The sequence below is a fragment of the Tenrec ecaudatus genome, chromosome 4, assembly GCF_050624435.1.
Source record: "Tenrec ecaudatus isolate mTenEca1 chromosome 4, mTenEca1.hap1, whole genome shotgun sequence".
Lineage (NCBI taxonomy): Eukaryota > Metazoa > Chordata > Mammalia > Afrosoricida > Tenrecidae > Tenrec > Tenrec ecaudatus.
This window is the reverse complement of record NC_134533.1, coordinates 158,091,719-158,380,076: the sequence shown is the minus strand read 5'-3', so window position 1 is coordinate 158,380,076 and position 288,358 is coordinate 158,091,719. Positions and strand designations below refer to the sequence as shown.

Below are 288,358 nucleotides of genomic sequence, written 5' to 3'. Positions count from 1 at the left end.
ATTACTTTATTCTCCTCCAGCTTTGTCCCCAGAGTCCAAATCGGGATAATCTCTTAACCCATCATTCATCACCAAGATGATTCTCAGTAGACATCCAGATATAACTTTTCCTTTCTCATTTAGATACTGAATTTACCATATTAAAATATATATATATATTATAAAGTTACAAGGGTCCATAATTTCCTCAACCCAACAACTTAATTCACTGCCATTGAGTCGGTGCTAATGCATAGTGACCCTGTAGGACAGCTTAGAACTGCCCCTTGTGAGTTTCTGAGACTCACTGTTTATGAGAGCAGAAACTCTGGTCTCTCTCCACTGGAACTACGAGTGGTTTTGAAGCGCCAACCTTGTGGTTAGCAGCTGAATGGGTAGTTTCATAGCACAGATTACTTTTTCATTTCTTCCCTCGTGGTAACATAAATTGTCCCTAGAGAATGGAACTTTCAATACCATTCTTTTCTGGTGGTAGGTTCTAGACGAACGAAACATTGTCACAAGGCAGATGGTTGGGAGTTTGGGCTTGCAGGTACAGGGCTCTGCTCCCCCCCACACCCCCCTGCCACTCTGCTCACCCCCCCACCCTCCCACCCCCACACACACCCAAATTAAAGGTTAAATCTTTTGTTTTTTCGTCTATTGAGAAAAATAGCCTTAAAGGTGGTCCAGTAGAATGCTATTAAGGATGTGAACATTGTTAGTATTTTAGAGGCAAAGGGTAACACTTATTGAGATTTCATTTTCACATCAGGGTGAAAGCCCAGTTTGGCTGCCTGGTGAGTGATTCAGACTTCTTTCATCACACGGCTCCACCACACCATGTGGCTTCCACTTTGCCAGCCCAGACAACGGCTTCAGCCCCAGCTGTCACAGCTGTCTCTCCGTTCATGGGAAGAGGGAGAGAGGAGAGAGAGAACATGTTCCTTTCTTTCACGGATATCCCTCTGGAGTCACATTCGTCATTAGATGTACACCTCAATGGATCGAAGACAGTCACCTGGCTAAGCTTAATTGCAAGAGGTTGAGATATACAGTGTGCCCAGGCAACCTTAGGACCAAGTGACAATGCCATTCATATGTAACAAGGTGAGAGCAGAAATGAGGGGCAATGCCAGGCCTGTCCCGATGCACAAGCTAGTTGGAGGAAGGAGAATGAAAAAAAAAAAAGGAGACATTAACAGTGAGGGAAGAAAAGAACAGGAGAAAGACAAATCCAAAGGTGGCCTTGAGAAAGGTAGACGATGGGTTAAGGCATTACTATACCTGTCTTGTTATCTGTGGTCCAGTTGCCTCGAAACTTTCAAGTTGATTTGTTATCACTGTATTCGGCATGGCTATCGAGTTAGATTAAACTTATGTCGATCTCTTTTCAGTACCTCCTAACTACTGAACTTTATTCCTGCAGCAAATCTTTATGAATGCTTTTTGTAAACCTGAAACTACAGTGGGTGTCAGGCATATGGTGCAGAACAAGCGATGTCTGTCCTCATTTTTATGGGATCATAGCCGGGGTGGGGAACAGACACCAGGTGCTCTCCAGAGTGAGTTATGATATAAAGTGAGGGGTTCAGGGAACTACGGTAGACAGACAGCAGCACCCAGACTAGGCTGGGGAGGAGGGGAATGCGTTATTTTATTCGATCTCTTTTTGAGTAAGATACAGCAGATCACACACTAAGATGCTCACAGAAGTAGAATTGTTTCTCTGGACTGCATTAAGCCCAAGAAGGATAAACTAGAAGGTGGAGGTTTGAGGTTATTTCATTAAATCGAATTCAACAGCCATGCCATGAGCATCTACTCTCTATGAGGTACCGGGTCACCGTGGGAGCCCAGAAAGAAAAATAGATGCTTCCTCATCTTAATGAGCTCTTGTTTGCATGAGGGCAGCAGCAGGATAACTCGGGGCCAACTTGATCGTGAACCACTGTAGAGATGCAACAAAGGAGGAGGGGAAGGGAAGATGAATTCTAACTTGGTGTGATCTTCAAGCTTTACGGGGTGATTATTTCATGTTAACTAAGCCGTGAATAATAATGATATGGTATAAAGTGCTTTTAAGAGTACAAAGCTAGAACAATGGGCAGAAAGTATAGGGTATAGTTAAGGGCTGGCCTTTCGTTAAATGGGGCTGATGGTGGCGTGAGGAAAGGGGTGCCTTGATTCTGGAAAGACAGAGATATATGCAGAGTTGCAGGGTGGCCTTGATCACAACGCTGAGGATCCCCTTTGGTAGGTGAGGCAGTGTTTGACAATCGATTGCTCTGTGCTTTTGAAAGCTAACTTTGGAGTCACGGGCACTCTGCGGGTGGAGAAGCTAGAGACGAAGCTGTAAAAATGGGCTAAACAAGATTGATCAGTGAGAGGGTTCTTGAGGAAGAGGCATCTTGAGGCGCCTCTATAGGATGTTGACAGGGGAGAGTGTGGGAGGGAGGAAGAACACAGGAGTGAAGAGCTATCAGAGGAAGTCTGTCTGTGTGATTGATTGGGAAAATTATGCCAGGTATTGGTTTAGGTAAGAAAAGGATGAAAGAAGTAGAGTATAGTTGTAACTGGTTGTCTACCCAATATCAAATTCCTTGATTTTGTCAAATGCTCAATCCATCCAGACCCCCTGAGAAGTGCTCTATGTGGTACACGTCAACGAGTTCAAGGCATCCCCTGTTGACTGGTATTAGTCCAGGGGTGGGCATGGCACTTGAACTTGCCGATCAGACTGCATGCCTACTTCATGTTTGACGATGTCTGCTATGTCTTGTGGAAGCACACAGCCACCTTTATGGCAGAACAGCCCTGGAGTCTGGAATGTACCAGGCAGATCATGAAAACGGAAGAATGCCAGAAATCAACTCCATAAGAGACATTTGTGAATCCTTGGCTCCCCCTGCGTAGGTGAATAATTGACTTTAAATATAATCCCAGAGAGTAGACTGTGAGAACTGAACTAAGGATAGACCACTGTCCAGGTCCCATGGGCTGGTACGTACATGGGACAGATTCAAATAGCACTGCCAAGACTACAGGAAAGGAGTTGACAGCAGCACTATTTGAACTTCCTTAAGGCTGGTTAGAACGTATGGCCTGTCTCCAACAAGGTCAATTGCCTGTTAAAACCCAAACACTAACATTTTCCATAGGATTGAAATAAGACCCTGTGTCGTAATATAATTTCCAGGGTGTTCAAATTACAACCCCAAATGAGCCAGCATACAGGAGAACCTCAACTTACACCACAAAAATAATCAACAGATATCAACACTGAAACAACAGAGATTCATTCATTTATTATTATTATTTTCACGATTAAAGAGTTTATTCTGGGAATTAACACGTTGTTGTGCCAGTTGCTCAAGGCTGAGTGTCAAGGACGTGCTATAAGGTTCTGATAAGTCTGCTAACACATACAGCAGAGATCTTTAATCTCCCTTTGGAAATGCGCTGAGAACCACAGGCAAACAGTCTTTAAATGGATGGAAAGATGGACAATCTCAACAAAGAAATAGACAATAGAAAAGAACTCCTTTGAATTTTTAGAACTGAAAAAAAATACAATAACCAAAAATAAAACTCTCCAGCAGTCCTGAATAGCAGAATGGGAATGATTGAAGACCTCTGAAAACCGATCAATAGAAACCGTCCAATAATAACAGAGGGGAAAAATGGCTGTGGGGGAGGCGAGGAGAACAAGGTCTCTCCCTCTTCTGAGGGACAATACCAACATGTCTAACATTTATGCAATCAGAGTCTGAGAAGGAGAAAAGTTCAAAAAATGTTTAGAAAGCGTAATGACTGACAACCATGTGAGTCTAGAAAAATGTTCAGCAGAGATACAGGCTAAGAACAAGGCAAGTAAAGGTCCATGGAAACCCACCCAGGATGGAGAAGCTTTCCAGACACATGAATTCCTGATACCTCCCCTTCCCTATGGAGTGTCCTGGATTGACTTTTTATTTCTCATCTCAATTTCCCCATCTGTCAAATGTAATGGACCTTTAAAAGGCTCTTGTGAGGATTGAATAAGAAAATCTCAATAAGGCAGGGCACAGTTTTGGAATCATAGTAAATAATCAATAAAAGCTTAAGGAAATGGAGTAGGTGGTCGGCAAAATGCCCCGGACAGTGAGCAGTGCCGAGAAACCCCAGTTTGTCAAGGTGGAAAGGTCACTGCAGATCGTTTTGGTCTGAGGACCTTAAGCAGGATCCGGTGTTCTCGCGTGGAGGAGGGGGGATTATGGAGCATGGGGTGGAAAACTGTGTATGTATGTATATACTTTTTTGAAAAAGTTTTTTGCTGAAAGGAAGGTGAAAGATAGCATACTCACTTGAGAACTTGATGAAAGGTTTGTTTCTTTAAAGATGCAGGATTCTATCCTACTTTTTAAACTCAAAGGATGGGGCCATTGGGGAGGAAGAGATTAATGGTGTGGAAGATCAATGTGAGGGGTGATAGCGCATGGCCCTGGGGAAGACAGAGGATTGAATCAGGACATAGGCTTTTATCCTGACAAATTCTTGCTAGTGCAATGGCTTAATAGAAATAAGAAACTCTAGCAATTGTAAAAGAAGAGGCAAGATTATCACCATTTTGCAGATGATGTATGTTTGCTTTTCTGAAACAAGGATTCCTCAACTTTTCATACTATGGTGCATGAAGGAAATGGTAATATGTATGAACCATAGGGAATTTGGAAACGATCTTTGGTGACTTGATGAAAAAAATTTTGTTATGTAATTATGATGATAAAAACAACCTAGACACTCTACAGAAGCTGGTAAACATTTATTTCACATAAGACTTCCAAGTGAAATGCCCTGAAACTGTTGATCTAAAAACGTGAGCTTATGTGGACATAATTTCAATAAGAGAGTGGATGCCTGAAATGTGTTGAGAATGACAATGGCAACAAATGTACAAATGTGCTGGACACATGGATGGAGGTTTGGATTGTGAGAAGCATTATATAAGCCCCCAATAAAATGATTTTTTTTAAAGCGTAAATGCCTAAAGATGCTACAGACATTTCTCTTTTTTTCTAATCATTTTTTGGGGGGCTCATACAATACTTGTCACAATCCATCCATCCATTGTGTCCAGCACATTTGTACATAGGTTACCTTCATCATTTTCAAAGCATTTTCTTTTGACTTGCGCCCTTGGTATCAGCTCATTTTTTTCCCTTCCCTCATGAGCCCTTAATAATTTATACATTATTATTATTTTTCACTGTAACTCATTTTAAAAAATCATTTTATTGGGGCTCATACAACTCTTATCACAATCCATATATACATCAATTATGTAAAGCACACTTATACATTCGTTGCCCTCATCATTCTCAAAATTCGCTTTCTGCTTGGGTTCCTGGAATCAGCTCATTTTCCTTTTTCCCATCCCCCACTACAGACATTTCTTGATATCAGTTCCAATGATCATCTCCTGTTAGTGAACATGAATTAAAAAAAAGAAAAAAAATGGTGATTTAAAATATTGAACTTTAAAAATCTTTAACTATGCACATAATAGTTGGCAAGAGATTGTAACATCGCTTTCATATGCCAATGTTATATTAAAAGTTGTTGTAATAATATAAGTGGATTTTTGAAAGCAAAAAAACATTTTCATATCGCGCCTTTGAAAATAGTGAGGATGCTCTGAGGAGAAGTTGCCTACAGGTAACTAAGGCCATCACTAAGAGTCCAGCCACCCAAAGTAGAGACTCAAGACATAATTCGCAATTATTGAATGGGAATCAGCTAAAGGGCTTGCATGTCCAGCCTCAGCCATGGTGGTGTGATGTAATGGTTACTCACAGGGCTGCAGGGTCAGCCGTTTGAAACCACCAGCAGCTCTGCTGGAGAGAGGTCAGTGTTGGAAACCCTCAGGGGTCATGCTGACTCACTGACTGCATGGTAGTGAGTTTGTACTGTGGGGGGAGGGATGCAAGATGTTTTTGGGATTAATACAATCCAGAGAAAATTCTACTTGTAATAGGCTGCTAAGCATATGTGACTCAGAAAGGGATTTAATAGGATAACTTATCCCCCTCCCCAGCTTACTCTGAATTCAGGGTCTCCTCTCTGCTACCATAGCTCCCTGTACACACGACTTTCTATTAAAAATCACTTTTGAAAGCATTTGGCTGGTGTCTGTTCTTCACCCTAGCCCCCACCCCAGCTACCATCCCATGAAGACAGGGACTGGCATCTCCCACTCTCCGCCACGTGCCTGACACCCAGCAGTTTCAGGTCTGCAGAAAGAACTCACAGATAGTTGCTCCATACACGAAGCCCAATAGTTAGGAGCTCTGGGACAGAGCTAGAGAGGATCAGCCATTACACAGCAATGGGAATAGTGGCGGGAACAAACGGATCGGAAGTCTGGGGTCAACGGAGCCCAGAACCTGAGACCAGGTGAGTAGCACCTTAAACGATGACAGACGCCCCTTATCAAGGCCATCTTTGCCTTGCCTTTCCCCCTCATTCTTAATTTCCCAAATCCATTCCTTCTCCTTCCCTCCTGCTAGCTACTGCATGGGACAGAACTGCTGGTGCACCCCTCTGGCACAGTGGCGAAAGCACTTGGCTGCGACTCAAAAGGCCTGCATTTCGAATCCATCGGCTGCTCCATGGGAGACAGAGGTGGCAGACTGCCCAGGTAAAGATTTATCACCCAGAAACCCTTCTGGGCAGTGCTACTCTGTCCTGCAGGGCTGCCACGAGCTGGCATGGGCTCTGTGGCAATGGATTTGGTTTGGGTTTGGATCCGATAAGTGTCAGGACCAAGATTCCGAACTACAACCAGAAAGGGTGCCTGTTCAGGGCCCCTGGCCACACATTGGGCTGTGGTCTGGCCAGTGTAGGCCGCGTTCTTCCCAGAGCTCCTCTGGGGCTGTGGCACAGAGCCTAGAGCTGCGCTCTGCAGCTGGCGGGGAGGAGCGGTCTTGCCTGCAGAGAACCCCACTGGTTGTGAGCAATGCATTGTCTCAGAGCAAATGTCCTCCTGACAGATGGTGACTGCCCATGGCCACACCTGCTTTGCTTAGGGTGCACTCGAGGGACCTCCAAGGAATCTCATGACTGCTGGTGACCAGGCTGGAGTGGCCACACCAGACCTCCCTTGATGGCTAAGCGCAAAACTTGAAAGTATTTGCATTAATAACAGAGTGAAGAGAATGGCGTAGTCCTTGAAACACACCCATCAAGATAAGTACCTGAACCCGACTGCTTCTCCTACCTACTAACTATACCCAGGGAGCAAACATCATGAGAAAGAAAATGTATTCTTAATAGGACCGAAGAGATGAAAGGAGTAATTTAGCAAGATGCAGCCAGTCCCACATTAGGAATGTTAGCACGGACATCACAAATGGGATGCATCCCTGGGTGCATCTTTTAAGTCATGGGAACAGGTACATGTAGTTCCCTTTGAACCCAGTTGTCAGATTGTCTTAATATATGATAAACTATATAGCATTTTACCTTTTATGCATAGACAACACTTAAACACTACCAAACTGCACAATATTGTCATGACTATCACAGGGTGGTGGGATGCGTGCCTTATTGTGAACCATTGCATGTACTTAATTCAATTGTTAAATTCCAGCCCATTGTCCACATGTCAGGCATGTATAACCTGGGACTGCCTAGATGTGAAAGATTTGTATACACAAATGACAACACTTTACTACAAGGTATAAAAGAGGACTTTAATAAGTAGAGCTACAACACGTCAAATTAAATTATGGTTACAATTTAATTCTAATCAAAATGCCAATAGAGTGATTTTTGTGATATGACAAAATCATTCTAATGCGCACAGAAAGGACAAACAGACAATAATAACTGACATAATTTGAGGAAGTAAACTAATAGGCGGGGGAGAGAGGTTGCTTTCTCGGAAAGTAAAATGCTCCAGAAAATAACAATAATGTTATCCATTTGTTTTTCCTGCATCGAGAGAACAAAAGAGGCCATAACTAGGCTGTGCTCTGTGCAATAGGACGATGAAGACAGCACAGTAAAGCAGGATGGCAGAGGCAGCCTCGTCAGCAAATGGTGAGGCGTGGGAGTGAAGCGCTTTCCCTGAATGCATGGCTATGTGGAGTAGCGGTTCTCAACCTGTGGGTCGCGACCCCTTAGGGGGTCAAACGACCCTTTCACAGGGGTCACTCGATTCATAACAGTAGCAAAATGACAGTGATGAAGTAGCAACGAAACTAATTTTATGGTTGGGGAGTCACCACCACATGAGGACTGTCTGAAAGGGCGGCAGCCTTAGGAAGGTTGCGAACCACTGGTGGAGAGGGTTTTCAACCAGAAGCCTGGCTTCTCTCTCATGTCCTTGCCTTTTTCTCTGCAGGTTACCAGCCAGTCTGTTTCATGGTGACTCTGTGTCTGGTACAGTAGACCTGCAATTTTTCCATGGCTGACTATTTTGGGGGGGGGTGTGTAATGGGGGACAGGGGGTGTGGATAAGATCTCCAGACCTTTTTCCCAAGATCTATCTGGGTAGACTTGAACCCCCCACCTTTCAGTTAGTTGCTGAGTGCTATTGCTAGGAACCATCTGCAGCAGGTTCTTGTTGACTGCCCAGTCCGCCAGATCCATGGCATGTGCAGAGAAAGGCTCAGGTTTTCTCAACTGTGACTGTCAGAAACACATCACCAGCACTGTTTTCCGAGGCACTTCTGAGTTAGTGTGAGCCGTCAACCTTTTCAGCTAGGAGTCTGGGCACCGGCACTGCCCAGGGCTTCATGAATGTAGACATAGAGGCGATGGCTGCATCTCTCCGCTCTCCTTTGGATCCACCCATCAGCAGAGCGGGTGCGTGCTGGTTTGCCCTCTGCTCTGTGGCTGCTTCATGAGGCAGTCCCTGCCTCTGCCCTTAGGAGGTCCTGGTGGACCAGCCTGAAAATGGTGACTAACAATAGAGACTGAGAAGGAGTGTGGGATCAATTAGAGTTTGGAGCTTGGCACAGTACAGGCAGAAGAACTCTGAGATGATGAAGACAGCCGGGTTGCTTCTAAAGCAATCGTTTTTTTTGTTTAATTCAACAAAAAGTTATTGAACATCTAATGGGTGCCCCAAACTGTTGTTCTTCTGACACATCATGACCAAAATGGAGATCTCTTGTGTGCGTGGGAGGAAAACATAAGATAAATAATAACCACAACACACATATGTGCTTTGGAACAAAAGGAGCTATAGAGCAAGATGGAAGGAATTGAGAGTGTGGACCAGGTGGTGGCATAAAAGCAGCAAAGGCCTCAAAGAGGTGAGGGAACAACAGGGAAGTCAGGAGGCTGTTGCCAGGATGGGGAGCTCCTGAACTAGGAGTCTTAGAGAAACATTTCCCAGTTGCACACACATTTTCAGAAGTGCGACCCTTCTCTGCCTTGGTTTCAGAGCAAGTGCTATGTGGGCAGTGTGAACATTAAGATTCTTAAGAGCGAATGCTGCTAACCAATTGAACAAAGGATCGCATGACTCACACCTTTAGAGGTGCTTCTTCGGTGATGTAAAACTAAAGACAGAATTCCAGGACACACCTGATCCAAATGATCGCCACTTGTTTGCGTCACACCACCACGCAAAATCGCCCGTGTAGACGCAACTCCAACTCACCCCGGCCCATAGTGATCCTATGGACCTGCCCCTGGGCGTTTTTGAAGCTGCAAATCTTTATGGGAGTAGAAAGCCTCATCTTTCTCCCATGGAGTGGCTGGTGGGTTTTAACTGCTGACCTTTCAGATAGCAGTTCAAAACATAACCCACTAAGCTACCAGGGCTCATTTAACGTAAAGGAGGGTTGGGGTGGGAAGGAGAATGGAAGGAAACATTTAGATCTCTACTATAGTTGTCTTCTGAGGAACCCTATAGGATGGAGCAGAACTGCCCCTGAGGGTTTCTGAGACTGTGACTCTTCACAGGAATAGAAAGCCTCATCTTACAGGTGCTTATTAGGGTCACTGTGAGTCAACATGGACCCGACGACAGTGAGTTATGAGTTAGATGTCTTTGGGTGATGAGAACATCGGGAGCTTTTTTATTTCTTTATTTCTACTGGTTTTATTTACCTGTATAATAGGTGAAAAATCCTTTCTTTTAAAATAGGCTAGGTTTTCCTCAATATTGATGTTAGTAGAGTCCTTCAGGGAAGGAAAACAATGTCATGAGAAAAAGATAGAAATCATTAACAGAAGGAATAAAAATAAAAAATGCATGAAAAAGGACTTGAAAAATACTTAAGATTGCTAATAACCAAATGAGTGAAAAAGAAAATTTTATTTAATTAATTGAAACTGGATTGAGTTACTTGAAAACACCACAGTCTGTCTACCTCCAGCCCCTCATAAAAATTAATCTTTTGTCTTGATGGATTTGCCTTTTATAGATAGTTCACGTAAGTGGAATCATACATGTAAGATTAACGCGTCTGGCTGTCTTACAAGACAAATGGCTTACGAGGGCATGATCTGCAATGAGAAAACTTACAGATAAGAGAAAACGGATAGATGTGATTAGGGTGCTGTTGTGTGTGTGGGGTGGGGGGGTGGGGGGGGCGTGTCCCTGCAGCATAGCCACTCCAGGGTCCGGAACTTTATTCGAGGCAGGTTTATATACACTCCTTGTCACATTGCCCGCATCTTGTGACAAGATCTCCCACAAAGGGATAGCCGACAATTGTGGACACACAAAGAAACACTAATACATTAGCCAAGCTGTTTACAGACAGGAGGGGAGGATAGAGTCGGGAACAGAGAGTGACGGATATTTTGCAGACTGCTGTGCTTCAGCAGCATTGCCAGGGACAGGAAAGTGTCCACCTTACCTCAGGTGGAGAGTCAGGCCAGACACTGCATCAGCAGCTCCCCTGGTTGAGCCGTCAGTGCTTCCCAAAAGCTTTGAACCATGTCACATGGTGGTCTTGTCCCATTGGCTTAAGGAGCAAACAACTTTGACACTCCCCGCCCCCCCCCACACACTATTTGTCTTTACATATCTGTCATATTTTACTTATGTTGTTGTTGCTATTGACGCAGGACCCATGTACAACTGAACACTGCCGGCCCCGGGCCATTTTCACAATTGTTCTCACACTCGATCCATCTTGTCGAAGGCCTCACTTTCTTTATTTCTACTGGTGTAAGTAACTCGCTGAAAGTTTTGTTTCCATATGAACAAGCTGAGGCTTCTCTTTATTTTACCAGCAACTCTCCACACAAGCATACATGATCTGTTGTGATGCGTTAGGTGTGCTTCTGAAGGGAGCGAAGCCAAGTTCAATTCCTTTCCAAGCATTTACATCAAGGACCTGAAATCACAGCTGCTTTGCTTCCCCGCCCCGCGCTCCTGTGAGTTACCACACCACCTTCCCACCTCCTCCTTCACTCCCTGGGTGCTAAGTAGTCTTGGTGTCGATTTTAACTATTCGATAGGGAGAAGAGAAGGCGTTGTTGTTGCTGTTGCTGCTTTTAGAGATCCTATCAACAAGAAGATTAAATTGAGCGGTGAACAAGTGCAAACCAACTAAACTTTATTTGTTGTTAAGGAAGTAAATTTGTTTGCTTCGATGCTTTGGGGAATAATAGTTCTGAAAAGTGAAAATAATGTTAGGATAGTGATGGAGACCCAAGGCCGTGTGTTTGGGGTATTTGTGCTTTGGACCAGTCACCCTTCCTCTCCACCCTCCGCACACCACTCCCCGCCCACCCCCTGCACACAAATATTTTCACTCACGGAAATTGTCGTAAGAACTTACTATGTGCTAGGGAGCCCTGGTGGCACAATAGTTAAAGCACTCAGCTGCTCTGTTAGTCTGGGTACTTTAGAGAAACAAATCCACAGAAATTCATATATGAGAGTTTTAGATAAAAGTTAAATGTGCATCAAAAAAATATCCCAACCCAGGGCTGCCCAAGCCCACAAGTCTAACATTAACCCATTAACTCATATGTCCAACACCAATCCACAAAGTCTTCTTCCAACTCACAAAACAGATGCAATGACGCTGACTACAGGAAATCTGAGTCAGTGAAAGGGTAATCATCTCAGTGCTGGCAGGGGTTTCCACACGGCTGCTCCAGCACCCAGGGCTGCATCGGGGTAGGTCCATGTGACTTCTCCTCAGGGATGTCTTTCAGCTAAAGCAGGGAACTGGCTAAGGCAGCTGTACCCTGGTCCAACCATCAGAAAGCAAGAGACCCAAGAACTAGAAAGGCGAGGCTCCTTGAGCCGTTTATCCCTCTACCCTTCAATTAACCCCACATGTGTTTATTGGCCAGGTTGGCAAAATAAACTAACCACCTCAGCTGCTAACCAAAGGTCAGAGGTTCAAACCCATCAGCTCCTCTGTGGGAGAAAGACACACCAGTCTGTGCGAAGATTGCAGCCTCGGGAATCTTGTGGGGCAGCTGTCTCTCTGAGACCTAATGAACTTTGTGCTAGGCTTCTTGCTGAGAACTGGGAACATTCAGAGATGAAAGGCAAGTACTTCTTTCTCTGTTACTGGGATAGTGATAATTATTTATGCTCAGATTAGCGGGACATTTTTACTTTCACTGTCTCATTTGATCCCCAGTAAGCATGTCAGTGAGATTGAGTGTTATTCCCCTTTCACAGATGAGCAATCTGCAGGGAAGTAATCTGCCTACAGCACACAGCCGTTGCACTGGGACCTGAGACCCTTGCTGTCAGCTCTAAAACGGTGACATTGTTTACTGCGCTTCCTTAGCCAACTCAGACTCGGCTGCACAACCTCGATGGTGGCACAGTGGGCTGCATGTTGGACTGCTAATCACAAGGTCAGCAGTTGGAAACCACTAGGGGCTCCACAAGAGAGAGACGAGGCTTTTTACTCCCATCACGGTGTACAATCTTGGAAACCTGAAGGAGCACTTCAACTCTGTCCTATCGGGTGGCTATGAGTTGGAATCAACTTGATAGCACCGGGGGTTTGAGTTTATAGGTGAAAGGGATCTTCAAGAGTAAGGGCTCATTCAGTTGGTGGAAAAAGAAAGGGCTGTTTGTCTTTTGCCTTTTGGTGGTGTATTCGTTAGAGATAGGCTGCCTGTGAGAATATACTCCTTGGGCTACAAACAAACAAACAAACAACATTTTATTGTATGTTAGGCCAAGGTTTACAGAGCAGATCAATTTTCTGTCCAACTATTCATGCACTTTTTGTCTTAAGACTGCTTGCAGGAATATCGTGCTCCTGACCCAAGTCATGATAGTGTCCATCGCCTCATATGCAAGTGAACACGGGGCATAGTATACGGAAGACCAAAGAAGAATCGGCGCGTTTGCATTATGGTGCTGGCAAAGAATATTGAATATTCCATCGACTTCCAGAAGAACAGGAGAATATTTACTTGGTAGAAGTACAGCTAGAACGTTCCTTAGAGGCAAGGATGGCAAGACTTTGTCTCACATACTTTGGACTTGTTATCAGGAGAGACCAGTCTCTGGAAAAGGACATCACGGTTGGGAAGTGAAGACGAAGAGGAAGATCGTTAACAAGATGGATTGGCATAGTGGCTGTAACAATGGCTCAAACATTGGAACAATTGTGCGAATGCAGGACGAGGCGGTGTTTCATTCTGTTGTTCACAGGGTCGTTATGCGTCCAGGACACCTAATAGCAGCAACATTGATCGTACTCCTCAAGATGGAACATCACCCATCCCACTTCCTCCCCGTGTTCCCTGTCTCCATGCCTCCTTTTCTCCTAACTCCTCTGAAGGATCCGTGGGCAAAGGCTGTCTCCTTGATCTCACATGACTGATTATTTGAAGGTGAGCTAACCTCCCTAGTGTGCCTTTTAGACTTGTCTCTTGTTTAGCTGGAAGTTGAGCCATGCATGTGAGTTCATTTCCAGACCTCACCAAACTGAGAGTCATAAGACTGGGGGTTTCACTAACAGCTGTCCTTGAATCTTTTTGTAGTGGTACCTGCACCATCTAGTTCAGTGAACACTTGTCCCTTCTCTAGTAATAATAGGGCCCTTTCAGTGTTACGCTGCTCCGACTCAGCTCAGCTAGAAATATGCTTTGATTTCATACTTAGTTAAGGAAGAGAAATTGGGGGGAAGTGGACAAAAGAAAAGGAGGGAGAACTTTTGAAGGAAAATACTAGATCACAGGCCAGTGGGTTGAAGGTCTTGTGGATCCAGTGGCGTTGTAAGCATCTCAGCGCTGGCAGGGGTCTCTATGTGGTTTCTCTGGCTCCAGAGGTCTGGTTGCATCAGGGTAGGTCCATGTGGCTTCTCCAGCTCCCAGGGCAAAGCGTCATGTGTCTTGTCAATAAAACATCTCCAAGGGAATAAGCCAAGTGAGAGTGTGTCTCCTGTCTCCAAGGAGGAAATTACAGAGTTCTCAGAAGTCTCAGGAGAAGGCCACGTCCACACAGAGGTCTCATTGGCTAGGACCCATAGACAGGCTAGACTCCACCCCATCACTCTTAATCCTCTGAAGTCTCAAATTGACACCAGATTATGTAACTACCACAGCTATTTTTCCAAGAACTTTTTGAAATACATATATACATACATACATGATAGATAGATAGATATGTTAAGTTGACCCTGGATAGGTGAGAAAAGAATGAAAGGGGAAAGGAAAAAATATATGGCAAGAGAGAGAAAGAGTCCACAGAGGAGTCATGAAAAGAGGTGGAGAAGAGAGAGAACCAGATCCGAAGAAGAGAAAGAGTGACAGGAGGTCCTAAGGCCAGCGCTGGCTCTGTTACCCTTGTCTAATCCAAAGGCAACTAAAGGAGATTTAATATGAGAAAACCAAATCAATACGTATTCCTTGTCTGAATCCTGTTCTATTAAGAAATCACTACAGAAGGCAATTGATAAAATTGGGTTATCAGCGGTACATGATATAAAATTTTTAGAAGGTTATACCAGAAAGAGTTGCTATTAGGGTTTCGATACATACAGGCATAGATTTTTCTAAACAAAATGTGTGGACATATTTCTCTGGGCTCAGTGGATGGCTGCAGGCATGTTCTCTCAGTAGCAATCTTAGACCAGTCTCATCCAAACAGTGGCTTTGAAAGGAATTGGCCGGATCAGTTAAACTCAGGGCACAGTGCTCAGCTTAGAAGGTTATGGTGACTGCTCTTGGCATCTAAAAGATATAGCTTGTTGTGTTTTCAGAAAAGACACAGGATGATCATGGAGAGGTGTGTGTGTGTGGGGGGGGGGGCTTAATAAAAAGAAACTTTAAGAAAATTAGGAACTGTGTCGGTGTAGAAAAGGCCAGGAAAGTTGCACTGAGGGATTTTTAAATATCAAGCTGCTGAACCTGCTCGTTCTTCCAGGGTAGCCAGGTCTCCCATATGAAAATCTCTCCCAATGGGAAACCTTACGCCACACACCCTATAGCCCTGTCTTTTGGTCTCAAAATTCAAAAGACATTTAAACAAAGCAACATTGGAATCATTTAGAGATGCCTAAGTCTCTTTTGACGTGGTATCATTCAGAGAGCCCAGAGATCTCCGGGATGAGATAGAGAGAAACCCGGCCTTCGGATTGCACGGAGCTCCAGTGGAGCTATGGCGAGAAGCAGGAGTTCACATTGTGCCGTTTTTGGATCAATAACTCTTCCGATGACTTTGTAGCAATACTTTTTATCTTTCCTTCATTTCACCACTGGATTTCTTGAATTCAGTAATTGTACTGTGGAAAATATGAGAATTTTGTCTTTGATCTGAGGAAATAGACACTAAAATGCTTATGGATTGAGTGGACTGAAATGCGCAACCTACTCTACAATGGTTTAAGATCTACAGGTGACCGCCTCCCTGGGGGATGGACAGCAGAAAAGTGGGTGAAGGAAGACATCGGGCAGTGTAAGACATGACAAAAAATAATAGTTTATAAATTATCAAGGGTTCACGAGGGAGGGGAGCGGGGAGGGAGGGAAAATGAGGAGCTCAGGAAGAAGGCAAATGTTTGGGGGATGATGAGAGCAGCAAATGTATAAATGGGCTTGCCACGATGGATGCATATATGGATTGCAATAAGAGTTTTATGAGCCCCCAATAAAAGAATTTAAATTTTAAAAAAAGAATACTTGCCTACAGAGAGAAAATGAAAAATGAAAAAGCAAATATAGTAAGTCGGGTCAAAAGAAATTTTTTGTATACTTCTTGCAATTTTCTTTAAATTTGAAAGTATTTCAAATGAAAAAAATTTCAATATAGTTTTTATTTATTTTTTTAATAAATCATTTAATTGGGGGCTCTTACAGCTCTTATAACAATCCATACATCAATTGTATCAAGCACATTTGTACATAGGTTTCCACCATCATTTTCAAAACAGTTTCTTTCCACTTGAGCCCTTGGTATCAGTTCCTCTTATTTCCCTTCCTCCTCTACCCTCCCACCCTTAAATGATAAATTATTATTATTTTCGTATCTTACACCATCTGCTGTTTCCCTTTGCCCACGAGGTGGGGTTATTATATGTTGATCATTGTGATCATTTCCCCCTTTCTCTCCTTTCTCCCCCACCCTGCCCCTACCCCCATGCTACTGCTCCTCCCATCATTGTTCCTGAGGGGGTTATCTGTCCTGAATTCCGTGGTCTAGCTGGGTTTGTAAGGCAGAGCTGAGGCCATGATCATGTGGGGAGGAAGCATTAGAGAACTAGAGGCATTTTGTGTGTCTCATTGGTGCTACACTGTACCCTGGCTGACTAGTCCCTTCCTTGTGACCCTTCTGTAAGGGGATGTCCAATAAGAAATTAAAAACAAACAAAACACCTTCCCTGTTAGCCTGGCTTCTCCCTAGCCTGAGAAGTTGCCGGTAGTCTGTTAAGTACTGTTTGGACTCATCTTTACCTCTGTCTGCTCTACTGGCTACAGACCATTTTCCACGGAGTTCATTCCAAGGTGGGCGATCCCTTGTGTCCGAGCAGAACCGTGCTCCACTGGAGCACCTGTGTCTGTGGTTTTCTTTATGTTGTTGTTGGGAATATTCACATAAACAACATACATTAGCTCCTGTGTTAGGCTGAGTTGTCTAGAGAAACACAACCGGTGACACTCATAGATGTATAAAGCATTCCAGCCCAGTCCAACTCAAGCTCATGGGTCAGATGCCATCTAGAAACTCCCAGACTCCCAGCTGCTGGTGGAGGAAGCAGGGAGGCAAAGCAGGAAAGTCGCAGACTGCAGGCTGGTGGGTGCAGAGTTAAGTGGATCCAAGGTCTTTCAGAACATGGCAGGGCACCCACTGCTCCCAGGCTCTGCAGGCCTCATGGGCTGTTGGCCCCACAGGGGACACAGGATCCAGGTATGCAGAAAGGTGAAGAGTAAGAGAGAGCTCAGTGTCTCACTTCCAAGGAGGCATGCCAGGCTACAACCTCATGGAGGGGTTGGACTCCACCCCTCCCTCCGCACAGAGACCATCAAGGTGGCACGAAATCTGACCATCACAGTGCGCTTCAGCACGCACATTTCAACGGCACTGCCATTCTCATTGCCCTCTGTGGGGCTGTTCCTCTGCCAGTACCGTAATGCTCTGCCACCAGGGTGCCTGTGGAATCTCGCCACGTTCATCCCATGGACACAGAGCCTAAACCAGCCCGGTGCTCAGGGCAGACTGTTTTTTGTTTTTTTTAACTGATTAAGTTAAACTGTTATTTGGTTTTAAGCAAGCTTCCTGGGATAGTTTTTGCTTTGTTTTAAAGTTTCAAGGATATTTAAGTGCAATGGTTTTGGGGGTTCATCCAATTTCCAATTACAGAAAATCTAGACTCCATGAGCATTTAAAAGCCTGTTCTCCCCTTTCCGCCTGTGGACCTTTTCCTTCCAGGGAACCGTCGATCAAACTGTTCAGCAGTCGTAGTCAGGTGCAATCCAGGTGTCTGCAGACATGGCAAAGGAGCAGTTCATGCAAGCAATGAGCTTCTCATTCCGTGTTCTCTGAGTCCTGCCTCGCCTGGTTGCTCCAGGTGATTAGAGACCAATTGTATTATCTTAGATGGTCCATAGGGTTTCTAATGGCTGATTTTTTTTCCTCAATTACATGGCCAGGTCTTTCTTCTGAGGCACCTCTGAGTGGATGGAGCCTCACCAAGAATGCTCACTTGCTGCCAGTAAGTCAAATCCGACTCATAGCCACCCTACAGCATAGGGAAGAACTGGCCCCTTGGGGCTGCAGAGACGGTGACTCTTCACAGGACTCCAACGCCTCGCTTTCTCCTGGAGTGGTTTTGTAGGGCTGACCTCGTGGCTAGCAGCCAAACTGCACAAGCAGCTCTACCAGGTAACCATTCCATGGAAAGCGGAGAAGAGGACTGGTAATATCAGCTCGTGGATAAGACGCGCCTCAGCTCTGCCCTGAAGTTTGGAAACCTGAACAAGTCCTGTGTTCATGAGGACCTAGAAGGCCATTTCTAAAGAGATTTCGGCGGCACTGATGTCCGTGTGTTGTGCTGACATGGGCAAGGCTTCCCCGATTGCAAGCCAGAGCATTGCTAAGCCTCCAAACCTGAGATTGCTACCTCTCTTTAGGCCCAGGTGTGCTTCACCATGGGACAGAAGTGCTAGGCGAACACTCTCTCTGTACATGTGGAATTTCTGCCCCATGCTGTGCACAATGTCTGGTTTGAGTTGCCTGCTCCCGGAGACCAAGGAGCGTGCATGTCTTGCATCCTACTTACAGCATCTGTCATAGTCCTGAGCTGTTTTAGTCACTCATGCAACCGTGAGTAAGAAAGTGACTGATCAGGAGAGGTTTAATAAGGGCGAGGGGGGGGCGGGTGTTCATCCCACAGTCCGGCATGGAGTCCGTCGAACACAAGGCATAGGGGAACATACATTCTCTTGGGTCAAACGCACGTTGTTCACAGAGTTCGAATTCTCCTGACAGGGCCCCTGCTGCCCTGCCACCTCCAGAGAGATTTCATTTGCTTACCAAAGAATCAGGACAAAATGGCTTGTGAACAACATCCTTGCATGCTTCTGACGAGCCCTCGAAATGAGCCTGGGAAGCCTTCAACCGGACGGGATCGTCAACAGATGACATGGAAGAACATCAGCATGAAAAGCTTTTATGTCTGTCTCAGTGATTTAGTGTCTGCCGGTTCAGAGGCGCAGCTTCCCTGCCCTGGTGATAATAAACACTGAAGTCAGGCGAGCTGCTTCCATCTCCTTTGGAATGGAAATGAAATCGGAGGGTGTCAAGGAAGCGCAGGAAATGGAAATGGGAAAGCGCTGTCCCTCATAATAGCTGCTAATTAAAAATGCACAGTCATATGGCCGGGGCCTTGAACCAGTGGCTTCTGGAGGATGACAGTGGGTGTTCGATGGAACTTTGCCTCTGGCGGCACCAAGGGCCCCGCTGTGGAAGCCGGCTCTGTCGGGGACGTCTGTTGAGGATGGGTATTCTCTGACATTCTTACAATCGTAGTTTTTCTATATTGCAAGAAAGAGCGTGGTGGCGCAGGGATTAAAGTGCTTAGCCAAAAGTCGGCTACTGGAACCCCACTAGCCTCTCTGTGGCCATTGCATGCAACATCCTCAGCAACGTGCTGCCAGCGCCATGGAGGCTGCCTCATTGGATTCCCATTCTACAAAGCAAAGGAGGGGCCGCTTGCTTGAAGGCAGAGTGCGGTTTGTGGAGAGGTCAAGGCCAGAAGTGCCCCCTGTGCTTTGACCTGCTGCCGCGTTCTCTGTTCAGTTCCACCAAGCCTTCCCCAGGGAAACACTTGGTTGCCTGGTAACCTGTCGACCAAGGTAAGGATCAGACAGTGTCCCAGGCTGGAGAGATGCCCGTGATGTAGTTGGGCGGGTCTGTCCATGTCGCGGTGGGCGGTCCTGCTTTGCTCTTGGGGACTCGTGTTTCAGGGGGCAGATATGATTGCTAGAGAGCGAGATCGTGGTGATTTAAAATAGTTTGCACCTCCCTTTAAAGTACCGGTTGAGCTCTGATGCCTTACTGGCTACATGTTGGGCTGTGATCCGCCTGGGGGGCAGTTTGAAACCACCAGCAGCTCTGTGGGAGGAAGACTGGGCTTTCTGCCCTTGGAAACCCACGGGGGGGGGGGGGTGCCGTGAGGCAGCATTGACTTGGTGGCAGGGATTTTGGGGTGTGTGTGTGTTAAATAAGTGATCAATGTTTGCATGTCTTTCCGATTGTTGTTAGGTGCCATCGAGCCGACTCTGATACACAGGGACTCCTGTAGAACCGAAGGAAACACTTCCCGGGCGGCACCAGCCTCACAACGGTCATGTGGGAGCCCATCCATCTTGTCCTTCCTCGTGTTCGCGCCCCATGCACTTGACCAAGCAGGATGTCCTTCTCCAGGAACTGGTCTCTCCTGAAAAAATGCCCAAAGTACGTGAGACGAAGTCTCACCATCCTTGCTTCTAAGAAGCATTCTGGCTGTTCATCTCCCAAGACAGACTTGTTTGTCCTTTTGGCACCCCATGGATCTTCCAGTATTCCTCATGAGTATCATAGATCAACTGCAGTGATTCCTCTTCAATCTTCCTTATTCAACGCTCACCTTTCACAATGCGCATGAGGTGATTGAAAGTACCATGGCTCGGTCAGGTGCAGCTTAGTTCTCAAAGTACCATCCTTGCTTTTCAACCCTTTAAAGAGGTCTCCTGGCAGATGTACCTCATGCAATGCGTTGTTTGATATCTTGACGTCGTGCTTTACAAATAAGATAGAATATTCTGCAAAGTGTCCAGGAGTTAGGCTATGCCTAGGGGAACAGAGCTCTGACACCGGTGGAGTGGAGGTGTCAATCATCTCATGCCAAGCGGTTGACTGGTTTCGCCACAGAGATGTTTAACCTCCCATCATGCTGGTCAGGGATGGACCCCAGAATGCTGTGAACCAAGAGCCAGGATCTCTAAGAAATGGGCATGGGTGGGACGGTTGTAGGGGAACTCGAGATGGTTTATGGGTCACTTAGAAGGATGGCATGGGTCACGTAGATGGGTGCCTTAGAAGGATGCTGGATGGAAAATCTGGGGAAGAGTGATGCTCTTGAAGCAACAGTGGGGCACTGCAGAGTGGGGGCCTGTGGGTGAGAGAGCGAACACCACCAGGCAGAGATTGCCTGGATGTTTCGTGAAGAAGTTGAAGGTCTAAGAGCATTTCTTTCTCTTTTTTCCATTCCTTTTTCTTAAAAAATAGAGCACAAAGAGGGGGGAAAGTGCATCCCATCGCAACCTAAATGTAGCGTTTGACGCCTAATTATCAAGGAAATAGCCACGTAGCTACCAACCGAGTGAAGAATTAGCCCCCATGGATGCCCCTCCTTACTACCGCCTCCTCCCTCCGCACTGCAGTTAGCTGCTAGCCTGGCTCTTAGGGAATTCTCCCTTCTTTTCCTTTTTACTGAGAGTATATTTTCCATCCCACTTTTCCTTTCAAACATCCGGGATGCTCTGCATTATTTCAACTATGACAACCTTTCCCCCTTAATATATCAAAATCTAGTACTATCTTCCTCCAGGTCATGAGACATTTTTTAATAGTACTTTGTTACAGGAATTGTTTTCCTGGCCCATACTCTATCATTACCCTGTATTTTAGCATATGCATTTTACTCTTCTTTATCCTGTGGTTCTGACCATTCATTTGCAGTTCTTCTCCTAACAGGCAAAACATATTGTGTAGAATTTCTTTTCATGTGGGTCTGGCAACAACTCTGTTTTTGTCAGTTTGAAAATATATCTCATTTCTCCTCCTGTAGAATATTTCTTTAGGATACGGAATTTCAATTGTTCTTTCACTACATTAGATATATTAATCCCTTGTCCTCTGTTTTTATTATGGCTGCTGAGAAATTATCCGGAAGTTCAACTGGTGGTCCTTATAAGCTAATCTTTTATTCCTCCTCTGGTGCTATAAGGATTTTATCTCTATCTCTAGCTTCCTTACACCACCACTAAGATACAGCTACCATCTGAGCTACATTTCTTGGGAATTAGGGTGAGTCTTGAGTCAGTGAATTGGTATCTTTCACAATTCTGAAATATTCTCAGCCATTATCTCTTACAATGTTATCTATTCCCCATTGTATCATCATCTTCTCACACCAATTATATGTACAAGGGGTACCCCCCCCCCAAAAAAAACACTGGAATTGCACTGGGTGGAGCGGAGCTTTGATAGTACGCCTTTTCTCCCCTGCTAGGTGAGCATCGAGCAACTCACGCTGAGTGAGCGCACCCAGTGGCATCACCTGGGAAGGATCTCTCTGGTTGCAGTGAATTTTTTCATAAAAGCAATTTCACTTGAAACTCGTTTTTTGTGATGGCCGATTTAAGAAAACAGTGCAGCTGTGAAATTTGTATCTTGCTCAGGAAAAATGCAACAGAAACTGATGTTGAACACAGCTTACAAGGACAGTGCTGTGGGGAAACTCGAGTGTATAAGTGATTTTCTTGTTTCAATAAAAGGTGAAATGTTCATTAATGATAAACCTCATTCTGGACGTCTGTCAACTTCCTGAATGGACAAAAATGTCAACGCAGTGCATTTGGAGTTTGTTTCTCCAGGTCAGACTATTGATCAAGGTTTCTATTTAAGGTTCTGAAAAGATAGTGTAACAGTGTGTGACAAAGAAGGCCTGATTTGTGGTAGATGGGAGACTGGTTTTGCACCGTGACAATGCACCTGCTCACTCAGACATCTCAGTCTGCCAAATTTTGGCAAAAAACAGCATGCTTCTCTTGCCCCATGCAGCTTACTCACCTGACTTTGCTGTGCGTGACTTCTTTTTGTTTCTGTGAATGCAGAGGGACATGAAAGGACAGTGATTTGACAAGACGGTAGAAGAGGTGAAGGAAAAATGAGGGAGGTGCTGTCAGCCATCCACACAGATGTTTGAAAAATGTTTCTGAGAATGGAATCACAGCTTTGACAAATGCATTAAGTGTAGTGGAGAGGACTTTGAAGGTGATAAGGTTATTTTGTAAAAAAAAAAAATTAAATACATGTTTTTGAAAAAAAAATTCCATTTTTGGGGGTATCCCCTCATATGTTAGAACCCACTCTACTCTAGTCTCACTTTTTATTGTGGGTGTTCGTTTCTCTTTTTGCCCCTTCTGTTCTGCTCTGTGGATACTTTAAAAATAAAATATGGAATCCTTATTCCAGTTCACAAATTCTCTCCAGATTTGTTAGAATTTGTCCATGGGAAATTCCTGGCTTTCAGTTATCATAGAGGTCCTCTTTGGCTCATTTTCAAATGAGCTGTGCAGCATTTTTTGGGTGGATTTTTCCATGAAATATTCCATGAAGATATCAAGTGCGTCTTGATCTATAATTGCTTTATGGTGTACATATGATGCTTTCAGTGTCCGAAGTATTGCATGTGAGCTTTGTTTATTCTGTTGTGAAGATGGTATGCTGATCATTGTATTTGAGTCAAAAACCCCAACAGCTCTTGTTTGAGGTCACAATTGGAGAGCTAAGATGAATGCGCCTTTGTCCAGTGTTTATTTGCTTCTCTTCAGCAGCTGAGGGCATTAATAGTCTAGTGCCACGTTAAATTAAACATGAAAATTCCCACATAAATCAGGTTTATCTTGAGATAAACTTGTTTACTTCTTTATTTGGTCTTTTTTATAGCACCTGGTTACATAGTGTTATGCGTTGGGCTGCTAACTGAAAGGTCAACAGTTCAAAACCACTAAATGCTCCATGAGAGGAAGACGAGGTTTTCTATTCGCGTAGAGTTCCAGTCTTGGAAATTCACAGGGGCAGTTCTACCCTGCCCTATAAGATCGCTTGGAATTGGAATCAACTTGATAGTAGTGAGCTAAGTTGAGTTGAGTCCTACTTGGTAGAAATATCTGTTCAGGTAGGCTGTAAATATTATAATGATTTGTGGGTCTGATTCAGTGTGTTAGTCTGGGTAGACTAGAGAAACACATTCATGGACACACACATATGTGTATAAGAAATAGGTTTATATACAAAAGCAGTTGAATATTGAGAAAACACCTCATCCCAGTCCAGATCAAGTCCATAAGTCTGATATTAGCCCATATGTCCAATACCAATCTATGAAGTCCTCTTCAGACTAACACAGGCAGTGACGCTGAGTGCAGGATGATCACAGGCCAGTGGGTTGAAAGTTTTTGGGTCCAGTGGTGTTGTAAGCATCTCAGCACTGGCAGGGGTCTCCACATGGTTTCTCCAGCACCCAGGTTTGCATCAGGGTAGGTCCATGTGGCTTCTCCTCAGGGATGTCTCCTCAGGGATGTCTTGGCAGTAGAGCTTCTCCAAGGGTCCAGAGAGAGAAGTGTCTTTCGACTCCAAGGAGGAGACACAGGAGTTCCCAGAATTCTTAGGAGAAGGCCATGGCCCAGACAGAGGCCTCATTGGCTATGACCCAATTGACAGACTAGCCTCCACCCCTTCACCCTTAATCCTCTCAAGTCCCAAATTGACACTCCATTATGTAACTACCAAATCCAGTCACTTTTTTGGGTTTCCGTTTTAGAAATTAAATTTGAAAAATCTATTTTATCACAGTACTCTAGCTCTGCCTGACAAATTGAGACCACAGCATTATGCTGGGAGCTTAACTGTGCGCAAAGATAGCAGGATCTTGGCTTTCACCTGACTATATTACTCCAGACTCTGCGAAGCCCTTCTCTCCTGAGCTCTGCTTTAGACAATTGCTTCCAGAATTCTCTGCTCTTTATCCTATTAATTCTTTATTATTTCTTCACTAAGAGTTGTTGCCAAATGCAGCATCAGTTATATGGCCAATGAAGGCCTGCTTCTGGCTCCCACAGTGGACCTCAAGGTTGAGGTATTTCAGTTTGCTGCCTGTCTAGCCTTGAAACAAGAAGCTCGTATGAAACAAGACGATCCATTTTGCACCCTGCTCTGGGGTTAGCCAGAGACAATCTTTTGGCTTTGCATTTTCATCCTGTTCAGGCCACAGACCATACACTGCCCATTGCCATTGCTTCCTTACTATGCAAACGTCCTTGGTAGATGATTATCAAGCAATGAGACTACTTTAAAAATAGATGATGAGATCACACTTTATAATCTCACCCCCAATTATCATACAGATGATTTTTGTCCTTCCAAGGGGTCACCCAGGTGGCTACACAGCCTCCCCCAGGATCTTAAATCATTATGGGAAGCAGTCTTTCTTAGCTGGCTTTTAACAGACACAAGCTAAGATAATCACTACTCTACAGATCCATGTTGACTGACTGGATCCCTGTGGACTTAGAACAAAGGTAGCATGATTAGCTTAATTATTTACCTAATTCATCAGGCATGTGTATTTATAATTTGAAGGTAGTTTAAGATCTTCCATGTTATTTCAATTTAATTTGGGGGGCTACATTATGTTTTTTCTACATAATAAGTAGAAACTTCTTAGAGTGATACAAAATCCTTTAAAACTAGGCCTTTGTTTACCACCCTCCCTTATTTTTGCTACTTTCCTATGGACCCCATCCCGAAGATGCTGCTAATACTACCTTTCCCCCAATTACAAACTTTTGATTCTTCCCTGAGAGTACCTTGTCCTTGCCGGCCTGTGTACCTGTGCCCTTGAAGCCTTTCACATCTAAGTTACTCCCCTGTCCTTCAAGACGAATCAAATAGTAACAGATGCTCACTTGGTGTTTTCCTACATTCTCTCATCTCCCTACAAGTGTATCTTCTTTAGCAGGTGGGTTCTGGGAGATGCTCTTCTGCTAGAATGTAGGCTCCTTGAGAGGAAATTGGTATCCCCAATTCTCAACACGAAGCCAGCCCCATGATAGAGTCCGTGTGAAGTTATGAGGCAATTTCCTTCTGCCTCATCTGTGATAAATATCGGTCCCATGACCAACTATCGCTAGGCCACGGTGGGCCTTTGAAGGAGTCACCTGGGTTCAACTTGGCCTTAAATGATCTCCTTCACGGCTTGGCCTTCATTGACTGACATCTGAGCTACGAGCTATGGTTTCAGGGCATGTCATTTGCTCCAGAGAGTTACGTGTTAGTTACTGAGATGAGCTAACAGTACCCCTCTCACTGCGTAGAGGGAATGCTGACTCGTCATGACTCCCTGCAGGTTTCTGAGAAGGCAACTGTTTGCAGGAGTAGAAAGCCCAGTTTCCAGGAGTAGAAATCCCAGTCTTTCTTCCAGCAGAGCTGCTGGTAGTTTTGAACTGCCAACCAGGCGGATCGCAGCCCAACTCGTAACTGCTATCCCTCAAAAGCCATCATTCCGACTCCCCCTTCTCCCGTGGCTCACATCTTTGGTTACTCTTCAAGCCCCGGGGACTCTGCTTTCTCCATGTGTGTCACATCGTGCCACCCACTCTTTGATTCTCCTTGCTGCCTTTCTAGCTCAGGCAATGGAACTGCCTTCTTGCCTCCTCACTGCCCAAAGAAATTCATTTCACAGCCGAATTCATCTACTGGAAAGTTCTTTCGCTGTTCACACATCCTTCGTTACTTACCCATACCTATAATTTAGCACTCAGAGTCTCTTATGAACTGATCCCAGTGGACTTTTTTTTCTAACTTTGTGTGGCACAGAATCACACGGAGTTGGGTTAGGCAGCACTAAGGGGGAAAACCCAAGGTGATTTGTTTCTGCAAGACAAACCAACAAACAAATGAAAAACAACAACTCAATTGCCATCAAGCCAATCCCACCCCCTGGTGAGTCCTCGTGAGTCAGAGGAGCGCTGTGCTCCTCGGGGTGCTCAGAACCTCGGTGCTCCAGGTCTGTCTTCGGTGTTGCCGCTTCATTGGGCTAGTAGCCAAGCCCTGAACGGTGCCTTGCGGAAACCCTCTGGTTCTACTCTGCCTTGAGTGGGAATGCGCTGGACGGCAGCAAGTAAGAAAAGGGAGAAAGATGGGGCATTCTGCTCCACAAGTCACAGCTTGAGAAGCTCGCAGGGGCACTTCAACCCTGTCTTCTAGCAAACACCACAGCTAGAGGTTTGTTTATTTCTTCTATGGCAAGGTCTGAGTAGATCAGGGGTGACATGGTGGCTTGAGAAGAGGCACTATTCTACCTTCAATGTGTCCCGCTTCCTCGTGCTCGTACCCTGTGTCCTTCCTGTCTACACCAATAAAGGGAGAATTGTGTTTTTATTGACAGACACATAAAAAAAATCCCTTGAGACACAAAGGCTTGGTTAGTAAAACTGGGAGGAAAGAAAAAAAAATTGGATCCCCCAAGTCAAGGTTTTGTTTACCCCCCTCATGATGCTATTTCCTGGAAGGAGAAGATATGAAATGAATGAAATTAGAAGTTTCCAGTCACTCTGTGTAACTGGTTGCTCACAGGAGTCAGCAGTACATTCACATCCAGACGCACAAACATATTTACCCTTCACAATGCTTTACAGTTAAATGCATTAATAAATCAACAGGGACATATACCAATTTTCCTCCCCTATCTTTTAATTAATCGACCCCCACCCTTTTCTGTTGGCTCAGGGATAGAAAGATTTGCATAATATCCTGGTTGCTATGGTTGATAACATCCTCTTTGTTAGTTAACTCTTAAAGGAGGAGTCCTGTAAAAGTCTGTAAATGACCATATGAATTATGCATAAGGGATTCCACTCAAGTCATGCATATAAAATAGGCATTAAGAACACAACCTTGATTCTCATTCTTTTACAAACAGTGCCATACAAGGCTGACTACCTTTGTCCGCAGCTCTCTTAAACCACGAAATGGAGCTTGATTTATAGGCTTGAACTAATTTACAAAGTGAAAGCCAAGAACATTAAGTTTTATAAAGACGATTGACAAATTTCTGTGCACCTTGAAGAACATGATGTAATACTCTCTGCATACAGTGATGCTTGAAGTCCACCCTTCTCTACCTCCAAGCTAAGAAGAGCGCATTTTGACTGAGAGTGAGTTTGCTAAAGAGTTCGGTGGGAACCAGAGACCCTTACTCACATCCTTTCTCCTGCGATGAAATCTTTCCCTCCATGAATGCCTTTGAGGACAAAACGGGGTCTCCACGAGCAGCGTACTATACCCGAGGTACAGACCACTGGCAACTTAGGAAGGTGGTTATGTATGTCCCGTGCTCTCTACCAGAACATCCATGTTCCCTTTCAGCTGTCCAGGACCCCAGCTAACTTATTCAAAGCCACCTTCTCACCAAATCCTCCGATCACGGAAAATTCAAGAAGTCCTCAAAATGGACCTCTACTGTGTCCTTCTGTTGTGATTATAAACTCTGCCATGGCTTACTGGAAACGATCATTCCTAGATGGTTTGATTAGACTGTATTTGGAAGAATTTGCTTCTGCTCAAGTCAATAGAATGTATGAACAGCTTGGTGGCATGAAATTGGGAGCATCGGAGCTTTGGGCCGTTGGGTTAGCTGCCCTGTGGAAGCCGTCATCATCTTTCACCAGCCCACTACAATGATTTTGATTTCGTCTCCCCGTTTCCCACTCACTGCTTCCCGTCCACGTACACATACAAGCTTCCCTTCACATTTTGAATATTGTATATACTTGAGTATAAGCTGATCCAAATATCAGCTGAGGCACCTAATTTTACCACAAAAATTGCATGAAAATGTGCTGAAAAACTCAGCTTCTACATGAATATATATGGTAAGTCCAAGTTCTTTATCTTGACCTACAAGGTCTTCCATGACACAGCCCTTCGTGAACTTTCCTAGCTAATTTGTGCCATTTGCTTATCATTTTCTAGCCCATCATTACCTTCCTTTTTTAATCAGTTTTATTTACATATTACTCACATATCATACAATCCATTAGTTCAACCATATTAAACCAATTTATGCAATCATCACTACCATCCATTTGAGAATATTTTCTTGTTCCTTGTATTCATTGTTGTTAGCTCCTCATTTCCCCCCAAGGCTCCTGTCATGCCCCTAGGTAATTATTAACCCCGTTATTGTATCTACGGATTATCTATCCTGAATTTGACATAAAAAACAAAAATCAAAACCACCAGCAGCAGCAGAATAGAACAGAGAAAATCCTCAATTGAAAAGAAAGCAGGAGATGTTGCAAACTGGCACAAATTTAAAATGGGTCAAAAGGGAATCAGGAGATGAAGTGTTACATTTGAACCTAACTAAATCTGCATAACCCACTTTACAATGCACTCTGTCAATTGCATTGACAGCGAGCCTGTTCACCCCCCTCATTGATGCACAAAGGGAATTCACTGGAAGCTCAATCCATGTGGGGACACTGCAAATGGATTTTGGCCTTTCACCGTCACCTATAGCCTTCTGCAAACCAGGTGTTCAAAATTTAAGTCTAATACCATTCCCTTCCCTGGATTTTAATTTTATTATTTGAAATCCTTAGATCACAAAGGATGGCGCACTTCTTCTAGTTGCACGTGTTAAGACAAGCTGTTAAAACCTCAGACGCTTCCTTTGATCCTCTCAGCTCACAAAGTCTCCCTCTTCCTGCTCCTCGATCTCCCTTTGGCCTAGTACCCCAGTCACTCATCAGACCTTGGATAAGGGTGACATTAGTTCCTCTCTGCTCCCTGCGGGTGACTTTGCAAATAGATGGTGAGTTCTGAGTGCAGCTTGGGGATATGCGTTCTAGTCTTTCTCTGGGGCTTGACGCTTTTCACACAGCGGTTGCCTTTGCATTGGGCCATGGTCCAAATCGCTGTGGATTTCTTTCTAGTGGGGGGCCTGGAGGCTGGGTGCTAGCTGTGGCCAGTGGGCAGAGTGCACAGCAGGGGCTCTTTCCATGAAGCCTGAACTGTGTAGGGTGCTTCCCCTTTTCCTGTGGTTGAGGTCATACAGTGAAGTCATTTTTAGTCAGAAATTGGCTGTAAAAAAGCAAGCACTAGATCCCCTTATCTCCCATCACAGCTTTCCCCAAAGAGGGAGATCCTGCCCCCTCCACGTTCAGCTGATTCTGTTGGGCAGACCCATGACAATGCCTCCCGGGGCCGGGGACCTAACAGGACAATCTTTTTTCAGAACAAATGATGACGTGAGACACTCGACAACTCTCTCCTCTGAAAAGGGACTTGAACCCCAGGGGGAAGCACGTCCTTATTAAAAATGTAGGAGAACATCTTATTTTTCTTCATTACAAGCCAATTCTCCTCCTGGAGAAATATGTGATTGTGTGTGTGTGTGATTGTGTGTGTGATTGTGTGTGTGTGTGTGTGTGTGTGTGTGTGTGTGTGTGAGATTCATGATGAGAGTGAGAACATTTGAGTTGTGATTTGGGGATCTAGGACTGTCTTTAAGGGATGGGGAATTCAGGTGATTGAAAAGTAAAGGAAAGGAAAACTCATGCTTCCAAAGCTCTTTGACTTCTAAGGAGTTTGTACCCCAGAAATGTATTCCTTTGAGTCTTAGAAGACTTCCTGTCTTTCAGTACTTTTATTAAAGCACAACTCTCTCAGAGAGGAGCAAACTGCAAGACAGTCATCGAGAGGCAGGTTATGCGTGCAGACCAGCGCATACATACACCTCTTGGAATGTAACATATTGCTATCCTATAGTAAGCAGGAGTGAGTTGCTCTTGAGTGAATTCTGACTCATGGGGACTCCGTGTTTGTCAAAGTACAAATGTGCTCCAAAGGGTTTTCAATAACTGATTTTTCAGAAGTAGAACAGCTTTTCCCTCCAGAAACTCTGGGTGGGCTTGTGGCACCCACATGCCAATTAACAGCTGAGTACATGAACTATTCCTGTCTCATGCTATAACCGCATCCTGACCACATGGGTGCTTCGTGCCAGTGACTGGCCGAGCAGACAGGTGTCCTAGAGAGCAGATCAGTGATTTGACTCCTCCTTCCACCCCACAGCCCAGAGCGGGCTCATGAGAGACCCTCAGCCACCATTCTGAGTGAATTAGCAGCAGTACTTGCAGCTGTGTCGGGCTTTTGGCAATGGGATAGAGGGAGTGGCAGAAGAATAATTTGGGGGAGAGAATCTCTGTAAATAAGGGTAAGAGAGTCCCAAGGCTTGTGAATCTCTTTCTCTTGGCCACATAAAGCACGAAGACAAGGGGGGAGGGGATGGATTCTCAAGGGCTCTCTCTCTCTCTCTTAAACAGCGCTTACATTCTCTGTCCTGCTGATAAACAAGATCCCTGCTTCTCTTGAGCGAAACCATTTCCTCTCCTTTAGGAATCAGCCCACCTCTCTCCTGGTGATGACCAGCAGTGCGAATGCTGAAGAAACACCTGGGCCTCCCGCGACAGTGCCCCAGGATGGGAGGACTGCCCATCCTGACACCTGCATGTTCTCAGGGCCTAGCGGTGCCAGCGAGGAGAAACCAGCATCCTCTGCCAACCCCCCCTCCCCTCCTCCGGCAGAGGGCGGATGATTTGGGCCCCTCTATGAGGCTGCCAGACAGTGCTTGCTGGGACAGGACAGGGGCCGATGCTGGGCATTCCAAGCATCAGGGTGCGGGGGATTAGACCAGATCCCGCATCTAGCTGGGTCCGAAATGAGGCGTGCGGATGAAAGGGAAAGAAAGTGATATATACAAAGTATGGGATCGGGAGGACTCCAATCTGATGGACTGAAGTCTCGAGTATAGTTTAAGCTTGGTATTTATACTCTTCTTACACAAGGGAATTGGTTACAAAACAAACATCAAAGAACTTAAACTTTCCTAAACTCTTATCTATGCAAATGTTACTTAACTAGTCACAGTTTCTTAACCTTAGAATAATAAAAGCACTAGGTTCAAAGACAACCACACGGATATGCAAGATTCAAGAGCACCTTAAAGAGATCGTAAACAGCTGAGTTATCTCTCAATGTTTTTAGCAGCAAAGTCACAAATAACAGTCATTTTGCAATGCTTTTGTCTGTAAAGACACAGAGGCACCAGGAATTAGCCGTCCATTAGTAAACACCTTGATCAGCTGGATGCTTCCTACATCAGGGCCAGGCAGATCTCCAGCTGGCGGTGCCCAGGGGGATTGGCCAGAAGGTGGGGTCCCTGAAGCGGAGAGCAGTCAGCTCTGCAGAATGCCTTGAGGGTCCCTAGCCTGCGGCCTGGCTGCATGTTTGTCGCTGGGTGATGGGCGGGTTCTTCTGGCAAGTGAACTAGCAGCTGCTGCAGTCCAGCTGGAACGACAAGGGCAGGAAGTGCCAACCATTAGTAAGCGCCGACTGCGTATGAACCCAGTTCTAAGCAATTGGACCCACAGGACCGACGTCTGTCTGGAAATCTGTCATAACAGGAATAGCTTCCATGTTGTTGTGCCACTCGTATTTCAAACACCAGCGTGCCCCCCCAACCCCCCCCCCACCCCCGGGCTCATAGCTTTCAGTAGACCCTTCAGACTAAGACGTCCTAGGGGGAAAGGCCTTGGACCTTGGACTCTATTCCTACATTCGCTGACGACATCCTCGTGAATCACAACAGAATCTTTTCGGACCTATTTTAGGTAGGGACACTCAAAATTCAGCTAGGAAAGGGCTTGCCATCTCACTCTGTGATTTACAGAGTCAGAGAGGACGTGATGGCAGTGTGTACATGTATTCCTTCGTTCTTCACTTTACAGATAGGGATTACATGAAGAGAGGCACCATCCTAGGGCCTTCCCCTCACAGAGGGTCTTTATCCTCCAAGGGAAGCCCTGCCTCTCTCTCTGTGGGCCCTTCACCCTGACTTTCCATGTGAATTCTGACCTCTGTGGGTCTGCGTGTCGCAGGCTCCACAGTATTGGTCCACAAGCCAGGCCTGCCTGCGCCTACCAACCACTTGGCTTCTGAAGTCCCTGCTGGGGAGTGGGTGGGTGGACACACGGCGGCCCAGGCCCTGGAGTAGGGCGCATATCTGGGTGTAAACACCAGACCTCTCCTTGAAGCAGGCACTAAGCACCAGGCCCGTCTCCCTCTGCAGGCACAGGAGGCTGTGTTCCATTTCCATCATCTGGGAGTTCTTGTCCATTTCTGAGCCTTTGGAGAGTAAAACAAAGTCGGTGGCTAGTAGAGTTTAAATCCTGAAAATCCATGTCCAGCCTCTTCCAAGCATCACCCTGAATTGAGCTTCTCCGAGAGACCTTTGCTTGAGTCCTCACCAACAGAGCCACTCCTCCTGCCCCACCATGTCCCAATCCACAAACCTGCCCTGGAAATGACATCTTTGAATCACCACTTCAGCTAGCTACTTTCTCTCATCCGTCTCTTGTTAGCCAACCCATGTTTAACCGCACTACCTGCGATTTAGCCATCCATAGCATCCAGCAAGGTTTCAGCTAGTCTTGCTCATTTCCCTCTTCCCGTGTTCCCTTTTGTAAACTCTAGAAGTTCGAAGGCATCAACAACTTTCGTATTCTCGGTCCACGGCTGGGCAGAGAGCAGGGAGTCCAGAACGAGACTTGATGTGCATAGTGTTCATTGCCAGGGCATGAAGCACTCTGGAGTTGAAGTTCAGTCCTCCTTAAAGACCGTGGTCTCCCCCAGCATACATATTCTGTGAATCGCACTCATCTACAAATTCGGTGAATCATATTCATCTATGACTTTCCATTTTTTCATTACACATTTTGCTGGACTCTTTCCAGACCTGGGATTTAAGTTCAATCCGGAGCCCAGGTTTCTGGGCATCTTAGGTCAGCAGATAATATACACAGTTTATAAGTCATAGAGAGAAAGGCCAAGGATTATTCTCCAAGGGCTCAAAATCCTCCTCGCACCGTGTCTTATGTGGTGACTGCCCTGTGAGTTAAGATATTGCAGTTTTTTGTTAAACTCCCAACATCGTACCTGAAAGGATGACACTACCTATTATGAAACATCAAAATATTTGCTTAAATTAGATAAGCAGGCCAGCCAAAGGAGAACATGATTCTTGGGATACATGCCCTAAAGGTAGGAATTCTGGGAGTGAAGGAACAGAATGAGCCAGTGCCTGGTTTTGTGTGTGTGTACACAATCTTGACTCCTGATCAAATGGGCAGGGAGAAAAATTTGTGGGAAGAATATCCTTTTGGGAATCAGGAGACAGTATTCTCTGGATTAAAAGAATACACATTTATTATCTCACAGTTTCTACGTGTTAGACGTTTGGGAGTAGCGGGTGGTTTTGATTCAAAGCTTCTTAGAAGTCTGCAGTCAAGATGTTAGCCAAAACTGCAGCCATCTGAAGACTGGACTAGGTTGGAGGACCCACTTGCAAGATGGTTCACTTGCAGGGCTATTGGCAGTGGCCTCAGTTGCTCATGGGTTTGGCAGCAGGCCTTGGTTCCTTACCATGGAGACCTCTTCATAGGGTTTCTGGGGACTTTCTGCCAGGGCAGCTGGTGACTCCCAATGTGGTGATCCAAGGGAGGGCGAGAGTGAGGGGGAGGCCACATTGCCTCTTATGGCTCATCACTACACTGTCACATCTGCCATATTTGTTAGAAATGAGTCACTATATCTTTGTACTTATTAATGAATCACTAAGTCCAGCTCAAGGGAAACAGAATTAAGCTTCACTTGGTTAAGAGAGGAAAATTTGTAAACATATTTTAAAGCCACCACCACTACATTATCAAGAGCCCTGTTGGTATAGTGAATATGCACTAGGCTGCTAACTACAAGGTCCACAGTCAAAACTACCAATAGCTCCCTGGGAGAAAGACAGAGCTTTCTACGCCTATAAACAGTTACAGTCTCAGAAACTCACAGGGGGCAGTTCTACCCTGTCCTGTAGGGTCACTATGAGCTGGTATTGACTCGATGACAGTGAATGAGCGAGTGACCCCTACTTTGCATGAACTTTGGAAGTCTGGGCTTGTGAAAAAGTAGATAAAAATACAAGCATGTGGTGTCGTGAAAAGATGTGTTCATTTGTCATTAGAAGAGCTTGCTTGAGAACACTTTGTTCTATTAAATTGGTATCCCATGATGCTCACCTTCCCAACATGATTGCTGAAGACAAATGTGTGCATAAGCAAACATGGTGAAGAAAGCTGATGGTGCCCAGCTATCAAAAGATACAGTGTCTGGGGTCTTAAAGGTTTGCAGGTAAACAAGCGGCCATCTAGCTCAGAAGCAACATAGTCCATGTGGAAGAAGCACATCAGCCTGTGTGACTACGAAGTGTTGAAGGGATCAGGTATCAGGCATCAAAGAACAAAAATTCATATCATTGTGAATGAGGGGAGTACAGATCGGGTACCCAAAGCCCATCTGTAGGCAATTGGACATCCCCTTACAGAAGGGTCACGGGGAAGAGTCAGGGAGCAGGGTAGCAACAATTCCTCTAGTTTCTAAATGCTTCTTCCCCGCACCCACTATCATGATCCAAATTCTACCTTACAAATCCAGCTAGACCAGAGGATGTACATTGGTACAAATAGGAACTGGAAACATGGGGAATCCAGGACAGATGATCCCTTCAGAACCAGTGCTGAGAGGATCTACATACAAGGATCTACATATAACCTCCTCCCTGGGGGATGGACAACAGAAAAGTGGGCGAAGGGAGACATCAGACAGTGTAAGATATGACAAAATAATAATCATTTATAAATTATCAAGGGTTCATGAGGGAGAGGGCTTTGGGGAAGGAGGGGGAAAATGAGGAGCTGATACCAAGGGCTCAAGTAGAAAGCAAATGCTTTGAGAATTATGATGGCAACAAATGTTCAAATGTGCTTGACACATTGATGGATGGATGGATTGTGATAAGAGTTATACGAGTCCCCAATAAAATGATTTGAAAAAAACAAAAAGAAGATCTTGCTCGATTCTGAGTTCTGCAACCCACCAGCCGGTGACGCCCCTAGCAAATCACAATTGTGTTGAACCTTCGTTTCATTTGTCACCGCCTTGTGGACAGTCACCATTTTCCTACCAGCCACAAAGAGCCATGAGCCTGAAAGCGGTTAAAAGTGATGTCTATGAAAATCTCTTTGTGGATCACAAAGACTATGTGTTTGTCAACCACTGTTATGTGTGTGTGGTTGAGGAAAACACCATTTCTCCTCACACAGTTCTCTTCCCCGGTGGACAGAACACAGACAACATCCCCCTTTCGGACATAATGCTCAGGGCTCAGAATGCTAGCCCAGTTTTAATTCCAAATCAGGATTTTAGATCCCGACAAGGAATTCAGAGGGTTCAACTTGCTTGTTCGGCTGCCTTTCCTTGAGATCCCCTGGAAGGCCCAGGTGACACATATTCTTGTTGAAATAAGTGACAGCTCTCTTTAATTAAGGTAGATTCAAACTCAGAGAAGAGATTCTGCATGTATGTGCTAACGGGATATTTATCTGGAGCCCTTGCTCCCTACTGCTGAGCCACACTTGATCTTATATTTAATTGACTGAAACTGATTGCCTTCAAGTTGATTCCAACTCATAGTGATTTTTCATGACAGAATAGAACTGCCCCCACAGGATTTCTGAGGCTACGCTCCGTAGAAGCTGACGGCCACAGCTTTCTCCCACAGGCTTGGTAGTGGATTTGAACTGCCGACCTTGTGTTAGCAGCCACAGTTAACTACTCCACTGCCAGAGCTAATTTTAATTCACTTGCTTGGCACTATATTTTCAGCTTGAAAATTGAAATGATGTGACGCCAGTCTGCTGAAGGTGCAATGATTGTCTTACCTTTAAACTTATTGCCTATAACATTTCAAGGCCTCTCTTTAAAGCATTGTTTTTGAGACCAAGACATCAAGCATTGCAAAATTTATATCTTGGAGGCTTATAGTGGTAATGAGGCCTTCAAGATCCACTAGAATTTCTACCCCTGTCCGCCCAGCTGTTTGGGATGTTGGAAAGGTCAAGGGTAATGTAAAAGAGAGCTACCATTCAAGTGTCAGGGGTCCTCCTTGATGTCTATTTTGGCAGTACAGCTATTCTCGAAGGTCTTCCTGGGAGACACTCTCTGGAGGAGTGCTTCGGAGGCAAGAAACAATCCTTGCTTATGGGAAAGAGTTGCCTTGAATGGTAATTGTGATCTTTACTTCTCCAGCCGACTTTCACAATCCTACGTGGCTTTTCATAATGTGAGTCCTGAATGTAATACCGTTCTTTAAGCTTCTCGTTCTGCTAAGAGTTTTCATGGTTCTGGAGTAAGACAGGCTACTGTATATTTAGTCTCAATTATTTCTTGGACACATCTCTCCTTTTAACATAGCACGAGGACTCAAGTTATCTCAGAGCGTCCAAATCTTTTCAGGTAAAAATCAGTCTAAAGGTTCTGGAAGGTAGTTGATAACAAAACCAAACTCTACACCAACTCATAGAAACCCTACTGGACCGGGAAAACGGTCCCTTGGAGTTTCCAAGACTACAACTGTATACTGAAGTAGAAAGCTACATCTTTCTCTGGTGCAGTGGCTGGTGATTTAGAATCGCTAACCTTGAGGGATCGGAGCCCAAACGCATAACTACTACACCTAATAAAACCAAAACACCAAACTCACCGCCATCAAGTCAACGCTGATTCATAGTGACCCACTGTGGGGTTCCGAGACTAACTGTTTACAGGAGTAGGAAGCCGTCTTTCTCCTGAGGAGCTGCTGGTGGTTTTGAACTGTTAGCCATGTGGATCACAGCCCAACAAGCAACCACCATACTACCAGGACTCCCCTACAACTCCTAATAAATAGTTGAATAATTTTTTAAAAGGAGATACAGAGAGGCTTGGAGATAGGAAAGATGGGTTAGCGTGTCTCCAAGGTGGAATTTAATTCACTCTCTGTGTTTTACCTGCCCCCCGCTTTCCTATGGCAGAGATGGCAGCAGTTCTGACAGCAGAGCTCCCTTCTTGTAATTTCTAACTCCAGACTCGAGGGAGGCACATGCCTCTAGCGTTTGCTGGACACACGTTCACCCCGCCCCTCCTGTAGCGCGGTACATCGTGCGACTTAGTTATAGGCAGTGAGGTACAAGCAGCAATAGTGTTGGCACCGCCCAGGAAGTTTTCTTAGAAGGCAAGGGCAGCTTGCGAGGGCCTATTGTGTCCTTTTTTCTAATGAACAGAATGCTAATGTCTTCAGAGAAGGCATCTTGGACCAGAAGATGACGGGGATGCAAGCCACACCCTGCAGATCCACGGGATCAAAGAAGCCTGGCTTAGGGAAGTGGCGAGCAAGGGCCGTCATGACCCATGTACCGACTTGTCCGTACAACGAATGGTCCAGCTCTCATCTTCACATCACGGTCACTCCTTGGCAGCGTGCCCATGGAGGCAGTGTCATGTGGGGATCCACTACGCTGACTTTCAAAGTCCAGTGATTGCAGGTTGAAATTCTGGCTCCAACACTTACGAACTGGATGAGTTTGGGCGAATCCTTTAAGCTCTCTGTTATGATTCTGTATTGCCAGATCACAAGCTCTCCCTGTGCTGTCTGCTCAGAAATTCAAATAGGGAACATCGGAGCCAGCCTGTCTTTGCTCCGGGATGCCTGAGGACTTAGCTGGAGAACTTGGCTGAAGGGCGAGGCAACAGCGGCAAACTGAATCATCTGAAGGCTCATTTATTTACTCACATCTCACTGTGGCTGCTGACTGAAGGCTGGACGTAAGCTGAGCCCATCAGCCAGAGCATCTGCCCATGACTTCTCCATGCGGCCCTTCGTGTGGGCGGTTGGGTTCTGAAGGTGAGTGCTCTGAGAGAGAACCAAACTGAAATGAGAGTATCTTTGCGAGGCAGAAGGCACGCAGCACATTCTGGTCCTTAAGGCAGCCACCAAGGCCCGCCTCATTCTGAAGGGAGGAGTCATAGACTGCAACCGTGATGAAGGAAGCATCAAAGTTCTTAAATAGCGTGTGTGACTGCAAGCATGAGCTAGTTAAAGTTTATTGTGCCAACCTGGCCGATAAACACACGTGGGCTTAATTGAAGGGCAGAGGGATAAATGGCTCCGTGAGCCTCACTTTTCTAGTTCTCGGGTCTCTTGCTTTGTGATGGTTGCACAGGGTGCAGCTGCCTTAGCAGTTCCCTGCTTCAGCTGGCAAGGCTCACTTCCTGCAAGACATCCCCAAGGAGAAGCCCCCTGAACCTATCCCGATGCAGCCCTGGGTGCTGGAGCAGCTGGGTGGAAACCCTGCTGGTGGTGAGATGCTTACACGTTCACTGACTTCGCTTTCCTCCTGCAGTAGGCGTCATAGTGTGTGTTCTGTGAGATGGAGGAGGACTTTGTGGATTGGTGTCGGGCATATGGGTTAACGTTGGACTTGTGGGCTTGGGCAGCACTGAGTTGGGATGTTTTCTTGATGTGCCCTTACCCTGTATATACATGAGTTTCTGTAATGGTCCCAGACTGACACAAAGCATTATCGTCACTGTTGGAAAAGGCCCGTGTGCTATATATATGCTAAAACTTGTTCCTCCTCAGATGAAATAATAAACACGACAGGCTTAGTCCTTGGGTGGTACAAATAGTTAAGTGCACAGCTGCTAACACAAAGGCTACTGGTTTGAATCCATGCAGACCCGTGATAGAGAGGTCGTGGTCATGGACAGGCCATGGGGCACAGTGCTCTGTGGAGATAAGTGGCATCACCTTGAGTCAGCACTGATTCGACCGTGACTGCTCGTTTACGGCATGGACATTGCTCAGTAACAACAGCCGCTGCCTGAACTCTGGTGTGTGTCCCAGAACTGCCCTAGAGGACCAGAAGGGAGAGGGAAGGGCCGATAGAGTCCTGCGATGTGTGCAGGAGGGGTCATGCAGGGGTCTCGCTACAGTTCCTGTATACCGATCAATAAAGAAGCCTGTCCGTAGTTTGGAAACTTACTGGGTGAATACCGTCGTCACCCACAGGATGGTCTCAAAGATTGAGTTTGGTGCTACAAGTACAACACTTGGCATGTGGTAGACAAAAAAACCAGGGTTTATTAGCATCGCTTTTTATTTTTTGGTAAGTTTCCACTCTGACATGACCATGGGGATTGAAATGTGAAGAATGTGAGGCTTCCAATGTTTTCAAATTTCTCTTTTAATACGTGGGCACACTCTTTATACTTCACAGGGGCTGATGTACTATCGGAGCATGTCAGTGAGGTATTTAACACCTTTCAGTGGATAGACTATGCTTAAGAAGTCGAGTCTGATTTTCTTTTCTTCTTGGAAAGCATGAGCCAGTGAGAGGCTTGCTCTGTCTCCCTTTCAATGGTTTTGTAAAGCTTGAGAATTTCCTAGATGTTTTGGTACAAGTTGTCAGCGAATTGATGTGACAGTGGAATAGAAACAAAAGCGTATTACCCAGCTGTAATTTCAGGAGGGATTTCTGTGGCTTCATAGAGAAGCGTGCTTTGCACCATGGAGCCTCCTGTCCTAAAATTAGAATTGGCTATGGGGGACAGCCGGAGTCCAGCTCTCTAGTTCCTCATTGGCTGGGAACATTGATTAATAATGAAATCACGCTCGTAGGGCTTGACTCACAAATGCATTTTCTGGACATGAATTCTCCCTCACCCCCCCACTCCAGCGATGGGCTGGCAGATGGCTGAATTCTCTGGAAAAGGGCTGAGGTATGCGTGAAGGGTTTTCCGTGGTGTGAAATAGTCAAGCCACACCAACTGGGAAAGATAAAAAAAACCGAAGGGTTAGCTAATGACAATGACAGAGACAAAAACTAACTCTCGCTCTCAGCTGCTCCGGAGCACTGTGGAGAGCTTCAGTGGTTCTCTTTGGTGCCTTTAAGAAAGCTCTCCCCAGCCTGGCAGGCTCCTCACTCTCCTGTGTCTGGAGAAGAGCTGCTCTGGCCATGTTCCCTGTCTCTTGGGACTGCCCGGAAGGCTCTCTCCTTTGGGGTGCTTCTGTGGGAAAGCTCCCACTGTGGAAACTGAGGCAGGGGAAATTTACATGGTGTTACAGCTAGTTTTGCATCCACAGAGAAAGGGTATTGCTCACGTCTCCATTCTTAATGACTGTCTCTTCCCAGAAGAATTCTAGAATTTGCTCTGAAATTCCCTTGGAGCAAAGTCGGGGGACAACTGAGAGACATCCTACTGATGGTACCCAAAGAGCCTCTCCTCACAAATCCCCCCCCCGTGGTCTCCAGGGTGCCCCCCCCCCGCCATGTTCTCCAGCCTTGGGATCAGTTCCCGATCCATACAGGGTTTTCCCTGAGCAGTTCTTCCTTCCTTGGCTCAGGAATTAGCATTCCACAGACTCGGTTTTCTTTCCCGAGTCTCTTCGTCTTTCCATGCAAATAGATGGCCTCTGGCCACCCTTACTGGAGGGCATCTTTTATGAGAAGGGAACGCACACCTTCCACATCCTTCTCTGTAATTTGGAGACCTTCATTTAACCCCAGTAATTGGAGGAAGATGGATGTTAATTGAGTTCAAAGCTAGCCGTTGACTTTCCAGGCAGATCTCATTAATCCCTTGGTTAAGGAAAGGCTTTACCACATTTAAATGTGGTGCTCCGCCTGTCTGGTCTGAAGTGATAGGGTCACTCATTCATTAGCCGCCAAAATGTACTGTGGAGCTACGGAGATAAGGCACTGAGCAGCCTGGACACAGGACAGAAAGTATGGTTCCAAGTGCCAGGGCTCAGGGTTTGACGAGGGACAAATGAAGAGACTTGACAATTCCCTGTGGTCAGTGCCCGTGAGGGCCAGGCTGGGACCTGAGCACAGAGCAGGACTGCTCACCCAAATGGCGTTTATCAAAGACTTAAGGCACTTGGTGGCCTTCCTAATGGACATGGGGGGGAAAGTTCAGGAGATAGCCATGAATGTGCTTTCTTTGTCTCCGAGGAAGGAGAGCGAGCCTTGGAGACAATAAGCACATGTGGAAGGTTAGTCTCGAGTCTGCATCTAGTTAGGCCAGGTGGGTGGAAAGGAAAGTGCTGTGTTTCCCATGCAGTGCGCTCATTGTAGAAACTGAAGAGTCTGTATGTTCTTTAGAGTATAAACTTAAACTGTTTACTTCAAAGATCAAAGCTAGGGTTTCTCAGTGTTTTTAGGCTGTGACCACAGTAAATTCATTTTTATATCATTTTATAACATGTATACTAAAAAACATTAGCCCCAACTGAGAATTCGCTAAACAACGCTTACTCACACCGTGAGGGAATGCATGGGCTTCTTTCTTGCTGCCCATTCCTTTTGTCTCATTCATCCTTCCATCCCTCCTCCCTTTTTCTTCTTCCCTTTCTCCTCTCAATCCTTTCAGCTTTTCTTCTTTCTTGAAATATTTTTTCTTTCTTTCCTTCCATCCCCCCCCCCCCCTTTCTTTTGTGCTGGTTAAACTCCTGGCCATCTGGGTGTTTCCAATTCATAGCGACTCTGTAGTTGAGAGAAGAGCTGCTCTCTGGGGATTCCAAGCCTGTAACTTGTTTTTATTGTCCATTAGGCGAAGACTTACAGCGAAGATCATCGTTTTACATTCAACAATTCTTAGACAGTCTGGTTCACCTCATGCATCTCAGTCCACTGAATGTATCGCTGCTGCTCTCTGGGTGTTTCTTATTTCCATTCCTCTATCGGGCCTAACCCTCTGCGCTTTGTCCTTGGGCAGATGCTGCCCCTCTGATCTTAAACGCTTGTTCTACTGGAGAGGCGCGTTCAGTTGCAGACCTGAAGGGTAAGGGTCATAGTCTCAGGAGTCCCACCGGTCTCTTCCCGACCAGTAACCTGATTGTTTTCGTGATTTTGAGTTCTGGTCCACATTTTTCTCCCCTCTACTCAGGACTTTCTAATGCGATCCTTCCCGCAGCAGTTGGTAGTGGTAGCCAAGCAACATTGAGTTCTTCTGGTCTAAGGGTTATAGAGACTGATGTTTATGAAGCCCATTCATCCACTGGACTCATTTTGTCCATGTGCCTTGATTTTTGTCTCTCTTTCCTTTGGACAGGGAGACCAATGGTTGTTCACAAGCTTTGAAGACCCCAGTCACTAAGCACCAGAGTAGGATGTCGAATGTTGTCTCTGTGGATGAAGTTATGCCAGTTGACCTTGGTGTCCCTAGGCTATAGGCCTGAGCCCTCAGCCTTGTGCCTCATTCCCTCAAGGTGCTTGTGTATGGCTGGGAACTTTTCATAACTTTGTCCCAACGCATTCAGGGATTTATTTGCAGCAGAAGTAGATACATCTCTACAAATAGTCTCCATCAAACCATTAGCCCTCTCCCACCGGTTCCCCTTCCATGTCTCTCCAAGCATCAACTAGCAGATCTCCACTGTTGCGGGAGTGCACACATGACCTTCTGTTCTTCTAGTGCACAGCTGCAATGTCACCAGAAGTAGGTGCTGCCCTTTCCTCCCACAGAAGAGAAGGTGGTTGGTTGCTGAGTGTTGCAACTACTGTGCACCAGGGACCCTTTGTACTGGTTACTACCCACTAGGTTCATTTAACAGATTGCCGATTAGATTTCTAAGTTAATAGGGTACAATTTGTGCTAGACAATGGTTAAAGTGCTCAGTTGTTAACGGAAAGGTCAGAGGTTCTAACCCTCCAGCTTCCCCGTGCACGAAAGATGCGACAATCTGCTTCCATGAAGATTACGGCTTTTGAAACCCCACGTGGGAATTCTGCTCTGTCCTGTAGGGTCGCTACGACGTGGGCTTGACAAAATGGCAGTAGCTCTCCTGTCTCAAAGATGAGCAGTTTGGAACCATCCAGTTGTGTCTTGGAAGAAGACCTGACAATTTACTTTTGTAAAGATTGCAGCTAAGCACCCCCTGTGGGCTAGTTCTCCTCTGTAACACATGGGGTAGCCAAGAGTCAGAACCGACTTGTGTGACTGGCCTTTCTTTCTCTCTTTTTTGAGTGACTCATAATCCCATGCTACCTTCATAGCTCAAGGTGGCTGGCTGGTCAGGATGGCTCACAGGTTCTGTGCTCACTTGGGTGAATTTATTTTTTCTCTCTGGCTGAAGAAGCTTGGAGGGTTGATCGGCCAGTGCAGGTGGCAGACCTTACTTTATCATATAACATCTTTATTCTCTCATCCTCAGGGCTTCCTTGAACCAAAGGGTGCTCAAACACTTGGGAAGTATTTTAAATTGTATTGGGGACCATTTTAATGAAATTAATTTCAGAAACTACTCATCATAGTAAAAAAGACAACTTTTTTTTGTCTTTTTAATACTTTTATTGGGGCTCTTACATCTCTTATCACAATCTATACATTCCTCCAGTGTGTCAATCACATTTGCACATATGCCACCACCATGATTTTCTTTCTTTTTTCTTCTTTTTGTATTTTTAAACATTTTATTACGGACTCATACAACTCTTATCATAATCCATACATACATCAGTTGTGTAAAGCACATCCGTACTTTCTTTGCCCTCATCATTTTCAAAGCATTTGCTCTCCACTTAAGCCCTTTGCATCAGGGCCCCTCCCCCCCCTTCCTCCCTGCTCTCCCCTCCCTCATGAGCCCTTGATAATTTACAAATTATTAATTTGTCATATATTGCCTTGTCCGACGAAAAGACAACTTCTAAGTCAAAAATGATAAACACGTTTTTGGGTTTCTTAGAATTAAGCTTCAGCAGTGGTTAAAAGAAGCACTCAATGTGAAGGAGTGGGTGGAGTTTGTGCTTCCAGTCTGGCGTGCCATGCAAAAGTCTAAGCTTCACTCACTCATCTAGTGTGTGTGAGAGACAGTAGCCCAGCTTGCACAGGAGTGGGGAGAGGATTAAAAGGTGGTGTGACGGGAACACACGTTGCGGAGTACCTTGGTCATGGAAGCTTCTCTGTGATAGGTGAAGTCCATTGCTGCTATTATCCTGCACTATTCCAAACTCATCTTACCCACCTCACTCAGATCAGCATTCCTTGCCCACAGCTCTGAGAATTCACTTAGGCTGACAGTAGATACTGGAATACTGGGACTGCCTTGTTTAGAACCTGCTTATTAGTTCCTCCCCTTTTGTTGAATGACAGCAGAGAACCACTAGGAAGAACAGTTTCCAGGTGTCAGAGTTCAAACTCTTTCCATAAAGATCTTTAGTTGAATTGTGGGGGAGGTGGGGGGCTATCTCCACCTGGAAGAATGTATACCTAAGTAAGAGATACCAGGAGAAGACTCTTAAATCTACCTGAAATTGGATTAAAGAAGACATGATGTGTGATTTGGGGATGGGAACAGTGGGGAAAGATGGGGGTCCCAGGATTAATTAACTGAAATGTGGAGAGCATGTAATACCAAAGATTTATTGTGTCCACGCTGGTCATATTGCTGTATACCAAAAAGTGCAAACTCAGAACTCAAGGAAGTTTCCATCATATTTGAGGGTAAACTCTTCTTCCATGTGAACATTTAAAAACAGTCATGGATGACAGAGCTTCATGACTATTAGTCCATGCACTGCATTAAGGACTGCAGGCATCTTCCGACCAACACCTTAGAGGAGAGGGTGGAGCTGAGTCTACTGCAGGGTACATAGAATGGGGAGAGATGTCCGTGCTGTGGTGGGAGTGGGGAAGGTGAGCTGCTTGGGGGAGAAAATGAGTCACAAGGTGAAACTGGAATGGAGTCTGAGGGAGAGATTAACTAAAACCCCCACTGCCTTTGACTTGATCTACCTCATAAAAGCCCTATGTGTTCTACTCTGTCTTGGGCGGGGGGGTGGGGGGGGGTCACCGTGAGTTTGAATTGCCTGGGCGGCAGCCAGTGAAAATAAAAGCAAGGAATATGTCGGGGAGCAGACTGCGTCCACTTAGTCCCTTGGTAATCTTCATGGGCCAGGGCATCTGTTGCCCTTCACCTGTGCCTCTGTGCCCAACCTGCTTTTTCACATCTCAACAGTAGATTGGCATAAAGTAGACCCTACACTGACATGGGCTCACGAACATAACAAAGACAACCCAACCCTCAAGGGAAATGACACTACATCAGCAGGCACACCAAGCTGCACACCTGCCATCTAGTTGATTCTGACTCAACAAGGGTTCAATTTGCAATGCACTGAGGATAAATTCTATCTATAACACTCCCCACTGGCTCACCCATTGTGTAAAACAAAGGGCCTGTTACACACAGCAGTGGATGCATTGACATGCTAATCTCCGCCAGCTGTGCCTACAAGGGGAAGTGAAACCCACATGGCACGAACATCAAATGTGGCATCCGGCAACACCTTCAAACCAAACTTTGACCCGTTTGCTACTAACCACTATGACAAATCAACTTTTTTTTAAACAATGCCAATTGAAGTCGAAGATGGCAGGTAAGACAACTGCAAACAGGTAACTGAAGTTAAGTGCAGCAATAGAAGGTTAAGGACAGAAGAGCTAGGAAACACAGGAGTACCTTCCCCTGGTGCCCTGAACCTGATGGTCAGTCCGGGGAAAGGACCAGGACAAGTAGAAAGGTTCGTGCAGAGCATGTGAGCAGGTGTGACAAGTACATGGAATCATCGGCCACGAAGAGGGCTACCTCAGTAGGTGATACGTGGATTGACTGGTGGGAGAAAAGAGCGGAGAGGATTATTTTCAAAAAAAGAGCATTTTAGGAGACTCTGACTTTGTGAGGAAATCAGCTTGTTGAGAGCAATACATCGCACAAGGTCATAGAGAAGTATGTCAACTTAGAGGGTGACACACCGTGAAGACGGGGTGCTGAATGAGTAAGTGAGGGAGTGACTCATGTCTTCATATCATCTCCTCCCCCGCTCACAGAGTCTAGAGAGAGGGAGTTTATCATTTGCGGTCACTTTTGTACCCAAGGATACACGGAGGGAGCGATCCTGTTAAGATGCATTATTGCTTCAGATGGACCACATTGTCTCACGTGAACTGTCCTGGCAGACAACTAGTTAAATACTGTGGCTGGTCCTGGAGAAGCCTCATGAATAAAAGGCACTGAAGGAGCCAGACAAGTACACGGTGTCCATGCCAGCAGTCTTGACACCGATGTGACCCCAGGAAGAGGCTGGCAGGAACGGGGCCAGGCTTATAAGAATGCATGTTTACACGTGGCTTCATTTTATCAGCCTCTGGAAGTTCGCGAGGGCGGCCATCACAAAGCACAGCCCAATGGGTGGTTTAGAAGAACAGAGAAGTATTGTCTCGCCGTTCAGCAGGCTGGTGAACATTGGGGTGTTGTTTGCTATGCCTGCTCCAGAAGTTTGGTTTCCCAGTTCTCCCGGTTTCGGGGAGCTCTGAGCGCTCCCTGGCATGCAGCTTCAGGGCAGCTCTGCGTTTTACAGCCATCTCCCCGGATTCCTAGGGAACATGATAAGGACGCAAAAGCAGGACAGCTGTGTTACTACCATGAAGCAGGCTCTGACTGTCATGAGCCTTAGCCCTGAGCTCCCCACTCTGCCTTTCCTTCCCAAGGCGGATTGTTTCCAGAATAGAGAGACCGGCCAGCCTTAGCTTCATAGAGCAATCGCGGTCCAAAGGCTGGCAGACTGAGCAACTGCAGTAGGGCCATCTCCTCCTCATGTTGGAGACCCACCCCAACCCCTCTAAGACAACGGCTTTCTTTCTTTTTTTTTTTTAACATTGTAATAATTTCAAACTTGTTCTTCAACATGAACTAGGTTCCTAAACTGGTTAAGAACTAGATGTGACCAAAGTAAATTGGATCGCAGTGATGGTCTGAGAGTCACTACACTGAGGAAGATACTGAAAGTCTGGGGCAAAAACCTTGACCTGTCTCTTTGAGTCACTCCGAGATTCCTGACTTCCAATAACAGTGAGGCTAAATTGATTGAAGAATGGATTTCCGTTCCCTCGTTCCTCTTAGCCTACCCTATGAGCGCCTTGACTGCTCCCTCTCCATACTGGGTACCCAAGCTGAGAGAATGGCCTGGGGGCCACATCTGACTTCTGGCTGCACAAGGGAGAAGGAAAATCCAGCCTGACTCACTGAACTGGACTTTACCTTAAGCCCACCTGCTGCAGCTGAAAGACAGGGAAATGCTCCTCTGGACTTCCAGCTTAAATACCCTCGTGTGAGAAAAGCAGATGACTGCCGTTCCAAGGGTGTAGATTTGGAAGTCACTGGACATTGGCTTAAATGTCTTGCTTTTGAGGCTGCCCCTTGAATGGCACTTTAAGACTGCCATATATTTACTATTGTCGTAGTCTTTGCTTTTTTTAGACACGTCTTAGTCCTACAGGTAGAGTTTTGTCTTAGTGAATGATTGTTACTGAAAATGTTGCCTTATGTCTAATCTTTCTTAAACAGTCGTCAGTCACTTAGGTTTTTAATCTGTATAATTGAACATTCCACTATTTTAATCTAAAAAGCATTCTTATGTATCTATATTTGTTCTTTTCTCAATAGTATTTTAAACCCGATTCCATTAGCTAGATTAATGATATTATTATTAGAATTATCAAATATCCCACAGAGGTCACTTACATGATTTCTCAAGAAGCTCATAATGTTACCATTAAGTGGACCAGGGATATCTGAATGGAATTTAGTTCTCACTTGAACATTGTGTTAGGCAGGGTTCTCTAGAGAAACAAAACCAGGACACTTAAGACTATATATACTAGATAGATAGATTTATACAGCATGAAGGAATATATTAGCTAATTAGTCCATATAACAGTACAGAGGGCTCAGTTCAACTCACTCCAGTGGAACAGTTGATCTACTGCAAGTTCTTCAACTTACGAGGGCCAGTGGGTCCAAAGTCAAGGAAGCAGACAGCTGAGTCTTCTCTTGGGAAATGCAGGCAGTCTGCCCACGGGAAGCAAACAGCAGGGTAGGTCACCAAGTCAGCATCTTAGAAGCTTAGTGAAGCAAACCCAGATGGGATATTGAACTCAAGCCGTGCAAGGCGACAGGATCCACCAGCCTCAAGCTCCAGTGATGTCCACACCAGCAGCGTTGCCAAGCAGGTCTTAAAGAAACCTCAAGCTCTAGCAACGCGATCCATGGGTTGGCTTGTCCCACCGGTGGTGTAGCTCACAAGTTAAGGCAGAGAACTAGCTAAAGCAGTTGCACTCTTGTCTGGTCACCAGAGAGCAAGAGAAAGGCGGGGTGGGCCGTATCAAGCCATTTATCTCTTTGCCTTCTGATCACACTGCAACTTGATTAATCCCACATGTTCCTATTGGCCAGTTTGGCACAATAAACCTATCTATCACAAACGTAAGCCCTAATTTAAGAACAATTTGTTTTTATGGTATGGCCATCCTTGATACTTCATGAAGAGATCACTGAAGATCTTGGTGTATAGCAAATTGTAGTGAAGAAATCAGCTGGTGCCCAGCTATCAGAAAGAATAGCATCTGGGGTCTTAAAGTTTTATCTTAAAACAAACAGTCATCTAAGTAAGGTGTCAGCTAAGTCCATATACCACAGCTAAGGATCATACCAGCCAGAGCAATACAAGGATTGTAAATAATAAAGTTGAAGACCAGGGGAAGGAATTATATTCATGCTTAAATTCTAAGCACCAAGGATTCTTAGGAAGTGCATGTAAGTGAGGGGGGCTGTCAGAGGTGGTTAATTGCCAGTAGGAAGACTTTCTATCCCTTTGTTTGGACACTGGCTTCTAAGATTTGTTTAATTGGTATTTCTCCTTGTAGCAGTGGATTCAAACAATACGTGTCCTTTTGTGATTGACTTGCTTCACTCAGCATAATGGTTTCCAGTTCCTTTCATGGCATGCAGTGTTTCATGCTTTCATCACTGGTTTTCAGGGATGCATGGTATTCCATTGTGTGTATGTTCCCCAGTTTCTTCACCCATTCTTCCCTTCCTCTGTTGGGCCCTTGGGCAGCTTCCAGTTCCTTGCTATTGTGAACTGTGTTCACAAGATGGGAGAGCATCTGTCCACTCGTGTTTTTCTCTTATCTGGGGAGGTATTGCCTGGATGGTATGAGATTTCAATTCCCAGTTGCTTTAAGGATCACCATGTCATTTTCCATAGTGCTCGTGTGTACCTACAAGTCCACCAACAGTGTGTGCGAGTTCCATTCTTGCCACAGCCTCGCTAGCTGTTGCTGTTTTTTTTTGGGGGGGGGGCTTGGAGTGTGGTCTAAGGTGGTCTCTCATGGTTTTAGTTTGCATCTCTCAGATGTCTAGTGATACGAAGATTTTGTCATGTGTTTGTTAGCCATTTGTACTTCAAAATGTGGAACAAAACTTAACATTATCAAAGAGACCAGGCTTATAGGTTGGATAGAGACCAGTAGAACCCTGAGAGCTACGAACCCGAGTCACATTTCGGGTCTCAATCTGAAATCACCCCTGGGGTAGAATAGTCAACCATTTAAAATCAAAAGGGCAGCATTTACAACGAAGTTTGGAGGGTTGGGGAAAATGAGGAATGGGAACAGGAAACAAAACATGGGATAAGTGATGGTATATTGAGGGGATTGCAATGGATGAGTTGAAACAAAATGTGTATGAATTGTTGACTGTAACGCTGACGATGTACATGCGCTGTAAACCTTCACCCAAGGCACAATAGAAAATTTAAAATACAAAACAAAACAAAAAGTGAAGGGCACAATTTTGGAAATTTCAGCTTGCTCTTCTTAATATTAAATTGACATCTTGGCTGGCAGTACTGGTGGGCTTTTCCCTCCTTCCTGAAAAAGAGTCTTTTCCAAGGAATTGAACTGTGGTCTCAGAGCTGATCATTAATAAGGGGTGGGGTTTGCCCACAGCTTGTACAATGTGAAACAGAGGACTAGTCAGCAAATGTACACAGAGCTGAAACCAAACCAAACCACAGTCTCAGAACAACTGAATCATCCATGCAGAGGCTCTGTGGACATCCCACAGATGGAGCAACCGAATGGGAAACCAGAACCCAAGTGTGAAGAAGCCTCGCGTGTCCTCCACATCTCGGAAGCGGGTGATCGGCATTCTTATAGGACCACAAGAGCCTTGTAGTCCATTAGGTAGCAATGGGGCTTTTCAGGACAGCAGTGATAAGGAATATGTCTAGTCTCAGGAGTTTCTACTGTTCCTGATGATCTGAGAGTCTGCTAGACAGTGACCACGAGCTGTACGACAGCCCCTCTGATAATTGACAGCTACAGAGGCGATGCTACAGACTGGATTTTACATGATTTTTAGATGCAGACATCCGTTAAGAGCTTTTTAGGGGCAGAGGCAGTGTGCCCAGTGGGTTAGAGGGCTGAGGAGTTGAAAAGTCCTCACTCACCACCTTTCACAGAGCTTTGTATAAACACGGAGTGTTATCAAGAACCCTTCTCCCTAAGCCCCTGCCAGCTCCGTTAGACTTTCCCTCTTCCACCTATTTCTCCAAACCAAAGTAAACTCCACTGCGGTCGCCTTCCCATATAATGGGCGACTTCCCAGCGCACTCATCATTTTTGTTGAGTAGCAGAAGAGCCTCTTGGTTTGCTAACTTGTTGTTGGAAGTCAGACTTCGTCCAGGTGGACTTAGCCCTGGTCTTGCCTGTCTCTGAAAATCTCCTGTCCCACCCCCAGAGCCGGGGCGAACCTCGAAACTAGGCACTGGAGTAAGCGGCGGAACGAGTTCCGTTGGACACACCTGTCAGATGAATCTTTCTTACATGGGATGCGTTCACTGCTTCATGTGTCTAAAATTAAAAATAGGTGACGATTTAAGTTTGACAAATGTTTTCTCTGTCTTTCAAATTCTTCATGCGATGGAATATATTATCCTCTGAAAGGAGTGAAGTGTGGATGCCTGACTGACTCTAGGAAGCACGATGCTCAGCGAAAGAAGTCAGACAGAAAAGGACACGTGCTCACAGCTTACCTTTATATGGATTTATCCAGAACAAGCAAATATTTTCCCCCCATGTATTTTTCCCTCGATGTATCTCTATTTTTTTACCCCCAGCAGTTTTATTGGGACATTTTTTGCATATCATACATTTCAGTAGTTCAATAATATTAATAAGACCCATACAATCATCTCCACAATCAACCTGAGAACATTGTCTTCTTTCTTGTACCCATTGTCCTCAGCACCCAAACATCCCCCCCCCAAGACTCCCCACCCACACACTGCCTCCCAGAAAACATTCTTGCAGTCATGGTCTCTGTAGCTCTACCCACACTGGAAATCATATGAGCAAAATCCAGAAAAACAATACAAGCAATAATACACACGCTGCATACACTCTGCACGATGGAACGCTATTCACATGCCTGGTCTGTGGTCAGAGGGGCTTCCCTGGCGGCGGAATCCCTGCATGGCCCCTGTGAATGGACTTGGGGCTCTCATTGTCAGCCATCATCAGAATGGGTCACTCTTTTGAGCCAGAAAGCCGACTGGCACTTGCCGGGGATGGCGGAGAGAGGAATAAGGTGTGCCTGCTGAAAGGCAACAGGGCACGGTTGGGTGTGATGGAATGTTCTAGAACTAGGCAGTGGTCAACGTTGCACAAGGTTATGACTGTCGCAGATCCCCCTGGGTTGCACAAGGTAATATGGTGAATTTTACACGATGCAGACTTCCACCACACCCACCCACCCACCCCCAAATTAAAACTCAGATTAAAAAAAGAACCCAATCCGACGGTGGCAAGGGGACCGGGTGGCGTGGAAACTTGGGCGCTCCAGGGTCTGGTTTTCCCCAAAGCCCCTGAGGATGGAGCCGCGCGCAGGGAGGAAGACAGATGCCGTGCGCAGATGAATCATGACCTGTGCTTTCTGCCTCGCTGCGACCTGCCTCGTGAACCCCGTTCCTGAACAGCAGGAGGAAATTCCGCGCCCCGGGGCGCACTCCAGCAGCCACAGTGCCCACGTGTGGCCTTTTCAGCTTCCCTCTGCGTGTTGGGACTGCGCCCCTTCTTCCTTCGGGCTTCCACCCCGGGGGCGCTGGGCTTCCTGCAGCGCCAGCCCCAGCGGGCTTTCCTGCTCTCACTTCTCCCCGCCTTCCTGCGAAGCCTCCCTCGTGGGGATTTCAAACTACGAGCTTTGAGAAATGAGGCTCTATCGGAGCGGCTTGTTTGTGAAAGTAAGGCGATTTCCATGGAAGGGGCGCAGTCCTTCAGCGCTACCCTTCAGACCTCGCTGGAGGTCAAGAGAAAGTGCAAGTCCCAGGGACGCTGCCTTGAAACACCCACACTCTGCAGCTGCCGTCTCCCCGGAAAGGCCTGTCTTTGGCTCCCTCTGATGTTCGCTGAAGCAAGGGGATGGGTCCCTGAGCTCCAGGGACTGTTGTGGGGGAGCAGCTACAACCCGTGGGGCGGGAGAAGATGTGCTTTAAATTTGCCAATAGCTGTGACCAGCTGAGCCACATTGAATCCCCTTACCCACTGCCCACTCAATGATACACTTTCCCAATTCAGATCCGCTGAAATTTCCCATTGACATTCTGATCAGTGCTCTGCCCCTGCTCCCAGTGTAAGCTAAGAGGTTCAGGAATGGCCTTTCTCAGGATGCGAGGGGCCAGGTTTTAAGTACAACACAAGGATGGCTCTGGCGCCCTTGGGATAAGGCCCTACTTCTTACTCGGTTTACCCGCTGTTCCTGTCTCCTAACGTTTGTTGCAGTAACGGCAATACCACGATAGGGGGCGTTGAGGAACAGAGCTGTAGTTTTTCAAAGTTCAGGAAGCTTGACTTCAGAATGCTGCAGGTGGCTCTAGTGGGAGGTCTTTTCAAGAAGCCCTGGCATGGGAAGGTGCCCTGCTGCTCTGTGCGAGGAAGGGCGGGGTTCTGCTTCCAAAAAGATCCTTGGGAGTCCTGTCGTGTCCCTATAGAATGGAGTCGAGGCGACAGCAGTAGCTATTTGGGTTCTTAGTGGTCCAGCAGTTTTTGTGTTTGTAAATCCATCCGCCTCTGTCCTCACACATAGCATCCATGCTTCCCTCGGGTTTCCCCGCTGCCTAGATCTGCTCTTTTTAACTCCGAAATGGTTCTGTTTAGGACTAGCCCAGTGTGGTCTTGTTAGCACAACACAGACAACCCTGTTCCGGAACAGCATTGCGTCCACAGGATGGAAGTTAAGCTTCCTAGGCATGTTTTAAACCCATTGCCTTCAAGTTGATTTCTAATATAGCAACCCTTCAGGGCAGAGTAGAGTTGCCCCGTGGGGCATCTAAGGCTGTCAATCTGTACAGAAATAAATGCCCACCTCTTTTCCCTGCTACAGGGCAGGTGGGGCCACAAGGCTGACTGTCGAAGAATTCTTAACCGTCGTGCGACACATGTCGGGAGGGGATACCATTTAATCGGCCACACAAGCCCTCCGTAAAATGGCTCATGCACGTTGCTCTGTGTGTTCCCTACTCCACCACCACCGCACACCTCGCACCAAAGAGCTTGGGTATCACAATCGTTAGTACGCAGCTGCTAACCCAAAGGCCAAGGGGTTTGAGTCCAGTAGGCACTCGCAGGAGAAAGACGTGCTTCCGTAAAGGTGTTGTGCCGTGCCCGTAAGTTAGCCCCACTCACAGTGACCCCTTGTAAGCACTGTCCAGTCCTGCGCCGCCTTCACACGCATCACTGTGTGGGAGCCCCTTTTTGTAACCACTGTGTCGAACCCTCTTTTTGCCGACTCTCTACCAAGCACGACATCTTTAGTCAGACACAGGATCAAAGAATTCTGGTTGCATTTCTTCCAACAGCTTTGCTTTTTGCTGCTTCTGCTGCTGCTTCTATACGGAGTACAGTCTTGGAAACCCCTATGGGGCAGTTCTATTCTGTCTTACAGATCTACTATGCAGTGGACTCCACAGGATGATTGTGACTGTTTGCTTTTTGGTTTTCCCTAGCCCCTCACATTGCTCTCAATGTTCCTTCCTTGAAAGATAAGCTCTTCCCCCACCCAGCCCTCACAGCCCCGCCGGCCAAGGCCTCTGTACAAGCTCCTCTCTCTATCTCCGATGATTTTTCTCTCAGTATCTTCCCTCTTACTCCTGCTTGATGAGACCCCACCCACCCTTCAGATCTTGGGTTTGATAACTCTTCCTCCAGGAAGCCTTCTCTGACTGCTGGCACTAGGCAGAGTTCCCGCATTCTGTACTTGTCAATCCCTATCATGACAGCCTGTGCCCTGCCTTCTGCTGCTCATGCCATGCCAAGTTTCTGGAGGACAGAAACCAAGTCTGGTTTGTTCACCACTGTCTCTCCAGCACCCCCTCCCCCCCGCCCCTGCATGATGCACATGGTACAGTGGAGATGAGTGAACGAGTGGACGAGAGATGACTGGCACCTTGGGAGCTCCCTGAGAGCTGTAGCAGAACCAGAGCAGAGCCTTTGTACTGTAGGCTGTGAAAGGGGCTGCTGGCTCCCTGGAAACATGGGTGGGCTATAGCTGGAAAAAGGTGCAGATGCGGGGGAGAAAGGTCCCTGGCAAGCTCGAGTCCTGGGCTCAGGTTCTGTGGGCCTGCCTTGCCCAGAGCCAGCTGGAGTGTGTGGCTGGGGAGTCGGTAAGGGGGCTTTTGACACCACATTTCATAAGCCCCCTGGATCCAGTCACCAGAACTGTCTCGACCCATCTGTTTACACGTCTCTACTCAAATGTCATCCGTCATTGGAGACCGATGACTGGCTCCCTCAAAGACAGGGAGCGCACAAAGGAGGCCCGGGACCTGCTGAGAGAGAAGGGCAGCGGGGCAGCTGGAAGGAGGAGGCTGTTTGCTTGGTCAGCGTGGCCCCTCCAGGGGCTTCTCCATGGGACTTGAGAGATGCTGGACCACTGCTCCCTCAGGCCGACTGAAGTCTGGGGGACATAGCAGCCCACAGACTCCTCGCTGCTATGCTGCCTGGGCTGCCGCTGACGCCATCTTTGCTCTCAAGTTCCCAACTGGATCTTGTCTAACGTGCAGGAGGATGGATGTGGGGCCTGCTGCCAGGATGGTGGGGAAGGGCAGACATCTGTCAGGGAGCCTAGAGCTCTCATCAACCCCAATCCTATTCCTTGGTCATAGGAGGGTGGCAGTAAAGAGTGTGGACATGGAAGCTGGGCTATCCTGGCTTGAATCCTTGGCAAGAAACCCTTGGACACTCTTCCCAGGAGTAGAAAACGTCATCTTTCTCTAAGACAGCTGATGACATAATCTTATTAGGCAGTGCTGGCTCACTGAGAGAATGCTCACCTTCTGGGCAGGTGATTTAGGTCCAATTCCCAGACAAGGTACCTCCAGTGTCAATGAAGACTACATGTTCCTATGACATTGGACAGGTCTTCATGGACCTTCCCAGACCAAGTCTGAGTAGGAGGAAAGACCTGGATATCTCCTGATGAAATGCATCCGGGGAAACTCTGTGGATCTGCCATCTCTGGAGATGGCGCAGGACAGGGAGGGCGTCCTTCCTTCCCTTGTGCGTGGAGTTGCCCTAAGCTGGGGACCACTTGACAACCTCTGGTGACCTCAGGCATGGTTGGAGAGCAGTTTCTCTCTTTCATTACTTCCTTTATTTCCTAGCGTCTAGTTTTCAAGTCTTTGAAATAGGGCCTGAACCCAGAAAAGATGGAAGCAGCTTTCTTTCATCTGTAAAACAAGAGGATTGTATGCAAGGCACTCTGAGGCTCTTTCAGCAGAAAGCTCCCAGCCTGCCTAGGTTTAAATCTGGACCTCACCGCTGACCAGCTGGGAGTAATTGTTCCGAGGTTAACTCCGGACCCTTCCCCATGCCTGCGACAGTACCTGGGGGATTTTTAAAGGGTGAACATGCGCATGGATGCTGCCTGGTGAAGAGCCTGTGAAGGTTCTTTGGCAAGAAACCCTTGGGCATGCTTTCCAGGAGTAGAAACGGCATCTTTCGCTAAGACCATGAAGCCTAAGTGCTGCTGCTGCCCTCTGCTGCTGCCCGCTGGACGTCGGCCTGAGGAACAAGAGGCCTTCACAAAGGAGTGGCTCCCTCTGTCCTGGAAGACAGAGGTGCCGTTTTCAGGAACACTGAGGTCATGGAGAAAGAGAGCAAGCAGCACTTAGGTGCCCAAGACTAGAGGGCCTTGGGGAGAAACTGTGTTGGCCTGACCCTCTGAGCAGGAAGATCTGCTCCCAGATGACCCAAAAGCCAGCTTTCCAGCAGCATGGGAGCCCTGTGGACTTGGAATCCAGGGACCTGTGTTTGAATCCAGTTCTCATATGTGCCTGGGAGCAGAGCACACACCATGCTACCCAAGCCAATTTGGTAAATCAACCAATGAGTTTCAGAAGATTACTCACAATAATAGGAGCATTCCTAAGCCCGTATAGTCTCTTATTTCTCAGAATATTAAATTATATGACCTTTACATCGTCATTTTGTTTCTCCATATTAAAATCACGAAGACAAGAGCAGGCACCTTCTCTGTGCTTGTTCTGGATATTTGATTCAGAGTAGTGGCTCAAGAAAGGAGGTCTAGTGGCATTGTGGGCTGGGCATTGAGCTTCTAGGCACAAGATTGGTGGTTCAAATCCATCAGTTGAAGTTACCCACAAATTGAAGTCACCTGATAACTTCATAAGGATTTATAGTCTCAGAAGCCATATCTAGGGCCATGAGTCATAATCCAAGATCACCTTGGATCACCTACTTAATTGAACCCACTCTGACTACCAATCTTGCTCTTTCTTTACCCTTCGGTGTCCCAATAGACTGCTCAAACTTGCAGATGAGGTGGAACTCATTTAAGCCATTGACTAAAGAAGAAAGCTGGTGAGCCTGCATGTGGGTACATATGAAAATTATGGAGCAAGCTGTTGGGCTGGAGCCACAAATACTGGGAGCTAGAGACAGAGCCGGAGGACCCCCCAGAGTTGACTGACCCAGCTGGACCCGCCTCAAGGGGTGTCAGGGTGCACACATAGATGAGGCTTCCCAAAGACCACAAGGAGAACAGGAGCTGAGGCAGTATTGATTCCTGTCTCACTGTAGGGAGATTCTTCAACCAAGAAAACGAAGTGTACCTTCTTCCCCTCTGACACACATTTCTGGAGAGTTTCTGCTAAATTTAGAGAGAGGATTTGAAAACTTGGTTGGAGATTCTAAGCTGAATGGTAACAATGAAGAAAGTCTATTTTGCCTCTCCCTGGTACCATTTGTTCCATGATTCCTGCACACACATTATGTCCCAGGCACTTCAGGGGGGCCCAGAGTTGACCCTGGTATGATCCCTGACCTTGAGGAGCTCCTAGATGGTCAGATTTGGGGTGCAGATTGTCTGACTGGATGTTCAAAATTGATACTCTACCACGCTACCTCTGCTTGGAAATGCACCCAACTCGGTCTGGAGGAATCAAGGAAGACTTTTAAGAAGAGTGAGCTCTTTAGAGCTGAGCTGAGTTCACCCAATAGGTGAGATGGGGAGGATGCTTTGAGGAGAGAAATGCATATTCAAGGGAACCGCAAAGTGAGTGGAATAATATGAATAGAAGGCGCGTGCCTTAATTTCTTAGTGCCACTCTAACACCTATGCCTAAGGTGGATTCCATTAACAAATGTGATTACCCCACAGTTTAGGACCCTGGCCTTGTGACTTCAGGACCCTGGCTCTGGGTGGGGAGGGATTGCGTCCATCAACAGTGGAAGAGAACCCTCATGTCGGCTTCTCTTCGCCTGCTCTACCTTGTTGCCTTCAGATAGTGCTGCTCATGCCCATCTGTCTGCTTTCTGCTGTGACTAACCTCCTCTGTTATATCTCCAAAATGACGAGTTAAAACATGCCCACATTCTTTAAGCAGAGCAGCAAGGGATGCAAAGCAATAAAGTCCTCAAGGAGTACCACAAAATGGACTTTGTGGCCAGGGCATGGCACCCCAGCAGACTCAATCGAAAACACTCCTAAAGGCCAACTAACAAACCTGGAACTATTTATAGACTTTTCTTGTCATTGGGTTTTTATTGTTTGATTTTCTTTTGTTGTTTTGTTTTGCTCTACGTTGTTTTGTGCTTATTAATGTGTCTGCATGTCTATCTAGTTAATATAGGCTGGAAGGGGCCGGGGGAATACATGGGAGAGGGGGAGGTAGGGGAAAGGAAGTGGGTGTCAACAAACCCAGGGACAAGGGAACAACAAGTGATCCAAAATAGATGGAAAGGAGGGAGTAGGATGCCTGGTAGGGCTTGATCAAGGGCAATGTAACTGAGAGGAATTACTGGAACCCAAATGAAGGCTGGACATGATAGTGGGACAAGAGAAAAGTAAAAGAAAATAGAGGAAAGAACTAGGTGGCAAAAGGCATGTATAGAGGTCTAAGTACAGGCATGTAAATGTGTAAATATATTTATATGTAATGATAGGGAAATAGATCTATGTACACATATATTTATATGTTAAATATCAAGGAAGCAGACAGACATTGGGCTTCTACTTAAGTACTCCCTCAACACAAGAACACTTTGTTCTAATCTAGCATTCCATGACGCTCAGCTTCCTGACACAATCACTGAAAACCAAATGGACGCACAACAAATGTGGTGAAGAAGCTGATGGTGCCCAGCTATCAAAGGATATAGCATCTGAGATCTTAAAGACTTAAAGACAAACTAGCAGCCATTTAGCTGAGAAGCAACAAAGTCTGCATGGAAAAAGCGCACCAGCCTATGTGATCATGAGGTGTTGATGGAATCAGGTGTCAGGCATCAAAGACCCAGAACAAAATATCATATCAATATTAATGAGGGGGAGTGCAGAGTGGATACCCAAAGCCCATCAATAGACAATTGGACATCCCCTTACAGAAGGGTCGCAGGGAGGAGATGAGCCAGTCAGGGTGCAGTGTAACAACGAGGAAACATTCAACTTTCCTTTTTTTTAATGCTTCCTTACCCGACTATCATGACCCCCATTCCACTTACAAATCTAGCTAGACCAGAGCTTATACATGGGTACAGATAAGAGCTGGAAATATAGAGAATCCAGGATAGATAAACCCCTCAGGACCAATAATGAGAGTAGGGATACCAGGAGAGTAAGGGGAAGATGGGGAGATGAAAGGGGAACTGATTACAGTGATCTAAACATAACCCCCTCCCAGGGTAATGGACAACAGAAATATGGGTGTAGGGAGATATCGGTCAGTATAAGACATGAAAAAAATTATAAATTATCAAAGATTGGTAAAGGAGGGAGGGTGGGGGAGAGAGGGTAAAAATGATGAGCTGATGCCAAGGGCTCAAATAAAAAGAAAATGTTTTCAGAATAATGATGGCAACAAATCTACAAATGTGCCTGACACAATGGTGACACAATGGATGTATGTATGGACTGTGATAAGAGCTATATGAGTCCCCAATAAAATGATTTAAAAAAAAAACAACGAAATACGCCCACATGAAAACACCAGAGCAAACCCCATTCCCAAATAGAGTTGCAGTGATAGACACAGGGGTTAGGATTTATAGCACCTATGTTTAGGGGAGAGAGTTCAGTTCACAAGGAGGTAAGCTGGAAAGGTCTTCTTCTGAGTACTGAATCATTTGTGTTTTCTCTTAAAGGCCTGAGAAGTGATAGGGTGGTTTAAATAGGGTGATGACATGGTCAGCCTGTGATGTGGGACAGTGACTTTAAGGGGTTTCTCTAAGCTCTGTCATTACTTCAGGAGATAACCATTTTCTCCCCTTTAAACTCAGTCCTTCTCTTGCCTTCCCATCTCAATGCTCCCAGATGCCTGGTATCGCAGGTAAAAAATGTAAGGCTCGCCCTTGGTTTCCCCCCTTTCCTGCGCCACTCACAGCAGGTCCCGAAGGCACGTCCCTAGTCCATCACAGCCATTCATCTCCTTCTCAGCGTGACTCCTTATAGCATGTGTGCAAACACTGTGATTACTTTTAGGCATGCAATCTTGTGGTATCGATAACATTTGTACTGTCGCACAACCAACCATTATCCATAATGGTTGCCCCATTTCCCATCACCATAAGCAGAAATACATTGCTCATTGAAAAACACATAGATGTGATGATCTTGGCTTATTTTGCTTATGTATTTGATGTCTGTCCTGTCCTGGGAGGATGTGATCTTCCTGAGACTTTCTCTTTTTTCAAATCATTTTATTGGGGGCTCGCACAACTCATCACAATCCATACATCCATCCATTGTGTCAAGCACATTTGTACATATGTTGCCATCATCATTCTCAAACATTTTCCTTCTACTTGAGCCCTTGGTATCAGCTTCTCATTTTTTTCCCTTCCCTCACAAACCCGTGATAATTTATAATTTTTTTTCATATCTTACACTGTTCGATGTCTCCCTTCACCCACTTTTCTGTTGTCCATCCCCCTGGGAGGAGTTATATCTAGATCCTTGCGATCTGTTCCCCTTTTCTCCCTCACCTTCCCCTTCCCCTCCTGGTATCACTACTCTCATTATTGGTCCTGAGGGGTTTATCTGTCCTGGATTCCCTGTTTCTAGCTCTTATCTGTACCAGTGTACATGCTCTGTTCTAGCTGGATTTGTAAGGTAGAATTGGGATCATGATAGTGGTGGGGGTTCGGGGAGGAGGAATCATTAAAGAACTGAAGGAAAGTTGTATGTTTCATCATTGCTATACTGCACCCTGCACCCTGCACCCTGACGGGCTTGTCTCCTCCTGTGACCTTTCTGTAAAGTGATGTCCAGTTGCCTACAGATGGGCTTTGGGTCTCCACTCCACACGCCCCCTCATTCACAGTGATATGATTTTTTGTTCTTTGATGCCTGATACCTGATCCCTTCGACACCTCATGATCACACAGGCTGGTGTGCTTCTTCCATGTGGGTTTTGTTGCTTCTCAGCTAGATGGCCGCCTGCTTGTCTTTAAGCTTTAAAGACCCCAGATGCTATATCTTTTGATAACCGGGCACCATCAGCTTTCTTCACCACGTTTGCTTAAGCACCCACTTTGTCTTCAGCGATTGTGCCAGGAAGGTGAGCGTCATGGAATGCCAGTTTAATAGACAAAGTATTCTTGCATTGAGGGAGTACTTGAGTAGAAGCTCAATGTCTGTTTAATACTACACCTATACATATATGCACATAGATCTATGTCCCCATTGTCATATATCAGTCTATTTACATTTGTACATTCCTGTATTTAGATCTCTATAAATTCCCTTTGTATCCTAGTTCTTTCCTCTATTTTCTTTTACTTTTTTCTTGTCCCACTATCATGTTCAGCCTTCATTTGGGTTTCAATAATTCCTCTCAGTTACATTATCCTTGATAAAGCCCTACCAGTCATCCTACTCCCTCCTCACCACTGATTTTGGATCACTTGTTCCCTTGTCCCTGGGATTGTTATCACCACTTCCTTTCCCTGCCTTCCCCTCTCCCATGTATCTCCGGAACCATCGGTCCTGTTGTTTTCTCCTCCAGATTGTTTATCCCACCTATCTTATCTAGATAGACTTGCTGAGATAATAATATGCACAAAAAACAAGACAGAGCAAAACAAAACAACCAAAGAAAACAGAACAACAACAATAACAACAAACCGAAGACAAATAAAGGAAAAGCACCTACCACACTAGACCTGATGCAGAGGGCTTAAGTGGAGAGCAAATGCTTTGAGAGTGATTAGGGAAAAGAATGTACGGATGTGCTTTATACAATTGATGTATGTATATGTATGGATTGTGATAAGAGTTGTATGAGCCCCCTAATAAAATATATTAAAAAAGAAGAAGAAAATGATTAGGGCAAAGAATGTACAGATAGATGTGCTTTATACAATTGATGTATGTATATGTATGGATTGTGATAAGAGTTGTATGAGCCCCTAATAAAATGTTTGAAAAAAAAAGGAAAAGCCTGTAAGTAGTTCCAAATCTGTTTGTTGACTTTTAGGAGTGTGGTCGGGTCTGATGGGGTGTGGGCTTGCTTTCTATCAAAGCCTCGCCCAGCAGCACTGAAGCAGTGAGTACATATTCGCTGAATGAATGAAACGAGTGCCATTTCATCCTCCAGAGCAAGATCTGTTTCGTGAGTCGCCCCTCATGTTCAGAAGGGAGGGGAGACTGAGGCAAAAAGGGAACATGTACTCCCTGAAGCCTGTCTTTCCCCTTTGCCAAACCTCGCTTACTGCCTAGGAAGATTAATTTCTGACACTGTTTCCTTCCCAAGATGCTTGTTCGGAGTGTTGACTGGTCGAGGCCTGTGGCGACAGCCTTTCATCAAGCCCAAGAGCTGTTACTTGCTCCTGCTGATCGGCAAACAGCACAGTGTCACAGCGGGGAGAGAACTTAATTCAGACCTCTGGTGGTTGCGCGTCACAGAGTGGAAGGGCCTGCCTCTTTGTTGCATCCCGGAGGAGAGGACGCCTCCACGGCTGGGGTAACAAAAGCTGGTCCTGATTTCCCGCCACTCCCTTCAAGCCCTGACCCTCCTCAGAGCCTGGGTCCGTGGTGGTGGGGTGTACACCACGGCCTTTCAGTCCTGCTTGCCGAGCTTTATTCTTCAGGGAACTCAAAGACGTCCATTGTCAAGGGCACTGGACTGGTACTTCTTGTGAAAAGCAGGGAGGTGTTTGATGGCTCTGCTGAGTGCCCTCTGCCATTCTCATGCTGGCTCTGTTTCCCATGGACGCAGTGAATCTTTGTGGCTGGCTGTTGTGGAGCCCCAGTGGTGTAGTGGTTATGCATTGGGCGCCTAACCTCCAGGTCAGCAGTTCGAAGTCATCAGCTGCTCCCCTAGAGAAAGACGAGGTTTTCTGTACCGGCAAAGCATGCAAACAAAACAAAATGTACTACCATCGAGTCTGACTAGCAACCTCACGGGACAGGGTAGAACTGGCCCTGTGGGTTTCTGAGACCGTAGCTCTTCATGGGGGCAGAAATCCTGGCCTTTTCCCCCTCAGGTGGGTGTGCTGCTGATCTAGCCGTTGGCCGCCCTAATCACAGCCTGCATGCTAGTAGAGCTCCCTTGTAAAGAGCGCTATTCTTAGAAACCCACACGGTCATGGTGGGTCCGCATTGACTCCATTATATTGAGCTTGGTTTGGGGGCTGGTACTCCACTGTGTCCCCCTCATGGTGACCCCGCACACAGCAGAATGTGTCCTGGGCTGTCTTGGAGGGATGTTGCAGATTGGACCATTGGGATCCATAGTGGTGTCAGTGGCTAAAGTTTGGAACGAGGCATAGATTCCCAGGCCTTTCTTCCTCGTCTGTCTGAAGCTCTGCAGAAGTGAAGTATGTTCAGCATCATAGCAACACACTGGTGGTGGCTGCCTGGGAAGTGGAGGCCAGGAATTGAGCCCGGGTCCCCTCTACGGAAGGCCATACTGTGACCACTTAACCTCTTTAGAAGAAGCCTCTTCCTCTCCCTAATCCCTGCGTCCGGAGTCCCGGTGGGACAGAGCCGCTCAACTGTTGCCCGAAGGGTTGGTGGTTGGGGCAGACCCGAGTCATCTCCGAGGAAGGCCTGAGGGGGTCAGTCAGGCAACACCACGGCGGCCCATTCCATCCTGACACCCAGGGGTCTCCATGAGTCAGACTGAACTCAAGGGCAACTGGTTTGGCTCTGGGTTCAATCAAGCCTCGGGCGAACAAGGTTCCCAACTTGCTGTCTTTTTGTCTGAAGTAGAACTTTTCTTCATTTATCTTTAATTTGATTCTGGCAAGGTCCGAGCGGGGAGCCACCACCCACAAACTGAGGGTCTCACGTGGCCCAGATGTCTTAAGGCTCCACAGGTATAATTTGTTGAACTTTCATAATGAATGCAAATTAGTTGCCCATATTAAGAATATATTACCTTTACATAGTAGTCTGCCATTGTGGCTTCTCTTGGAAAATGGAAAGCTCTGTCCTTTCTTGAGTTATGGTTCTAGATGATAACAGTTGGCTGTAGCCGAGGAGAGGCTGTCTTAGGGAGACCTTGGGGAACACTTCTCAGTCAATAGACACCCCCACTTCCTACTGCCACGTGGGCAGCTGACTCTACTGCAGTTTTTCACTTACCCTACTCCTGAAAGTTTTTCGGTTGGCAACCCCTGAAAGACCCTTCCCAAGCCTAGGATCCCATTCGTGACTTTGCCCATTTCTCAGGCCTGGTCTTCTCCGTGTCAAACCCAGCCTCAGGGGCTGGGGCTGGTTGCTTTTTGTTGGGACATGACCTTCAAGCACTTTCACCAGAACCACTGTGAGATTTAACCAATTGTAGTCCAGAGGGGTTTGGAAGAAGGATGGAGGAGAGTTTTCAGAGAAGATGGTGTTTTATACCATGGAGGAGGCAGGAAAACTTTTTAAAGAAAATCACCCCAAAATTCATTTAATATGGATCCCATTAGGCTTTACGAGAGCTCGGGGGGCACAGTGGTTAAATGCTTGGATGCAAGCGAAAGGGCCAGCTGTTCAGACCCAGCTGCATCTATGTGGGATCAAGATGTGTCCATGCGCTTCAATAAACCCCACGGGGGCCAGTTCTACTCTGAGTAGAATCATGATTGACAGTAGGTTTCTGTTCTAGACAAAATGGGCTGAAAAACAGAGGTTACTTCCCTTCGCTCCCTACCATTGCCATCCATTGCTTCTCCCACTCTTCTGAAGGAGCTTTCTCAGCAGTAATTAACATGCTCCTGACTGCCAAAGGGGCACGGGGCTCATCTGACTGGGGCTTTGCTGCAGCCCATGCAAGGATGAACATTCTCCTTCTGAACTCGCCTCTGGAAAGTTCTCACCATGTGTCTTAGGCTGCTCTGCGCTTCTGGCTGACTCCATCTCCCATGCCTATGTCTTGACAGTAGGTGCAAAACCAATATGTGTGTGTGGGCATGAGGGGGAAGGGCAGAGGGTGAGCCCATTCTGGATCCGATCTCTTCTTGCCCGGATACGCTTCCTGGGTGATTTCATCTACTTCTCATGGTTAGTCTCTTTCCTGAGCACAGGCCCAAATTTCTTTATAGACACCCAAACCAATAGGGTGTCAACTAACCACAACACTTCCTTCCATAAACCAATTCCTTCTCCACTATTTTTGGCTATTTGTGTCACCTCTGAATACATCGACCACGCCAAAGACGTGGGGTCCTAGCGCACTCATTGATCTGGCAGCTATTTGGGAGCACTTCCCAAGGGCCAATGTTTAGTGTAAGCACAGCATTCCACAACAGTGTAGGCACACTAACGTGCACACACAAAAGCAACAGTTACCTTCCCTCCTGCACCTGCCATCCTTCACGAATGCCCTTTCCCTGTGTCCCATGTTCAGTAGGTGTCCGTGTCCTGGATTCTGACAAAGATCCGTCTCCTTCCCACCATGCCCACTGCCTTCCCTAGCCTCTCACCTGGAGTACCTAGTTGCCCTCTCACTGGGCTCCCTGACATCTGTCTGTTGCACCTCCTTCACCAGCATGAACTAGGAAAACATATTTTTTAAAACTAGGAAAATAGAAAAACTCTGGTCCAGAGCTCCCAGCGCACCAAAGAACCCTTTTCTTCAACTCATGACACCCTCGTTCCTCCTACCCCTACGGTCCCTTCTGACTTCTCCAGCCTCCCTCATGGTCAAGTACATCCACGCCATCAATGAAGCGAGTGAACTTTGGTTGTTAGCCACACACCAGGCTCTGTCCTGACACTTTCTATGTCTGCACTGATTAGCTTCCTGCTGGCACCTCTTCCATCTGTACCTGGACGGTTGTGGCTGTTTAGGGGCCGTCTCCTTAGTGAAGCTTCAAGATTGAAGGCAAGAATAGTTGTTCATTCTGTCCACTCTCCTTGACCCCAAACTCCTAGAGAACCTTGCTCAGGCTACAGTTGAGCCCCCTAATGTGTTGTGCTGCGATTGCCATCTTCTCTGAAGACAGAGTCCTCCTGTCTTGGTTTGTCTTGAACTCTCCAATCAGAAGGCATTTGGAACATTCTGTATAAAGAAAGACAGATTCTCCAACCTCAAGGGCTTTAGTCAGGCAGAACAGAAAGCCCTCGGCACAAACACCAACAAGTCCATGTTCGAATCACTCCTAAGGGTCTTGCAGTGTGGTTTATTGCTATTGTAAATAGAAAGTTTGGTTGGTTACATTTTTCCAGCTGGCTTCCTCTGAAGGGTGGAATAGGGCTGAATATTTGTTTCGTATGGCTTCTATGACAAATTACCCAAAACACAGCGTCTTGAAACAATAGAATTTGCTTCTCTCATGGTTCTGAAGGCCCCAAATCTGAAATGAGTGTTCTGGGGCAATATCGAAAGGGTCAACAGGGCACTGCCCTCTGAGGTTTCCAAGGGTGCCTCTACCAGTGGGTCAGTCTGGGTACTTTAGAGAAACAAATCCACAGAAACTCATGTACAAGAGAGAGTTTTATATAAAGGTTAAGTGCACATCAAGAAAACATCCCAACCCAGTGCTGCCCGAGCCCACAAGTCCAACCTTAATCCATTAACCAATAAGTCCAACACCAATCTACAAAGTCCTCTCCATCTCACAAAACAGACGCAATGATGCCGACTGTAGGAGGAAAGCCAAATCAGTGAGTGTTTAAGCATCTTAGCACTGGCAGGGGTCTCCACACAGGAGCTCCAGCACCCAGGGTTGCATTGGGGTAGGTCCATGTAGCTTCTCTTCAGGGATGTCTTGCAGGAAGTGAGCCTTGCCAGCTGAAGCAGGGAACTGGCTATGGAAGATGCACCCTGGTCTGACCATCACAAAACGAGACCCGAGAACTCAAAAGGCGAGGCTTACGGAGCCATTTATCCCTCTGCCCTTCAATTAACCCCACATGTATTTATCAGCCAGGTTGGCACAATAAACTAACTACCTCAACCAGCTTCTGGTGGCAGCTCGCATTCCTTTGTGTGTGGTGGGCACACCATTCCACAGGCGGGCAGTCCGGCGAGTGATTCAAAAGAGGCCCTGGTTGCTCTTCACCTACAGCCATCAAGTAGATGTCCACTCCTGATTCCATGTTGTTTCAGAGGCTTTGCAAGTCTTGCCGGAGCACACAGTCCCATCTTTCTCCTACTGAGCACCTCGGGGCAGGGCTGTCCTCACCTCTAATTCTCCCTAGGCGTGTATTCATTTTGTGGCTTGTAGGTAGCCTTTATCCTGAAAGGTCTCCAATGTTTGCCTCCCTTAGGGGAGACTCAAACTCTGGGACCAGCTAAGTCATCTAGTGACCATTCCTAGTCATCTTTTCCATGAGGTTTTCCTTGATGAACGTTATGTTGCATCTCACCAAACATGCTGAGTTAGGTCACTTTGCGTGCCTTGTTGGTCCCTTGTTCGACCAGCAGTGAGGGACTGCAGATTGATATGACCAGTACAGAAAAAAGAGATACTATTAAGAAGGAAAAGAGCTGGCATTTAGGGAGCCTCGCAATGTGTCAGAGGAGTCCCTGGGTGCTGACTAGTAGCCAGAGGTGCCTTGGAAGAGATGCCCGGTGATGTGCTTCTGAAAGCCACAGCCTTAAACCTGACAGAACCCTTCTACTCTGCAGCCATGGGGCCTCCCTCAGCGAGAGCTGACCCCCAGCCGCTCATAGCGAGCCAAAGATGAAGGGGCACTATCGTCAATGCGCAGGAAGCTGGCAGGGAGTGTTCTAGGTCTGCTCCACAAACCACACCCCTTACTTGTTGGCACTGCCCTGCATGGCAGGTGCTCATGTTGCTCCAATTTCCAGGTAAAGGAACCGGCACAGAGAGGCTGATTAATTTGTCCAAGCTTGACGGAAAAGCAAGGCTTTGACCTCAGGCGGGCTATGCTCATGGGGCGCCCTGAGAACTACTACGCAGATGTTCTTCTTTGTGGTCTGGGTTTGGATTGGTTGTCATGGTCCTGGTTTTAGCCTTTAAACCCAAACTGTGTAGATCTGCGTTTGCTTCCCATAACATGCAAATGGAAATTCAATGAAATAAGGGCTCTTAGTGTGTTTAATCCGGAGCTCTCCAAATTGGGGTTGGCCTTTGATGTCTATGAAATTGGGAATCTTTTAAAATACTCCATGGGGTCTTTGTCATCTTAAGCAAGAAGTGAAGGAGAATTGTGGACTAATTGAACCAGGTCAAGCATGTGGCATATAGATTTCCTACTGAAATTGTCTCCAACTAGCTGCTGGCTGTTAGTTCAGATGAGCGGGTCTTGGCAGCTTTATGGGGCACCCAAGTGTCATCTTAGCCCCTTAGCCCCAGGACTCCCGGCCCCTATCTGGGCCTGGTCAAACTGATTGGCTGGTCTGGAGCAGCACAGGCTGTGAGCGACCTGGATATCAAAGTTGAAGGGAGGATATAGGAGAAACCAGGCCAAGGAATCTCTGACTCCTCAATGCCCCCCTCGGGGAGGAAGGCACTCGGGCGAATAGACGTGTCGTCCAGGCACAGTGGGGGCACAATGGCTGGGGGGTGTGTGTTAGATGCTCCCGAGAAGCTCCCACAGGGGTGCCTGAAGAGTACAGTGGCCAACAAGCCATTCAGAGTGGATTCCCCTTCTCACTGGAAACAATTCTGCATTGAAAGTAACTGTAATTCTCAAACACTGCTTCTGCGTCTCTGTTTCGTCCCAGGTCTGGAAAAGCTCCTGCAGAGCGAGTGGCTTCTCAGGAGAGATCAAACAAAGACATCCAAAGTCTCTCAGTAGAACTAACAGTCCTTGAGTCTTAGCATGGGCCGGGCATGATTCTAGGATGCTTCACAGGTGCCAACCCTCTGAGGCAGCGGCTGGTGATGCTCAGGTGAGGTTCTGTTAAGTGCCCAGTATGTAAACAACATGAATTCAAGCTGAGGGTGTTCGGCTCCAGACTTCCTAACACGACCTACTTCTATCTAGTCTGCCTTCTTGGTATATTAATAAGGACATTTCTTTTCCTGGTTATTGAAGGAACATTCATTTGTTTAGCATACATTGTGCCAGATTCAACACCTGTGCACCACACACACACATCTGTATTAGGCTGTCATTTCAATTAGGCTGGATCGTACCCAACCTGCATTGGGCTATCATTTGTCCTAAGGCTTTTGCCACTAGATTTTCCTGGGCAGAGGTCAGATACCAGCTTTTAAGTGACCAGAAGAGGGCTATGTATTCTGTGAATAGTGGACACACATTTTTTGTCGCTCTTTTGACTTGTTGGGCCCAACAGGTTGCTTCTGAAGAACCACGCCCAGTGATGTTGAGTGATGTTGGGCTGAGTGACATCGGGCTGCCCCCTGGTGCACAGGTCTGGGTAGGGCCTGGCCCGCAGCTGCTCCTAGAGGCTTGCTCGTGGTGGGAGAAGATGTGCTGAAGACATGAGCCACAGCTGCATAAGAAAGGCTCTTCACCTGAATGGGAACTCTGACGGCGTTGCGGTGATGAGGCAGGGACAGCGTGCTGTGCCGAGGGACATAATGCGCAGCTCTGGGGACCCAGGAACCTGTGGGGCATGAAAAGTGCCGTCAACCCCCCTGATTCTGCTTCTGTAATCCACTTGCTTTCTGTTGTCCAGCCCTCCCCTCGACAGCCCTGTGCAACTGCCGGGTTCTGCTTCTGTATGTCCTGCTTACTGGCTCACCAACCCACCACGGCCCACCATGGAGGTCCACCCCCCCTTCCAGATGGGGAGGGCGCTTCAGTCTCTGGATGAGCATCCCCTGTTCCATGTCCACACGATAAAGTCCTTCTTTGTGTTATAGCCCGCTTGGCCTTAGCAACTCCTTCAGAGCCACCCCAGGAACATTTCCACATTGGGCTGCCAACCACAAGGTCAGCAGTTCGAAACCACCAGTCACTCCATGGGAAAAAGCTGAGGCGACTTTCTACACTCACAAAGAGTTACAGTCTTGGAAAGCAGTCAGGAGCAGTTCTACCCTGCCCTTTGGGCCACCAGGAGTCAGAATTGAGATTGTTTTTGTTTGTTTGCTTTTGTCACCTGAAGGAAATATTTAAACAAAAAGACTGTGTGCACTGGGAAAGCACACGCCAACATATAATGGATACACAATGGAGGCAGAAAGCCAGGAGCCATGTGATTTTAAATGAACTGCCTTTAGGGCTTTCAATATTACAACAGTGAGTTAAGAGATAAATGTTTGCATATATGAGAAATATATAATGCTGCCACCTACACTGGATAAATTAAAAATATATTTACTATAATCATTATTGTTGAGCTAACCAAAGGTCAGGGATTCCTACCTACTAACAACTTTTGGGGAGAAAGATGAGTCTGTCTGTTCCTGTGGAGATTTCCAGTCTCAGAAATCCTAGGGAACAGTTTTATTCTGTCCTGTATGGTTGACATGAGTCAGAATTGATTTTATGACTTAATTATGACATCAGCTTTACAGGTATTGCTAAAAGACGGGAAAACTGAGGCTTCGAATGGTCTGTCAAGTTGATCAAAGACACGGACCTCATGTCAGAGTTGACTTGAATCCATGTGGTTGACTTTCAGTCACATGTTGACAGGATCTGGGTAATAGGCACTCAAATTATGTCTGGTTGGAGTATAAACTGCTAAAACTTCCAAAGAAGGCAACTTGGCCGTATCTATAAAGACAAAAACTGCAGGTAGTGTTTGTGCCGGCAATTCCACTTTGAGGGTGTTTGGAATACAGTTTATATGCCCTCCAATAAAGAATTAGCTCTGTCTGTGTGACGGACTGAGCAGCTCGTCGAGAGGAGCCATTGCTGATTGGGCTGAGAGACACTTTACGTAAATAAAGCTGCTCCCCACAGTTTGCGTTGTTTTAGAAGAGGCTGACTACCAAAGGAATGAGGAATTTTGAATACGATCATAAGAACAATTACACAATTAGTAACCGAGTCTGTGGCTATTTTTAGCTTGTGCGGAGGTAGCAAAGTAAAGGAGTGTGACAGTGGCTGGGGCACTAAGCTGGTTTATCATACAGACCGAGTGCGCTATGGCCTTCATTAAAAACAGTCTCCCCTACGTTCTTGCTATCTCTCAAAGCTCTCCCCACCTCCACCCTATTTTTCCTATAGAACCACTTAACCCTTCAGAGTTAGGAGGAAATGTTAAAAAGATCTAGTTCAGTGCTTTTCAACTGCAGGTTGAAAGTCCTGAAATCAGTTTTGTGGGTCACTACCTGCGTGATTTCAGTCATAAAAAATGTGTGCTATGTGTACTGGGTTGTGACTTAGCTGTATTTCTTATTGTTGCCCCTGCACTAAAAAGTTTAACACTCCTGTCGTACTGCCAACAACCTCATTCCCCACAGGGTAGTGGAGGCTCAGACAGGTGAAGCGCCTAGTTCAGGATGGATAGCCAGCTAGAATTTCTGCTCTGGTGTCTGGACTTCAGGCTCCCCCTGTTTCATAGAGAGCACTGTTGCCAGATCCACTGCAGGCCTTCAAGGAGTGGCCCCCAAAATGCACTTCCATTGACTCGAGTCCAACTCATAGCGACCCGATAGCCTAGAGGAGAACTGCCCCTTTGGGTTTCTGAGGCTCTGAGGCTTTCAGCAGCAGGGGGTCCTTTCAGGACCTGGGGGTCCTCACTATGGACTTTGCTCCTGGCAGTCGGAGGGAAACCCAACCCGCAGCCCCGCCAGGGCTCCTTTAAGGAGTGACGGGGAGGACAAGGGAGTTTCCTTTTGGAAAGACCATGAAGCTTGATGTGGTGGACAGAGTGGAGCGGGCGCTGAGTGGAAGCAGGGGCCCTGGGGGCAGGTTTCATGGCAGCACCGATGAGAACCGGTGACTCTGCCCAAGCATTGGCCCTGGGCCCGGTGGGCAAGAGAAAAGTGCCAAGTTTATTGAGAAGGGATTGAAGGTAGGACTAGAGACAACTGAATATGAAGTGGTGTGGGGGAAGTCATGAATAAGTTCCACAGAACTCCTGGTCTTTACTGTGGATTCCCAGAGAGAAAGATGGCAAGCCGAGATTCAGAGAAGGAACGGGTCTGGGGGACTATTGGCTTCATGAAGCACAGGAGGCCAGTACTGTCTGGTTCCTGGTTTCCAGGATGAAACATTCTGATCAGGATCACAAGCGATAGGTGCTGATAGGAAGAGAGAAAAATATGGACAGAATGTCAAATTCTCAAAAAATTCTGACTCACTGGCTCCATGGAGACGGGAGGAACCCCTGAGGTCATTTCTCTGAGAAAGGGTTAAACTCTGAACCGAACTCACCTTGTGGATGTCTTTAAACAAAATAGCAGAGTAACTCAAAGAAACAAAGACAGAAAGAAAGAAAGTGAAAGCCATCTGGCCCCAGTACCAAATACTAAGTGGACGCCTGCCCGTCTCCCCAGAAGAATTAATTTCAAAGGACAGCATTGAATCTGCAGCTCCGGGAGAGGGACATATCTGATCAGAGCACACGGGAGCAGATGAAGGGGGAGGAGGAGAGAGTGGAGCAAAGCCTGGCCCACCAGGCCTTGAGGACGATGTTCCCGATTAGAGCAGTCAGTCCACAGAGAGGACCACATGGCCAGCTCCACTATAAGACATGACACCCCTCACTGACCCATGGCCCTGCGGGGTACAGCACCGGAGACACAGTATGGGAATTGCGCGTGACCTGATACCGTCACATGGAGGCAAAGCACTGGGGGAGTGTAGTGGAACAGCAAGGGAATGGAGCGGTCAGGTCCCCAGGGAATGCTGAAGGTGGACTTTGGGGCCAGGGTGTGGTGCCCCAACAGACTGGACTGGAAAACACTCCTAAAGGCCAACAAACGATCCTTGAACTAACTACAAGCTTTTCTTTCTTGTGTTTTGTTGTCAGTGGTTTGTTATTGTTGTTGTTTTATTGTATATTGTTGCTTGATTTTGCTCTGTCTTGCTTTTGTGCATGTTATTATTTCCTCAGGTCTGTCTAAATAAGATAGACTGGATGAACAATCTGGAGGAAAAACAAGGGGACCGACAGTTCCGGGAATAGGGGGAGGTGGGGGGGAAAGGAAGTGGTGTTAACAAATCCAGGTACAAGGGAACAACAAGTGATCCAAACTGGTGGTGAGGTGGGTGTGGGAGGCCTGGTAGGGCATGATCAAGGATAATGTAATGAAGAGGTATTGCTGAAACCCAGGTGGGGACGAAGCATGATAGTGGGACAGGAGGAAAGTCAAGGGAAATAGAGGAAAGAGCTGGGAGGCTAAGGGCATTTATAGAGGTCTAGATAAAGACATGAACATATGCAAATATATTTATGCATGAGGATGGGGAAATGGATCTATGTGCCTATATTTATAAATTTAGTATTAAGGTGGCAGAAGGATATTGGGGCTCCACTCAAGTATTCCCTCAATGCAAGAATACTTTCTTCCATTAAATTGGCATTCTATGTTGCTCACCCTCCTGACACAACCGCTGAAGACAAAGCGGGTGCATAAGCAAATGTGGTGAAGAAAGCTGATGGTGCGTGGCTATCAAAAGAGATAGCCTCTGGGGTCTTAAAGGCTTGAAGGTAAACAAGTGACCATCTACTTCAGAAGCAACAAAGCCCACATGGAAGAACACACCAGCTTGTGTGATACCAAGATTCTGAAGGGATCAGTTATCAGGCATCAAAGAACAAAAAATTATATCATTGGGTGCACACCCCCATGATAGGATCGCTGAGGACAAACGGTGCACAAGCAAATGTGGGATCAGGTATAAGGCATCATCAGAACAAAAATTCTTACCATAGTGAATGAAGGGGGAAGTGCAGAGTGGAGACCCAAAGCCTATTTGTCGGCCACTGGTGATCCCCTTGCAGAAGGGTCAAGGGGAGGAGACGAGTCAATCATGGTGCGATGTAGCACTGATGAAGAATACAGATTTCCTCTAGTTCCTAAATCCTTCCTCCCTGCACCCCCCCCCCCCACTATCATGATCTGAATTCCACCTTGCAAGTCTGGCTAGACCAGAGGATATACACTGGTGCAGATAGGAGCTGGAGGCACAGGGAATTCAGGGCGGATGATACCTTCAGGACCAGGGGTTTGAGTGGCAATACTGGGAGGGTAGAAGGAGAGTGGGTTGGAAAGAGGGAACCGGTTACAAGGATCTACATGTGACCTGGGGGACGGACAACAGAAAATGGGGTGAAGGGAGATGTCGGACAGGGTAAGCTATGACAAAATAATAATTTGTAAATTATGAAGGGCTCATGAAGGAGGGGGGAGCAGGGAGGGAGGGGGAAAAAAGAGAACCTGATGCTAAGGGCTTAAGTGGAGCACAACTGCTTTGAAAATGATGAAGGCAATTAATGTACAGATGTGCTTTACACAATTGATGTATGCATGGATTATGATAAGAGTTGTATGAGTCCCTAATAAAGCTTTTAAAAAATCTTTCTGGATGAGACCAACTGGCCAGCAGTTACTCTACAGCAGGGTGTTAAACTGGTGGCCCGCAGGGTGCAGAGATAATTTTTTGTAGCCCATGATGTTCTGAAATTGAATGAAAAATTTTAAAATGTTATGGAGAAAATAGCACTTAGGGGTGATTGAGGCAATACCGTACCCTCAATCCCCTCGCTAACCCTTAACCACTGAAGACGAGTAACATCACAAAATCAAACTTGCTCATTTTAGTTGAGTTTTACACCCCTGCCCTAAAGCATGGCAAATTTGCAGGGCTGTGAAACTTCGTCAAGGGGGCTGGAAGGACTACAGTGGACATAAGGAGACTAGACCACAGGGAAGAAGGTAGCCGATGCTAATATGTGCAAGGATTGTGGAATGGGAGGCTCTTTTGTGTATCATTTCACTAAAAACACATTAAAGATATATTTTTAAGGAATAAACCTAAGTTTCAGACTTGGAGGGCTGCGTAGACGGGTAGAGCTGTTTACTAACAAGACGAGGAGAAAAGGTCGTTTCCAGGGCAAAGATCCTGAAGCCGTAGCTGAGGTGTCTAGGGCACTTTCCCCTGGAGACTGCCTCCCAGGGGAGTGGGCCATCCAGGCCACCAGGGCAGAGGCGAGCTGGAGGTGGAAGGGGATGGGGTTCCCCAGCTGTCTTACTCATGGCCACCAACCTGTCCGGGCCTTTCGCCTCAGCCAGTGCCGCAGAAAGAAAAAGTGAAAGTACAGACAGAGGACAGTTCCTCCCCAAGGTCTCGCATTCACTCAGGGGGTTTCTCCCTGTGCCAGGCTAACTCAGCGGGGTGCCTGCCTCTGACCTGGAACCCCTGTATGGGACCACCAGGACTTCCCGCCAGCAGGGCTGGAGCCGCCCCAGGATTTGTCAGCAGAGGCCTCAGAAGAGAAGCCACTCCTTGTCCACTTGAACTGTGCGCTCTCTGCTTCCAGAACCTTCCCGAGCAGCTGCCGTCCCAGGCTTTTGTGGACCCTTTGGTGCCCATGAGAGGTATTAAATTCACAGAGAAACCATGAAAGGCCCCACTCATTAAAAAAAAAATCCTACTCACCAAGGTCACCACGCTAAGTGACGTGACAGGGCATCTCTTGGGAGGTCTGTGTCCTGTCGATTCCAAAGGGAAGTGAGGAAAGAGAGGGAGAAAGGAGTGTGTGTTCCCTTCAAAGTCTTTAGACAGATGCTAGGGCTTTGTTGGGAGGTTTCAGGGACAATGGTGTGTGTGTGTGTGTGTGTGTGTGTGTGTGTGTGTGTGTGTGTGTTTTCTCCGTGGCTGTTAACAAACTAGGGACTGCACTTGGATGCTGAGTTGATTTGGGTTTGTTGAGGTCTCTGGGGACTGTCCCAGTGCAGGGCGTGCCAAAGGTGAACACCAGCCGAAAACAGTTCATCCAGAGGTGTGGACAGAGAAAGGGCCCACGACCTACTTCCGGAAAAGCAGCCATTGACAAGCCCGTGGAGCTCGGTTCTATTCTGACAGGGCGGGGTCTCTGGCACAAAGGAATGACTCCCCACAAACACAGACTCTGCCGTCACAGACTGCTTTTGTGGCCTTGGCAAGTCACGGCGCCTCTCCAGGCGTTAGTGTTCTTCCTCAAGGAAAGAAGATCGTTGTTGGAGGAAGGGGAAGGAAAAGGGAAGGAAGCAGAAGCTAAATAAATACCCCAAAATGTGATTTTACAAACCAAAGGAAAAGAGGCAAGGGGGTCAGGTGGTCAGGAAGCTATAGCACGGATCTGCAAGTGCTATGGTTTCTGGGTGATTTTAGAGCAGTGTTCACTGATGAGACAATCTACCAGTTGTCTTAGAAAGGTGAAAGGAGTCCTGGAGACCCGGTGCGTTAGGTGTTGGGCTGCTAACTGAAAGGGGGCGGGGCAAGTGAAACGCCCCAGCCCCGAGGAGAGAGAGGAGGCTGTGCTGGGTGCAGATGTCCAGCCTCAGGGACTCTGAGAAGTCATCCTGGTCTGCCCCAGAGAGTGGCTACAAGTCGCAATCGACACATCGGCAGTGGATTTGGTTTGGGGGTTAGAAAGGTGAATTCAATGTTTCTAATTAATTAGACAAATATGTGTGGAGGTCCTTGATACGGAGTTAGGAGGGAAGCACGCCCTTCCGACAGACACGGGTGAGGACTGAGGTTTCACTCCCAATTCTGCCGTTTCATTGGCTTTCTCGGCTGGAAAGCAGAGCTACGGCCTTTCTTCTTCCGTAAGCGGAGGGCAGGGGCTGGTCTGCTCTAGTCGCTGCTGTGTCTCCACGACTTGGATGGGAAGTCAACTTGGATGAGAAAGTTGAAGGGCACATTTGAAGGTGTTGGGAGAAGGAACTAGCAGTCTTCATCCGGCAGCGTGCTTGTCCCCAGAGATGGCACAGAGACTTTCCAAAGGATGTGCGGGCAGGGACAGCGCCAGAGAAATAATTGCCAGATCTTCAACTTCCACCGGAGCCGTTGTCCAAAGCTGACCTGCCTGAGAGCACACTCAGCAAAGTCGTGCTGGCTCATCTCCCATTCCCCTTTCCAGTTGCTCTGCTCTCAACGACAACACACGTTTTCCCCTCTCACAGGATTAAAAGCCATAAACACTGTCTGAGGAAGAAACACTTGAAAATGTAGGGATAGGTTTGAGACAATAAATGACTGTAATAACTGGCTGATCAATTTTTGCAAATTGGATGGGTCACAATCCTTTGCAAGTCTAGTAGAACCTAATGGATCATTAAAAGTAGATTTTGCCGATAGATCACAGTGCCACTCCTGGCATATCGTACAAAAGAAACTCTAAGAATTACTTGACACAGCTGGGAAGAGCCTCTCCCGGAGTCCAACCTATCGATTTAGGAGGACGCTGTCTCAAGGTCACCATTAAAAATAATAATGAGAATAGAATTGATGGGGAACCCCATCTCATGTTTTTGCTAAGTGCTACTCATCTATAGACACATGAATGGACTGGGGCAGCAAATAGCCTCGTTTCTCTGTACGAAAGATACATTTCTAATACAATTCTTTCTGTAATTGTTCATCAACATTTATAACATGTTTATGCAGTTTTAATTGTCTCATTAGTAATTTTTAGTCATAATGGTAATTCAATAGAGAAGATTTTATTTTTAACTTAGAGCTTTGTGATAGGGCATTTTAAGCTTAAACATGTTTATTTGTACACATTTTTTCATAACGAAGTTTGACAGGGCGATCAATAAAGCATTTCCCAGGGGAAATAGTAAACATTAGGATGAAATGCCCACAGAAATTTGGAATGCAATTCTGAGTTCAAGGAGGCAGATATTACAGTGAGTCAAAAGTATTGCTACTTGGGTTCCAATTCATACACACACAGTTTTAGTCCATTAATTATTAGTCCATTAATTATTAGCCCATTAATTATTCTCTTTGGGCTCCTTTTAAAACCAGTTCCAATCAAAGCAATGGCTTCCCTGCGGATCTGCTGGGCGAGTTAATTCAAAGCAGAGAGGTCAACTCAGAAAGCTAGGACAAGTTTTTGAGTGGAACTCCAAAAGGGTTATCATGACATATTGTCTCAAAGCACACAGAGCGTGCAAGGGGACTTATTCTGAAGAGGCGCTCTGGTGGTGTAGTGTTTACAAGTTGGGCTGCAATCTACATGGTCGGCAGTTTGAAACCACCAGCAGGTCGGTGGGAGAAAGACTGGGCTTTCTACTCCAGCAAACAGTTACAGACTCGGAAATCCACAGGGGTCCCTTTGAGTCAGCATTGAATCAATGACCGTGAGTTTGTTTTGGGCGATTCTAAAGGAGTTTTAAGGAAATGGAAACCGCACTGGCAGGGAAAAGGTCAAGAAGCCGTGCTGGGGAGTTTCTGTCATCATAACAAAGCAGCTGCTCATTCTTTGACAACCGAAAAGGGCTGGCCTATGAAAATTTCATTGAGAAATTTTGCCCTAGCCACCTTAATAAATCCCTGATCTTTTCCCTTCAGTGTTTCCTTAAACTCAAAGACCACTTAGAAGGAACATAATTCGGTATTTGTAGGTACTGAAGCTGGCCTTTTGATGTGGTGTCAATTAAAGAGAATAGAATTCTTCAGGGAAATAGCCCTACAGGGGACAACACTGGAAACACAGTGTGGGAAATGCACCTGATCTGATCCTACCATACCGAGGCAAAACACTAAGGGCGTGCAACAGAACAAGGGGAACAGAGCAACGAAATTCCCAGGGAATACCACAAATAGACTTTGGGGCTAGGGCTTGGCACCCCATAAGGTTCAACTAGAAAACACTCCTAAAAGCCAACAGTCCTTGAACTAACTACAGGCTTTTCGTTGTTGTTGTTGTTTTGTCATTGGCTTTTTGTTGTTATTGATGCTTTGTTTTGTTGCTTTATTTTGCTCTGTCTTAATATAACCCCTTCCCTGGGGGATGGACAACAGAAAAGTGGGTGAAGGGATACGTCAGACAGTGTAAGATATGACAAAATAATAATAATTTATAAATCATCAAAGGTTCATGAGGGAGGGGTGGCGGTGAGGGAGGGGGAAAATGAGGATGCTGATACCAAGGACTCAAGCAGAAAGCAAATGTTTTGAGAATGAAGATGGCAACAAATGTGCAAATGTGCTTGACACAATGGATGGATGGATGGATTGTGATAAGGGTTGTACGAGCCCCCAATAACATGATTTAAAAAAAAAGGGTTGGAAAGATGGAAACGGCACCTAGACCTAGACACGGCAGGGAGGGTTCAGTCTGCGGGGCGTCTAAGGCCTGAGAAATGACCAGACCAGCTCACATCATGTGCCTGGTCAAGAGAAGCACTTCCAACCAGCAAATTCGGGGTGAGCTAATTACAGGCTTGCCCAAATAGAGCAGGCTCACTTTCATATTGATCATGTTGTCTGGCACATGGCGTTACAAATATCCAAATAGCCCTTGGCAGAAAAAAAGATTCCCCACCCCTGCCTTAGATGGAGAATATGCCAAGAAACAGGAGCTCACATTTGGGTATTTTTGTTTAATAAAAGTGTTCATGAATTTGTAGAAATAGGTTTTTACTTAGCTTTGTCAATGGTATGACATTCCCAACTGTTAGAGATGTGCATATTCATTTTTAAAAATATAAGCCTCATTGGAAAGATCAATGAATTTTAAAATGTTTCTCTTTAGAATGTTCCGGAAATAATGCTTTTTTGGTTGTTGCAGTTCTTTAAGCATCTATTTAGTTTAGTGCTTGTTGCCGTCCACTGAAAAATGTTTGGAAAACACCTAGTCTGAAGTGTTCTTCTAGGAATGGTACAAGCGGCAAATACAGACTCCCATATTCAACTCTTAGTTCCTTGGTTCCTTTGAAACCTGAGGAAACTCCCTTCCCAATCCACCTATTTCTCTTTCCGCACATTCAGAGTCACACCTGCTTGCTTGTCTTTATTCTCGAGAATGGTCTGAGATCATCTGAGCTATAAGGAAATAAGGGGGAAAGATCTCAACTACTCTCTAGGCTGAAGTTGCACACCTCCGGGAACTGTCAAGAACTTTTTCAGAACTTTTTCAGAATACTGGCCAGTTCCTCTGAAAGTGTCCATGGGAAGGGGATTTGTTGTTATTACTATTGCTCTTTGCTCCCTCTACCGAACCAGGAACTCTCATTTCTCCCAGCTTTAGTTCACGTGGTTTCAGGTTAGTTTCTGCATCTCTGTCTGAAAGGGTTAGTAAGAAGTAACTTCTCTCCATCTCAGGGCTAAATCCAAGGTTCTACTCTGATGTTTGGTAAGCGAAACCACCCAACAGGACAGTTGGTATCCCTTTCCCAGATGGCTGAATTCGGAAATGATCAGTTGAGGTCTGAGTCTTGTTCGGGCTACACCTGTTCCAGGAACAGAGGCTGGTCAGCCTACGCCACACTGGATTCTTCGGCTTGGCAAACCCTCTGCCATGTCTCGTACTGAAGTCCTATTCTCAAAGGCAGTTTAGACTTTTGTTAATGATCCATGGAAACTGGACCCTTCGTGGGAGAAAGACAAGGCTCTTGGTTTCTGTAAAGAGTTACAGTCTCAGAAGCCCACAGGGACAGTTCTTTGTCCTATAGGATGGATGGCCATGAGTGGGAATGGATGATGGGTTTGGTGTCTGGAGACCCTTCGCCTCGCATGCAGGTCATAGAACATAGCAGGTTATGATATAGAGCTAGCATACCAGTTCATAAAGCATAGAAGGTCTAGGATACAGACTTATAATGAGCTTCAGAACTGCCTTTTGATTCAGGTTTTTTGAAGACATTGAATCTCAAATGAAGATTTTTGTGACACGGTTTTTTTTTTCCAAGGCACCAAGTTTTCTGCGGCTGCCTCACATAGGAGAAGCCTGAGAGTCTGTGAGGAAACGGTATCTGTAGGCGAATCTAGGGGTCGGATTTCTCTACGAGGTGACAGTTGTTAGGTGTCTTTGCTGACTCATAGCTACTCTGTGCGGACAGAAAGGAAACTGTCCTCACAGTGGTTACTAGAGTTGAACCTATTGTGGGAGCCGCTGAGTCTCCATCAGGATACGGATCTTCCTCTTTTCCATGAGCCTTCTGCTTTACAAAGCATAATGTCCTTCTCTGGGGACTGGTCTCACCCGACAGCATGCCCACAGCATGCAAGGCGAAGTTTGCTAACCTGGTCTTGAGGAGCAGCTAGCTGTACTCCTCCAAGGCTGATTTGTTTGTGCTTCTGGCAAGCCATGGTGTATGCAGTATCCTTAGCCAACACCACAAAGCAAGAGAATAAATCCATTGCCCTCCAGTCTTCCTGCTTTGCTGTCTAGCTCACAAATGAATATGCGTTGACTGGAAAAGACCACGGTTTGAGTCCGTTGTACCCTGGCCCTCAAACTCACATCTTCGCTCTTTAATCCTTCAGAGAGACCTTGTGCCCCAGATTTGCCCAGTGCAATACGTCATTTAATTTCTGGACTGCTGCTTCCTTGATTGTTGGCTGTGGATCCAAATAAAATGAACTCCTTGTCAACCTCAGTCTCTTCTCATAATGTTGCTTCCTGGCCCAGGTTTGAGGATGTTGGCATTCTTTATACCGAAGCATAATCCAGATTGAAGTCTGCAGTCTTTGACCTTCATCAGCAAGTGCTTCCAATCCTCTTCAGTTTCAGCAGGCAAGGCTGTGTCATCTACAGGCTGCCAATGAGGTGACATTGAACATGAACTCATTAATCGATCATTTAACTTCTTCAAGGTATGTTTATTTAGCAGCCATTAAGTACCATTTTTTAAGGAACTCGGGTGGCATCGTGGGATAAGCTTTGGGCTGCTAATCACAAGTTCGATGCTTCAAACCCCCCAGCTGCTCTTTGGGAGAAAGATGAGGTCATCTGTTCCTATACTTTCAGAATTCCTCTCTGGGGTCCTGGGAAGTGAGAGAGACTCGGGGGCAGTAGACAGGCTCAGTACCATGCTGGGCTGGGCTGGCTACACGATCTTGTCTGCGCCCAAGGAACTTAAAAACCGCTGCTTGCAGAAATCACAAGCCACCTCAAATACCGCAGTATTCTGATGGGGGTTTTGTACGGACGATTCTGTTGTAAGTCAGTCTTGATCAATGTTGAACATTTATTTATTTAGTTTAGTTTCATTGTCTTTTATATTTGTATTTTTATACATCTGGTCTTTCTTTGTCTTTGGGAGTGGCCATGACAATGAGAACATCAGCCAACATTGTATGCGAATGACAAGATGTACAAAACACCAAGTGCAGTGCTCCAGCATGTGGTTCATTGCCACTCAGTCGGCAACCACTTGTGTACAATGACCAAAAGAAGGATACCATGGAAGAGTGGGGAACGCACACCAACATCTGTCAATGAGAGGAAAGCAAACGTTCCAGATAAGGTGGCGGGGAAGGCTGTTTGAGGGATAAAGGACGGTGTGTAGAAAAGTCTGACGTCTGGGAGGACTGGGTCAGCAAGGAGCTCCAGTTTCACCTGCTCAATGTCAGGCGGAGGTAAGCTGAGCGGGCAGCTAAGAGTCAGAACACCATAAGGACTGAATGTCATGTGAGGAACTTGTGCTTTGGGGAAACCTCACCAAGATGAGATGGTGTTAGAAGCAGCACAAGGTCACGTTAGCCACTCCAGGGAGGATGGATTGAGGTGATGTGGTGAGGCCACACGCTTAGAAACAGAGACGGACATCCTCCTCAAACTGTCCAGTAAAATGAAGCACTGTTGTCCCATGTAATGAAAGCGTGCTGGGGGCCGGCCAGAGGGCTTCAGGGCACATTTGAAATTTCCCAGGATGTCCTCCGGCCACTCTCCCTCTCAGCTGCTTATTCTCCTTGGCTGCATTGTAGCACCTCTCTCCATGTAGCCGGCCAGACGGCTGCCAACTTTGATTTTCCCAGTTTCTGAATCTCAGAGTCCATACAGAGCAGTCTCCGGTTGACCCTGCCAGCGTCACATGCACCTCGATAATGTCCTTGATAGCCCTTTCTATATGGCCACTTAAAAGGAGTCCGTAAGACATGTTAACCACCAAGTCTCCAACCCACTCAGCCGCACCATGGCGGGGAGACCTGGGATCTACTTCCATGAAGATTTCTTTAATGGAGGCTGGGGTAAGGGGGATGCTGATGGATCTGGCCAGGATATTTCTGGAACAGAGGGAGCAGGCCGCCAAGTCTGGTGACCACAGCGCAACCACGTCGAGCTGAGGAGGAGCTCTCCAAAGAACTCGAAGAATGAATGCACACACCGGGGTGTGGACGAACTGCGGCCGTTACTGACGGCCACTGTCAAATGTTGCCTTAACTATTAGTCTCCACTTTTATATCTAGGTTCTAATATCCATTGCAATGGCTACCCAGGACTCAAAGACAATATTCGTAACCAAAGGGTTTATTAAGATGTTAGCAAGTGAGAAATGCTTGGGATGACCGTTGTTCTTCAGGACATCTGTTAATACGTGCCAAAAGGACGTGCTGCTTTGCTGTAAGCCCCACCCCAAGGCATTCAGGACTGGATTTATTCATATATATATATATATACACTGGATTTATTAATCTATATATATATACAGCTTTCTGCCCTTGGATGCTGTCTGGGAAAGTACTCCGAGTATTGGCAACCCTACCTATTTATCCATTTAAAAAAGGCTTCTTGGGGTGATGTTAACCACCAAGCTTCCAACCCCTCCTCCCTCCCCCACCTCCGCCAGAGCTCCATGGGAGACAGGCCTGGCATCTATTTCCATGGAGATTTCAGCCAAGAAAGCCCCATGGGGCATTTCCACTGTGTCACTGTGAGTCAAAATCAACTGTGAGTCAAAATCACTGTGAGTCAAAATCACTGTGAGTCAAAATCACTGTGAGTCAAAATCACTGTGAGTCAAAATCACTGTGAGTCAAAATCAACTCGGCAGCACAATATATTTATTGACTTCTGACATGTTTCCTAACTCATCCCCCAAGAATCCGACAACCATTACAATAATCTAAGTCCCATTATCCAAAGTGTGTCTCCGATTTGTCACAGGTGGACTGAAAACTTAGTTCTTTGCTCTTGGACACCAATGCAAAGAGCAAAACTCCTTCATCACAGAATTTACAACGGGGGCCAGAGAAGCTTGACTATTATTAGAATTCACACTGAAAAAGGAATGTCTTCCCGGTACTCACGAAGTGGTTGCTGTGTGGCCTAGTGAAAACCACTCTGTAAGTATATGTTTGGTGGAAGTCTTTCTTAAAATAATGTCCAACAGAGGCCGAAGCCATGGAGCTGGCACACTGGCAATAGGAGTAACGTATTCTGTATGGTAAATTCAGAATACTTATAATCTCAGAAAAAGAATGGCAGAATTCAGATCAATGTAGTAGTGAGAGAAGTTGTTAGTATTTTCTGAGTTATGAATTCTTTTGGCCAAGGCATGCGCTCCCCATAATTCTCTATCATTGTGAACCCATCACTCCCTATCGTACAGTTGGTAAGTACAGTCTGGCTCCTATGTGCCCTTGTGTTGATCTTTCCTGCAGGACATGCATGAGACGGTGGCCAACCGTTCCCCTCTCGACACATGTCAAAGTGCATTAATGTACTTTCAGATCCCTTTTTCCCTGTCCAAACTGCCTTTGATGGCGGTTCAAGTACAAAATTCTCCGATTATCCTCCAGGGCCCAAGTCCTCACACCCAGCCTTCACCTGCTCTGGACTCCAGGATCTGTCTTCCTTAAGACCCAATTCCCGCAGGCAGTGTGCTGAGAGGGCCAGGGCTTGACAGGATTTGCATGACTGGCCTGGAAACTGAAGCCAAAGGAATTCCCAGTGAAAATGCTTTCATCTTGAGCCAAGAAGCCTGGGGTAACTTCGAGTCGAGAATGGCCATACACACTTATCTGAAGTGGCCCTAAAAGTTGGCTTTCATTTCTGGTGTAAATAGAAAGTAATGCTGTTTGACTATTAGTTGGAAATAGAGAAAAATCCAGGCATCTGAAAAAGGAGAGTCCTATGTATGCAGACTTCCTGCTTTCTTTGAAATCCAACATTCTGAGAATGAGTGAGAGCATTCAGCCCCAGCTAGCAAATACTAGGTCGAGTCAAAAAGTTCGAGTACTAGGGTTCGCTCACACACGCACACCACTTTCTTTCAAACAAAATGCGTTCGAGCATGTTGTCTCATGTGCCTTCAAAGAAAGGTCCACTGAGAGCAATGGCCTCTGAGGGAGATCTGCTGGGCCAGTGCAACAAAGGCCCAGAGGCCAGCTCAGATGCGTGTGGGGACTGTCACGTGTGATTTCACAGGGGGACCCTTACTAGATTTTCCTCAAAGGACGCAGAATGATCTCAGGGCCTTGCTAGGAAGACGTTTTAAGAAAATTGAAATGGCCTGGAAAGTTGCCCATTCTTCAAGGGTACTAAGGGCTATTTTATGAGAAATTACTGGAAAGTCTTCTATCACCCTCCCCCCTCTACCTTCCTGAGCCCTCATCTTGTTCCCCAAATTCACAGAGCACTTAAAACAAATACAACTTGAATCCTTTGAATATGCCCAAACATTGCAAATTGAAGAGCACAGAATCATTTGGGGGAAGGATTGGGGAGATGGAAACACCACCTTCAGAAGTGGGTAGATCTCCGTGGAGGATGTGTCAAGAGACAAGAGCTTCGCATTTTGATATATTTGTTTAATGAAGCGTTCTATAGTTCTGCAGCAATACTTCTGACTCCCCCCTCTACGGGGGCCCCTCAGATAGGACTCCAAGACAATGGTGATGTGTTTAACAGAGCCGTTCACGCAGCAGATAGCAACCAAGTCTTGAAAGATTTTCATAGGTCCCGATTCTTGACAAATTAGGAAGTGATCTGCTTGTATGTACTTTCAGAAGAGGAAGTGGGCATGTTGCCTTTTTTATTGGGGAATGGGGAGGGCATCGCTAGTACCACATTGGCACATCAGCTATGCAAATCAGGGGATTGAGATGATTACTTAAAAACAATACGAGAGAGAAAATAAAAATCGAAATACAATTTGGACTCCAAAATTACGATGATTTACCTCAGACTTTTGTAAGAGGTGATGGCCCACCCATTTTAAGTGTGCCCCCAGAGGGTATCATTCAAAGCTTTCCTTTTTCATTTTAATTGGTGGACTAGCACCTCCCTTCCCAACCACATTACGTGTGTATTCCTTGTGGCTCTTGGTGTCCGTGTTTGGAGGAAGGAGCCTCAAGATCACCTGGGGAAAGAGGAGAGAGTCGAGAGAGGCGTTTCATTGTTGGCACGTCATCTACCCGCTTGCACCAAACAGCAAGACAACAGCAAGCTTCATTCTCCGGAAGCTTGCTCTGACCTTCCCTGCGCTCACTGCGCGCAGAGACCGGCTTGGCGGGGTCCCCTTCCTGCTCCTTTGCGAAGCAGCTTACATTTCTCAGTCTCCGTCATTCTGAGACCATCACTACCTGTTTCAGCCCCATAGGTCTCAAGTGCACCCACTGGAGGAAATGTGGCAGCGTCCCGTCACCTCCTGCTGAGAAGACAGGCCCCTGCTTGGTAAGCGATACTTTCCATTGTTGACGTGGGGTGTTGGGTGACCCGGGAAGGGAGTGGACTTGGGTGTTCCTCAGAGCCCGCCTTGAGATGTGCTGATCCCTCTGGACTCACTTCGTTTCAATTTCCTTTCGAACAATGAAAACTTTGAGAACTGAACTATTTTCCCCATAAGAAATAATGTTCAACCAATTAATTAGCTCTTTTTTTTCCTTTCAAATAATTAGTTTTAAGGCCCCAGAATTACACAAATCAGTTTTTTTCAAGACTTGAAATCACTACGGAGGCGTTTTGCCTTCTCGCAGATCACTGTCCCCGCCACCCTAACGCCATGGAGTGGCTTCTGAAGTACCCAGATGAGCAGTCACTAGCCAGCCTCCTCCACGGTGTGGCTTCTTGGGTTCATGGTTAACCCTTCCACATCTTTTGATACATTAGACGCTTTAATCACATTTTTCCCCTCAAATATGTTGATGGCGTCGACGTAGCCATGTTGCCCTCAGCCGCCAAACTAGACAAGCGGCGACCTGGTTCAAACTTCACGCGACTTCTCTCGCTCACTCTCTCGTGGGTCTCACAGTTTTCCCGTCCGCTTTACTGCTGGTGGCACCAACTTGCTTTGGAGCCACGGTTACGATGTTTTATGCAAATAAAGTGCAAACAAAAAGCACAATGACATATATATATTTAACTGATCTAATAATAATGTTTATTTATACCTTAATAAGTCTTTGCCCAAAAATACATTTCTTTTTAAAAATCATTTTATTGGGGGCTCTTACAACTCTTGTTACAATCTACATATCAATTGTATCCGACATATTGGTACAAATATTGCCATTGTTCTTTTCTAAATATTTACTTTCCATTGAGCCCTTGGGATCAGCTCCTCCTTTTTTATGCCCCTACCCCCCAACCCTCATGGCCCCTTGATAGATTGCTATTATTTTCAAATCTCACCCTGACCGCTGTCTCCCTTCCTCTCTGGTTTCTGCTGTTCTTCGCCCGGATGGGGGTGTGTGGTTATGTGCCATTTCATGGCGATCGGAACCCCGTCCCTCCCCACCTCTGCCCCCTCCCCCCTACCCTTTTGGTGTTGACAAATATTTTAATGCACTAACACAGCGTTACATGTTGTCTGAGGAAGCGTGGAGCTAAGACTGAAGATCCCTTTGTGTCTGTGGCGGGATGCGAGACACATGACTCACTCTTGCCCCATACAGGTTTTTTCGAGTTGGATTTTCGGTTGAGTATCAGCAATGTTGGGAACACCAAGCTGAGGTTTTTTCAAACTTTGCTGGTCGAGTAGTGGAAAGTCCGAACTTGGAGCCATTCAGCGACTGAACTGTCACTGTACCTTTAGCCATTTTGAGCCTTGGGACCCCCATCGATCCAATGGAAATAATACGGTCCCTAGGGATGCTGTGGGGATGAAATGAATTCATAAATATTACTTGTTCAGGGCTCAGTTACTCACCACAAGGTTGGCAGTTCGACTTGCACCAGCGCTGTCTCAGAAGAGAGACCTGGCGATGGCCTTCTGAGAGGGCCCAGGCATCAGAACCCCTGTGGCCCCACAGGGCTCGCCATGAATGTGGGCTACCCGGAGTGAAGTGCTTGGTTCATATAGGATTCCCTCCTTTTCTGTTCCACGGCCAAGGCCCAGACCCAGGCCCAGGAAAGAAGTCTTAAAGGAAGATGAAGAGAGAAAAAGATGGACAACAGGGAACACAGGGACCCAGAAGGCCACGTCGATGGATGGTCGCAGACATCAGTACACTGGCACACTGGCCTCGCTTATGCCATTGCTGTGCAGTCCAAGCATACACGCATTTTCTGATCCACAAGACACTACCATCGCTGTTTTGTAAAGGAGATCTTTATTTGGATTTATCCAAACACTCCTTTTTCTTGATGAATGACATCATCTTCTTAGACAAATTTCACCCAACCTCTACCAGAAAGAGGCAGAGCCGAATGCCTCAATCCACTCAGGGACTGAGTTGATGTGAGGCTGGGTCATACTTGTTCTGAAGCTTAGATTAGCTGTAGTTCTCTACTTCGAGAGCAGGAATGGGGAAGCTTTTTTCTCCCAAGGGCCATTTGGATATTTTAAATAGCATTCTGAGGCAATGCTGGTCAAACCTTTAATCAAATCATCCCTGATATGATGGGTGGAAGGGCCTCTCTTTGGTGAAACCAATGATGTTAGTTGGTATTTTTGAATTCTCAGGCTTTATAGGGCCTGAGGGTTGGATGTTCCCACCTCAGGTCTAGTTGGTTGTTGTTAGGTCCCGCTGAGATGGTTGCAACTCCTTGTGTACAACAGAAGGACACTCTCTGGCCTGCGTCATCCCCACAATTGTTCTTGTGTTTGAGCACGTTGTTGCAGCCACTGTGTCCATCTGTCTTATCAAGGGCCTTCCTCTTTCCCACTGCTCCTCCACTTGATCAAGCAGGATGTCCTTCTTCAGGGACTGGTCTCTCCTGACAACATGTCCAAATTTTGTGAGACAAAGTCTCTCCATTCTTTCCTTCTTGGAAAGTCTCTCCATTCCAAAATAGATCTGTTTGTCCTTTTGGCAGTCTGATACTTTCAGTATTCTGATCCAGCACTATAGTTCAAATGCACCGATTCTTCTTTTTCAATGGCCAACTTCCACAGGTATATGAGGCGAATGGAAATGACATGGCTTGGGTCAATATTTAGGCTCACTTTAGTCCTTAAAGTAGCATCTTTGCTTTTCAACACTTTGACGGGTCTTGTGAAGCTGATGTGTCCAATGCAATGCATTGTCTGATCTCTTGACCGCTGCTTCCGTGAGCGCTGATCGTGAGATGAGACCCTTACAATGTCCATCTTTTCTCCCTTACCAGGATGCTACCCACTGCTCTAGAGGAATGACTAGAAATGTCTCTACTACTTTGCAGGTACTGAATGCATTTGCCAAAAACAAGGCTCCAGGAGTTTCCTGGAACACAAATGGAAATGTTGCAACAAGCTGATGAAGCATCAGAAGCACTTGCTGATGTCAGGAAAGTTTGGGAAGACTTGGCCAATGGACTAAAAGAGATCCATATTTGTACCCTTTCCAAAGAAAGAGTCCCAACAGAATGAGCATATTATAGAAAAGTATCATTGCTATCACATGCAAGTACAATTGTGCTGAAGATCACCCAACAACTACTGCAGCAGTACATTGATAGGGGAGTTGCCAGTACTTCAGGCTGGATTCAGAAGAGGCCATGGAACAAGGGTGATGTCAGATGGATCTTTACTGAAAACAGAGAATACCAGAAATATGTTGCTCATGTTTCATTGACCACACAAAGGCACTTAACTATGTGGTTCATAACAAATCATGCCGTTCCTCTTGATTGTCTTATTCTCAGCATATGATTTTCTGATTCAAATTGGACACCAGTCCATTTCAGCTTATTAATGCCCAGGATATCAATCTTCATGCATTCAATTTCATTTTTGACCACTTCTAATTTGCCTACATTTGTACTTCACACATTCCAAGTTCTGATCATCAGAAGAGTTGTGTTTTTTTTGGGACTTCGTCCTACCAAGGAGTCTGTTAAAGACCGCTCGGTGTTCAGGCAGCACCGTTGGCACTCGCTGTCTCTCATCAGAAGAGTTTTGCAGTTGTTTCTCTTTACCTTGAGAAGTGCTCCATCAACAAAAGAAAAGCCTGAGGTGCCACTCCTCCAGGCTTCACCTGACTCACGTCAGTACCCTGGTCGACTCCCCTCTAAGAAATCAGCTCCTTTTCAGTCACCTTTTGAGTGCCCTGGGCAAGAGGACCCCATCCCCTGGCAGTCTCTCTGACCGTGTCCTGCTTCCTGTGCTGAGGCTTGCAGGCTTTGACAGTGCTTCCAAGGGCTTCCAAGGGTTTCAGCAGCTGCTTCCTCCAAAGTGCGGAGCCGAGTCGAGTCCTTCTTCATTGTCTGTTCTTAGTCTGGAGGCCTTACTTGGGTGACCCTGCTGGCATTTGAATTCCCCGTCACATAGCTTCCAGCATCACAACACACAAGCAGTACGACAGACTGAGAGATGAGTGGTGGAAAGCAAGTGAAGTTCATATTAATGTTGCCACCTCACACCAGGATGGGCAGCACCCTCTTTGTGAAGGGAGGCAGAATCCTCAGTGCCTGTAAGACTAGTCTGATTTGAAAATCTACTTAGAAAATCCATTAAAAATTGTGTTTCTCTAGAATCCCTCCTGGTACCAAATATCTTAGGTTGAGTACCTACAAAAGACAACTCACTCATTCATGTATGTTTTCCTCACTGCCATTGAGTCAATTCCAACTCATGGTGAGGCTGTCAGACGGCATAGAACCGCCCCTGCAGATTCCTTTACAGGAGTAGACAACCTTATCTTGCTCTCAAAGAATGACTGATGATTTCAAACTTTGTAGTTAGCAGCCCAACATATGAGAGAGAGAGAGAGAGAGAGAGAGAGAGAGAGAGAGAGAGAGAGAGAGAGAGAGAGAGAGAGAATTGATTTATGCTAAGACGTAGCTCATGAGATTGTAGAAACTGGCATATCCCAGTCCATGAGTCAGACATCGGGCTGGAGGCTTCTCCTGATTCATACATGAAGCCTCCAAGACCAGAAGATCTGAGAGTAGACTGTTGACTGTGGAAGCAGATGATTCCCAAGTTTATAGGGGTGACGGGAGCCTGCTTACTCAGGTTGCAGAGGCTAATGACTCCAAAGGTTAGAAGCCTGTATGGCAAGCCACTGACTCAAGGTTAAAGAAATGGAGGTCATATGATGCTGAGCCAAATGTCAGCTTCAGATCCAGCACAAAGTAAAAGAGCTTACACACACACACACACACACACACACACACACACACGGAAACTCCTTTTTAAATCATTTTATTGGGGGCTCATACAACTCTTAGCACAATCCATCCGTCCATCCATTGTGTCGAGAACATTTGTACATTTGTTTCCCTCATCATTCTCAAAACATTTTCTTTCTACCTGAGCCCTTGGTATCAGCTTCCCATTTTTCTCTCTCCCTTCCCCACTCTCCCTCCCTCATGAACCCTTGATAATCTATAAATTTTTATTATTTTGTCATGTCTTACACTGTCTGATGTCTTTTCTGTTGTCCATCCCTCTGGGAGGGGTTTATATGTAGATCATTGTGATTGATTCCCCCTACCCCTCAATTTCTCCTTACCCTCTTGGTATCACTACTCTCATTATTGGTCCTGAGGGGTTTATCTGTCCTGGATTCCCTGTGTTGTGAGCTCTTATCTGTACCCATGTACATGCTCTGGCCTAGCCAGATTTTTAACGTAGAATGAGGATCACGATAGTGTGTGTGGGAGGCGGGGGTGGGGGAGCACTAAAGAATGAGAGGAAATTTGTATTGGATCACAGGAGTTGCAGTTCTGGACTGAAGGCCCAATGCATGTGCTTACTGAGTCTCAAAATAATCAAATATTGGACTCGGTACTACATGGCTGCCATTCTGTAAAGACCCGCAGAGCATCCCACTGAGAGATCCGTGGAAAGAAGGCCTGGCACCCTGCCAACAACCAGCCCCATTTGGCTAGGCTTGTGGCTGAGTCCCTTTGAAAAGCACTCCTGGACCCTCGCCGCCATCAGGAGGGACCAGGCCCCGGGGAAGGCCACCATACTTGGTGAAGTAGAGGGTCAGAGGAAAGAGGAAGACCCTCAGTGAACGAGGTTGACGTCGTGGCAGCGACAATAGACTTAGACGTAAACATTGTGCGGATGTCGGAGCGGTGCTTTGCTCTCATACACAGGACCACCGGACATCGGACCCCACTCGGCAGCCACGAACGCCAATGGTCAAGCTTTCATAGGACGAAGCCTCGGGAGCTGCTGCGAGTTAGAACTGGCCCGCCTGGCTGCCCGCCCGTGAGTCCCTGACCCACAGACACTGTGATAGAGAATGAATTGTTAGTGCTCTCTCGAGTCACTTAGGCGTGGAGTGATTGGAAAGGCAGCCCCAGGCTAGCGGATGCAGAGATCGCAGAGTGTAATCTAGAAGGCTGAGACTGGCTCTCGGATTATGTTTTGTTTGGTCTCATGCTGTAAATGTTTGGTTTCTATTTTGAGCCTTTTGGTCCAGTCCCATTACTCTCCATTATTCCTATAGTCTCTTATCGGACCCACTTCAGTTACTGGTATGACCAGTCCGGTCTCTTCACGCACTGGCATTTGTGATCTTTGAGGGAGTTGTGCGGTCCTCTTGGTCCAGCCCGTTCTCGATCCCTTCTCGCTCTACACATTTCAATCTCTATATTTCTTTCCCTCCCGTGTGTTCTTTTTCTTACAGCTTCCTTCTGGGCCTCAGCCCTCCTGGCGGTGGGCTTGGCCCTGAGCTCCACTGGATCCCACAGCGAGCCCGAAGAACCCCCTTCCAGGAATCTGTGCAGGGCAGGCAGGGCTCTCTGACTGGTTCTCTCACCGAGGCAACCCCTCTCCTGCATGAGTCCGTTGCCATGGGGAGATCTCCCTGTGTCAGATCAGCATGGCTCCACAGGGCTTTCTTGGCTGTGATCTTGCAGATGCCCGGCAGGCCTTTCTCCCACCAGCCTGTGGGTTAATAGTTGAAAGTGTAACTACTAACGCAAATTGGGGACTCCCTGCGCTGGCCTACGACTTGGAAAATGGGTTCAAGACACCCGAAGTCATTGAGGGAGAGGTGTCCAGAGCAAGGCCTACTGTGGAGTGGCCAAAGGCTGTAGACACTGTCCTCACACTTACCCAGGTTTCAGCTCTTGCTCTTGCCCTCCAGGCTAAGAGCCTAAAATTGCCCTTCCCCACACAGCCAGCACCCCCTGCCTGCAGCGAAGTGAGAGAGAGTCCGGAACCTTTCTGAAAAGGCCCATGGTCTCATTTACTCCCACTCTTTCTTGGCGCAGCCAGATCTGCAGGGCGATGGATTTAGCACCTCCATAGAAAATGTCCCCACACTTAATTGTTCTTGCCAAGGCTGTCACTACTTCCCTCTAAAAAATGACAGTCTGACAGACAAGAGGTGCCTGGTACTCTCTTCACTCTGATTTGCATCCAAGACCATGACACATTTTCCAACCAGCCTTATTGAGCAGAAGGGACCAGATCCTTCACGTCACTGGAAAGAGGAAATGGACGCTGGGTGATTAATAGCGAAGCCCTTTCTGCCCATCGCCTGCAAGAGTCAACCCCGGGCCACCCTGAGCTCTCCCATCTGAGTCCTCTGAGGGTGAGGCATGGGCTCCTGGCTGCCTTTCACTGGCTACTGCTAGTCTGCGGGGCTGCAGTGTGACCTCTAAAGTCCCTGTACAAGGGGAGAAGATGCGCCAGTACAGACTGCTCTCTCTGCTGAGCTTTGTCTGTCTGTCTCTCTTTCTCGGACACACACACACACACACACACACACACGCACACGCACACGCACACACACGGAAGGAAGAGTAACTTTATGAGGCAGAAAATTAAAGCACACACTTGCCGCCTGGTCCATGCTTTCCTGGAGTCAGGATACACAGCACGATTGTCCGCAAAGCCAAAAAAACAAATAAGGTATTGATTGAACTGAAGAGAAAAGAAAATCTGGTAGTAAATAACCAACAAGAAAGTGTGAAGGCCTATTCCGGAAGGTGAAAATAAAACCACGTGCCCCATCAGCATTCCTTGTCTAGCGGGGCTGGACAGGATTGTCAGGCATTTTCAAAGAAGCTGCATGACGACCAGAGGAAGGGTTTTTTTCTTCTTTTTTTTGGGTCCCAGAGCAGAGTGAATTTGTGTAGAAAACTCTGGAAAGAATGGTGTACGACCCTTTAATCTTGGTGGGTCATTTTTCCCCAGGCTTCTGGATGAAAGACTTTTTGGATTCTCACTCAAAAACCAGGAGGATGCTTTTATTTTACATCAGCACAGCATTAGTTTCTAAACTATTTAACATAGTTTTCATTTATCCTGATACCTGGATGCCAGTCTCATTGCCAACGTATGATCTTGTGATGAATGTGTCTTATTTAGGAACATCAGAAAATAAACGAACGAGCCCTCGTGGAAAAGGTAGTTGCGTTTCCTAAGAGGCAGAATTCAACCAGGAAGGTGATAGTCCAAGGGTGGTGTTGAGGACTGTAGAACCCCGGAGCATTCCAGAGAGACCCCAGAGAGATCTTCTGCCTTGCTGGCATTTTAACAAAAGCCACATTTTCGTTGCTGGCATGCATTTATCACTCATAACAAATATCATCTGACTGTTCTCAGTTCTATCCCAATGGCTCCAGGGACAGACAGACTGGGGAACAGGGTTCTAGCTGTATGAGTGAGGTCCACGGACTATAAAAGTACAAGTCAGCAACCAAGAGAAGATTTTCTTTTTTTAGAGAAAAGAGTAGCATGAGGTTAGTAAGACAGGTTTTGTTTTGCTTAGCTCCAGAGGCCAGGGTCTGTGATGCAGCTCGTTTGTAAAGGACAATGGCTGTGTTCACTATAGGCCTCCCTTAGTTGGGGTCATGCTTGCTGTCGGGACGAAGGAATTCAACACAGCATCATGGCTCCAACACCACACTCCCATGAGAGCCCGAGGGGAATCTGGCAGGATGGCGGGCGGTTTGGTTTTTGGCCACCCTACAGCGACTCCTTCAGCCAGAGCTTCTGCCACCCCCAGGTCCTCACAATTGCCTGCATGCAGCTGGTGCAAAAAGAAAGAGAAAGCAAACCCCACTTCAGAGCCTTGGCTGGAGCTAAGCTGCGTCAGACCAACCCACACTCCGCTGGTGAGAAGCAGTCACATCTAGATGCAAAGGAAGTTGGGAAATGCAGTCCCCGTCTGTTTAACCTCTGCTGGAGACAATCATGTGGGGGTTTGTGTGTGCGCGCGCAGGGGCGGGGGCGGTAGGGAAGGATGAATCTAGCTCGTCGCATCTGCCACAGGGCTCTTTATGTGACAGCGGGGACGATAAATTCCACAGGAGTCTGGATCCTAACGGGACTCAGGAAGCAGCCAGCTATGGAGGGCGAAGCTTGAGAACAGGGAGTGTGAGCGAGAGCCAGGCTGAGGCACTCATCGCCCAGGGCACAGAGGGGGCAGTGAATGCAAAAGTCAAAAGGACAGGCGCTCATGATCAGAGACATGCCACTTAGGCCGGCCAGCTGTGTGGGCAGCAGCGCTTACATAGTGTGTCCCTCTCCTCAAACAGGCAATGGGGGAAACTCTGTACTCAGGTGGCAGGGGACAGTTCTCGGAAGGTGTGTGTGCGTGTGCGTGTGCGTGTGCGTGTGCGTGTGCGTGTGCGCGTGCGTGTGCGTGTGCGCGTGCGCGCGAGAGAGAGAGAGAGCTTGATCCATGGAAAAGGAACATCCATGCTTAGTCTTCAGAGATGAACAGCAGTTAGTGTTTGTTCACACAGGAGTTCACACCGTTTGCTGCAGGGAAAGAAACCTCTCCAGAGAGGCCTCCCCTGGCCTTCGGATGATGAACTCCCTGGTGAGAGGATGTAGTTCAACGGAGCTGCAGGCGATGTTAAAAAGGAAAGAAAAAAGACTGAACCCATCGGAGTAAAAGCGCAAGCACACACGTCCGCTGCGTTTTTCAGCGGCAGAAACCGGGCAGCGTCCTTAATGTCCACCATTGCCGGGAAGCGCTCTCTGCACTCAAGGAGCCCTGGTGCCTCTGTGGGTCAGGCACTGGCTGCTAGCTGAAAGGTTGGCAGTTCAGAGCAGTCTCTCTGTGGAAGACGGACGGTGCTTTCTGCTGCCATAGAATGTACAGCCTCGGAAACTCCATATAAGGTCGCTCTGAATCAAAGTGTCTTTGAAATTCACTATGCAGCTGTTAGAACGGCTTAGCCCTGTCTGTACCGATCTGGAGGGATCCCACTGAAAAAGCAAGTTGCTGAGAAATATTTCAGGTGGTCCCGCCTATGTAAATATCTGTGGGTGTAAGTATGAAGAAAGATGTAGAAGGTAAACATGCACGGAGCTTCACAAAATTCACGGGACTACTTCCTTCTCTTTCAATTCCATTTTTTTCCATGAACATTTTCATGGTCCCTTGTTTGTTCCAAAGGTTTAACTGTGGTATGAGGAGAGGGAGAGGGGGGTTAAAAATTAAAATGTGTAACTTCTTCATTTGGTAATTTCACAAGCAAGAACAAACCCACAGGATACGTTCAAGTTCAGAAATGGGGGAAAGATGGAATGCCGACCCCCCAACCCTGCTCCTTCCCTTCTTCATTCCACTATTGACCATGTATTGGTACTTACACAGGTAATATTTTATGCAATCTTGACAATAGCCCCAGAGATATGATTTACAGATGATAAATTAGGCTTAGTCCAAGTTCCCCTCACTGGGAAGATTATGGAGGCAGGGTCTGCGGTCCTTTTGGTCCAAGGAGGCCGTGCGCACTCTCCTGGCCAACCCATAAACCAAACTCGGTGCCAGCCGGGTGAGTTCCGACTGACCTCGACCCTACAGGTCCCAGCAGAACGGCCCACAGGGTTCCCAAGGCGAGCTTTCCTGGGACAGATCAGAAGGGCTTTCCTCCCGTGGAGGTGCTGGGGGATTCAAACCGCCAACCTTTCAGTAAGTAGTTGAGCACGTAGCCACTGGGCCTCCAGGGATCGGTCTCCCACAGACCCCATCCCAGAGGCAGTGATTGGATTCCCGGTTCCTCGGGGGTGTGGCCGGGGGAAATAGGGAGTTAATAGCGATGAGAAAAAAAATGTAGAAAATGTTCCAAAGTTGAATGTACAATGGTCCTTGGTAGGATTGAACTATTGAATTGTATACGTGAATTATATGCCGATAAAACGCGAAGAAACCAAACCAAACCTGGAGAGAGTGGTGCCATTCATTTTTGAGGTCGGTCAGCTGGTCTAGCATTCTAATTGTGCTTGGTCATGCACTTATGTCTTAGTTTTCATGTGGAAATCTACTCTAGTGCAAATAAACGTCTGAGGGGAATAATCTGTCCTTGCTGGCGAGCCTTAAGCAGGGCTGGCAAAGCCCAGGCTCAGAGACTTGGCTGAAGGGAGCCTCTTTGGTGCCATCTCTACCAGAGGCAGCGAAGCCGGTAGCAATGTGATTCTCCTGGGAGTGTTGCTAGCTCCGCTGGGATCCTGCGGGAACTTTTGGGGTGGAACTGCTTTCTTCTTCCTCTCCTTGAGTCAAGGGTTCTTTAGTTACGGTGATAAGCATCAGAGAACGGAAGGGTTTCTTCAGAAAGCACGTCGATTTGGGAAAGATCATTACTATTGAAAACCTTGTGCTCAAGACAGAGAAAAGTCGTTTCCCAGTCTTTACTGGGATTGGAAATTCAGCAAGGAGTTAAAAAATTGAGAGTCTTTTTTCATGAGCGGAGGTTTCATCTCAGGACCACCTGGTGGCGGGTGTCACCACTGTTGGAGGTTGACAGAGCTAGGTTTTTTTTCTTACTTGGGACTCAGCCAGGCCTTTTTCAGAGCATTCTTCACAGTTCCTGAAAAGGCCTAAATTAGTACGAATTTATTTTTAATGATGAAAAAACCTAACAACCTAGATAGGAAAAACAACAGTAACAAACAAGAATCTAAAAAGAGCAATCCAGGACACTGGTTACCAACCCTGGCTACACATTGGAATCACCTGGGGTCCTCTCAGTGCCATGCCACACCTGTGGCCAGGTCAGCGGGAAAGCCTGAGGAAGTAGGCAGACATCAGTGGTTTCCAATGCTCTCCAGTTCATTCCCAAATGCAGGTCAAGGGCCCCACTGGTTTACAGACCCACATTCTCCCCAAAATGCTAAGCCCAGCAACTGCACCTGGGTTCACCCTAGGCAGCGCCCTAGATGACTGACAGCTGGAGTGAGTGAGGCTTGGCTGCCCAGTTGGAGACCTTGGAGCTGAGGGGACGCTGGGCCCCTGCACATTAGCTCAATGGTGAGCCACTTGTTCTGATCAACATCTCTTCCCAAACTCAAAATATGTTCAGGGGGCTGCACTTTTCTCCCATTTAAAATCAAAACCACCTGGTTGAGTTCCAAGGTCATTGCAATCGATGATTCCCAGCGAGGAGGCAGCCAACGAAGACTCCCCTGAGCCCTGCAGCAGCCCTCTGTGGGTGTTCTCTGAGGGAGGACGATGGGGACAGTGCCCCTCGGATTTCCACGTGGACCTTACAGAGAAGCCAGGCGGTGTGGGACTGCTCACCCCTGCTTTGGTCCGTGCTTCCCCATTCCTGCACGGGCATTAGTTAATTAACTCTATTTTCTGAAACTCTCTGCTTGTTGGGGGACAGGTTGTAATCTACTCCAGACTGAGCATTTTCCTTCATGGGACCAACAGATGCTACATCATTTGAAAATGGCATCAACTGCCTTTGGAACAGTGAAGGCATGAGCATCTTTAGTTCCAGGGTGAATCCAGTCAGTGGAGTGCTGACGCAGATCAGTTCCCACAAGACGAACACAAGCAAACAAACAATAAGCAAAACCCCCAAGCCTGCTGCCAGAGTGGACTCTGACTCAGGGCGGTCCCTTGTGGTGCAGAGTAGAACTGTCCCACAGGGTTTTCACGACTGTGATCTCAGTGGAAGCAGATTGGCAGGCCTTTCTTCTGCATCACCTCTGGATGGGTCTGAATGCCAAATTGTAGTAGTTAAATTTGAACCGTTTGTACCACCTAGGGACCACTAAGAAGTCTGGCAGCTACCAGATCAGCAACTATTGGATAGTAAAGTGTAAGCACTGCAGCTTGATAACGGATAACTTCAAGCATCCTGAAGTTTGGTCCGTTTTGAATCTCTCTCTCGTGTACACACACCTACCACCAACCACCACCATCACCACCACCTCATCTTCCTGGTAATTTGACGTATTGCTTGTGCTCTGGACACTTTGCCTCTCTGGTTGATCAAAGCTTCCTGCTGGTGGGTGATGGAGTGGCCCCAGAGTGGTTTGTGTAGGACCAAAGGGCTTGCTAGTGAGCAAAAAGACATATCCTATGAAACAAATTTTTAATTTTTATTTTACATATTTATACATTAAACTTTCAAGGGACCCTCGGAATCCAACAGAATGTTAATAGCACATCTAAAAATGAACTTCAGGTAGTCAACATTCACAAAATGTTGAAAACTGATTAAAATATACATATTACGGAGAGCTACAACTTCACTACGAGGCAGGCATGTATTTTTGGACTTGGATAGCACCGTCATTTACAGTTCTTCTTTAAAACTACAGTGAAGGATGAAAGTCATCAATGGGGAAATACTGCTCCAACGGAAAAGAACCCTCTAAACAAAGAAAAACAAAGCGAAAACTACCCTCTCTGGTGAGCCAGGATTCGTGATGGTGGGAGTCCTGTACAGTTGGTAACAATGTTTCTATTAAAACGCCTGGTATTTAGTGGCACAAGTACAAAACTCAGGGAAATGAAGCCGCAGAGGCCAACCACTGGACGCGAAGCTTCAGCCGCGATCGATGACGGACACGGTGTCGGTACTGCGCCCGCCACCTTAAGCAACGGCATGTTCACAACCACAGAAGCAACATAAACTCCAGCTTGCTGTCCGCTCGAGGGGGCATCTCATTTCGCAGGCATCTTCTCTGCCAGGTGCTTCTGCTGACTCTCAGCATGTCTGTAAGAGCAACAGGGGGGAGAATTATTGAGGGCCCGGAACAAAGGCCCATGCTGCCAGCCTCCTCCTCCCGGAGGCTCAGAGCCACCGCCAACGCAGCCCCGGAGAAGGAGCAGCCGCTCTGCCGCCTCTTCTGTTCACATACTCGATGCGTGATTCCGTTTCGTCAGTAAGCCATTCAATGAAACTGAGACTTGTACAAAACTACTTAATCTGCCTCTTCCACGACTCCTGGAGCGAGGGATTTGGTTGTGAGCGAGGCCATGAAGGTCTTATTCCTAAGCTGCACACCAGTGGGGTGAGAGACACTCCCGCCGTCAAGGAGAGCGAAATGACACGAATAGAGGCCAGGGAATCCCATCACCCGCTGCCATCGAGTTGATGCCAACTCTCAGCGACCCCATTAGGGCAGAACACAGCTGCTTCCCACGGTTTTCTCGGCTGTAAACCTTTACAGAAACGGACAGTCTCATCTCCCCAAGGAGTGCCTGGTAGATTTGAACTGCTGACCTTGCAGTGAGTAACCCTTGATGCCACCAGGGTTCCCTGAAGCAGGGGAATATCCGCCTCCCCCCCCCCCCCAAAAACAAAACAAAACAAAACCGAACTCACTGTCACCGAGTCAATACTGACTCACAGCGCCCCTACAGGGCAGACCAGAACTGCTCCTGTGGGTTCCAGAGATGTGACCCAATGGGAGTGGAAAGCCACATCTTTCTCTGAAGAAAGGGACTCTCGTATTGCCATTGAGTCAGTGCCGACTCACAGCAGAGTAGAAAGCCCAGTCTTTCTCCTGCAAGCTGCTGCTGGTTTTGAACTGCTGACCACGAGGACAGTCTGGGAGACAGACAGTAAGTGCTGAGCGAAGAGACAAATGGCAAAGACGCTTGTTATCTAGACGCTGTTAGCTACACACCCACCTGGAGCCTGTAACCCAATCTCATCCCTCCCAAAGCCACCTCCTTCCCATCAGTTGGTAGACCCTTGTGGATGACCTACTCCCCAGGCATAAGTCACCCCTGAAACCCCAGTCAGTCCTGAAGTGGGCTCAAGGCGGTGGGGCAGGCGAGGGTGGAGAGGCTTCGTCACCACGAACGCTCTATTATGAACCGTGAGCCCGAAGTCCGGCCATTCAGGAAGCGAGCAGCCAGTGGAGACCAGAAAGGGGTACAACCAACTGATTTATGTTTCCAGCCCTTGAAGGCGCACAAAGTTAATGTCTTTCTACAGACTGGTGAAGTCTGCAGGTGGTTTTGAAGGGAGATTTTAAGAAATTATGTATTTGGCCCGAAGAAACAAACAAATAAGTAAAATAAGTGGGTGGTTTCCAGCTGCAATTCAAAGTTGGGAGACCGTATATCCCTGTGCCGTTCAAACCCGGGTACTCCGTGCCGTGGAGCTGAGCCCTGCCTTCACGCAGGCTATGGTCCGTCGAGGAAAGACAAGCAGCCCTTGGGAAACGGGAGGGAGGAGCCTTATTTACCATGCTGAGCAGCTTGCAAATCAATGACGACATTCCTGGGACAACACAGAAGCTCAGGAAAAAGCCATCATCAGCCCCTCCCCGTCATTTCTTTAAAAATCAAAGAAACATGATGCTCTTTAACAGGCCATTTCACGCCAGCTCTGCGCACAAAGGACACGGACGGTCTTCCTTAAGGGCCTCGTGAACCTCACTTACACCATGATCATGTCCGCTGAGCTGAGAGCGCCTGCAACCAATTAAATGACGCAGGTCCTACAGCAGCTCGTCAGCGGGGTGTGTGTGTGTGTAAATAGTTTTGTTGCTATTTCATAACTGTGATTTTGCTACTATTATGAATCATAATGTAAATATCTGATATATAGGATATATTTTCATTGTTACAAATTGAACATTATTAAAGCATAGTGATGAATCACAACAACAATATGTAATTCTATATTGTCAAATACTCATTTCTAGTTACAAATAAATTAAATTTTGTCTTGAAGCGTGGGGTATAGCATGGGGAACAGTCACATGGGTGGACCCGCCTGGAGATGGACAGAGGAGTGGTGTCTCGGTTCCTAAGATCATCAGAAATATGTGTTTTCTGATGGTCTTAGGCGACCCCTGTGAAAGGATCATTTGACCCCCAAAGGGGTCATGACCCACAGGTTGAGAACCGATGATCTAAACCCATTGACTCTCAATTTAACCCAGGAATCAATATTAAAAACCTTGTGGAGTTTTACAGAACCCTGACCCTGGGCCATACCACAGAATCTCTCGGGGGCAGAGCTCTGATAGTAATGTTTGGGGTCCCCCTCGCTGCCGTCGAGCTATCTGGACTCATTCTGGGACCGAGTGCAGCTGTACCTGTGAGGTGCTGAGGCTGCGATCTTTACAAAGGCGGAAAGCCCTGTCTTTCTCCCCGAGCAGCTGGGGGGTCCAAACTGCTAACCTTGGGGTGAGCAGCCCAAGAACCCCCTTTTTCATCGCCAGTGAGAAAGAATTCATAGCACCTTGAATGCCATGCATCGGGCTGTGCTCTGCAAGGTCTGTAGTTCGAAATCAGCAGCCACTTCCCGGGAGAAAGATGGAGCTTTCTCCTCCCGTACAGCTTTACCATCTCGTAACCCACAGGGGCAGTTCTACTCTGTCCTATGGAGTGGAGGTGAGTCAGCAGACTGTAGCTGTGAGTTTTATTTGTACTTTAATGAAGCCAGAAGAGGAGTCTGGGTGTGTGTGGGAGGGGTGGGGGTGGTTTGGGGGAGTGGTGGCAGGGACAAAATCTGTGTAAGTCACAGGTGAGAGGAAGCGGTGAGGTTCTGAGCTCCCTCTCCATGGGTTTTCCTACCGGTAACTGCTGCGCTAAGTGTCTGCTCTGTGAAGGCACTGTGGGGACAACCTGATGTGTGTGTTATTCCATTCAGTCGTCACAATAGCCCTGGGTCCGCTGTAAACTCCCCCCCGCCCCTCCAGATGAGGAACCGGCAGGCAGCCTTGCTGACTGTCCCTCTGAGCCCTTTGGGCGGTACCCTCCAGGGGCAGCAGGGCTTGTGGGGGAGCCCCATCACCACACGCAGTGTCTGCCTTCCAGAAGCTGCTCAGTCGGGTGTGCCTGCGAGTGGAGCAGAACTGGGGCGTGACGTCAGCCTGGCTGCAGCGCCTGACTGCAGACTCCCAGCCATCCCTGGCTGCTCCAAGGATGCTCACTGTGGATTGTCCACGGATCCCCGCTCCTCCCCAGAGCGGCGTCAAATGCTCGGGAAGCAAGGCCTTTGGGAGGAAACCTGCTGGGCACCACGGATCCCTGCCAACCTCCCTGCCTGGGAAGGCAGCTGCTTGTGTTGTGACTCGTCTTTGCTTGCCAACTCTCCGTTGGCCTCCCCGGGTTGCCATGCCTCTGAGGGCGGGCATCGGCGCTCCTCAGCTGCTGTGCGCTCCATCGCACAGAGGGAGCTGCTGTTCTTGTTAGGTGCCCCGGAGGCAGTTCTGACTCCTAGTGACCTTGACCCTACGCCCAAGACAACAGGCACTGTCCGCCCTGCACCAGCCTCCCGACTGTTATGTCTGAGCCCGGGCTGCAGCCACTGTGTCGATTCATCTCCTCCGGGGCCTTCTTGTTGACCTTCTGCTCAGCCAAACAGGGTGCATTCCTCCAGGGACCGTTCTTAAAAGAGCCTCCTGCTCCAGGGAGAAATTCTTGATTCTTCATTCAGCTACATTAAACTACCGGGTAGTGTGAAGATGACTTCAGGGGATAGTTTTGGTTTAAAGTTTAAAGATGATCTCAGGGCCATGGTTTCCAGGGTCCATCCACCCTCCACAAGTCAAGAGAATCTACACTCTTGGGGAGAATCTGCAATTCGGTTTTGCATTTCTCCTTGAAGTCAGGATTCTTCTATGGAATCTTTGAGCAACATGTTGGGACATTTCCCTTCTTCTGCTCTCCCGGGTTTCATGGCAGGGGACGGATTTGTCCCTGGAGGCAATTGGCCACACATTCTATAGCCTCTTTTGATTCTTGTCTGCTCCTTCTTCCTCTGTCGCCCCAGGGGAATAGAGACCAGTGTCTTGGATGGCCAGCGAACAAGCTTTTAGGGAACAGATTACAAGGATTTACATACAACTTCCTCCCTGGGGGATGGACAACAGAAAAGTGGGTGAAGGGAGACGTTGGACAGGGCAAGGTATGACAAAATAATAATTTATAAATTATCAAGGGTTCATGAGGAAGGGGAAATGGGGATGGAGGGGGAAAATGAGGAGCTGATGCCAGGGGCTTATGTGGAGAGCAAATGTTTTGAGAATGATGAGGGCAACGAATGTACAAATGTGCTTTATACAATATAGGAAGTTTTAGCCTATCACCAAGCCCCATTGTTTGTGTAAATTGTGTCCAGGGCGAGTCAACAATTCATGCATTGTGGTTTACAGCTGGCCTATACCTGCATAACTTCCTTTTCTCAGCTGTGTTTTAAATTATATGCTACTGGCTAAGTTAATGACACTATCAATAGAAATACCGTATGCCTCAGGGAGATGATTGATAATGTTCTCTAACATAAACGACACTGATATCTCTAAAGTGAACCATAGGTATAGGAATGGATTTGGGGCTGGCACTTAATTCTAGCCCCAATCTTAGAACAATCCATCCTTATGACATGGCCCTGCCTGATGCTCACCCTCATGAAGAGATCACTTCTGAAGACATGGGTGCTGTGTGTCACCAAGGGTGGAGAGGAAATGATGCTCAGAGCTCAGCAAGGATAGTGCCTGGCTCTTAAAGACTCGGCTTCAAACAAGCAACCATTTAAGTGAGGCATCAACTAAATTCACATGGAGGAAGCACACCAGCCTATGTGATCCAAGAATTCTCATTATATAATCCAAATCCAAAGGAGGAAGTGGTAGCAAAACTTAAATTGTGGACACCTGGTTTTCAGAAGGCTGTGGATAAAGGACAGTGGAAGCCCAGAATCCATTTTCAGGGTCCACACATAGATTAAGCCTCAGGTATAGGCCTTTTTACCGTAGTTGAGGGACGTGAATAGGCTTGTTATCAGACAAGGCAGGTACACTCACTGCCAACAAGTGGATTCTGACTCCTAGAGACCCTGTAAGACAGGGTAGAACTTCTCCTGGGGGTTTCCTAGACTGTAACTCTTTATGGGAATTGAAAGCCTCATTTTCCTGCCTTGGATCAGCTGGTGGTTTTGAACTGCTGACCTTGCCGTTTTCAGCACAACACGTAACCACTATGCCACCAGCACTCCCTATGGCAGATATAGTTAGTTTAAAATGTAATATCATCTGAACTCCCTTTTGACCCAGTAAAAATTGTTCCAGCTTTTTTTACCCATTTAAAATTTGTTTTTGTTTCTAAAATTTTCTATTTGATTGAAGTTGTTCTGTTTTACTTATAGTTGCTTTTAGCTTTTAGTTGTTGTTCTTTTTTGCTATGTTTTTCTATACAGGAAATCCAGGATAGATCAACCTATACAGACAGAACTTCGATTAATAGTTTCTTGGGGGCATGGCTGGGGAGGTTGGGGGCAAATGGGGAGTTAGTACAACAAAGACTAAAATGTTCTAAAATAGATTGTGGTCATGATTTTTATGGCATAATTATTTTTTATATTAATGAATTATTGAATTATAAAATATGTGGATTATGTGCCAATAAAAGTGTTTTTTAAAAAGAGAAGCTGTTGTGTTTTATCAAATGCGTTTTCTACTCCCGTCGTTTCATCTATCGACGGTTAGTACACTACGTTGATCAACTTCCCGTGTGGACCCGTCCTGGAGTGACGAGCGCCTGGCCATGGTGGGAGACTCTTTCACTGTGCAGGTGGGGTCTGTGCACTGGGACTCTGCATCTATGTTTCCAGGAGCTGCTGGCGTTGGAGTTTTCTTGTTGTATCTTTGTCCAGTTTGGGGATTAGGGCGATGACTATGTGACAGCATGAATTAGGGAGCCTCCTTCCTTCTCCATCTTTTGGAAGACCTTAACCAGTACTGGTGTCAATTCTTCTCTAAATGTTTGGCAGCAGGCATCCGTTTCTAGCAGCTTCCGAGGTGAATCCAGTGTGCAGCTCAAACTGATAATTACGGATCTGAACTGACACCTGGGACAGGCGGAGTCGGACGGGGGAAGAGAAGAGGTCAATTAAATTTCCCAACCGTCCACAGTCCAGTTTCCAAGTTTCTGAGATCTGGCTGTGGAGATTTAAGTAGCACCTGGCCAGCCTATTAGTAAAGTGAGTTTTCTGACACCAGGAATAGACATACAGGCTTCTTCCCATCCACCAGAAGCCTTGAAGGGAGATTGTTATCTGCCTGATGATTCAATTCAATTGCTCCAATATAAAGGGTTATTCCAACACCTTTAAATTAGTGACTGTCTCCTTTTAACCCCATAACATTTTGTGCTCTGTTCGCCATGAGCAAACCTTATGAAGGGTATGAAAAACGCTGTTAGCCTAAATAATAGTTTGACACCTTGAAAGATGGGGAAAGACTCCCGTAGTTTCCACGGGATGAAGAATGCCAACCGTGCGTTGAGGGGCAGAGTAAGACGTCTGCTATACTGGGCAAGTCACCAAGTTTAAAAAACGAATTCAGGTAGGTCTCTGAAGGTGCAGGTCTGAGTTGCATATCGCACAGTGTTAGCACCTGTACACCATTTTCTTAGACCAAGAAATAAAGGGGGTCTTAGGGTGGTTGGTGCAGTACCCAGATACACCGGTAGATGGCGATAATCTTATTGTGGATGCAGGTAAATCTGCTGTAAGAGAAGGCATATTGTTTCTCTGTCTCCCCCCACTCCCCACCCCAATCCCACCTCACGAGGAGAAAAGCAGGAAGATATTTAAAGCATGCAAAGCAGAGTGCAACCTCTGGGTCTTAAAATTTCAAAAGCCCACTCGGAGTTTTGGCAGCCTTTATTTTGCTACCCACATATTTTTGATAACATGGGTGTCGTCAGAAAACACTTCCACCCCGTTCTACACACTGAGAAGAGGTCCTGAAGGAGCACCCAGGCGTCCACGCTTCCCGGGGGCTGGCTGTAACTGCTCCACGTGCGCGCACTCCTGATGGGACTGTGCCCAGCAGGGCCCTTTCCTTTCTTGGGGAGCATGTGCCCCCTGAATAACTTCTCTGGGATGAACAGTGACCTCCTGGGCTGAATAGTCATGGTCACCCCCTGTCTTCAGGACTTCCTCTGGGCTGTGCAGGACAAGGATGGAAGTGTAGGCATGTTTGCAGGATGCCCGCGCTTTACAGTCTGGGACGGGGCTAGGCTGGTCCACTAGAAGTGTGTGAAGAGCCAGGCTCTCTGTCGGAATGAACCTGTTTTTCTTCTCCCCGCCACCCCAGGCAGGGAAGCACTCTTTAAGGAGGGGCAGTTGAAGCAAGCCCAGTTAGAAACTCGAGTCCTGGAGTTTCCACATGGAGAGGAAAATCTGGTGGCCCTGGTGCCACTTGCTGGGAAGCCTGTGTCCCAGCCCTTTGAGCATGGCTGAGGCAATCACGAGCCAGGTGCCTGACCAGCCGGTGCCTCTCTGTGGCGCCCACCCGAGGCTGCTCCTGCCCGGGCCACAGGACAGCACGAGATGGCTTAGAGCCAACTCCCCGAGGGACAGTGCTTGAGGATAAAGTCCTCTCAGGTCCACACCCTTGACCTGACTCAGGTGGGTGTAAGAAGTCTAGTGCATTCACGATCCAGCACCAGGGCAGGATGGCTGTTTGAAAAGCACTTGGTCAGGAGGCACACTGGCTCCCGCTCCAGCAGGAGAGCTGGTGTTTGTAGAGCAGAGGGTTTGCCCTGGAGGAAGGGCAGTGGGCTGGCCCGTGTCCCTCTTGCCTGGCTTTGAATCCCCACAGCACCCGGGCTGCATCTGCCCTGTAGGAAGGGCAAGCTGCACTCACCTGGTCAAGTCTTCGATGTCCACCAGCATGGCGTCTTGCTCTGTGTGCAGTTCATCTCGGATGAGAAGCAGCTGGACCAACTCTTCATTCAAGCCTGGAACACAGAAAAGGGGCATTGACAAACAGCCAGCTCCGCCCCTCAGCTGCAGGCAGAGCCCCAGGCTGGACCAGACGGACCAGACACTCCTGCTGGGTGAGGTGTCGGTTTCTAACAACCAGGTGGGAGGGTTGAAGGCCTGGTGGTCCAGGCCTGGAAGGCCACAGCTCTGAAAGCCTTAGGGCGTCCAGTCTCACTCCACACCCATGGAGCGGGGAGCCGCCAGTCAGAAGGGACCCGGTGGCACTGGTTTGGTTTTACCTTGGCATGTGTGCGGGACAAACCACGGCAGACCCACAACTGCGGACAAGACACCTATTCCCGCCCAACTTGGAGACGTATTGGAGGAGCTCATTGGTGAGACCTGGCTGGTGTGCGTAGCCATGAAGGCAGCTGAAGACAAGGAGGGAAGCCAAGGGTGGTGGGAGAGGGAAGCATCGGATGTTAGGGGGGAAACATCACTGGTCAGATAAAGGAGGATTCTGTTTTTGAAGAAATGTCAACAAAACCAGGCAAGGTCAGGAGCCTAACGCCTCTCCTGCCCTCCACCTCAGGCTGCCCCTGCCCCCTGAGCCTGTCCAGCACTGCCCAGCGCCGCCCAGCACTCCCACCAGACACCTGGCTGCAGAGGGAGGCCTGACCGTCGTCCGAGATGCTCACAGGCTCTCCGCAGCACCAGGGAAGGCGGCCCCTCTGCAGACGCAGTGCCTGCGCTGGAGTGTCATCTCAGACACAGGAACGCCCCATCAGGGAGCTAGAGTGGAAAGTCTGAAGCAGTGACGTCGGCAAGCAGGTGCCAGCAAAGATTTCCGGTGGGACCAATGGTGAAAGAGCTCCACGGCTCACTGAGAGCTTGCACGTTCAAGTCCACCTGAGGCAGCGTGGAAGAAACGCCTGCTGATCTACTTCCAGAAACAACAGCCACTGGAGAAATGCCTCCCCCGCCTGACTCGGTGCACAGGGGTCCTGTGGCTCCTGTCCTGAGAAGATGTGAACAGGCACAGAGCTTGCTGTCTCTCCTCTGAGCAGCAAAGAATTTGCACTGCAAGGGCCAGGTGTTGGGTGAGTGGGGGGGAAGAACACTCAGCTCAGAAGTGCTCTGAGCAGAGAAACAAAGGGAAGCACAGGGAGGCTGGGACAGACACCCCTTGAAATGCTTTTAGAGAGCCCGGCTTCCAATACTGCATTTATCTGTTCCATTTCCCATTTTTTAAAAAGAGGAGGAAAAAAAAATCACACACAAAGGTCTAAATTTCATCTATTCCTGAAAAGGGCAGGATGGCAATTTCGTGATCTAAAAAGTCGATGGAAGATGTTTCTGTGGTGAAACGCCGAGAGCCTTTTACGTTCTTGAAGGTGACCCTGTGGAGACAGGGGAGAACAGCCCAGAGGGCTTCCGCGGCTGCCATCTTTGCAGGATCCGACGGCCTCATCGTCCTCCCTTGGAGGGGCTGCTGGGTGGAACCCATAACCTTCCAGTTAGCTTCCGAGTGCTCTACCTGCAGCAGCACCTGGGCTCCGTAGCAAGCTTAGTAATGTATTCTCGGCAAAAATGAAAATGCACCTGGGGAATTTGCAAACGATCTCGGGACTCTTCATGAAAATGTTCAACTCTTCATCTGAACACCAAAGGTTCATACATGACACTAAATATGTCCAATTCTAGCTCTCCCAGTGCTTTTTCTTGAAGTAGCCTTTTGCGCTTAAAACAAACAAAATCAAACAAAACCCCTACCAGTCTACGGCCATCAAGTCGATTCTGACACCGTCTCTCTGCAGGGCTTCTGAGGGCTGGCTTCGCTAGGGTTTGTAAACCTCGAGGGGAGCAGACAGCCTCCTCTTTCTCCTGAGAAGTGGTTGATGCGTTTGAACCCCAAGCCTCACCCAAGAGTGCTAATGGGCTACTTTTATAGTCGACCAAGACCAAACTCACTGCCCTTGAATCCAGTCTCGCTCACAGTGGCTTTATGAATGGAATAAAACTGCCCTTGGGGTTTTGTGAGGCTATACATTTTTACAGGAAGAGAAAGCCTCATCTTTCTTCGACTGAGAGGCTGGTGGTTTCAAACTGTGGACCTTGGGGGTCCGCAGCCCCACTCATCACCCACTCCATCACCAGGGCTCCTCCCTTCTGTGCGAGCCCCCAATCAGCTGCCCGCTTCTGTGGAGACTCGGTGCCCAGGAATTTAAGGCCCATGCTGTCGTCGTCGCTCGATGCCATCGAGGCGATTCCGACCCATAGCAGCCCGAACGCTGCCCTGTCCGGTGCCATGTGCATACTTGTTCTGATGTTTGGGCTCATCGATGTGGTCGCTGTGAGAGTCCATCTCGTGGGGGGCCTTCCCTCCTCTTCACTGCCCCTCTCGTTTACCAAGCACGGTGTCCTCTAATGTAGCCTTCTGGCTGCCCTTCTTCCAAGAGAGATTTGTTTGCTCTTTTCGGATGAAGACTTTCAAACCAATACAAAAGCAGAGGGTAGTTTAACGATCCCCCTGTATCCAACCAGCTTCAACACTTATCACCGTCAATTCTGATTCATGTCTCTCTCCTTGGATGATCTTAAAGCCAATTCCAGACACCCCAGCATTTCATCTGTGGATGCTCCAGTACGCATCTCTAAGAGGCAGGGCCCCTTTTAAAATCAACATAAGCGCAATCCCTTACACGGAGCAGAGAGCTGCCTGGGACGCTCAAAGGCTTCTCACAGCCCCAGGGAGGAGGCCTGCACATGCTGAGTGAGGGAAACGCATGATCTGAAGATACGGGCAAGGCGGCTACGAGCAGCAGTCAGATGTGTGAGACCTAAATACATAAACTGGCTCAATACCTGAAGTAAACACATGCATCTGTCATCACACGCCCGTCAGTGTTCAAATACTCTTGAGGAGCTCAGAAACGATGATTCTCCTCCTTCTCTTTCTTACAGTAGATTAAAGAAAATGCATTTGATTAACATGTCTCTTGGGTTGCTTTTATTCTACAAGTGCGTGTGATTTTCTAGAATCATAGATTTCCTAGACTGGAGGGATCGTGGATTCAGCTGGCCCTATCATGCTGTCGGAATCCTTCGGTGCCTGGCTAACTGAGAGGGTGCAGCTTGGAACACACCCAGACGTGCCTGGAAAGAAAAGTCCGACCATCTATTGGGGAAAACCAGTCATTGCGACGCGCTGGGAGCACAGCTCGCCTGTCACACACACGGGGCTGAAGTGACTCGGACTCGGGCTGGGCCACGCTCTCTTCCGTCAGCCAAGCCACGGCGTGTTCTTTGCAGGACCAATCACCTCTTGCGATCACCACGCGTGGCCACCCCCTCTGGACCCTTCTGCTAGAGGCTCTTCCCCGATTCTGGGGGAGAAAAAGATCCACACATTGCCACAGATTGGTCCTTTAAATGCCCACCACCTGAAGTCCCGTGGAATACATCAAATTTGATTTGAAGATGACACGAATTTATGTACAAGTGAAGTCAACAGTTGACTTGTCCAGCAGACGACTTGTCAATATGGAATTTTGTTCTAGAAACAGAAGTTGAGTGCCAAGAAGGGCAGACCTTGTGCCTGAAGTGGGGGTCATCTTGAAACATTCTAAAAAGTTTTACAGTAAACACAACAACAAACCACCCCAAACCCAGAGCCTGGTGATCCTCCTCCTTTTCCTTGTGAGCACACAGGAGGTGCCCAGTGGACCCGAGCAGCAAGTCGTGCACCTCCCTGGCACCCGCCTGGCGGCCAGGCCCAGCTGGTACTTACTTTCTATCTGGGAGTGCAGGTCGTTGACGATCACCTGGAGCTGCCCAATAGTCATGTCTCTCAGGTCCGTGGGTTTTAAACTTCTTTTCATCAAGCATTCACTTATATGAGGCATGTGTGGCAGCTACCGGTACAAAGAGGGAGAGGGGAGGTGTGGGATGGCATAGCCCTTCACTGAAGAAAAGATAGCAGCGGATCTCCTGCAAGACTCCCTCCCTCCTCGATCCCTCCCTCCCCCTCCCCCTCCCTCCATTGAAGAAAGGTCAGGTGGTAGAGTTCCTGGCCTGTGGCTTTCCCAGGCTGGGGTCCTCTATGCACATGTCATACTCCGCAGTGTCCAAGGCTCTCTGCGGGTGTGACAACTGGGCGCTCAGGAGTACAGCCACAGGTAAGTTATTGGGGGGCACCAATCAGATCGATGGCATGGATAATCGTTTCGGCTAGTTTTCTTTTGCGTGGACCCCAAGTTACAAGCATGAGCTCCATTTTATTGAGAAGAAAACTGAGACTTTAGCCACTGGCCCAAAGATCAGGTCAGTGAATCGCAGAGCTAGAACGTAAACACTCTCCAATTCAGAGCTCGAAATCACGAGGGCCCGTGGTCTCCCTGAAGGGCTCTCGCAGTCATGAGTCTGCCACAGCCAACAGCTTCTTAACCTGGGAGGGCTTAGACGCACCCCACACCAGTTACTATGGCCCCCGAGGCACAGCGGGCAGGACTACAGAGCAAAGCCGGGTGTGTGCCATCCGCGCCTCTGGTCTCTTGCACAGACACACCGGTCAGGAGACGTGAAGCACATGCAATGGTTTCTCAGCGGCAGTGCCCCACCAGGACTGCCTCGGAGAAGCCAAGCCGAGGTTTGCAGGATTCTGGGGCGCATGCCGCAGCTCCCCCAACCCCTCGCGTACTTTTCCGTCTTGGCTGCTCACCAGATCGGCGACGGGAGACTTTTTCCTGTTCTGCTTCTCCACCTCGACTTGCATTTTGGCCATCGGCTTGGCCATGGCAAGGGCCATTTTGGCTTCGGCCTGCAGTTTCTTTTGCCTGGTGAGGAAGTCCATGTCGTCCAGGGACTCGGAATCCTCCTCAGTCGTGTCTCTATCAGAATAGGAAGAACTCTGTTTGCTCTGTGAAGGGAGAAAGCGCAGCCCTGAGCATGGCAGGCTGAAGACGAGCCACGTGGCATTCACTCCCCAAGCCTGCTCTCCCATCCGCATGCCCGAGAGCCCCGCCGCCCGCCACGAACGCGAGGTGACGCCGACCAACACCTACTAACAGACACAGATGTTCGATTGCCCGCGCATCAATCCTACATTGAGATTTTGGTGTAAGTAGAAAACTCCGCCCAAGCTCACTGCCCCCCAGCCACCTCCAGGGCAGCCAAACACTGCCCCTGTGGAGGTGCAAGACTGCACATAGCTACAAGAGAAGAGCCCCCCCCTTCTCCAGGGGGCCTGGTAGTTCCAAACTGCGCCCTTGCGGTTAGCAGCCCGAGTGGGCCCCTACTGCGACACCAGGGTCCCCATAGGTAGGAAGGGTCCTATGGGTAAGTAGAGGGATGCTCGGGATCTGACACACTTCACACATTTCTTAGATTTTTTTGGGGGGGGGCTCTAAGTTTTCCTGAGGTGGCCAGACACTCAAAATATTGAACCTAGAGCCAAAGGCAACTGGTGGGCCGCAGAGTAGACAGGATTTAGGCACCTGCTGCTGGGGCTGGGGGAGGGCTGGCAGAATAATGATCTATGTGCCGGGCTGCCAAGCACACCATCCGCAGTTCGGACCGGCGCTCAGCAGCCTCTCTGTGTGCTAGCCTTTGCCTGGTTCCCCCGCCTTGTTTCAAATGTGTGTGACTGCTAGTTTATACTTACCTTTTTAAGCCCAATGGGGAAGGAATGCTATTTAACATGTTTCCTTATGTAACTTTTTCTCTAATGGATTAATAGGCAAACCCTGCCAGTTCATGCTAACAAATCTCGTCTCTCCTTGTTGTATCTTATAAGCTGGACTGTCTTGGGTAAGTTTGATTTTTTTCAATCACTTCTCAAAGCATGCAATTTCAGGAGCCAATTGCTTCTTTAATCTCTGCGGCGCATACCCCTGGCTGACCGCAGAGAAGAAGATGAAGGGACCAGCAGGGCGCCGGGCAGAGCTGCAGCACGGTGCCTCGCTAGACTCACCATGGGCGACAGGGGGGTGTCCAGGCTTGTTTCGGTCTTACTGTCATCAGCATCGCTGTCCTTGTCGCTGCCGCTGTCGTTGACGAAGCAGATCTGCAGGTTCATCCCACTCTGTAGTCTGGGCAGAAACAAACAGGACGCTCATGCCACACCCTCCCGACGGGGCCACTAAAAAGTAGGGTACGTTTGCTCGGCCGAGGGAAGTGAGTGACTGACAGAACTGCAGACCTGAAACTGACAGTGCTTATTAGGTCTCCCAACAATCCTACTAGGGAGTCCCGGTGGTGCAGCAGTCACATGCTCGGTTTCTAACCGGAAGATGGGCAGTTCGAAGCCACCAGCCGCTCTGTAAGACAAAGGTGAGGCAGTCTGACGGCAGCCTGGAAGCCCTGGGGGGACCGTTCTACTCTGTACCCCATGGATGCTGAGTTAGGATTAACTTGGTGGCACACAACGACATCCTGTTTTTAAGTTAATGTCCAGTGGGTAATAAACCAAGGTCATGTATGACAGCACCCAGCACCGCGCCAAACACGGAGCAGGCACACGATGGAACTGCACTGCGTCTCTAAGTCTGCCTTGCTCTCGATGCAGATGAACGGGGGACCTGGGCCGCAGAGGGGCGCCGGGTGGGTGCCAACTACAGCCCTTTCCTGGGGATACTTCGAAGCAGCTCACTGCAGCCAGCAGCAGCTCGGGGCTGCGCTTCCCTAGTACATTAAAAAAAAAATCTCTGAAGGAAGTGGACCTTTACCAAAAGTGAAGATGAAAAATTAAACTCACTGCCATCGAGCGGATGGCGACTCACAGTGACGCTGTAGGACAGGCTAGACCTGCCCCCAGGTTCCTAAGCCTGAAACTCTTCATGCGAGCAGAAAGCCCTTATTCCTCCCGAGGATTGGCTGGTGGCTTCAGACTGCTGACTCTGAAGCTTGCGGGCCGACGTGAGGTCACGACACCACCAGGGCTCCTACAGGGAAGCTAGGAAGGCCGTTGAGGTTGTTCACAGGCTCACCCTAGGGAAATGTAAGGGAGCCCCAAACTCGGAACGGCACAACTTCCAAACACAGCAAGTTTGCTCAAGCCCACCTGAAGCCCGCAGGCCGCGACCTCGCGAGAGCTCATTACGTCTGGGGGAGCCCTGCGTCTCCAGGAGGGATGCGCCAGAAACCTGGTCACCCAGGGCAGCCCCGCTGTGCAGCTGTGATACAGTCAACCAGGCTCTTTGTTCTAAGGTTCTTTTGAAGTTGAACACACGTCAGTACAGTCAGGCAGTGCAGAGTCTTTTAACAAGCGAATCTCTCACAGCCCCCATCCCTTGTGAGCTTAAAGGAAGAAAAGGCAACAAGAGACGGAACAGATGCTAACGCTACGGCGGAGTCTGGGGCAGAGGACGCGGGGACTGGGTGGGCTGCAGGCCTGCCTCAGGAAGAGAGGCAAAGGGGGCTTGTCTGATCACTGACGTTTGCACTGTGCCAACTCCAGTGAGTGGGGACACTTTGGAGAAGTCCCCCAGTTGGCTCTCTTTGGAGCCAGGTGTCATTCAGCATTGTGTTGGGGATGTGCTGCCACCTATTGTTAAATTCTGGGATTACCGCAAGTTCCAAGTACTCCTCTCTGGGTGGCTGATGGGTTTGGCGTGGTTTGGTTTCAGGGACTGCAAGGAGAACCAGGGTGCTGCTACAGCCAGTTCAGGTTGCCTGCCAAGTGGAACACAGCTTCTGAACCCTCGTCTCTTTCTCCGAGCACAATACGTAACCCCCAGGACCCTCAGTTTCCTCATCTGTAAAGGGGGGTGAACAAGGCCCAGCCCAATGCTTTCATAGGAAAGATTAAAAGAGGCTGAACGCTTGGCTTACACAGTAATGACCCTGTTCCGGACCCTCCTTTCTCCAAGCCGAGCAGAAAGAACTCTGGAGTTCAGAGTTGAGGCGACTTTGTAAAGAGAACATTAAAGCCACTTTCTCTAACACCTATCACTCCGCCCCCGCAGTTCCCACTGAACAAGCAGCTCTCGGACAAAGTGCGCTCCAACTGTCTTTAATAGACAATCTATCCCCCACTCGGGTCACAATTCGTGTCTCCTAACTGTCGTCCACTGGACGCCCCCCGCCGCCCTGCCAGAGAACTACACTTTGTTACTCTCTGATCCCATATCATTGAGGCAAAACATTTTACTGTCTGTACATGGTCTTGGGGGTGGGGGTTGGAAAACAAAACAAAGCCACCAACAAGAGCATGTCAAGACGGGAATGCGATGAGAGCGAAAACTGAAAACGAAAAGCAGGCGGCATATTTTAGAGGCCAACCGAATTTGATTGTTGTATTACCTAGAAGTTTCTGTTATTTTCCAATCCAGCTACTGTTCGCTTGCAGACTGTCTCGTCCTTACCTGACCTTGCACATCACAGCCACAGTGTGTCACACCTCCACGGCCCGACTCTTCCATGCGTTCGTGACCGGTCTGGCAGTAACACATGCAGAGGTGGGAGGTAAGGGTAATAGGCTCTGGTGGATGACGGCGTCAGCTTAACTTGGACGTGATTCTCAGTGGTTTGGCAGTTTTATAACGACAACATCTAGCAGCATATGATTAAATGTAACTGTCACGTGATGATATAATTAGGCTGCTCTGTACCGACACGGCCATTCGCCATTCTGTGATGTGGTCACCTTCCATTTTCTCATCATGACAATTTTTACACAAAGACTTGATCTTTGGAACCTAAGCCCATCCATAAGCTGTGCCTACCCAATGTGTATCGGATGATCAAACTGTGAAGCAACTCCGAATCCACTCAATGGCCGAAGCGGGCCCAAGTGATATTACAGCGAGGCTACAGACAAGGTAACTGCTACCCACAGAGTGAAGCTTAAAAGCACCCCAGCTACACAATTTCACTCTACAGAATAAATCTGGTCATATATCTTCAGTTCTTCTTCCAAACAAACTTCTACAAAGGATCAATCCAGACGTGAGTCAGCCAGCCCAGTGTCGCTAACCCAGGAAAGGCAGAATGGGAGAACTGGAAGGATTTAGTAGTCAGGTGAAAGGTGAAAGCAGCTCAGGTAGAAATTCAGAAAAATTGCCTTAGTGCCACATTATCACCGCAGGAAACGGAACAGAGCTTCTGACGGGGCGGGGCTTACAATTCCTTGTAGTGGCAATCGCCAAGACCGGTACTCTCAGGAAAAGGAAATTCTGTGACAAACCAGCTAATAGCTCAGAAGGGATTTCTGTAAAGGCATCTTAAGGCGGGCTCAGGTTTCAAGAAGGATTTGCTTGCTGTTAGCCTTGAAGCGGGTTTTAAGATGAGACGGCTTTGGGTGAAGCCCAACCAGCTCCCCGTGGCCTGACTCTCGGGTGACTGGGCTCCACTGAAGGTCTCCCTGACACAGGGTCATGAAACATGGGACCCTTCCTTCTGGAGGGTCACCTCTGGGCCCCTGTCCCTCGTCCTGCAGAGCGTCTGAGACTCACGGGCTGCAGGGGCTCCAGTTTGCCCGATCTCTCAAGCACAGCTAGAAATGAACACAAAACACTCTCCTCGGCTTAATGCCAGACAGGCTTCCGGGGTATCCAACTGAAGGTGACCAGCTATTTCCAGTGATACTTAGCACACCACTGTGTGCCTGCCCACCGTGTTCACTGCTTGTCCTGAAAGGTTAGAGATCAGTATCTCACAAACCAAAGAACCAAACTCACGGCCACGGAGTTGCTTCCGATGTGTAAGACCCGACAGGACAGGGGAGGGCTGTCCCGGGGAGTGTCTTTGAGACCGTCTCTCTCTACGGGAGTAGAAAGCCTTATCTTTCTCCCTCGGAGCAGCTGGGGTTTTGAGAGTGACCCACATGTAGCCACTACTTTGCCTGGGGCCCCGTGTACCACACGGAGGTGGACACCCAGCCACGCTGCTGCTCAGAGCTACTGACAGGAGCACCAGGGGTGCAGAGCGGGAAGGCTGGGTGGAGAAGGCTCGGGAAGCACACCCCGAGAAAGAGACGCAGGCTTTCTGGCCATCTCAGGGTGAGCCATGTGGCTTCCATTACAGCGCCGAGTGACCGGCCAGGGCATTTGGGAGAATCCGCTCAGTGACAACAGCTGCTTGGCATTTACAGGAAGGATGACTGTCACTCAGAAAGGCCGGTGCTGACTTAACTACCACCACTCAGGGATATTATTAAAATATGCACAGAAATGGAAGGATGGCAAAGATGAGACATCTCAAAAACCTGACCAAGTAGTAGCAATACTTTCTGGTAAAGAGATATCACATTAAAAAAAATCCGAGGGACAAGACAAGTTGGCTCTCTGGGAGAAACAATGCCACGGTCCCGGTGACCCTGGTGGGGCGGGTGGCGCCGTGAATCTGGCCCTGTGCAGGGCCGTGGCTCCTGGCAGCTGGAATTCAGCGCGCTTGATGCCAGCTCCGAATCCCAGAGCTGTCCTGAGCTTTCTGATCTCTCATCACCAGCTCGGAATACCAGCACCTAGCTGCACATGTGGAAGATTCTTTGGTTTTTATCCCTCCACACCCTGTTGCTGGGCAAACGCTGGGCTTCGAACCACAAGGCCAGCAGGTCTAGCCCACCGGCCCCCCCCTCTGAGGAAGGAAGGTGAAACTTAACAGCCTCAGAAACCCTAGACAGCTCGCTATGAGTCCGAACCGACTCGATGGCAGTGGGCCGGAGTGACCCTACAGCCAGTGAGGTTACAGCCAAGGTGACTGCTACCCAGAGATGTCAAATGACACGCCCAGGTCTATGACAGATGGGACATAATGGCCCTGGTTCTTCCTTCGTCTGTGTCTGTAGCCTCTGTCATGCGACTTTGGAACATCTTCCATTGAGAGGTGGACTCTGCTCTTCTACCACTCTGTGGTTCGTCTTGATGACTGGAATGCACAGCAAACAACACAATTGGTTCCCGTGATTCTGCATGAGGCCTTCCCCATTCCCCTCCTCTGTGAACCTGCCGCTGCCCTTCGGACACATCTGCCCATTGCTTTTTTATTGTGCATCATCCCCGTGGCCACAGATGTAGTTAGCTGACCCCCGAGTCCTGGCTCCTGGTGGCCCTGTCCACACCGCCCCGTTCTGCACCATCTCTGTGATCTGTTTTGGGCCCCAGAGAGCTTTCACTGGCGGATTTGGGGAAGTTCAAGCTCATTGGGCCTGTCTTCCTCGTCTGGAAGCTCTGCCGAAACCTGCTCAGTGTGACTAACCTGTAAGCCTCTACTCATCGATGAGTGGCAGCTGGGAATCGAACCCAGGTCGCCTGCATGGGAGGCAAGAATTGTACCATTGATCCACTACCGCTCCCGAGGCCAGAGGGAACGGACACAAACTCGTACAGCAAGAGAAGACCGGCTGGGCTGCCGAGGTGAATCCAGTGACCTTACCCCACACTACACTCAACCACAAGGTAGAGTTTATTAGATCCTGGATCCCGCTAGGCTTCTCACCGTGAGCTCTGACCTGTGTTTGCTTATCATTTTGTGGCAATTACAGGGTTTTTCTTAGGAAACTGAGCAAGAGGAAACTTCCCACAGGCCTGTGGGTTTGAAGCCCCATCACTCATTATCTGCCTGTAGTCCGCGTGGCCCACAAGCCACTGCCCCTGCCGCGCTGTTCGCTCTGCAGGGCCCCAACCAGCCCGTGGCCCAGCCGCTCAAAGATATTATTTCCATTTATCTTAATGGATCTTTGATGCATTATTCAAAGGTTTGATACACAATGAGTAATCACCCTCATTTTTATACCATATATTTTCCTGTTTCGTGAGCATTTCGGGGAGGATGGAGCACAGAATACAAATTGTGGCCACCCCGGGGTTGCTAATGACCACACCGCATTTCTCCTGAGGTTTTGCCACTAAGCGGGGGAAAGGCAGGGCTTTCTAACCCTGAAAACAGTCACCGTCTCAGAAACTCACAGGGGCAGTTCCACCCTGTCCTGCAGGGTCGCTATGTAGAGTGGACATCACCTCGAGGCAGTGAGTTTGGTCTATAGTTTGTTTTTGTTCTTAAGAGAGCGCGGGGTGGCGGGGGTGGGGGGCGGTGAGTGGCAGCTGAGGTTTGGATCGGCTGCAGATGTACCATAGGCGTGATGTTCCCTCTCTCAATAGACTGTGTGGTGGGAGGTGAAGACGAGCCATTTCCACTCCTGGAGGAGCTGCTCCCCTCATTCTCGGAGTGCTGTGCCCCCCCACCCCCTTCCTCCTGACTGCTCCAAATGGGTAGGTTTACCACGAGGCTGCAGGAAAGGCCGACTGTACTTTCAAGTAAAAAAGCAAGGAAGCACAGTTTCCCATAACCCTGTGGGGGTTATGGTAAACAACCAAGGTTTCATCTTCTTTTCTGTAGGTGGGATTGGGTTAAGCTGCGCTTGGTGAAGGGTATGCATGCCCACAAGAGAACAGTAGGTATCTCTCTGATGGAGCGATACATATGTTACCGCCGCTGATAGTGCTCGTCCGGCATGTGTGAACACCCCGCAAAACAGTTCCAAAAGTGACTGATCCAGCTACGCAAAGTGAACAGGGCACAGGGATGCTTGAAGTGCCGTCTCCCTTTCCCAGCGGGGGAAGGGGAAACACATCATTCAGTTGGAAGCTCTGAGTCGGCAGTGTGTGGCTACCTTCACGTGACGAGATCTGTCTCATTTGACCTGCACCCCCAGAGTAACAACCCGGACATGCAAATGCTAGCAACAGGGACAATCACACAAAATTCTAGCGAATTTCCGATCCAGGCAATGTCAGTTCTACAGATCTTACAGAGCCAGTAGGCCTGATCTGCTGCGCCCTGTGACGGGCACTCGGTACACGCAGAGCATACACAGAGCGGCACACAGTGTACCCGCGGCATGACATCGCAACACATTTGCCTTACACGGCCCCTTCAATGGCATTGAATGTGTGAACCACATCGTATCGGCATCACCATGGTCTCTTTCCAAAGTTCTCCTTCACTCCTAACAGAAGCTCAGTGACCAGCCCTTTCTCCCACTCCTGGAGCAAACATCGATGAACTCTGGCTGCCCTCCATCCCGGCTTCCTTTTAAGACACCACTTCAGGAACTGTCCCTCTGTCCATGGCTGGTAGGACCCAACACGAGGGCGCCTCCTTGCTGCTTAAGAAAGGAACAGAAAAGGGAGCTAGCGTTCAGGCTTCCTTTGGTGAAGCCTCAGCCCCTGTCGCTAACCCAATCCTCCAGAGAGCCAGCCATACTTGCATTTTTTCCAGACAGCTGTTGGTTCTAATTCCACATCCATGTCCATTTCCTTCACTAATGACCACTTACATATAATTCAATTTGGAATTACAGGATCTTAATGTAGGGAAAATACATTTTCACTGGAAATATTCTCAAGCATGAATTAAAGACAGAATGAAGTATCTTCCGATGCTAGGAATAAAAACATCCATCTCCTCTTGCAGGAGCCAGATGGTGTGGTTTACGCTTGATCTCAATCTACTTTCATCTAAATGTAAGGTCAAATGATTTCCAAGCCTCAGCATTCTGAAAGAACACGAGTTACAGTTTTTAAGCATACACGGCATACTGGGCATTTTACATGATACCACCTTGAGCCCTGAGAATACACATAAAGCAAGTATCACAGTCCCTTTTACAGATGAGAAAACTGAGGCTCAGCACACGAGGCTGATGAACGCAAGGGTGCCAAGCTGGCATTTCCCTCTCGAAGAATCTGTTTTCAGAGGTGATGGCACTTTAAGGGTGGCATCTGTGACAAAGGGTGATCGGGGGCGTGGGGGTTGTGGAGAAAATAAGATGATGGGTGTATGCCCTGCTGTGGACATTTCCAAAGTTCATATTGGGGTGTGTCCCAGAGGTGTTAGGTCATTGGAGGCACCCTCTTGAAGTTGTGTTGGATGGATGAAGCAACAGGATAGCAAGTAGAAGAAGGGATTTGGGGTGATGGGGTACAGTGGTTGTGGGGGTGTACAAGGGGGCGCTATCAAGGAGCCCAGGTAGCAATTGCACAATTCTTATTGAATTATGATATACGTATTACCTCCCAGTTAATAATAAAATTTTTTAAGTACAAGGAAAAAAAGAGAGACAAAGAAAAGAAAGAAACAAAACAAATCAAGCAGACAAACAAACAACCAGGGGCTGCAATACCTGACACCCTGAGTCTGACTAAACAGGTATGGTGACATACGACGGGCTGTTACGCAACCATAAAGCCACCGGGGATCAGAGAACGGTTCTGAATACGGGCAAGGGTTTGTTTCTGGTCAAACGACGCATGGTAAGAACGGCCACATAAAACCACAGGTGTAGTATGATTCCAACTCTGTAGGCAAAAGCCATGCACTCGATGAGTATCAAGACCGGCAGGCAAGATAGCGAAGCATTTTTGATGAAAGAAATCCAACTGACTAAAACATCCTCTTTGGAACTCCTCTGGGTTTTCAGGCGTGGGCATGTGTAGCAAGAACATTAAAAGAAAAGGAAGGGCCAATGGGACAGCTCGTCGGCGACCCGTCTGTGGGGAGGGGAGGAGGACGCGGCGTGACAGCCGGGGGAGGACAGCATGGGTCTGACTCAGCCTGTGCCTCTGCAGGGACAATGACTCACAGGGAGTCAGGCTGTGGTGGCTGGTAGGGGTGGGGGTGGGCGAGCCTCCTGGAGCGCAGCAAGAAGCATCTTCCCTTGCCAGGGCTTCTGTGGATGGACATCTCGCTTCAACAATTCACACGACCGCCCATGGCTGACATCCCTGCCCTTCTCAGCCCCGCCGGCCTCCCTGGATCGGATCTACAGGAACTGGTGTAGATGTCACGCTACATTTTCAGAGCCTGCCGGCCTACTTACTCTGCTCGCTCGGGGTTTCAATGTGTACCCGCCACACCTGCGGCTGGCTTTCTGGAGCGCGTTGCTGCTGCCCAGCAGGTTAGGCTAGAGATGCTCTCATCTCTGGGGATGGTTCACGTGGCTGGGGTCAAAGGACGGCAGTGGAGAGTCATTGTCTGCGTCCGTCGCTTAGAGGTGGGATGGCGTTAGGCGGAAAGGTGATTTCTTCCACCCCCTTGAAGCACTGCATCCACCGCTTTTTCCTATTTGCGTTTAAAAACCCATGGTGGCTGTCAGGGCTGGCCCCACAGTTAGGCTTTGACTGAAAGCACCCTTTCTCAGGACTGCGTCGATGGCCATGTGGGTTCCTCGTGATCACTAAACCAAGTGAGGTAGCTCCACAGAACGTGGTGTTTCCACACCGTGACTACTCACGTTGGGCCCTCATTAGAAGCAGGCGGGGCCTCCAAACGGCTGCCACGATGCGTCTGCGGGACTGTGCCTACGAGCACGGGAGGGCCATCTGAGGGCCAGGCGGGCTCTGGCTGGTGTCTGTTAAGACCAGCCTGTGAACTGAACGGCAGAGTCTCTTGTCGTGGCTTGCATAAGGGTGACGGCCTTCAGTCACCCTTCAGGTCTAGAACAGATCTCCCCCCGTGGCTCAATTTCCAGCCAAACAAGAGGAAAACGAGGCCTGGTGGCATCGTGGTTACTCATTGGGCTGCTAACCCCAAGGTCAGCAGTTGGAAACCATCAGCCTCCCTTTGGGAGAAAGACGAGGCTTTGTACTCCCGCAAAGAGTGACAGTCTCAGAAACCCACAGGGGCAGCTCTACTCTGTCCTATAGGGTCGCTAGGAGTCGGCCTGGACTCGATGGCAGTGAGTGAGGGAGTAACAAGGGGGGCAACAACACTACTGACCCGTCATGTGAGATCAAGGGCAGCACTTATTCAAGGACAAGCTTCAGAAGGCGAGGAAAGAGGGAGTGAGGGGGACAGGAAGCACTGGGCGGTGCTGGGGTGGGTGACGCTGATGTGGAGGCGGATGAAACAAATGGGTGTGAGTCCCTGAAGGGAAAACTGAGGATGTGCTCTGCAGGCCTCCATCAGAGTCACAATAACCAGTTAACACAAGACAAAACAAACTTGCAGAGCAGCGGGCAGTGGCTTGCAAGGTGACGCCTCACGATCTGCTGAGGGCAAGGCTGTGGGACGAGGCAGGGCCTCCGACGGCCTGGGGGAAGCAGCTGCAGACCACGTTGGATGCTGAGTGTGAGAAAATTCAAGGATGGCTTACACCAAAGTATTTATTTTCTTCTCCTTTTTATATCCGCAAGAGAGACATAGGATAAAAGTCTACCCAACGGCACAGAAAGAAAACATTTGGAGAATGATGATGGCAACAAATGGTACAAATGGATGGATGTATGGACGGTGGTAAGAATTGTATGAGTCCCGATAAAAAGTCTATTCAACAAAGCCTAAAAGGATCCTTTCAATAACTAAAATGCACCTACTAAGCAGTACGGAGGTACAGGGTCCCCGCTGATGGTAGTCTTTCTTTCTTACGTAGGTGCGGATCTGTGTACAGCACACGAGTCAAGCCTTGCAATCAGTGGCATGTACACGGTGAAAACGATGCCGGTGGCACATGCTAAAGGACATGGACTCGTGTCCGGGCACTCTACCAAGGCTTTCATTGTCCCTCTCACGGCAACTCGGTGAAGGAAGCGTGACTATGATCCCGTCTTACAGATGAGAACACAGCTACACATTTAAATCATGTGTGTAGGTGGCCACATAGCTAGTGGCGTAGATTGAATTGTGCCCCCCAACCAAGGATGTGTCAATTTGGCTGGGTCATGATGGCCAGGATTATGTGGTTCTCCTCCTTGTGTGTGTGTGATGCGATATAATTATCCTCCACCTTGCGATCTGTTGTAAATCCTGACCTCAAGATTGTCAGGGGGCGGGCTTCATGTGCTGTGGGACTCCTGTTACCAGACCACCTGCTTGGTGTTGCTTTGCTTGGGGAACAATCTTCTCTTCTAAGAGGTAAGAGGAGAGGAGAGGAAGCAGGGAGAGACGTAAGTACTTTCAAGAAAGAAAAGTTGGGAGTAAAGTTTGTCCTTTGGACTCGAGTCCCTGTGCTGAAAAGCTCAACGTCCCCAAGGAAGTAACTTGTCCTGACACAAGGAGATCTCCAGAGAACTCTCAGGCCGAAGGGAGACACGGACCTTTCCTTAGAGCTACTGTCCCAGTTAGGGCTTCTGGCTTCCTAAACAGCGAGAAAACGGATTCCTGGCGGTTCTCTGGACGTGAAGCAATGGCCTGTCACAGTGTCTGTTGGTAGATCCTGGAAGTCATCAGTGACCTGCCATCCAGCCTGCTGGCCTTGGGTTCATTGCCTCTGCAGCCCCAAGCCTGATGTACCGACTGATCATCAGCACCAACAGCTACACAAATCAGGCGAAGCTCCAAGCCTGACATCCGAGCCACGGACTTGGGACTTGCTTGCTTCTACCACCATGTCAGCCATTATGTATCGCGACCCACAGGTTGAGAACCGCTGCTCTAAAGAGGTAAATAGCTCGCAGGAGGCAGGACATAGGCACACTCTCTGGGAGACTTTGCAGCTGACAAGACACATGGACCTACGCGAGTGCCCTGAGCTGGAGGAACCACATAGAGACCCTGCCAGCACTGAGATGCTCACACCACCACTGGATCCATAGGACTCCCCACCCACTGGCCTGTGATCTGCCTGCATTCGGCATCGTTGCATGCGCTTCGTGAGTCTGAAGAGGAAGTTATAGATTGGTATCAGACATATGGGCTAATATTGGACTTATGGACTTGACTGGGATATTTTCTCAATATTCTATTGCTCTTGTATCTAAAGCTCTTTCTCATACACATATGAGTGTCGATGAATTAATTTGTTTCTCTAGTCCACCCGGACTGACACAGTGGAAAACCATGGCGATGTGTAATCTTTTCATGGTGCAATCAACCGTGAAAAGGGGGTTTCAACAAACTCATGGGGAAAAGCCTACTCTTTTTAAATTCCCTGAACTTTTTGGAGTTCCCTTTGTATATTGTTTCTGACTCATAATGACCCTATAGGGCAGGGTAAAACTCTCCCTGTGAGTTTCTGAGGCCGTAACTCTATATAGGAGGCACAATGGGTCTGATGGCAGGGCATATTTTTGTTTGTATGGTGTCTGACCTTTTACAAACCATGTATACATATTCCACACGCTTTAAAATGATGCCTGGTCCCCCTCCTCCTCACAGGACCGGGCCGTGTTGTGCACAGGGTCTCTCAGCGTCAGAACTTACAGGAAGGCACCTGTTGACAACAACTGCACACCCAGCTGGGCAGGGCACTGTAGAAAGGCGTCTGTCCTCATGGGACATATCTTCCACATGCATGCGATCGTGTGCACTGAGAACCACCTGGGCGGCTGGACAAATGGTACAAGAGGATTGAAAGAAAGGCCTGCACTCCACCTCCAGCTGGCGCAGCTCACCTGTGGCCGGTGAGGATGCTTTCTGGGATCAGTGCACACCTGGGCGCCTTCTCCAGGGGCTCTGTGAGGGCAGATCCATGTGTGGACCACTGGCCAAGGGAGTGGAAATGGCAGTAATGAAATCATGACAGCTTGTCAAAGATGACGTGCCAAGGAAGAAGAATTCCTAGAAGCTCTTTTAATTAAACATTCAGCTGTCCACTGGAACCCATTCTCAAATATAAAATGAAGCCCCGTGGCCTTTTTCTCCCTACTTCCTACAGCCTTTTGCACTAGCCAAGGCAATTGAATTCTCATTGGTGATTACAAAAAAAAAAATCATAAGACAGGGCACAGCTGGTTATGCCGCTAGCAAGATGTCAAATTCTGCTTGTGCAAAATTAATTGCACCTAATTAAACTGGGGTCACTGGCATTATTGTAAAAGCAAGGCTATTTATTAGACAAAGAAATTTCACAGATACAAATTTCCTTTTCTTTTAGGCTTGTGAGAGAGAAGAGCTGCTTACATAATTACATTTTTTTTACCATTTTAATCTTATTACTTCTCAAAAGATGCACTTCAAGTCTCGCTTTACTCTGGCTAAACTGCATCATGTTTTAGAGTACTCGAGGTCGCCCTTGGGGGAGGGCATAGAAAGTGACAGGCTCTCTGATAGATCACCCTGCCTCTTCTCCAATCATGTAATTCAAATCAAGAATTCATAAGCTACCATTTATGAGAAAATGTACCTTGAGCTCCTTAAATGAAGTAATAATCTAAAAGCAAATTAGCGTGACCCACGTATAAGATTAATATGAAGTGTAAACTACAAGGTGCATGTTATAAAATAGGTTGCGCCTATTTTTAAAATTTTATTTTTTCCTTGTTATTATTATAACCAGTATATACCTAGTGTTTCAAGCAAGATGCCACAGGACGCAAACTTCCCTGCGCTCAAACCACCGAGCTCTTTCCTCAAGCACATGGGATGAGAAAGCAGGAATTTATGCAAAAATTGTCTCTGTTAGAAACAAGAGTAGATATGATTCACTTTCCTGGCAAGATGAAGTCAGTTTGACCTGTGAGTTCATCTCAGATTTTAAAATACCGATTCTTGGCTTCTCACCTTGAAAGCTCCAGAGAATCCCATTTCTTCATGTCTTTCTAGATCCAGTGCTATGTGTCTGGTTAGTACAATCTACCCCCCCCCACCCCACTGAACCCACCCTCACTTTCCACATCCACCCGCCCTGGGTGACTCCTCCCCGCCAGTCTGAAGACAAAAGGAGGAAAGGAGCACCTGCTATTGGTTTTTGTCTCAGTTGTTCGCCAATAAGCCTGTAAGGATAAGAACGGAATGGCTTTGGATGTGAGGATGTCAGAATGGCTGTGATCGACCCATCAACAGCCATCACCAACGCACGGCAGCTGCTCAACATGTCTCCGGGAACTTGTGGTTGTGGTAATATTGGTGGCGCTCACAGAGAGGGGTACGGACCAGCCCATTGCATTCCTCCCGAAGGAGAGAGGACGCATTTGTATCTCTCTGTATGCAAATAAAATCAGTCACGGGGGAAGGTCAGAAGAGGGGGGAGTAATCAGAACGCTTGTGCGGCTACACAGAGAACGCTAATCCAGCTCGTCAGGTCAGACCATCATGTCTGAGTAAACACAAAGTTCCTCGACGTCCACCCATGACCAGTGCGACCAGTTTCTCACACCCGTTTCCATTCCTGTAGTAACACGAGGCTAGAGAGAGCTAGAATCTGAACCAGGATGAACCAGCCTAAGCCTAATTTGGTCGATGAACAGATGATTCCATGTTGCAATCAAAGGATTACTCAGAACTGAAAAGGCGTATTTATTTTTCAAGAGCATAACTAAATCTAATATTTCTTAGCAGCCTTATTTCATGAAGAGATCATTCACCTTCTCATCTCCTTTTAGGTTTTTAAAATCTTGTCACCGGAAACGATTTAAAAAAAAATAGGAAATAAAAAAAAATGAGACAGGTCATACCGTCTTAGGCTGAAGAGGTTGATTATGCATGGGTTAGCACACTCGGGAAGAAAAAAAAAATCAACTTCCTACATTTGCAGGTTTCAAATTTAATTAGTTGAGTTATGAAGCAAAACCAAACTTTTTCCTGGACTATGAAATGTCTTTATGGGATTACCATAAGCCCCGCTTCTATTTCACAGCCTTCCGCCCCTAAGAAGCCCACGAGGAGATAACTTGCCCTCAAGGACGTCACTGGACAGCATGAAGGACACTCACAAGAGCGCCGGGCCTCTCCTGGCCTGCCTGGACACCTCACGACTTCTCCCACGATGCTAATTTTTACAGGCGAATGCACACCCTTTAAGACAAAAACAGAGCCCCCTTATGTCGCCAGACACCCCCCTGGGTTGAGGAAGCTCCACCCAGGGGGACATGCACGCATGTCCAGGCCACCTCGCAGCTCGCTCAGGGGGGCTGCCTGGTTCTCCTAGGTCGCCCTGGGTCCTGCACCTCTGACAGCGTCAGTCTCGCCACTTTTCCCTCGTCACGTTGGTGGAGAATATCGGTGTTTGCTTTCTCTGACTGGTTCCCACTTTGCCGGGGGGTGAGGGGGAGGGTGGCTTTCGCAGGTTTTACTGCCCCTCTTAGGACGTCATCTCAAGCCCGCAATCTCCTTTAAAGGGGAGCGTCTGGTTCGTCCGAGATTCACATAAGCTTCTCTGGTCTGACTCCCACTGGCCGTAATGCCCTCTTCCCTCCCGCCACCCTTGCTGGGGTGCGCTCAGATGGCGTCATCGGTGGGTGACCTGACAGGGCTGACATCCCTGAAGTACTTTTGAAAGCCTTCACGGGAGCTGGAAGACACAGCTCAGTAAACAAGGTCAGGGATGGCGCCACGTTAGAAAACAATTCGTAAAACCGACTCACACAGCGACTATGGCGGCACAATTGCCACCGAGTGCGGCTGTGAAGGTGCTCCGGCGGGGCATGACGGCCATTCTCGGCAGGCTTCCCTCTCCCGAGATGAAGTGTATTTCTTAGCGACTTGCAGCCTCGTTAGTAACCACAATGAAAAGGAGATCCAGAAAGTCAGCCTGCTCTCCCCGAGGAGCAGCTCCTCCCAGAGGGCGGAGACGAGCCTGCCGAAGGACCAGGGCGTAAATGACCTTCCTTATGGCGTGCCAACAAGTGGAGCTGGGCAGGCACTACGGTGAACTACTTCTGCCTTCAGACAGCGGAGTCTCCAAAGGGGTGGATGACTCAGTGATTTCAAAAATGTGCTCTGCCGGGAGGCCGCGGGGACTTGCAGGGGCGAGTGGGAGAGAGGCTCGGTTGGAGAGGGGAAGGAAGTGGAGTGGGCATCGAGGGAAGGGACGGGGGGGGCATTTCCTGGACAAAAGTGTCCCAGTGGCTCTCTTCCAGCCACCCCCACTCCCACCCCGGACCCAAGGATGCCTCTCTCTTGCAGATGGTGTTTCTCCATGATTTTATTCGAGAAAACCACCCTGCTACAGAGAATATGGAACGTTTTGTTGTGACTCCTATAAAGCACAGCATACTGACACTCATCCATGCACACTCTCCTCTAAATTCCCAACAAAATCAAGGGAAAGGAAGGAAGAAAGCACCCGTCCACATGGACTGAGACGATGGAACAGGAGACCAGAGCACACCAGAGCTTGCCGGGAACGTTGGAAGGCAGATACCAGCAAGTCTGTTCTGACTCATTCTGACCCCGGAGAACAGAGCAGAACGGTAACAGAGTAACAGACAGTAATAAAGATCATGGAGTGAAAGAGTGGCTGTTTGATAAATTTGATGGGAAAAACGGTTCCCCATACAGAAAAGGTGACTTAATGCTTCTGTTCCACGTCACACGCAGAAATCAAGGACTGGTGGAGTATAGAATTTTTAAAAAATCAGCACTTTTCAACACGTGGTAGAAATCGAGTTGACTACACTTTGGGGTGTTAGGGCAGAAGAGACCTTGCTATTCAAGACACAGAAAGCACTGCTATAAAAGTTTGACAGGAGTGACAATCAGAAAAGTAAGCCTTTCCAGTTGTGGGGGACGCCCTGAGGAAAGCAAAGACAAAGTGACAAGCTGGGGGAAGAGGTCTGAACCACGCACCTCCTCGGCTGTGACTACCTCCTTCTCTAACATTTTGCATTTATGACCTGAGGAAAAATCTACTTGCCATCTAACTCTTGTGTGCCTTAATGAAGTCTGGTAGTGGTGAATATTGCGTTTCCAGGCAGGAGTAATTCTGGCGGTGATGGCTAAAAGGTTATGCGTGAACTTGGATGGGCCATGAGTCTCAGCAGTCTTGCAGTCAGGTTACGCCAATCTGAGGGATGTGTAATGCTGCAGTCATCCCTCATTTTGTGATCCGAGGCGATCACGCTCCATGTTTGCATCACGCTGATTTCTGCATCATGACCTGGCCTTTGGAACCTAGCCATGCCAATAAGTGAAGAGGGTGTACATACAATGGGTAAAAGATTCGTATGACTATTTACAGAACATCTAGTAGTCATTCAGGGGGGGAAATGGAATCCAATAGAAATGTGGTCATAAGACTCAAATGACCATTACACAGAAGAGGAAATAATAAACCTAGTTAGATATCATTTTATGCTTATTCAATTAAATGAAATCTAGCACTAATCGATTATAAATGGCTGGTGAGTAACTTATTGCAGCCATTTTGGAAAATACTTTTGAAGTACCTATTAAGTGTAAACATTCCTGTATTTTCCTAGTAATTCCACTCCAAAGTATCCATCCAATGAAACTCTTACACATGCACAGCAGGACACACGAACATGAATGTTTACCGCACATTGTTCACATGAGCACAGCTTTGGGAACAACTGCATGGCCACCATCCGAAGAACGGCTAAGTGACAACTGGTGCCCCAGGACACAGCAGTCTCACACCGCTATCGAAACCGGGAGCAGGAAAACTAGGCAACTACAATGTCCAAGTCCCCACAGTTTCCACGTGGCTCAGCTGTGAGCAATATATGGCTTTATTCACATACATCCTGAGCAGCCCATCCTTTGACCACAAAGGGTGAAATAACTCTTTAGGATGAACGGGGGAGAGAGCTAACTTTCAATCATAATAGATCGTTGTTTTTCTTTTTTGAAATGAAAATCAGCATTTTATTTAGAGATACGTCGATAAATACTGGAAGAAATAGTTAAAGGAGTTAAAAAAGCTATTGCTTCTGGAGAGCGGGACAAGGACAGGGGACACTGCTTTTCTCGTCTGCTTCTATGACAAGCCCCTGTCAGGAGGCCTGGTGTGACGGCAGCCATGAAGGCACCCGGCTGCTAAGCGAAAGTGCATTGATTCAAACCCACCAGCTGCTCCCCAAAAGGCTGTGTCCGTCTGCGCCCACAAAGAAGTATCGCCTCGGAAGCGCCGTCCGACAGAGCTGACACAGCAGTGGGGTTGGCCTTTTCCGTCAGGTATTATTAATTCAATTTGACTTTCAGAACTCCAGATACTAGAGAGGGCTTCAAACAGTGTGGAAACATCAGAATGAATATTTTTCATGAGCTTTTTGAAGTCCCCTGTATGTATAATTTTGATTTAGAAACTGAAACTCTCACTTGTATCAGATGGACATGAGCTTGCCAGGCAGAGGTGACACTTCTGGGAGATGCTTTTTGGTGCTTTGGGGAGTGTGAGAGAACAGCAGGAGAGATCTAAAGACTGTCTGGTCGAATCCCCCCTTGTTGTAACGATGGGGTTAGAAACTGGAAGTCAACTGGCGTCAACATTAGAAGCAGACCAGGACTAATTCTCTTGAGAAAGGCAGAAAGGATGGAAGTTGTCAAGGACCCACAGTCACTCCCCTGGAAGCAGCAGTCAGGAAATCAGGTGACGGGCTGCCCTGGCAGACCACTGCGCACGCGGTGCCAGTGCTGATACGCGGCGAGCCCCGTGGGTTTCCAGACGAGCTGCTGATGGCGCAGAAAGCCCCGCCTTTCTCCCGAGGGGCGGCAGCCCAACACGTAACCATCACAGCTCAAGATCTTTGAAAGTGGTACTTGGATGACTCAGGTGTGCCTGATACCCATCACCGTATTCTCCGTCTCCTGAGATGTGTGGGAAGCTGGACAAGGAACAAGGAAGACCAAAGAAAACGGATGGCTTTGAAAGCTGGTGTTGGTGAGGCTACTGGAAGGCTCCAGAACGAACACATCTCTGTGGTGGAATGACAGTCAGACTGCTCCCACGCCTCGAGGATGCTGACACTTGGTCTCATGTCCTTTGGCCACGCTGTCGGAAAACTCGGACCCTGGAAAAGGACAGGCTGCCGGGCAAAGGAGAAGGCCAGCGGGAAAGGAGGAAGACCTTGGACGAAGTGGGCGGACATGGCCACTCCAACAATGGGCTCCCCATAACAACAGTGAGGACAGTGCGGTGTTAGTTTCTGTGGTGAACAGGGCTGCTATGAGGTGGAATCTAAACACAACCACAGCAGGCCTCTTCCGGACACTGGCGAGGTGACCAACGGCAATGGAGAAAGGGTGCTGTTCTAGCTCTGGACCAGCATGCGGAAGCAGAGAAGGGATATAGTAGGACTCTTGCTTTTGAGGAAGCACGGTCCAATTGAACTTCTGTCTTGATGTATGAATCAAGCTGCAGTGTCTTGTGCATGTGTACATGTGTGAGCATGTGTCTGCTCCCTGAGCTTTGCTGATTCACAGAGGGATCTCTAAAAGGCAGTACACTCCTGGGTAGTGCAAATAGTTCATAGGTCTGTGGCTGAGTGGTCCAAGTCTACCCAAAGGCCCCTCAGAAGAAAGGCCTGGCAATCTACTTCAGCTATTCAAGGACCAAAAAAGCCGGCGGAGCACAGTTCTATGCTGACACACATGGGGTCAGGAGCAGCAGGGTAGCCATGGCAACGGGTTTGATTTTCTGAGGATCAGATTGAAACACATAGCATCCTGAAAGCCAGATAGAATAGTTCTAAATAGAGATGAAAATGCCTAGTTCAGGATGAAGGAGAGACAAGATGGGTATCTGCGGGCCGGATGAATGCATGAATGCTATCGTTTGTCTCTCATACCTGGTTTAATTAGGTAAAAAAACAAAAACCTCGTATTTACACAGAATATGTTTATTCTTAACTCGAAGGCAGGCAGGCAGGCAGGCAGGCAGGCAGGCAGAGAACTAACAGACATTTGGAGAGGAAGCAAGAGCCGGCTGCCGTGACTTCGGCTGCCATCATCTTTATTTAAATGAGGCCTCCCATGCTTTGATTAATGGGAATACTTTTGTTTCGAATAATTCTGCAGGTCATCTGGCTACTCAAGGTCTGGCCTAGGGAACAGTAGCAAGGGATTCGGCTGGGAGTGTTTTAGAAATGGAGACTCTCAAAGCCTCAGCCTGGACCACAGGATCTCTACCTGCGTTACACCACAATCCTCAGGTGACTCGTATGCACCATCTAGCTTGAAAATTTCTGGTCCACTGCCCTATTTTCTCAGTAAATGATCACCTCCAAGTATCGGAATCAGAAGCTATGTACCTGATGAATGATACCCTGAAATAAATGGAGATCAAGAAAAACCACCTAGAAGACAGGTTAAGAACTGTAATAAACATCGAAAGATCAGAGTGGGGACCTGCGTTCTCAGTTACCAGTATGTATTGCCATCAAGTGTGTCAGGAGGGTGATGCTGGAGGCTTGGGGGCCGCTTAATGGGAGAGCTGGGGGCCTGCCACACTTCTCCAAGCACCAGCCAGCTAGCTTGCTAGGAGTATGGCTTAATTCCCCGAGCACATGGCAAAATCATTACTGTATCCAGAAAAAAATGAAATCGAGAAATCTGGCCTCAAGTGGCTGGGCAAATGACACCGGCTCCTTACCACCCCGCCCCTTCCAAAAAAAAAAATTGGTAAGGAGGGAGCTATCTAAAAACCCACATAAAATGATAGCATTACTTAAAAACAAAAAGGGGGGGCACCCAAAGATTTAAAGGGTATCCTTGATTAGACATGTAGTCAAATGGCGAAGGCCATTAGGTCCGTATCAGAAGATCCACTCAAAAAACATTCACTCACCGAGATGAAAGGCTTGGCTTTCCGCTCTTGCTACAGCCTGTATAAATTCCTGGGCCATCATCAAAGAAGCTTCCAAGGGCCAACTTCTGTCTGATGGATTCTCGCTCATTTTTCTGTGCCTAAAAGTTCAGAAAGAGAACAGAATGCCGGTCAGGGGGCAGACCCACCACAACCCCACGCAGGTTGAGATGGATACCGCGTCTCCTAGAACTGTAACATGAGAGGCAAAATAAACACCGGAGCCACAGCGCAAGAGCATTTGGATTACTGAGCATTGCAAGCAAACCCGTCTCCACTGGTTTCAAGGGCCCCTGTTGGCGAAGTGATTCCGCACTTGGCTACCAACCTAAAGGTGGCTGGTTTGAATCCTCCAGCCACTCCACAGGAGGAAGATGAGGTCAGGGCGTCAGCAGAACTGGGTAGATCAGAGTAGGGCTCTGCTCCATAGTGGCTTTTTATGGCTCATTTTTGGGAGGTCGATCGCCCACCCTTTCTTCCTAGGTGAAAGCAAGGGTTTCTGGGTTGGCTCCAATCCAGGTATGTGACCGCACCACCCAGAGACTGCCGCGGTCCTTCTGCTTCCCAGCTGCGAGATGTGGCAGACCGAAGCCGGAGAGGACAAACACCTTCTCCTGGATCGGTGGCTTGTCGCTGAAGCGTGGCCTTTCCCCAGATCACCCCTTTAGGCCACCTTTTCTATTCTAAGAGCATTAACTCATCAACCAATATGCCCCAAGTCTCCATGAGTTTCCCAGTACACCTCTGAGGGGCGTGGAGCCAAGGATACGAGAGATACACGATCTCTGTCTCCACCAGGCCTCTCAGCCTTCTTGAGGACCACTGCTTCCTCGCAAGTCACCCCAACCACACAGGGCTTCGAAAGTGAACCAAACCCTGAACACAGTGTCTGGAATAGTGAGAGACTTCTAATTGGACCCATCTGTTTCATATTCTGAAGGGAAGTCAGGTTGGTTTGCATAGGAAAAGGATTTCGTAAACTACACTACTGTGATAATTTGGGTATGTTTACAACACTTTGCTGCCCATAAAAGCCCCATAAAAACTCACCATGCTGAACCTTTAAACCCTTTAAGCCACAGGAGAAAACATTAGAAATGATTTCCTTAGTTAAAAATAAAATGGCAACAAGAAACCAAGCCCAGCGCATTAGAAATCCAGGGTTGACACGGGATTCTGGCTCTGTCTTTTGGGGACGGTGATGACTGCAAGAATGGGGTCTTAATGCTCCCGGGAGTAGTTCAGACAAAGCCCAACCCAGGTCACTCGATTGGGCGTGGCTACTAGAGGCCTGGGACTCTCTTGGCTGTGCCATTAGGAGGGGCTGCAGCCACGGGCACACTTCCACCATCACCCAGGAATCACACGTGGAAGCTCTGAGCCCCTGGCTGAGGATCCCAAGTTAGAAAGATAATACGTGCAACATGCAGGGAGGCTGGCTGAAAATGACGTCGGTTCTGCCCCAGTGAAGGACGTATGATGCCCATTATTGTTGAGTTTATTCCCACTCAGAGCGTCTCCACAGAGCAAAGGAGAACCGCCCCACAGGCTTTCCAAGGTTACGGTCACCTTTATGGAAGCAGAGTACCATTTCTTGCCCCAAGACTGGCTGGCGGGTTCAAAGCGCCCACCTTGGGATTAACAGCCAAAGGCTGAAGCCCTGCGTTGTCAAGCTCCTTGGAAGGGCAGTGTACTCTTGTTCCAGCCGTTCCAGCTATGCAGGCTGGTAGTCTTGTGTCACGTGTGTCTACTTACATTAACACTCAGATAATTAGAATTCACAGTCACACTTGCTGCATTTCAGGCAACGGGCAGCCAGAAGGCGGCTGGTGATCATGGACGTGGACAGTGCAGAACGGACTATCTGGCAGTGCTGACAAGAACAACAAAGACGAGGTGGTCTGCTTCCATAAAGACCCCTTGGAAACCCTATGCGGGCAGTTCTGCTCTGTGCTAGAGAGCTCTGGAAGTCATCGGAATCAACTCAATGGTCGTGGGTTGGGTTGGGTTTCACCCAAGGAACGCTCATCTCCATTCTCCTTAACTCTAATCCTTTTTAATCTCTGGCCACTCCAAGTATTCTGCTAGCTCTCATCTATCTGTACTTATATTGGTAGCTTTATTTCAAATGTGGCCTCTGGATATAGCTGTCTGTATATAATAGCTATAAGGAGCCTCGATGGTGTGATGCTTTCTGTACTGGGCTGCTAACTCCAGGGTCAGCAGTTCAAAACCACCAGCCTCTCCTAGGAAGAAAGAGGAGGCTTTCTCTTCCCATAAAGAGTTACAGTCTCATGGTCAGTTCTACTCTGTCCTGTTGGATTGCTATAAATCAGAATTGACTCAATGCCACCGATTTTTTTCTAGATCTCCAATAATTACCACTCTTTGCCTGCTTCATGAATTACTTCATTAATAGATATAGAAGGTTATTTGTAACACACCCTTTCCCCCACTTAGTCTCCTCTCCCATTAAAAAAAATAAAAGTGTGAAGAAAACTATGAACTTAACTTATAATCCCAATACTTGAAGAGAATCCGCCATTAATGTATTGGCATATTTCCTTACAGTGTTTTTATCTTATGAGTGTATTTTTTTACCCTTTTCATAAAGTTGGGTTCTGACTGTTTACTTTGAGAATTTCCCTCGTAACATGTAATACAACCAACTAATCACTGATCCACAAGGTCAGGTTCCAAAGACCAGGTAGTGAGGCGAAGCGAAGCTCATTAATGAAAAAACGAAGGATGACTACATCATTAACTAACTGCCAAATTACATCATTATATAACTGCCAAATTACATCATTACCTAACTGCCAAACCTCTGAGAATCATGGCCCAGTCACACTGACACATAACTGTAACGACCACTGCCAGCAATCTGTCACCGGGCACCTGGGTGAGCCAAGCAATGCCAGACGTAGCTCGTTCATGTGCCCAACAGTCAGATAAGCCTTTTACTATTGTCGTAAACGCAAAACATCAGGTACTGGAAGTGTTGATCGCAAAGAGTAGGCACGTTCTTTAAAAGCATACCACTCGATAGCTACCTATCATTTCATTCTATCGTTAGCTGTTTGGGGTGTGGCCAAATAGAAAGAACACAGAAGTTAGCATTTTTACACAAATCCTTGTCCGCATGTCTGATGGTTTCCTCAGAATACATTTCTGGAAGTGGAATTACCAGATCAGCTTAGTGCGGACATTTGTGGAGGCTCCTGACACATGCTGCCACATGGCTGTCCGGCAAAGCTGCTCCAGTTGACACGCCCCACCCCCAGCAATGTGAATGGTACAGCCTCCACCGGAGCCTGGCTAACACCACGCTCACTTAGGACATGGTTTGCAATTTGATAGACACCAGTGGTGTTTTTAAAATTTTAATTTCTTACATTCCTAATGAGGCTTAAATAATAATTTCTCTCTCTCTCTCTTTCTTTGTTTTCTCTCCCCTGATTTACTTACTCCTGGCTTCTCACTTGCTAGGTTTCCTTTCTTTCTAGAGGGTCTGAGACATGTGAACATTCTGTATGAAGTAGCCCAGTGGTGTTGAATTTGAAACTCAAATGTCGAGTAGTCAGTAGTTTGCTTGCTCAGTCCCAGCACTGAGGGCTCTGTGCCTGGAAAGCCCTCCGCAGCCGAGAGCTCACGTGAAGTTGGCAGGTTAAAAGGGGGAATGGATGCAAACTGTTTATCAGCTGTACCTGGCCCAGCGTAAGCCTCGAATAAACAGCCGCTGTTTATGGTTCATCCTCTAACATTCCCGGCTTTGAAGATGAGGACATTGAGGGGGAGAAAGGTTATCGAGCTGATAAGTAGAAGAGGCAGGACTTAAGATTTCCAAGCTTTCTGGGCCCAGATCTTTCTGCTCTCGCCTGCTGCTCAGCCACATTGAAGGGCTTGGGGTTCAGGTGGAAAAACTCTGGGTACCATGCTGGGGATGGAATGTGAGACTTAAAACAATGACACATTCACTTCTCTCCTGGACCAGACGGACGGGATGCCAACCCAGAAAAGGAGCAATCACTGAACTGTTAGTACATTCCCAGACCTAATTGTAAACATAAATATTTACAATTCAGAGATCTCCTCACTGGACCCCCCCTGGCACTACTGTTTGAATAAAATCTCTGGTGGTGCAGTGGATGAAACATGTCTACTAACCACAAGGTCAGTGGTTCAAATCCGCCAGTCACACGGCAGAAGAAAGATGAGGCTGCCTATTCCCGTAAAGATTTCCAGTCTCGGAAACCCAAAGAAGCAGCTCCACTCTGCCCTCGAGGGTCCTCGTGAACTGGCATCTACTTGATGGCCGTGGGGCCTTTTGGTTTGGGCACTTCTGTTCAGCTTTCCTTTAGAAACACAGGCAAGCCTCACAAAGTAACGAGGATCCCATGAACTAATACAATATAGGTCTCTCTCTCTCTTGCTGTTTTAAAGTCTTCTTTCCCCCCCAAGTTTTATTGGTACATAATTTAGATACCATATAACTGAACAGTTCAATCGTCCAATCATATCAAGGTTTCTCTCTTAAAGTTCAACTTTTAAAATCATTTCCTTTTGTTACGCACGTGTAGAGTAAGTGGGTGTGGGGCCTCTGTTCTCTAAGAAATATATGCATGCAGAACAAGTATGCCTCCACACCCCCAGGGCCAAAAACCTCCCCAGTTAGGAATGGCTCAGCGGGCAGGTGGAAGCTGCAGCTTGGCTCTGCTGATGATGGTCAGTGGAGCCTCGTCCATTCCTAAAACAGCCTTGGGAAATACGCCCATAAAACAAAATGAAACATCTAAAGTTGACATTGCTAGCAAAACGCAAAAAGAGTGACTGAGGAATACAGGCACATCGCTATGAGGAGGAAAAGCGATTCAGATCAAGATGAGAGTAAAAACAAGACCAAACGGGCTGAGCAACCCACCAGGATGCAGCCTGCGGCTGTTACTGTCCTGCCGGCCTCTGAATTCCCCACTGCCACCCCTGTGCCTGGGCAGATAGGCTCCAGCATAAGCCATGAGCTTAGAGCACAGACCACTGAGCACTTCATGAGCCCCAGGCCAGCACAAGCAATGTCCACACGCCACACTGCTCCTGCCACACCCCAAACTGAAAATAACAGGGGCATTTGGTAAAAGGAGCAAAAGGCAAAATGTTCTGTTTTAATAGATACCATCTATCTCGAAGCCTAACCAGCCCCTCAACCCCTCCCACACATCCTTGGGGATTCTGCCCTTACTGCCCCCTGCCCTGCCACCTGCCCTTCTGGTGGGGGTGGGATATGCCTTCATCTCTGGCTCAATTCACACCTGCAGCCTCCCCAGGATGACCTGGCTTGCAGCAGAGCCCCCATGTCTGAGAAGCAGGAACCACACCATCTTTATCTGCAAGCCCCCCCCACCCAGACACATTGATAAACCAGACGCTGTTTTCTTCATTTCCACAATCTAACTGATGAAGCATACAAGCGAGCTTCAAAAAGTTGATGGAAAAATGAAAGGGGAAGGTAATAGAAGAAACGGGGAACTGACGACACCACAATGATTGACATATTACCCTCCGCCCCCAGGGGGACGAAGAACAGAAATGTAGGCAATGGGAGACAGTGTCAGATCTGAAAATAATAATCACTTATAATTTATCAGGGGTTCATGAGGGTCGGAGGGTGGGGAAGGAGGGGAAAAAGAGGAGCTGATACCAAGGGCTCAAGCAGAAAGAAAATGTTTTGAGAATGATGATGGCAACATATGTACAAATGTGTTTGATACAATGTCTGTATGGATTGTTATAAGAGCTGTAAGAGCCCCCAATAAAATGATTTAAGTGGGATTTGTCCGTGAACTTTTTGAAGCACCTTGTGGTGTTTTTGGTTTTGTTTTTGGGGTGTGTAGGTGTCTTTGAGGCTTATCAGTAAGACGCTTCAGGAAGTGACACCCTAATCCTAAAGCTGTGTGCCACCCCTATAAGTGCCGACTCACAGTGACCCTAGGTATGACGCTAGAGTTGAAGTGGGCTCTACAGATTTTCATGAACAATTTGTTGAGACTGAGATCACCAGGCCTTTCTTCCGAGGTGCCTCTGAATGAACAGAACCCCCTACCTTCTGGTCAGCAACCGAGTGCGCTACCTGCGCTCCAGCCAGTGACCCCGGTGTGGTGCTGGAGCCCCTGTGCCCAGTGGCTCCCTCTGCCTCCTGTGGAGGGGATGAGACCCACCCAGCGGGACAGCCCACATCTGACTGGGGAAGCAGCTTCTCACACACTCCATGTAGCTGAGCCTGGGAAGCCAGGGGCCCCGCATAATGAACATGGGCTGTGGAGCTTTGGGAATAAAAGCAGATTCAAGCTCTGGAGCAGGAATAATCTGGGGCTGGGCAGGATTCCACAGTGAGAAAGGGGCATGGGGGAAAGAGAGTGTCCCCCAGCACTTCCCACCTTCCACCTCTTTCCCGGGTAACTCCCACCCACCCGGGAAGACACCGTGTATTTCTAACTTTCACCTGTCCACCTTGGGAAGGGCTGCTGAGATGCTGGTCTATCTGGAGAATAGCTTCACAAACAGCCACAGGCAAGCAGAATGAGGCTCTCTTTCATCACAGGCTTCTTTACGCCAAATCAGAACACCAAACTCACTGCCACCTGCTCCCAAAAGTTCCCTAAGACTGTCCATCTCTACAGTAGAACACAGCCTCATCTTTCTCCTGGGGTGCAGCTGGTGGGCTTGAACCACCGACTTTGCAGTTAGCAGCCCATCATGCCATCAGGGGCCCCTTCCTTTCCACCAGGAGTGATATGCTTGCCGGAGGGCTTGTGGAAGCACGGTGGTTTCTCTGGTCTGGGGAATGTGGGCCGGGCGATGCATTTCCAATGAGTTTCCAGATGCTGTCGCACTGCCGGTTGGAGGCCCAGCCTTCCGAGAACCAGGCCTTTAAAGCAACTCAACAGATCAAGTAGCTAGATGAAACACAGATTGGTTCTTTGCTAACTGAGCAGAAATCTGCTCCACATGGAGTGTCCAAACAGGCTGTGGAGCCAGGTGGATGCCATGTGCAGCTGCCTTGCCAGGAAGCCTGTTTTGAAGCAATTAATGACCCGTGCGCTCAGGGCCACCTCTTGCCCAGTGAGAGCTGCCTCGTCCCAGCAGCAGCGCGCACCTGGAGTGCTGCCGGGGCTGTGGCAGCTCCCCGGGAATAAGGACACTTCCTTAGGAAAGTGGGAGTCACTCTTGCTTCTTGACTCAGCTCGCCCTGCTCCCCAACATTTACAGGCAGCATCAGAGCACGGGGGTGTTAACCATTAAGAACCGGAAGTATGGAATTTGCTTGCTCATGGAGATTTTATTTCATTTTCTTCAAAACAGGGAAAAGGGAGAACTGATGGCACATTTTGGAATAGTTTCCAGCACCACTGGTTCCTTGCTGCGAGAAAGCATGGGCTTGTCCCTGGGTCAGAATGGGGAAGTCAGTATCGGTCTGTGGAAAGAACCGGGTGATTTGGGGTGTCGGGTGATCTAAGTGCTCACCCTGTTGTAGGTTACTCCCATCCAGTCGGATCCTCTGGGAGGAGCCTTGTTCTTTAACCTGTGTTTCCATGAATAGAGTCCCTGGTTTTCCTTCTGAAAAGGGGATCTACTCCTGATAGGGTGTTTTAAGGATGAAGTGAAATACTATTTAGAAAGTCTTTGGCACAGAAGGGGAAAACGTCTTGGTTGGCTAACCCAGGAAAACCCAATTCGCCGCCATGCAGCTGAGTCGGACTCATGCAGACGCCATGTGCTTCCCAGTGGCATTGGGGCCCACAGGGTTTTCCAAGGCCGTGCGTCATCTTAGAGAAGGATGTTGCCAGCCCTTTCTTCCGCATTGCCACGGAGTGCATTTGAACCGCCAGCCTTTCCATCAGTAGCTGAGGACAAATCACTGACACCACCCAAGGAGATTGGATGGCCCTTGTCATTCAAATCACAGGGAGAAATGGGGCGGGTTGGCGAGCTGAGCCGAGGGGTGGAAGAGAGCCAGAGGTTGAGGGAAAGTGGGGAGAAGAGCAAGAAAGTGGCACTGAGACAAAGAGGCCGAGGATCACGTGGTGATAAAGAAGCCCTGTCATATGCACAGCATTAAACTGCAACATCTAATTACCTAGGATGGTCCCTCTCCTGATCAGCCAGGCCGGCTAACCAAGGTGCGCCCCGCAGTGTGGTGTGCTGTAAAGAACCCTGATCTCAGCGCTCGCTGGGAAGGCTCAGTAACATCGGAGAGCAGGGGGGGGGGGCATGTCTCCCTTTAAAGAGAAGGAGCCCAAGAAGCAGCCCTGAGGGTGGGTGGGCCCTGCCCCGTCCCCCCCCCAGGTCACGGAGGTGGAGCTGGGCGAGTGAACAGAGCTCCAGGTGCTCTCGCAGGCAGGAAGCCCCAAGGGTTAATGGAGGCGGATGGCTGCTTTTCCTCTGTAATTGGGTGGGGAGGGCAGAGCCACTAGTCTGGAATGGCAGCTGGCATTCTGCGTTCCTGTTTATTGCAGTTTATCTCAAGCAGTCATTTCCATTCACCTTTTTAAAAAAACATGAGGCGCAGCTGTGGCTCCACTTTAAATATTGTTCCTTCTAGCCTTTTAATTTTTTCACAGGGCCCGCCCTAATCTTTCACCATAATTGGATGCACAACACTGGAGGCAGCGCCTCTGCGGGACAAAGCAGGCTTTCCCCACTGCTCTGACCACACACAGCCCGCCTGTCTGCTGCTCGCTGCTCCTGCTGCTGTGCAGGTACCTGGGAACAGAAGGAATGCCAACTTCCCCGAGAGCATCTCCTCTGCTTGGGGCAGAGCTGGAGCTAGTCTTCTGCCACAACAGAGTGTATTCCATATTCTCTCTCTCTCTCTCTCTCTCTCTCTCTCTCTCTCTCTCTCTCTCTCTCTCTCTCTCTCTCTCTGTACTCTGAATTTCCACCCCTCTGGGACTGCATAACCTACACAGTTTCTAAGTTCTCCAAGTTCCCATCACGATTTGAACATTTGAGGAAAAAAGAGTGAGGTTGTCCTGATTCCATTCCACTTGGATCAATAATCGACATCCGCGGAAGCAGTAGACAGGTCATCAAAGGGTTTGCTGAACCCGGCCGTCGAAGGTCTCTTCCAAATGTTAAAAGGAGAGATGTCCCTCTGAAGGCGGGCTTGATGCAAGCCCTGGTCTTTCCAACCTCCTCAGAGGACTACAAAAGCCGGACAGCGAAATCGAGGGGCAGAAGAAGAATGGGTACATGGGAATTGTGGTGTGGCAAAGAATGTGGAACATACCCTGGACCTCCAGAACAAACTAACAAACCAGTTTTAGAAGACAGTCAGCAGGTTGTAGTCAAAGTGGTGAGGCTGGCCTTGCTTTTTCTTTAGACATTCCAAAAAAATCCCTGAGCAGCAAGTCAATTCTGACTCTTAGCCACCATCTACAACAGGGTAGGACTGTCCTGGTGGGGTAGTGAAAACCTGTGAGTAGAACACCTCCTCTTTCTCTGCAGAGTGGCTAGTGGTTTTGAACTGCTGACCATCCGTTAGGAAAGAGCCAGTGCCAACTCAACAGTGCCTCACGACAGGCAGGAAGGATTCTCTGTCGGTCCATTTGTTTCTATGCCTCACAGCTGACACTGGGAACTCCTGGAGGGCTGGGTTCCCTCTGTAACCGAGACCTCTCGTGGTTCCAGGAACACAGGGGGCTCCTGGGAGAGGCGAGCTGATGGGGTTAGGGGGCACGTGTCCCCTTGGCCCGGGAGACAACCAGCTGTATGGCTGTGTACCAGAAGACGAGGCATTGCCAGATGGGGGGTGCTCCCCCCAAGCCCCCCTCTGCTCTGCTGAGGGGCGGGCTGTCCTGCGCGCATCCAGGTCTGTTCTCTGCTGAGTGGCTGGGCTACGATGGCTGTTGGATAAGCCACAGGGCCCCGGCGAAGCGTCCTTCCTACACTTAGGACCTTCCTAAGGGAACACGCACAGATACATGCTCTTCTCCTTCCTTTGCCTCCATGGAATCTAATTTTAGTCGTCGGAAAATGACCTTTTCCCCTGAAGGCTGTTTGTCTCACTCTAGAACAGCCCTGTAAAACAATCCCTATACACACGTGGTATTTATTAGCCCGACTGCTACAGGGAATTCTACAGGACCCAGGCCAGAGCAGACTAATTTTCCGATTGTTTTTGACAGTCAACCTCCAAATGGGGTGCAAATATCCCAGGATAGGGTGAAGGAAGGCGTTTTTAGAACTGAAAATAAAAATGTTTTTAAAAAAAACCTATTAGTGTGGGTGTATGTATGTGTGTGATTGTATACATAAAGATATAGGTATCACAGTTATACAATGGAATATGTATGCACCCTATAAATAAAATATAGGCCCGTTAGAGACATGGGCTTAATAACATTTTACTGCTGGGATACAAGGTCAATCAGCCTGGAGACCACTGTTTTATGACATCTAATTTAATTTTCTACTTAGCTAACTAAACAGCAAACAGATTAGAGAAGGGGATATAAAACGGTTAAAGAGGAAGATTCTAATTAGGAAAAGTGATTTTATATGAGATAAATTATTTTTGTATATCCTGTATATTAAAACAAAACAAAACCTAAAGCTAATGTTACCCTGTTTCACTAGGAGCGCTTAATACAACTGCCAGTGGGGATGGGGCTTTTGCTTTTTATTTTTACATTTTCATCACACTGAGGTCTACACAGAGATCACACTTGAGAACACCTTGCCCGGAAAAGATAATTAAGAAGCTGGACTGACCAAAAAACCCAACTCCCCTGTTTAGGCTCCCAAACAATTTCTGATGGCTTGTAAGCATTCCCACACATCTAGAACGTTCACCGCGTGGTCTTTTGTACTCACCTATCAGATACTATTTCTCCTAAAGTCACATGCGGCATTCATTTTACTGCCCTCGATAGATAATGCCTTGCACAAGGCAACTCTGTTTCGTTGTTGTTGGATGCTTTAGAGCGACTTTAGCCTGGCCTGTTTGTAGCCTTAGCCAGCTCCGTCTCAGGTTGCCTGCATTTCACCACTCCCTCATGCCAAGCACTGGGGCTCACCCTCATTTCTAAGCAGGATAAAACTGCAGTGGTCACTCACTTGCTGCTCTTGCATCAGCGCTAGGATGCCTTCCATTTTTCCCAAGTGCAAATGACTACACTTTTCTGTTTGGGAAACAACTTGACAAAGAAAACCGTGGCCGACTTTTTGGCCCTGAAAATAGAGGTAGTCTGAGATGGGAGTCCTCGTTCTGCCTGGGGTTGATAAGTGAGCGACACTGTCTTTTGCACACCCTTTTTCCAGCAGAGGGGACAGCTGGGAAGTGTCAGGGTTTCCTAACTGCGCACTTGTCACCTTGGACGCTCCCCTCCTTCCTGGGGTTTGCAAGGGATGGAAAAGCCTGCAGGGGGAGGTGGGGGACAGGGCCAGTCACACACACCTCTTTCACATGCGAGGGGGCTTCACCCAGTTTGGGGTGGTGGAGGGAATGAACAGATCATGGAATTCTTCCACCAATGTTTTGAAGCCTCCTCCTATTTCAGCTTCAGCTTTTGGAGACAGAACAGAAACCACAGTGAGCTGCTCTAGAAATAAAATGTGTACTTAAAATCGCCTCCCCACGCACCCACAGTCACACTCCTAACACGTGCCTTTGGGTCAGTTCCGACTCGGGGCGGATGGAATGAAGCATCATTATTCTTGGGGGGCCATCATGATAGAAGCTCCATTCTGCGTCCCAGCCTGGGAACAAGGTTAATGGCAGATGCGGTCTAATTAAAGATTTAGTAGCGGGCGCGCACGTGTGTGTGTGTGTGTGTGTGTGTGTGTGTTCAGGGAGACTATTAAATGACATTTGCCTCTGAGCGAAAAGAAGTCTTCGTGCCCAGTTGGTGATGGAAGGGCCCTGGTTCTTCATACAGTGCGGTGCTCTGACCTGCACTTGACTTGTGGAAGATAATCAGGGGGAGGCTGAGGGTGTGTTTAGCCCTCTGTGGACAGGCAAGCATATACTTGTAGTTTAATTATGTGACCTCACCCATACGACTACTGCTATTTTTACTTAGATCTGTTATTACCAGGCAATTGCCATATAAAAAATTCCCGGAATATATTTACTGACCATCAGAAGAAAAGGCAAGCAAAGAAATAGCCGATAGTGTGTCCATTTTTCAAGAGGCCAAACTCTCCCTGGCTTTCGTAGGGACTTTCTATGGTTGCCATTCTTAAAAAAAAAAAAAATTAAAATTAGAAAGAGAGGTTAAATGGTATTTTTAAAAACCACTTCAAAAGTTCTCCAACTCAGTGCCATCGAGTCAATGCCAACTCACAGTGACCGGTAGTGGCACTCAGGTATAGTAATTATTGACTGAAATTGAATTGTCAACATATGTCCATAATTTATTTTAAAAATTCTCTACAGGAAAACTTGCCTAGCAGTTAAATGCATATTAGAGCCTCTTCAACGTCAGAGTAACAGCACATGTCATCAACTCACTGCTATAATATATTAATGAACACAAGCCGGGGAAATTGGACCGATGAACCCTTCCGGTTGAACGCATTGGATTCTGTGAATTTCCTTTTCTGGACCATGCTCTGCAAATGGCCACTGAGCGTGGAATGTGGCCACTTCTCAAGGGCGATCTTTCTCAGAGGGGGGGTAAAATGTCCCATTGTTAACGAACAAAAGCCCCCACCTTACCTTTTTATAATTCCCCTCCACATCCAAGGGCGATTCTTGACGGCTGACGTCACCCATTCCATCACTGTCCAAATTCATCCGTTTACACTTCAGAATCTCACTTTAGAAATAGCCTCTCGTGCATGCAGATAGCTTTATGTGCCAACTGCCCAGGGCCCTGGTGACAGCTCATGCTGACATGGAGAGGCAGCTAGAAGTCTGTGTCCGGCTGGTGTGTGTCCTCGTGCCCCTCCAGTCCAGAGCCACGGCCCCGCCCAGCTTCCCGGCCAGTCCTCTCACCCTGGCACCGGGCAGCTGCCACTCTCCCAGCTCCTGACTCGCTGCCTGGGGAGAGCCTGCGCCCCACCATCTGCTGCCACCTTCTCCTGAAGGTTCCCGCCGGATTCCTCTCCAAGCACCTCTCAGCTCCCAGTGGAGGAAAAGAGGTCCTCAGCCGGGGCAGCTGATTCAACTCCCCTGCCGAGCGTGGCTGAGCTATGGGAGGAAACCGGCAACCTTCTTCTGAACCAGGGGGAGCGTGTGTGGGACAAAAATAGATCCAAACCCTGCCAGCCACAGGGAGGCCGGTGTCCCAGGGCCCAGCGAAAACAGTATCATCTTGACCGTGAGAGGCCTCTGGTAGGCTTGCGATTGCCCCAGCCCCACCGGATCATGTCTTTCAATCAGATGAGCAAGTCTCGTCTCCTGGAAGAAGCCCAGTAGAATACTGAAATTTATTTCCAACACACAGAGGGACCCCCTTGCCCCGAGACCAGCGCTTTGTTCTATTAATATAGGCAGGGGGAAAAGATCCATCAACTTTTCTTTCAAATTCAGCCAGTGACAGGGCTGCTACACAAAGGGAACGCGCCTTTCCGCCCCGTCCCAGCCTTTTCCCAGGGCTTCTCGTTTTGTTTACAGGCTTTATAGACAGAGGGGGAGGCCCACAGCTGGAGGATGTTTTGGTGCAAGAAGCAGAAAAACAAGTGCGCGTACACACACACACACACACACACACACGTGTGCATCATCAAATTATTATGGCCATCAAGTAAAAATAGGCCTGTAATTAATTAAAAAATACAGTTACTGTTTGCAGGAGAAATGGGCCCACGAAGGGTCCCCATGTGAAGCTTCCATTTAGCGACACCATCTTATGTCTGGACGTGTGTGACTGGGAACAGCAAATGTCACCAACACAGCACCCAGTCTGGGTTCCTCACCAACCTCCACGCTGTAGGAACAGACCACGAGCAAAAGCGCCCCTCATCTGGCATCCACGGCTCCACTGGCACCCCAAGAGCCGCAGGTCTCTGTTTCCCCCTGAGTTTTTAACAGCAGAACCGGGGGATCATTGTGCCCCATTTCTAGTCTACGTGCCGCCCAAGCGAGCGCACAGGCCCGTTTCTATACAGTAAGTAATGCCTGCAGCCCGTCCCCGACAGAAACCCGCTCTTTAATCCACCCACATCTCCCAATTCCTGTTCTCCCCAAATAGTGAGCGAGCTGCACATATGGCGGACATGACGATAACATGTTTGCTTCATGAGCCAACCTTGTACTTGCACTTGGGGGTGGGATTCTCCCTCCTGAAGGTCTCCCTTGTCTAAGATTCCTTGCATCACAGGCCCTCACTCTGGATGGGGGGCCATGTCTGCCCACACACAGCTCAGAATGCCGCCCAGTGCTGCATGTCATGCCAGCCACCAAATGCTCACCCCTGGGTATGTGTGTGGGGGTGGGGGGTGTGTTCACAACACGAAGGTAGCTTCCTCAAGGCTAATGCTCTGGGGTTAAAACTCAGTATGTTCTCCTTTGAAGGACACAGTCGATATTAAATCTTGCCAAAGGAGGTTAATTAAAACCAAGGAAACCTGCATCTTACGAGATGACATATAGTCACATAATAATAAAGTGCTTGCCTTTGAGTCAACTTCCATTCAGGGTGACCCCATGTGTGACAGGGTAGAGCCCTGCTCCTCTGCAGGGTTTGTGACAAATCTGAATTGACTCCAGGCAGGGACTCTGGGCCTGGTTAACTTTCATGGAAGCAGATCCTGTCGTGAAGCTGCTGGGTGGGCATGAACCATCAACTTCTAGGTTGGCAGCTGATCACAAACCACTTTTACCAACGAGGCTGGGCCACCTCTGATGGTCACCACCCCTCTGTCAGTGCCATCTCCTGTGGTAGCCTGCATGGTGCTTAAGATGCTAGAGGTATTTTAAGTAGCAACAGGGTCCTCCGTGGTGGGTAGGTTTTAGTGGCATTTCCAGCTTAAGACAAAGCAGGAAATAAAGGTCTGGTGACCCAGTTCCAGAAATTAGTCATCAAAAACCTTAACAGATGACAACAAAATATCGTCCACTGCACTGCCGGAAGACACATCCTCCCTGTTGGACAGCACCACATAAAGGTGCCGCACGACTCAAACGTCCCACCGACTACGTAGAAGGTACAGGAGCAGGCCGGGTTTCGTTCTGCTTCGGTTATGCACAGCCTAAAGGAGTGAGCGCCACGGGCCCCTCCCACGCTCCCCCATGGGAGAAACAAGCACACGCAAGAAAGCTAGTAATCACGCATGGCTTTTGGAAAAACTAGGGCTCAACACCTCGAGACATGGGTACCTCTCCTCCTACGACAGTATCACAGCCTTAAATGGGGGCGTGCCCCTCTGGGAGAGCCAGCATGCACAGCCTGTTGACTTGACTTCCAAAATGACTTTGGGGCCTTCGCTGATGGCTGTGACCCGACACAGTGCACAGTGAACTTTTCTTTCTCTTTTACCAGGGTTTTTTTTTTTTCCAGAGCCGCTGTGGCTTCTTTCCAACAGCCAGTTTGGTTTCCAGCCTTTTCTAAGAGGTGAGGAATCTGTGCCCATTCATCTTGTTTTCGCCACAGCATCCAGACCACTGCCAGGCATTGGATAAAGGCACACCAATGGGCTGGCTGTTGAATGAGCAGGACACGTGAACAGAGAGGGAATGTACGCCTTGCTTAAGGCAGTTCCTCAAAACACAGTCCGTCAGGAAACATTCATAGTTCTACAGCAACGTTGGGCAACCAATGTCCTTTGTGGAAACCACATACGTTCAAGAGTAAAAAATGTCGGGGGAGTGGAGGAGGGATCTACTGGGTTTGAAGGAGAGAAGCCACCACACACACCTGGCTGCCTCCACCTATCTGCCATCCCAACCCGCTGGCTTCTTGGGAATGCTCTGTGGACCGAAGCCCGAAGGGTCTGCAGACCAAAGCTTGAACCCTTGTAAGGATGTTGAAGAACAGCTCATCCACACAAGCGCGAAGCCGCATGCTGTGCTGGTCCAGAGCCTGGCTAACTGCTGGGGTCAGCCAGCAACTTCAGTCTCAGTTTCTGAAATGAACATCTCAGTCCACTATTGGCAATTTATATAGTCAACATCTAACATGAATCAAACAATAAGTATTTCAAGATTACATGACTCAGTAAGGTGTAAGAAATTATAAACCCAAGTACTAACTTTTGCTCAACTTTCATTTTAATAGAAATGAAACCGGGCTAAAATAGCTGGTTAAGATGAAAAAGAATGAATTCTGGCTATTGATCTGGCTATGAATATTAATAAGAGCATATATGTACTTTTTTTAACAAGGTTACTGATTTCTTTAAAATTTATTTATTTTTAATCATTTTGCTAGGAGCTCATACAACTCTTATCACAATCCACACATACATCAATGTGTAAAGCACATTTGTACATTCAATGCCTTCATCATTCTCAAAACATTTGCTCTCCACGTAGGCCCCTGGCATCAGCTCCTCATCTGCCGCCCCCCCGCTCTCCCCTCCCTAATGGACACTTGATAATATATAAATTATTATTTTGTCATATCTTACACTGTCTGACATCTTTCTTCACCCACTTTTCTGTTGTCTGCCCTTCAGGGAGGAGGTCACATGTAGATCCTTGTAATCAGATTCCCCCTTTCCACCCCACCCTCCTGGTATCGTGACTTTCACCACTGGTCCTGAAGGGATCTTCTGCCCTGGATTCCCTGTGTTTCCAGTTCCTATCTGTACCAGTGTACATCCTCTGGTCTAGCCAGATTTGTAAGGTAGAATTGGTATCATGATAGTGGGGTGGGGGTGTTGGAAGCTTTTAGGAACTAGAGGAAAGTTGTATGTTTCATCGTTGCTATACTGCACCCTGACTGGCTCATTTCCTCCCTGTGACCTTTGCCCTACAGATGGGCTTTGGGTCTCCACTCCACACTCCCTCTTATTCACAATGATATGATTTTTTGTTCTGATATGCCTGATACCTGATCCCTTCGACACTTCCTGATCACGCAGGCTGGTGTGCTTCTTCTATGTAGGCTTTGTTGCTTCTGAGCTAGATGGCTGCTTATTTACCTTCAAGCCTTTAAGACTTCAGATGCTATATCTTTTGATAGCCGGGCACCATCAGCTACCCTCACCACATTTGCTTGTACACCCTTTTGTCTTCAGTGATTGTGTTAGGAAGGTGAGCATCATGGAATGCCAGTTTAATAGAACAAAGTATTCTTACATTGAGGGAGTACTTGAGTGGAGGCCCAATGTTCATCTGCTACTTTAATACTAAACCTATACATATTTGGACATAGATCTATTTCCATATCCTCACATATAAATATACTTTTACATGTACATGCCTTTATTAAGACCTCTATAAATGCCCTTTGCCTCCTAGCTCTTTCCTCTATTTCCTTTTATGTTCTTCCTGTCCAACTATCATGCTCAGCCTTCATTTGGGTTTCATTAATGCCTCTTGGTTACATTACCCTTGGTCACACCATACCAGGCCTCCTACACCCTTCTCACCACCGATTTGGATCACTTGTTTTTCCCTTGTCCCTGGGTTTCTTAACACCACTTCTTTCCCCCCCAAAATACACACCCACAATAAACCTATTGCTGGTGAGCCTATTTCAACTCATAGAGACTCCGTAGGACGGAGGAGAACTGTGTCCCAGGGTTTCCAAGGCTGTGCATCTTTACGGAAGCAGACTGCTGCATTTCTCAGCGAGCAACAGTGGATTCAAACAGGCGATTCTATGGGTAGCAGCCAAGTTGTTAACTGCTTTACCCACCATGCCAACCAAACCAAACTCACTGTCAGAGAGCCTGTGCCAACTCACAGTGTCCCTATAGAATAGGGAAGGACTGCCCTGGTAAGTTTCTAAGACTTCTACTCTTTATGGGAGTAGAAAGCCCCATCTTTCTCCCTCAGAGCTGCTAGGTGGTTTCGAACTGCTAACCTTGGGAAGAGCAGTCCAATACGTGGGAAGAGCAACCACTACACCTCCAGGGCTCCTACCATACCAACAGACCTCCTATATATAAATTTATAAATATACAAAAAGCAACACATAGGCACTAAGAATCCCTGGAGGTGCTGTAGGCTGGAATGGGGCGGCTAACTAAGAGGTCAGCAGTTCAAATCCACTAGTCCTTCTTCAGGTGAAAGATGGGTTCTCTCTTGCCAAGTTTTCCAGTCTTGGAAACTCTATAAAGGCTCACTCTCACTCAGAGTTGACAATGGTAGTGAGTTGGGTCTAAATAATATATTAAATTATAAACATACATATATGTATCCATATATATTAATAATATATTAAATACATTCCCTTTCAGGAGGACACCCTACAAGTCGAAACCTACTTTCATTTGAGTTGATTCTGACTTCTAAGATGAACTTCCCAGCCACACAACAATCAAGATAAGTACCAAGAATGAGAAAAAGATCACTTCTCTAATTCCATCTCTTCCCCCTTTTCTTGTCCTAACCCTCACTGAGTGCATACTTTGTGCAGACACGTGAAGGAGTGCCAGCGCGGAAGGCTGGTCCCCAGAGGGCGTGAAGCTCTGTGCAGTCCCTGAAGAGGCTCTCAGCACCCAGCCAGGCTCAAGGCCTCGCCAACGGGAGCTTGCCCCAGCGTCAACGAGCTGACAGTGCTGGTCGCGTGCTGCTGTTAGGTGCTGGGGAGTCAGGGCGACTTGGCGCGAGTCTACGTAGAACAGAACGCCACCCCTCCTTAAATTGTTCTAACAATTGTTACAGCTCCCGTGACCATCCAGCTCATCGAAGAGCTTCCTTTGTCGCTGCCCCTGACCTTACCAAGCAGGACCTCCTTCTCCAGGGACTGGCCTCTCCAGACGTCATGTCCAAAATAAGTGAGGTGAAGTTTTGCCATCCTTGTTGGTCAGGGGCATTGGTTAGTCTTTCAGCAGTCCCTGGCACTGTCACAGACCGAACTTATTCGCAATATGCTTGGATGGCAGAGCTGTGCTAGTGGTCCTGGTGGTGCATCCAGTTAGACAGCGGGCTGTCACCATGAGGCCAATGGTTCAAACCCACCAGTCACCCCATGGGGGAAAGGAAGGAGCAGCTCCAGTCCGCCTGTGTGTCGGCACTGATGTGGCTGCAGCGGGTGGGCAGCTTTACTCCTCGCGAGTGTCCCCCAGCCCCCAGGGCATCAGCGTCAGCGGGGAGCTGACTTAGAAATAGGCACCCTCAGGCCTCAGCCCAAACCAACTCAGTCAGAAACTGCATGTTCAAAAGATCTCTCGGGGTGCACAATACCTGTTCTGAGCAGCGCTTCTCTGGAACACGTGGGACACATTCATTCTGAGCCACTCCCCCTCTCTCGCTGACCCCATTTCCAAGTATGGTGGCCAGACGCTGGCTCAGGACGCTCAAGATCAGCTCGGCAACGAGCTTCGTGTCTACGCGGCCCAAGTGGACACAGCAAAGTGAAAAGGCTGACCGCCCTGGATGTCTTGGGCCGATGTCATGTTTGGAGGAGCTTTTGCGGAGTAGCCACCCCCTCCCCATGGGTTCACGCAAAAGGGCCCGGCTGATGATCTGCTTCCGCAAAGGTTCTGGCCAGACAATGCTGGGGGGCAGTGAGCTGTACCGGAGTCACAGTGGACACCAAGCAGCACTGACAACAACAACATGCAAACCAGAGACGGGCGGCGGGGGTGGTGGGGGTGGTGGGAGGGGCGGGCGATGATTCCATCGGGCTAAAAGGAACTGCCCCAGTGGGAGATGCATCCAGGCATGAGTGTTGGCCTGCAGGAGATTCGCACACAGACACTTAGAAGCTAGGGGTCGGAAGGGCCTCCCCACCCTCCTGCCCTGAAAACCCACGACAGGAACCACGCGTTTCAGTTTCCTGTCGAGGCATGATCAGAATGAAGCGGAGAGGCTGGTCACGTGGGCTAAAGCTTTTAAATGCTCATTATCGGCCACTGGTGGAAATTATTGACGCTGAGAGCACTGACCGCATTACTGGGAAATCACTTCCACAGCGCCCAAAGACCTTCCTGTGAGTGGGTGGAAGCGCTTCTGTCCCCGTCAACCCTTCCGTCCGTCTCCCACTGTTCCCTGCAACTGGCAGTCGCTCTGCCAACCACCTAGTGCAGTGCCTTCTGCGTCCCCATCGCCTAAACTAGGTCTGCTTTCCAACGAAGGTATTCCAACGGAGAACTGGAACCACGCAAGCAGTTATTGGAACAGACTTTTCAGTGTGGGTTCAGAATGTAAAACAATGCCATTAGGCTTGGAGCGGGGCGGGAGGGGGCGCAAGGGAGAAGTGTGGGGAGCGAAACACGCAGCTTCCCATATCCAAAGTCCCAGAACCACAGGTGCAAATCCTTGGGCCCAACGGCAAGCCCCAATCAAGGGCAATGTGGCGACGCCATTCCAGGACGGGGCCCGGGGTCCATGGGACCAGTCTGAATGCCCTGGTTTCCTGGTTTCTGTCAGCGGAAGGTTGACAGAATCCAAGCTGTTCCGGCAAATTAGTTGCTTTTTAGGAAACTTGCTGATTTCTGATTTTTCTATCTAGTGGGCAGGTGAATATGAAGTATGCCAAAATTTCAATGTTGTCTTTGGTATGAAGAATACACACCTTTAGAATGGGACAAGGTGCTACCGGGCAGGCCCAGCAAGATTTCCAATGACTGTGGGGGACTGACTCTGTAGCACACACCTGTTCAGGGGCATGATAGTTTGATTAGATCCATACTTATCCCCTGATTATATGTTTACACATTTAACACGGGGCACCTAATACCACATTATGAACCACATAAGCTTGTGATAAAGCATATCAACGGTATTTTCAGGTAACTTGGTGAGATGAAAATGCAGCTGAAGTGATAGCAACCGTTATATCCTTAATCTTTAAGGTCATAGGCAAGCTACTATGTCCTTAACAAAACAAAAACAATTTTGACAAGGCAAAACATAGTTAAACCTTAAGCCGGCAAACAAATGAAGACAAACTATTTCTCAGAATTACTAGGAGGAAAGTTCCCTACAAACAAAAAGACCAGGCAAAGAAGACAACGCAAGTTGCCCTTCAGAGCTCACACAGACACCAACGCGCATCACGGTGCACTAAAACGCGCCAGCACCTCTTCTTTCCCAGCAGGTCAATTCTTTGTCCTTGTGGCGGATGAAACCAGGCTGATCATGGGCAGAAGCTTACATGAACTCACATTGGTCACCTTGTTTTCTCATTCACAGGAAGAAGGGATTGGGAAATGAGCCCTCCCTTGGCCTTCTGCCAGTAGGATTTCCTTTTCTGTTAACCATTAAATAGCCCACTAATATCTGGGCAGAAAGACTCGTTTATTACTGTCTCCAGCAAGAATTTAAGAGCATCCTGATTTGCTACTAAAATGGGAATACTTCCCAGTATTATAATTTCAGACCTGTGTGGGGCACCCTTTAATTTATGTGCTGGGTACGATGCGTCAGCTGAGTCAAATTTGCTCCGGTAAAACTGGGCAATTTCCAGGGGCGGTGGAGTTACCCATGGATGTGGCAAGAGTTTATTAAAACTCTCCCCAAATTCAATTTAATCAAGAAAGGCAGACTCGAGATGAGCATTTGCTTGCACCGGCCCTCGGTTATTTTTACGAAGCCCTTGGGGACACACCAAGAGGTGTCGTCATCCCAGGCAAGAGCAAGTTTCTCCAGGCAGTGCGGTATCAGTTTCGTTCATTTTGTTCCCCGTCCCAGTTCGCCTCGTCCTAATGCAGGGGTGCTGGGAAAGCATCTCAGAAGCCAGGCCTGTGGACTTTCGGGGTCAGTTTCCCTGTCCCCCGTAATAGGGAGTCCTCACCCTGGAAACTCAGGGGGGCACCAACTGCCAAAAATGCAGTTCAAGGCAACAAACGTGTATTTATTAAGCACCTACTTTGAGTGCAGGGCAGGGGCCTGAGGACAGTCAAGTAAGAATGTTGTGTCCAAGAAGCCTACTGCGGGGTTGGGGGGGCAGTATTGACCAGTCCGTAGCCAGCTGGAAATGGGTTCTAACTGAAGTCAGCGCCAAGCGCAATGAGAAAGGAGGCAGCCTTGTGGCTGGAGGGCTGCGGTGTGAGAGGGAGCGCCTCCCAGAGGAGGTGGCATTGGAGCAGTGAGAGGCTGGCTCGGCTGCGACAGGTGCAAATGGGCAGTGTGTGGGTGGCGGCCATTCCAGCCTGAGGCAAAGAGACAGAACTGGCCACCGCGCAGCCGCATGAGGGCAGCATCTGGGGCCCGGGGGTGTCTGCCAAGATTCAGATCACACTGGGGGCTTGGCGGCCATGCGGAGGGGTCTGGGGGTCATGGTCAGGAAGAGGGCGCACGAAAGGTGGTCAGACCCTGCCCCTTCAGGACCTGGAGCGCGTCTGAAGAAGAGACCGAGGAAGCAGAGAGGGGTGAGTGCCCTGCACCCCGAGTTCCTCTCCTGACTGTCCGCGCCCCCGGGCTCAGAAGGTGGGAGTGTGCGGCAGTCACAGGGAGTGAAGAGATGGCAGGAGGGGGTGACACCGTGTCCTGTCTTCCTGCACACGCATCCCCACGCCTGACTGCGGGGCAAGGGCTACGGGAATATTTGTCAAGTTCTAAGCGAACCGGACCGGCTGGCCTCAACCCGTGCTGTCACGTGAAGAATCTAGCCGTGCTTTCCGTCAGAGACCATTTAGAAAAATTTGGCCTTTTGAGAGCTGCCAGGCCTGAGTCTGTGGGCAAGGTTCTTTCCTGAAGGGATTGGCTCCCTCCCAAGGCTGGGAAATGGAGGTGGACAGCTCCGAGCCTCTCAATGCAGCAACATCGGGAAAAGACAGCACGTGCCTGAGTCACCTGGTAGCCCACATACACCTGGGGAGGAGACAGTCTGTGGGATGCTGACAACCTGTGAACCGTTAACAACAAAACCCCAAACGCCACACACACATTGGGCAAAACCACTCCTCAGCTTAAGCCCCGAGCCACTGCTGTGCACTCTCTCCTGACGCACGAGGATCCTCAGAGGGCTACCCAGGCAAGACACCTTTACGGGAAGCGGCTGGCGGTTTCGAACGGCCAACGTTAAAGTTAGTTAGCCTGACCTCTAAGCTACAATGCCACCAAGGCCCCTTTCAAGGTAAAGCCAAGCAGCACAAGGAGCTTTTTGCAAACTCTTGGTAGCCGCGGAACTCTGTCCGATAGCATCGTCATTTGGGGAACCAGCGCACAAGAAATACCTTGTCGTTAGAGCAACGACAGTTGGGAGAAGCAGCTCTCGCTGATTTCTGTGGAATAGGGGAAACATGGATGTGGGGCGGAGGAGGGGAGGATGACAAAACAGCTGCTGGTAAGCCGACTCTGACTCAGCAGCCCCCCTGGGTCCAGTAAGACGGTGCTTCACAAAGTCTTCAAGGGTTGGGTTTCCAGGAGCACCAGGGCCTCTTTGGAAGGTTCTCTGGGTGGACTGGAACCTACAACTTTGGCTTGGCAGCCCAGCGTGCGAACTGTGGCCCGCTGAGTTTCTGAGACGGGAACTCTTTGTGGGAGTGGAAAGCCGCATCTTTCCCCAGGGGGGTGCCGGCTGTTTCGAACTGCTGACCTTGGGCATTGCGCAGCCCCAGTATAACCGCTGTGCCACCAGGGCTCCTCAGACAGTACTGCTGCTGACGTGAACTGCGGCCAACTCATGGTGGCCTTGTGTACTGAGCAGGACTGCTACACAGAGTTTCCAACGCTGTGACCTGGAAGCAGATGGCCAGGTCTGTCTTCCAAGGTTCCTCTCTCGGTCTGAGCCACCAATCTTATGGTCAGTAGTCGATGGCTTAACTGTTTGTACCCCAGGGACACTCATGATAAGCCCAAACCACCACGGCACCCTGAGTTGGGTCTGACTGTTCCTAAGACTGGGAAACCTTGTGGGAGCAGATGGCCTCCATCTTTCTCAGGAGTGACTGGTTTGAACTCTGAGTTAATTAGCTGATTGTGCCAACCAGGCCGATAAACACATGTGGGGTTAATTGAGGGGCAGAGAGATAAATGGCTCCTCACCTTTCAATTCTTGGATCTCTTGCTTTCTGATGGTCGGACCAGGGTGCAGCTACCTTGGCCAGTTCCCTGCTTTAGCTGGCAAGGCTCACTTCCTGCAGGACGTCCCTGAGGAGAAGCCACATGGACCTGCCCTGATGCAGCCCTGGGTGCTGGAGCAGCCATGTGGAGACCCCTGCCAGTGCTGAGATGCTTACATGTTCACTGGCTTGGCTTTCCTCCTGCAGTCGGCGTCAATGCGTCTGTTTTGTGGGATGGAGGAGGACTTTGTGGATTGGTGTTGGACATATGGGTTAATGTTGGACTTGTGGGCTTGGGCAGTTTTCTTGATGCACATTTAACCTTTATATAAAACTGTCTCTTACACATGAGTTTCTGTGGATTTGTTTCTGAAGAGTACCCAGATTACCACAAACACCCATCAGAAAGAATAAGTCGCAAGGGGAGCGGTCAGCGAGGAAGGGCCGTGTCGAGAGAGAGAGGTGTCAGAGAGGGAACTGGGTCAGGTGAGGTGAGGCCCTGTGGGCCTTGTAGAGACTTGAGCTTTTACTTTGAGAAGGATAAACTTCAGAGTCATTTTGAAACTTGTGACGTGATTTGTCTGACTAGGTTTGACTGACTAGAGGCAAGGGGAAGACCAGTTAGGAGAAGGGAGGGCCCCAGAGCCCTCTTTATGAAAAGGCCACACCCAGCTGGATGGTGCCTTCGTGTGGGCGTGGCCTTTTCATAAGGAGGGCCCTGGGGACCTCCCCTCTCTCTCTCTCTCTCTCTGCCTTCATCTTCCTGCTGTGGAACCCTGGTTGCTGCCAGAGCCCCGGTGATGCGTCCTCCACCATTGGATCCACAAGACTTTGCACTCGCCGGCCTGTGATGCTCTTGTATTCTGCATTATTGCACGTGGCTTCGTGAGTCTGAACAGAGACTTAAGGACTGGTATCGGACTTATGGACTTGAGCTGGAGTGGGCTGGGATTTTCTCCTGATATACAATTACTTCTTGGTATAAAGCTCTTTCTTACACACACATGAGCGGCCTTGGATTTGTTTCTGTAGTCAACCCAGCCTAACACAGACGGCATCGTTGCTACCGTGATAACAATAATGAAAAGAGCAACAGTAACACCCATCTATGCATACCTACCAAAATGTGCACGTAACCCGTAAAGCCCCATTAAAAAACCAGTCACGTCATCTATGCGCGGGAAGGGATATGCCCCTCTATAATTCTGTCTACTCACTGAAACGTGCATCTAAGAGACTTGCTCCAAGCCCAGCACGTTGCATCTTCCCCCAAATCATCGGGAGTTTCTGAGAGACATTCAACTGTCCACATGCCCAGAAAGTAAGGCAACAGCAAGGCAAGCGCTCTGAGCAGGCCTTCTTTTAGGGCCAGTCCCACGCGGCTGCTGACTATGCTCAAAAACGAACGTTTTGAAATGGGATGAAGCTTTGACTTGAAGGTTAATATTTGTGCTTTTTGCTGAGCTGTGAATACAAGGGGAGCATTTCCAAAGAGCACACACTGCTATAAAACCCCTGGCGATGCAGAATTACCCTTATTACCCACTTAATTTTGTTGTAAAGATGCAATAAGTACTTCATAACTATTAAACTCACAGCGACGGTGTTCATAGAAAAACAAAAACAAGTTGCGATCCTTTGGAAGAAGCAGTAAAAGCTAACTTTTCTGCAGATGAAAGCATGGAGATCTGCTCATTGTCTGACCTCCCCTCCGCCCCGGAAAAAGTGATCTCATGTTTGCCCTTATAATATGGATTATAATCGTACAATCTTTTAAAAATTATACATCTCCTCTGAAAAGGGAAAAGAAAAATTATTTTGATTCTCATGGTAATTAATCCCCTGGATCTGTGCCAGACCTGGATTGGCCTCTCCATAGATGCCTGACATTCCCCGCCCTCAAGTGCTGGCTCCCGTGCAAGCGAAGTTTGGGTTATTTCCACGGCACCTCGACGACCACTGGCTTAGGACAGGAATGCCTGGGAAGCACAGATCTTGGTATGCAAGGCCCACAGCCCTTAATGGACTATAAAACACGGAACACACTATAAAATAAGCCTGCACTTACACAAGTCCAATTATATATAGAGAAACCGTATAAATATACTTTGTAGCCACAGGCTACTTAGCTGAGAAAGGGCGCCATGAGTCTTGTGAAATGTACTATTCAAGGACTGTGAAATCTGATCTTATGAGAAACACCTGCTCGTCTTATGTGGTGCCCCCCCCCACACACACACAAGGAAGTGGTATTGTGAAGTTAGAGAACAGGTTTCTTAAGCTCTGAAACTGGAGTGAGCACTACCCCAACATCCACAACCCAGGACTTGGGCTAGCCTTGGCCTACTGATGCAAGAGCGGTTTCCTGGAGACCATCCTGGCTGTCTTGTTTACAGGGAGGGCGACGTGGCCTCGGCTGTCCTACTCGTTAGTCCCACTTGGGAACTCATTTTTGGAAATGGTCTTTAAGCGTGGGATCCTAACTCCAGATCCCAAATGACTGCATCGAGATCAATACCTTCCTTATTAAAAATCTCCCACTTGGAGCCTTTTATTCTCTAATGCAAAATCATTCTTACGTGCATCACCAATTACAACAGCATGTAAACATGTGAGTTCAGAAAGACACATGCAAGTGCATGCTGGCCGATTTTTGAAAATTTCCAAGATCATCAATGATGACTTCCCAGTTACATAATTTCCTTAAAGACAAGCCTACAAACTGGATGTGGAGCAACTTACATGCTATGTAATGAGCCAAGCCATGCATATTTTTTTCAATGTTATCTAGGTGAAATTCCGACCAGATCTTGTTCCTTTGAATCCCCTTAAATTCAATTACAGTTCAAAACAGTTCCTCTAATCTGAAGCAGCAAGGAAAATGTGCAAAACCCCAGATCACCTCCGTGGGGTCTGCAAATGCTTTAAAGGCCAAGAAAGCAGTGTTTTCTGCCCCATTACTCTCCGGAAAACCTAATTACAATTCAAATACTGTAGGCGGTGAGGGCCAGGCGCGCGGATGGGCAAAATCCCTTGAAAATCCGGGCGAGGCAACCTGCTGCTTTGGGAGAGCGAGGCCTCCTCTCCACATGGATGTCGGCTGCAGAATCCGGTTTTAAATCTTACCTGGTACGAGCAGTTCTCCTGATGTACCATCTCAGTGCATCCTAGGGTGCAGACCGCCAAGCAGGGCTGCGGAGGGGCAGCGCGGGGCAGCCACGGGCGGGAGAACGCCCGGGTGGAGCAGGGGCGCCCCGCAGATTAAAATGGATGCTGCTTCCCGATCAACCTGCGCAGTGGCACAGCCTGTGCTGGGAGCGCGCGGGCGAGCCAAGCTGCTCTCCTCGGGAACCAGCAGCGAGGCTCGGCGGCTGCGAGCAGGGAGCTAGGACCGGGCTGGGGGAGGGGGCGCGCTCATCACTGGCACAATCAGCCAATTATATTGGAGGCACAAAGAAAAGGATCAGTCTGAGGCTGGTGTGACCTTCTGGTGCTTTATGAAGGCAGTTAACTGATGTGGAAACATTCTAGTCCTCATTAAAGGGGGGGAGAGAGGTGGGGGGAGAGGGAGCGGGGGTGGGGGGGCGGGGGGAGAGAGAGAATATATCAATGCTGCAGTTGAACATTGCTAACCTCCAGCATCATCTTTCCTGCCCACAAATGCTGTTTTAGTTGGTGCTTTAGAAAAAGCCTTAAAGGGTCATTTTATAACTTTTGCACATGCAAGCAGGAAAACAATCCACTCTGCATTTTGACATGGAAAGGATGCTTTCTGGGTGGAGTTTTTGAAATATTAACCAACTACATAAGTAAGAGAAAGCTCAATTCTCTAAAGAAATTTTGAGGCTGCGTTTTGTAACTTTATGAATCTAATTTTATATTTTAGCCCTGACTTTTTTTTTTAAGTCCAAAAGAAAACTGGCTGGAATCATAGTTTATTCTTGTCATAGATTCTAGAGAGAGAGCGTTTATTAAAGTATTAAAGTCAATGGATTTTTTTTTCATCTAATAAAAACCAAACTCCTATTTGCAAGATGTTGTTTGGTTGATTTTTGGAAAGTATATATCATTACCCAATGTTCTGACTTGAACCTGTAGAGATCCCCTCCCTTTACACCTCCATCCAGGGAAGCAAATGCCCAGTAGATTCTGGCTCAAAGGCGCCCCATGTGTGGCAGAGCAGAACTATGTACCTCAGAGCATTTAGTGGCTGATTTTTTATTTATTTTAAAGTAGATCTCCAGGCCTATCTCCCAAGGGCCCTCTGGGTGACCTGAACTACCCACCTTTCTGTAGCAGTGAGTGCATTCACTGCACCACCCAGGGACTTCAATGCACCACAGATGGTGCTTGGGACAGGCCATCTACCAGAGACAATAATGAAGAGGTCTAGACTGGCAGACAACAGTCAAAGGAACTAAAGGTTTGGTTGTATGTGTGTCTTTGAACCCCTTGGCGAGTTTCTGAATTGCTCTGGGGCCACTCTAGGATCTTACCACCCCACTGGTGTCCTTTCCGAGCCATGCTGACCTCAAACAGCTCTGGCTCTAAGACCTTCCAACCCCAAGCCCAACACCACTGAGTGGATTCCAGTGACTCATAGTGAGTCTACACAGTTCCGAGAGCAGACAGGCTCACCCTTCACCCTGGGTGTGGCTGGTTTGTTTGAATCTCTTGACATTGTGGCTAGCGGTCCCAGGTTTTCCTGATGGCATCACTAGGGATCCGTAACTACTGACCCAAACAGACGCAGTACCAGCAAGTCCATTCTGACTCAAAGCAACCCTGTCCGGGTGTCTAAAGCTGTACATCTTGACAAGAGTACATAGGGAAGCTGGTGAATTTGAACTGCCCACCCTGCGGTTAGCAGTTAGCAGTTACACAATTCCATGTCAACTTGATAAAAGTATGAAGGGGTGGAATCTAGCCTGTCAATCAGGTCACAGCCTGATGATCCCTCCTTGTGGGTGTGGCCTTCTCATGAGGATTCTGGGAACTTTTGATTCTGCCATCAGAAGTGCTAGGCGGCTCTCTCTCTGCTTCACACTTCTGTTGGCAAGCCACATGGAGCCACGCTGATGGCAGCCAGAGCCCTGGAGATGTGCCCACCGCCACTGGAACCACAAGACTTTCCACCACTGGGCTGCTGCATGAGTCTGAACCGTGGAATTTATAGACCAGTATTGGACATATGGGTTAATTTCACATGGATAGATTGGATCTGGACTGGTCTGGGATGTTTTATCGATGCATAATTATTTCTTGATATAAAGTTATCTCTTACACATATATGAGCGTCAATGAATTAATTTCTCTAGCCAACCCGCTGTAACGAAACTACTTATATGAGAATGCTACCAGGGATCCTTTGGTTTAATGACTAAGTAAAACAACAACAGTAAAATTTCCTTATTCAGATTCCTCAGTCGTCATAGGCCATAGGCCTTTCTGCGCCTTAAATAAGCAGCCCCGTCAATAAAAACTTGACTGAATTCAAATCAACTTAAAAAACATGTATATGTATTATCCTAGTTTTTATATATTGGATATTTTTATATATACATTAAAAACTCTTCATCTTACTAACAAAAAGATGGCACTCTTCATCATGCTACTTACTGGTAGATAAAAACTAGTACTTTCTGCCTGAGAATGAAGCTCATGACTGACGAGTTCTCATAGCAGGTCCATCTGAAGGAACAGTGATGGTTTCTGATGATAATATTTGATAATGCATTTTTATTTTATTGCAGCTTTTCTGTCTCTTAGAAAGGGGAAAACCCCCTATTTTAATTTTGTAGTCACAATTAAATATTCTTTAATGTTCACTCTGTTTTAAAGATTCAAACAGGAAAATACGTGCTTCCTGAACTCAACTCCAGGTGTGACAGAATAGGGGAATGCGGGCAGGGAAGTCCCAGCTCCCGGTGGCCTTGCAGGCTAGTGTTCGGGCACAGGTGGACATGACAAGTACCCTGGTGCAGGCCTGTCCTTGTCTCCTGGGTCCTGGAGAGGAGAAGGAGGCACATGACATATGTAGGCCTTCCTACCTAGGCCCGTTGGCTCTGGGGGTGGGGGCGCCATGAAAGCTGCATGTATGTCTGAGTATGAAGCTGAAGCGTAAGGTAGGTAACGTAGGTTCTTCAAAGGACATGGTGGTGGTTGGTCAGTAACATCATGACCCCGTGTGATAGAACAAGCCACTCCACAGGCTTTCCTAGGAGGGCCACGCTAGGTCTTGCCCTGTTGCTGAGCTACTTACTGGAGGGGGCAAATACTGACCCCTTGGTGACTAGCTGAGGGTTTAGCATCCAGGCCACCTGGGTGGGGTTCTCTTAGATCAGTGGTTCTCGACCACCTGAATGCCACCACTCTTTCCTACAGTTCCTCATGTGGTGCCGACCCCCAACCATACAATTATTTTTGTTGCTACTTCATGACTGCAATTTTGATACTGTTATTAATTGGGCGACCCCTGTGAAAGGGTTGTTCGACCCCCAAAGGGGTCACGACCCACAGGTTGAGAACCACTGTCGTAAATGACTGTAAGCTAGGAAAGAAAAGATCAACACTTTTCAGAGAGGAAGCAAGGGGCCACCTATCCCCACCCCTAAACCCCATCCTTCCTTTCCTGACGCACCCACACTGGTCAGCGGCACGTGGGGGCGAAGGTTCTGGAGCCCTGTGCGCGCTCACGGGAAGCAGGCCAACGTGAAAGTCCCTTGGAGGGTGGAGAATAAGATGAAACAGGAATCTCATGCCTAACACAGAGACACAATCCCAACTCTCCAAGACCGCTGCAACTTCAAAGGCGGTGAAAACTATGCTCACATGACTGCCTTGACAATCTCTGACCTTAAGACTCGGAGCACATGCCCAAGCTGAAGAAAGACCACGGTGGGCTTCCTGAACCCTGCGCTCTCCTGAGGACGGAGGCGGTGCAAGGGTTACCTGCGCTCCTAGAGACATTTCTCACGTGCTGTTGAAAGAAAGAGAAGAAGGCCTAACCAGACCACACTCTCCACAGTTGCTGTTCCACAAACGGTGGACGGGGCTCAGCGGTGGCTCTGGGGAAAACGTATTTCTGACAATTAGATCCCAGATCCTGTCTGTTCCCCCACCCCAAAACAACCACCCCTCCCAGGAGGTAAAAAACAAGATCCAAAAGGGGAATGTAGCAAGCAGGCTTCTGTTCAGAGTCATTCATCAGGAAGGACTTTGTGTTATAGGTTAAATGATGATTTGTTAGTGCAAAAATAAAAAAACTTTAAACACAAACCAGTTGTTTCAAGAACGAAGCTAGGCGGATTTACCACACTTCAGTCCGATGTATTTTTATGGGCTGAACGATATTGATGAACTTTTTATTTTAAGTGCAGTCCACGTCCATGGAGAGTTTTTGGCCTTTTTATATCTTCATTACTTCCTTCCCTCCAAAGTTTTCGGTTTCAGATTGAGACGAGACGTCAAGAGAGTATTTAATCCGACACTCGTTATCCTTGTGTGGACACTGACGGGTAAGGAATCGTGATGTGCCCAAGTCTGGGTTCACACATAAATATAACTGTGTGTCATTGAAATCATGCAAAATCAGGGCTCACGAGACTTGCAGAAAATAAGGCTGCTTCACCTGCATCGAGGTGAACGCAGTCAGGGCAAGGGCCAAGCGCAGCAATATCCAACTCTGAACTGACAGCCGATTTTAAAAGGGATGGGGAGGGGAGGCATAGGAGTATTTCCTGACTAAGATGTCTGGTTTCTACCACTTTGTTGAGCTATTGTCTTTCAATCCAGGATGGTTATTTATTTGTTTTTCCCAACTGGGGCAATCACCAGGCACCGTTTGAGGTTTCTCTATTGGGCGGGAATTACAATGGTAGTAAGTCACATCTGAAAGGGGCCCTGGTGCATAGGGGTTATTCACTGGCTGATAACGACAAGGTGGGCAGTTCAAAGCTACCAGTTACCAGAAACTCTGGTAAAAAATTCCTGCTTCGGAAACTCACAGGGCAGTTCTGTCCCGTGCTACAGGTCACTAGGTGTCAGAATCAGCTAGATGGCAGTGACTTGTTTTTAAGTCACATCTGAAGGTCACCAGAGCACACATTTTCAAAAATGAATTATTGGGGCCTGGGAAGGACTTGGGAGGGACACAGGGCATATTAACAATATTGTCAGATTGGATGGGGGCTTGGCTTATGTAGGGCATACATTTGTCAATCTTCTCAGACAGTCCATTTAAACTTTGTGCATTTTAATATGTGCAAACTTTGTCTCAAGGAAAATAAAAAAGACCTGGTCAATGAAGGCTGAACTCTAGTTAATGAAGTATTTTTTGGGAGGGGTGTGGGGGTGGTGGGGGTGGAATATGCTGACAGCTGCTATTTAGAATGCATCAAATAAGTCAGGTGGGTCGATGGATGGGTAGGGGGATGGATAGCTTTGAAAGCCACTTATTAGAATGACCATTGTCACAGACAGACGAAACCAAGTGAATACATTTTCAGTCTGGAATGGTCACAATGAAGCGGTGACAAAAACCAAGTGCTGAGGGTGGGCGCAGCATGCAGGGAAGTCGTCCTCTCCAGCAATAACTTTTAAGCCTTTTCTCAGGAAGCTGAAGAAAGCAGTTGGGCATTTTAAAGAGCTTTCAGTGTACTTCTTTAACCGTCAGTGAACAGAAAAGAATTGTGAGCAAAATGAATGCTGGTCCTGGTCAGGAACAGGGGGTCCTTGGGAGCCCCACTGAGAGGAGAGCTAATAACGAGCGAGTTCTTCTAGTAAAAGAATTCCTATTATCACCAAACTCCTTGGCTGACTTCAAAAGAGTTGACAAGCTGATCTGGTAACAGCAAGTCTGGAGGTTCCAGCCCACCAGGAAACCAAATAAACAGCAAACAAACTCCCTGGCATCCAGTCAATTCTGAATCACAGTGCCTGTGGCTTTCTGAGACTATAACTCGTGACTGCAGTGGAAAGCCTCATCTTTCTCCTAAAGAATGGCTGGTGGTTTTGAACTGCTGACCTTGCAGTTAGCAGCCCAATCCAAAACCCACTATGCCACCAGGGCACCTTGGAAAAAAAAATCAGGTCTTCCATCTAGTTCAAAATGCTCCAGTCATGCGGACAGAAAAAGGGCAATGTACACGATGCCTTTCTTATACACTGAGCAGAAAACCACCAGGAACCCGGGTGGGACAGCGAGTTAGCATCAGGCAGCTACTGTAAGATTAGTGGTTCAAATCCACCAGTTGCTCCACGGGAGAAAGATGAGGGTGTGCTTTCATACACTCTAACCCCAAGGAGGAGTTCAACTCTCCTACTCATTGATTTGATGGCAGTGGGTCACTGGATAGGAACCATGGAGTGATGCCCCACTCAAACATGGTGACCAACACATTCCAAGTGGTGTGGCGGGCCACCATCTTTGAGTGGGGCAATGTTGCCCACTTCCTACTCAGGTTGAAATCCAACATGCGGGCGATGTGTTTGCTATGCAACATGCACACTGCCCTTGTTTCCACGGACCGTGACCAAACCATTTCAAACTGGCTGGAAGCTCTGCAAGAAAAGTCTGCGGGCCTAACTCTGTGGGGCGAACAAGAACAAAAACACATCCCGAACCAAAATTAGCTTACTCTTAACCCTTGGAGCACAGTTCTATTCCAATACACACAGGTTCCTGATGCGTTGGAATCGACTCAATGGTAATTGTTTTATATTTAACTGTTCCAACAACACCGTTGGCATCAACTATGACAAGAGACCTTTGCAGACGGCTTTACAGTTTATGAAGTCATTTTCCAACCAACCCCTTTGATTTGTACAACCTTGTTGCAACGAATTTCAATTACGTGCAAGGTGAAGACATGGTTTCTTCCCTCAAGGCCTTTGGGGAGAGAAAAAAGGCAGCACACAGATGACCGAGGATAAAAAATAATGAGGTACGGGCCTCAAAGAAATCTCGCTTGTTCACGAGACTTCATAAAGGAAGATTAGTCTTAGGGTAACCCAGGAGACTACAATCGTCTTGGTTGGCCATGTCTTTAGTATTTGTCTTTTCTAGATCAATGCAAGTTTCTTGAGAAGCTGGGTCTTGGCTGACTTATTCCACACAATATCCCTCATATGTGAAATAGTATCTGACATACAATAGACTCTCAGTAAATATTTTTATAACGAGCACATGCATGTCCACATGATGAATAAATATGACCTTTTAAGCGTTACAATAATTCCTTTAGCCTCAGTCTCCACACCTAAAAATGAAGAAGGTTAATTTTTTTTTGTTCACCAAATTGGCGACAGGAGGTGATGAAATGACTTGTGAAAACAGTTGCTAGGTACTTAGCAGGGGAACAGAAATTGATTTTTTCCCCCACTCCTAATTAAAGGAAGTAATACCAATCCAAGGAATTAAAAAGAGGCCTGAAGTAGGAATAGAAAAGGAAAGACAGGGAGCTATATTTCATGAGACCCTGCGGAAAAGGGAGGGCCACACATGGGCATGAACAGAACAAGAATTGTGAGGTTCCTGATCTCATTACAACTGAGTTTGTGGCAAGAAATAGGAACTCAGGAGGAGGAACTGATTCTGAAGAACTGAGGGACAGTTGTGTGTGTGTCTACTAAGTAGAAGGCAACTGGGGTGGAGAGAAGTCAGTAGATATAGGCACTTTGGGGTCTATTGAACCAAGAGGACTGCTGGTGTTGTAGGAATGGATCAGATTCAGGAAGAGATTGAAGCGACAGGACTACAAAGAAACAAAGACATCACTGTGGTAGGCAGAACAATGTCTCTCCTCTCCATCCTAATCCAGGGAATTGGAGATTACATTAGGCTACCTAGCAAAGGAGAACTTTATTTTTCCATCAGCTCATCTTGAGATCGGGAGATGATTTTGCATTCACGGGGTGGGCCTCATGTCATCCCAAGGATCCTGGTACAGGGAAGAGGGAGGAGAGGAACAGCTGAAGGGATGGCAGCTTAATAGAGGCTTAGACCAATGTTGCGGACTTTGACGCTAGAGGGAGGTGTCACAAGCCAAGGAATGTAGGTTGCCCCCAGAAGCTGGAAATGAAACACGAGGAAATGAATTTTCCTTTGAAGTCTCTCTAGTATCCACAGCCCCGCTGATAACCCTGATTTCAGCCCGAGAGAAATAATTTCAAACTTCTCTCCTCCTAAACGTTGAGACAACAAATCTGCCTGATCCCAGTCACTCAGGTTAATATAATTTGTTACACCAAGTGTAGAACACAAAAACAATCACTTTGAGTGAGAGTCCACATTTAGAGGGCAAGAAGAAGCCAGGAGCCGAAGGAGGAGGCAAGGTCATGGAGGAAGAGAGAAGGCAAACTAACACCGTGAGGGGTCAAGCAAGGTGAGGATGAGAAGGGTGAGCGGGGAAGCACAGGGGCACTGTGAGGGTGGAGAAGAAACACAACCAGCAGCCTATTGGGAAATCATGAGTGGTGCTTAAGAGGACTATTTCAGAAGTAGCATGTCAGGAAAAGCAGCCAGGTTTTAAGCGGTTGAGAAGTTAAACCACTTCTTAGTGGTTAGGAAGTCGAGAAGTTAAAAGCAATGGGAACTTGAGAAGAAGTTGTGGATGAACCTCGTGTATCCGGGTGCACAATAGAAGCAGAGAGTCTATAAAAACAAAACCGAAAAAACCCAAGACGTTGAGTCCCAAATGCATATGGTGTTAGCAGGGAAGGAGCAGACGGAACGGGAGAAGGTGATGGTGGTGCATGGAAACAACTGAAGGGCCAGGTCCTGAGAAGCTGCATCAGGAGCCTGCCTGGGAATTCAAAACGAGGTGTGTGGAGTTAGAAAGAAAAAATCCTTCAGGAGGAAGACAGTGAAGATGGGGGAAGATGCAGGACACGGATGGATGGGTGGGCTTGCTGGGTGTTGAAAGGAGCTAAGACATGGCAGGGAGGCTGGCCGGTGTGAGACTAGAAGTGGGACCGGTACTTGCTACGTCACTTAGGAATATTTAATTCTGCTATAGAAGAATAAGGAAAAACAAGTGGGATTGATGGGACTCTTATGATAAGTTAGGTATGGATAGTGAATGTTTTCTAAGACAGACCAGAAATGCATAAGACGTGTCGATTTAGATACTGAGAAGGTCAGCAGACTAGGCAGAACCCATGCACTGTGCTCCCTACAGAAAAACCAGCCAGGAGATGCGCTGGACCTAAACCAAGTGGGCAGTGCCTATTCGCACTGGCCAGAGACGAGTGGGGAGACTAAGAAGCATCCAATATTCGTGATGCGCAAACTCACTTGAGACGGAGGAGGCACACACTATCCAGTAGATGCTGAGCTGGCTGTCCAGGGATGGCATTCACTGCAAATACAAGCCTTCGTGATCATCTACTAAGTAGGAAGAGGGCGACTGAGAAGCCAGGGGTGGGAGTGGGGTTTGACCCTGCATTTCTCTGATCAAGTACGCTGTGTGTCATCTTGGCAGACATCTTTTGTGCAATTGGGCCTCATTTCTCAAGGTTCTGGTGGCAGAGACTGGGCACATGAATGTGACAGAGGCCACATCAGATAGTGTGGTCTTTCTACTCTCTGATGCTCCACCCTCCTGGGCCAACTCATCCCAGCTCTGTCTCTCGCTTCTTGCTCTGGGTTTTTAAGTTGATTTTAAAACACTGTGATATGAGCATCTTAATTGATCTGGGACTTCTGAGATGGTGTGCCTGGTAAGGAATTCTGGGCTATTGCGGCTTCAAGATCATTTCCTTTCAAGGTCATTAGCGCTGTGAAGCAGAAGCCACAGAAGAGGATACTTGATACTGAACCAAAATAGGCCATTCTGTAATTTCTTTCATGCATACTCTGAAGTCAGAGAAGGATTCAAATGAGATAGGTTACAAGGCTTTAGTCTTACAATTTTAAATAAATAGCATACCCAAGAATCTTCAAGCTATAACATATCAACTAATTTACTGTGAACTGTTGACTGCTGTGGTCATTACATTATCTGGTGTCCACTGGCGAGGGGGTGGGTGGTGGGAATCTAGCCTGTCAATCAGGTCAAAGCTTGATGACCTCTTTTGGAGGATCAAAGATGTAAGTAGCTCACTGGAGGCCAGATGCACACTCTCTGCTTCATCTTCCTGCTGACAAGACACAGGGAGCTCCGCTGATAGAGCCAGAGCCCTGGAGCTGGAAGAGCCATGTGGAGACCCACACCAGTGCTGAGATGCTTCCACCACCACTGGATCCACAAGACTTTTCACCCACTGGTCCGTGATATTCCTGCATTTGGCATCACTGCATGTGTTGCATGAGTCTGAAGAGGAATTTACCGACTGGTATCGGACATATGAGCTAATATCAGACTGATGGACTTGACCTGGACTGGGCTGGGATGTTTCTTAATATACAACTACTCTTTAAGTAAAGCTCTTTCTTATTCGCATGCGTGTCTATGAGTTTGTGTATCTAGTCTACCCAGACTGACGCCACTTTTGACCCCGATTACACTAATGTTGATTACCTTGGGGTATATCACAGAGAGGTGTCTTGAGCAAATGATTAGTGTCAATCAATACTTTCCACTTTTTTCTTTGTTTTAAATTTTAGAATCTTTTTAAAAAATGAACATAATATGGAAAAATATCAAAGGTGTTTTTATCAGGATAAAACTGTTTGAGTTCAAATTCATATGTACTTACACTACATCTGTCAATGAGAACACGAAAGTGTTCTGATATACATGCAACAATTGAAAACACAGTGCACAGGAGTCAATTACAGTTGTAGCCCAACCATAGTTTTGCATTTTATGTCTGTATTTGGTTAGTCGTGTACCATCAGGAGAATCCTGTTTCACACAGATAAATGGTTGTAAATGGTAACCATTTGTTAAAACAACGTATGCTACAAGCTCTGGATATCCATCATCAAACATATCAAGAAGCTTGAAAGTAAGCAACTTACTTCACACCTGATTTATTACCAATGTCTAACGATTGCTTGCATTTCTTATATAAGATATCAGCAAGACACAACATCCAAACTGAAATTAGACCACCCATGTATAACAAGACCCCATCATTTAATAATTCTGGGCATTCCCTTGTCCTTGCACAATCCCCTTATTATGTTTCATGAGAGACCATGCAGACAGATGTTGCAGGCTCTGGCTTGGGCAACTAAGATACTTTTTTGCTGCTTAGACACCGCAAGTGTGAGTTTTTCAAAGAGACCACTATAGAGATACCACTTTCAAAGTCAATGGCATAGTTACAAATTCAATGACTTTGAGGATTATAAAAAGAGGGCTTAAATGGGCAAGATAAATTAGTACATTGATGCAAAAAATGAAACCAGCCAACCAGCCAAGACCGCGGGAATACTCTTCAGAGAGAGGAGGGAATGAAATAATTACAATTTGCACAAATGCTGTATGGATTCTTCTAAACGCAGGATGATCTTTCTCTCAAAGCCAAAAGGCCATATATACACTCTCACTGGTAGATGTACAGGTATTCTGAATTATTTTTCATATCTTAGAACTTAAAATTTTTCCATTTGATCTTTTTCTGGAGGTAGGGGTGGGGATGAGGCCCATGTCAAAACATAGCGAGTTTGGAGGACAGGGTAGAATCGCCCCTGTGGGTTTCTTAGACTGTAATTCTTTATGGGAGTAGAAAGCCTCATCTTTGTCAGTGGAGTGGCTGGTGGTTTTGAACTGCTGACCTTGTAGTTAGCAGCCCAATACATAACCTGTACCCCACCAAGGCTCCTTAACAGCACATTTAATAGGTGCAAATTAGCCTCTAAAAATACCTCCAGTCGCCCTGGGTTTCTATAGTCATTGCTAGAAACCTAATCTACAGGCAGAGCTAGAGAGGGCTGATGTGATGGCTTATGTTTCAGTAGGATCTGCCGAAGCACTTGCTTACTGGACACAGTTCTATTCCTCTCCCGCAGCTGACTGGAATTCGCACACTGTAGACAGCAGTAACTGACTCACAGGTAAACCTGGGTGACGTATACATGGCTTCACCCCAGACTTGTGTCAAGATAATCCAAATGAAAATAAGGAGGGTGCGGCCAGAAGTAGCACAAGGTGGGTGTGTGGGTGTGTGCTGGGCTTATCGCAGTCCTGATCGCTGTAGCTACTCGTGCTAGTGCACTTAGCTGAAGCAGTATATATAATTTCTGCAACGAAAAAGGCTGTTTATTTTGATTTAAAACCTGCTTAAGAAAGCATTAAAGGAAAGGCCCCAAGACTCATCTTGAAGAAAGATGACCTCTAGTGGTCAGTGGTGGTTTTTAACCACTTCAAGCCTCACATAAGGTTAAAACAGAAATGCTGAAGGTAAAATTTAAAATTCAGTCTTATTGACATTTTAATGATATTTTAAACTAGGATTATAATATAAAGTTACAAATATTCATCTGAAATATTCAAAATTATACCAGCTAAATGACAGTAATACATCAGACGTTAAAATTTGGGTGCTCTTTGAAGAGGGCTGGAGAAGTGGTTAAGTGTTGAGCTGCTAACAAAAGTCAGCAGTTAAGTTCAAGCTCACCAGCCAATCTGTTCCATGGGGCAAGGGTGATGCTATACACTTCCATGAAGACTTACAGCTTCTGAATTTATTTCAAAGGACAACATTGAATCTGCAGCTCTGGGAGAGGGACATATCTGATCGGAGCACATGGGAACAGATGAAGGGGGAGGAGGAGAGAGTGGAGCACATACTGGCCCATCAGGCCTTGAGGATGATGTTCCCAATTAGAGCAGCCAGTCCACAGACAGGACCACATGGTCAGCCCCACTATGAGACATGACACCCCTCACTGACCCATGACCCTGTGGGGGACAGCACCGGAGACACAGTGTGGGAATTGTACCTGACCTGATCCCACCACACTGAGGCAAAGTACTGGGGGAGTGCAGCGGAACAGCAAGGGAATGGAGCTGCAAGGTCCCCAGGGAATGCTGAAGGTGGGCTTTGGGGCCAGGGCGTGGTGCCCCAACAGACTGGACTGGAAAACACTCCTAAAGGCCAACCAATGATCCTTGAACTAACTACAAGCTTTTCTTTCTTGTTCTATTTTGTTTTGTTCTTTGTCAGTTGTTTGTTGTTTTTTTTGTTGTATATTGTTGCTTGGTTTTGCTCTGTCTTGTTTTTGTGTATGTTATTATTTCCGCAGGTCTGTCTAAATAAGAAAGGCTGGATGAACAATCTAGAGGAAAAACAAGGGGACCAACAATTCTGGGGGAAATGGGATAGGGAGAGGTGGGGGTTAAGGAAGTGGTATTAACAAACCCAGGGACAAGGGACCAACAAGTGATCCAAATTGGTGGTGAGGTGGGTGTGACAGGCCTGGTAGGGCATAATCAATGGTAATGTAACCAAGAGGTATTGCTGAAACTCAGGTGGGGATGGAGCATGATAGTGGGACAGGAGGAAAGGGAAATAGAGGAAAGAGCTGGGAGGCAAAGGGCATTTATAGAGGTCTAGATAAAGACACGTACATATGCAAATATATTTATATATGAGGATGGGGAAATAGATCTATGTGCCTATATTTACAGGTTTAGTATTAAGGTAGCAGAAGGACATTGGGCCTCCACTCATGTACTCCCTCAATGCAAGAACTTTCTTCTATTAAATTGGCATTCTATGATGCTCACCCTCCTGACACAACCGCTGAATACAAAGTGGGTAAATAAGCAAATGTGGTGAAGAAAGCTGATGGTGTGCGGCTATCAAAAGATATAGCATCTGGGGTCTTAAAGGCTGGAAGATAAACAAGCTGCCATCTAGTTCAGAAGCAACAAAGCCCACATGGAAGAACACACCAGCCGGTGTGATCACGAGGTGCTGAAGGGATCTGTTATCAGGCATCAAAGAACAAAAAATCATATCATTGGGTACACACCTCCATGATAGGATCACTGAGGACAAATGGGTGCATAGCAAATGTGGCAAAGAAAGCTGATGGTGCCCGGCTATCAAAAGGTATAGTGTCTGGGGTCTTAAAGGCTTGAAGGTGAACAAGCGGCCATCTACCTCAGAAGCAACAAAGTCCACATGGAAGAAGCACACCAGCCTGTGCGATCACGAGGTGTCGAAGGGATCAGGTATAAGGCATCATCAGAACAAAAAAATCTTATCATAGTGAATGAAGGGGAAAGTGCAGACTGGAGACCCAAAGCCCATTTGTCGGCCACTGGAGATCACCTTGCAGAGGGGTCTCGGGGAGGAGATGAGTCAGTCAAGGTGCAATATAGCACCAATGAAAAATACAACTTTCCTCTAGTTCCTAAATGCTTCCCCCACATCCCTCCACACTATCATGATCTGAATTCTACCCTGCAAGTCTTGCTAGACCAGAGGATGCACACTGGTACAGATAGGAACTGGAAACACAGGGAATCCAGGGCGGATGATACCTTCAGGACCAGGGATGTGAGTGGTGATACTGGGAGGGAAGTGGGAGAGGGAAGTTGGAAAGAGGGAACCGATTACAAGGATCTACATGGGACCTCCTCCCTGGGGGATGGACAACAGAAAAGGGGGTGAAGGGAGATGTCGGACAGGGTAAGATGTGACAAAATAAATAATTTATAAATTATCAAGGGCTCATGAAGGAGGGGGGAGCAGGAGGGAGGGTAAAAAAAAGAGGACCTGATGCCAAGGGCGTAAGTGTAGAGCAAATCTTTTGAGAATGAGGAGGGTAATGAATGTACAGATGTGGTTTACACAATTGGTGTATGCATGGATTGTGATAAGAGTTCTATGAGCCCCTAATCAAACATTTTTTAAAAAGAGAAATATTCCAATTGGTATTCCATCAAAAAAAAAGAACAGAAAAAGATTTATAGCTTCTGAAACTAGAAGGCCGACGTACGTCAGAACTGATGGCAGTGGGGAGTTGTGAGGGGCGGGCCAGGTGTCAAAGGCTTCGGCTCTGGGCTCACGTGTTCCTCCAGTAGACGCATTCCCTTGGACAACTGCTTGTCATCAACTGCCTCACATATTCCTATCTCTACTTACTAATCGATAAAATGGGTCCATTATAAACTTTCTTCTGCCCTCCTTCCCCCGCCCATCACACTGAGTTAGTCAGATTACTGTTTGTCTATCAAGTTCATCTTGTATCATTAAGTTTTCAAAACAGGTTATAAGATTGGCATCAGAATATTTATATATTGGCAGTGGGTGAATGCCAGCCTACAAAAAAAATTTGGTTTTTTGATTCGTAGCACATTCGGCGTTGTCATATGTCACAAAGGTTGTTGGCGTTAGGTGCCATCAAAGTGGTTGCGACCCCTATCAAACTTCTGCACACCAGAAGGAAACGTGTGTGGTCCTGGGCCATCCTCATGGCTGTTCCTGGACTTGAGCCCACTGTTGCAGCCATGGCGTCTGCCCTCACCTGGAAGGAGCCTGAGCAGGGCCCTTGGGTCAAAAGGCGCCCAAAGTGTGACTCAGGAGGAGCGGATTCCTCAGAGTGGAGTTGACCAGGGTGATGTGAGTCTCGTAAGGCCTGTGGGAGCAGAGCCTTCAGGATCCTCACTTGCTGATGGGCCACGACTCAAGGGAAGGAGCAACAGCTGCAAGCATCTGCTCATGATTGAAACTCCGATTGTGCGAAGTATGACTTTAGGGAAACTGGAAGTGGTTAAAAAATGAAATGGAACGCATAAAGACCGATGGCCTGACCATTAATGAGCTGGAATGCACTGGTGTTGGCCCTTTTGAACTAGAAAATCTTCTGACTTACTATGCCAGGAATGACACAATCAAGAGGAGTGACGAGGCACTGACTGGACGTTGCAAAATGCATCATGAAGTACCATGCTGTCTGTGATAGGATGCTATCTAGCCACCATCAAGAAAATCCAATCAATATAACCGTTATTCAAGTCTGTGCACCAACCACAAAAGCTAGTGATGAAGAAATTTTAGAATTCTACCAACGATTTCAGTCTGAAGTCGATCAAACAGGCAATCAAGATGCATTGATAATTACTGGCGGATTGGAATACAAAAGTTGGAAACAAAGAGGAAGGAACAGTCATTGGAAAATATGGACTTGGAGATAGAAACGAAGCTGGAGGTCACACGATAGAGCAAAGGTAAAGGTGATGAATTTTCTTTTCTTGGGCTAGTGGATTTGAACCACTGACCTTGAAGTTAGCAGGCTCAATTCCTCTACTCCACCAAGGTTCCTGGCTACCCTGTATAGATTTTCAGAGGCTTTGTTGCAGCAAACAATCTCATCTTTCTCCCATGGAGCAGCTGGTGTGTTCAAGCTACCAACTTTGTGTTGAGTAGTCTGAGCTTACAGGACAGTGTCACAGGTGCAAGTAATTGATGATTGAAAAGAAAAAAAAATTAAACTAAACACACTAGTTCACTCAGTTAATCATTAGTTTGGACCCTGTGAAGACAGAGTCTAAACAACTTTTCTATCCATCATATACGTGTTGAGGCTGCAAAGAAATGTCTTTTTAAGGAAGAGGATGCTTTTAAGTGACTTTAAGATTCTTTTAAGGATTACTCACCTAACGATGACAATTAGCATTGCTATTTTCAAATGCTTAATTTCACTAGATAAAATTACAAAGGGAAAATTGGTGTTGTACATCCTTTTTGAAAGCTGTGCTAGTTTGTCACTGAACACAGACAGACATATAACAATTTATGATTAAACTATCAATATAATCCCGAAGGAACTATGAAAGGTCCTCAGGAGTCCCTAGTTCTTTTTTTGGAAGAGAAGTGTAGAGGAGTCTTTTCAAAATAGTACTAATTATAATGGGGTAGAGCCCATCAGGGGATCCCCATGTATGTCTCTCATCATTTTTGAGGAACCTATAAAGCAGTGATGACTGGTTTTTACAGGCTCGTCATTCCAGTCCCCTCAGATGGAATGTACAAATGATTCTAGTTGCCGAACAAACCACAGGCCTGCCGTGTTTTCTGTAGTACAATAATTCCAGAATTACATTTTGTAGTCTCACAAACTCTTTTTATCTTGAGAAAGCTGCTCATTTTTCAGAGGCAAGCTCTGACCGTACAAAGGTCCTGGTGAGGCCTTCACGCTACTCAGAACAGTAGACGAGAGATGAACTCGTTCATTATTCTCAGAAAGGTTAAAATCAGTCATGGATGATTCAAAGGCTGGACAATTATTCTTCACATTAGTGTGTGTGTGTGTGTGTGTGTGCGCGCGCACGTGCTGGTGTAGCCAAGTGAGATTCTTTCGGACACATACACTGGGACAACAAACGGCCGTTTATTCTAAGTGCTTGGGCTTATTTTGCTAGTTACTGAGAATGACAGGAGGGTTTGCAGTGTTGACCCTGCTCCACTATATTCCGTGTGCCCCGAGTCAACAAGAGCCCGAGCTACCGTGGTTGGTGTTCAATCACTATTGCACAAGAAACCCTCTCATTTCAGGGTCTGGGGATCCGGGCAGGAACGTGCCTGCAATCAGAGGCCATTAATTAATTCACGACAGTGGCAAGGCTGGTCAAGTGTCACTTGAGCACTGCCAGCTGGCAGGTAGAGCCTTCCCGAGTCGCTAAGTGGCTGACTGCTGAGGTCGGGGGCTGAGCCCTTGGCCTTGCAGGTGTGCCTCGGGGGCAGGGCTGTACCTACTGGGCCCAAGGGCAAAAGCTTCATGAGGGCTACCTGGAAGATGGGGGGGCGGGGGGAGGCGACCCAGGGCTGCCTTCTACTCAGTGCTGCACCCTCACCTCACTTAAAGGAGGAGAACAAAAGAGCTTCGTCCCTCCATCCCCCTTCTCAATTAGCTGCCTTGTGATGAATAAACAAACACTTTGAGATGGCGAGTGTGTCCACCTCAAGCAGGACAAGGCGTAAAGATGGTTCTAATTTTTAGGGAATGATGAAATGCCCCAACTAATGTTCTAAACCGACAAAGCCGTATGCAAGATGACCCATTGGACTGCTAGCCACAAGGTCGGCAGTCTGAAATCACCAGCCACTCTGAGGGAGAAAGACGAGGCTTTCTGCTCCTGTAAAGAGTTACAGTCTCGGGTACCTGTCACCGTGAAGACAGTACGCGTTATCTGACATACCGGTGATTTCGGATCTGGCTTTCAAGGAGGCATTCGACTGTTGAAGAAGAAACACGGGGTGTAACAAGCCGCTCTTCAATCCCAAGGCTCCCTCCCTGCACAGAGTATTGACCCCAGGCTGTAAGACGGCAGCGACACTGACCATGACTCCACAGTAAAGGAACTGTGGGAGCTCTGGTGCTAGCAGGCCTGCTGGTTCTCTCGGTGATGACTGAACCCTGACTCTGGATCGAGTGCACACGGCACGGCCCCGGCCCCGCTGAGTTGGAACACCTGCGTGGACGATGCGTGTGCATTACTCATCGGCATCCTGGACTGATGGCCACGTCTGTGGAGGAACTTGGCGTTTCCCCAGCCTCGAGAGGAGACGGAAGTGAAGTGATGATCTACCCCAGGGCAAATGGCACGGTCTGGTAGTCTGCCCTGCCTGTGTCATCTCTTTCTTTACCCCAAAGCTAGGATCTCCGAGGCATATACTTGAATCTGCTTTCTATAAAAGTGCTCTTACCACAGGTAAGAAACCATCTCAAGGAAACATTTGATGTTATGGTTGGCATGAATTATAACAATTCGGTCATGCCTCATTTGGAGCCAAGAATAACTGTGAGGTTTTCAAGGAATGGATACATGGGAGTAATGAAAAGAAATGAAGAGTCTTTCTGAAACTGATGATATTCTTCATACTTAAAACTATGAGTAAAACTGGGGACTTTATCTGGTTTTAGATGCACTCGATTATTTTCTTATTTACAAATGACACGGTTAAGGTGTTGGTCATTGCTTTCGATATAAACTTCATCACTGAAATGTGGATGCATGGATGGGATGATAAATCAGATTACTTGGCTCCCCTCCCGTCGTCGTGTTTCACCTGTTGTTTGTTTTTCAGGGTGTTGGAATAGACACCGTGCTGGCCCCATCATTTACAGGGCATTGTGCAAAATGAACTTCAAAATAATGTGAATTTCAGGGCAATAAGAAACTCATTACCAGCAAGTTGAATCCAATTCACAGTGATCCTATACAGTACAGATTCCCAAACTTATTTGGCCTACCGCCCCCTTTTCAAAAACATTACTCAGAGGCCTCCTGGCCATGAAAAATGTTGGCACTATAGTCCGTAATCCAAGCTCACGTGTAGGGATCTGCTTGTGCAGCGCCCCTGGACTGTGCCAGTGCCCCCAGGTCATGGTAGCACCCACTTTGGGAAACACTATTTCATAGGATTTTTGAGACTATAAACTGGGGAGCAGGCAGCCTCAACTTTCTCCTGAGAAGTGGCTGGTGGGTTTGAACCACCCACCTTATGGTGAGCAGTCCAATGCTTAGCCCACAGCACCACTAGGAGAGCATTGAACCAGGACCCTTTCATTTGGGTATCAAGCTGACCTTGGATGTGCAGCTGGGGCAGGAAGAGGCAACCAGGCATAGAACGATCTCATTTTGAGAATCAGGTGGCTTCTGTTTTGAAAGGAAAAACCACCTTTGACAGATCACAGGCAAGGATCCATCGGGAAGACAAAACTTTCCTCAGTGTGCGCTCCTCACTCCCTTCAAGTCGATTCCAACTCCGACTGCCCCTAATGCACAGAGCCGACTTGCCCTCTAGCGTTTCTAAGGCTGCCATCTTTACAGAAGCTGACTGCCACAGCTTTCTGCCATGGAGTGGCAGATGGGTTTGAACCACTGACTTTGGGGTTAGCAGCTGAGATGTTTACCTACCGCACCACTACGGCTCCTCGCTCAATGAAAGGGAATGAAGTTCAGGAGGGAGATGAGGGAAGAGAAGGAAATGGACCTTTAACGAGCAGCTACTGTGTCCCGAGCTGACCCCAACTTCAGCCCCTTTCTGCTTCACTCCCAGTCGGCTCCAGCACAGGATTAACCCTCCACTGCAGATGCAGAAGCCAACGCAGCTTAATGGTGCATCAGGCTTAAAGGAGCAGGTTAAGAGACAGGGACGCTCAGGACATCTGGAGATAGTCTACCATCTTGGCTGAGTTTCCCTTCCTTACCAATAGCCTCTGCATGGAATCGTGTCCTTGTTCTCAGTCCACGGGGCCTGGTGATCTGGGTACGTTTGGCAAGAATGCTTCCCCGCCCTCACTACCACAACCGGTCCTAAGAGGCGACTTGGTCTTACCTGCTTGAGTTTTCCTCTAGTCACACGCCTTTGCGCACAGGATCGGTCACGACCCCCTCACGATCGTAGCCTCGCTCCTCTCGGTCTCTGTATAGCCCTTCCCCTTCCACTCCTGGTCGCCGCCTCCCCGGTGGTCCCTGGGGAGCGTGGTGAACGTTCCCTTCACGATCTCGCTCTAACAGGAGTGAAGCTGTCCCTGGAAGTCGCTGTCCTTCCCGAGTGACCCGTCAGTGGCGTGTCTGTCTTTCTCTTCTTATTTTCCCTCACACTTCAGTTACTGGTTCTGCTACATACACCACCCCTCAAAGGTAAAATTCATTAAATTTCACGAAAGATTTAAAAATATTCTATCCTGATAAACTCAGACATACACTTTCCTTTACGAATGAACGTGCCTTTAATTATCATTTTAGAAATTTTGATCATATCCTCTCACAGGAGGACATCTGTGCTTCAAGTGTTTAATCTTGGTGTCTGGCTTTTATCTCTTCGTGGCAGAGTTCCCAATATTTAGTCTGAGTGTGGTCAGTGCAGGGAGGGAAAGGAGAAACACTTATTTTAAAATGGGTTCTAAAAAATTAAATGAAATTAAATGGGTTCTGTTGCCTTACCCAAAGAACAATGCTTAAAGTGATGGACGGAGCCTGAGGCTTGCCCCCTGGGGCCCCCATCTTTGCACAGGTCTCCCTGGAGTCAGCTGGCGAGCTGGAAGGGCCGGCGGTAAAGAGATTCAGTTTGTCACGTGGGAGTCCCGATGCCCTCTGGGAATCATGAACAGACCCCAACCAAGAGGAACTGGCTCAAGAAGGGATGCCCCACATCTGATTTCCTCGCCATCGGTCCTGAAGGCAGGGGCATCAGGTTGGGGCTAACCCCCATGCTGAGGTCAAGACCCCACCTACAGGAGACACCCTGGGGAAGAATCTGTGGGCGTGCCCAGGACACCAGCTCACCCTTTGGGCACCCTCCCCTAGGACACTGAGCTACCGTACTGAGACTAGGAGTCAGGGCCTAGATAAATAACCAGACCCGACCCACTTCCAGGGAGTCCATTTCAATCCACAGTGGCTCTCTATAGGGTTTCCGAGGCTGTACATCTTTATAGGAACAGTCTCTTTCTTTTGAGCAGCAGCTGGTGGGTTTGAACTGCTGGCCTTGCAGTTTCCAGTCCAATGCCGATCCCAACAATGCCGACAGAGGGTCGCCTGGCTCAATCAAGAGCACAGGGAGTTCTCATCCCTACAGTGTCCAGGCTCTATGCACTCCTTTGAAAAGCAAAGAATTCTCTGCTATGCCGACAGCTTTCCTTCTAATGCAGCTCAGGGGTGGAAAAACATTTTCCTAACTCTGGCCCCTAGTGGACAAAATTTGCAAAAGTGAAAGTCAAGTTCAGATAGGCAAGCGTTTGCATCTTAATTGTTAAAGCTGTGTCTTGCTGGCTTCAGAAGAGGTATGGGTACGAGGAAGGGAAGGTGGGCTGTTTCAGAAATATGCCCACTAGCACTGCTCCTCTGTTCAGGGGCTGGGGCCTAACTGCCTTCCCTTTGGGTGTGGACGGAACTTGTTATCGGTGTCGTGAGTCCGGTCCAACTCACAGCGACCCTGTGCATGGCAGAACGACACACTGCCCAGTCCTGTGCCACCCTCACAGTTGTTCCTGCTCTGGAGCCCACTGTGCCAGTCACATGGCCATCTACCTGTGGAGGGGCTGGGCTCGGGGCAGTCTTCTGTGGACTGGAATTCGGGGTGTGGGGAGGCAGAAGTCACACACAGCTACCTTGGCGACTTCGTAATAAAAGGTACAGCAGCTCGCTCGCTCGCTCGCTCTCAGGTCACCCCACTGGGGGCAGGTAGCTACATGTTGCAAGAACTGATGCGGCCAATGGGAAGGACCCTGGATGAGGAGGCGAGGCCTCCACCCTCCAGCCAGAGGACTGAGCTCCTTGGAAGGTCCTCCTGCCCCACTTGAGCCTCCGATGACAACCCCGGTCAACGACAACCCCATGGGAAACCCTACACAAGAGCCACCCACCCAGAGGCCCCAGACTCCTGACCATCAGAATCTCTGAAAGATACAACGCATTTGTTGCTTGATGCTGTTACGCTTTGTAGTAAAGACTTGTACTGCCATTGATACCTAAGACAGAGGGTTAAGAATCACACGGGCATTTATTTATTTACTTACTTATTTAAAGAACTGGAGGCTTATCATCTTGTTCAGGAAATGTAGAAATAAAGTTATAGGTTGCTGGAAAGAAAAAGGGGTCCAAAAAGCACCTTTGCTGTTGCCCCAGCTGAGATCGGGGCCTGTAGACCCCACAGGTAACATAGCTTCATCAGGGCAAGCCTCTGCACTGGCTGCCTCCACTGCCCGTGGTCACTGGGCTGCCAGGGGCGAGGAGGGAAGAGCCCTCTGCCCAGCCCGGTACTGAGGAGGCTGATGGCAGTGGCCGCTGTTCCCCTACCCCAGGTTGCCTCACAGGCTCACGGGGGCCTTGCTGCTGCCCTCTGGTCCCCTGGCTCTGAGGACTCACAGGCTGGGTTGGCCCAGAGTTCCACCCTACCTCTTCCTGAGAAAGAAGGTATGAATATGGGGATGCAGGACATGGGGGCGCAGAGAGCGGGGCAAGAGAAACAGATGGAAAATGGTCCCAGAAAGTCATAAGTGATGAGAGCGTCTAGCTTTCTATCCTATTAGTGTTCTCTCTCCCCAATTTGGTTTTGAATTCAGCGTGCTGTGGTCTCCCCACTGTCTTTCAATTTTCGTCACTCTGCTTTCCTACTGGACGGGCCCTAACAAGAGAAATGTTAAGAAGCGAGACTAGGTGTGAGTAAGCTCCAGATATGGGAGCTTCTAACACTAAATCTGGGAGTTTAGGGTCTACCCTGAGAAAACCATTAAAGAGTTTTCAGATGAGCCCTGTTGAACAGGTGGGTGGGTACACAGATGGAGGGGGTGGGGGTGGACACTAACGGGCGTAGGATGGAGGCAAAGAGATCAGCTGGAAGGGGCAGCAGTGGTCAAGATGAGAGAGTGTTTGCGGAATGATGGTGGCAGCTACAATGGAGAGGGAGGTGACTGACCAAACATGTAGACGGATGGTAAAACGAGCAGGACCTGAGGACTATTTATGGGAGACTCAGATCAGGGAAGAGGCGTATATCTGGGAGTAACGGGCACCCTCATGATCAGAAATGGAGGGTTCTGGAATAGATACAAGTTACGGGAGCAGTTTTCACTTGAGATCTTATTTTCCCACTGTTATATGCAGGGTCTGAAATGGAGGTGGTAAATGCTATGGTAATGGGTACTGTGACTAACCGTTGCTCACACCTCCAGCATTCTTTCAGCAGGTCAGTCTGTCTGTACAAGGCAGTTGCCATCAGTTTCAACACAACCTGCTGGCCAGTCCAATGGAGCGTGACATGCTGTGACAAGCTGTGTGTTCACCTGGATGTTTGGGTAAGGGAACATCATTCTTCAAAAGATAGATGTCAGAATCTGGAAGTGTTCTTGAGGTGAATTATATCTTACCAACTTTAAAAGATGCTTTCCTATAATTAATACACAAGACCACATTGGTCATGGGTACCTGGGTCATTGGGAAAGTGTTAGCATATCCTTTAGAGACGACTAATTTAGTTTCAGGTCAAAGCAGGGAAGACCCTGGTTGCCAACAGACTCTGATGTATCCTTTATGAACTGCCTACTATGTGACCGGCCAGGGTCTCTCAGCATGACACTCAGCAGGGACTCCTATCAGTTGTTCTCTGGAAGGTGTGGGGAATAGGAGAAGGTCTTTTTGCTAAGTTAACGTCTCATAGTTTATATTATAGGAAAATAATATAGTCTTTGATGTTTATGCACTTGGGCTCACAAGCTATCCACAACAGCATATGAAGACTGAGCAACCCAAGTGCAAAGAAATCCATTTAACTTAGTTATTTGGCTATGGAAGCCTTCTGTCACATAACATCCAGGAATAGCTCCTGAAACGAGAACTCTTTCAATCAGCAAAACATACCTGTTTTTCAAATGAGAACTTGAAACTCTAAACGCACACAGCCAGAAAGCTACCACGAGAGATCCTACTTTCCCACATTCTCTTTCCAGCTTAGGGCCCGGTTCATAGGATCGCAGGGGAAGTAAGCGTTAAAGGTCAGGGCTGGTGTCTGGGGTGCACAGGCACCTCACAGAGGGGAGGTCGTGATCAGCTCTAATAGTCGCGTGGCATGTGAGCCAACAAAGGCCCTCTGGGGTGTTCCCGTTGAGCCTGGCATTTCATCTTGTCTCCCTAACGCCTCCACCATCACCCCCTTTCAATCCCTATTTTAGAAAACAGTCTCTGCTCCATTTAGTCTCTGCTTAACCACGAGAGGAACCCTGGCCTCTGGGTCTTTGTGGTTGCTGGATCTGCTGCCTGGAAATGCTGTGGATCATGCGGCGTTGGCTGCTTCCCTGGACAGCAGTCTGAGGTGGAGAGCAGGCAGCAGGAAGTTTCCTAAGAAGTGCTCTGGGAATCAACACTGGGGAGGAACAGAAGCAGGCAGGGCAGAGGGAGAACTTGAATGCTGGTGATCCTGGGGCCTTTCAAGGTTGACCTGGGCTGGGAGAAAGGGGCCAGGACAGTGAGCTGGGCCTGGGAAGGGGCATGACCTTGCGCAAGGCCAGGCGCCACCCTCTAGAGGGACTCTGCTGAGAACTGTCAGCGGCCACCATTCCCAACGCAGGCCATCTGTGGGAGTGGAGAAACCCTCCTGAGTGTCGATGGGAACACAAACAGAGCCCTCACTGGCTGCCTCACAGACCACCGAAGGGATCATCCAGATGAGGAGGCAGGGGTGACTGCCCCAGTGAGTCGGCCTGGAACTCTCCGAGATACTCTACGGAAGGCCAGGAGTGTGCCCTGTGAGAAGCAGGGAGCTGATAAACGCTCATTGTTCACAGCTGTATTGTGAAGGCAAAACAAGCAACCAAAAAAAACAAAAAAACAAAACAGGTTCGAAACACTTGTGCAGAAGAAAGACCAGGGGCTTTGAGTTAGAAATGTCAGGATTTCAGGATTCACACCTTGGTCGCACCCTTGATTCACATCAAGGTCACTAAGCTTTAGGAGAATCCCATAAACCATTCAACTCTCAATTCCCTCATCTGTACACCAAAGCAAACCCATGGCCATGGAGTCGATTCTGACTCATCACAACACGACTCAGGGTTTCCGAGACCATGACATTTTACTGGCGCAGACAGCCTCATCTTTCTCCCGTGGAACAACTGGGGATTTGAACTAACAACTCTGCAGTTAGCAGCCCGATGCCTGATCCACAGCACCACCAGGGCTCCTTTCACCTGAACAAAACCTCCAGACTCACTGTCCCCGAGTGGATGCTGAATCATAGCAATCCTGTAAGACAGGGTAAATGTGAGTTTATGAGATTATAACTCTTTTTATAAACCATTTTGTTCCGACCTAGTCTAGACTCATACCATTCCACAGTTCAATCATAACAAGCAGTCTTGTGCAATTGCTACTAAAATCAGTTTCAGGGGGGAGGGAGGGGTAAAAAGAGGAGCTGATACCAAGGGTTCAAGGAGAAAGAAAATATTTTGGAAATGATAGCAACATATGTACAAATGTGCTTGATCCAATTAATGTATGGATTGTTATAAGAGCTGTAAGAGCTCCCAATAAAATGATTTATTAAATTTTTTAAAAGAAAGAAAGAAAGAAGAAAAATAAGTAAATAAGATCAGCTTCAAAACACTTATGGGCAAACCACTAAAGGTGTGCGGCAGAGCTACTGGGGGAGCAGAGCAGGGAGCTTCCGAGGGGGTACAAAGGACAGACTCTGGGGCCGGAGCATGGCACCCCATCAGACCTGACTGAAGGACATGCCTAGAGTTCAAAAATCAGACCTTGATCTATTTACACGTTTTTCTTTCTTTAAAAAATGTTTTCTTTGTCTTTTAATTAATTTATTCCTTTATGGATCATTGGTTTTCTCTTTTGTTGTCATCACTGTGTTCTCATTTATCGCCTGTCTTGCTATGCCTTGATTTTTGGTGCATATTATTATCTCTATAGATCTATCTAGATAAGATAGGCTGGATGAATAGTTTGGAGGAGAAAACAATGGGACCAATGGTTCTTGCAGGGGACATGGGAGAGGGGGAGGGGGGCTAAGGAGATAGTGTTGACTAACCCAGGGACAGGGGAGCAACAAGTGACCCAAAATTAGTGGCAAGGAGGGTGTGAGAGGCCTGGTAGGGATTCAGCAAGGGCAATGTAACCGAGAGGAATTAATGAAACCCAAATGAAGGCTGAGCATGATAGTGGGACAAGAGGAAAGTAAAAGGAAACAGAGGAAAGAACTAGGTGACAAAGGGTATTTACAGAGGTCTAAATACAGGCATGTACATGTGTAAATATACTTATATAGGATTGTGGGGAAATAGATCTATGTGTATATATTTATAGGTTTAGTATTAAGACAGCAGATGGACATTGGGCCTCCACTCAAGTACTTAATGCAAAAACATGTTGTTCTATTAAATTGGCATTCCATGATGCACACCTTCCTGACACGATCGCTGAAGACAAATGTGTGCATAAGCAAATGTGGTGAAGAAAGCTGATGATGCCCAGCTATCAAAAGATATAGCGTCTGGGGTTTTAGAGGCTTGCAGATAAGCAAGTGGCCATCTAACTGAGAAGCATCAAAGCCCACATAGAAGAAGCACACCAACCTGTGTGACCACGAAGTGTAGAAGGGACCAGTTATCAGACATCAAAGAACAAAAAAAATCATATCAGTGGGTGCCCACCTTCCCAATATGATCACTGAAGACAAACATGTGCATAAGCAAACATGGTGAAGAAAGCTGATGGTGCCTGGCTATCAAACGATATAGTGTCTGGGCTCTTCAAGGTTTGAAGATAAACAAACAGCCATCTAGCTCAGAAGCAATAAAGCCCACGTGGAAGAAACACATCAGCCTGTGTGACCACGAGCAGTTGAAGGGATCAGGTATCAAGCATCAAAGATAAAAAAAATCACACCCCATTACTGAAGGGTTGTGGAGAGGAGTCAGGGTGCAGTGTAGCAAGGATGAAACATAACTTTCCTCTAGTTCTTAAATGCTCCCCGGCCCCACCATGATCCCAATTCTACTTTACAAATTTGGCTAGACCAGAGGATGTACATTGGTATAGATAGCAATTGGAAACACAGGGAATCCAGGGTAGATGAATCCTTCAGGACCAGTGGTGAGAGTGGCAATGCCTGGAGAGTGGAGGGAATGTGGGGTAGAAAGGGGGAACTGATTATGAGAATCTATGTGTAGCCTCCTCCCTGGGGGGTGGACAGCAGAGAAGTGGGTGGGGGGAGATGTCGGAAAGTGTAACATATGACAAAATAATAATTTATGAATTATGAAGGGCTCTTGAGGCAGGGGGCAGTGAGGAGGGAGGGTGAAAATGAGGAGCCGACATTAAGGGCTCAAGTAGAAGGCAAATGTTTTGAGAATGATGACGGCAACAAATGTACAAATGTGCTTGACACAATGGATGGATATATGGATTGTGATATGACTTGTACGAGCCCTCAATAAACTGATTAAAAAACACTTATAGGGGCGCTCTCAAAGTGATGTGGTGATGATTGTAAAATTCCCCTCGATATGATTGAATGAATGAATGAAATGTAAATTATGTGCCTATAAATCTGTTTACGAGGGGGAATAAAAACATTTTTATCGAGTAGAAAGCCCCATCTTTCTTTCTTCTGAGGAGCAGCTGGTGGTTTCGAACAGACGACCTTGCAGTTAGCAGGCCCAACAGACAACCACTGTGCCATCAGGGCTCCTCAGTTCAGCTGTATAGGGGGATAACAGTAGCTGCCTCAAGGGGTAAGAGGGCAGATGGAAAGCCCGTGCCCGCATCGCAGGATGGCGCAATACTACCTCACACACGCACTCAGCCAAGGAGAATGGAGGGCCTAATTTTTGTTTTCCTTGACAGAAGTAAACAGCTGTCTTGGAATTCTTTGGTCATGGTTTCCTCCATGCTTCCCAGGTTAAATTTTTTTCTCAAGAGAAATCTTAATTGCATATCCTCTCTTCAACCCATGTGACAGGAAAAGCAAGGCCAAGAGGTAAACAGAAGGAAACATTCAAGAGAATGCTAAAACAAAATTCTAACACTACCGCTTTATCTTTGTACCCACGGCGCTGTAACCTTTCCGATAGTGTATTCTGTTAAAGAATCCGGCAGAGCCTCCTGGGAAAAACGTGCCCCCCACTTGATGTATCGGGCATGTTAACAAAAGGGGAAGTGAGGCCGGTGTCGGGGCCCCTGACTGCCTGCAGGCAGGTGGACCAGCTGGAGCCGCCCCACGTTGACCATGACTTAGCCAGTCTCCACACATCAGCTCCACCCAGTCCACGCAAAGCCTCTTCCATCGCTCGCTCCGTCCCTGAAGCGCAAGTCCAGTTGCAGAGGGGAGACTGCCCAAACTGGCCGGCCACAGCTCCGTTTGCTACTTCCAAGCGGTGTCCAACTTTAACGGCTTTTTAAAAGTCATGGCTGAAACACTGGCTGAATGAGACCCACATTCCCACAAGAGAACGATGTATCTCAAAGAGTCACAGTGAATCTGGAGCCAAATGGTGAAACCTGTCAGCTGGGAGTCAAAACAAGTGTCCAACCTGGACCAATGCCAACAGCCCTGATGACCACGAAGCACTTACGGTAGTTGATTTCCTGGAGGCCACAGCAGGCCAGCAAAGCACAGAGACTATGTGACGGTACAAAGGTACAGTTTGCTCTTTGATGTCACTCTGTAGCAGTGTATAGTCCCTCTCCATCTGGCCACCACAACCCTGAATCTGCTGCCCACGCTTGGTCTTGTCTTCCCTTTGAGAAGAGGATGGGCCAGATGAGACCCAGTCTGCCGAGCGATGCCAGGAGAGGGCAGGTCCCCTGAGAACGAACAGCTGTCGGGGCCTCTCCAGCTGTTGCTGCCAGTCTGCGAGGAAATGTTCCCCAGGCCCCGGACTGAGAATCCTGCCTGACCTTTGGTGGCCCTCCTCAGCTAATGCAAGTTAATGTCTACTCCAGCCGGGGCTAGTGTCGAATTTACTGTCCAGGGAGAGCTGCCACCTCACACACTTGAAGTAGAAGGCTATGCAAATCATACTGTTCTGGCCTCTCTCTTCACCCCCACCCGCAGAACAGAGTCCTGAAAGCGCCCTGACCACAGACGGGCCCATGGAAAGCAGTCCCTCATCAGGGCAGGGTGGCACCCAGCGGCGACCCTCGGATCTGGTCTGCCAAAGGGCCCAAAGCAGAGTGCTTGTGCCAACAGCGGCCATTCCCGCTACAAAGACAATGGCTCACGTGTGTAAGATGGGTGTTGCGATACGGTTCTAATGGTCATAACGGAGTTTCAAAACACGTTGCTGCTTAGTTGTGGGTGGGGGCGGGCGGGGATGGCGGGTTGGTCTGTTTTGGTAAGTGGAATTTGGCTGATCCATTTGCTCTTTGAAAGTGAACAGGGCGGGCAGGGGACAGGAGGGCGGCACACAGCCAGCTTCTTCGTCCCCCTCCCCCCCACCCGCCCCCAATCTTCTCTAAGCATCCGGAGGGCTCCATGCAAGGGGCTGGGGGTCTCCCACCTGCCCCTGCTCCCGGCGAGGGCACTCCCTTCTTCTAAGGGCAGAGACCCCCTCGGGCCCACTCTTCAGACTCAGCCAGGGCCTCAGAGAGGCTCTGCGGTTGGGGCTGCGCGGATCTGGCTCTTCACGACCACACCACCAGCAACGAGCATCTCAGCACAGCCCCCGCTCCCTCTTCCCCACCCCATCCCTACACTCCCCCCCACCCTCCCCCGGTGTGCGGGTGGCCCAAGTCGGGGGACTCCGGCTTGCCAGGCGGACTCCAAACCCTGGGCTCTGGCGTCAATGCTGCGCTCCAACACTAGGGGTCAGCAGCCTTCCAAAGCTGGGCGCTAGGCTCCCTGCTCCTGGGGAGCTGCCAGGGGGCTGGGGCTGACTCACAAGGCAGGAAGCATCTAGCAGACAAGGTGGTTCCTGTCCCCTATTCCTCCCTACCCCTGCCCTTCCTTTTAGGAACAGTCTTAACCTTAATTTGGTTCCTCAACTCCTCCTGGGAAGCTATGTGATGGGGGAGGTCAATCTGGAAGTGGGGCAAGTGAATCCACCTAGGCTAATGTGCATTACTTCAACTCCCCACTCCTCGCCCTTCTCATCCCCCCCCCCCCATACATCTAGTGATAGGCATATAACATGACTTAAGTTTGGGCTGATGAGATGCAGGATCTCACCCCTGGTCCAGGGATGGGCTCTTGCCTCCATTGGCCCACGGAGGAGAAACTTTCCGGGGAAGACCTTGAAACTTGCTGGTGTCCTTGTTCTGCTGAGAGAGCTTCTGGAGGTGGGAATCTTTGTGCCTCCCTCTCTCCCTTGATGCGGCCGAACAAACTCCAAGCCCAGGATATGCAGAGTCAACGGGCAGCTGCAAGGCATTTTGGAGGGAGATGGGCAGCCCCCAAGGGAGCTGGTGGTGGGAGCTGAGAACTGGGGCACAGAGCAGAGAGGTGGGGGAGGAAAATATGGGGCTCTCGGCAATGCCCTGTTGGGTTAAGTGAAGCAAGCTAATTTTTTTTTCAAATAATAGTTTTATTGATATATCTTATTTCAATATATCCCTTCCCACACAGTTCTGTTGTTCAGTCCCATTGGGTGGGGCTATACAATCATCGCTGCTATCAACTCCCCACCCCAGCCCCGCCTTCCTGTGCCCTCATGGACCCCTTACTCCTGTCACTGTCTCTGAGGGCTCACCTATCTTGTAAGGGGAGGAAGCCTGAAAGAACTAGAGGACAGTTATGTGGTTCATCAGTACTACGCCGCACTGCACCCTGGATTTAGCCTGTGTTTCATGAGGCCCTTCTAAGACAGACGGTCTTGCTGGTAGACTTTGGCTCTCCACTACATCCATTCCCCTTCGTATAAACTTGGATGCATGGTTTTTGAACTTCTGATACCTCTTCCCATTGACAATTCGTGATCACACAGGCTGACGTACTTCTTCCACGTGGGCTTTGTTGCTTCCCTCCTAGAGGTTCATTCGTTTAACTCCAAGCCTTTAAGACCCAGCCACTACAGCTTTTGATAGCTGGGCACCATCAGCTTTCTTCACCACATTGAAGCAAGCTAATTCTGAAGCCCTAAACAGCCGTTTTAGATGGGGAAGTCAGTAAATCTCGTCACCTGTAGCCATGTTGAGCCCTGGTGGTGTAGTGTTACGTATTGGCCTTTGATCATAGTGGATGGCAGTTGGAAACCACGAGAGAAAGACGGCTTTCTACGCTGGCACACAGTTCCAGTCTCTGACATTCACAGTGGGAATTGCCGTCAGTCTGGTTTGGGTTCATTCGAAAGGACCCTTTAGGACAGGTAGCACTGCCTCTGCCAGTTTTTGACACTGAACTGCGACGAGCCAAGAAAGCCCAGGGAGTGGGTGGTGGCTTTGACAGGCAGGAAGATTAGGGAAAAGGGGGTGTGTCCACTGAATGCCTACCCTAAACAAAGCTTGGCTGGCCGTGCCACAATAAAATGGATTTCGGGGAGATCGGGCACACATTAGACACCTATGGGGATAACTCGGGGCTGGGCATGCTCAGGCGGAGGTCACCCAGGTGCAGGTGAGGGTCAGCCTGGACACACACTGGGCACACCCTGGACACACGCTGCACATCCGGGCCAGCTCGGGGCTCACACTCGCTTTCTTCCTTTTGGTTCCAAGCCTCCTCTTTTGGTTCTGTGGACTGCCCTTTCTTACCCATTTTCCACATGTTTTTTCCGTGCTTCCCTGAAGCAGCCATTTTTAGACGTAAATGCTCCCACAGCCCTCCCCCGACGACCCCCCCCCCCCACGGCCTCGCATACCTTCCAGAGATGGCGTGCACTATCTGAGACTGTGGTTCTGCCCTTCCCCTCTAAGAAGCTACTTGGACCACCACAGTGCTTCTGCCTGCGTGATTCTTTCAGCCCGGAGAAGCAAGAACTGGGCAGACCGTCCCACAAGCCTGAAACTGCTGACCCTGCGATTAGCAGGCCAATGAGGCCCTACTACCTATGAGTTGGCACCGACTCGGTGGCAGTCTCCCAAAGTGATCCCCAAGGGGTCAAAGGCAGAAACCACAAGCTTTAGAAGCGGGGCAGCCAAGGTTTTCCAAGCTCCTCCTTAATAGGCTGCAAGCCGCCACCCTCCCCCGCAGACTCCGAAGCTCTGCAGCGAAAGACTACAAGGCCCCTACTCTGGAAGACCCGCGGAGGGGTGAGGTTATTGGATGGGACACCCAGCATTCCGTCTTTCCCTCTGGACTGTGGAGTCCTCTTCATTGATTGGCTCCATTTAATTAACGTGTCCCGAGTGGCGGGATGCATTTTTTGAAGTGTATTTGTCATGATTACATTCTCCCATTCTGGGAGACCAGGGCGACACCTGACAGGGCCTTTTAAAAACCAGGAAATGGGGAGAGAACAGGGCTTCGGAACCCTGCCTGGGAGCTACTAACTACCCTCTCCCTAAGGTCTCACAGCTCTAACATCCGGGAGATTCCCTACAGTTTGTTCTAATGGATTTCATTGGTAACTCAGTTTAAAGACATAACAACCAATGGGCGGGTCCAGGATGGCCAGGGGCAGGGATGGCCAGGAACAGGGAGCAGTTGGGTCTACCTTCAGTTCGAACCTCAACCTCTGCTCTTCTCCATTGTGTGCCCGAGTGTCTGTCTGTGAGATGGTCATGGTCACGCCCACCTCCCTCCCAGAGTTCTTCAAAGTTGAAGTGGAATGATCCTCATCAGGCATTTAATTCCGTCATTGTGAGGACCGTGATCTGAATGTCCCTTGGAAGCGAAAAGCATGTGGCCCAGGGATGCGGAGAACTGGCCAGCTTCTTGGGTATGCCCCGCCCAAATTCCCCCAGCCAGGACTCTTCTGTGGGAGTCTGGTGATAAGAGGGGGCCACCGGCACTTCGAACGTCCCACCCCGGGGCAGAATCTGTATCAATTCATGACAGGGGCTCAGACTTTCAAATGGAAGGAGGCTTCACTTTTCCTTCACTACCTTCGGAAAGTAATTGCAAGTTCCTAGCTAGTGGTTCATTAACAATCCAATTCCCCTAGGAGGTCTTGTTTGTAATCAAGCACCGTGCAAAGGGGCTATTAAAAATCAAAGGTAACAATCATCTTCAGTTTGGTTGGGTGTGTGTGCGGTTTGCTTGTTTAAAGGCTCATAAAGGTTTTGATCGTTCACGGAGTGAGGATGAGTAAACTGAACTCAAAGGCAGGTTTTTGAGTCCGATAAAATTGAAGATTCACATCTGCACATCTGTGCTGATATCCTTGTCCCAGACAGAGGACACAGGGGATATCCTGGGAAGGAGCCGGAAAATGGCGCAAAGGAGGCAATCGTTCTGTGGTTAAAGCTTTCCAGTCTTTCTGTGGCCAACGATACTACTTGTTCCTCAGTCACCTCCTCTTGCTTTCTTCCTTATTGATAGAACCGGGCCGGGGTGGGGGGGAGTTAGGACCTCTCACACCCACAGCTTAGGACAAGACTGCATCTCCCACTCTGCCTTGCAGCTGTGGTTGTGAGGTACCCGCCCTGCTTCAACTCGTAGCTACCTTCGTTCAACAGAAGGAAAGCCTGCCCTGTGTGCACCATCCTGCCGACGGTCTTTCTCCTGTTGTTGAACTCTCTGTGGCTATCTGACTCAGCGCTGACTAACTGGGTCAATGCAGAGAAGTCATGTGTGAATTCTGAGAAATGCCCCTAAGAAGGGGTCTCTGGCCTTCCTCATTCCTTCCCACTTCCTAAAGCTGGCTGTCGAATGAGGCAGGAGGTAGTTAAGCAGCCACCTTGGACCATGAGGTCAAAAGTCAGGTACTGAGTACAGAGGGGCAAGGCAGAAAGGCACTTTGACGTCAGCTGACTCCAGTCTTCTTTGGCATGAATAAGAAGCGAAATTCTATTTGTCTGTGGCTCTGGCATTTTGGATTTCCCGTCACACGTTGCCAACCCAATCTGAGCTGACACATGTCCCTAGATCCATCACTGACGTTTTCTCCTCTCATCTGTGCTACCAGGCCTGCCATGTTTCTAACGTGACCTACGGGTATGGAGCCACCAGGCATTCCAACCATAGCCTCAAAACCCCACTCACTTTCAGAAAGATCTCTTTGGTCTGACACCACAAGGCGACATGGAGAGAAGTAGAGGCCGTTCCAAGCCCCCCAACCCCCACCCCTGCCCCAATCCAAACGCATCACCCTTTTGTTTATTTCACAGGAAACCCTGTGACCCATTCAGGAACACAGCTGTTTCCTCCTTTGGCAGGCAAGTCGGTGAAACCCAAGAGTGTGTTCCAAATGACAAACCTCTCACATGCCTACTACCAACTAAAAAAACAAAATGCCTGTTACTTATCGGCATCTTTTTAAACACACTGCCACCGAGTGGGTTCCGACTCATAATGACCCTACAGGGCAGGGCGGGTTCCTGACACTGTAGCTCTTTATGGGAGTAGAAAGTCCACCTTTCTCTCGCAGAGTGGCTGGTAGTTTTGAACCGCTGACTTTGCACTTGGCAGCCCAGTACATAACCACTACGAAACCAGGGTCTTGCAATCACTTACAGCGCACACGAAAGGGAGGGGCCCCAACCTATAGCAGGCGCTCTAACAACACAGGTTCTTGTTTGTCTTTTTGTGGTTCAGTGAGTAAAAGGCAATGGATGTTAATCCTGTATAACTGCGTTGTATATTAAAAGTTACTTGATTTATTTAAGCTTTCATTTCTTCAACTGTCAGTCCAGCTTATAAAAGCAGCATGGCTATTATTAATAATACCGATTCCAATTGCTGGTATGTTGAATGATCATTATTTATTTTTCTCATGGAAATCTGGTTGGTTGGTTTTTCTTACCTTGTAGAGATGTTTTATAGGATGTAAGTAAAAAATGAGAAAGGGTTTATTAGGACTCTGTCTAAGATAAAATTGTCTTTAATTATATAATTCATATATAGTAATATTACTGAGTAGATAACTCTATTTAAATAAGAAGCTCCAATTTAGAAAACACATCTTTTCAACCGTAATGAGTGACAAAAAATATTTTGCCTTCTTAAACTTGTATTTATGTTTTAAAGTAATCTAAAATTATACAATGCCTGTAGCAGAGGCATGTGCTTATAAAATTACTTATTATGCAAGTGACATTTAAAAAATTGGCTTTCTGGCCTGCTTGCTTTACATAACCTTCATCGTTTGCTTGAAGGAAAAATAAGTATCTGACAATTCCTAAGAAAAACATGTGTATTAAGTGCTCATTTTCAGTGAGTGTGTTAGTACACTGGAATGCACTTTCTCTTTTACTTGTAAGTAAATGCCTTTGTTCTCCAACCTACTTATAACTTGACTGGAACTCAGAAGCTTTCCTGACATAAAAGGCTTGGACATATGAAGGTAGGTAAGGGGCGCTGGTGGCACAGAGTTGAGAGTCCTGCAGCTAATGGAAAAGCCCATGGTTTGAGTCAAACTGCTAGACCCACCAGGGGCTCCACGGAAGAAAGATGTCGCAGATGGATTAAGAAAAGATTTATCATCTTAGAAACCCAGGTAAGCGGTTCTATCCTGTCCTATAGAGTGTCTATTAGTTTGGAATTGACTCTACAGCCGAGAATTAGGTTAAGCTATATGTGAAAGTTACTCTTGTATAGACTCTTTCCATAAATGCAGGACAATTGGGGCCAGTTTTTGGTCAGTCCTGTTGGGTATAATAAAGAACTGAAGGACCCAGCCAGGCCTGTGGAGCACGACGGGGAAAGAAAGAGATGACAGCAGCAGACCACTTTGAACTTGATGAGCAGCCTTTGAAAGGATAAAAGCAGAACCCAGCTCACAGATGAGCTACGGCTGTGTGTTCAAAACGAAACACAACAAAACTCTCTTTATCTATCTATCTATCTATCTGTGTGTGTATTAGTTGGCCATATTTAAAAATAGGGATTTTCACATTTTAAAAAATCCCATTACTGGCATTTTAAGCATATCCACAAACAGCTGGCTGCCAGAGAGCTTCTAAGCACCTTGGGCTAGGCCACTCCCGCCCACCATTTGTGGGACCTCCTCTTATTATAGGAGCCCAGGGGGTGCCATGGTGAAGCACTTGGCTGCTAATCCAAAGGTCGGTGGGTTGAACCCACCAGCCACTCTGCGGGGGAGAGCTGTGGCCATCTGCTTCCGTAAGGACCCACAGTCTTGGAAGCACTGGGTGACAGCTCGACTCTGCCCTGTGGGGGGTTTATGAGCTGGAAACAGCTGCACAGCAATGAGTTCCATGTTACAAATCGAGTCGTGAAGGCATTTTAATTAGTGTGCTCAAGTGTGAGGTCGCTGGGTCTGCACGCCTGCCTCGGCCTTGGGTGGAAGTGAAAATCCAAGTAGGTATATCCTATGGGTCTACAGAAACCAAGGAGAGGTCTGGCCTGGTTTAGTTCTCCTTCTGCCACTGGGACCCTCACGGCCCACTGGTTGGCCCCCACCACACGTGGACAACACAGCCACACAAACCCACAGCAGCAATTAATACTGGGTTTGGTACTTCTCAGACCCTGTGGTCTTATTGACAAGTTCACCTTCTGACAGCAGGTCCCCTCTGTGTATCATAAAGCTGATCATGGTATTCTGCTCTGTAGGCTTGCGAGTCTGTGGCCGGGAGATTGAATGGTTTGCCTCTCCTGTGTCTGTCAGTGGACCCCTAAGCCAGGTAGGAGACCTTTCCAAGGAGAGCGATGTCCGGAGCGCCCTGTGTCCTGTGAGAGCCAGTTTCAGGACCATCTGCTCATCTCTGCTTGACCTTCCTTCAAGGTGGGCTCGGGAGGTGGGAATCAACTGGGTCATCAAATCTGTGTCCTTCAGCATGATAGGACGTGGCAGAGCCAGGCCAGGCTCCCTTCTAGACGTTTGTGTTACATGCTGCATACCCCATTACACACACCATTCTGTAGAGTGTCCAGAAACTTTGTGTGTTAGGATCAATTCAGTTGGTGGCACCAGCGGCAATGGGTACTTTGGGCTGTCAGACTGGTGCCTGTCACCCAGAGATGCTCACTTAATACATGAAGAGTAAGCGAATGAATGAAAGTACCACATTTTCCCTTCCTGAAAGTCTCTAAAAACAGGTCTCCCTCATGGGCCACCTGGCAGATTCCAATGCCTCTTGACTGAACGATTCCTGGGGCCTCAGCGCAGCTCCTTGTCCAGTCCAGTCGATGCTCTGGAGTTACGTTCCTAGAAGCCACACCAATCCTGGCTTTTCCCACTCAAAACGCGTCAGTAGGTTTCTCAGTTTCAGGATAACATTTTAAAATGTTATCCTCACCCAGCCGGCCCACTGAGCCTCTCTGTGTGCCCAGCACTCACCCACACCCTCTCCTACCAGACTGAGTGAGAATCTCCTAACGCACCAGCAGGACTTCTGTTTAAGTCTCTGTCTGTTCTCACCACCACCCAACTGCTTATAACTCTTGTCTGTCTTATTCTTTCTATCTATCTTTCTATCTATCTATCTATCTATCTATCTATCTATCTATCTATCTATCTATCTATCTATCATTGTGGACCAGGTGAAGTTGTGTGGTTCTCTTGTGTCCCTCACACCTGGCACAGCGTGGGCCTGGCATAAAGAAAGAAACAAGAGATCCTTTCCTGGGGAAACTGTGCCAGGTTCCTACCCTCTGCCATCAAGCCAATTCCCCCTCAAGATGACCCAACCGGACAGAGCAGAGGTGGCCCATGGGTTTCTGAGGCTGTAAATCTTTCCAGGCAAGGAATTGCCCATGGGTCCAAATCGTCAACCTTTCTGTTAGCAGCACAAGCTCTGTGCCAGGTGATTTGCAGTCCCCGTTTCACAGCGGAGGAAGCTGAGGCTCAGAGATGTGAAGCCATTGCCCAGGGTTAGGCTGGAAATGGCAGTGAGTGGGCTGCGGGGCCTGCTCCCTGTACAGTGTGTCATGCAGAGGTACTGAAATTTCCTTTGCCTCCTCGGCCCGGGGCCAGGACAGGTGCTTGTGCCTATTACCTCAGGAGGCACAAATGCCTGAGGAGATGGAATGTGTTGATGGTTACTCAGGGCTGCACACTGGAACACCCGAGCGGAGGAATGCAAGGCTACTGATCACATTCCATCTGTCAGAGTCTGCCTCTATTACCCAGCTCTTCTCATTGGCATGTGTGAGACCCCAAGTGGAAGACCAACGGACAGTTCCAGGGGGTTCCTAACTATCGCGAAAAACGAAGGCTCGAGAAATCAAGGGCTTTTAAAATCACTTTCTCTTTTAGCTTATGATCATCCTAATTCAAACCTTCAGAGTCATTAATTTGAGAGGAGCCAATGTAGACACCCTCCGAAAAGTAAACTTTGTTTCTATGAAGAAGACAATTAACATTAACTATGGGCCAGGAACTCATGTCACCTCATTAGCAATCCTACCAAGGTAACTCTAGCTGGCACCAAGTCAATTTTGGCTAGTTGCAACCCTACAGGATCCAACAGAACTGCCTCCATGGAAGCACAAGCTTCGTCTTGCGCCTGTGGATTGCCTGGGGTTTGAACCACCAAGCTATGGTTAATAGACCAACTTGTTTCCCACTAGGCCACAAAAACTCCTTTCTACAAAGCTAGGTGCTAGGCAAGGTACAGAGAGGTGAAGCAATTTGCTCAAGATCACCGAGCTGGGACTGGATGTGAAAAGGATCACATCTCTGTCCAGCTGACTCCAAAACGACCTCTCACCCTGGGGCAATAACAGCTCTCACTCATATAGATGGCAGTTATATAATCTGTTGTCAATTTGCGAGGATTCGGAGTGAAAGGGGGCGGGGTTAGCCTGTCAATCAGACCGCAGCTTGAGGAGTTCATTTGGAGGCGCTAAGGAGATAAATAGCTCACTGGAGGCAGGACACAGGGAGACATTCCAGCTGAGAAGAAGACACTTGGAGCTACACGAGTGCCTTGAGCTGGAGGAGCCATGTAGAGACTCCTGCCAGTGCTGAGATGCTTACACCGCCACTGAATTCACAAGACTTTCCACCCACTGGCCTGTGACCTTCCTGCATTCAGCGTCATTTCATGTGTTTCACGAGTCTGAAGAGGACTTTATAGATTGGTATCGGACATAGGGGCTAATATTGGACTTGATCTGGACTGGGCCAGGGCGTTTTCTCAATATTCAACACTCTTGTGTATAAAGCGCTTTCTTATACACTTATGAGAGTCTCCCTGGATTTGTTTCTCTAGTCGACCCAGACGAACACAATCTAACACTCATACAATGATATTCTCGAATCATTTTATTTATTTGAAAATGCAGTTCATTTACTGCATTCCTAGCATTACTGCAACTCCTAGCAACCTCCTAGGCCAGGGCAGAACTGCCCTTGTGAGTCTCTGAGACTAACTCGTTCTGGGAGTAGAACGTCTTGTCTCTCTCCCTCAGAGAGGTTGGGGGTTTCAAACTCTTGGCCTTGCAGCGAGCAGCGCACCCTGTCACCCTCAGGCTCCTTCTGAAATCACAGTAGAGACGTCGTCTAAGAGCATCTCAGCACTAGTTTTCATGATATAAATATTTTGTTAGCAGTAAGAAGCTTTACAAAGCTGATTACAACCTTTCAAGGCAATAATGGAAAGGAATAAAGAAAAAAGGCCCCTTGGCGGGCAAATCTAGAGGAAAGAGAGGAAAGGACATTTTATCCTGAAGAGAGATGGCAGGACGCCTTTCCACCACGGCCTCTGGGACACGGTGACCAACAGAAGCAACATAAACGTTCAAGCTGGACAGCAGGCTGTGACGGGACCATGCTGTAGAAATGAGAAGGAACCCTGGTGGCACAGCGGTTAAAGTGCATGCTGGTGGTTCCAACTCACCCGCAGCTCCAAGGGAGAAAGATGAGGCAGTCTTTTCCATAAAGACTAGTTTTTGAAGCCCCATGGGGCAGGTCCACTTAGTCCTACAGGGTTGCCAGGAACCAGAATCTACTTGATGACCATGGGTTTTGGGTTTTTTTTTTTTAAGAGTAGTTTAACTGCCTCACAAGGCGAGAAGAATTTTTTTTTTAAACAATTTATTAGGGGCTCATACAATTCTTATCACACTTCATACATATACATACATCAATTGTATAAAGCACATCTGTACAGTCTTTGCCCTAATCATTTTTTTCTCCTCTTTTCTTTTTTTACATTTTATTAGGGACTCATACAACTCTTATCACCATCCATACATATACATACATCAATTGTATAAAGCACATCCATACATTCCCTGCCCCAATCATTCTCAAGGCATTTGCTCTCCACTTAAGCCCCTTGCATCAGGTCCTCTTTTTTTTTCCCCTCCCTCATGTGCCCTTGGTAATTTATACCTCGTTATTTTGTCATATCTTGCCCTATCCGGAGTCTCCCTTCCCCCCTTCTCTGCTGTCCCTCTCCCAGGGAAGAGGTCACATGTGGATCCTTGTACTCAGTTCCCCCTTTCCAACCCACTCACCCTCCACTCTCCCAGCATCATCCCTCACACCCTTGGTCCTGAAGGTATCATCCACCCTGGATTCCCTGTACCTCCAGCCCTCATATGTACCAGTGTACAGCCTCTGTCCTATCCAGGCCTGCAAGGTAGAATTAGGATCATGGTAGTTGGGGGGAAGAGAAGAATTTTTTTTTAAGTAGCCCTTCATCAAAAGAATAATTTGGAAAGGATTGAAGTTGAACAAGTGGGTCTGAATCTCCCGGGCAACAGCAAACCAACAATTACAACAACAGAGAAAAAACAACGCAGTCAGTTATGAGAAAATGACGTAATTCAGTAGCTGGTCACTTAAGTCCTTGTTCTAACTAAATGGCATCATCTGGAGAAAGACACAGACGTGCCTGTGTAGAGAGTGTCAGCCGCTTCTTCCCCTGACATGCAGAACACATCACACTTGCATGACTTGACGGGCCTGGCGCGCACTGGGAACGGCCATGACCGCATTTCTCCGAGGCCAGTGGAAGGCTCCTTTGTCGCCAGAGCACGTTGGTGCATCAGAACGTTGCTTGTCTTTGCACTGCCCTTCAGGGGCCCGATCAAAGCCCCCAAATCTCCTTTCTTGTTAAGCTCATTTTTTGACAAGTGACAGAAGAGGGAGCATTGGACTCAGCTGATGGCTCTCCCCTGGTTACTTCCAGATGTTGCTGTCAGCACCGCCCCCCACCCCCATTCATTGTGCTTTTCCACCTGCCTTCCTTTGGGGAATCTGGCCGGGACCCATGCACACCCACGCCTCCCTGGCAGGTATCTTTAGCAAGAACGAATGCATCAAAGACTCGCTGGATTCCAACCAGCTGCTTCGTGCCAGCTCTGATTCCCAGCACCCCCTGCAGCCCACACGCGCACCACTTCGCACTGGGCTCTCCTGGTTACGCAGCGCCCTTTGTGTGGCTCCCAACCCTGCGCCTCCCACTGCCAGTGTCTTCTTCACCCCGGAGCATTTTTACCTAGTGGTCTGCTGGAATCCACTCTCACCACCACCAGCTACCAACCCCCACACACCATTTTCAATCTATCTTCCATTGTGGGGATTTTTCTCTGAAAATACAAATCTGACCTTCAATGTTTCTGTCTGTGTCCAAATACTTCAGCAAGGCACCTTGGGCCCTCAGTGCTCTAGCTTACGGCAACGTCCTCAGGGGTGGTTCAGAAGATTGTGCGGTTGGTTTGCTTCTGGGAAAAGACAGATTCCCAGCCTCTAAGCCCAGCGGTTTGGAGTCGTGGCTCCTGGGAAGAGGGCAGGGGAAGCTCAGTGGGGGCATTCTCCTGTCCTGTGAAGACTCATCTGTTCCCAGTGTGCAGTGGAGGCTTGCTTGTTGCTGTGATGCTGGACGGGGCTCAGGGGAGCTTCCAGATGAATACAGACTAGGGGGAAAAAGCCTGAGCATCTACTGAAGACCGGCCAGTGTCTGATGCTCAACTGATCGCGGGGATGGCAAGGCATAGGCGGGCTTTCGTTCTATGGTGCACAAGGCTACCGTGGGTAGGGGGAGCCACTGATCACAGTCAGTCACCGCAGCAACAGGCCTGGGGAGGGACGCAGAGAGGACTTGCCGAAGGCCGTGATTTCCTCTGATGCTCCCTAGCCTCCCTCTTCTCGCAGACGTCCCTGCTCTACTGCCCAGTATTCCCAAGGCATCCTGTCCTTACAGGTCTCTGTGACCTTCCGTGTGCTTTGCCCTCGGACTGCAGTACCTTCTTCCACATTCTCCTGGAAAATCCTAATTAGTTTTCAAAAACCCTGCTCAATATCCTCTTCCTCTGACCTACTCCACTGAAGGGCCTGGTGCACACGTTCACTACAATTATCCAATCCTGAGGCTTTCTATCTGCATCTTAACTATTCCTGTTTGGGAATCAAAGACCCTATTTCAAATCCCAGTTCTGTCTTTTACCAGCTGTTTTATCTTCAGCTACTGATCTTATCCTGCGGGGGAGGGGGCAAGTGATGGGGGAGGGGACACAATTTACTGCTCTTGAGTCGATGCTGACTCAAAGTGACGCGTGCAGGACAGGGCAGGGCTGGCCCTGTGGGTTTCTGAGACTGTAACTCTCAACAAAAGAGAGCCCCTCGCTCTCCTTTGGCGTGGCTGGTGAGCTCAGACTTGTGGGAAGCAGCCGATGCACTTACACTCCACGGCCAGGGCTCCTGGTGCTCTCCTGGGAGGAGCTGCGATCAGTGTGCAAACGCAGGTATGGGGCTTTGAACCAGCTCAACCCTCGGTTGAGAATTTTCCTTTTTGCCTCAGAGATACTGGATCATATTCTACCCTTCCACAGGACCCCCCGTGTGTGTACCCGTCAGCTTCTGAAATACAAACAGCATTGAAATACAAAAGTAATAGCATCTAGGATTGAGCCTTTGACCTTAACCTTGAGGTCAAGAATCCAATCTTCTTGTGTTAAGATGCCTGAATCACTCTTGGTGCTCAGTGACTGCTTGCCGGAAGGAGAGATTCAAGAGTAAGTCTCACCTAGCGCCTGTCAAAATGCACGAGGGTGCAGCATGCCACTGAAACATGTGCCGCATGCTCTGGCAGTGCAGCGGGCTCTGCCTTGGGTTGTAACCACAGGTTGGTAGTTCACACCCACCAGCCACTCAGAGGGAAAAAGGCGAGTCTTTCTGCTCCTGTTAAAAGTCAACTCGATGGCAGTGAGTACAGATAGCATTGGACGGTGAGCATGGCGGTTCAAACCTCCCCCCCTCCCCGCAAGGAGCCCGAGGGAGAAAGTTATGGTGGTCTGCGCCCTTAGGGGTTTCCAGCCCCCCAGACCGTAGATTAGCTCATAGTCCGACTTGAATTAATGGCAGTGGGTTCGGGGTTTGGATTTCTAGTAGCAGAAAAATCTGTCATCTGAGGAAAACTACACTCCTCCTTCAGATTCAAATGTTGCAATCTCCTAAAATAAATCCCTAAGGTACCTGGCATTTTAAAAAATGGACAGCCTTCTTAAAAATCCGCAAAAGTAAAATTCGGAGCATGGCATTTTCACTTCTAGCCCACAGGTGCCTAAATTTATTTGGCTTACTACTCCCTTTTCACAAGAAAAAAAACAAAAAGGCACTGCGCTCCTTACCTGGCAATTACAAACATCTGTATTACAGCCCACAGCCCCGGAGAAAGGGTAGGTCTCTGCTTGGCCAGCCCTCCTGGGTGGTTGGTTCAACGTCCTGCAGGGCACAGGATCACCCACTCTGGGAAAGACTGCTCCCACCTAAACAAAAGTTCCTGTCTGACTATCACACACTGTGAAGATGGGACCGGCCGTCCACTCACAGTTTCTACACAGACAGGAGAAAACTGAGGAGTGGCCCCCGCTACCCCTTTAGTGTCTGCAGTAGTCAGAATACTGACCCTTAAAATTGTCCATGTCCCGATCCCCAGAACCAAAGAATACGTTAGCTATGGATTGAATTGTACCTCACCACATGGGATTACTACAAGTCAAAACTTGCCTCAGCATCACCCAACAACAACTTCTGTGGCTATTTGTTATAGCGGCAAGAGGAAACTCATACCTCTGCCCTATCCAATAAGCAAGCCCTTGTTGGCACAGTAGTGAAGCGTGAAGCGTGGCTGTTCTGAGGGACCGAGAGGAAGCCGTGTGGTTGGTGAAGAACTACAGCCCTCTAAAACCCACGGGGGCGGATGTACTCTGTCCGGCAGTGTCTACGGATCAGAATCAATTCAAAGGCAACGAGCTTGGCTTTCTTGGTGTTCAGTGAAACACTAAGTCCACAGGCGGGTGTTATCCTTTATGCTGATCTTTCTATAACCCGGGTCGCACATTAGAACCACCCGCGAAGCTTGAAAGTTCATGGAAAAATGGAACTAACATATAATGGAATTTCCCACAAATGATTTGAAGACTCCTTGAAAACACACACACACACACACACACACACACACACACACACACAGGGGAAGAAGAATCCAGGGCAGGTGAATTCCCTCGGGATCCTGAGGGCGAGGGCCCTGTCTGGGATCTGAATATGCCCAAGGCTCCCAGGCTTGTGATGCAGAGAGGACTACGCGCCTGCCTGGCACTCACAAAAAGAGAGTCTGGTATCAGCAGCCCTCCGCAGCCCAGGTGACTCCCTCCTGTTTATAAACAGTCTTACGGACTCCTCTGAATCCCATGTGAATCAAGGGGGTAGCAAACACAGCGTGAAAGCTAGCAGAGGAAAGGTCAGCCTGTGCCCACCGCTACAGGCAAGGCAGTCTAATGAAACGTGAAATCCAAGTTCCTCCGGAAATTTCAAGCCAGCACCTCATCCAACCACACATCGGATCTCCATTCTGAGGAACAAACCATGGACCAGGAAGGAAATATGGAAACCAGAGGCCTTGAAAGGCGATTAAAACACTTAAGTTCTTCTCCTCCTCCTCCTCGTCCTCTCTCCTCCTCCTCCTCGTCCCCTCTCTCCTCCTCCTCCTTCTTTCTATTATCTTATTACCCAAACCCAAATCCACTGCCGCGGAGTCAATTCTGATTCGCAGTGACATTATAGGCAAACGTAGGTTTCCAAGGCTGTAACTCTTTGCAGGAGCACCCAGCCTCCCTCAGCTTTTCCCTGGGCCAGTTGGGGTGGGAGGTGGGGGGCTGATCTGCCCTCCCCCATGGTTAACAGCACTGCACACTCCCCACTGTACCAACCCCCAAACCCAACTCAGTGCCATCAAGTTGACTCCAACTCACGGTGACTTTGACACAGGGATTCCGAGACTGGGGAGCAGACTCCGCTGGGAGTTCTAACTGCCTACCATGCAGCTCGGAGCCGAACCCCACAGTGCTCCTTAATCCTCTGACTACAGCCTTAGGGTGCCTAGCCAGCCAAGTCAAATGCTTTCTAAGGGACAGCACAAGAGCGGTGCAGACCCCAAGCACTATTCGTTTTAAAATAAAAATCCTTTTCTAGGCTAAGAACTAGGCACACACACCTACTATGCTGACTAAAGGTGTGAATGGAACACAAATATTGCAGGAGATGAAAGTGCTATCAAGTTTACTAGTGTCCCGAAAGTCTATATCCACACCAGGAAAAAGTGTCACACTGATCACAAGAATGTTGACAATAATCTGTTGCCACATAGCCCGGGAACTTTCCCACTAAAATTCGGTGACGCTGGTGCAGACTCTGACATCACAGGCTCAGGAAACCCACGTGGTGGAGCTCCAAGTTACGTCTCGTGTCCAGAGCCCCAGGGCTCCTCCCCACCCCCGCCCCATATACGGGGTGCGGGCCCTTAATCAAGGCTTGTGGACCTCACCTGAAGGCAGTGCACGGAGGGCACCCACACTAGCAACTCCTTCATCCCTGGAAACGAATAAAGGAATTGGGGCGACAGGAGATGCCCTCAGAATTCTAGTGTCTCGAGGAAATTAGTGCTGTTTCCAAGGCACGGGCTGGAGCACCCAGAGAAGGGTTATTCTGAGACCACACTTTCACACCTAAAGAGGAACACGGCTTTAAACAAAGGTCTTTAAACCCTCCAAAATGAAATGAAAATGTCACGCAGCATTATGTTTTCCTGGAAACTGAGATGCGATATTAAAAATAAGCGGATATGTTTGCTTTCTTCACTAATATTCAAGTATTTCCTAATAATGACCAGGGACTAAACTGTAGAATCGTCTTGATAGGGAAGTCGATTCTCCCCCTTTACCATGACCATCGCCCTCCCTGGAGATGAATGAACATTGTTATGGAACAAATGAATAAAACTGTGATCATAAAAACAAAAGCAAGATGGAGGAGACGTGAAGAAAGCTCGGCCTCTGCTCTGTGAGGCTGAAGCGGAGACTGCAAATGCCTCTTTCAGGCTCCCTTGCCTCCCAGCTCGATCCGGCCAGCGGGAGGCAGCCACAGAAGACTGGCCAGTGGGAGAAGGGCTGAGAGGGATACCCTGTGTCAGGACCGCTTCCGGAGGCCCTTCCTACACCACGCCCAGAGCACCCGCTCCTTCAGCAGTCCCACAGGGGCTTCTGCACGGCCGGCCAGCATGCACCACCTCCGAGCATCAACCAAGACACACCCCTTGTAGAACCATCACACGCAGGGCCCCTGCAGGTCGGTGTCTGGACTGGAGATCTGGCAGTGCCTGCCCCAAGCCCCAAGGAAGTCCAGAAATCGTCCGTTAAGACTACCCCTTCCCTTCTGTCACTTCAGACCTAAGGGCATTTGTTTAATATTAAATCTGCTTTCTGAAAGGTCCTAAGTAGGTTAGACTTGGCTGTAACCAAATGTTGACTGTTCAAATCCATCCACCAGCACCTAACCCCACTGCCATCTAGTTGATTCCACCTCACAGGATCACTGCTACTGAGTGCATTCCAGCTCAAGGCGAGTATCGGAGAAGGTAGAACTACACCTGTGGGGTTCCAAGACTCTAACTCTTTACAGGAGTAGAAAACTTCATCTTTCTTCCAACGAGTAGCTGATGGTTTTGAACTTTTAACCTTTTGGATTGCAGTCCAATGTGTAGCTACTACACCATCAGGGCTAGTGACCCCCTAGATAAGGTTTTTAAGACTGTAAATCTTTACGGGAGCAAATGGTCTCATCTTTCTCCTACAGAGAAGCTAATGGTTTTGAACAGACAACTTTGTGATTAGCAGCCCCAATGCTTATTCCACAGCAGCACAGGGCTCCCAGCAGCACAGTGAGAGAAAGTGGCCTGCAGATCTCAATCCACAAAGATTACATCTAAGAGAACCCTACGGGACAGGTCTACACTGTAACTCAAGGGTCTCTTTAAGTCACAAATCAACAACAAAAGCAATATCAACAACAAATTTGCTTTCTGAAATACTCAGATTGGCTTCTGTTCTCAGCTGGACTCTGGGCTGATAGGGCAATGAAAGCACGTGGCTACCCAAGACAAAGTCCCTCCCTGTGCCCTGTCCCTTGCGATTAGGTGAGTGGTGGGAACGTACATCTTGCCTCTCTGAGGGCGGTGATCCTGCCCTGCACTGGGAGGACCATTGCTCAGAGGTAGCGCAGGCCCAGCCTTAGCCCTGCACACCAAGGCTATCCATCTAATTGTCTCTCCCAAGAAGTTCATGGCAGGCAGACTCAGCCCCCATTCTAATTTCTCAGAACCAGTTTTAAGGGTCTATTTTTATTCCAAAGGCCAAACTTCCCATGCTGAGCATACACATGTTCATTTACCACACAATTTAGCCCGAAGGTCTTAAGAAAAAAGTCCCACTCCTAATGTAAAATCTAAAAATAGCATAATGGCGGAAGAAGACCAAAGCATATAAACTCACTGCCAATCGAGTTCATTCTGCTTCATGGAGACGGTACCAGAAGTAGCAGAACTGCCCCCATTGATTTCTGCGGCTAAGGGTCTTTACAAGAGCACACAGCCTCATCTTGCTCCTGTGGGATGGCTGGTGCTTTCTAACTGCTGACTGCAGGTAGCAGCCAATGCTTAACTCACTACCCCACCACCGGGTCTCCTTAACTCAATACCTAAATACATGAAAAACAAAATACAGCATTGTCCAAATTCTGCTTTCAAAAAAAATGCTATCTATCTAGTGAAAAGTTCCTAAGAAAATTAATTTTTAACATTTCACTAAAAGTATTTCCAATCTATGCATACTTGGTGCCCCAATGATGACTAGAATTTTCAGTGCAGAGAGGAATATTCTTTTGGATCAGTAAAATCTGAAGCTTCACAATTAAAGCATCTAATCTCTAAATTGCCCCTGTCTTAATCCAGGTTCAAAGTCCAGGCACGGCTGGTGGAGTCTGAGAATCTGATCATCTGGCAACGCCTTCCCAGGGCTGGAGGCCATTGCAGCAAACAGGCGAACCACCTCTTGGCTGAATCCCGGGCCCTTCTGATGCTGTTCAGCTTTCCACCGAGCTGCCTCATGAGGATGGCCCTCCCAATCTGGTACAATGATTCTGTTCACTCGGAAGTGGTAGGTAGTTCCTCTTGTGGATCAGTAGCTTGGCCTAGCTATTTAACACATCAGTTTTGTGACTTTGGTTCATTGCCAGCAATCCTTGAGAAAGGAAGCTATGTTTTTTCTGATCGCAAAATCAGTTTCTGAGCCATGAGACTTAAGAGTTCGCCAGCATGACAGGGACCAATGGTTCTACAAGTGTTGTCCTGGCAACCTGTTAGAACTGCAAGTTCTCAGGCCCGAAGCAGAGCTCCTGAAGCAGAGCCTCCAGGCTGGGGCCCAGAAACTGGTGTCTCCACAAGATTTTCATGCCTGCTGAAGTGTGGAGAGAATGCCATCTACTGAGCGGTAACAATGGCATGGTTATTGGGCCATGAGGTGATGGTGTGGCTCCCACTAGGGCGACAATCCTACCTGTTTTCTCAGCCCAGTGTGCTCTTGTGTGGCCTGAGGGAGGCACCAATGACATCTTTTTGATGCATGCATGCATGAAATGTACTCAGGTCACCAAGAAAGGGAAGTGGAACATTTGGCCCTGGGCGGGCTCTTGGAAAACAGCCATCCCTGAGGAGCGCTCCACTAAATTCCTGTGGGCAAGAATCCTCTTCTCAGGAAACTTCCAGAAGACCCAACAGGAAATCACATCCAGGAATTGTACTTAGTGCTTCCGAGCTGAATTTCTTTCTTTCTTTTTTTTTTTTTTTCCAGCGTGGCCAATAGAAACTTTATTACCTTTATAACAGCATGTTAGGCTGTCTTGCCAATTGCCTCTGGGGCAGGTGTTTTCTGGGCTGGGGCTTTCTGAGCTTTTGGAGGCCTGGCCTTCTCACCGGCAGCTGCCTCCTTCTTGGGGGGAGGGAGCCTTCCTGCCAGCAGCAGCAGCCCCCTTCTGAGCTGGAACCTTCCAGCAGCCGCTCCCTTCGCAGCACTTGCTTTTTGGGAGAAGCCTTCAGGAGAGCCGCCCTTCGCAGCTTCTTAACTTCATACTTTATTAGACCACTCCTCGTTTTCTTTGCCTCCAAGACGTTCAAACGATCAAAACCTGTCATCTTGGCTTTCTTTCCTCTGGCTCCAATCTTTGTGGTCCCTCTTGTGGCTGCCCATTTTGTACTGATAAGCACCTTCTGCCAGGCTTGTCGGACACACTTCTGCAGGGCACGGTGTGGGAAGCTGAGGAGGAAACCCGTGAGCTGCCTGCAGTTGAGAGGCATGGCCGGCCTCCTTACTGGAGTGCAAGGGCCACCAACCCAAGCCCGGTTCTGATCAGTCACATCCATAATCGCCACCAGTTTCCCGGCATGAGGTCCAAAGGAGATGTAGGCCACCCGGCCAACCTCCACGAAGCACCTGCACACCATCTTGGCGGCGATGATGGAAGGAATACAGTCACTGAGCCAAAAATAACTAGTCCACATTCAACCATTGCATGAGGTAGCCTATGATCAAAACCCGACAGTACTGCAAGAAGTTCAAGCTCAGCTGAAAGCATTCGCCAAAAGCAAGACTCCAGGAATCTCTAGAATACCAACTAAAACGTTCAACATGCTGAGGAAGCGCTAAGGCGTTCACTCCTCTATGCCAAGAAATCTGGAAGACAGCTATCTGTCAAACTAAATGGAAGAGATCCGTATTCGTCCCTTCCAAGGAAAGACGACTCGACAGAATGCAAAAATTATAGAATACCATTGATAACACAGACAAGTAAAATTTTGCCGAAAATCATCCAGCAACAGTTGCAGCAGCAACAATGACAGGGATTCAGAGATTCAGACCGGACTCAGAGGGGAACACGGACCAAGGGTTTTCACTGCTGACGTCAGATGAATCTTGGCTGAAAACAGAGAACCCCAGAAAGATGTTTCTCAAAAGCCAAAACTCACCACCACCAAGTTGATACCCACTCACAGAGACTCTAGACGACAGGGTAGAAGTGCTCGTGTGTGTTTCTGAGACGGAAAACTCTCTACAGAAATAGAAAGCCCTGCTTTCCTCCTGAAGAACAGCTAGTGGCTTTGAACTGCTAACCTTGCAGATCGTGCACAGACCAATTTGTAACCACTATATGACCAGGGCTCCTTAGAAATATGTTGACTAGGCTATGCAAAGGAATTCGACTGTGGATAGTAAAAGACTGTGGGTAGCCAGGAGAAGAATAGGAATTCTAGAATATTCCACTGCGTGCACAGATAACCTGAACACGGATCGAGAGGCCTGTGTTCACACAGAATAAGGGAAGACTTCATGGTTTTAAATTAGGAAAGGTGTGTGTCAGGGTTGTATCCTCTTACCATACTTAGTTAATCTATATGCTGAGCAAATCGTCAGAGAAAGTGGAGTATATGAAGAAGAATGCAGCATTCGGATGGGAGCAAGGCTTACTAACAACCTGCGATCTATGCAGATGGCACAACCTTCCTGACTGAAAGCGATGAGGGCTACAAGCACTTGAAGCTCAAGGACGGCAGCCTTCCATACGGATGACAACTCCATGGACAGAAGAGACCGTCCCCCATGGAACAAACGGGAACATCATAGTACATGGAGAAAAGATGGAAGAGTGAAGTTCTCAAGGAGTTCTTCTTGCTTGGCTGCACACTCAGTGTTGCTTGGAAACTACAATCCGGTGATCGACGACAGAGTGTGCTGGGAAAGAAGACCTCTTAAAGTGTGGAAAAGCAAGGAGCTTTGAAGACAACTGTGCGCCTACCCCAAGCCAGAGGATTTCCAATTGTCTCAGATGCACGTGAAAGTTGGACATTAAAGAAGGGAGCCCAAAGAAGAACCTATGCATTTGAATTACGGTGCTGGTAAAGAACACTGAATTAGGTAGCCAGAATAGGGACAAGGGGGAGGGGTTTGTGTCCCCAATGCCTACAAAGGGCCACAATGGGGTTGGAAAGAAATGGGGCAGCCTCTGGGAAACTCCAAACTGAGCATGTGCAGACTAAGCCCCCTGGGCCCAGGGAGGAGGTCCACCTGGGTGCACAGATGAGGCCCAGCCACATGACATCACATAGGTGGGCCTAAACTCAGCCAGTACTACGGGTTCATGCCTTCAACCACGCCTCCCCCAGCCAGTGGGGCGGGGGAGAATAAGAGCCAGGCACACAGCCCGGCATATTCCCTTGGCCGGCCGCAGGCCTCTTTTACTCTGCCTTTGTTCAGCTGCACGCTGTGAGATGAGGATGGGATTCTCCTCAGTGTGGGTGCGCATGCACTGCCTGGGCCCTGGGGCTCTCTCTTTGGCCCCTGAGGATTTCATGGTTCTGCAAGCGTGGGGTTTGTGTACCTGTTCCTTTATTCTTTCCACCTGTTTTTTCCGCGTTTAGCTGTGACCTCCCGCCTGGCTTTGCATGCTTTCCAGAAGCAGCATGTATTCTTGAGACTGTAATACCCCACATCCCTTCTCCTCACAAAAGCCCCTTGGATTACACAACATGCAAACACGCTTCTGCTGCGTGGATTCTGGTCTGCACTGTGAAGTAAAAACCAAGGAACCCCAATCCAGGAACCTCACAAGATTAGCGTGAACTGCCAAAAGAACAAGCAAATGTGTCTTGGAAGAAGTACAGCCAGAATGTTCTTTGGAAGCAAGGATGGCAAGACTGTCTGTCATACTTGGGCTCTGTTCTCATTAGAGACAAGTCCCTGGAGAAGGACATCATGCTTGGTATGAGAGGCAGCAAAATACTGAAGGCCCTGGACAAGATGGACAGACACAGTAGCTGCACGAATGGGCTCACACCTAATCATTGTGAGAGCGGGGCAGGACGGGCAGTGTTTCCTTCTGTGGGACACAGCGTGCCTATGAGTTGGAACCGACTCACGAGCACTTGACAACACAAAACCACAGGGCCTCGGCTGAGGGCCTTGAGTGGCTGCATACGGCCATTTCTACAATGCTTGAATCTATAACATGCTTTAGGGTAGATGCTTATTAGGGCCTTGTTGGGCTGGAAAGGGTGAAATGGAAAACATAGTCTCAGATTTTGTCCATTTTAGTGGCTTTCTGACTTAAGGGTGCTTTCCTGAGTGGTGGGAAGAGAGTTGACAGCAAAAGATGTTACCTCCACTTCCTTGTCACATGCTCACTAGGGCCCGGCAGCAAAGACCAAAGGCAGGGAGATAGTTCTCATGCAAGGGGAAATAAGTCAAGGGCCATTGAGATTAGATTACCCCCAAACCTTGGGAATATTAATTTTATTGGTCATATGATATCAGAAAAAGTAAACACTATTCAGTTACATTTTTTCATTCATTAACCCTACCTAAACCCAAGTTGAATTTCATCAAAACTATGCCAGATGTTCAATGTTAGCTGGTCAGATTCAAACTGAGACGAGGCGAGTTGGTTCCAAGGTGACAAGCAAAAGTGGGCAGAAAGCAGGGACTTAGCCTGATAGCCATCTCTTGAACACAGCCTGATATTTCTCCTACAGTGGCTGGTCCTTTGGATTGGATCTCTGGTAGCCCAGTCAACCTGCACACATGTTCTCTTGGAGGAGAAAAAGCACAAAGTTCATTGGATTCACTCTCCAGTTGCCTAAAACATAGAAAGCTAGGTGTAATAGTTACACCAAAACGGCATCTGTAAGAAGATACAGGTGGAGTTTAGCCTGTCAATCAGGTCTCTCTCTGTCTAATGATGGACAGTTGACCACAGGTGGTAAACCTGCCAGCCACTACCTGTTCCCATTGCTACGCATTGGCCTTGATCTGATTGGCCTTGATCTGATGGCTACGGGCATGGTTCTGGGTTTCATTTGGTTTGATTGGCGGTAAGAAAATAAACCATTACCTCTGACCATTTACTTTTATTCAAGTTGCAGGAATTCCAAATCCACTTCTCAATGCTTTTCAGGAGAGAGAAAAATCATGGATATTGAAGAAAGATTAAACATTTTGAGTGGACATAATACAATATAACTATAGAAAGATTTGACAATGACCTCAACCCATATGAAAACTTAACGTTGGCATTTATATTTTTGCTAAATTTGACTTATTTGAGAAAAACAATGAAGATCGTGATGTTGACACTGAGATGACTATGCTAATAAGGGTTTAAATTATTCTAAGCAATAAGGCGTCAACAGATTTTTTTTTTACTTTATTATAACTACAAACATACAGAAACAGCTGTTAATGAATCTTTCAGATATTTGCTTCAGGGTTTAAAACTCCTAGTGTAAAAGTAATTTGCTGTACAATGGACCTTATCAACAGGAAAAACACTGAGTGAATTCTTTTTCTTTCAGAAACTAAGAAAACCATCCATTTTTTTTCTCCCTTAAAGGAAGAGCAGCATGCTAATTGGTTGGCGAGTTTAAAGCCAACAACCACAAGAACGAAAATACACCTATCACAACAATCTAGAAATTAAATGTATTGAAATTAACCAACCAAATGTGTGCCACAAAAGTAAATCTGATCATTTCAACCAGCTTGTTTCCCATAAACCAAGGGCTCATTGTTAAAGAAAGTGCTCTTCCAGTTACAGCTGTTTTGCTTCTGCAAGCCACAACCTGCAGTGGGTGCCTGACTGTTTTATTACGAGATCTGACGAACAATGTCTTATCATTCGGACTGTTTAGGAAATATCGTTTTCTTTTGACAGAACTGGGTTGCTTTCTAATCAGTTACTCGTTTCCAATTATGTCCTGCTACTCTTGTTGGCAAGCAGGTCCTGGTGGTTCTATCGGGTCAACATTGGATTGCTAACTGTTACGGTTGGCAGTTCAAATCCACCGGCTGCTCCACGGGAGAAAGATGAGCCTATCTTCTCCTGTAAATATTTACAGCCTCGAAAACCAAACATAGACAGGGTCAATATCAATCAGAATCGACTCAATGGCCGTGGGTTTTCTGGACCCTTGCTGGTGCAGCGGATAGAGCACTTGGCTGCTAACTGAAAAGTCAAGGGTTCGAAACCACCGTTGGTTGGAAAGATGTGGTAGTTGACTTCTGTAATGATCTCATCCTTGGAAAACCTCTGGGGGCAGGTCTCCTCTGTGCCATTGGGTCACGGTGAGTCAGAATCAGCAGTGGTTTATTCCAACACTCAGCTCTGACACCTCATACATACCTCACGTCCTGCCTGTTCTCCACTTCCCAACAAAAATCCCTGGGCCCTCCAGGAGGGCTCTCCATTTACATTCGGGCTCAGCCGTCACCATTTACCAGGGTGAGGCCAGGGGCTGTCAAGTTCTGGCTCTCAGTCAATATTTAATCACCGTGCAGCTGCGGAGGGAGCCGGAAGAGCGTAGTCCACCTCCCAACAACATGTCTTTAATATGAACAAGGCTTTTGTTACATTTCTAGAAGCATGGCTGTGTGTTGTAGAAACACTATCAAACTGAGAAGTGGCAAACCTGTTCTGATATGGGATTTTAAGTGCCTAGTCCTTAATAGGCATATTAAATAAATAATATATACTTGCAATTTTTTAAAGTATTACAGACCATTGGATTTATGCTATAGTATTTCTTCTTCTTCTTTTAAATGGAGAGGAGAGTTTGGAGAATGCCGCACAATAACTTGCCTGGTCGGCAGTCTCTAGGAGGCGCCGTTTCGCCTCTAGGTTACAAAACAAAGCAATGATCCCAAAGAGAAAGTTCAGAATTTTTTTTAACTTAATATGAAAGCATTCAAGGGTTTTGTTTTGGGGTGGGGGGACATGTAGAATTTTAAGGAATGCTCTCAGCACTGGGCTGGGAAGCCATTGTCGTTCCCATTTAGTCTCTGGGTGAAGTAAGAGAACACAAGCCAGAGGCGAAGGAGACACGGGAATGGAAAGTGATGGACAATGCTCCCATGACTGGGAGTCCTCAGACTCCTGCCTGACCAGCATTTCCTGTTTCTTGGGTAGCAAACAGGTCTTCTGAAGGAGCTGGCCACCCGAGCTGAGACGCTGTTACCATTGAACCACGATCTGCACGGTTGCCCAGGGAAGGCCCATGCATTACTCAGAGGGCCAAGAGGACAAGAAGCCTGCCGACAGGTGCAGGCTGGAGAGCGACTCGGTGCTTTAAAGGCCTTCGCTCCAAGGCACGCGGTTCTTCACCTTCAGTCTTTCCACTCCCCCACCGCCAGCCGGACAGGCGTGGACTTGCTCAACGGGATGGCATGTGGCAGGAAACATTTTCACTTCAAAGCTGCAGACCTTTTCATCGAGGGCGGGCAGCGAATTGAGCTCTGTTTACCTCAGCTCCTGTAGTTCTCCATCCTGCTCTGCCATAGTAATTACCTTTCAGCCCCATTGCCAGCGGGCCAGGTGGGGGCAGGAAAGGCTTCTGGTAAAGTCCCTTGATTGGCTACCTACACAGTTTTGGGGGAACCCAAAAGGAAATCTCAGAACGGGAGGCCCATGCAGTTGACAGAGTAACTCATTTTCAGCCCCCATCCCAATTCTGTCAGTATCTGAAACCTCAACACTCCCGCCCCATTCTGAAGCCTAAAACTTGCGGTAAGTCACAAATAACTCATTATTACAAAAAGGTTGGGACCCCTGTTTAATGACCTTTCTGGTCCATAGCATCCTGCCAACCTGATGGAAAACCCACGGACATGCCAACTCCTTTAAGCCAATATTATGAAGAAGTTCTTGGAGCCTGAGAAGCTAAGCTTCCCATTAATACACCCCTGAATTCGAGTAGCTATTGCTCATTGAATACCCTAATAAAGCCCCACCTTCTCTCCCACTCCCACCCTAAATCTCTGGGTCCAGAGGAAGGACATTGCAAGCACTGTGTTCAGTACTATACACCCTATGGAAATCTCAAGGAGCCCTGGTGGTTTAATGGTTACACACTGGGCTGCTAACTGCAAGGTCAGCAGTTTGAAACCACCAGCCGATGTGCAGGAGACAGGCAAGGCTTTTTATTCCCTGTGAAGAGTGACAATCTCAGAAGCTCCCAAGGGCAGTTCTACCCTGTCCTATAGGGTCCCTTAGAGGTAGCATCAACTCGATGGCTTTGATCGGGCTCCTCCTGGCTCCACTTCAGTATCACACACCTTTCCCAACTTCCTCCAGACTGGGCAGCATTGCCACGCCCCTCCTCTTCATGTCTCTGTGTCACTGTGGATCCCCTCAGAGAGCTGCGTGCCAGGGGCCTGTCAGACTATTCCTCGCGTCCTGGACCTCTCCTCCACAGACAGGGAATCCCTGTGGAGTCTGCTCGGTGTCCATCTCCCGCACCAGTTGGAAGGCTTCATGTGGGCAGACACTGTAGCTGTCTCATCTTCTGAGTGCCTGGCAGTGCCTGGCACACTAACAACTTGAGGACAAGACAGCTGAGTGAGCAAGTTAACAATGGGGAGAAATACCGATTAGTGTGCACAGCTGCAGCTGAGCTCTTGCCTCTCCACCTTCCCTTGCCTGTTCTGGGGAGAGTCCCTTTACTAATCCGTGAGGCCCAGGCTCCTGGGACAAGAGTACCCCAGGGTGTTGTCCACCAGCCCGCCAGGGCTCCCAAAGCATGCTCCCTCCATTGAGGACTGTGTTCTCACTCTATGTGGAAAGCAAGTTAGGAGAAGCCGCTGTATCGGGGCGAGGTGTCATGAGATGGGTGCTTTGGGATGCCACTCTGGTGCCATTTTGCCTCTCGGAGTCTCAGCTAAACCACAGGCTCACTAAGATCCCTTCAAGTAGATATAGAGGGGCAGTGTTGGATGAGCTGTCAAGGGCTGGGCAGATTTGATTACTGGAAGTAAGCAAAAAGGTGGTGGGGGAACATTCAAAGCAGACGGGGGAACATGAAGCCATGCATCTGTGTGACCTATTAAAGGGGTGTCCGCTTCTGGGAAGGGCTTGGATTGAAGCACAAAGACAGATGACGGTGTTGGATGCCCAGAGACAGCAGACGAGTCAGATCTGCTCGGAGCTGTGAGAACCGATGAACAATTACCTGGCGACCAAGGTCTGCTGGCTCCACCCCAGCTCGCTGGTACAGTGGGTTCTGATGGACAGCGGAAGGCACGTGGACTTTGGGAGGCAGAGCCCACACCTCAGTGTGAGCCCCCTGAAGCTTCCGTTTCCCAATTTGTAAAATGTGAAACATGTTTTTCACCCTGCCACAGGGTGAGGTTGAGTCCCACCAATGGAAACTCCCTAACCTTAGGTACTCAGAAGCAGCTACCAAATGTCAATTGGCTTGGCATTCATCATTTTTTTCTCATTCTATTCATTTGAGTGGTACGGGTGGAAAAGGGCAGCTGGACCTTAGCCACCAAGGAGTCTTGTCCTGAGCAGAGGTGGCGCTTGGATCCCTTCAGGTCCAGGGTGTGGCCCTCAGTTCTCATACCAGGTTCACCTCTTCACAGCACCTGCCCTACTTGTGACTTACACCAGTCTCCTTGCTGCATGAAAAGCTCCCTGTGGGTCGGAACCATGCCAGTTCTGCCCATTGGATCAGCCTGCATTCCTATCACACCAAACTGAACTCACTGCCAGTGAGTCGGTGCCAACGATGCATACCAGCCCTGACCTCAGGACCTAATTGCCCCCGCAAGTTTCCAACACGGTAACTATTTATGGGAGTAGAAAGCTCTTTCTCCCGAGGAGTGGCTAGTGGTTTCGTACTGCCAACCTTGAAGATTGCAGCCCAATGCATAGCGATTAAATGCATGCTGACTGACCGGACAAAGCTCTGAAGGAACAACGACATATATTAAGGAAATTCTTGGCAGACATCATTTTTGTGGACATTTTGCTAAAAAAGTCTTCAGATATGCAAAATTAAATTATAACTCTTGCTCAAAACAGAATCCATAAAGTTCGCCCCTTCAAAACTCAAGTAACTTCCTGTACTGAAAACACATGCAGTTTTCTACAAAATTAGGAGTGGTTGGAAACCAATCTTTAACGCACCTTAACCACCTCAGTTTCTAGCATAGTAGTAGTCATTCTCAACCAACACTCCCCAGGAGACTACAATTACTAATACTCAGGGCCGGGTCTACCGGGTTGGAGAACCTGGAAATCAGTTCCCTACTCAGGGTCTCAGCCACAACTAGAGACCAGCATCAAGAATGGCATCAGAGAGCCCTGGCGCTTGGCTGCACCTAAGGGCTGACACCTCAGCTCGGTGGTTGGAGGCTTAGGGTTATTACCGCCGCAAACGAGGCTGAAGATGCAGGAGGTCCACACTGTGACTCCATAAACGGCATCAGCTGTCACAGGGGCGGGAGAACGGAGGGAGGGTGTATGAATAGGTTGCCCCGGGGCCGATGAGGCGGGAGGTCTCTGTGCAGGATGGCAAGGTGGCAGGTCCTGTGTCTTAGTTACCTGGGGCAGCTGTAACAGAAACCCCACAAGTGGGTGGCTTTAAAAAACAGATGTTTATTTCCTCACAGTGGAAAGGCTCTAAGTCCAAATGGAGGGTGCTGGCTCTCGGGGAAGGCTCCCTCTTCTCCCTGTGGGCTCCCAGGGAAGGTCCTCTGTCGCTTCAGCTTCTAATTCCTGGTTCCTTGGCCATCTCTGAGGGTCAGGATGCCTTGATGGCAGTGAGTTTGGTTTGGTTTGCATTTGGAGATCGCGGTGTGGTTTGGTACCCATCTTCCCTCATTCACATAACCGAACCCTCCTGTCCCAGGTGGATTTGTAATCGCCGCAGGCAGGGAAGCGAGAGTTCAACACACATTTTGAGAGGACACAGTACAATTCACACCATCTCTTTATGATGGTTTGACCTGCTTCTTTCACTCTGGTTGGTTACTACCTCACCTGTAGAATGGTTCCAGGTTCCAGATTGGGTCGGATGGTCTCTAAGGTCCACACTACTTTCAACATTGAACGACCGGTGAAAGGCTCAAAACCACTTTCAAGACCTCCAGCTAAAACTACTGGGCTCACACTGTATCCACCCCGGTTTGAAAAGAAGTCTGAAATCAAGAGCTGTCTTGGTCGGTGAGGCACTCTGATTTGAAAGCAATGGAGGTCAACGCTGGTCTAGCTGACCCCTCAGACATGGGAGGAGCAGAGACCACAACAGGGAACCTGAAACAGGGGAACCTTAAGGCTGGAGGGGGGTTGGGAAGCAAACACAGCAGACATGGACCCTCCATGGGAAAGGCATGGCAGCAGTCATCCACCCAGTGCCTCCAACAGGGTGGGTACCTTGAAGACGGTGCCCAAGAAGTCATGTTCCAGGGGAGCTTTTCCACATGGAGCCAGTAGAGAAAATCGGGGCCTGAGAGCCCCAGAATCCGAGTCAATCGCTCATATTTACCCTCCACCAAAGTCATACGCACAAGTGTGGGAAACAGAAAGATTTCTCCCAAGTCCTCTCCCCCAAATATGTTAGACTTAGGACACTGCTCGCAGCTAATGTAAAAGTTACTTCCCTTGAGGCAATCAGCTGACAGAATGCTGTCTCACCCCACCACGAGGGGGCCTGCTCCCTGCTCCTGGGGACAATGGGCTACTGCTCCCTGAGGCTTGCAACCATTAGCTTGGTTCCTGTAGGTGGAGTTTGATAATGGTGCCAGGGGACAGGTCAAACCAGTTCAGTGACATCCAACTAGGCTGCCATCCTGTATCTAGGATCCGCCCATCTTGTCACACGTGTACCCCCAGTCCCTCCTCTTCCTATTGCATGTAGATCCCCAAATTGGCCCCCTTTCATTGCTGTATAACCTATAGTGCAACCCCTTCCTGTGACGTATGCCTTTACCTGTAATTGGTGGGCTTGCACTCCCCCCAAACATATATAGGCCTGGGTTAGCAATAAACTAACGTGAACAGATTTTAACATTGGTAAAGCGGGACACCAGCAGGACACCATTGATAAAACTCATATCCTGGCGAAATAGCCACATGGCCGCCGAAAACCGTCTACCCTAGCTTGTCGTGCATGCTTTCCAAAAATCCAGACTTTTTAAAAACGAAGTGGGAAAAATTGTTCAAAATTGGGACTGTCCCGCCAAAAGCAGGACGTCTGGTCACCTTACAATAAAGCCCTCTCTCTCTCTGCTCCTCCCTGGACCTCTCGTCGGTTACCCCCCTTCTCCCATCTTCCTCCCCTGTTCCCTTTCCCCTTGTCCTCCTTCCCCTCCCCCTCTCCTGCCCTCTAGTCTCCCATCTCCACATGGACCACCAAGCAGGGCTGAGATGAGCATTGCTACCATGAAATGTGTCTGACTCCATTGTTTCAATATCTCTTCTATCTCCCATGCTCTCGATGACTTTGATATAATATTTATATATCTCAACCATACAATTGTGCCTATCAAACCCATGATTAGTAGGGGGGGCTGGCACTCCCCCCCAACCGCACACAGGGAAAAGGCTTCTGGGGCATTTTAACAAGCCTTCAGAGGAAACAGCTGTGGGTTGGTGGTTCAAACTCACCAGCTGCTCTGCATTAGAAAGCTGGGGCTATTTAGTTGCATAACGGTTACTCGGCTCAGAAACCTTAGGGAGCTATTCTCCTCTGTCCTACAGTGCTATGTGAGTGGGAAACCACTCAGTGGCAGGGGGCTTGGTTATCTGGTTTGAGAAGAAATGGTCCCGTCAGCCACACCAGGCTCTCCAAAGGCAGAGAACGAGTGATGGGGAAACCTTCTTGACAAGCGCCTACTGAGTCACGGGGCCATGCTTCTGCCGCCGCCAAGACTCTGCCTGGTGCCCAGCAGTATGTAGTGTTTAAAATCCTAATAACTCAACCTGTTAACCTTTTCTACCCTGCAAGTGTTTCAGGCCTCTCGTTACTTCTGATTTACACTCTCCCCAACGCGTTCCTCCCGACTTAGTCCCCTCGTTGCACGTCTTCAGTGGCATTTAAATGCCCCAGCTCACTGACACCTCTCCGTTAAGCAGCGGGCAAGCCCGTAGCCCTCCTGCCAGAACTCTCACAATCCCACCAGAAAGTTACCTTGACAGAAGTCAAGCCCAGAGCAGAGAAGCTGCCCTGTGTCTCAACACCGAGCAGATTCTAAGGGCGGCAAGGCAAATAACAGTTCAAAGCAGAGCGGCAGGCTTGGGGTTGCACACTGCCCATGCGGAGCTCAGACCGGGGACAAGTCAGGGCGCAGAGGTTTCTACCGCACACTTAGGAACTCACAACATAGGCCCCGCTCCCGCTCCCTCTGCCAGCAGTGGGCTCTCACCTATCAGCGGTGGCTAAGACGGTCCCCCATCATTTCATTCTTTCACGTGTAAGGTCAATAGGAGTTGGAGCTGACTCGCTGACAACTAGCAACAAGGGAAACCCGGGTCCCTCCACCATAAGGATCGAATTGTGTCTTCCGCAAACGCATTCTGACGTGCTCAATCCTGGCACTCGTACATGCATCCTTCCGTGGAAAGGGGACTCTGACGGTAGCAGTTGACATGCAGATCCATTAGAGGAGGCTGAGTCCTGGTCCACTCTGGGCGAGGTCCTTATCCAAGCGGAGGGGAGGCAGAGACACTCCGACGGAAGTTGGCCACGTGAAGATGGAAACAGAGATGTGTGGCCGCAGCTGCCAGCTAAGAAGTACTTGAAACGACAGAAAGATCTTCCCCGGGAGACCTCAGAGGGAGCAGACCCCACTGACAGGACACTCTGCTTTCAGATGCCTCACCTCCAGAACCGTGCGACAATTTCTGTTCCTGCAAGCCAACCACTTGGTGGCACTTGTTCCAGAAGCCCGACCACATGCCTTCTCTGCAGGGCAGTGCTCAACGCGGGTCAACCCAAGGTATTCCAGTTGGAAGAACGGGCCAGGAGACTACTCTTGGAAACGGACTTACAGAGCAATCACAGCAGTGCCGTGTTTACTTAGAGTTCAAGTTTGCTGGGGATGACTCTGGTGGAGCTGATGAAGATTAATGGCGGGATCCAACACTCCTCTTCCTCTTCAAGCCACGGCCTGCCAGCAGACATGGTGTGTCGTCTTTGCCTTGTGATCTGTTCCGTTTTTCAGAGCGAATGCAAAGCCAGTGGGTTATGCGTTGGTCAGCCGTTCAAAACCACCATTAGCTCCCAGGGACAGAAGAGGCTTTGTTTGTAAAGAGTTGTAGTCTGGGAAACCCACAGACGCAGTCCTACCCTGTCCCATAGGGTTGCTATGAGTCAGAATTCACTTGATGGCAGTGAGTAATTCTAAGTAAGCCAAGTAATGCCAAGCAAAGGCTGCAGTTTAGGTAATGGTTTGTACTGATGCTCATTTCTCCGTTTAGGCAAATGTACGGCCTTGCAATTAAATTATGATTAGAATGACATGAGTTTTTGAGATAGTCAAATTCATCCCTGTGGTAGTTACATAATTTCAGATCAACTTGAAGATATATGAAAGTGTAGGGGTGGTAGTCAGCCTCTCAATCAGATCACAGTTTGACACGCCTCCTTGTGGGCATGACCTTATAAGGAAGGTCCAGGGAAAATTCCCTTCTCTAGGTCCCTTCAGCTTCCTGTTGGCAAACTACTCTGAGACCTGCCAGGGCCCGTGATGCGGCCACTGCCATTGGATCCGCAAGACTTTGCATCCACCGGCTGGGATCTTCCTACATTCTGCATCACCACATGTGACTGTGTGAGTCTCAAAAGAGATTAATGGGCGAGTGTCAGACTTATGGACTTGAGTTTGACTGGGCTGAGATGGTTTCTAAATATATAATTACTTCTTCATCTAAAGCTCTTTCTTACACATTTGTGTCACTGGATTTGTTTCTCTAGTACACCCAGCCTGACACAATCCCCTCAAAACAAGTTTAAAAAAATAAACCTAATATGAGAAATGCTTCCTAGTTTGTAAAGGGAAATTAGTAATAAGTACCACACACTAAGTTTAGTCTAGTTTAGAATGTATGTTGACTTTAGATCTAGAAACAGTGGTTTAATAGGAAAAAACAAAGTTGTGAACCTTTACATTGCTAACAGGTCCTCTTCAATATTACATAGCAACAACTGCAATGAAATAAAACCACAATGGAACAGCAGTGAAGTTATCTAAGATCCCATATAACAAATTTCATCTAAACTTATCCCCCAGCCCCTGGAGTTAAATGGTCTGAGATGTGTTTCCAAGAGAGAAAAAGGATTAAAGCCACGTAGCCTGCAATGTCTGTGTGTGTGTGTGTGTGTGTGTGTGTGTGTGTAAGCTTAAGAAGGTCTGTTTCTAAAGAGTGCTTCTGTTTTCACTCATAAATAATAAAAGCTGGATCATGACACATTTCCTTGCATTCAAATAACAAATCAATTCTGAACTGCTTTGAAGATGAAAGCAAAAGAGTAAATCCTGAAAAGGTAAGTACATAAAAATTAGGTGAAATAGACTGAAGTATGCATTCCTTGTCCCCCACCCTCGCCTTGATGCTATGATTTCAAATTGTTTTCGGCACTGAAAAAGGGAGAAGGAGCCTGAGGTAGTTAGTTTATTGTGCCAACCTGGCCGGTAAACACATGAAGGGTTAAGTGAAGGGCGTTCTTGGGTCTCTTGTTTGTGATGGTCGGACCAGGATGCAGCTGCCTTAGCCAGTTCCCTGCTTCAGCTGACAAGGCTCACTTCCTGCAAGAAATCCCCGAGGAGAAGCCACATGGACCTACCCTGAGGCAGCCCTGGGTGCTGGAGCAGCCGTGTGGAGACCCCTGCCAAGGCTGAGATGCTTACACGTTCACTGATTCGGTTTTCCTCCTGCAGTCGGCGTCATAGTGTGTGTTTTGTGAGATGGAGGAGGACTTTGTGTATTGGTGTCAGACATATGGGTTAATGTTGGACTTGTGGGCTTGGGCAGCACTGGGTGGGGATGTTTTCTTGATGCGCACTTAACCTTTATATAAAACTCTCTCTTATACATGAGTTTCTGTGGATTGTCTTCTCTAAAGCACCCAGACTAATACAGAGCCCCTGCTCTGGCATCCATAAACAAGCACGAAGCTCCCTCGCGAGGGTTTTCCTTGGGAGCCTCACTTCTAGTCTCACCAGGACTCTCGGGAGTCACACCCACCGAACCTCTTTAGAGATGAGTTTCCTCAAGGGTAAGATGAGGAGGTTGAGTTTGGTGTGGGATGGAAGATTGGTAGCCGTTAGGCCCTATCTCCAACCACAAATGAGTCAGCACAACCAAAGTATTTGTTCATGTAAACTTACTTGCCAATATTTAATAGTCCAGAAATTTGCCCTAAAACCTGGGTCTTGGGCTCTTCATAACACATCAGGCCCTGAGAGCACAGTCTGGCATGGCCACCGTCGGCCCAGAGAACACTGGGACCAGCAGATTCCAATCTAGGGCGTAAGTAGGACTGCCCCATAGGTGTTTTTGTTGTTATTTGGTGCCATCTTTATGGAAGCAGTTTGCCAGGTCTTTCTTTCACGGTACTGCCAGGTAGCCTTAAATTGCCAACCGTTAGGCAACTTAGTGGATTATGCTTTGAACTGCTAACCCCAAGGTCAGCAGTTCAAAACCACCAGCAGCTCCATGGGAGAAAGATGAGGCTACTTCTGTGACGAGGTATAGTCTGCGATACCTCCAGGGCCCCTCTACTCTGTCTTACAGGGTGGCTATGAGCCAGAATGGACTCCAGGGCACTGAGTCGGTTTTTGACACTTTTTGTTAGCAAGGGAGTTTTCAGTTAGTGGACAGTGGAGACCTAGCCATGGTAACCCACCAACTGCTTCACAAGAGAAAGATGGGGCCGTCATTCCACTCACACTGCAGCCCTGGACACCCTATCCACTCTCTTATTAGATCACCATGAGTCTGTACGGACTTGACAGCAATGGGTAGGTTAATACCCAGCTCCTGCCAGCAAGTAGATGCGGACTCGTAGCGACCCGACACCTACGGTTTCAGAGACTATAGCTCTTTGTAGGAGCAGAGCCCCTCATCATTCTCCTGAGGAGCATCTAGTGGGTTTGAACCATTGACTTCAAAAGTTAGCAGGCCAAGCCTTACCTGACAACACCACCAGGGCTCCCTGGGGAGGTTAATAGATGAGGACAATAGACCTGCAACACCCAGGGACCTACCGCTGTCCCTTGGGCCCTGGCACACTCTCTCTGGTCCCCACACCCCTACCCACCCCTAGCCCACTGCTCTCCTCAGCTCCCTACTGGCCTCTAGAAACAGTGGAGTTTACACGCCTTGCTCTGTGTGCCCTGCAGTGCTTCCAGCTCTAAGATTCCGACTCTCAGCAGGATTGTTTACTAAGAAGAGAGTTTAAATTCAACGCCCAGCACACTGGGAATCTGTAAAGGCTTAATGCATGCATTAGTGCAATTACAACTGTGCTTTCGCTCGGTTGAAAGTTTCCTTATGAATTGCAAGGGGAAAAATAAACCTAGGAGTTAAATCACCATGCCACAGCGGAGCAGGTATTATTCACAAGGTTTTGAAATATCTGCTGTCTAAAGCTGTCGTTCTAGATAAAACCAGGTCTTATTTAAAGACTATTTGGGTCAGACGACGAGGCTGTTGCAGGCTGGATAACAAATTAACAGAAGATCGCTGGCTACATAATCAAAGTCCTCAAAAATCCACCCCCGCCCCTACTCCCCAGGTGCTGTGCACTCGCTCTCCTTAAAGGCCAATTTGAAAGTGAAAAAAAAAAAAAAAGCGTGGAACACTTAAGATGCAGGTGCTCATAAAACAATGCCATCCCTAGACCCTGCAAATGGATTTAAAAAGACAAAACTATGTGAAGTCGCACAAAGGAAAAAGGGGGAATTGTCTGCAATTTTCATTAGAGGCACAGCGTTTAGCTCCTGGTGCCCGAGGAGAAAAACTAAATCGGAGAAGGCTAAATTGCCTCTGAAGCCCTGTGAAGCCACGTTCTTTTGACAGAAGCTGGGATTGGCCCTTATGCTCTTGTCCAAGAAGACACTGTACCCGCTTCCCAGAAGTTCAGGGCCTTTTTATTTTGCAAATCAGTTTAACACCACGCTCTTTGGGTTGAGGGGAGGGGATAAAAGCTATTGTGTGGTTGGACTTGATACTGAAAATGCAGTCAGCATTTCATAATAAAGCGGCTTTGTGTTTTATTTATTTGTGTGTGTTTATTTTTAATATTCTAAAATCAACCTTCAATCTATGACACCACTACAGGGTCAACCAGCTGCAGTGAATCAGTCACTACTCACAGTGACCCCATCTATGTGTGTCAGGACAGACTTGTGCTCCCTACGGATTTCAATGGCTGTGATTTCCTTGTAAGTAGATTGCCAGGTTTCTCTTCTGCGTTGCCTCTGGGTAGAGTCGACCCTCCAATCTTTCAGTTCATAGTCAAGCACTTTGTGTCACCCCAACCTCAAGCTCACTGCCATTGAGTCAAATTGGGACACAGAGCAACTCTTGTAGGACAGAAGAGAACCACTCCTTCCGGTTTCTGAGTCCATAAACCTTTCCAGAAACAGAGTCTCATCTTTCTCCTATGCTGTGGCTGGCAGGTTTGAACCGCCAACTTTGCACTCAGTAGCCCAACAATTAACCCACTGCTCCACCAGGACCATACTTCAGAAGTATGAGAAACGATCTCATTCTATGGGGAAGAAAGTCTCTCCTTACATGGCAGGCCAAGAAGGAAGTGGAATCGAGTTATACTGTTGGTGTAGTAGCTGCCGAGACCTCCCCCTCGTTTTGTTCGGGGTATACCTGCACTGGTTTGGGAGCAAGTGGACCCTGGGCTCGGCGAGCTGGACAGGAAGCCTGTCTGTTCTCCTGGCTCCATTACTGAGCGGCCACGCGCAGCCACCGAGAGTGCCTCTGCGTAGACTTTCTTACGGACTTTGACTTTATTCTCGACAGACAGGTGACCTGCACCACAGCGAAAGGGGAAACAGAGGCAAGGTGAGGACCAAAAGATGGGAATCCTCGAGGAGAAAGCCCAGGAGAACGTGATGTGAGGGGGCAGCAACAAGACCCCAGTGCTGCTGTGGGCACTGGTCCCAACTGACCAACAATCTGTGGCCTGCAGGCTAGGTTGTGAGGTGATAGGAATGGTTCTCTGTTCTCTGTCCTGCCAAGCATCCTGCAAGCGAACCTCAGCCAATGCAGGTCCATGGAGCACCACCTGCCTGGCATCGGGAAAAGCCCAACCCACACATCCTTGATATCATGAGCTTTTTGTAACCCAATGTATTAAAAAACAAACAAACAACAACAACAAAAAATGCCATGACTAAGACATTCGTTTCTACAAGGAAGAGCTTTGAAGGGATCAATCATCTCGATTAAGACATGGGCAGTCTAAAACCCCCTCGAATGGATGAATTTGCAGAAATCAGCTGCTGATGAATGCACTGCTTCGTGTAATCCATAAAAATCGAAGCTTTTTATTTTTTCGGTAAGGAATGCTAACATCCCAAGGAAGAAAGGCTCACGGTCATTTCCTGAACCATAAATACCAAGGGGAAAATAGGAGAACCTGGAGAGGAAGGGAAAGGAGAAGGTTGACGAGGCCAGTCAGTCTGGGACGTTCGGGATGGAGACGCACCAGCCATCATTAGAACATCTGGTTTATAAAACTGGACGGAGGCGAACTACAGCTGCATTCGTTTTTCAGTAAGCCTGGTTTTAATCCAGGCTCATGTCGGGAAGAGGTAGCTAAAACATCTGACCCGTCACCTCCCAAATCACTGAAGGGTGATCAAGAAAGCATCATGGGGGGGTGTGTGTGGGGGGGGTAGGGGGCAGATCGCCTCAAATGGCACCGACGATGACACAAACATTAAGAAATGTGTCCAGCAGAGTGGGTGAAAGTAGGTTAAATATACACACAAAGGAGATGAGAGAACTGGAAAAGATGGGTGATGGCTGATGCTGGGCATAATTACTTAACACACATAGGAGAACAAGACCAGAATTAGTTACAAAAGTGAAATCCTCCTCCCAAACAATGGCCAGCCAGCAAGCAAACAGAGAGCACTGGAAACAAGGAGGGCTCTGACAGATTTGGAGAGAGGCCTGGTCAATGACGGGTTATGTCAGCGACCATGAACCTGGTGAGAAGGAATGGCGAGGACTCCGCCCTACGAATTTAACTGGGGAGACCAGCAACCCCGCGCACAACGGCCTGAAACCCCGCCAGGTCTGGTGCCATCCTCACCATGGTTCCTGTGTTTAGGCTCACAGTTGCCCGCACTGTGTTGCTCCATCTCATCAAGGGCCTTCCCCTCTTTCACTGCCCCTCTGCTTTACCAAGCAAGATGTCCTTCTGCAGGGACCCGTCTCTCCGGACACGTCCAAAGTACCGGGAGCCAAAGTCTCACCAGCTAAGCTTCTAAGGAGCGTTCTGGTTGTACTCCTTCCAAGACAGACTTGTTTGTTCTTCTGGAAGTTCCTGGTCCTTTCAGCCCTGGCGGCACCGTGGGTTCCACATTGACCTGCTCACCACGAGGCCGGCAATTGGAAAAAGACAGGCTTTCTACTCTCACAACGAGTTGCATTCCCAGAAGCCCACAGGGGTTGCTCTAGTCTGCCCTCTAGGGTCTCGGAGTCACATCGACTCAATTGCCTTTGAATTTGTTGAAACTCATAGGGAACGTGAACAACCAAACACACCTCCGTCTCCATGTGCCCACTCTGCTCTTCGTCCTTATTCACAGGACGGCGAAGCCAAGAATCCTAACCTCCTCCTTTCCACACCCACCTTTCTTCCTAGTCTCTTCTTAGCCTTGTTTTTCATTTTTTATGACGATGACATATCTGTTTAAGTATGTCTAAATGGAACAAGATCAGTCTCCATGGTGAGGTGAGCCCCACAGAGAAGTTTCCCCTGCTATCGTCCTGAACCCAGACACCCCTCGTGGTGCTGCGAGTCGAGAGACACACTTTGCCAACGGGAATGAACCTACGAGCTGCTTCTTTCTTTGCTTTCCGGGTTCTCATGGCTCTTGATGAAGTTGTCAAGTCCTCACCGACTCCTGAAGGAGTCCTGGTGGGGTCCTGGTTACGTGTTGGGCTGCTCACCACAAGGTTCCCAGTGTGAAACCACCAGCCATTCCTTGGGAAAAAGAGGAAGTTTTCTACCCGCTGAATAAGTTACAGTCTTGGAAACCCACAGAGGCAGTTCTACCCTGTCCTAGAGGGTCCATAGGAGAACCCTCCCCTGAACCCATGATAGAGAGAACTGCATGTTCCTTGGTGGGTTGAACTGTGCCCGCCCCCATCCTCCCTCCCCTAAAAATGACCTGTAATGTCTTAACCCTCAAGACCCTAAGCACATGACCTTGCTTTGAAGTAGAATCTCTTTTGATAGCTGGGCACCATCAGCTTTCTTTGTCACATTTGCTTATGCACCCATTTGTCTTCAGCGGTACACTGGTACAGATGGGAACTGGAAACACAGGGAATCCAGGGCGGATGATCCCCTCAGGACCAGTGGTGTGAGTGGCGATACTGGGAGAGGATAGGGAGGGTGGGTTGGAAAGGGGGAACCAATTTCAAGGATATACATGTAACCCCTTCCCTGGGGGAACAGACAACAGAAAAGTGGGTGAAGGGAGATGTCGGACAAGGCAAGCTATGACAAAATAATAATTTATAAACTATCAAGGGTTCATGAGGAAGGGGGAAGTGGGGAGGGAGGGGAAAAATGAGGACCTGATGCCAGGGGCTTGGGTGGAGAGCAAATGCTTTGAGAATGATGAGGGCAACGAATGTACAAATATGCTTTACTCAATTGATTTATGTATGGATGGTGATAAGAGTTATATAAGCCCCTAATAAAATGATTTTTAAAAAAGAAAGAGTCTCTGCAGGTGTCAGTAGTTAACCTGATGGCACACTGGGGCGAGCGGGCTCCAATCCACTGTGACCGGTGTCCACACAGAAAGACAGACAGGGAGGACAGCCAACCATGGAAAGCTGGGGGGCGGAGCTGAAAGTGATGCTATCTACAAGTCCCAGCATGCCAAGGATGGCTAGCAACTGCCAGAAAGGAGACAGAGGCAAGGAAGCGCCTGTTCCTAGAGACTGCAGAGAAAGCATGGCCCTGCCTACCCCTTGACTTCTGGCGTCTGGCCTCCAGAAATGAGAGACACCAAGTGTCTGCTGTGTAAGCGGCCCCTCCTGGGGTACTTTGTGGCGACAGCAGGAGGAAAAGAATGTGTACCTCCCGCTGGAAAGCCTAAGTACAGCCAGGAAAGCTGTTGTAGAGCCAATGGGAAGGGAGTGGAAAGCCAAAGCCCAGCCAGGAAAGCAGTTGTAGAGCCAATAGGAAGGGAGCGGTGCCCCCTGCCCTGTCCCACCCCCCATGACATTGTCCAGGGTGCTGTCAAGGTGCAGGGCTGGGCGTGAAGGGCTCTTCTGGGAGGAAGGCAGCCCTCTTATCGCTGCTAATATGAGTTTAAAATGAAAAGGAGAGTGCTCCACAGAAACAAAACAGCAGCATTTCTACCCAGGGACAAAAATTACCCTCTGCTGCCAGTCGGAGGAGAGAAGCCTGAGGGGGTCCTCCAAATGAAGTTTTCAAAGCAATTTGTTTCCACCGGGCATGTTACCAGCAGCCAGAGCAGCTCACTGGAAGTGTGAATTAGGAGTGACCTCAGTTTGGTCAGGCCTGGCCCGAGGAACTTGAGTGAAGACTTGTCATTGCCCCTGACCTCAGTTTCCTCCTTTGCTGATGGTGCGGGTTTGACTTGCTGACCCCCTCAGATGTTTCACTTCTAAAGCGCTCCTCCTTTGATATAGAAAACGCTCAGTTCTGAGGTGCTGAACTTGCCAGGGTGGCGGCCAACCTAACCTCCCAGTAACTAAGCAGAAAATGCCACTAAGAAAAAGCATTTGCAAAGAAAGCCCTCGATGCTCAAACGCTTTGGATCCAATCTCAAAAGTAAGAAAACAAACGCCATTTATGTCTTCAGGCAACGGTCCAGGAATGAAAACAAATTTCTATTTTAAAATGCAAATGTAATGTCACAGAATTTGGATAAACTTTTTCAAAAGTGTGGTGAAATACACATATCGCCCAACATTTGCCAACTCGCCATGTCCAGGTGCACAATCCAGGGATGGTAATTACATTACTCATGTTGTACAACCAGCCCCCAATAACTGTTGCCGCATTGTTGTCATTGGAATAAGCAACCATTCCCTGCTTCCTAAACAATGGCTCCTCCTTCCCTTTTGGATAAACTTCTAAGAAAGGACTGAGGATTGTTTTTTATCATTATCACCAATAACAAAGATCATAATAAAGAACTAAATGGAAAGGGTGATGCACACTACATTAACCACAAAAACCCAAACTCAATTCTGGCTCATGACAAACCTCTAGGAAAGAGTAAAACTTTCCGTTGGCTTTCAGAGTGTCATCTCTCTCCTGATCCACCAGGGCTCCTTGCAGGTAACCAGGGCCCCTCAAATGCCTGCCCTTGAGCAAATCCAACTGTACAGTGCAACGACAGGAGTCCTGGTAGATTACGGAGTGCATTCTATATTGTGTAGTGGATTAAGAATGAGTTGGAGTGCTAACTGGCAGTTTGAATCTACCAGCTGTTCCACAAGAGAAAAATGAGGCTTTTTACTCCTGTGAAGATTTACAGTCTCAGAAGCCCAAAACGGCAATTCCACTCTACCCTATAGCATCACTACAAGTCAGAATTGACTCAATAGCAGTACATTTGGCTTTTGTTTGTTTGTTTTGGCTTAGTGTAGTGCACAGTGCACAGTACGGTTGAAGAAGAGGAGAGGTTTAAAAGAGTTGCGTAGATGAGAGACATATCTACCAAGGGATATTCAAGAATAAAACAAACAAAAACCATGAGTGGTTATTATGTCACTGAAAGACCCCAAAATTCTAATCAGACATTGATAGACTGGTCTGACTTTGGCCATTTAAACAGACACGGTCCTTGAAGAGCCTCCATTTTCTCATCTCTGAAGTGGGGACACTGACTGTCTTGTCAATGCTTAGGTCTGTCAGGAGGATGGAAAGTAACAGTGGCCATGGAAACATCCCAAACGGGTCTGCAAATCGAAGAAGGATTCAGTGACACACACGGAATAAGCTCTTCAGAAGGAGGAGCGGCCGCTCGGAGCTGAAATGAGCAGGTAAGTCTCCCCAAAGAGGCGGGGCTCTGAATCAAGCAGGGCTTGAAGCAGCAAGAACTGGGAGTGTGGTGGACAGCCGTGACTAGACCTGCCCTGGAGCCAGGGGCCACTGCCAGGTCCTCCTGAGGGCGCAGGGCTGTAAAGTGTGGGCAGAAGCAGGGAGAGCCACGGCCCTTCAAGCAGCTCAGAGGCAGTGTGATGGGGACATCTGTGCATTTGTCAGGTATTTGCTCTGAAAACATTCCTTAGGATGCTTGGAAGGTCCTCTGGGTGCAAACCAACATATAGGCAGACATTTTCTTTTTAAAAAATCCAACTTCCAGCTGAAAGAGGTTGCCAAGTCCATGAACTCGTGATGTTAGCACGTGCCATCAGGTCAGCCCTGGCTCGCGTGGCCCGTGCCCGACAGAAGGAAACCCTGCACGGTCCTGTGCCATCCTCACCACCGTGCCCAGGTGGAACCCACGTCGCAGCCGCCGGGTCAGTCCATCGCAGTGAGGCCCTTCCTCTTTCTCACCGCCCCGCCACTTTACCGAGCACGATGTCCTCCTCCAGGGGCTGACCTCTCGTGGTAACATGTCCAAAGTGTGTGAGACTAAGTCTCGCCATCCTTGCCTGGAAGGTGTATTTTGGCCATACTTCGTACGAGACAGATGTTCGTTCTCTTGGCGGTCCATGGTACTTCCGATATTCTTCAGCAGCGCTGTAGTTCAAACGCATCGATTCTTCACCAGTCTTCCTTATTCGATGCATAGAAGTGATTGAAAACACCATGGCTTGGCTCAGGTGCACCTTATTCCTCAAAGTACCATCCTTGCTTTTCAACATTCTAAAGGGGTCGTGTGCAGCAGACTGACCCAAAGTAATGGGCCTTTGCCCCATTGTCTGATGTTTTCATGAGCACAGGTTGTGAAGCCAAACAAGATGAAACCTCTGACAATGCCAATCTCTTCTCAGTTTTTAACTCAAGGCAACTCCGTTTTTGTCAGGGTAGCACTGGGCTCCACCACATTTTCAATGGCTGATTTTGGTGGTGCCTGCTGGTTAGCAGCTGAGCTCACTGGTCATTTGTCCCACCCAGGGCCTGCCTCCAACCCAACTACGTTTTCAAAAGGCTGTTCCACAATAGGATGAGCTACATGGTAATGGCATAAACACACACACACACACACACACACACACACACACACACGAGATACTTTCAAAATGTAATTATTCTAATTTTAGGAATTTATTCACCTGTGGCTTACATGCAACCCAATTCTTCTAAAATGTAATCATTTTTCCTGGAGTACATGTCAGAGGACTTTCCAACCTCTTAAACAAAAAACCAACGCAAATTTTATTGATTTATTTAATTTTTGTTTAAAATAAAGCAAGGAGGTTTTTTGAGGAATAATACAACTCGCCGATGGAGTAGCACCTTAAAAGAGTAAGAGTTCCCTAAACAACACAAAAATGATAAGTACACACAGAGCCTACAAAAACTGTTAATTATGCCACTGAAAAAGCTAAAGCATTTAACCCTGGTGACATCTTACCTAAGTGAACGACGATGCTGATAAGGCTGGTAATGGAACGCTAGTCTGCAGCGGTCTGTAGTCAGCCGGCATAACTGCACACCACAGAATGTTTCCAATGTGGTGTCCCAGGACACAAAGCCACCTAACTTATTAAACTTATGACTCTTACTATATTTTGTCAGAACAATGAAGACCCATAGGATAGTCTACAAAAGTGGGCATCGTGTATTTAAACACAGCCCACGTAACTGACTACTCTGCCATTCAAGCTCCTTCTGTCACTTCCATGATGAAGAAAGGATGGCTGGGTGTAGATTTTTATGAAATAATACACTACAAATAACCTGGAATGAATATCACGCGAGAAACTGATGCAGGTAATTTACAGTTGAATGCTTGTTAATAGCCTAAACAAATAAAAGCTCAATTATTTTCAAGTGTTTTAGAAACTACCTCATCAGGAGAAATTTCTTTCAATTAATGTGCCCATTAAAATGGTGATCTGCTCAATAAACGAGAAGGATGCATTTGTTGCAGGTACTAAAAAATAATAAAGATGCACTTAAACTTGTGTCTACCGCTAGAACACTGGTCTCCTTTAAAAGTTTTTCAGCAGTGGGTTCTCCGAATCCATTGGCGGTAACATGCGATCCTGGTGTTTTCTGTTGTCTGCAGAGATAGGGAGTGGTCCTGGAAAACCCCAACGGCACAGACAGAACCGAGCCCCCGGGGAAGGGAAGCAAAGGGTATTACTGGTGCATTTCAATGCACTGTAAAGTGGTATCAACCACTGGGCAACTTCTCGAGACAATAGAGGTGCAGCCGTCATATAATCTAGCCATTTCCCGCCTAGGCATTCCACTAGAGAAATGAAAGTGCATATCCATACTAACACTTGTTCACAGACGGCTGCTGCCCCTTTCTTTGTAATAGCAAAAGCCAGCAATAGCCAAATGCCTACCGACATGGGATACACAAATGGTAGTACCTCCAACAACGGGACACTGCTCAGCCATAAAAGAAATGGGCTATTAATACACACAACATGGACAAATCCCAAAATCATCACGTGCAGAGTGAACAAAAACAAGGGAAAATGAGCATGTATGTTGTAATTCCTTACACTGACTTTGAAAATATGAGCCAAGCTCTCTAGTGGCAGAAATCTGATCAATGGTTTGGAAGAGGGATCCGAGGAGCCTGGGGTGATGACTACATTAGTTTGTTGTGGTGATGGGTTCACCTGTGTGTCAGAACATGTGTTAGAGCTCATCCTCATTCCCATTTTAAAGATATGCACTCTGTGCTCTGTCAGAGCCCTAGTGGCATAGGGGGTTAAGCGATGGGCTGCTAACCGCAAAGTTAGCAGTTCAAACCCACCAGATATTCTATAGGAGAAAAATGAGGCTGTCTGCTCCCGTAAAGATTTAGGGGGCATTTCTGTTCTGTAGGGTATCTGTATGTTGGGATCAACTTGATGGCAGTGAATCTGGTCCTTTTGGTTGATTACAAAGACAAAACAAAGCAGTTTTTGTGAGAAGACGGAAGAGGTGGGATTAAGAGAAAGGGATGAATTTTCAGAGACAGAATGAATAGGCTGACCTAACTCCGCAGGGCCCATTTTCAAAGGAGGAAACTCAGTGGAAAAACCATTTAGAAATAAGAGTTGAAATTACCTGCCATTTTGAAGAGGGATACACTGAAATAGTGGGGACCCTCACCCTAGTTGGTGACGTATTGGGAAGTACCCTACTGCTAGAGTAGGAGAAGGGGGGTTACAGTGATGTATCCAAGTCTTGAAGAAAGTCAAGAGAAATGCATGCCAGCTTCTGGGGGCCCATGCTGGAGAAATAGGGGGGAAGCTGAAGAGCCGGGAGAAGCTCCAGGTTTCCCTCAAAGCACACCAAGCCAGTTCAGCAAAGTTGGAGTAGGTCAGGAGCTGAGAGCTTAGGAGGAATACGCACGTTCCGTAACTCACGCTGCAGTTCCAAAGCAAAGGCAGCAACATCCAGAACCATTCTTCACCCCTTCACTGCGCCTGCCCTGACTTTACCAGGCACACTGCGGACGGGAGGAAATGTGGGCCCAGGGCAGGGCTGTAAGGAGCTCACTGGCATCACATCACCAGGGGCTGGCCAACTGGAGCGGCTCTTCTGGAAGTGATTTTGCTTGTTGGGCTACCTCTTACATTCCTCAGTGTGCCAAGCGTTGGTGCAGACCACAAGCTAGCTGTGGCCAGTACTGTCCTGGAATAAATGACTTGCTGCCATGAAAGGTTGGCCATTCTTGGTGAGCAGGAAGCCGGAAGTGAAGTCACAAGTGCTTCTTCTCTCAGGCCTCCTTAGGCACTTCCGCTCCGCAGACACGAGAGGCAGTTCCTGGCTGCATCCACGCTCCTAACCCTGTGCCAAGCCCCAAGGAAAGAATGGTGACCTTCCCTAGCCCTTCACAAAGCAAAAGTCAGCCTGAGGCTTTAAATCCCACCGGCAGTTATGTGTTTTCAATGTTGCCTTTCGATGATCCCTGGATTAGAGGCAGCTGATGGCCAACTCCACTTGAGCCCGTAGTACATCCCTGCCCTGGAGAGGGGGTGAGGAGACCTGAATTCCGACACAAATTTGCTCTGCGCAAGTCAAGAGGAATGCATCAAAATGAAACAAAAAAGTCCTGAGCATGAAAAGACACTCAAACGTGAGGGTTTTGAGTATTTCCCCGTTTCCTTTTGTCCTTAATACTAAGGGCATGGGCAAGGGACTCAGAGTGTGTCGTTGCTCGGTGCCCGTGACTTCATTCCACCTTCCAGCGACCCAACGAACAACCAAACAAAACACGGCCTGGTCCTGCACGGCCTGCACCTGCTAGGTTTGCCACGGCCGTCGTGTCAGTCCGCCTCGTTCTTGGAGACCCTCTCCTACTCCAAACGCGGGGTCCTGTTTCCGGGCTGCTCTTTCCGGGCGACGCATCCCAAGCCGCATCATCCTCGCTTCCCAGGAGCACTCTGGTTGTGCTGCTTCAGAGCCTGGTCTGTTTGTGCTTCTGTCAGTTCACGGTGCGTTCAGTAGCCCTCGCCACCACGGTGCCGGTTCCAGCGCATCAAGTCTTCTGCTGTTTTATTTACTCGCTGTCCAGCTTTCACACTGAAAACACCATGGCTTGGGCCAGGTGCAACGTAGTCCTCCGAGTGATAGATCTACCCTTGAATATGTTCACGAGGTCTTGTGCAGCAGATTGATTTCCCGATTGCTGCTTCCATAGGCATTGATGGTGGGGAAAAAACTGTATCGTGAGGAGAAAAGACAAAATTCCTTTTAAAAGTTTCCTCGCTGGGACTTAAAGGAAATTATGTAACTCTCTGAGCCTGTTTTCTCCATTGTAAAACGAGGGGTCCGGTCTTCTACACACTTCATGTGCTCTTTCATTCATTCGTTGCTTGTGGATCTGCTGCGTACCAGGCACTTTCCCAGGCACGCGATTCCAGCAGTCAGCTCCCCACATTCCCACTTAAGATTTTTAGTTGAGAGAGTCATAAAGATAAAGAAGTGGAAAAAAAAATCTCAGCCATAATAAGCGCTAAAAAGCAATGGCGCCCTGGCAAATGTAGTGGTTACACATTGGGCGGCTAACAGTAAGGTCAGCAGTTGGAAACCACCAGCTAGCTACTTCTCGGGAGAGAGAAGCGGCTTTCTACTTCCATAAACAGTTACAGTCTGGGAAACTCACAGGGGCAATTCCACCTTGTCCTGCAGAGTCCCTAGGAGTCGGCATCGCCTCTCTGGCAGTGAGTGAAGAGGGCGATAAGCAGAAGGCGTGGTTGAGAGGGTCTGGCAGGAGAAGCGCACTGTCATTTTCAGGAGGGTGCTCTCACTTCAGGACCGCTTTTCTGAGGAGGTGAGAGTCGAGTAGAATCTTGGAGGGAAGCCAGTCTTCTGAACATCTCAAGCAGAAGGACAAGTATGGCTGACCAGAGGACAAACACTTGCAAATGCACACTAACTTGGATGGAGGGGAAGGCGATATACAATACAGGATGTGTCAGGTCAGAAGGATGGAGGCAGGGAAGACATTTAAGAGGAGACGTTTAAGAGGTAGAGGCAACGGAGGTAAATACTATTACATATCCAGTCCTGTAATGGTGGTGATCTGCTAATAGATGCGTGGATAGACACACAGACAGAATGGGTGTAGGAGGATGTGTGGGAGCATATCCATAAATACATATATGTTTGACAGAGGATCATTATACAGAGCGATTTACTTTTGCTGCAAATATAGCCATGAAGATGGTAGTGCATGCAGGATCAAAGTTCAGACAATTTCTGACACATAACTAAACACTTGGAGGGAATGAGTTGCTAGGCTTGCAGGTCTAGGACCATAGTCTCCGGGACACGATGGTCAAGTGGAAGAACATAGTCCGCAAAGAAAGTGCTCTACATCCTACTTTGGTGAGTATCAAACTCAAAACCAAACTCACTGCCTTTGAGTCAATGTCAACTCATAGCAACCCTCTCCCTGTAGGACAGGGTAGAACTGCCCCTGTGTCCCTGTGCGTTTCCAAGACTATAACTCTTTACAGGAGTGGAAATCCTCACCTTTGTCCCCGGATCAGCTGGGAGTTAAGAACTGGTGACCATGTGGTAAGGTAGGCCAGCACATGAGCACTACACCACCAGGGTTCATGAGCTTTGAAGACCCCAGTTGGTGAACATCCTGAGCGGCTCTCTAAGGTGCACGTGTAGGTCTCTGGCCGCCTGGAGCAAAGAAGCATGAAAAACGGAAGATGAATGTAAACAATTAGCCCAATGGACTAATGGATCACAAAAACATCACTTGAGACCAAAAGGTATAAGTGGTAGCCTGGCTTTAAAAAAAGATCACGTTAGAAAGTTCTGGATAGAGTGGAGAAAAGAGGTAGCACAAACCTCAAAATCATTAAAAAGCAAAAGAAAAACAACAAAGAACAGGTTTAGCTCATATAAAAACTGCTAGGACCCCTGACTATGGCCTTTAGTTTAGAAATGAACTCACCACTTGGATCAATTTTTTTGGCAAACCATAGGTACGCCTCTCCGGGGAATGATCACATTTGGGAGGTCTGCACGCCTTCGGGCGATTCCCCACTTGAGATCACAGGGCAGCCCAGAGGGTTAGGAAAGGAGGAGGGAGGCAACTGTGGGGGTGACCATCCATGACATGAAACAAAATGTGCATGACCTGCTCTGTAAACTTTCACCCCATTCCGGAGGAGAAGGTTAAATCAATACATACATTAAAATGTGAGTAAATAATAAACATCCAAGACATAAAATCAAGTCAAAGGTCAAAACCCCTGTGGTGGGAAAGAGCTTCCTCAGTTCAGTCCTTCATGGTGGAGGTTGTGAAGGAGACCGGCTCCTTCTCGTTTCATCCCCTCATCTCAGTGATGTCATTGCATATATAAATGCAGTCATAAACAGCCCTTTAAAATGAAGCAGAGTCCCATTTGACTTGAGCAATCCCTTCAAGACAGGTCTTGCCCCTTTGCCGCACCTACTTTGTTCTTCTCTGGGTTCTGTCTCCACAGTTAGACATTTACTTTCAGTTATTCCATACAGCAGCAAGCTAAACTGTTTTTCAAATATTTGTAACAGCAATTGCTATGCCCCACCCCCACCCCTGCAAAAAAGTATGCTGGAAAACAAAACAAAAAACTCAGTTATCAAATCACAGGGAGTCTAGGGGGCAGAGCAGAACTGCCTCTGAAGTTTTCAAAGCTGTCAATCATTATGGGAGCAGAAAGCCTCATCTTTGTCCCACAGAACAGCTAGTGGGTTTGAACTGGTGACCTTGGAGTTAGAATAAAGCATAACCCATTACACCACCACCCTCAAGTATCTGTGGATATACAAGTAATTCTAATTGGGAATAGAATTGTCTGTGTTATGTTCATGAGACCATATCAGCGTAGGTACAGAAACTAAGGAGCCCTGGTGGTGCAGGGGTTGGCAGTTCAAACTCATCCAGTGGCTCTGGGACAATCTGCTCCTTCCTACAAGCCCTTATGGAGCAGTTCTCTGTTGGATGTGGTGACTAAGGGTCAAAAAGCCTCGAAGGCATCTAACTACCATAGGGCATGGGAGCCAGCAAGTTCCAATGGGAGAAGACAGACGCCCCACCATAGGAAGATCGCCAAGGACACAAGGAACAGAAGCTGAAGAGATCTCTGGCCTCCTGAGAATGGCTCCCTGGTGATGCGGTGGTTCAAGCGCTCTACTGCGAGTCAGAATATCAGTGGTTTGAACTCCCCACTTGCTCCTCAATAGAGAGATGGGACAGTCTGCTACCACAAAGATTTTGAGCTTTGGAAACTCTGTGAGGCAGTTCTACTCTGTGCTATGGGGTCTGTGGATTGGAAATGACTCCAGCAGTGGGCTTAGGGGTTCTTCATAACCAAGAGAATACATTTCTGTTCCTTAGAACCTTAAGGCATTTCTGTGACAGCAGCACTAAGAATGTAAGGCAGGGCCTGACCCACAGCGAGGTAAAGTCTACATTGTGATCCAGTGTCTAGATTAAGCTGAAGCAAAGTCCCATAAAACCAAACTTACAGTGATGACCTGAATGCAATGGCTGTGAAACATTGTTTCATTTCCTTTATGAAAAAATGCTCAGGGGACAGCGCTTTTGAGTCACTTGCAGTTTTCAGGAACACTAGTGGAACCCCTTACTGGCTGGTAATTTTATGCGAACAGAAACCAAAACATGGAAAAGTTTTAAATATTAACCTCAGAAGCTCCACACCTCCCCCACACCCCAATGTGCCCCCTGCATTCATATATGTTTTAAAGAAATGGAGCCTCAGACTTTTGGTGTGACTTGTGGAGGCAATGCCCAGAGAGGGGGATGTTTTCAGGAAACACCCAAATATATTTGTTCAAATTGTTCACTCCAGGTGAAGAAGTGCATTTGGTTTCAAAGACTGTCCAAAGAGATTCACAAAGCCTTGACCGGAAACAGAAGAGGCAGGGATGGGCAGGGCCGGAGTGGAGGGTGTGGGGGGGGGGGGCATCTGCTGTTCGGAAGCCATTACATTTTAAGTTCTGGGAAGGGAGGCAGTCTGTGTCTGCCATTCAGACAGGTGTGGGACCCCAGCACTCAGGACCACACCTGGCACACAGCACTTAACATACTAGTGCCCGCTACCATTTTGCTTATAATCTGAAGTCAGAAGCATGGAGCTCATCGCCACCTTCAACCCATAACCTATGTGGATGAAGGGCCTCCCAAAAGTTCGTAGGCAAAAAAGAGTAATGAAACGATCATGGAAAATGTCCACCACCTTTTTGAAGCCCCTGCCTATATGACGCATTTTACAATCCTTAATTAGTACGTTTCTATTGGAATGCCTAAATGTCATGCCCTAAGAAATGGAATTCTTGCCTATCTCAAAATCATCTTGGAAGTTCGGGGAGCTTAATGAAGCCTGTTTTGGTTAGCAGGTAGTAAATGGGAAAAGGATGGATTCTCTACCAAGGTAGGCAAGATCTCGCATCTGCTAATGGCCCTGGTCAACTCCGAAATGGCTAGATTAAAGCAAGTGTGAGTGTGCTCATTTAATAGGCAGTTTCTCAAGGGACACTAAGCAGCCCAGGGCTTTTCTCTGATGGAAACGGTGCCAATTTCTCTGTGAAGCGCAGTTGCCATCATAACCCCTGAAGTCAGAAGGGCCTGCACCCAATTTCCAGTAGCCCCAAGGCCCGGAGTTGAAAAAATTACACCTGCGAGGCAAGCATTTTCCCACACTGCCCCACACAGACAGCAGCTCTTTTAAGCTGTGCCCTTCAGCCCCATTTAGGAACACCATTAATGATTTCAAATTACAACTGTTGCGTTATCTCCAAACAGTGATAAAAAGGAGAGCTACATTCATGATGCGATTCTTTTCAGTCATTCATCTGCTCTTATCTCAGGGGCCAAAAAAAAAAAAAAAGATGTTGAAACAAGTGCTAACCTGCCAGAGCTTCCTATTATAGCTACAACCCTTCTTGCCCTCCCCTTTCCACTCCAGCACCCCTGCCTGCAGTATTGTTTGAATTGAGGCAGCAGCCTGCAGCAGGGAACTCCAAGTGGCTCCAATCTCAAAACAGGAAGGCATTCAACAACCTTAGAATGAGTCAGCCTGGGCTCAGGGAGCCTGGAACAACGCAGGGCCTTCCCTCATCCTGGTCCACCAATTAACCCCTTCCCCAAGGTCAACAAGAACTCCACTTTGGGAGAAAGAACAAGTCTTTTAAGGAGGATGGTCCGGCCATCCACATACTCGTTCAGAAACATCCGCTTCAACCCGACGTGGAACCCAGCCGGCTGCCCTCAGGGCCGGGTGGGCAGGCCAGTGTGTGCTTGTCCGCTGGCAGTTCACTGACGAGGGAGGGAGACCCACCACGTTTGACGAAACCACAACTACTGAGATTGGACAGATCGCCCACAGTCTCCAGCTTCTGTGCCCAAATCTCCCCGATTTATTTTCAGGCAAGTGACTCACAAGCTTGTCTCCTGAAGTCATTCCATCAAAATGACTCGCCCGTTCCACTAGCCCGACTTTCCGCTGTCCCTCCCACCACTCCGCCCATCCTGCAGCGGACAGCTCATAGACTGAGCAACTGTACCCTAGGGGGACAGAAGGTGGCCTCTCCTATCAGGCCCCACCCTCGGGAAGGATGAATGGGGTTGCGGAAGGGCGGGAGCAGCGAAGGGCCGGGGCTTGCAGACAGTGATCGGGGGTGGGGTGGGGTGTATGTGTGTGTGTGTGCGCGCGCGCGCGCGGGCACGCAGCCACGCACCCACGCACCCGGCGGCCAACTTACAGAGGTGGAGTTGGTCCTCGCCTGGCCCTGGTTCCGCACCTCCTGCTCCCGGAACTGCAGCCCAGCCAGATGCTTCTCCAGAGCCTCCCAGTCCATGGGGGGCATCGGGGGCTCCTCGGGGACGCACGTGCCACCGTCCGGGGGTTGGAGGCCTAGTCTTCCCGCTGCGGGGCCCCGGCCGCGCCGGCCCCCAGCCAGCTGGGGCTTCTGGAGCGACCGGCGGGGGCCCCGGGGGCCGTTCGGGCGGCCGGCCACGCGCACATTGCCGTTGTGCCTGAGGTCCTGGGGGTCGTGCGCACGGAGGTTACCGTTGGGCATTGGGGGCGGCATGACGGGGGCGGCACTCCTGCCCCCGCCGCTGCGGGCACTCACGTCCCCCGGCTCTCGGGCCGGACAGCGGTCATCCCGGTACCCTCGCTCGTCCTCCTCTTCCTCCTCCTCCCCGTCTTCCTCCGGTGCCCACTCATCAATCACCTTCTTCTGGTAGCCCGGGAAAGGCTCCTCATAGTCCTCCAGGGCAGACACCAAGTCCAAGCTGCCCCCCGGCGACGACGAGGATTTGCACTCGGAGCAAGGAGTCACTTTGGTGGAGTTGGACTGTGAACTGGCGCGGCTGCTGCTGCTGCTGCTGCTGCCGGCGTCACTGCCTAGATCCATCCCATCCTCTCGGTAATCCTGCGGAGGGAGGTGGAGAGTGAGTCGCCGGGTCGAGCCTTCCCGGGGCCCCGGCCGCCCCCCGCCGCCCGCCGCGACCGCCCCGGCCCCGGCCACGGCCCCGGCCCCGGCGCGCCCGCTGCACCAGTCGGAGGCGTCTCGGATCGCCCCCACCCTGCAAGCCCACATCCTCCGAGGAACTAACCGTCAAATTAGCGAAGCGGGGGCCCGGCCACCAGGGCGCACACTTTTCACCCGAGGGACCCCGGCGCGCGCCCCGACTTTGTTTTAACCATTTTGCGCCGGGCGCGCCCCGCACCCGCCCCAACGACGATCCCCGAGCCAGACACTTTCGCCGCGAATTCTAATTCGCCGGGGGCGGGACCGCAGAGCCGGTGGGCGGCTACTAATTCCGCACCTCTCTCCCGGCGCCGAGACCACCCCCACCGGCCCCGCCCCGCCCCGCCCCGCGCGCCCCGCCCCCGCCCCCGCCGGCGGCGCAGAGGCCGGCTCGGCGCGCGAGCGCAGCGGTACTTTCTAAGGCAGCGCGCGGGGCTCACCCCGCCTCTCGGGCCGGGCTCGCCGGGAGCCTCGGGGCCGGGGCGCTCGCCGCCCGCGCTGCTCGCCGCGGTCCCGATCCGCCCCGAAGGTGTGCCGGGTTGGGCGCAGCTGCAGTGGCCGCCGCCCCGGGGGAGGAGGACGCGCCCTCCCGGCGGCGGAGCGGTCCCGCCACCGAGCATGCCCAGAGGCGGCCGGGCGCCGCGCAGTCCGCGCTCCCCGTTTTCCCGGCAGCAGGCTCGGGAGGAAGGCGGGCGGGGGCGGGGGGGGGAGCTGGGAGAGGCCGCGAAAAGACGGACAGAAGGGGGCGCGGGGCGCTCGGGGAGCAGAGCCGGCCGATTAGCCGGGGCGGCGCCCCTGGAGGGTGTTCTGTTTTAGCCCCAGACACACTTCGTTCTCTCGGAGCTTCAGAATCCTCCGGGAAGCCTCCTGGCACCCCAAAGCGCGAGGCCAGCGCCTCCGAAGGCTCGCAGCGGCCCCCGAGTGGCCCCGTGCATGGTGCCCTCCCTCGTGTACACACACACACACACACACACACACACGCACGCGCGCACACACGCCCCTCGTAGGAGCCCTAATGACGCGCTCGGTGGTCACGAACCATCATTTGCATTTCATCATCGCCCCTTCCTCTCCCCCCACACCACCCCTTGCCGCTCCAAGTTCAAGCTGTGGTGGGACCTGTTGCTCTAGCTCACGTTTCCTTGCCCTTGCCGGTGGCCTTCGAGGGGTGAACTGATGGGCGACGTGTGTGTGTGTGTATGGGCGACGTGTGTGTGTGTGTGTGTGTGTGTGTATGGGCGACGTGTGTGTGTGTGTGTGTGTGTGTGTGTGTAGGATCTGGGGTGTGAGTTGGGAAGGTGGGTGGTAATGTGAGACAGGAATGCCAATGGCAGGGTGATGGGGGAGGGGGCCGGGGCATCTGTTTAGAAAGGTTTGGTGAAAGCAAGCATCACACGACTTCTTCCTCCCCTTCCACCCCTTCCAGTCGCTGAGTCTAAAGGAAGGGAAATGGAGGTGTTTCACCGAGCACCTTACACAGCTTGAGAGAATTCCTTTGAATGCGTAGCTCGGCCCAGGGAACTAGGGACAGAGAAATAAGGAAGTGCTCGCACTTGTGTGGTGTTTATGAACAACTAAAACAAAAACAAAAAAGCTCACTGACACTGAGTCTATTCTAACTCATAGGGGGACTCCCATAGGACAGAGTACCACTGCCCCTTTAAGTTTCCAAGAGAGTGTAGCTTTTTCCGTGGGCTAGAGAGCCCCATCTTTGTCTCCAGGAGCAGCGGGTGGTTAATTTAAGAATGCAGATCCCCGTGTTAGCAGCTCAAGGCTTAACCCACAATGCCACCGGGGCTCAGTTTATGAAAAGTCCCACTTTATTTGGCAACAGATTGGCAAAAGGCTGTTTTCTTGTACGTCCAGATTTGGGTCTGTTCCTAATTATTCCCAGTGAATGAATTCTCCAGCCTGGGTACCAGGCCACTCTCCTGGCTTGGCCAGATCCCCTGGAAGAACAGGAAAATGCTTAGGATTCTTCGGTAGGGAGTGGCTGCCACCTCAACATTTCTGAAAGGGACTTGTGTGGAGACCTTTTGTTTAAAGGATGTCAGTTCAGTACAGCTCTATTAGAGGACCTGAGCCATGGAAGATAAGCGGAGCTTTTAACTTGTCTGGAAGCTGCAACCTTGGAATAACAGGAAGAGAGAGAGGCCTTCTGGTCTGGCCAGCTCTGCAAAATAGGACCGATTATCATGAAACTGTCTTTTATGGTAACATCTGTAAATACCCTACCCAGTGCTCCAAATATGGTTTGCTTTTGAGGTTCCTGCTGAGCCCTGGCTCAGCTGGCTACACCCTGTCTGGTGGATGCGGCCCTGTGGCCTGTTCTGAGATTTAGGTAAGAAACATTGTGTTGCCGGTTTTCAAGGCAACGTGGAACCTGGCAAGACTTAGGTGAGAAAAAGCTCCAGGACACAAGCAGACAGATAGGCATTGATTAACTATGCAGATAGGATCATTGTCCTCTCAGGCTGATTTTTAAACATTGGAGCCACCCAGCCACCCACCCAGACTCTTCCCCCACCTCCCCACTCACCCCTATGCCACCCTATGGTCTGTGTTCAAGGGATGCTAAAGAAGGTCCAAGAAAAGTATTTGGCAAGGTTAAACCCACTGCCAAATATGCACGGCATTTCAAAAGCAAACAAACATTTTTGAGTTATCTGTACTTTAAAATTATTTTCTGACCCACTACTCAGGGTCAGATTGGAAAGTACCAGGTTTCCATTTCTTTTTTCTTTCTTTCTTTTTTTTTTTTTTCCTTTTCATGTAAGGTGCCCAGCTGGCCCAGTTTCCATTCTGTTTCCAGTCTTCCATCTCCTGCCAAGAACCAGCCCACTTTGGAACAGTAAGCCCTGCCAACTCCAAGACTGGCAACAGTCTGCAGATATGTCCAGCAGGGGGGAGAGATGATTTGCAAAGTGATTGAAAGGTCCTGTCTTCCTGTTTACAGGGAAATGTCACAAGGTAGGAGCTGGGAACTTAAGACTTAGATCGGTTCTCTGAACCCTTTGTAATCAGGTAGTAAGCAAAGATGTGGAACAAGCAGGAATCTGCCCCAGTCTCTCTAGTTCCAGCACCTCTCTAGTTCCACCACTGTCATTCCTACCTAAACAAGGTCCCCTTTGAATACCCAAGTCCCTGCACGCAGCGCCCTCACCTCAATCTAGAGCCCTCTATCCTGTCTGCCACACTGGAATTACTAAACAACCTCTTAATTGATTCTACCCATTCTTTCCAAGGAGCAAGAGTGGCCTTTCAACAATGCAAATATGAACAAGTCTCTCCCAGCTTAATTAAGTTCTCTCCCCTCCAGGAGCTCCCCACTGCCTTTAAAGGAACAATTCCTCCACCACCAGCCAGCATCACCTTCCTGAGCAAACTTCTACTCACCCTTGAATTCTCAGTTCAAATGCCACTTTCTCCAGGAAGCTTTGCAACTGGGACCTGGTGGCGTAGTGGTTACACATTGGTCTGCTAACTACAAAGTCAGCAGTTTGAAAGCACCATCCACTCCAAGGGAGATGAACAGGGCTTTCTGATCCCATGAAGAGTTCCGTCTAAAAAACTCACATGCTGGGGCCAGAACATGGTACCCCATTGGGCTTGACTGAAGGACACGCCTAGAGATCAAAAATCAGACCTTTATCAATTTACAGATTTTTCTTTCTTTTTAAAAATTTTTTAAAAATTAATTTATTCTTCTATGAGTAATAGGTTTCTCTTTTTATTGTCATAGCTGTGTTCTCACTCATTGCCTATCTTTCAATGACTTGATTTTTGGTGCATATTATTATCTCTACAGATCTATCTAGATAAGATGGACTGGATGAATAGTCTGGAGGAGAAAACAACGGGACCATTGGTTCCGGGGGGCGGGGGGAACATGGGAGAGGGGCAGGAGGGGGCAGGGAGGTGGTGCTGACCAACCAAGGAACAGGGGAGCAATAAGTGATCCAAAATCAGTAGCAAGAAGGGTGTGAGAGGCCTGGTAGGGAGTCAGCAAGGGCAAGGTAACAGAGAAATTACTGAAACCCAAATGAAGGCTGAGCATGATAGTGGGACAAGAGGAAAGTAAAAGGAAATAGAGGAAAGGACTAGGTGACAAAGGGTATTTATAGAGGTCCAAAGACTGGAATGTACGTATGTAAATATATTTATATGAGTGTGGGGAAACAGATTTATGCACATATATTTAGAGGTTTGGTATTAAGGCAGTAGATGGATATTGGGCCTCCACTCAAGCACTTACTCAATGCAAGAACACTTGTTCTAATAAATTGGCATTCCAGGAGGCACACCTTCCCTACATGATTGCTGAAGAAAAATGTGTGCATAAGCAAATGTGGTGAAGAAAGCTCATGGTGCCCGGCTATCAAAAGATATAGTGTCTGGGGTCTTAAAGGCTTGAAGATAAACAAGAGGCCATCTAGCTGAGAAGCATCAAAACCTGCATGGAAGAAGCAAACCAGCTTGGCTGACCACAAGGTATAGAAGAGACCAGTTGGCAGACATCAAAGAGCTAAAAACCAGATCAGTGGGTACCCACCTTCCTGACACAACCACTGGAGACAAACGTGTGCATAAGCAAATGTGGTGAAGAAAGCTAATGGTGCCTGGCTATCATAAGATATAGCATCAGGGGTCTTAAAAGCTTGAAGATAAACAAGTGGTCATCCAGCTGAGAAGCAACAAAGCCCACAAGGAGGAAGCAAACGAGCCTGTCTGACCACAAGGTGCAGAAGGGACCAGTGATCAGACATCAAAGAGCTAAAAACCATATCAGTGGGTGCCCACCTCCCTGATATGATCAATGAAGCCAAACATGTGCATAAGTAAATGTGAAGAAAGCAGATGGTGCCCAGCTATCAAAAGATATAGCGTCTGGGGTCTTAAAGGCTCGAAGATAAACAAGTGGCCATATAGCTAAGAAGCAACAAAGCCCAAAAGGAAGAAACACACCAGCCTGTGTGACCACGAGCTGTCGAAGGGATCAGGTATCAAGCATCAAGGAACAAAAAATCATATTGAAAATGTGGGTGAGTGCAGAGTGGAGACTCAAAGCCCAATGGTAGTCAACTGGACACCCCTTGCTGAGGGGTTGTGGGGAGGAGATGAACCAGTCAGGGTGCAGGGTAGCAACGATAACATCTAACTTTCTTCTAGTTCTTAAATACTTCCTCCCCTCACTATCATGATCCCAATACTACCTTGCAAATCTGGCTAGACCAGAGGATTTACATTGGTACAGATAGGAGCTGGAAACACAGGGAATCCAGGACAGGTGACTCCTCCAGAACCAGTGATGAGAGTGGCGATGCCTGGAGGGTGGAGAGAATGTGGGGTAGAAAGGGGGAACTGATTACAGGAATTTACATATAGCCTCCTCCCTGGGGGAGGGACAGCAGAGGAGAGGGCGGGGGGAGATGTCAGACAGGGTAATATATGACAAAATAATAATATATGAATGGTGAAGGGTTCATGAGGTAGGGGGGAGTGGGGAGGAAGGGGGGAAATAAGCAGCAGATATTAAGGGCTCAAGTAGAAGGCAAATGTTTTGAGAATGATGATGGCAACAAATGTGCATATGTTCTTGACACAATGGATGGATGTGTGGATTGTGATAAGAATTGTACGAGCCCAATAAAATGATTAAAAACAAACAAACTCACACGGGCAGTTCTACTCTACCCTTTACAGTTACTATGAGTTAGCATCAACTTGATGGCAGTGAGTTTGATTTTTGGTTTGGTCAGACAAGTCAGCCACAAATCATGTCATCTGTGGCCTTTGCTAGGGCACTTACTCAGCGTACTTATCACATATACTAGATCAGGATGACTTCATTAATTCTTATCTTCTCCACAATACCAGTATTTTATAAAACACTTTTCACAGTGACTCATCTATGAAATACATTTTTGATCAAAACTCAAGCCATACATATAAAAATATAAGTAACTGAAAAAAGTTGCATAAAACTCTGATTTTATACAATTCGATCCTAGTGCATTTTAAAAACACCACACTGCATCGATTTCACACCCCTTTAATGATTCGGGGTTTCTAGTTTGAAAATAGATACTCTAAATTCCCTCAAGGGAAGACCCATTTCTGTCTTATGCATGGAAACTAGAGTAGAGTAGGAAATCAAAAGATCTTTGTTACTAGAATTAAAAAATAATAATAATAACTAGTTCATCTAATCACCAAAACAACAGGAAAGAAACTCTTTTTATCCCTATTTGCAGATGCCAAAGCTGAGGCCCAAAAAGGTTAACAGAAGTTTAAGTAACTTACCTAATGTTAAAAAAAAGCTGGTAAACAAAGTGGGTGAAGGGAGACGTCAGACGGGGCAAGATATGACAAAATAGTAATGTATACATTATCAAGGGTTCATGAGGGAGGGGGAAAAATGAAGACCTGATGCCAGGTACTTAAGTGGAGGGCAAATGTTTTGAGAATGATGAGGGCAATGGATGTACAAATGTGCTTTACACAATGGATGTATGTATGGATTGTGATAAGAGTTGTATGAGCTCCTAATAAAACGATTTTTAAAAAAAGCTGGTAAACTAGCTTGGATTTGAGCCTAGTTTGTGGAGCCCTGGTTGTGGAGTAGTTAAATGCTGGGCTGCTAACCATGAAGCCAGCAGTTTGAAACCACCAGCCACTGTGAGGGAGAAAAATGAGGCTTTCAAAGCCCATCAGAACTTAATCTTGGACCTTGAACTATTTATAGGCTTTTCTTTTTGTTTCTGTTTGTCACTGGGTTTTTTTGTTGTTGGTTTTGTTTTCTTTTGTTGCTTTGTTTTGCTAGTTTTTTGCGTAGATTATGATCTCTGCAGGTCTATCTAGATAAGACAGGTGGGATGAACAATCTGGAGGAGAAAACAATGGGACCAATGGTTCTGGGGGACATGGTAGAGGGGGAGGTGGGGGAAAGGAAGTGGGTGTTAACAAACCCAGGGACAAGGGAACAACAAGTGATCCAAAATCGCTTGCAAGGAGGATGTAGGATGCCTGGTAGGGCTTGATCAAGGGCAATGTAACAGAGGAATTACTGAACCCAAATGAAGGCTCAACATGATAGTGGGACAAGAGGAAAACAAAAGGAAATAGATAAAAGAGTTAGGAGGCAAGGGGCATTTATAGAGGTCTAAATACAGGCATGTACATATTTAAATATATTGATATATGAGGATGGGAAAATAGATATATGTGCATATGTTTATAGGTTTAGTATTAAGGTAGCAGATGGACATTGGGCCTCCACTCAAGTACACTCCCTCAATGCAAGAATACTTTGTTCTATTAAACTGGCATTCCATGATGCTCACCTTCCTGACACAATCACTGAAGACAAAGTGGGTGCATAAGCAAATGTGGTGAAGAAAGCTGATGTTGCCTGACTATCAAAAGATATATTGTCTGGGATCTTAAGGGCTTGAAGATAAATAAGCAGTCATCTAGCTGAGAAGCAACAAAGCCAACATGGAAGAAGCACTCCAGCCTGTGTGATCATAAAGTGTTGATAGGATTAGGTATCAGGTATCAGGCATCAAAGAACAAAAAATCATATCATTGTTAATGAGGGGGACTTCAGAGTAGAGACCCAAAGCCCATCTGTAGGCACTGGACATCCCCGTACTGAAGGGTCTCAGGGAGGAGACGAGACAGTCAGGTTGCAGTATAGCAATGATGAAACATACAACTTTCCTCTTGTTCTTGAATGCTTTCTCCCCCCACTATCATGATCCTAATTCTACCTTACAAATCCGGCTAGACCAGAGGATGTACACTGGTACAAATAAGGGCCGGAAACACAGGGAATCCAGGACAGATAAACCCCTCAGGACCAATCATGAGAGTAGCGATACCAGGAGGGGAAGGGGAAGGTGATGGAGAAAGAAGAAACCAATCACAATGATCTACATATAATCCCCTCCCTGGGGGATGAACAACAGAAAAGTGGGTGAAGGGACACATCAGACAGTGTAAGACCTGAAAAAAAAATTATAAATTATCAAGGGTTCATGAAGGAAAGAGAGTGGAAGAGGGAGGGGTAAAATGAGGAGCAGATACCAAGGGCTCTAGTAGAAAGAAAATATTTTGAAAATGATGATGGCAACAAATGTACAAATGTGCTTGACACAATGGATGTATGTATAGATTGTGATAAGACTTGTATGAGCCCCTAATAAAATGATTTTTTAAAAGATATTCTTGGAAACCCATCAGGGAAGTGCTACTCTGTCCTGTAAGGTTTCTGTGAGTGAGAACTGACTCAATGGCAGTGAGTTTGGAATTTCACTTCTCCACACTCGTCTGTCAGTCTGTCCTATGCAATGGCCTGCATATCGCCGTGGTGCTGGAGGCTGTGTCACTGGTGTCTTAAATACCAGCATGGTCATCCAAGGTGAAAAGTTTCAGCAGAGTTTCCAGACTACAAAGCAAGAATAAAAAGTCCGGTTCTGAGGGATGCACCACTGAAAGAAAATCTTAACGATGGCACCAGAAAACTCCCAGAGATAATGCCAGAAGATGGAGCAATGCTTTGATGGGCCATCACCCAAAACGAGAAGAGACAGCTGCAAACATTCAATCAGCAGGACAAGGAATGCATGAAGTATGCATGAACCTAGGAACATCGGAAATTATCCAACATGAAATGAGCATGGCATCATCTCTTCACATGAGAGGGGTAGTAATTGGCTGGAGTGACTCCGTGGAACTTCGACAACTATGCTAGGCCTTAGTGAGCTGAAATGGACTCATAATGGCCATTTTAAATCAGACACCCATACAGTTCACTCTATCAGTAATGACCAATTCAGGAGGATTGGTAAGAGGAATTCATTGTCAAAAAAGAACACTTCAAATATACATTTGTTGGACAAATATATAATATTATCTGCGATAGGATAATGTCTTCACATTTACAAGGAAGCTCAGTAATACAACTGTTCTTCGCATGTTTGCATCACTACAACTAATGATGAGGAAATTGAAGAATTCGTTTCAGGCTGAAAATGTTCACAGACACATTGAACATTTTGGTTGAAATGGAAAAATAGGGAACAAAGAAGAAAGAGCAGTAGTGAGAAAATAAGACCTGGGCGATTGAAACAGAGCTGGAGATCACATGACAGTATTTAGCAACACCAATGACATTTTCATTGCAAACGACTTTTCAACAACATAAATGACACCTGTGTGCATGGACCTTGCAAGGTGAAATAGAAATTCAGTTGACTACATTTGTGGGAAGGAAGAAGCTCAATATCATCAATCTAAACATGGCCAGGGACCAAATGTGGAACAGACCATCAATGGCGCCCCTATAAATTCAGGTTGAAGTTAAAGAAAATTAATACAGGTCCATGAGGCCCAAAGATACAACTGTGAGTATTCCTTGCTAAATTGTGAGAACATCTCAAGAAGGGATTTGAAGCATTGAATACTAATTAATATCAGAGACATGGTGAGCTATGTGAGGCCATCAAGAACACCACACCCGAAGAAAGCGAAAGGTCATTTAAAAACCCTGGACAAAAGAAAGGACTAAAGTGGATGTCAGTAGAGACTCCAAAACTTGCTCTTACACGTAGGATAACTAAAGCTAATGGAAGAAACGACGCAGGAAAAGAACAGAATGGAAAACCTCAAACGTGTAAAGACCCGGAGTGTGAAAACCAGAACGGAAGAATATGCTCCACGCGTCTCAAGCTGAAAGAACTGAAGAACAATTCAAGCTCTGCGTAAAAATACCTAGGGATTCTATGTGCAAAGTACTGAACCATGCAGGCAGCACCAAAGGAAGACGGAAGGAATACAAAGAGTCACGGTACCAAAAAGAACTGGCCCACATCCTTTCAAGAGGTAGCACATGGTCCAGAACTGATGATCCTGAAGGAAGTCGTGGCACTGGAGGCATGTGCAAGAAACAGGGTGCTGGGAATTCATGGGATACTAACTAAAATGTTTCAAAACCCGGAGGTTGCTTTGGAAGCATTCACTAGTCTGTTCCAAGAAACATGGAAAACAGCTACCTGGTCAACTACCTGGAAGAGATCCATATTTGTGCCCATTCCAAAGAAAGGTGACTCAATTGAATGTGAAGATTATTAGATAATATCATTAATAGCACATGCAAGAAAAATTTTGCTGAAGATAATTAAGAAACCATTTAATTAAAAAACCAATACATCAACAGGGGGCCACCAGAATCAAAGCTGGGTTCAGAAGAGGATCTGGCATGAAAGCGATCATTGCTGGCACCAGAAGGATGTTGGCTGAAAGCAGAGAATAACAGAAAGATGTTTGCTTGTGTTTCACCAACTGTGTGATGGCGTTCAACTGTGTGGATCACAACAAGCCACGGATAGCATTGAGGATAGTATTGGGAATTCCAGACACCTCCGTGTGTTCATGCAGAACCTGTACACGAACCAAGAAGCAGTTGTCGACACAGAATGAGATGATACCGGGTGGTTTAGAATCAGGAAATGTGTGTGCCAGGGTTGTATCCTTTTGCTGTGTTTATTTAGTTGGTGAGCAAATAATACAATAAACTGTATTAAATGACGAAGGGGCCCTGGTGGCATAGTTTGGGCACTAAATGCAAGGCTGGCAGTTTGAACCCACCCTTGGGAGAAAGCTGAGGTTTTCTACACCCTTTAAGGCTTATAGTCTGGGAAACCCACAGAGGCAATGCTACCTTGTCCTATAGGGTCTCTGCGAGTCAGAATTGGCTCGGGGCAGTGAGTTTCCTGGTTTGGGTTGATGAGGGAGAACACTGCATCAGCACTGGAGGAAGACACACTAACAACCTGTGATATCAAATTATACAACCTTGCTCTCTGAAAGCCAAGAGGACTTGAAGCATTTGCTGCAGAAGATCAAGGATTGCTGTCTTTAGTGTAGATCACAAGTCCATGTACAGAAGACAATAATCGTGACAACTGAATGAAAGACAGATAAGCAGAGAAAATATTAAAATTAACAAGGATTTCATCTTGCTTGGATCCATTGTCAACCAATGTCAAGGTGAGAGCAGTAGTCAGGGAACCAAACCACAGATTGCATTGGGCAAATCTGATGCACAAGACTTCTTTAAAGTGCTGAAGTTCAAGGATGTCCCTCTGAGTACTAAATTGTGCCTGACCCCAACCATGGACTTCTCAATGCTCTCACGTGCTTGTGAAAGCTGGATAATGAATAAGGAAGACCGCAGAAGAACCGATGCATTTAAATGATAGTGTTTTTCAATTCATATTGAAAGCATTATGGGCTGGCCGAAGAACATACAAACCTGTTTTGGAAGCAGTGCAACCAGAATCCTCAAAAAAAGCAAAGATGGCGACACTTCATCACCTGTATTTTGAACATGTTATCAGGAGAGCCCAGTTCCTGGAAAAGGACAGCATGCTTGCTAAGGTAGATGGTCAATGTAAAAGAGAAAGACTGGCAAGGAGCTGCGTGACACGGTGGCTCCAAAAATGGGCACAAACATAGCAATTTTATGGATGGCACCATACCAGGCAGTGTTTTGCTCTGTTGTCCAGAAGCTGGCTACCCGCCAGTATGCAGTAACAATAGCAACAATTTGACTTCAGAGTCCCTGAGGTGCAAACGGTAATGATTGGTTATTAACAGAAAGGCTGGAGGTTCCAGTGCCCTCTGAGGCACCTGGGGGAAAAGACCTGGTGCTCTGCTTTAAAAAAAACCCCAAAAACCCCACCATTGAAAGTCCCATAAGCACAACACTGCTGTGATGCCCGTGGGCCATCGGTCGGTAGAATACCCTCAATAGCAGTTGGTTTCGCTAGGGGAGTTTGACTTCAGAATCCTTGTTCGCATTCGGCTAAAAGTTCAAGAGCCCTTGGTCCAGAAGCAGTAGAAAGGCTTTACCCAGCAAAACGACCAGAAAAGTCTGTGCAGCAGCAACCTCCAACTAGATGCCAGTCTCTCAGCCTGCAGAGGCTCCTTGGGCATGTTCGTGCCTATGCAGAGAAGAAGAAGCAGCAGCTGGCAGGAACAGCTGTGCGCCTTGGCTCACATGTGCTGGACCTCCTCAACCGCCAAGTTCCACGCGATTCAGCACGGTGAGAGATTTAATTGGGTAAGGGATGCACACAGAGACCTCAGGAAATGAAATTTCACATTGTTATAAACAGTGCACTCAAAGTGCCCCCCCGCCAAAAAAAACCCTAAGAAAACATATCCTTCAAGAAAGAGGGAAGCCACCATGCCTCAGAAATGATCTCCAACAAGAACCCAAAGTTATCAAGAAGACTAAAGGTAATATTCTCAAGGCCATTGCTGTTTATGGGATCATAATCTGAACAGGCAACATTTCAGACAGGACATGTTTGAGATATTTAAATCATAAAGAATGTGATAGGTGTGCAACACTCCCCAGCTAATTCTGCAGTGATCGGCCCGAACTCTGGACCTCCGCTAGACTGTCACGTTGTAGAGGAATAAATAAATTGTTGGCAAAGGTGTTCGTATTTCACCTTCATACAAACGTTACGTGCAAGTCCCAGGCATTACACCACTGTTCTCCGATTCTGTCACCTGAGTGGAATGACATGGGGGTATTGGGAGGCCCTGTGGTGTCCTGGATATAGAACATGTGGGTTTCATTGCTGGTCATGCCTCTAACCAACCTTGTGACTGCAGGTTCCTCACGAAGGCACCTGCAGTACAGCGTCCTGCATGCATAAGTGAATGCACTCACAGCGTTTCTGCCCCCTGAAGTAGCTATGGATTTCATTCGAGAAATGATGGGACATCATCTAAAGATATCTTTGAGTTGACATCAACTTCCTTGCCGGAAGATACACAATTGGTTCCTCCACTAATTCAAAATCAAGGTCAGTCTCCATTCGGCAGGCTGGCTCTCTTGGGTGCCTGCATTTCCCTTTATCTCTGCGAGAGATAATGAGTGGGTCTTAGTAGCCTTTGTGTATAGATATTTTGGATCAGGATCCAGCTTATCTCAAAATGCATTCCACTTTCATTTACAGAGAGATTGTTTAATGAAAAGAAATCCCTTTAAAAATATTAACAATGCCTTAGGTATTTTGATTCCCTAGTAAACAGGGAGGTTGTATTTATTGTATGGTTTCCTCAGTAAACACTGAAGTGGTAAAATCTAGGTAAAACTGAGCACATAAAAGACAGCTCCAATGACCTATTTTCCAAACTGAAATCAGAACACCTGGCTTGACAAATAGTACAGTGCTGAACAGAAACCAGGTGAGGATAGGCCTGAAATATGGATTCCCCTGAACCATCTGTAGGCGCAGGCAAGTGAAGCACCCCGACTGCAGCAGAGGGCGAGTGCTCTCCTCAGGGCTGAGCTCATCAGGAGTGTCAATCAGGGCCTCAGCATATGGGGACGCAGACTGTGCCCTGCACAGTACCAGTGCGATGGATGGTGAACTGCCATGAGGGAGCATTTGGCACCGTCTGTTTAGATGGCAATGGGACTAATGCCCCTGGAGATCATCGGTGCACAACAACGGGAAGAGATTTGGGGGCTGACAAGGTTAGCAGAGAAATCCTCTTGTTCTTTTCCCAATAAAGGTACAACTGAGATTGGTTAGCACTGATCAAATTCAACTATCTAAACACTCCTGAGCTCTTGTCCCCCTCCTACCCCCGAGGACTCTTTGGCCATCATGTCCTGCTTTCCTGAACTTTCTAGCAGTTTTTGAAATTGTAAGTCTGTGAGCAATGCTGAATCTATTTTTTGAGCTTCGCTGAAGGGTATAAACTACATAAAGGGACATATGGGAAAAGCGTGGACTATGGGTAGGCACAGCACAAGGGATCAGGAGATCAGCACTGAACCTCATGTGGACATGACCCCAATGCAGGATGAGCTGCCTCAGAAATTGCGTGCCTTGTACTTTGGTGTGTTATGCTTGTCAAAACAGAACATCCTTGCAAGATGCTCTAGGAAGGGAAAGCTCTCTTTTGGTTACCTCATGACATAAATTTGGATGTATTATAAAATCAGAAAAGAGCTGTATCAGTGCAGTGGAATGCAAGCAGGGGTGGGGATGGGGGTGGTGCATTTCAAAAACGAAGAAGGCAGCTTGGTAGAATAGAGAAATCTTCCAAGAGTCGTGGTTCTGCTCCTGATTAGTTCTCTATCTGTGGGCAAGGCGGACCATTCAGCTCACTGGGCCACTGACCTCACTGTGAAAGGAGAGTTCTGTGAGATTATGTAAGTAGTAGGTAGGCAGGCAGGTAAATGGGTGGGAAGATGAGTGAGTGGATGGATAGATGGGTATAGACAGGTAGATAGATAGATAGATGATAGATAGATAGATAGATAGATAGATAGATAGATAGATAGATAGATAGATAGATACCATTGACTAAACTCCAACTCATGACACCAAAACAAAATATTGCCAGTTCTGTGACAAGCTCACAATCACCAGACTGGTGAAGCCAAGGTCAAACATGGTGTCCTTCTCGAGCCATTAACCGCTCCTTGGCGATGTGTGCAGAGTGAGTGAATCGAGCCACGTTCTGTCACAGACCATACTGGTTTCATTAGCTAATTCTCAGAAGGAGATTGCCAGCCCCTTTTCCCAGTCTGCTTTCGCCTGGAAGTCCTGCTGAACTCTATCTCTTGTGATATGACAGGGGAAAAAATACACAAAAAATGAGATTATATTTTGTAACAAGTTCTATCCAGTAAATGCTTGTGATGCTAAGAGAGCATGCGGGGTGTGGGTGTGTGTACGCGCGTGCGTGCGTGGTGGGCGAGGAGTCAAGAACAAGGTTGTGGGAAAGAAAGCGGAGGGTGTTACCCGCAGGGGGAACGCTAAAACAAACGTTGTGAGGCTGGAAGAGGTGGAGGACATTTGAGTCAGTGAAAGGAAACTTAGAGTGTGAGATGAAGAAATGTACCGGGAGGCCTTCTTGGTGTTTAAACTCCTTGTGCCGTGGCTGGAGCACACACAGGCAGCGCCGGCACATGATACGCTGACGGATGAGTGGAGGATCTCCGCCTAGAGACAGCGTCACACCTTCAATGTCTCCAGGGGTCGGGCAGGTGAGGGAAAGGAGTAAAATGAGTAGCCAAGGTGACAGGAACTACCAAGGCGGGCCTATCGCGTCACTGAATCGCACAGCACAGAAACATCCATATTAGGATTCTGTTCCAAAGGCATGCTTCGTCCTCAGTTCATCCATGCGCCACTACGCCGACGTCTGCTCTTGGCTCCGAGAGTCGTGGGTGTGTGGGAGAGTGAAAGGGAGCCGGGCTATGGTTGCTACCGTTAGGGAGACTGTGTACTGACACAGAATAAACCCGAACGCTCCCTTCCATCAAGCCGATGCCAACTCCTAGGGGCCCCACAGGGCAGAGCACATGCCCATGAGTTTCCAAGACGGTCACTCTTTAAGGGAGTAGAAAGCCTCGTCTTTCTCTGGAGGAGTGGTTAGTCATATCAAACTGCTGATCCTGTGATTGAAGCCTAAAGCATAACCCCTTCCCCCACCAGGGCTCCTTTTGAATGGACGATGTGAGTTTGGTTTGGTTTGGGGGAACCAATTCTTTGGTTATGGTTACAAAGACTTAGCTGGTAAAGCACCAGGGCGTGTTCACACCTGTTGTTCTGGCTCAATCACTAGCAGGACCCTTCACTCACAGAAGTGTCCCAGTTTAGCGTGACCAAGGGTAATGTAACCGAGAGGAATTACAGAAACCCTAATAAAGGCTGAACACGATAGTGGGACAAGAGGAAAGTAAAAGGAAATAGAGGAAAGAGCTAGGAAGGTAAAGGGCATTTATAGAGGTCTAAATACAGGTATGTCCATATGTAAATATATTTATATATGAGGGTGTGGAAATAGATCTATGTGCATATATGCATAGATTTAGTATTAAGGTAGCAGATGGACATTGGGCCTCCACTCAAATAATCCCTCAATGCAAGAATACTTTCTTCTATTAAACTGGCATTCCATGATGCTCACCTTCCTGACACATTGCTGAAGACAAAGTGGGTGCATAAGTAAATTTGGTGAAGAAAGCTGATGGTAGCCGGCTATCAAAAGATACAGTGCCTGGAGTCTTAAAGGCTTGAAGGTAAACAAGCGGCCATCTAGCTCAGAAGCAACAAAGCCCACATGGAAGAAGCACACCAGCCTGTGCAATCACGAGGTATAGAAGGAATCAGATACAAAACAGAACAAAAAAATCATATCATTATGAATGAGGGGGAGTGCAGAGTGGAGACCCAAAGCCCATCTGTAGGCAATTGGACACCCCCTTATGGAAGGGTTGCGGTGAGCAGACAAGCCAGGGTGCAGTGTAGCAACGATGAAACATCGTTCCTAAATCCTTTCTCACACACACACACACACACACACACACACACACACACGCACTATCATGATCCCAATTCTACCTTACAATTCTAGCTAGACCAGAGGATGTGCACTGGTACAGAGAGGAACTGCAAACACAGGGAATCCAGGGCGGATGATCCCTTCAGGACCAGTGGTGAGAGTGGCGATACCTGGAGGGTGGAAGGAGGGTGGGGTAGAAAGGGGGAACTGAGTACAAGGATCTACATATAACCTCCTCCCTGGGGGACAGACAACAGAAAGGTGGGTGAAGGGAGGCATAGGACAGTGCAAGATATGACAAAGTAATAATTTATAAATTATCAAGGGTTCATGAAAGAGGGGGGAGTAGGGTGGGAGGGGAAAAATGAGCCAATGCAGGGGCTTAACTGGAGAGAGAGCAAATGTTTTGAGAATGATGAGGGCAATGAATGTGCAAATGTGCTTTCCACGACTGATGTATATATGGATTGTGGTAAGAGTTATATGTGTCCCTAATAAAATGATTTTTTTAAAAGTGCCCAGTTTAGATGATAAATTACACAGTCTGCTGAAGTAAGGGGGGATTATCAAGTAGCACAAACTTTGAGGACAATATGTCCCACATCTGCCAAACCTTCAGAAGAAGTTAAATAGCTTCATCGCCTTGTTTTCTCAGAAGGAAGATAATGAATCTAAATAAACTCCCCAAATACTCCCCACCCCTAAAGTCGTGTAATAAAAGCACCCTGCCAAGAATGAAGAAATCACCCAAAAACATGAGAGCCTATCAAAGACAGTCTGTGAAAAATGTTCAACTTCACTAATAATCAAGTGAAGGCAATTTCTGTAATAATGGAGTACCATTTTGCCTGTCAAAATATTTAAAAATTATTGAAGAGTATAATCATCCGTGTGGGGATGGTTGTGCTCAAAGAAATAGGCTCACACAGTGCTGGTAGGATTTATCAATGGAGGGATGCAGACTCTCTGGAATGCTATCTGACAATTGTCAAACTCAGTAATTCTTTACAATTTAAGTCTTTACCGAGTGTACACCCAGGACCGTTATCAAAATAACAAGTGTTTCTTGAGCAGCTACTTCCTGCCAGGCAAGAGGGCATAATCGTAGCAACAGTTCTATGTTTACCCTCACGGAGCTTCCAGTCTAGTGGAGAAACAGACATTACAGATTTACTTATGTGAGGGTAAGTAAAAGAGTGCTGCTGTAAAAGTTATAGAAACCTCTATTAAACAAAAATATAAATGTGTGAAGTGATTGTTTTTCAATATCCAGGTTTGTCTATTCCTGAAGGTGGTGTTTAAGCTTTTCTAATTCTTTCCCAAGAATTTGCACTCAGTGTGACACTGTGGTAGTTAAACGATCTATTGTCAATTTGAGAGGATTAACAGTGAAGGGGAGGAGTTTAGCCTGTCAATCAGGCCATAGCTCGATGACCTCATCTGGAGGTGCAAACGAGATAAATATCTGCTGGAGGCAGGACAAAGGCGCACTCCATTGCAGCTGAGAAGACGCATGGAGCTACGCTAGTGCCCTGAGCTGGGGGGAGCCACGTGGAGATCCCTGCCAGCGCTGAATGATGGTGTTGTTGGAGAATATTGAAAGTGCCGTAGACTGCCAAAAGAACACACAGATCTGTCTTGGAAGAAGTACAGCCAGAATGCTCCGTAGACGTCACGATGCTGAGACTTTGTTTCACGTCCTTTGCACATGTTGTCAGTAGTGTCATGCTTGGGGAAGTAGAGAAAAAGAGAAAGACTCTCCAGGGGATGGACTGACCCAGTGGCTGCCACCATGGACTCCGACATAAGAACCATTGTGAGGCGGGAGCGGGGCTGTTGCGTTCAGTTGTACACAGAGTTGCTGTGAGTCAGAACTGACCCAACAGCACCAGGCAACAAGAAGCCTGTGCTTACCTGGCTGACTGCTGCTCCCCCCTTGCATCACCAGATGTAGCTGGTACTGTCAGTGTTCCGAGGTTTGCCCTCCTACCTCACCCCCACACCGCTGCGGCTGCCTGAGTCTAGTCTGCAAAGGGTTCCAAAGAGCTCATGGCCATCCTCTATGGTGCAATTCTGTGGTCACCGCACCAGGCTGAGGCTGGGCTATCTGATTTCACATTCTTGTTGGCATTTCCTCCCCCCCATCTCCCATACAGGTCTGCCCCTCAATCAGTCACCTGCACCGTGATGCCTGTCTGTGGCTATTTTTGTGGGGAACGTGACCTATGAAATCAAGGCCCAACGCATTTCCCTTCTAAATTATTTTTTTTTGATTAGTACATCTGCTTAGGGAGAGGGCACCAGCTTGAGCTACCGTCATAATCCTATTCTAGTCAATAAAATACTCAAAATTTAGTGTCTGATGTCAATACTGAGCATAATGCCCATTTTATGACTATCCAGAAGCAGTGCTTATGCAATTATGCCACAATGAGCTGATAAACAAGAACACTATAAGGATAAACAAAGGACTTGGAAGGAGTCTAGCTTCCAATTGGCATTACTATAGAATTATTGCTTGTGTTATTAGTACGAGTGAGGAGAAACAGCTGTATCTCTGATATCATCAATTTTACTAATTGTTCCTGACTTTATTTTAAAACCACACTAATAATGAATAGCCTATAAATAATCCTCTAGTATAAGACCTTTCCATTTTATTATTTTGTAATGGGTTTATTGATGCTTCATATGACAGGGATATTTGCTGACTCCAAAGAATACCTTATTAAGATATGCATATGTGCTCAATCTGTCTTCTCAATTACACCTACACTAAACCATTCAAAATTAGGTTGGCACAAACAGGCAACGTGCAAGCAGTGGATCCTGTACGACTTGTGACCTGCTCTATTGCATCTGGTTAATGATTCTCCGCCACCTTCAAGCAGAAGCCCCGAGTAACTCAAAGCGCTTTGAATGGCTCCCAGGGAAGCATTGCTCATGGTCCCCAACAGTCTATGGACCCGACCTTGCCCCCAGCTGGCCGCACCGTGAGCACAAACCCTTTGCAGGATGGAGAGAGGAGGTGTCTACAAGCACGTTATTTTAGTTGCTTTGCTTCTCTTTTAAAAAATCCTCCCCCTCCCTTCCCAGCTCCATCTAAAATTATGCTCACTTCATTTTTCTGATTCTGAAAGCAGCAAATTAGCAACTTCTTGTAGCTTCCCAGGGAACTACATTTTGCTTCAAGTTATTCTTCGTTATTCCCATTTGACAAAATCGCCCGTGAAAAGCGAAGTCAGACATTCTTTGGCTTGATAGCCATTGAAGCAGTGTGTTTAGTTAGTCATTATTGGTAAATAAATTACCCAGCAACTCAGAATAAAATGCCCTTTCTCCCTATTGACTTGGAGTACAGGTTCAAGACAGAATACCAACAGCAGCAAAACAGAACCCTCTGAGTATGGTGTTATTGAAATACATATACTGGTAAATCCAGACTATTCTATTATCGATCACAAGACCACTTCCTAGGAATATCTTCTCATTCTCTTAAAATGACTTAGGTGAGAGCAGCCCGGGGGGTAAGTGCTCAGCTACTGCTGGAAAGGTCAGAAGTTCAAATCTACCAGCTAATCCACAGACCAACAATGAGGCAGTGTGCTTCTGTAAAGACCACAGCCTGGGAAACTCGATGGGGCAGTTCGGTCTGTCCTTTAAAGGTCGTTATGAGTTTGAATTGATTTAATCGTTAAGAGACACAATCCTTAATCTGAGCATAGACATAATTGTCCAAATTCCTTTCCAATGCTCAGTCCAGGAGCCAGGTCCCTGCTCAGGTGGGAGTGGTAATGGGGCGGGGTGGGCCTGGGCTGGGCTTGTGGACCAAGGAGCAGTATTGGAGCCTTGCATTTTGGGCAAGTCACAACCGCTTGGATATTTTCTCCAGGATTTTACCCCTGCTTTAATTCACATAATAAACCAAACACTATCGAGTCAGTGCAAACTCATAGAGACCCTATAGGAAGGATAGAACTGCCCTTATTGGTTTCTGAGACTGTAACTCTTTACAGGAGTAGAAAGCCCAATATTTCTCCCAAGGAGCAGCTGGTAGTTTCGAACCACTGACCTTGCAGTTAGCAGCTAATGCATAACCAACACGCTAGAGGACTCCTCATAATTCTCATAATAAACTTCAAACAAAACTCATAGCCAGCGAGTCAAGACAGACTCACAGTGACCCGCTGTGGGTTTCTGAGACTATAACCGGTTACAGGAGTAAAAAGTCCAGTCTTTCTCCAGTGGAGCTGCTGGTGGTTTCGAACCTCTGGCCATGTGGATCATAGCCCAACTCATAACTACTGCACAGCCAGAGCTCCATAGTAGACTCACTAAAACCAAACCCCCTGCTAGCAAGTTGGCTCTGAATCATAGTGACCCCATAGGACAGAATAAAACTGCTTCATATGGTTTTTGAAATGGTAAATCTTTACATAAACAAACAATTTCATCTTTACCTCCTGGAGCAGCTGTTAAGTTTGAACCATCAGACTTTCAGTTAGTACTGAGTCACCAGGGGCCCTAATTTACATAACAGTATTCTTTAAAGCAACTTATTTTATGTTAATTCTTTAAAAAATAAACTTTTTATTATGGCTCTAAATGGAATACAAGTATCATCTGCTAAAATTCAAATAAATATGCATACATACTATATCTCATCCTTTTAAAACCACTTTAAAAGTAATTTTTAACATCCCTAGGATTGGGATCTGTCTTACCATCAACATGGGTATCATTTCTGCCCTTTTCTAATGGAACATAATTATTATAGTAGGTTTGAAGAAGTATAGTCAATATTATAAAACAATGTTATTAAACTTTTAAAAACAAAAAAGTAAAAGTACCCAACAATAAGTAGAAGAAATAGCATTGACTTGGAAATTGGATGCTTGAGGTGAGTTTCCTATTGAGGAGGATGGAGCTGTTTTGATGGGTATCTGACAGCTTCAGACAAAGGAGATCAAACCACACCAAGGAGATCAAACTGTCTGTTTAGAGATCTTAGCCCACCCTACCAACCTGATCTCATGTGAAGATTGTGGTTGGGCAGCTCAGAAGACAACAGACTCTTTTATCTGCTCAAATGAAGGCCATGTCAGCAGACTGCCACTTCGGGAAATGCCATTTCAACAAACGACTGGATAAAATGCTGGGCCGCCAGTACCCGGGGGTCCGTCCACGAGAGTGATCCTGGTTGTCACGTGTCTTATGGGCATAGCCAGGGGTCCAGGTATTAGAGGTCCAGAACATTTATGATCGTGCCTGTGTTCCCTGTCTCGGATTTGTTAGGTCTGAGTAGGTTTGCTTGCCAGTACATGAGCTGAATTCCTGGAGACCGTTGATGGTGGATATAGCCAATGTGCTCATGTGCTAACGGAAAGGATGGAGCATCCAATCCTCTCAGAGGCACCATGAGAAAAGCCTGGTCCTCTATGTGCACAAAACCGGTCCCTGATACCCTTTTGGAGTGCAGTCCCACACTAACATTCATGTGGGCACCTGGAGCCAGTGTTGGCTTGACAGTCACTGGCCTGCTCATTCTACATAGCACTTTGTGTGAAATCACACAGGTTCTGTCCTGATTTGTGTCCTATTGATAAATGTAAGCACAAGACTCTTAAAATCTGTTTTTCCAACTGTCACTTAAAAAGGAAGGTGTGTCACACTTTGGGTATGCATCAGTTTGGTACATGACGTAGTGCACTAGTGAATCAACTGCACAAACCTCTCGAAAGTGTGACAGAGCAAAGGTGTCGCTTTGAGGGCTAAGGCACTCCTGGCCCAAACGATGGCCTCTTCAATGGCCTCATATGCATACAAAAGCAGGAAAATAAATAAGACCAAAGGAGAAGGGATGCATTCGAATCACGATGTCGGTGGAGAACTCTGGACTGCAGAAGAACAATCTGTCTTGGAAGAAGTACAGCCAGAATGCCCTGCAGAAGCGAGGATGTTGAGAATTTGTTTCATGTACGTCGGACGTGTTTTCAGGAGAGACTGGCCCTTGGGAAAGATATGCTCAGTAAAGTAGAAGTCAACAACAAGATGGATTGGCACCAGAGCTGCAACCATGAGCTCCAAGCCAACAGTTGTGGGGGTGGTGGGAGGCGGTGCTTTGCTCTGTTGTACTCAGGGCTACCATGAGTTGGAGCGGACTCAATGCCATCTCACACCAACAAGAACGACAGCAGTGCACTTTAATAAACCCTTTTCTGAACGAAGCACTGAACAGCAAGGGCTCAGCAGATACAAGGACAAGAACCAGGTGGCTCAAGTGGGTTAAGAAGAACAGTGAGGAGACAAAGGCAGGAGGGGTTTTCCAAGAGTAAAAGACATCGACTTAAACTTCTAGTGTGGGAAGCAGTACCTTAAGGTGGTGACACAGTATTCTTCTAGCCGTTCATTTGCTCCCTCAGTTATTCATTCGTTCATTCATTCATTCATTCATTCAGTTACCTGATATGTGTGAGACAGTGGGCAGAGTTCTGGGGAGAGAGTGTTGAAATGGGCCAAAGAGATCAGAGAGTAGAAAGTAAGTGAAAAAATATCTGTGCCTCCAGTCGGGTCTCACAAGTATGAGAGTGGGCATAGCCAGACAGTGTTGGGCGACATGACAGGGGAGGGGGCATTGAACTCCATGTAGAGAGATCTGGAAGTCTTCCAAAAACAACGATCCTTGGAGTGAGTCTTGAGGGAGAAAGAGAAATTGCCCAGCTACTGAAGGACAGGGTATTTCAGAAGGATGAAATGAAAGAAGTACAACAGTGCTTAGAAAAACCACTGCACGGGAGGGGGAGAAGCTGATGGGGAGAGAAGACACCAGTCGCGAAGGATAACCAATTTGAACGTAAATTTGATAGAGAGCCCTGAAGGGGTTAAGTAGGAAGAGCTGGACCGATTGCACGTGCGTTTTATGTGCTCATGGACGTTGAGAAAAAGTACATGCTACATCATGAGGTGATACGAAGGCTTTAGCTAGGGTGCCTACTCAGATCTGTGCCATTTTACAAGGATGATACAGGGTACAGATACTACTGATGACCTTAGGGCTGCAGAAAGACAATGGCAGTGAAGATGATTGAAGGAGAAGACGTGAAGACGTGAAGCATACACCAAGCCTTGAAGATACCCAGGTCAGATCGAGAGTTGGGGGGGGGGAGGGGGATGCGGGAAAAGGAAGAGTAAGAACAAGTACTAAATTCTCAGTGAGAACAAAGGAATGGTTGAACCATCAATGGCATTGGCATTGGCATTGACATTGACATGAACAGGTGGGGGATGATGGAGGGATGATTCCCTTCCTGTAAGTCCAAAGAGGACTCAGCAGGGCCAACTTTATATCTTGTTGTTGTTGTTAGGTGCTATTGAGTTGACTCTCATAGCAACCCCAACTGATAGAATAAAACTTCCCCATAGGTTTTTCTAGGCTAACTCTCAGGGAAGCAGAGTACAGGGCTTTTATATTCTCCTACGGAGCGACTGGGTAGGTTCAACCACTAATCTTTTGGTTAGCAGCAGAGAGCAGAACCATTTGGGCCCCATGATCCATTTTTTGGCACATTCTCTTTTTTATTTAACCTCTTTTTAATTATGGAAAATGTCCACGCATGCATATGTTTGCATAGTACCATGACCGCTCATGGACCCACAGCCTGTTCTAACTTCTGAAGCGTAGCAATGCACACTCTCTCCTCTGTACTCCCCTTACCCACGTCCCCACACCAGCCTACTCTGAGGCAGATCGCAGATGGTGCATCAGTTTAAGACACGGGCCTTTCCCTGTGGTCATCCCATGTGTGGGCCACGATCAACAAATGATAAACCCTGCCCTGCGGCTAATTAGGAAAACGACGGAAAATTAGCCAACGTAGACGCAAGGTCTTGTTACCTAATAAGAGAAATGAAAAATAGGACACCATTAGCATGATTATCAACTTGAACAAAGGGATAACAAAATAACTTGTATGTAACATTAATTTGGTAAACAAGGTTACTGGCAAAATCCTATGACATGAATTAAATTAACGAGGTAAAATATATGAACAGGAGACAAAAGGAAATTGTTTCAAGGTGTGTTATCTGAAGCTCCAAAGAAATAAGCACAGACTTCCTATTAGAAAGAAGAACCTGAACACAGACAGAGGCAGGGGTGGAGTTGGGATCAGCCAACCGCTGCCATCAAGGAGCTCCTGACTCACGGTGCCCCCGTGTACGAAGGCCGAAACATTACATCTCTTGGAAACAGAGAGCCCCATCTTCCTCCAGAAGAGAGGCTGGTGGGCTTCCTCCAACAAGCTACCTGTTTGCAGCCGACCACCAAACCCACAGGGCTGGGGGGGGATGGATGGGGGAGCAAATGAAAGGCAGGTTGTCATATAGTCTAACTCGTTTCAAAGCGATCCCTGTGAATTCATTAATTCAGGAATTGATTACTGAACACTTGCTAGGTGCCAGGAACTGTCCTAAGCCCTGGAAGGATGTCAGCTTGCCTTCAGGACACCGTCTTTGCTGCTCCAAGAGGAGGGAGCACGTGACCCTGGGTCAAGCAGCCACGTCTACCTGACTCTGTCCGCACTTCACCCTGCTCGGTTACAAAATACCTGGCTCCTTGAGAAATGGAGGCAACTGGAAGAGGTTCAAAGGAGTGGAACAGAAAATAATTAGAGGAGATTGATTTTAACAGAAAGATCAAAGGAACCAAATGCAGGGGACTTGGCTAAGCAAGGGCTCGGGAAAAGGGAGCCATTTGAAGCACGTAAAGAGCGAAGCAAATAAGAAATAGCGAGTTGTTGCACAGAGCAAACGAAAAGCCCAGTGATAATGTGAAAACACCGGAAAAGGCAGGCTGTGGGCTGGACACGCCGCTCCGGCACAGGGCAGCATGCCGGCCAGGCCCTAAGTGCGAGGCTGAGCAGGCGAAGGCACTGCTGAGAACACCAGCCTCCCGGGAGCTAAGCGCTCTCTTTGCTCTTTCAACGTTGGAAAAGAAACTGTGCGAAATCAGCTTGCCCTGGTGGGCAGGACAATCAGAGAAAGCTAGTATTTTCTCCTGAATATATATATTCAAAATAGTTTGATGGGCACTTCATCCACCTAGCATACAATTCAACAGTCCGCTCATACCCACCACAATCAATTCCAGAGCATTTTCTTCCTCCTTGTACTCATTGCTATTAGTGGCATTGTTATTATTAATTATTATTTTGGAATTGTGGCAAAAATACACACAACAGAAGTTCACATTTATTTTCTAGATAAGTTCTAAAGCTCCTCCCACAAATTTTTTGCCAGTCAGCAAAATACTTACAAGCGTGGGAGGGCGAGAGAGAGAGAGAAAGAGAGAGAGGGAGTTAGTGTGTTTTAAATTTTCACTTGTGGTTTATTGACCTGATTTGGGCAACTTTTCAAACATGGTCTTGATCAATTTCTTTGGGTCTTCCTGCGTTTTCTGGAGAGGACAGTGTTGTACAGTACAGATGTACCCTGGTTTGATGGATCCGTGGGTTCTTTAAAAAATGTATTACAGTTAATTAAGTGGGGGCTTACACGGCACATAATCATGGTGACGATCTACCTCCAGAAAATAAGCCACCGAAAGCCCCCAGTTCTACGCCGACCAACACGGGTCGTCATGCGTTGAAGTTGATCCCGCAGCACCTGCCTGCTGGGTTTGTAAGAGGTGGGCTCTCCTCCAGATGAACAAACGGGTCTCCCCACTGTTGCTTGGTGACTCTCGGAAAGCCATGGCAGGATGAGTGCGGTAAGAGGAAATGGTTAAAAAAGAAAAAGATAGGTAGATGTAAGGGGAATTCTCTCTAACTTTGAAAGTTGAATCTGTTTTGTGAAGCAAGAGCTGATACACCTGAAAAGTATTGGCAAGGAATTAATGCCCGGGTCCGATTAGCACCGAAAGCCCTCAGTCTCTCCAATAAAGATGAGAGATGTTTATGTTCACTTCATGTCTCAGCATAAAAAGGGAGACTGCCCCTGTTGCTCGTGTGATTAGCCATCAGTTTTGTGAAAATGATAGGTCTCAGCTAATTCCTGTTGGCCCTACATGGAAAGAAATCACATATTATTATTCAAGAAGCACAGGTAATTTTATCTCTTTTTACAAGGCCCAATCAAATAGATTACCTTGGTGAGCAACTGAATAACTTGAAATGCATCCCCAGCTGTAGGTTAAAGAGCGAGAGCTCCAGGGCTTGCATTTGAAAGAGCAAGGTCATCTATAATTTGGTGTCACATAAATTCTCTGACATGAAGATGGACACCAACTGGTGCCAGGGCTGAAAACGAGTCTAAGGGGGAAAAAAGAGGGCGTTGGAGTGTGAGTTAGTTAGTTTATTGTGCTAACCTGGGTGATAAACACATGTGAGATTAATTGAAGGACGGGGTGGGGGGGCACGGTAAAGGCTCGACGAGCCTCACCTTTCTAGTTTTCAGGTCGCTTGCTTTGTGATGGTTGGATCAGAGTGCAGCTGTCTTAGCAGTTCCCTGTGTCAGCTGGCAAGGCTCACTTCCTGCAAGAAATCCCCAAGGAGAAGCCACATGGACCTGCCCCAGTGCAGCCCTTGGTGCTGGAGCAGCCGTGTGGAGACCCCTGGCAGTGCTGAGATGCTTACACGTTCACTGACTCAGTTTTCCTCCTGCAGTCGGCGTCATAGTGTGTGTTTTGTGAGATGGAGGAGGACTTTGTGGATTGGTGTTGGACATATGGGTTAATGTTGGACTTGTGGGCTTGGGCAGCACTGAGTTGGGGTGTTTTCTTGATGTGCACTTAACCTTTATATAAAACCCTTTCTTATACAGGAGTTTCTGTGGATTTATTTCTCTAAAGTACCCAGACTAACACAGGGTATCATGGCTGAGACAACATCTTGTAGTTAACATCCTTCTCTAAGGCCTCCTTGCCTAGGTCACCACCATGCCTGGGCCACTGAAAGGCTTCTGGTTACATTGCTCTGCTCCCACTTTTGTTCCCTTACAATTCACTCTCCACTCAGAAGCCACGGTGAACTTTTGAAAATATAGAAATTAAGAATTATATCACATTCTGCCTCTTCAAGCATAAAATTCTCCAGTAATTTCACAGTGCACTTAGGGAAAAAATGCAACTTTCTTTCCTTGGCCTTGGGATCTCCAAAAAGAAGCAAGATTTACAGTATAGTTTTGGGGGAAAATACATACGGCAGGACAACTGTGTATCTCTATCTAAAGCAGTACAAGATATTTAGTTAGCATCCTTTTTCCTCCCCAGTGCTACCTTGCATTCTTGCATTCTTTGTCCAAATCTCCTCTCGGTGGAGGTGGGGGTTATGCCTTGCTCTCAGCTGAGAACCCTTACTAACTTACTTGTTCTGGCTTCTGCCTGCCTCCAACCTCAGGACCTTTGCACTAGCTTCTTTGGTTGCAGGAGAGCTCCCTGTCCAGACGTAGCCATGTTGAGCTTTCCTGATCATCCCCACTAGAGATGGAGCTTACCCATCACCCTGTCAGAAGTGCCTTCCCTGGTTCAATCTCAAATAGCAAGACTTGCACACAAATGCGCAAAGCACATCTCTTTCACACTACACACACCTACCATTCTAGGCAATTGTCTTCATTATTTACTTGTTTATTGTTTATTTCTCCTCGCTAGGACAGTTCTGAGAGCAGTCTGCATTTTTTGGTTATTGTTTTGTTTTTTGCTTGCTCTATGCTCCATGCTGCTACACATCCAGTACCTGAGAAGGCATCTTTGTAAATCTTTTTTGATCAAATGTAATAGATACCGTGTTCTATGTCATTGAGTCACATGGGTAACAAGTGCTGGGATGAAGCAGAAGAGCACGATCAAATTCATTTTTCAGACAAAGCGCTAAGACACCCAAAATAATCAGGCCTACAATGAATATTAATGACGGAGGGAGGAGCAAGACTAGAAATGTCATCGTAGATTATTTCAATATAAGGCAAGCCGTTAACTAGGTCACATAGAAAGACATACAACATACAAAGACGATCATTAATAGAATTCTTTCATCCTTACTACCTTAAGGTACAATGTCCACATTTGTTTCTACTATCTATCAAGAAGCTAGTGGGACAGTAGTTATGTGATCAGAAGGTCAATGGCACAGATCCAGCAGACATTCACAGGAGGAAGATGAGGCAGTCTGCTTCTGTAAAGATTTACAGTCTGGGGACCTGTGGGGCAGCTCTACTGGACCTACAGGGTCATTATAAGTTAGAAAAGACTTGACTTGAGGGGGCAGGTTCTATAAAGCGAATGGATTTCTTTTTCCTTTATATGTTATACTATCTCCTTGTGATGGTTAAGGATTATGTCGGCTAGACATTCCTGGGTCGAGGCAGGGTTGCGGCCCAACCTATCAATTGGGTCACAGCCTGAAGAAACCCCCTTGGTACCAGAAGACTGTTGTGTAAGAGTGAGAGACACTGGGACCATTCTTTCTCTGTTCCTCCGCCTTCTGGCTTGCTGAGACTGTCTGCTTCCAGGGGCATCCTCATGTAGATCACCTGACCCTGAGGACTGTTGGTGCCCTGCCATGTTTCCATCGACCTTGGAGCCTCTCAACTCTGTACCCACTGGTCTGTGACCTTCATCTTCCAGCATCATTGGCCTGCAGCTGCATGAGTCTGCAGAAGGCCCCAGCTTGCATCAGGCTTATAGACTTAAGTTGGACTGGGTTGGGATGCCTTCTTGATCTAAAACTCTTTCTTACACACATGTCAGGGCCACTGGGCTTGTTTCTCTAGACATCCTGAACTAGCACACACTCAAAGGAGTGGCACTCTCAACTCTCATGCCAGAGACTCAGGTTTGATTTCCAGACAATAATGAAACCACCAGCCAGCTGTTAGTAGAGACCTTCATGTCACTGTGTTGCAGTACAGATTCCATCAGAGCTTCCCGACTAAGACAGACTAGGAAGAAATGCCCGGTAATCTACATCTTCAAATTCAGCCAATGAAAACCCTGTGGGTGCCTGGGCCTGCTGTGAGTTGGAGGCCAATGTGAAATGGCAGCTAACAATACACAAATCACAAATCTAGGCTCACTCTTCAGATTCACCCTTCAGAGAAAGGAATGGAAAGGTTACACTTTCTTGGTCCCTATGAAAAAAATTGGGATCCCTGTTGACACTGGTTTAAGCATTGAACTTCCAACCAGGAGGTTGGTGTTTCAAATCTACTAGCTACTCAGTGGGGGAAGGATGAGGCTGCTTTTATAAATAGCTACAGTTGCCATGGTAAATAGTTGTGGTTGCTATGCACCAGAATCAAATCGATGGTAGTGGGTTTGATTTTGAGCATGGAGCAAATTTATATAACCCATCTCTCATCTGGTTCTAGTGTCTTAACAGAATTGATCCACCAGTAAAGTGAGGCTTAGGACCAGAATGACAAATACATTTACCTTGTCACTCCCTACTCCTGCACTCACCACAGCTACTTGATCCCCTCCCTCTGAGTATCCTCTCCCCCAAAAAGCCCCAACCCACTGCTCCAGACAGCAGTTAGCAATGACTTGTCATTTATATACCAGTTAGCAATCTGTTGTTCAGCCTTAGAACCACGGAGAGAACAAAATATCCCAGACCAACTTGAATACCAAAGGTACACTCTTCTTTATCAGAGATCTTCGTTGCCTCATGGTATCTTTCTAAATTGCTTCATGATACCACACATGTAGGGATACTGGGAGAATTGGGTATTCTGTATTAGAAGGTAATCTGCACTGTGCTTGTTCCAATAAGAATCCAATAAACAGTAGCATATGTGTGGTAGAGAAAAGGTTGCATTTCACTCCCTGAGAGCAGGAGGCAATGTCTTCCAATTTGGGAGGAGGTGCAGGTTATCGAGAACACTAGAGGGGAGTTCGTGCTGGACGAGTGGGCTGGCTCCCCAAGCGTGGGTCCCCGACTGCTAGCTAACTGGGAGAAATTGATCAGATCCCAGACTACCGTAGGAGGTGAGAAATTCTGGTGGTGATGGCTGGTCATCTGTGTTTGGACAATCCTCCCAGGTTATTCTTATGCAGCCTCCAGGGTGGGAAGCATCTTTTGCAACAGAGATAGGAAATGGGCAGGAGGAATGGAAGTCCCGGTGAAGACAGGGCTGAAGAATGAAGAATACCTGCTCACTAGGTGATTCATTCAGGAGGAACAAGGAAGTGCTGAGCCCTCCCTGCAGGTGGAGCTGTTTCAGTAGTCCCCAAACTAGCGGCAATGTCCCACAAGTATAAAAGGCCTTCTAAGAGAGAATGGATGTGGTAGTTGGATGACTTTATGTCAACTTGAATTTGTAGGAATAGGGTGGAGTCCAACCTGTCAATCAGATCACAGCCTGATGGTGCCTCCTTAGGGGTGTGACCTTCTTACAAGGGAGAGCCTGGGAACCACCTTTCCTCTCTCTGCCCTTCTGCTCCCAGGGACTCTACATGGGTTCAGAGGCTGTTCCATGTGGGCTTCCTGACCCTGAGAGCTGTCAGCACTTTCCCCTGTCTCCACTGACCAGGATCGGCCGGCATGACGCTGTACCCACTGACCTCTGATTTCTTTGCTTCCCGCTTCACCTTTCTGCATCAGTGGAGCCTGACAAGGACCCTGGCTGGCACTGGATTTAAGGACTTGAGTTGGACTGGGCTGGGAGGACTTCTTGATATGGAATTACTTATTGACATACATTTTTTTGGTACATAGATGACTGTCATTGGATGTGTTTTTCTAGACAACCCAGTCTAATACAGTGGGCTTGCCTTGCAAGGTGAAGCAGTTTTTCTATTGTGGTAGCATGGGTGATGGTGTGATCCTCGAAACAATGCCACCAGTCTTGCAAATACCAGCATGATCACCCATCGTTGACAAGTTTAAGCAAAGTTTAGCAGAACTTCCCGACTAAGAATCAAGCCTGGAAAGTACTTTAAAAGTCAGCCAATGAGTACCCTGTGGCTCACAACAGAATCGTTTCCATCTACTGCTGGAACATGAGGCCCCTGGGCTGAGAGGGCATGACACAGTGGTGCATCTGTGGATTCAGACCAATGACGATGAACACGGTATATCACCGAGTCACCGTCCATTCTGCAGGCACACTTCAATGTCCATGGTGAGTCCGAGCCAACCTGGACAGCAGTGAGCCACCCCACTACAAGGTTAGGCACAGGCATCTGAGGATTCAGATTGAGACTATCAGGCATTCTGATTCAAAATAGCTATTGAGCACATGCTCAATTGCACGTCACTGAGTGGCCACACTGCCAGCCTTTCCATTAGTGGTTGGGTTCAAATTGTTTGCGGCACCTCATGACATATGAATGAATTAAGTGTTTAACAAAGTCTTATTGTCTAACTGTTGTTAGCTGCTGTTCAGTTAATCCTCAGTGGTGTTTTAGAAGCGGACTGCCAAGTCTTTCATCCTAGTCTCTCATGGTCTGAAAGACATGCTGAACCTTGTCTAACATCATAGTAACCTGCAGGCTCTTGAGGCACACAGTCAGGAAATAAGACCAGCATCACTGCATAGAAAGGGAAAGCTTGAAGAACACAGCTTTCCTCCAGTTCCTAAAGGCTTCCTCCCACTCAACTACCATGATCCGAATTCTACCTTGCAAGTCTGGATAGAGCAGAGGATGTACACTGCTGCAGACAGGAGCTGGAGGCACAGGGAATCCAGGGCAGATGATCACTTCAGGACCAGGGGTGTGAGGGTTGATGCTGGGAGAATGGAGGGTGAGTGGGTTGGAAAGAGGGAACCAATTACAAGGATCTACATGTGACCTCCTCCCTGGGGGACGGACAACAGAAAAGGAGGTGAAGGGAGATGCCGGACAGGGCAAGATATGACAAAATAATAATTTATAAATTATCAAGAGCTCATGAGGGAGGGAGGAGGGGAGCGGGGAGTGAGGGGAAAAAAGAGGACTTGATGCAAAGGGCTTAAGTGGAGAGCAAATGCTTTGAAAATGATGAGGGCAAAGAATGTACAGATGTGCTTTATACAATTGATGTATGTATGGATTGTGATAAGAGTTGTATGAGTCCCTAATAAAATGTTAAAAAGAAAAAAAGAAAGGGATAGCCTCCTAGCAGCCAGTGCAGGTGAGCAATCGACTGAACGTCAAAGGTTCTTTCCCTGCAGAGAGGAAGATGGTCATTGTTCTTCATTGTTTCCAGTGCAGCTTTAACCGAAGACCAGAAGCTGGTTTAAACACCTCCTAAAAGCTTTCCAGCTTGGGGATTTCTTGACTGACTTGCATCTGCCAAGCACAACGTGAATCCAGGTGAGGAGTGGGGAGGTGTCAAGATGTGCCAAGGGCCCATCCCACCAGATAAAGGGAAATCTTTTCTACCTGTGCAATCTGGACCACTCGCGTTTCCCCATCCCAATTCTTTCTGACAGTGTCCCAGGTACACATGGATTTCCCAGGAGATCAATGGTCAAGCAATATTTTATTTTTTATTAAAATATTTTTAAAGAGTACAATCAGTTCTAAGCTCTGTGAGAGTGCGTGGGTTCCACGCCATGTCTGCGTGCGTAGGCTGTTTCCAAAGTGAACCTCTGCAGCGACAGTCTAGTATTACATCAGCACCTGCTTCTCTTTGGGGCCACCTGATTAGAACCCTGCACCTTTGTGAAACATTTGATTCACATGTCATGAGGTGATGCAAACCACTTGGACTCAACGGTTAACCTAAAGCCTGGCAGTTTAAGCGGACCCAGTGGCAGGGAGGAAGTAAGGTCTGGCAACCGCGCCTGCTGAGAGGAAAACAAAACTCAAAGAAAACAGCAAAACCCACTGCCCTTGACTCTGTTCTGACTCCGAGGCTGGTGTCGATCTGTCCTTTGACTGAATTCTTCCAAGGCTGGCACAATGACAGGAGCAGAGCTCTTTTGCCCATGGAGCAACTGGTGCAGTTGAACTGCCAACCTTCCTTTTAGTTAACCGATGAGCGCTTAAGCATTGCACTACCAGGGAGCCACCGTTAAGATTAGAGCCACGGTAACCCTGAGGGCCAGCTCTATTCTGTATCCCCTGGTGTCATCGCAAGTTAGAATCAACCCAGTGACCACAGTTGCTGGAACTAAGTTAGGGACACTCAATCTAGAGGGAATGTCTTATTAAAATCTGAGGGCTTTGATTGAGACCACCAAGCCTTCTGATTCAACACAGTTACCGAGCACATCTTCCGCCCAGTGCATGATCTTCCCATAACTATCTGCATAAAAATGATCATCGTTCCCAGTAGGCAGACAGTAGAAGCGAGGATCAGAGTCCTATGGCTACTGACTATGTGATCAAGTGTGGACTCTAAACCCCAGGAATCGGCAAAGCCATGGCAAAAAGATGGACTTGGGGGTGAGTGGTTCTTTTCTTTGCTTAAAAGCAGCTCTCTGATTGCCGGATGATGAGCATGCCATGATTTGGAATTGCAACAGGATGTGTCTGCTGCTGATAGATACCGCCACACTTGTCAATGGGCAGAGAGAAGGCTGTCACTTTTTAAGTGTACTTAGCACAGCGACATCGCAAGCGAGGCAAACCTGTTTCTGATGTTGCCCGAAGTGAACCAGGAAAACTCTGAAAGTAACAATGGCCCGGTTCTTAAAGGCAACCGTGTGAATGTGGTAGGACACTCGGCAGAAAAGTAAAAATGGTTTATTATTTAAACAGTTGGTTAGAAGAGCTAGATCATATCAACCACAACAAGAATTTCTTTAAAATACCTATTTGGAATTGATTTTTGGGAACTTTAGTGAGGAGCCAGGATTCTTGGTTTACTATTGTTCTTCAAGTATGTGAGATATTTTTGTACCAAAGAAAAACAGCCCACTATTCTTCATGTCTCCGAACACAAAATAAGTGGAAGTGGGCTTGGTTTCAGGTGAACTTCCAAACAATAGCCTGCATTACAGGGCTGCAGTACTGCACAGTTCCCTGGTCACCTTGTTTTCCCTCCCAAACTTCTCCAAACAACAGCATCTCTGCTAACGAACGTTGACAGTTGACATTCTCCAGCATACCCACCCCCTGCCCCCCTGAGAACAATGAGCGAAGGCAAACTGGGGGGAGAAGGTTGGGGAGCTCACCTGCTCCATGAGTTTCCTAGCAATGAGTTTCCCAGGCGGTGGAGGGTTGCTAGTGAGAGGAGAGGAGCGAATTGTGGGTCTGAACTGTGCTAGAGAGCTGGTTTCCCTTTGCACACTGGCCCCTCTCCACAACTCCAGGAAGAAAATAACTCCCCAAGTCACACACAAAGCAAAAAAGCAAAGAAGAAGGAACATTTATAGAATCCCTGTTGGGTTCTGGGCTCCGATCATCCTAATAACCTTGGTAATTATTTACTTCCTTTACAACTAAGGAACCTGTGGTTCCGGCTGACTGAGTAACCCGCTCGAGGTCATGGCAAGAATGAAGAGGCGGGCCACTTGATGGAATCTCCTTCACCCCAGGCTCAGTCAATCTCTCCGTCTCATCATGCAGTCCCTCTCAATGGTGAAGAAACTGAGGCACAGGTAAAATGGCACGTGTGAACTTGCCCGCCAGGTGGAAGCTGTGGGTGTTTGTGTGAAATGCTCTCGCTTCAATACCTTCATTACAAAAGATCTCAGAGATATTTCCCCCAGCGATTTTCGGACATTTGGTGGTGGTGGTGGTGTGGGTGTGGGTGGGGAGGTGTTTTCTTGGCAACCTTCCTCACTGTAGCGGACACTGCTTTCTGGACTGAGCTTGACACAACAGGAAGCAAAGTTATAGCCAGGCTCTCTGCTGCCCTCCACATGGTGAACATCACGCTAAACATTGTGCTCAGGACCCCAGTCTTTCTGAGGAGATAAGGGAGTCCTATGAAATCCCAAGACTCCAGAACAGAGACTAGCATTCAGCCAGCCCATACACCAGCCCTCTGCCCACCCATCAGATGGGAGAGGGAGGAATCCTCCCTGTGGATAAAATGAACAAAACAAACACATGCTTCCCACCCCCACGGACATTCTGTCTTTCGAAAGTGCTGGTGAGGCCATGGAGCCCTTGTCAGTTAATCCTAAAAGGAATTCTTCAGCGACTCCTCAGATGAATGAATATTTTAAAATGGCATGAGGTATGTGAGGAATTTTAACCCAGCCTCTGGCTCATTCCCCGCCCCCACCCCCCCACCCCCTTCCCACCCAGCTCCAGAGAAGCCACTGGGCTCTGTGTTGCCACTGCCCCCAGATTCTAGGGCATCTTCCTCTTTGAAATCCCTGGATAGAACTTCTCTTTTGGCTATAGCACGAGGAATGGACTCAGCCAAAGAGCTTTGGCCCCTGTGAAAGCAGAGCCAGCCAGTTTCTCCTTGGACAGCCAGGTCCGTCTCTGTGATGTCCTATCCACACAGTCTCAACCCGGCTGTGCACCTCTCCGCCTTCCAGGGGCACCCACGCCTGCTGGAAAATCTGGAGCCAGTAAGAAGTTCTCTCAGCTAACCTCACGCGAATATCCCCGAGGGCTACCGACCATGAAAGAAAACAAACCTGAAAATTGAATTAGTAGATGACAGAGCAGGAATCGGCTTACATGAGACTTCCAGAATTTTCACAGAACATGTCTGAGCCTAGGAAATCTCTCCTCTCTGCACGTGGTCTGGTGGGGATTTCAGGTACTTAGTCTCCTGCTGCAGTACTCCACACAGGCACTCCCACCCCCACCCACAGCTCCGTGAACCAAATCCCACCTCCTAACCAGTCAGGCTTCCCCAGGGTTAAAGCCGGAGCCTTCCACGCATGTAGATGCTGCAGCCATCCTGGTCTATGTTTGCATCTGCAGACAGCCGGGCTCCAGCTCCTGCAAAGCCTCCGGCACTTGCAGGAGCATTATTTCCTTCCTGCTATGTTTCCGTTTAAACTTGCAGTTCACCAGGTTATAGAGCTCAGGCGTCTCGACTCACCTCTGTCCAGCCTCACGTAGAACCTGTCCTTCCTCCTCTGCTGCATTCATTTCCCTCTCCCTGTCCTGGAATGCCTCAGGGCCTTCCCTAACCTTGATGCCTCCTCTCTACTGGAAGTCCCATGCATCTTCAGGACTGCAGTACTGCACAGTTCCCTGGTCACCTTGTTTTTCCTTCCAAACTTCTCCAAACAACAGCATCTCTGCTAACGTCGACATTCTCCAGCATATCTACCCCCTGGACCCCCAAGAACAAAGAGCGAAGGCAAACTGGGGGGAGAAGGTTGGGGAGCTCACCTGCACAGCAGCAAAGGATCACACACAGGATGGGCTGCCAGCCCGCAAACTTCCCAGGGCCTGTCTGCAGCCAAGTCTCTTGGCCTTAAAGGGACAGGGAGTGTTTCTCCTTATAAGGAAGACCATTTCACTGGTCTGCTTGGGAACCTGTTTGGGCAAAGCTGCGCACGTTCTCTTGACATTGCAGGGCTGTGAGCCTTCTGGGAGAATCCAGAGCCTGCCTTTTCACAAGGATCTGCACACAGTAGGCAGCTTGATAAGTTCTATGCAAGAATGGTGTGAAGCAGACTGTTTTCAGAGGTCAAAAAACCTTTTTCCAGTGCCCCCACCCACCCCAGAGGGTTTTATTGGGAAGGGGAAGTCTTCCTAAATGACTGAAAGGGAATCATCCTGAGCACCTTCAAGCAGGAGGGGCAACGTGACCCTCTTCTGTTTGACATAGAGCCCAGAGGGAGGGGACCAAGGAGAGTGTGCAGCTTGAAGCTCGTGGTATAAAGTTTTGAGGGTCTAAAGCACATTGGCCCTGGATCTTGTGAGTAGAACTGAACGACCAACTGCCACTGAGTCCACTCTGGCTCTTAGCGAGTGGCCCCATCCTGATAATCTCTGCGGGAGCAGATAAAGTGGTTGGCACATGTGCACAGCTGACCTTGCGTTGATCGGCTCAACACTTACCTCACAGCACTGCAAACACTCCTTGAACATCCCCACCCCCATACCAATACAACCTCCAAACTCACTGCCATCAAGCCCATTACGATGCATGCGGACCGTACAGCACCAAGCAGAACTGCCTCTGTGGGATTCCCAGGGCCGGAACTGTTCATGGGAGTGGAAAGTCGCATCTCTCACCTTTCTCCCGAGGAGCATCCAGTGGTTTCAAACTGCGAACCTCTCGGTTAGCACCCCAACACGTAACCCATGACCCCCCAGGGATCCCGCAGTGGGGTTGTTCTGGCAGCAGGCCGTAACAGACACACACAGTCGCATGCAGTCCGTGACTGTGGCCATTTCCTCTGCCCAGGACCCCTTTCCGGCTTCCATGGTGCCTGCTGTTATCTTCTTATTGGTAAGGATGAGAATTGTGTGTTTGGAAGAGTAATCATTTCCTGCTCCGGAATATTTAAATGCAAATCTAGTTTGGGGTGCATTAAAAGCAATTATAATATGTTCAACTCTGAGAAGAAAGTGGAACTTAATTTAGTTTTTCCTTAGTTGGTAACGTCTTTCTTTTCTTTAAAAATCATTTTACCGGGGGCTCTTATCACAGTCCATACATACATACACCGTATCAAGCACATTTGTACAAATGTTCCCATCATCATTTTCAAAACATTTCCTTTCTGCTTCAGCCCTTGGTACCAGCTCACTTCCCCCCTCTGTCACCCTCCCTCCCTCATGAACCCTTGATAATTTATACATTACTGTTGTTTTTTTTTCATGTCTTACATCTACTGCTGTTTCCTTTCACCAGCTTTTCTGTTGTCCCCCTTGGAGGGGGTTATATGTCAATTATTGTGATCGGTTCCCCTTTTCTCCTCCCACCTTCCCCTTCCCCTCCTGGTATCACTACTCTCGTTATTGGTCCTGAGGGGTTTATCTGTCCTGGAGTCCTTGTGTTTCCAGCTCTTATCTGTATCAGTGTACATGCTCTGGTCTAGCCAGATTTATAAGGTAGAATTGGGATCATGATAGTTGGGGGGGGGCATTAAAGAATTAGAAGAAAGTTGTGTTATTTTTCATCAGTACTATACTACACCATGACTGGCTTGTCTCTTCCCTGTGGCCCTTTTGTAAGGTGATCTCCGATTGTCTACAGATGCAGATGGGCTTTGGGTCTCTATGCTACCCTCCCCGTCATTCACATCAATATGATTTTTTATTCTGGGTCTTTGAGGTCACATGTCTTTCTTCACTGATATTGTTCTTTGAAAATGCTTTGGGATCAGTCAGTTCTCCTTCTTCAAGTCTTATTGCATAATAGCTGTTAGCTGCTGTCCAGTCAATATCCATTGACGTTTTAGAAGTACGCTGACAAGGCTAAGTCTCTCTTCCTAGTCTGTCAGCACTGCAGCATCATAACAACATGCAGGCTCTTGAGGGGCATGGTCAGTGTCACCCGCATGGAAGGGGACAGGTTTACCCTTGAGCCACATTGCCTCATTCTCTGTTTTGTTGTTGCTGGTTTTTTTAAAAAACAGTTTTTAAAAAAGTTTTATTAGCACTTCATCCACATGTCATACAATTAAAGAATTCATTTATGTCAAGAAGAGTTGTACAAGTATCACCACATTCGATTCTAGATGTTTTGTTGTGAGGTGGTGCCAACTCAATTCTGATTCGTAGTGACCCAATGTAACAAAGAGTAAAACTTTCCTGAAGGATTTTCTTGGTTGTATTTTTTTTTAAACAAAAGCAAGTTGCTAGATCTTTTTTCCCAAAGAGTCATTGAGTGGCTTTGAAATTCCAGTCTTTAAGTTATCAGGCAAGTGCTTTACCATGCCCCTGGGTTCATTCCACATTGTCTAACTACTTTTAATTCTGAGTGCCTATGTTATATATTTGGACTGATAATGAGCCAAGGAAGCCCCCAGCTTAACATCTGACTCATGAACTTGCCTTGCTTGGGCTTACCTGTTTCTCAACTGTGTGAGCCACTTCCTTGATATAAATTTATTTATATATAAATATATATGTATATCGTTGATTTTGTTTCTCTCGAGAACCCAACTCAACATACCCATCACATGGGTGAGAACATGCACATCGGTGTAGAGGGCTTTAATGCAGGGATTGGTCTGCTTTGGCATTCTGCAGGGTATAAGGTGGGCCATCTCAAGCAGGAGGAGGAAGAGAAAATCCCACGACCATCAACAAAGAAGAGTGGATCCAAGGACCCTACCTGGAAAGGAAGCAGTGGCCCATGGAGTAACACCAGGGCATCACCCAGGGCGGTGGGCTTCCTGGTCCACGGAGTAAGGAGAATTGGAGACCTTTGAGAAGGATACTGGCTTGCAGAGAGGGGTGTCTTTTGAGAATCTAACAGGGCTGCAGGACTGTGCAACATTTCTCTGAGGAGGGTAGAGACCAAGTGGCCATCAGACTGAGCAGCCAGGCAGTGGTAGAAGATTAGGATGGAGGGAAGGGAAGGGAAGGGAAGGAAGACTAGAGTGGAATCAGGACCTGAGAGAGGCATGCCTGTGGGTATGACTGAGCAGCAGCACTACAAACAGAAGAACTGTATCCTGAGCATTTCTGACCACTTCCTTAGTAAACCCTATGGTCACGGTATTATCTGTGGGTCCTATGGGGCCACTGTAATGGATGATCGAACCCATCAGAGAGGTAGAGTGCTGTGAGGGGGAACATTGGCACCAGAGTAGGATAAAGAAATATAGCCGGGGGAGGAGGTCTGAGCCCTGCCTTGGGCACCCCACCTCGGGGCTAGGGTGTAGCCAAAGGAGGTCAGATGTGGCTTCCACACCCTTTCCTCAGGCAGCGATTATCATTATCTTGCTTTAAGGGCCAGGAAACTAAGGCAGAGACATTCAGTAACTGTTCCTTATGTTCATCCTACGCTCACACAGGGACTTACTAAGCATCATAATAGCACTGGAGATAGATTAATTATACAGAAGCAACTTTGCCTTCGTGTAGCTATAACAAATAATAATTACTAAAATGATTATAAACACCCAAACATGCCAAAGGCATAACGTTAACTGTAAGAGGCCGAATACAAAAGATTGTCTGATAGCAAATAGCTAAAAATGTCTACCTATGAATCTGTCTAGGCTCAAGAATTCTGAAGACGGGTGCAAAACTGAATGTTGTCGGATAGTGTTGGACCAACTCTGATATGATTTTCTCCAAAAGGATCTTAAATGTTATTTATTGCTTTCTTTTGAAAATTAATAGAAATCTCATCATTGCTGCAAAAACGTCAACTTGGACATTTTAATTAGGCTTATCTTGTGTGATTTGCTTCAGGGCTATAAATGATACTCTGGGGATGGGTTAGTGACTAGCTAGAAGCTCTCTTGATGGTTCCACCACCCGAGAAAGCTCTGGCAGATGGATGTCTCGCGGGGGTTGGAGGTGGGGTCTGCATGGACCACATACCAAACCCCTGTGCTGCCATCCACTTACCCTTGACCTGACTGTACTTTCAACGATGTCTTACAATGTCACCTAACATTGTCTGACTGTGAACCTGATAAGGATGCAGTACTTTGCGATAGTCCGGTTCAGTAAAATTGTCTCTCCCAGAATTTCCCCAAATGAGAAGGCTGCCAACAAGGAATAAAAAGTATGTATCAATAAGCAGATATTTCTCAGAATATCATATTATACGTATAAAGGAAGCAGGCTTGATTGTTAAAAAATTATATGTCTCATCTAAAGTTGTTGAGGAGTGTGATATTGATAATGATTATACTTTGTGTCGCCATATTGCAGTGTCAAGCTAAAGTTATCAAAAAGCAAACTGAAAACGCACATGTCCACCGTCCTTGAGTAGTGGGGATATTGCCTTACGAGAATAAAACTACTCTTTTTTTGATATGGAATTTCAATTTTATTAAGAGTGAATCAGCAACCAAACCACCGCCATCAAGTTGATTCTGACTCATGGGGATGTACGAGTTGGGTTGCAAACAGCAAGGTCAGCTGCCTGAAGCCACCAACTGCCTTCCATGGACTGACGTGGTGGCTGCCCCGGTGGGCTCAAATGTAAGGACAATTGTGAGGCTGACACCGAACAGGGCCGTGTTTTGTTGTTGTACAAAGGGTCTCTATGGGTCGAAACCAACACCTAACAACAACAACCACAACAAAGAGTTGCAGTCAGAAACTCACCAGACTCTTCTCTGTCCTATAGGGTCACTGGGAATGGGAATCCCTCAGCGATTCCTGGGAGCACCAGGAGAGGCATCACACACGCTCCCAAGGGAGGCAGGACCTCCTGGTTCTCTCTGTACCCTGTTGACATTATTAGCAAATCCTTAAAAGAATTTTTTTTTAAATTGTGAGTGACTTTCAAGTGATGTGTCTGACCCCAGCTGATCTCTGTTGTGGGCCAGCTGAAGAGACGCCCAGGCCACTCACTGGGCATGTAGAGGGGAAGGGGCTCTGCTCAACGTTGTCACTCCAACCCAAATGAGACTCATTCCATCTGGATCTCACACGAGAAATGCCAGCAGGATAGACTTTAGCCCAAGAGGCCTGAAGATTGAAAGTTGATGGCAAACACTGGTCTTGGCGTCCTCTGTGGGACGGGTTGCCTGACTCATTCTCAACCTGCTTCCATATGCTATGAGAATCTCTCTCTCTCGGAACCTGGACTATAGAAGTACTAGCCCAGACAAGGGGGAAGGAAATCTCTGTAAGGCCCACTTCCAGAAGGCCTATTTCCTACCCTGGACTGGCAAGTCCCCCAACGGGTGTGGAAGTGTCTGTTCCCTTCTTAGACAGGCTCATGCACCCACCCAGCAGCATAGGATCTGCCTCGAAGGCACAGTCAAGACTGTCCCAGCATAATCCGACAACATGTAATGACATCTCTCAAATGAGTCCCTTGGAGCTCACAGCAGATACCGTTCGCTTTAAATGGCTCTCAGATGGCAGGCTACCTCTCTTGTAGAGATGTGGCTTCTTTATTTGGTGGTGTCCTGGGTGTTACCTGGGAGGCGAGGGTGGCGTTGAGTATTGCCCTGGGACAGCCAGTCGAGACCTCACTCGTGTCGG

At 47.7% G+C, this 288,358-nt stretch overlaps 1 protein-coding gene and 1 pseudogene across 3 annotated transcripts; both read right to left on the bottom strand.

Moving 5' to 3' along the window:
- Nucleotides 1-99,973: 99,973 nt before the first annotated feature.
- On the bottom strand, nt 99,974-246,546 carry SCHIP1 (schwannomin interacting protein 1). Of its 3 annotated transcripts, none has more exons than XM_075546974.1 (8): nt 246,435-246,546; nt 245,221-245,895; nt 134,957-135,075; nt 114,527-114,644; nt 113,276-113,473; nt 112,346-112,469; nt 108,497-108,590; nt 99,974-100,593 (listed from the first exon to the last, which is right to left on the bottom strand). In XM_075546974.1, the coding sequence occupies exons 2-8, from the start codon at nt 245,875-245,877 to the stop codon at nt 100,542-100,544; spliced, it is 1,362 nt and encodes a 453-aa protein (XP_075403089.1). In that variant the 5' UTR covers nt 245,878-245,895; nt 246,435-246,546; the 3' UTR covers nt 99,974-100,541. The 3 variants fall into 3 exon arrangements, with proteins under 3 accessions (XP_075403089.1, XP_075403088.1, XP_075403090.1); XM_075546973.1 differs by lacking the exon at nt 246,435-246,546 and adding an exon at nt 246,080-246,267 and having other exon boundaries at nt 99,975-100,593; XM_075546975.1 differs by lacking the exon at nt 246,435-246,546 and having other exon boundaries at nt 99,975-100,593; nt 134,953-135,075; nt 245,221-245,353.
- LOC142447188 (large ribosomal subunit protein eL14 pseudogene) lies at nt 211,602-212,241 on the bottom strand (annotated as a pseudogene).
- Nucleotides 246,547-288,358: the final 41,812 nt, after the last annotated feature.

Excerpts from the sequence above, each read along its gene's own strand:
- SCHIP1 (XM_075546974.1), bottom strand. The coding sequence starts at position 245,877 with ATGGATCTAGGCAGTGACGCCGGCAGCAGCAGCAGCAGCAGCAGCCGC. Across the intron at positions 108,591-112,345 it reads CCTGCACTCCCAGATAGAAA|GCTTGAATGAAGAGTTGGTC; the intron begins GTAAGTACCAGC and ends TCTGTGTTCCAG. Across the intron at positions 100,594-108,496 it reads GACATCGAAGACTTGACCAG|ACATGCTGAGAGTCAGCAGA; the intron begins GTGAGTGCAGCT and ends TTGCTCTTACAG.